The 288,358-nt window shown below is 39.7% G+C and overlaps 3 protein-coding genes across 3 annotated transcripts; all 3 read right to left on the reverse strand.

Annotated features, from left to right (window-relative positions):
• Positions 1-48,962: 48,962 nt before the first annotated feature.
• PLOD2 (procollagen-lysine,2-oxoglutarate 5-dioxygenase 2) lies at positions 48,963-111,223 on the reverse strand. The gene is made up of 22 exons (XM_086618615.1): positions 110,956-111,223; positions 108,810-108,939; positions 108,392-108,537; positions 89,383-89,504; positions 87,751-87,887; positions 78,842-79,005; positions 77,594-77,706; positions 75,508-75,571; positions 74,630-74,727; positions 71,987-72,088; positions 67,593-67,718; positions 66,057-66,178; positions 57,865-57,969; positions 57,194-57,319; positions 55,874-56,015; positions 54,603-54,665; positions 53,139-53,252; positions 52,680-52,745; positions 51,580-51,684; positions 50,544-50,690; positions 50,189-50,314; positions 48,963-49,118 (listed from the first exon to the last, which is right to left on the reverse strand). Exons 1-22 carry the CDS (start codon positions 111,221-111,223, stop codon positions 48,963-48,965), a joined length of 2,742 nt encoding a protein of 913 aa, XP_086474741.1.
• Positions 111,224-134,990: 23,767 nt separating this feature from the next.
• PLSCR1 (phospholipid scramblase 1) lies at positions 134,991-141,013 on the reverse strand. Its single transcript, XM_009986113.2, has 6 exons — positions 140,849-141,013; positions 139,749-139,791; positions 138,454-138,674; positions 137,471-137,632; positions 136,248-136,409; positions 134,991-135,050 (listed from the first exon to the last, which is right to left on the reverse strand). Exons 1-6 carry the CDS (start codon positions 140,975-140,977, stop codon positions 134,991-134,993), a joined length of 777 nt encoding a protein of 258 aa, XP_009984415.1. The 5' UTR covers positions 140,978-141,013.
• Positions 141,014-164,770: 23,757 nt separating this feature from the next.
• On the reverse strand, positions 164,771-176,461 carry LOC104379265 (phospholipid scramblase family member 5). The gene is made up of 7 exons (XM_086618265.1): positions 176,449-176,461; positions 173,720-173,871; positions 169,259-169,301; positions 168,155-168,375; positions 166,976-167,137; positions 165,771-165,932; positions 164,771-164,809 (listed from the first exon to the last, which is right to left on the reverse strand). The coding sequence occupies exons 1-7, from the start codon at positions 176,459-176,461 to the stop codon at positions 164,771-164,773; spliced, it is 792 nt and encodes a 263-aa protein (XP_086474391.1).
• Positions 176,462-288,358: the final 111,897 nt, after the last annotated feature.

The following is a 288,358-nucleotide window of genomic DNA, read 5'->3' on the forward strand; positions in this document are numbered from 1 at the left end:
AAAGAATGGGCAATCACTCTGAAGTCTTTGAGGCATCATGGCTGAATGCATTGCAACCTAAAATCTGTCATAAGGAATCCGCCACTCTCTGTGAGGGATTTTCTCTCCACTCTCTCTGCAATGCTGAACGGGCTTTAGTGAAGCATAACTGTTATGTAAAAAGTCCCCCTGTTATATATAATTAGTGTATCCATGAGCAGACAACAGGCTAGTTAATATTTCTGCTTAATACCTGTATTGTCGTATGTGCTTAACCTTTCATAACTTTCAGAGCAGCAACACTGTGATGGTGCCAAAACAGATAAAGAGCTAGGAGGGAATAAAGATATTTGTGTAAAAGCTGATGCACCAGCTCCTGAGTCCAGTGCAGTCAACAGCGCAGAAAAATTACATGCTGAAGTACAGGTCAGCAGACTGGAGGCAAACAGCTAAGCGAGGAGGAAAAGAACTTGGCAGACCAGACTTCAAATAACAAAAATTGAATATGAATCATTAAGTAAAATGTAGAAGACTCACACATAAGTGAAAAAGCTGACAGTGACATGAATGGTCTTTGTCGCTCTTTACCATATGGACCAGAAAAGTTACTAATGTGCTATTAAGCAAAAGAGCAGGAGAGTCCTTATGTCTTTAGTATAAACATGACAATATTTCTGTATCGAACTGTGCATGAAACTGAAAGTGCAAAAAGCTTTCTGTGATGCCAATAAAGATAATATCCATCAGTTCATAGTTTACTGAACTTAGATTCCGATACATTGAAATTGCTTCCTCATGCTCAAAGAAAGGGAATGTCAACACTGGGACCAAAGCCCAGCAGTTAAGACTAGAGTAATATTCAGAGGCCTCAGACAAGATGAGTGTCCCATTGCCTCAGGTATAGTGTAAGAAATAAAACAGTATTGGGATATGGGCTATGGAATCAGAAAGGAAAAGTCTTTCTAAGGACACAGAAACAAAAGCAAATTACAGCCTTCATTCTGTGCCTTAAAAAGAATTTCACAGCTTTCATGTATCACTCCTTCTGCACCTTATTTTGTTACGTACTTTTTTCAGATGCCCTTGAGTCAGATCTCAGTTGTTGACTTTTCTACTGGTCTGTTCTTGGAAACTTTGTTTCTAAAGATTTTTATTTTCTTTTTTAATATCTACCTCAGTAGATCATCAGTCTCATGAACAACAAATTTGTTAAAGAAAACACCAGGTGTGTTTGTGAATACTTCAAGAAAATGTATAAACATAGTATCATGTAAAATCATGTATTTGCTGCACATTTTAGTAAGAAGCAGGCGGTCATCTCAGGTGCAGCAAGAAGAGCACAAATCTTCACAACCCTGACATTTTGCTGAAGAGTTGCTTGTCTGATAAGTTATTCTAGTAACTCCTGGTACCAAAGGGAAAGTCTAGCTTTTGAATGCACATCTTTGTCCACTGGCTAAAGGACACTGGTGAGGTCCAGGATAATCCTTGAGAGGTCATGCAAGGATAAGACTTGTGTCCTTAGCCAACGTCCAGAGGCTGTAAGCAAATACTGAAGAAAGCAAACAGTATTTTGAGTAAAAAGAGACTAATTTTAGTGTCTAAGTTTACAACTGTCTCATTTCTCACTGAATTCATAAACCTCAAACCTCACCTCTGTTCAACTTCAGACTTTTGCGAGTATAAAAAATTAGCAATACCTTTGTGGCTGACAGGATTTTGACATAAGTCATTTGGCACCTAAATGCTGAGTCCATTCTCTCAGGCATAAAATATTTATTGTGATTATTTTTTTTTAATAATAATTAATTTTTATGTCCTATATTAGTCACCCGGGGAAAAAAATTATCATATCCTTTTAGTGTTTATATGCATAACTCTAGAGAGGCTATTTTTTTTAGCGAGAGGACTAAGTTTTTTAGAAAATTTTATCAACGAGTACATAAACAAAATCAAGATAACATCAGCTTATATGATGTAGCTTGTACCTCTCCATTTCTATTAAAAACATGATGCCAGCAAGTCTTTTCATCTTTTGCAAAAGGCACTTTCGCACACTTGCAAAAAAATTAATTAGAAATGTTACTCCTTTGTGGACTGAGAGGACAGATATTCCCTGTTTACAAGAGCATTACGTTTGTATTCTGAAAAGCCTCCTGTTTAAGATGCATTTTGTTTTATTCTGACGAGCAAATGTTTTAAATGCCCTCGTCCACCAACAATATTAAAAAGTTAAGGTTGCTCTTATTTTCCTCTGTTTACAGTTAATGTCAAGGAAATGGTATCCAGCAATTGCATATAAAGGCTTTTGGCTCCAATGTGCCTTTTCTAGAGCCACTTGCTCCTGCCAGTATCCTATTGATTTTTATTTTCAAAATGAGTATATTCAGCTGCTCCTGTATGATAAATGCAGATTTTGGACAAATATATGCAGAATGACAGCTCTGCTGCACTTCTGAGTCTTGTTTAAATTAGATCCCAGATAAATAGAGACAGGCTGGAAAAGAAAGTATTCAAGTTTCAATGGACAAAAATCTAATTAATAAAGTAAACTGGTTTGTTGAAATACAAATTCAAGTCTAATTTGCAAATTCAATTTAAAATAAGCATTCTAAAAGGGTCATTAGCCAAATAAATAGAAAAAATAAACAGGAAAAAATAAAGGACAAGTGTTATATAGTAAGGATGGCATAAAGTTTAAAGAATTTTAAGCCTAAAAATGAAATGTAACGTGCCTACATTTTTAATAAAGATGATAAAGTAGAATATGGGGACAAAACTATGGTTGGCTAATGAACTGCAACTATGGAAATTAAAATTACCATATCCAAGTTTCCTCCAAGACTGGAATTTATGTCTTCACACCAGGAGTCTCCATCTAGAATACTGAAAGAACTGGCACAGGATCAAACCTGAGATGCCTTGTGGCAGCGGAAAAGCAAAAGTAGAACTTCGATTTACACAAAAGGAAAAATAACAGTCCCAATCACTGCCTGATATGTTATCACCATCGAGACAAGTACGAGATTACCATAAAATAATGAAAAATATTTATAAAGAAAAATTATATTAAAATACAACATGTGATAGTAGCAATCAGTTGTATCAAATTCATTGAACTGATCCTTGAATGAATGTCAAAGATTCTTTTTTGCTGTGTTTTATTTTTTGAAGAAGTGAAGAAATGCAGTAGTAGTAATGTGGCTGGACTTCAATAAATACATGGGAAATATTAATTTGGAGGAAACTAGTAGCTGCACCATAAGAAAAGAATTGGTTAGAAGTTTTGTCAAAATGTGAAGTATTAGACTGGACAGACATTAAAACAGAGTGTACCTTTAGCAGTATTACTGGGCTCCATCTCATTCAGTATCCTGTTGGGGAAGAAGCCCTTGCTACTGAATTGTACTGGTGATGTGACACTGGGAGAGTAGTACATACCAAGGAGGACAGGAATATCATAGAGAAGAAACATGATGTGAAGAATTGGATAGATTAAAATAGAAAAAAAAGTATAATTGCAGAAAGTACTTTTATAGACTAAATCACTTTACTTACAAAAAGTCAGTGGAAATGTGAGAAAGATGCCCTGGCTAGGATGCCCCATTTGAGAAAGAAGGGCTTTTAGTAATGGTAAGAGAGACTAAGACCGAGGCTTGGTAAAGACTGAGAGTGTGTGACAGGAGCAGGAGAGACACAAGAATTAAAGATAGGTTCTATCTTTTCCATGACACAAGTTCTGAAGTGAAATAAATTAAAAAATAATTTTAATTGGATTTTTTATAAAATTTTGTTAATATTACCAATGGTATTGAATAGCATAGCTGTCTCTTTTAGGAAAAGCCTGGAGCTGTTATTCCTATATTAACAGCTAAATCGTCAATGTGTTAAATATTAGGCCAAGATGTCATGCAGAATACAGTGGCTGTAAAGTCACAATAACATAAAATCACAATACTCCAATGAATAGAGGATTAAAATTTTCATCTTTATAAACACTAAATCAAGGAACATTCACCTTTTTCAGGAAAGGCTCTGTAATTGCTGTGCCATGTCCCCTACTGCTTGCAGCTACGGTATTTACAGGAGAACGGGGCAGCCTTGGTTTCCAGTCGGTATTCTGTGGGAGTCTCTTGGAGCTGCTGAGAACACCTGTGGAATCCAGGTGCAACCTAGCCAGGCAGCTGAACGATCAGCTTGCATCCATCAGCTCTCATATCCTACCATCACTGCCTTCTGCTCTAGGCTGCACTTTCATTATAATTAGAAGAGAGAAGTAAAAACATAGGACCACTAAGCTATACAAACCTTAAGAGGACATGGATACCATTTAGCTATCAATTAATGTATCAGTTCCAGATATTTGTAGGTTGAATTGTGTTGCCAGTTTGTGCATATGTGAGCAATTTTGTCTTTCTTGACCTTTTATTTGCATGCAGTATGTGGGAGATACAGCAGCTTATTTTTAAAACCTGCAAAACATAAGCTTCCTTTCCTCCCACTTATAAAAAGATGTCAGTTCATACACTTCTATGGAAATACAGTGTTCAGCTTCCTGCTAAATTTTAGCATGTTTCTGTCAACTTCTCAAAATGTTTTCCTTCACCCTTCTTGATTGTGAAAAATCTCCAAATCAGATCTTGAGGCAAAACACACTGGCATAGACTAGAGGCTCTAAGTGGCTTGCTAGCCATTATTTCATGACATTGTGAGCTGATAATATACGCGGGTCTTTTTCCTAGAGGTATGAAAGCTGGGAAATCAGACTACGTGAAAGGAAAGTCTGGGCCTGTCCAGCAGAAGTCATTTCTTCCCCATCTTGTCTTCTACCATGAAATAAAGAATTTTCCATTGACCACCAGCCCATCATTCCTGAGAAGCTTCTCTTGACTCCCTTGTAAACTGTAACTGCATTTTCTAACTAAAGACTCAGCAAGAATCACCTCTTGCTCCCTTAGCACCAGGCTAAGAGCAAACTGTATGAATCAATATCTTTGTATGTTCATGTATGATGGACTCTACCACGGGCCTTGTGTCACAGCTTCTCTCCTAGTGTAGTTTACTGATGATGTAGCTGCCCTAAAGTCACATTTCTATGCAATATGATTATAGTTGCAGTATGATCATAGTTGCACTGAAATCACTCTATTTCCCTATTTTTTCAAAGTCTTGTTCTTGTTGGAGTCACCACCCCACACAAAGGATCTACTGTGATCTGGTCCAAGTGAAAACTTAATACTCATGGCCATGGGAGAGCCACAAGAACTCTGATTTATGCTATTTCTACTCCTGTCTCTATCACAACAATTTTTCACAACTGGAGAAACAGAAATGAAGGCAAGAAAACTTAAGTTCTGCTGCTCAGAAAGAGGAGGGAAAAAAAAAAACCAGAAAGGAGGGGGAGAAGAAATAATTCTAAAATCAACAAAAATCTTTGATGCTAAGTTTGGAATAATCTCCATTACCTTCACCCCTGAAACTTCACTTTTAGTTACTGGTTCTTCCCACTTTTTGTTTACCAGATGCAAACAGTGAGCTATAGCAAAATAAACAGAGCTGTCTTTCCACTTCCAGCCCTTATTTCTGCATGCTTCTTCATATGGTTTTATTTTTAAATATTTTCTCATAAAGATGTAACTTACTTTAGGGCTTACTTCAAGGAAGTTCCTGACAAGGTCCCACATGCAATTGCTTAACCCAGAACAGCTGATCTTTGTAAATCAGCAACAGACCCAGCAGCAATATCTGACTGTGCGACGTTGATGGGTTTTGCCTATTTGTAGTGTAGTCAGTTGGCTAATGAGGAGCTGGCGAGAGGCAGAATGCCCCCTGGACCTCATTAAATGGGCTTATTTCAGCCTGCTGAAACATTACCTCGGGGCGTGAGCGCAGAGGCTGGAACAGGAACGGCGGACTTGTCTCACCAGCGGAGGCGGCATCTCCCTGAAGAGTCCCGAGTCAGGTTTGCTCCCTGTCACTGTCTCTCTAGGTATGACATGAGGATACAATGGCATTTTAATGACAGTGGGTTTAACTCAGAGACTCGTGGGCGTTCACACGGAAGAGGCTCGATCCCGCCCCGGGGAGCGCTCTGCGGTCACTCCGCCGTGTGTAACGACGTCTTCCCGCACCGAGGCTCTCTGAGCAGGTGCTGGCCCTCCTGAGGCTGCTCTGCTCTTCTCTGCAGAGCTGAGCAGTTTTAAACTTACTTAACAGGTTGCACAGATATCTTCCTAACATGAAGGAAATGACATGAGCAGCAGAGCACCCACCAAGCCGCCCCACGCCGCTCTCCGCTCCAGGCGAGGCAGCCTCGGGGCTGTGGAAGAGGGAAAGCCTCAGACGCATTAACATTAGTCAAAACTCGTTACTTGTTTCTCTCAGGTATGGAGGAGTCTGAAAGTGAACTGCAGACATTAATGCTTCCTAACCTGCTCTCATTTTCCTCAGCTGTCATCTCCAGGTTTCCTATTTCTAGCTCAGACACGCTGGCAAAAAAAAATGCTTATGGACTGAAGCTCGAGTGCCAAGTCCAAAGGTCCCCTGAGGCTGCAGATTATTTTGCTTGGAGGCTCATCTCCAATCTGACTAAGCAGAAGAGTGAAAACACAACAAATCTGATCAGTCTTTTTCCCACCCACAAATATGCAACTTCTGCTACTGTAAAAACTAGAACCCAAGGCTCCGGTTGTGCAAAAACATCAGAATTGTTTTAGAAGGGAAATAGTTACCTGCCTGAGTGCTTGAGCTGTGACAGTAGGGCTTCCATCCCAACTGTGGACACCTCATCCCATGCCAGAACTTGATGCACAGTGCCTGCTGACTGCACCGCCAGTGCCAGGTGCAGGAGGCTTGTGCGAGGGTGGCGGGAGCATCAGGCTGACCAGGGAAGCCTCTGTTGAGTTTTGAACACCACCCACGTCAGGCAGCCTCTAGGTCTGGTACAGGGCGGTCAGCAGAAGTGGCCTTCTCCAGTCAGATTTTTGCTTTTAAATCAATGGCTATTGGATTGCACCCAAAGCTGCAAAGGTATTTGGAAAATGGAAAAAAGGCTTAGGCTCATAACTGCAGATTTTCATTAGCAAAGATTAAAAGCCGCCTTAAGTTAGCCTAACCAGAGGCTTTGCTTACTAATATAGCATTATGCACTTCCAAGTCCCTGTAAGTAGAGCTAGAGCTGCAGCGTCAGCTGCTTTGCCTGCATGACCGCAGTTGATGTCTGGAGGCCACCCATGTCTTTGAGTTGATGCGGTGGGAAGTCGTTAGGCAGGCTGCCACAGGCTCGGCACCAAAGTGTCCTGCTGCTTACCTATCACCTCAGAGGCAGGATTTATATAAAGAGATATATGAGACATGCTTTTCTAAATTAGTAATGACTTTATTAATCTGGACAGGAATATCCTGGCCATGGACATCTAACAAGAAATGAGAGCACTATATTTGTTCTTCTGTGTCTGTGCAGAAATATGTTTGCTAACGCTGGTAGCAGCCAGCTCGCCATCAGAGATGCTGAAGCCCAGAGTTACAGTGGAGCATTTGTTCATGACAGCACCTCCAGCCATTCCTGCCCTTCGGGAAGTTTGTGTCTGCCACCGGCTCTGTGGGGCACAGGACTGGCTCTGGCTTTGCTGGCACCTTCGTCTAAGCCTTTATTCACTTGACTGAAGCACGGAGTACTGAAAAGCAGTGCTGAAATCTCAAGCTTTGTGTGATGCCTTATTCGACAAAGTTCACAGCTCTGCCACAGCTCCAGTTTATCATAATAAAGTAACTGGTTCAGTGTACACAGAGGGTATTTCTTTTTCCTTTCAGTCTCCTGTGCTTCTGATTTATTGTGGTTGCATTACGTGTCCCCTAGGAACTGCTCTCACCATATTTTCAGCAGACACGTCTTGTGGCAGATTGCCATTTAGAAGGTAAGCAGTTATTCCTGTGTCAAGATTTGCCATTCAGCATCTCCATAGAGAAAACTCACATTAACAAAGGAGAAAGCTGAGCACACACAGCTCTTTGAATACAGCCCAGAAGTCAAAGTGCACAGGGAAGGACAGAGCCCTGCCTTCACAGGCTGTGCCGGCTGAGAGGCTTCATAGCGTTTCCCCTGGTTCTCCTGGTGGGTGGGACAGCAGCTCAGGCCCAGTGTGGCAGTCCTCGTCTGCTCGGAAAAGAAAAACTGGGTCTGGTCACACTGCTCAGCTTGTGATGGGATCCAGACATATTTTCCGTTCTCAACCTTTTTCCCTCTCTCACCATTTCTGGGCTTAAAGAAGTCAGAGGATTGCTGTGACTCCCGGGGCTCGGTGAGTCTGCACAGGTTACACAGCACATCTGGCAGGGATCACCCTGACCTTCCCGTCAGGCGTCTGAGAGACGCGGCTGCATTGCTTTTATCATTGCGTTCTCTGGGCAGTAAAGAAACTTTTCAACATCTACGTATGTAATTTAGGTATGTCTTATGAATTTACTGCTGTGAAACTAGTCTCATTGAGTTATATTTTAATTTATTTTACTCTTTCTTTAAAAAACATAGTTTTCAAATCTCTTAATTTTCAATATCATATCCATTTCTTTCCCTTAATATACTGAACTTAGTTCCTGCTAGGTACAGTTCACATCTTGAATACAGACCCAAGCTGTAACTGATACTACTTGAACTCACCCGCACTTAAGAATTCAGTGCTTATAAATTTTTTTATAAAATAACTTTAGTCCAAAGCCTTTTCACTGAGAAGCAGATAAAAAAAAAAATACAGGGATATCATATCTCTAGCTCCTAGTATCTCTTCTTAGCCTGAGATAACTTTTTTCCCAACTCATTCAATTCATTACTGGGCAGAAGCTGAGACTGACTCCCTTTTGTTGTTTTTGATGTTTATTTGATGAGAGACTACTTTGCTAACAAACAAAGCTTTACAAGGTAGCATTAGAAAACTGCCTTTTAATTTTTTTTAATTTGAATAAAACATGTTCATCCAAGTGAGCCACATTTCATGTCCATTATCTTTATAAAATAAAAGCAAAAGTAGGAAAGTTCCATAAACTGAACACTTAACATAGGGTAGCTCCCAAAGGATGGGTAAGGATCCATTGCTTCCTGATGCTTCCTAAAATTTACCCACCAAATTGGAATAAAACACACAGATAAGTTTTTGGTGTTGTGCCATTCAGCCTAGTTAATGACAAAATAAAAAATAACATACCTTAAAGAAATAAGTAGCAAGGACACTTGAAAAAGGGAATTAAATATATCTATAATTATGTTGATATCATCTATGTAAATTTCCTCTAACTTTAAAATCCAGTGGGGCATTTCCCATGTTTACTTACAGAACTTAACCCACTGTTTGTATTTCACCAAGACTATGTCTTAATTGCTCACAGTCACAACAGGATAACATCTTGATCATTACCTAAAGATTTTTATGCTTTTTCTGAATTATTTTTCATATTTTTTTCACCAAAAATCACCTATGTTGCTAATTTATACTATTGATTTAATCAAGTGTCATTAGAATCTTTCTTGCCTTAAGTTTAGTCTCAAATAACTTTTACACGTGTCTCTCTACAAGATTTCTTCTAAGATCAGCAAAATTAGTTTAAGACTCTTACCCACCTTGAGTAGCATGCATCTGAAGATCAGCTACACCCTGATAGCTGAAGGTGTATAAATATTGAGCTGTAAAAATAAACCTGTAGTATTAAACCACGCAGCAGTACTCACCACGCTGAATGCAGGGAATTGGGAGAGATTTTGCAGATTTCCTATCGTTGTGAGATCCTGAACCTCCAGGAAGCTTCCCAGCCTGCCCAGCTGCAAGTTGAGGGGAAAAAACTTCCGTGAGTTTTCCTAAAGTAAAATTACACTGTTTTACTTCTGACAGGCTCTGTAGAAAACAGGACAGCAACAGTGAGTTAAATAATTGCTTTAAAATAAGCGTGCATGAGAAATATCTTTTTAGATGAGTTGTCCCAATAGGACAGTGGCTTCAGACTGAGCTGTTAAATAGATCAGTTCTAGATGGGACTTAACACTACCAGTGCAAATTGTTTATACTTCAGTTACAGTCACTACCTCTCAGTGGAAATGTTTACTCCTAACTACACCTCTCAAACAGGGGAAAAAAAGGCAAAAAAAATGAGGTTTTACTATTCAATTGCTTAATTATTTGTCTTCCATTTTCTATTTCCAGTATGAATTAAGCTGTGCAGTAGATCCCAAGAATCACTGACCTTTTTAAATAAACAATATGACACACACCATCCCTCAAGAGACATCTGACACTGATTTCTTTCGTTTCCATTTGTGGACCAGGCAAATTATATACTGTCCAGTTTGAACAAACCTATCCATGTGATTTCATCAAAGATCTTCATTTGCAGTGGTAAATTCCACCACACCACTTGAAGGTCTGTTTTTCGTAAGCGGAGACATTCCTGGCTCTTGGAGGGTGAAGGAGATGACATTTCCGTAAGAGGAGTTGCTACATGTATGTTTGTGGTTCTCTCATTGGCATAAAGCTAGTAAATGTGAAACTCACAAGGTTCAGGACTGTATATATGTTAACCATTAATTTGTTTCTCCTCTGAAGGAATTGAAAAGGAGATTACTGTGAACATTTTTCCACCCATTTGTGACACGTTTCACAGGTTAGGAAGCCTAACTTTATAGGTACCATTTACTCTCATTCAGCAAGATTGTTTCCATAAGGAAAATGGCACTATTCCCTGGTCTAAATGCACATTAAGTAAGAAGACTTCTTGTAGCCACAGTTTAAAATTCCACAAGCACAGACTGAGCAACTGAGCCAATGTTCAACCTCCAAGACTGGAGCACGCCAAGTTCTGGAGGCACCGCAGGAGAATAGGCATAGCCACCATTTCAGGAGCATGTCTCTCCCTCACAGGGTCTAGGATGCCTCGTAGCGCAGGGCTCCTGTCTCTGTCTCAAAGAAGTGTCTCCTTAAGAAGCTCCCTACAGTCACCAAGGGGACACAGAGGTCACCCAGGTCCCATAGACTCAATGAAGTAGAGGCTGCACCAGCAACATTTCCTTCTTGGTCTTCAGGTTTAGGTACTTGAGTCTCTGGATTTGACTTGTGTTGTCAAGACCCTAGAAGCAACAAAGTCAAGTCTCTACAAGCAAAACCTCTCAGGAGCCCTGAGTGAGAGAGGGTTGGAGGAAAATTAGTTGCCCAGAAGAAAACATGTGAGGGAGCTCCAATGGCTCCCTAACACAGAGCACGAAGAAACCGGTTACACCAGCTTCAGCAGCTCACCCAGTCCTCTTGCTATGCAGCAGTGACACTAAATGTAGGGAGAAAGTATTTGAAGCAGCAAGGGTGTTTTTAATTTTTTTTAGCTAGTACTCTTTACATGCTAGATGACTTTTTATGTACAAGGCCTTACTGCCAGAAGTGTTGATATTCAACACAAGTATTTTGACATTTATTATTATGAAATAAAGGATAACATTTTTGCAACACATATAGTTTATTTTGTTCCCTGAGTATTACTTTAGACTATTGGTAGTCTAACTGCCTACTATTTATCAGAAAGATAATTTGATCCATCCCATAGCAGGCAGATCCACGGCACTCCTCCAGAGGATATTGAAAATGCTGGTTTAGCATCAAGGAGGTTATAAATCCACACTATGCAATCAAGCTGAAGGTTCAAGGAACAGCTATACTGAAAAATAAGTAGTTATGTTCTTGCTAGAGCCTTGAGATAATTTCTAAGCTAGCTGGTCCCTCCAGAGTTTGGCTTATGTGCCAAAACTCAAGTGATATTGTAAAGCAATCCCATAGATTTCTAAATCTTCTAAAGTGAAGTGATAGCCACACAGATTTACAGAGTAAATAAAAAAATGTTTGAGAGAAAATGAAATCTTCTGAGTACTGAAGATGTTAAAAAATTGAACTTTCCCATATTTAGACACCCCAGGAGAGTTTTCAACCCACGTGCTTCCTGCAGTTGGGAAGCCCTTGGTACTCTGTGAGGAGCAGTAAATGTGTCTTGTGTAAAAGATCAAATGTTCTGGCAATATAAGTTACTTTCCCACAGATGTCCTCAGGAATATTCCTTTGTCTCAGAAATTAATGCATGCATGTACTTCGCCTGGCCTGGCAGAACCTGTAGGAAGGAACTGCCCGTATTTGGACAGAGTTGTTGGTAACGTGCTTGACTGCATTGCGTCTCGAGCAGCGGGCTCTCTGCATGCCTATGATAGAGATGCCAATATCTACGTGGAAGTGTTAATTAATAACAATACCTAAGGTCACCTCTCTACAATTGAAATTCCTTCCATGTGGAGAAGAACAGAGAGCAGCAGTGATGCAAAAGAGCAGGCTAAAGCCACTGTAAATATAACGAATGGACATGTCTATTCCCTCAGCTTTTCTTCTTACAAAAAAAGAGGAACTACATGGGTGCTAGAACATAACTTCTCAAAGATTACAAACGCAGACGGATTCTCTGCTGCAGAACAGGCATTTCAATTTACCCAATAAAGATCTACTGATTTGTATGAAAAGCTTGTAAGTTGGTAAAAAAGTGGAAAAGGAACACAACAGACCCATGTCATCTCTTTCTGTGAAAAAATACACAAAACAACATACAACTGCAATTCCTTCCTACGCACCTTCTCTGAGAAAAGTGTTGCAGGACAGCAGAGCAAGGAAGATGGTGATTCTGTGGAATAAGAAGACCAAGATTTTCCCTAATGGCTTGCTAGGCTTTGGGGTCAGTTTTCACTTGTAAGAATTTGTCTTTGGATCTATGTCCCCAAATGGTTTACCTCAGTCAAAAATTAAACCCAGGGAGGATGCCAAGAGGTTAGTTCAGAGTGTAATAAAAACTACGCAAGAAAGATACCTTCCCTGGCCTCTTCTTCTGGGCGAGAGGGTGCTAAATCAGGTAAGAGAGCAAGCAGAGACCTGGCTTTATTGAAATATATGAGAGAGAAAGTGAAACCCTTTGTTTAAACTGTTCTCCTACATGGTGAGTCAGGGAATTTATGTCCTGCTAAGTGCTCAGCAACAAGTGTAAACATACAGTTCCTTCAAGCATGTGTGAATAGACACTCGGGATCAATCTCCATGACTAAGCGTTTGTTTCAGTATCAAATGGACTAGACTTGCACATAGACAATGAGCAAGCAATATCACCTATAAAAAATAAAATCAATAGGGGATGAATTAACATTTCATTATGACAGATCAACGAAAGCTGGATGTTCTCAGACATGGAAATAATATGATGAGATTATCCTGTTATCTGGGAATATACCTATCTGCCACTCATTTTGGTTGCACTATCGAGATGAATACAACCAGAAAAGAAGCGATGTTGCCAGTCAAGATGCAGGTGATAGGTAAGGAAGCGCTGTGGTCTGGAGTTAAGCTAGTTAGGTTACGCAGACATTCGGAGAGAGATATTAGTTATACTCTTTTGTGCAGTTGAGGTCCCTGCATCCAGAAAGATGCTTCTCTGAATTTTGTCTGGGAGGGAGGGACCAGACATCATTTCCCATGTGGGAGCAGCTGGAAGAGTGCTTGGATGAGCCCTGCAGCCCATATGGGACTGTGCCTGGTATGTCTCCAGGTTTACGAGAAACTCACAGTTTTTGCAGTTAGATTTGACTTACGCAACTCCTTCTGAGCAAATGGAGTTGCAGCTTCTTTATCCATCTGTCATGGTGTGTGTTAGTTGTGCTGCTGTAGATCCTTGTATTGAATTTAGCCCTAAAGCTATTAGAGTTTCACAGGTACTAAATTCTCCAACATAATTTTTAGAAATATAAAATAAGGCAGTAAAGTTGTTAACTCAGAACTCACTTGATATATTGTCAGCTTGAGGCCTTTCTAAGAAAACACATGGCAGAAAAGCAAAACAAAACTAAACAGCAACATAAATTCTGAGTTCATAAAATGTTTGGTGCAATTTGCAGCATGGATAGTTGTTACAGTGCTGTATTATACTGCCAGGAAATATTTAAACATACTTAAATATAGATGCATGATCCACCTGGCCAGACAAAACTATGTAATATATAAAGACAGATGAGAATGAGCTGTGTATTCTCTCACTTGACCGCTGGATTGTATCATACTAAGACTGGTCATAGTCATAAAGTTGGTTCATGCAACTATTCATATTTACTTATAAGTTCTCAGGGTAGTCATTGAAACAATAGTTCTTTTTTACACAAAAAAAAACAAATGCAGAGCCACTGAAAGTATCTGAGCTCTTACGGAAGATGCTATTGTAATCAAAGCTTGCTTAATGTTGCCTTATTTTCAATCGCACAGGGCAATGGGTGGAGCGTAGCCATCACCGGACAGAAGATAAAACAAAGCACTCAGAGCTGGCAGCCAGACTGATATAATGCAGCAAAAGTTGGAGACAAAGCCTGTGAATTGTTCCAGAAATAAAGTGGTAGGGATTTAAGCTTTGGACAAATATTACTCTGCAGTAAAAATACATGAATCTTCATCAAGAAATAAATCTAAACCAGGATTATTATTTTTTTAAAGGACCTCAAAATTAAATACCTCTGTCATCCAGTAACTCTGGAGTTCACAAGAGAAGTATAGACCATCTGTTCAAGAGACCAGTAATACAATCTGTGCAGCTAATCAGCATGACAGCAGTAGGAAATTATTTCATAGGGGCCTATCACATCTGTTTTTAAAACTAGTAGTCTTTAGACTTTTTTTATTTTTAACACATTCTCTGCATCTCTCACAAAACCTCTTTTCTGATAGGATTTGTACTTTAGTAGACTGCTTTTAAAATTTTTTATCACTTGCTGAACAGGAATGTGCATTAGTACGTGAATATATATACAGTATTAGGTGGTTTTCCTGCAACTTATTAGTACTCTGTGAATGGCAGTTAGGGTTATGTCAGCAATGGAGAACATCACTATCATCATAAAAGACTAATAGAAAACCTTATTACATGGACACTCTTGATTAATTATACCCCAAAAAAATAGTAATCAGCAGTTGATTAACTGAAGTAACTGGCTAATTTTAATTTTTACTAGCCTATATAATTATCCGGGTACAATTCTGGCTATTTTTAAACGCTTTGTTAAATTCTGAATATGAAAATCAGGAACACTTTTCTGACTGCATTTTTGATCAATTTATTTTTGCCAATTATTGAGAAAACGTATAATTATAAGTGCTACAGTGTTCAGAAATCTATTTACTGCTTCTCCTAATGGTAGGAATACCTGATACAAAACAAATAAACAAACATATCTTAAAGCACGTAGGGAAAAAGGTGTTATCAGATATTTCTGAGGATTGTGGGAGAAGCAGTGGGGTTTTTTGACAGCAACGTTACACGTTTGATACAAATATCCTGGGTATTGTACCAAAACATCTTTAATACTACAGTGAACCTCACTAACATTTCCTTTTACACTTATCTCTAAAAAATCTGCTTGTCTGCTTCTCTGGAAGGATGTCCGCCTGCGTCGGGCTTTCTTTTCAGGGCACAAATAGACCTAAGAACTTCAAGAACAAATGGAAATGAATGAAAAATCTGATCTTGTGACTCCGTTTTTGTTTGTCTTCTACCGGTACAGGAGGAATTACATAGAAAGAGTCACAATTTCTGTTGTCGCTGAACTCTGTAGAAGGAACAACAATATTACAACAACAGAAGGAAAAGCCTCAGCGGCGATTCCCCTGCACTATGAGCAAGTAGGAAGTGACAGCAAGTCTCAGGTGGCACTAAAGCCCCAGATAGGTCCAACCGCCTCTGGCCAAGTGAGCATGGACCAAGTGGATCCATACATTACCTTGCTAATGGTACAAAAGGGATTTGATAAACTGCATCAGGAAAGGTCACGGATAGCACTGTGCATTGGAAGTTCTGATTTCTTTGGTATGAACTACTGTGGTATGTCAACTACTTCGACATTTACCATATCTTCATTTTCAAGTGCCATGAACACTGAAATAAAAATTATCTCTTATTATTAACTGCTTCTGTGTGCTTCTAAGACCTCTAGATCATAAGCACAAATAAGTCCAAACTGCCTGATGTTATAATGAACCTAGGTCTAGACATTCTACACTTAAAGACTGAATATCATTTGCTTCCTGACAATAAAGCATTAAAAACAACTTTGGAGTATTCAGAATTGATTACGTCTTGGAGATATGAATTTGGAAGAAAAAAATAATCTGAGAAATCAATTGATACAAAATAAATCTTTTGATTTCACACAAAAAGCAGTAGGAATGCTGTTGTTCATACCACTGTACTTAAGCAACTTGGAAAGTAGTATGACCAGATGAAAATATAACAATGTGCTCTGCAGCTTTATTCCAGCAGAAATACTGGCTCTGAACACCATGTGCCTCTGGATGTGTAACTCGGGTGGTTTATGGGTTTTTCACCTAATTTCTCTAAGTCATTATGTCTCCAAATGATTAAATCAAGTAGGAAAGTTAAAGAATATCTAATCTTCCAGATGCATCAAGAATGGCAAAGCAGGAATTGTTACCTAGAATAAATAAATAACTGGAAATATTTGAATGACCTCATTATTGAAAATATTGTTTATATATCTTGGTTCTGCATTATTATACGTAGGATTTTCCCCTTTCACACTCTTGATGAACTACTTCTTGTATTTTTTCTGGCAGCGTGAAGGAGTTAATAGTACTCAAAGTGCTTGGAGCCATACTGTGGTTTAATAGAAAAAAGGAAATCTGTGCTAGGACGAAGCTCATGGCCTTCCCTCCCACACCCCTCTTGCTCATGCCAGCAATTCCCTAGCGGGCTGGAATTTCCTTTTCTTGTGGCAGCTAGCCCAGAGCTCAGTCCTCCAGCCTTAGGACCCCAGGACATTCCTGCGTCATCTGCTCAAGTCTGGCTCTTACACAAAGGGCTGGTTTTGCAACCCTCTTCCCAAGAAGTCCTGTTTCTCTGGCAGCCTTAGGAGCTTACACCCTCCCTCTTGCTTCCGCAGGAAGTCAGACCAGAGGAGACTGCTGGCTCATCACGTCCACTTCTTTACTGATGCATCTTAGCGAGCTCTACCATAAGAACAACCAGCCTCAATTCAGAGGTGATCAGTCTAAGCAGTCGCTGTTTCTAATGGGAGTACTCAGAGTAGATACTGAATTGGTTCAGGAAAGTTAAAGAACCACTCTTGTGGTATAGGCCTTATTCTAGGGTCTGACGCTCTTGCCCAGAGACGACTAAACACCATCATTGATGGGTTTGGAAGCAGGACTGCATTTACGTATTCGGCTTATCTCAGTGTTAAAATTCTGGTCAGTTCTACTGACAACAGGGAAAAAGCAGAACCTGTGAGAAAATGAACAAGTTAGGAGCACGGTGATGGTGATGTATCAACCAGGGAAGTTTGTATTTTTCCTGAAAACAAACTTGACTCGTTTGTTATCATCATCTGTTTACAATTGGCATGTGCTGTCAATGTACTGACTGCAGTTGTTCCAACATATGGATTTGCTTTAAGGGAAAGAAGGTTTTCTGCACATAAACTCCAGTCAAAAGCAAGGGTGGGTAGAAACGATCAATGTACATTTGCAATTTATGAGCAGTTTTCAATCAGCTTAATTTAGGTGGTCTCTGGACAATGTAGATTAATATTTAAAGCTATCCTATTAAGATTAGGCTATTTAAATTAATTTTGAGCCACAGATCCTGGGTTTTAATAATAGATTATCAATGTGCAAGAAAGTAAAAGACACCATTTGGATCTAATTTTGATTCCAGATCTGATCTTTGCAAGACAGTGCCTAGGCAGAGAACTCCCCAGATTCCCCCTCCCTACTCTTATCATAACAAAAAATTCCAGCTGTGAACAGTTTGAGGACTGAGTTGCTTATCACTACTGGTCTGTAACCAGGGCTTTAAAAAATGTTAATACAAACAACACAAAGTTTGCCCAGAAAAATACATCAGTTAAAAATATAAAGTGGAACAGCAGGAAAATGTAAGTGCAAGATCTCTAAGTTGTCTGCTAAGTCACAAGGAATTAAAAGTGTATTTGGCAAGCTATTGTTAGTCTCTTAAGGTCACTGGAGGTATGTGATTATGCTTGCAGGCCAATGGACACAAACAAAGGACTTAATTCTCCTCCCAGTTTCCCTCCACCCGATTTACTAAAGTGGTCTACCATTTTCTACAACACTAGCATGAGCTCCAACAATAGTGCTGTGGTTTAGTAAATATAATGACAAAATCTGTAAGACAGGCCCAAAACTCAGATTTTCTTGCAGATTACTAAAGGTCATCTTTTATTAAAAAAAAAAAAACCACCAAAATAAAATATTACTTCATGAAACATTGTTTTGAGTTGAATGGTTAAAGGATGACTCTCAGTCAGGCTCTTCCTGCTACATTTGCAACTAAGAATTGCATTACCATGTAGGTGCCATAGAGTGCCTACAAAACCCAAAACTACAGGAAAATAAAAGCAATGAGCTGGTGGAGTCATCAGCCATGACTGCCTTGCTCTGTGCTCCCAGTTCCTCCAGTGCCTCACCTCCCAGGAGGGCACAGATGAGAATGAGCTACAGTGATCATCCCTGAATTCAAACTGCCCCACTCACCTATTACATATGGAATGACTGGACCAAATAAGCATTAGATATACACACACAGAGGTAAATGTTTTAGATCTGCACCTAAATTCTTCAACGCAGAAAGAGAGTGAGGATGTTTTGGGACCCATAGCAGATTGCAACCCTCCTGCCTCCAGAGGAAGGAGCCCCCTCCGAAACAGGGAAATGCTGATCAACAAATTTTGCATTTGTTCATTCTTTTAGTCTCAGAGTCTTTTCCAATTTGTCTTTTTTCCATCATGAAAACCAGGTGGCTCCTCAGGAAGAACAGAGTAATATTTCTATTTGAGAAGAAAAGTGCTTCAGAGAACATTGTGGTTTGATAGACATTGCACACAAACCAGAGCGTCTTCTGTCTGAGGATTTTCAAAGTAAGCACCAGATTCCTCCTCACCACTGTGGATGTTGTACAGCGCCCAAGTGCCAGCACCTAAAAGAAAATGTGAGTTACTATAGAACATTTTCCCACCACTGTGCAAGTATCATGCTGCAGTGACAGAGCTTTCTGTAATCAGTGCAATAGTCTGTAATATCACCTAACGCAGAGTATAACCTGCCTGTGTAACACTCTGCTGCAGCAACAGAAACAGTTTGATTTCAATTAGTTAATTTAGAATATTGATCCTGAAATAAAAGGCTCATATTTTAAAACCTTCTTACTGTAACCCTTTCAAAACATTTAAGTGAACGCTTTATACCATTAAATTTGTTATATTTATTTGATATATATTTATAACATGTTTGTTATAACATATTTAGCATATTAATCAGGTACTGAAATTGCTAAATTAGGCAGTGTGAGGGCTCTGTATTTGGTACCTAAGTGATAATTTTTCACCACAATAAAGAATCTGTGCCTTTATTCTACTTTGTTTTGCATTATTAAGCAATCAATAATTCTGTCTGCTACAGAAGCCACCTAAACATTATGGGCTTTATGGCTGTAGATGCTGCTAAATGAAAACCAGCAGACATTCACAAACAGGCATTTTACTGATCCTTTTTACTGTCATAGAAACAGTGATGGATCAATTTACACAGCCACAGCATCACTGAACTTGTGTGTCAACACTATCAACAAAACGAATGGATTGGGCAGGGAGCAACGGAAATGAATGTATCTGTAATACTGCCACAAGTTTCCATCCAGTCCAAAGCTTCCTAGAAAGCTTCATGCAGGAGACAGGATTTCATTTGCACAACAGGTTATGTTACAGAAAAGCGTTTTCTGTTCAATGGCAATAGAGAGACTTTTTGAGTAGCAAGAATTGTTGTCCGTGTTTAGGAAGGCAGTTCTGATACTGCAGCAATAAGAAGGTGGGAGATTGAGAAAACTAGATTATCATGGGATGGTAGCAGGGGCTGCCGCCCACAGCAAAGTTGGTTACAAACACTTTGCACTAGCTAGTACCACCATTACAGCCACATAAGCAAAGCAATGTCTTGCAATAAATGGACTTACTGCTCTTAAGCTAGACTGAAAACAAAACAATCCTTAAAGATAAATGAAGCTACATGAGATACAAAATAGACCTCTTGACCCTCGAACCTTTGAAGGCCTAGACCTCCTTGTTCTGCCACCGAAGATCCCTCTGACGGGGTGCTAAGCAGCAAACCCTACATGGAAGTCAGATGCAAGTCTCAGCAAAGTAATAATGCATAATCGTCAAAGATCATGGAGCAATTTCTAAAGATGAAACTACCTGAAATCTGTGTTTTCTTGCAGCCTCACCAGCTTCACTGATAGTCAGCAGGTGAAACTCAACTTTACAGCTCTCAATAAATTTCTGTATATTAACAGTGAAAAAGTTTAACAGGCATCATCCCCTGCAGCTCACAAGTCTGCTTTGCTGTGTAGACCGTGAAGGTTAATAAGGTAAAGATTTTACTTACAAAGAATTTGTTTCCATCAAGAGATAAATTATAGACTTCTTTGTAACAAACAAAGAAAAAAAATATATGTAAGAGGGGTTTGAAATATTAGCAGGTTAATGATGTTTAAATACTTTCTTGAAAGTTATACTTGCAGAGAGTTACTTTAAAATAAACATGGATATTTCTATACATAGAAATAGATCTAGCTCACAATATTATAGTTATCATTAACAATGTTAGAAAAACCTGTGTTTCAAATGAGGAAACCTGGGAAAGCAGCACTCAGGATCTATTTTCATCTATAAAATAGATGTTGAAATTCTGTTTAGTTTTTTCTTTTTCCAAAGTCAAGGTTACCCTGACTTTTCTGGTTTTTCATGTCCTTAGACAACTTAGAGGATGGTGAAGGAAGCCAGCATACCTAATAGGTATTTTTTGGACAACAGCTATTTTTTCACAGCTGTATCAAGAATGGTAATCTTTTAAGACTGCTAAATGTCCTTTGCCTGTAATACTGAATACTTCATCCAGGAGAAAAATTTGTTGGTAAAACTACTACAAGTTGCCCATCAAATACATATATGAAAGTCAAGTAATACAAATAGTTTCTAAAAACTTTGTTCAAGAGAATGACTACTTACAGCCTAGCAAAACCAAAAACTTTAACAAACATGAGATACAAAGCAAGTCATCTAGGTAGCAAAGTAATGGATGGCAAAAAACATTGTAAAATGTTTTAAAACACATCTCAGTGATGGCTTGTCAAAGGAGGTACTTCACTTTTCATTCTGAAACAGAAATTAGGACCCTTTTCGTCATCTACACAGCTAGTACTGACTACATTCAGATTACATGTGACTAAGCAACATAATCAGAGGAATAGGAGCAAATTTGCTTATTCCCTTGGCTAAGCAGAAAGTCCTAAATATGTAAAAGCAAGGTAGCCACTTAAAAATTTTGCTTTATAACATTAATGACTGTAAAGGAGGACTGAAAAAAGATTGTGTGGGTTTTTGGAGGATTTTTTGCTCTTTGAAGAGTTATAAACAGAAATATCAGCAAAACCCATCTTTCAATTTTCAGCATCAAGGAATCAAGGATGACTACTACAACTTCAAATCCTGTGCTCTGAATGCACAGACACATAAGAAATTATTTCATTCTTGATTTCTGATAGGAAAAGATTTAAAAAAATAAGCCACCCTGAAATGTCTTTAATCATTTTATTAAAATTCTCGTTCGTTCTTAATGACTAAAAGTTTGTTTCCTGGTATCTCTGATGTCAGTAATGCATTAGTTCTCTAATTAAAGCAAGCAGCAGAAAAAAAGAAAAAAAAAAAAAGGGAAGCAGGGAAATGTCTCTAAGAAAAAGAACTGACAAAAACATCTCTTAAGTTTTAGAAGCCATTAACACAGGAAGATTTATAGCCCACTTTTAAACAAAGTAAATCTAGCTTTTACTGAGAATATAAACTGTATGTCTTCCTTCTCCAATGTAGACATATTCTTTCTATTTTGTACCAAAATCCTACTTAGGCTTCAATATACACTATACCAAGGTATCAAAAGCAAACAAGTCTGATAACCTAAAATTCTGTGCAGGTGTTTTTCCAGTAATTAATAATTAAGTATTTTGATTAATCTCTACTCTTGAAGGCAATAGGGATTTTATCATCAGTTTTAGTTGTAATAAGCACACATCTGAAATTTTTAAACACATTAAATAAAGATGTTTTAATGAAAAGACTGGATATTTAAGAGTATTTTATATCAATTTCTAAAATGGAATTTTTACACTCTGAATAAATGATGGAAAAAGGCTGGTTACTCTCCCAGCTTTGCATACCTACCAATTTGAATTGCTTTCTAAGTGTTTCAACATTTAAATATTGCAGAGTCTGAATATAATGGCTTACATCTGTTTCTTTTGGGCTTTTACATCTCCAGCTCAGAGTCAGAGCATGAGAATATAAAGCACAAGGGGAAGAGAAAGATGCTGCCCACCAGTCTCGCAGTGAGAACTGTGAGCAGTTCTTCTTACATACCACTCCTCTGTAGAGCATCAGACAACCCTCAAAGGGTGGGATAGGCTTATATGTGTCCATGAGCATCATAAGGACAAGCCTGGTTTCTGGTGGCTTGGGTCTTGCCCTTAGGAAGAGAAGATGGTGCCTGGTCACGGCAGCACGACCTGGGACTGGATGTGGGCTTCGTGCTGCGGAGCACAGCTTGGAGCCCCAGAAACATTCCTCTCCCTCTCACATCAGGCAATGCACAAATAATGAGAAAGAACACAGGGATCAGGTTACAGGAGTGCTAAAAGAAGCATAAACGTTGTGTGCTTAGGAAGCCAGGCTAAAAAGAAAAAAAATAAAAATCTGATGGATTAAATTCCCTATCTATCCTCATGCTATTGAGTTGAGATGTGTGAGCAAGAGATGTAAATGGTATCAGACTTTACCTTGGAGGACAACATTATCTGGCTATCGCTTTCAGAAACATCTTTCTAAAAGACGAACCTAGACTCAAAGGCATTTTTTAACCTAGAAATTAAAGAATTGAAAGGAATTATTCCTCAAAGGAAACCACCCATGTAGTTAATTAGCAATAAGCCCTACCATGACAGGGTGCTTTTTCATAATTTTACTTTCACCGAACTCAAATGAAATAGCTTTTAAAAACGCTTTGAAATGAAGATTTTTGGACTTCATATAAGCAGGCATAAGAAAATGTAAAGGGGGTTAAAAGTTCAGGAAGATACTTGAGACAAATAATTGCATAAAATGTGTCAGTATGTTCTTGAGGAGGAGAAAAAGCAATGGTCGTTTATGAATGTTTAATGATTTTACTCCAGGATCAGCGAAATCTTAATCAAAGTGGGATGCATACTTAGCCTGATCAAATAACGCATGAAGATTCAAACATTCTTTGTGAATACTAATGTGGCATTATACTTGGACTTTTAAGCAATCAAGATTTGAAAAATGTCAGAAAACCTCCAGAGCACATGGAAGAAATACATGATTCAGTTAAATGTTTTAAATTTCATGTCTTAAATATAGATATTATACTAATTACTGAAATTAAACTGTCTACTAAATTTTTTTCAAGCAGAATCAGGGATGCTGAATGTAATTTGGCAGGAAGGTATCTGAACGTTCTCTCTATTTATCTTCACCAAAGAATACAGCAGGCAACAGTAACACATGCATAGAAATGTTGGAAGTTAGGAAACTCCACCCTTCTGTGCTATGGCAAGATTGCTATACTTAACCTACATCCAGCTCTCATTCCCTCATATTGTTCCTTCAGTGGGAGAGGCTTCTTTTTTATTTTTATATGGAATCTGCAATACACATACAAATGTATAGATCTATAGAGCAAGTCACAAAATAGGCCCACAAAATCAGATATGTGCCTTTAGGTGTCTATATTATCACGAAAAATATTTTTTCTCTGTTGAAAAATCCTTCCATCTGAAATTTTGTGGGTTATATACAGAATAATTGAAATCAGAATTGACATTCCAGGTTTGTCTACAGACATTCTGTTCAATCAAAACAATATTTTCAGGTGGTTTGTTCTGGTTTTTGGGGTTTGTGCTTGTGCTAGCTCAAGGATCTTGTTTGCTCCAAAAAGTTGTGAAAATGGTTAAGTATTTCCGAGGTACAAAAGGAACTGCCAAAAGAACTACACTGCTCTTTTGGGTTTGTAAGTTGGTTTGGGTTTTTTTAGTACTTAATTTACTTTACTTTCTAATCAATGTTATTGCATCTAACTCCAAACATGACTTAACAGTTTATTAGGTTTTGTGGTGGATTAAGGCTTCAGCTACAAGAAACAAATTTTGATTTATCTCTGCTAAATTGGCCATTGTCCAAAGGTACCCTGGTATGAGTGCTTCTGAACTCCTGGGCTTTGCTTTTACTATTTCCACTGTTGTTACATACATATACACACATTGTCAAAACCTGTGGCAGAAATGATTATGAAATCACAGCTAGTAGTAACATCGCTCACCCATGATTTGCAAAGCTCCTTGCAATAGCTCTTCATTTTGGAAGGAGACTGCTTAATCAGTTGCATGGAAGTTCAGTGATGATCGACGATCACAATCAAACTCTCCTACTGTCAAGACACAAGGTCTATGCAGAGAAAGCCAAGGATATCTAGCAGCAGGCAGTACAGACTAGCCAACATACTAAGGAAGGGATTGATCTTGAGGTGCCCAGTGCAGAAATACTTTTACATAACATACATCTCCCACAAAAGTACATTTAATATTTTAATATTTTTTAAATTATATACACAGGAAAAAGCCTAGCATCCCACTGTAAAAGAAACAATGGATTGAGCTATGCAATTATTTTTGATGAGTCAGGTTTGTGCAGTTAGTTTTTAGGGGCTGAAAAGCTAGGTAGATAAATTACTTATGACAGAGAGCAGTGCTCATATGATTTTACTATAGCAAGACAATCCAAAACTTTTTCCTTGCTAAATATATGCCGTATAAATCCATGGAAAAGAGAGCAAGAAGAGACAAAACTCAGTGAATGTATGAAGACCAACAAAATACACAGAACAAAGAACTGTTAATTCTTAAACTTTGGGAAATGGATGTTTGTCCCTTGTTTACTTTAATAAAAAAACAGGATTAGTAGTTCCTTCTTGTATATACACTGAAATAACTTGTCTTTTTAGGAAGAACATTAATAGATTCCTGCCACTAATCAAAACTAATATGCAGTACTTTTTGTAGTACTACTGCAAATTTGATTTTTTGCCTACATCCAAATACATGTCATTAGAATTTTAAAATAAATTCTTCTAATGAGTATTTAGAACTGTTAGTAATCCACTCACTTTGCTTGTTCTTTTCTTGGGTGTTTTAACACGTTTGTTGGAAATAATTCCACTGTTATGATAGTCAGAATACCTTGCTTTCACCATTGTAGCTGTGATGTAAAAAACGCAAGCCAGCCATACCCAAGGAGAGCTGGATCCAAATACAATATTCTGACATTTACGTCAGTGATATTTCCTTCTATGTCTCGATGGAATAAGTCTTGAAAATATGAAAATCTTCAGCACTCACAGCAAACTCTGGAAAATATTATAAGAGCTGTGTGATTGAACTTGTCTTTTGCCCCTGGAGGTGGCCCTTTCAAAACACAGCTGAGTGTCTTTGCCAATGCTCAGTGCCAGTGTTCGTGTTGCTTGTTTTGTGAATACACTGAACTCATAGTTTCCACCACTGCGGACATTTGGCAGAATTTCTTGTTAGGAAGAAATGAAAGAGAAATCCTTATTTTTATTGACTTTCTGAAAGAGCAGCTTTTCAAACAGCAAAAAATCTAGCACAGCTTTCTAAAGTCAAGTGCTTCTGTTTACAGGGTTCCTAAGGGAAAAGGGTACAGTCAGTTCAAATCAACAGCAACTTGCCCTTATCAGGTTTCAAGGATGCTGGGTTTGTGGGTTAGTGGTATGAGCTGTGTCTAGCCAAAAAGGATACTACTATAGATTACAGTTTTATGGATCTCTTCTTCAATAAAGGAGTTTGGCACCAAATATTTGATCCTGCAGTCAAGAACTATTTCTGGTCACTGTTCCCAGTGGTTAGAGGAATGCCCAGGGAGACACAAACACCCGCTCTGAGGGTCTGCTCTTCAGGACAGCATTGGACTATTGCTGGATCTAACGGTTCCTGACTCCAGTCTGACAATTGAGAGCGCAGATTTATCTATACTTGCTGGGCAGAGAGTTGCTTCTGGCAATTAGATTAGCAAATCCTCAAAAAACTTAGATAACCTGAAACTATTAAAATAGTTGTTTTACTGCCTTTTCTTTATGTTATTATTGAAAAATCATTGTTTTCTCCCCTAGCAATGCAGATATTTTGAACTAATAAAGCAAATATACATGACTTTTATGCTGCTGCTTCCTCAAAATAGGAACATCACATGCTCCTTGTAGTTACTGTTTCCAGATAAATTGACTCCTTGACTGTTCACTCTCAAATGTTTTCATAAGTTTTTTCTCCAGAAGTGACATTTCTGCTCAAAATATCAGTAGAAACAGCATAAGAAAAGGTTGGTTTATTATCTATGGCTCTCTTTTGAGGTTTTATTTTCTGTCACTGCATAAATGCTAAGTGTTTAGATCTTAGAATAGGTATCAATTATTAACAAAGATGGTGAAGAAAGCAAGCACAGTTTTTCATGACAAATTACACCATAAGCAGAGTTTCATAATCCGACATGCTGCCTTTTCACTCTTCAGAGGACAGAGAAGAAAGACTAATACATCAATTTCAGTGCTGTTCCCTTGCTTTTTTTTTTGCAAAGCACCTTGCTAAGACCACCCTTAATTTACTATCTTTTAAAGACAGAAAATGTAATGAAAACATCCGTCTCTGGTTTCTGCTAGCCTGTAATATTAAATATCACAGTAATAGTTATCCTCAACCCACTCATTAATCATGTCCCTATTCCATGCATACTCCTTTGCTCTTCTGACACATTACATAAACTACCTAAACGGACACCTCTTCCTCTGCTTAAAGAAATTTCCCTTCCCATTATTGCAGAAGGGAATGGAAATTCTGAACTCTATGAAGATAAGATGTGCAGTACTGAAGACCCAGAGCTTTGGATTTTAATTCCTTAGTGCTGTTAAGGATTTCAGTATTCCTGGACTTCAACACATCGCAACATGCCAAGTGCCAAAATCCCACAGCAAGAGGAGCTACATAGCCAGTCACTGCAGGACAATTAGGGTATTTACACTCATCTGAGAGCTTCCATCCTTTTCTCAATTAGGTAAACAAATTTTCTTTTACCTGCGAATGATACTCAGAGCCAACTCAGTGTCACTCTGCCTGTGCCCTGGAGTGGCAGGACACAAGCCAGCCCTGATCGAAAAGCCATCTGACAGCATAAGTGTGGCGCAGAGCCCACACTAATATACTTGTTTCTCTGCAGGAATTACTAACTCAGGAGTAGTGCCACGCTAACACAGCGATGTAGTTCTCAGATGGGTCAGAGCACCACGAGGGTGGGCTTGTTTCTGCCAGGTAACATGTCACCATATCCATCCAAGCAGCAGGCTCACCAGCCTGTGAAGCACAGGTGGGTCATACAAAGATTTACGAGACATAGCTGAACAATGCCAGTGCCCATGTTGTCACAAACTGATAGCAATTTCCTTTCAGTTTCAGTAGCAGAGCCTGTGCTTTTTAGCTGCACAAACTCCACTGGTCAACCTCGCTGCTGCCACCAGCTTCTCTGTGGCCACGACATGCAGCCTCCAACCAACTAATCCATTGTCCCCAGACTCCCACAGCCCTGCTGCACAGAGCTCTCTTCTTTTTCCCAGCCCTTCAAAGGTATATCTGAGGGTTTTGCCTGCAGTCACCCAGTACTGGTCCCAGAATGTTTTGTAGAGCCCCTGACAGCTCCTCCACAGTAGGAAGTCACTGCTGGGCAATAAAGTTCAGATCATTTATGAATGTTCAAGGGTGAGGAAGCACAGTGTCTAAGGGATCACATATGGAGGGTGCACTGCATGCTGAGCCCTGCATTTTTATGGAGGACAATTTGTGTGTATTTGTGTGTGTGTGAGTACAGGTGCATCTTGAACAAATATTTCAGTGAAAGAATTTGGAAACATTAGTAAATTTTTCTCATCCTTTCATTTACTTCATTGACCTAGGCACAGACTCTGCATATCCTGAATAAGATGATCACTACAGCTGTATGGATTTCTGCCACATCCTTAGTTACTCCTGAAGATTTCAACAGCAGTGAATCATAGCTTAGTCCTGACAAACATACCAAGGGCCCAGACGCCAAGGAACTAAGAGAAGTTAGTGACTTTATACACAAACACAGATACATGCATAACAAAAACACATACTTCACTTTGAAATGCATTATTTTTTCATTTGAAAAAATTCAAACCAAGCAAGAAAGTACTCACAAGTACTTGCTAGCTGCAAACTACCAGACTGGATACCATCCTAACTGGTAAGTTTGATGTGTGCAGCTTTCTCCAAGTGGTTGTCATCCTTGTTCAGTGTTTTAAAAGATGTTATCTGAAGCTTTTGATTCATCAAGGTTATGGGGCAAGGAACTGAAGTCCTTCATGTTTGTGTTGAAAGAATACTAACCCCTGTAATAACACTCTAGCCAGCGTCCTCCCACAGTTTCAGATTTACCTCTAGGTTTCACCATTTGACATTTTTTCGTGTAGGAACTTGGGCTATAGCTGAATCTAGTCCAAATACTTCACGTTCTTTGCAGACAAAGGAGGAGAAAAGGGGTTTTGTTTTGATGGGCCGTGTTTATATGAGTATCGTATTTCCATACTACATCATCCTACTTGCTATAAATCAACTGCCAATGAGAATTTAACACTCCAGCTTCACAGATGTTCCTCATAGCAGCAGTGATGCCTTTAAGATGTTCCTCATCCCATCCCACACACAGTTGTGCAACTCCTCAGCAGCAAAGGCTCCGCCGGCATTGACCCAGCAACGCAGCAGTGCAGGGGGAGGAAGGAAGGGCTGGCACCAGAAACAGCTTGTGAAACTGCTCATTGTCAGAGGGATTTTGTAGAATGCTCCAGGAGGAGAAAAAGGGGGTTGGAGAGCAGGGAGTGGAGGTGGCACGAGAAGGGAATTTCTAGATGGAGAGAGAAACTTGTGGACCCTCAGTTTGAGGCAAGTCAGGGCAGATTGTACTCATCTGAAATAATGTCTTACCTACTCTTGCTATGCTAACCTAGGTTTTTTTGTGTAAACCAAGGAGTGAAAGGGAGGACTTCGGCAGGCCTGGGATTGCTTCATTCATTGTGTGAGCACTTCGCTGCAATGGCAGACACGGCTGGCTGAGCTGCTGCAGGGACTCCTATGGCCAGAGAAGTTGCTGCGTTGGGAACAAACCCTCCTCCCCATCCACAGCTTGACCACACCTGCATATTTCCATGTGTTGACCTATATGTCCTTCTTTGGCCTGCCCCCCCACATCTTTTTTTTTGAATTTGATATACCTGACTGCTCTTATTGTTACTGAGCAGTCTTTCCCCTGTAAAGATGCATGGAGCATCTTACTCCCATTGGATTTTGACAAAGCAGTAGTAGGATGTGAAATATGAGTGTGACAAACCCCCTGCTACATAAGCCACCAAAAATAAGTCAGATGCATATGTAGAAACCAGAGTTACTTTTAACAAACTTTCTCTGCTAACCAGCTAAGTTCTTTGTTGTTTTTTTTCTTTTAAGTGATTTTATCAGCATAACTGAACTTTACATGAAAGCACTAAGTGTTTTTATTACTCACCTTGAAACAGACAATTCTGAATAATCTCTTAGTATCTGTACTTACCCTTTATTGATAATGAGTTGAGTAAATGCATCTGAACACCTACACTTCTTACTGGCAGGGCCAGGACAGCACAGACAAACTAAATTGTCATAGAATGCAACAACACCAGGCCAACAGAGTCGGTTTGAAGGCCAGATCATTTCCAGACTGTATTTATTGGTTTTTTCCCTTTGTTAAATCATAATACTTTCAAATGGTTTTCAAATGCAAGTCTGGCTCCCAAGGACCCAAAAAGGGCATTTGCTGATAAAAAGTGAAACGGAGATAGGCCTGTTCTTTTACTTGAGTTTTTTTGAGTCTTTGCAAGATTGCTTGTTTCCCAAAATGTCAATCCACAGAGAGTTAATCTTACTGGCTATATGAAACTGTATACCTGCCTCTGGCTAAACCAGAAGTGATACACATCCAAACAATTACTTTTCTAATAAAATACTATAAGGCATCCTTTACACGCCAATCCATCATCTATAATGTCCTGTCAAAGCTGTTTTAGTATACGTCAACATACTCAGGAGCCCCTAGAAAAAAAAAAAAACAACACGGGGGGGGGGGGGAGAGGGAGATGGGGAGAGGCCTAGCTCATTCTTTCCTGCTTTGAACATTAAAAAGGGACCTCAAATATTCTCCAATTGCAGAACCATGGAACTTGGCACAGAATCCATGCCTTGTTACAGACTCCTGGTTTTCACTTTCAAAAATGCTTTTAGCTTATACAGCCGGGGGGAAAAAACTTCCGAACTGTAACTTTTGTTTGAATTGGCAATATGTTGTCTCTATGAGACCACAAAACACCTCAATGAAGATCTCTTAACCACACCATTAACATCCATGGAGTTAATGGTAAAACCTGAAAGTTTTACCTGGAGTTCTGGTAAAACCTGAAAGCTCCCTCAACCTGACTGTGAATCAGTTAGTCTAATAAAAGACACAGTTTGTATCGAATAACTTTGCCTTGTTTATCCCTCCAGATAATTTCAGTTGGTAACACCAATGTTACTTGTGCCTGGTGTACCATAACCTCCAGCTGGGCCTCCACCCTCCCTTGCAGAAAAGGGCCTGAAAAGTCAGGCACCCTGGTAATTCCCCTGGCAAAACCAGCTTTGCCATCCAAAGGGATACAGCAGAGGTGAGGTCTGAAGAAAGGTTTGTGATGTCCCTGCTGGAGTAACTGTCCCTCTCTCCCTTCCTTATCTCTCAATGCCAGCTCAACCACCAGCTGGGGCTCATCATCCTCCAGTGGGAACGGGTACCAGACTGTAGAGTAATCCCCTTCATATTGCACTACCTTAGGCATCTCCTTATTAAGTCTTTAGCCATTTATTCTTTACTACCTTTCCCCATTTCATCTGCACAAAGAATTTGTGGCACTAATGATAAAGAAGTCTCTATATGCCTGTAATAAAAAAGCAAAACATTTCAGTCCTGCCCACTTCACCCAGCCTGAGGCCACAGATCACAGGTTCTGTGCTTGGAGTAGCCTGTTCGTCTTGCCCTCCTGAAGGTCTCCATGCCCTTTCAAGTATCAGCATGATGCTTGGTGCTCTCATCCCACTTGGTTAGCCCAGAGCCTCGAGGTAGGTATGGTGCTGCATGTGCTTCTTGGGCTGCTCTGCCACGTTCCAGCTCTGAGCCTGCTCACCCCTGCACAGTAAAAAAAGGCAAAGGCACCAAACACTCACTCCCATTCCTGCCCTGGCATGCCTTTGCTCCTACTCGATATTTCTAGCATGTCACACTACCTGGACAGAGGAAGAAACGCTTTATTTTAGTAACTGACCACAACCTGAAAACATCATGTATCCAGAGCCTCAGGAAGTGTGAGTGCCAAGCTCCCTCTTCTCTGGCTTCTCAGTCTCTTAGGAGCTGGCATATCTACCAGATTCCTCAGCTCCTCTAGAGTCAGACTTCTTGGCCTCCTGAAGCATCTAGCTCCAGACTGTGATCAGGATTTATGGAGACTACAGGTTATTGCAAGCCAGGAACTCTTTGTGCACCTACGTTTGCTGTACTACCATGACTACTGAAAACCACCTGCATTAAATACTACAGCTGATATGTTGCCTAGATAACTGAACTTCAAATCATCAGCATCATGCAATTCTCAGCCCAAGATCTATGTAACATAGTCCTTCACATACATGTGCTCCTCAATATCTCCGCAATTCAAAATCATAATCTTAATAGTCCCTTTTTCTCAACACAACACTTAAATATGCAATACATATTTAGGAAGAGAAGCATGAAGAAAAAAAAACAGAGCTACCATCTAACAAACAACTTCACCTTATTCTTCACAACACATTCTTGTGGGCCACAGATGACAAAAGCAATTTAGGACAATTAGAGATTAACCACAAATACAATCAAACAAAAAGTCAGAGTGGATGCAGACTGATACATCACTAAATAGCCATAGTCTGTAATATCTCTAAATTAGCTGATTTGTTTCAAATCATTAATTCTTAAATTAGTAAACTCCACACCTCCTCTAGCAAAGACTCTTAGTTCCAGCTGCAGCTCGATGTTGCCCTCCTGTGGGTCAAAAAAAGGGAGAGTTGTTGCGTTTCTTCACATCTTTGCCATATCAAGAGCAATCTGGGCACAGCCCGCTCCTGTCCAGTGCAGACGGAGTGAGCACAGATGTGGCAAGACCCATGAATCAGGTAGTCGTAACATTGTTCTGCAGCTTTAATCACTTCTGGCACAAGTCTGCTCCAGATCAGCCATAGGAATAAACATCTGCATCTTGCCAAACTAGCGATAGCTTACAATATGGTATTTATGCTGACTTTCATCCAGCTGAGGGAAGAGAAGTAATATATGAAGTTTGCCGGAACAAAAAACTACTTTTCAATTTTTTCAACAGTTTTAATGGCAGAGTGAAGTATTTTTTTCATCCCTTGCCTCTTGACATTATGGGTGCACAACAAGGGGGTCTTCAGTCTTGAAAACCCCCAGGCATAAGCCATTTTTGTTTCCAATTTGATGAAGACCTCTCCCTCACCTAAGCTGGAATGATTTGTCTGCCACAGCCTCATTATAATACACTTAAGTGTTTGTCACTTGTGTCACACTTCCTATGTTTTTGTCACTTGGGGACTGTATGTCCCCATTTCTGCAACTGACTGAAATTTGGGACCCATCTGAATTCTGAATTCTGAATCACGGCTGAATGGATTTGAGGATGGCACATAGTTAGGCTGGTCTCCAGTCAGTCTTCCACCTCCTAAGGATAAAGATAAAGGAGCAAATTTCGCACCAGTAGGAGACAGGAAATACTCCAAAAACAGTGACTTGTGAAACACAGACAGCACTTAACGACTGAAAAGCTAAAAATTGGTCTCTTCATGTCTGAAGCAACAGCCAGAAGACAGGATGGGAGTACCTGGGCTATGTAAGAAAAGACCATACTCCTCTTCTTGTGCATGATGCATAACTGGTGAGAGACGTGAGGAACACAGGGTAGCAGGGCTTGTTTTGTTATTTAAATTGGTAACTAATAATTCTTCCTGCATTGAAGTCCCTAGGGAACTATTCACAGTGCTGTCATGGCTGTCACTCCAGCAAGGTTGACTCCCCCGAGACTCCTCCAGGACCTGCACAGTGCTAAGGGAAGGAAAACATGTTTGAGGTAGCCGCAGGCAGAAACTGAGCTTCAGTTCCTCTTACCAGAGCAGCACAGCTCAGGTCTGTGCCAGGGTCACTGCAAACCTCAGGGAGAGATAGTCTCACTTCCAGCTGTCGTGGGTTAGGCCACTCCGGCAACTGAACCCTACACAGCCCCTCGAGACCTGTGGGTTGAGATAAGAACAATTCACTACTAGCGCTACCAACATATATATAGATATGTACAAGGATAAACATATGCAAACGAGTGACGTACAGTGTAATTGCTCACCACCCCTTGACTGAGGCCCGTCTCATTCCAAAGCTGCAATCCTGAAACGGATAAAACTCGATACCGCGATCCCGGATGAACGGGAGGCCCCGAGACAGAGAGCAAGAGAGAGAGAAAGCACTCTGAGAGTCCGAAAGTGAGAGTCCCAGAAGGGCAGAAGCCCTTCTTTCCGGCTGACTCTCACTTTTATACTGGGCATGACGCTGCATGATATGGAATACTAATTGGCCAGTTTGGCCCTCAATCTTAAGTTCAAGAACAAATCGTAAGGAGAGTCGTGGACTCCTTGTGCCAGCGATGCTCCCCCCTTATCCTGTTGTGCTCCTGCACACTGGCAAGAACCTGGCAGCTGAAAAGTCCTTGAGACCTCAGTGCCAACTACAAACATCAGTGCGCTATCAACATTCATCTCAGAGCAAGCCTCTGAGTAAAACCAAAACACGGAGCTCTTCTAGCTGTTAAAAAGAAGAGCTAACTCTGTCCCAGCTAAAACCAGGACACCAGTCTACAAAGTAAGATTATCCTCCTTCCTGAGATGATATTTATGGCACTCTGAAGAAAAATCACATCAAGTTCAGATTTTCAGGTAATTTATTTCCACTGAAGATGCAAGTTGTCCATAGCATTGTTCCAAACAAAAAAGAGGGTTAAATCTTTAGCAATACAGTTTGACTCCATGTCATCAACATGAAGTAATGAGTTGTGTAGTCTTGGATCATCGGTAAAATACACCTCCAAATTCAGAAACTAACTTCATGGTTGAGTTTGACTGTTGCTATAGGCCAAACCAGCATCTCAAATCCAAACACAACCTCAAACTGAGGAAGTTGAGGTCAGACAATTGCAGCTTGGGTTCATGTTTAGTTGCTACCAAATCAAAGGCTTCCCTCTCGAAAAGCAAGTGCTAATGGCAATCCAAGTGCAAACAAGAAAGAAGCAGCACAAAAACATCTGGAATCAATACTGGTAGGAAGAGAACATGGAGACGTGGCCAAATGCTTCTCTGCCAAAGAGGGGAGTGGAATTAATGACAAGGGGCTTTTCCCTGCCTGCATTCAGCGATCATCAACAGAGCATCTGTGTAGAATAAAAGACTAGCAGAGAGAGTACATTTGTGGCTGGGGAATGAGGAAAGAAGAAACTGCTAGAAAAGTCACTTCAGAGTAGCTAAGGAAAAGGCAGCTGATTAGCATGCAGTCAGTTAAGATCTACACAATAAACAGCATAATCAACATTCATATATATGTCTCCAACAAAGCCTGTAAAAGCCACCATTTTTCATTAACAACCACCAAGTTTATATCAGAAATTGCCAGGCACTGGCCAAAGTAGTCAGATTTCTTAAATCTTTCTTGCCACAATCGATCTGTTGATTAAGCATCAGGATTATGCAAGGAGTCAAATTAATGAAAGTCTCTGGAAACTTTTACAGTAATGCTTAGGCTACGGTGGCTGCTGACACAATGAATTTAAATGAATTCCAGAAGACCAGCTGGCAAAGAAAATATGTTGAATCAGAGGAAAATTTTTAAAGAAAATCTGTGCATTTCCTGAAAAGGTGATTTTGATGGGGTTTAAAAAAAAAGAAGAAAGAAAGAAAGCGCACTGCTTTTCACTCTCTTGCAGCAGCTTTAACTTCAACAGAAACATTGTTCCTCATTCCCCACCCAGTTCTTACACACGCACCCCTTCAAGGTAGACTTCAAATATTAGGAGACGGACAGAGACGCAGCACAGATCTTTGTTCTGTGAGGTAGAAAGTGAGGGGTAGTACAACTCAGGTTTTTTATAAAGAGAGATGCACGTTGCCCAGAGCACCCAGAGCGTGGTTCCCATTTCCCAACTCCCAGCACCTCTCTGCAAGAGACTGAGGCTCCCATTGGGGCCGGGAGAGTCCAGTGCCCGGCTGCGGGCAGGGCTGGGGCTCTGTGTCCTGGAGGATGAGCTTTGGCACACACCTTCAACCCGAGTTTCTTCCTCTCAGGCTGCACATACAGGAACCAACACCCTCATGAAAAGTCAGGACACAGGAAAATCTATTGTCCATACAAACTGCTTTTAGAAGTGCTGGTTCTGCAGCTGAAAGCACTTTTAACCTACTGTCAAATTACCTAATGGAGCAAGGGACAAATCACTGCCTCTTTCCAGCCCCGCTCAAAGAGAGTTTCACAGTCTTTATTCTTCCTCTGAATCGCTTCAGCTCTAGCACAGTCTTCCAGTTAAAAAGCCATTTCTGAAAGTGCCCTCATCCAAACGACAATTCAAATAAAATATACTACACGCAGACATTTATTTGTCCTTAATAGCACCTTCCTCGATGGATATATACTTTCCACACATCTAGGAAATGAAACCTGACCAGAGATGTGAAGAATTTGTGAGGAGGCGAGATGTGATGAGTAAGCAGCTGCTTTATTAGCAGCCATATAGCTCTTGATTTAGAGGCTTCATTCACTCAGAGCCGAGGAACATCTCCTGTGCCTGACGCTATAAATGTCAGTTCAGAATAAAAATGGCAACAGGACATTTTAGTTGTTGCTTCCCAGTCGCGTCACTCGAGTCCAACGAAGCTGAACAGGCGATACAGGAAGCGGATCCTCTGGCAGCAGTGTAGCAGCCCTGTCCCTTGCATCCATGGCAGGGGGATTGGAACTAGATGTCTTTGAGGTCCCTTCCAACCCTAACCATTCTATGATTCCATGATCCATGTCTCTTCCTCTGCTCCCGCAGCGGGGACGGCTGTCGAGGGAATGCAGCCCCACACGTGCTCCAAGCCCGCTCTGCATCTCTCAACTTTCCAGCGATGTGGTGAAAGCCTGGTCTCTCCAGAACTGCTTCGTGCTTTTGAAACTATCTGGATTGTCGGACCTGTATTCAATCCTGGCCAAGAATGACCTCTTAAGATAAACACAGCACAGTTTACCCGGCTGGCAGCCCAGCTGTGATTGACAAGTGCCATAGGATAAGCAGGGCCTCCAGTGGGACACTGGAGAAGACCAGTGCCGTGTTGTTTGTGAAACAGTGCTGACACGTGGCACAAGAGCAACTCCACGCACCTTAATTTTTCCAGCAACCTGTTTTCTTTTTAAAGAAAGCTGTTCTTGCCCTCTCACCCCCGAAGTCTGCTTTAACCTACCCAGTACAAGCAACAATTAGTTGCTTGACCCAGTACAAGCAACTAATTACCCTGGGTAATTTAACAGATACTCGCTACATTTTTCATTCTTATAGGAAAAAGCATTCTTAACCCTTTATGGTCCTCTGTTTTTAGCACTTAGAAGGTGCAGAACCTTAAGTAACCACTAAACAAGATAAAGACTAATCCTGCAAAAAAATCCTTAAAGCTAGTTCTGGAATTTCTTTGTTTTCCAGTTAGTGTTTTAAAAATGCCATTCCCACTTACCACATCTATAAAGGAAACCCACTGCATGAAAAGGCTCCACGTAGTTCAAAGCTGTATCTTTTCAGCTCACATAGAAGAGGAAGTTAATAATCTCTAATAAGAAAACAATTCTGCGGTTGTATTTTCTGATCTGTCACACCCATAAATTCAAACGCCAATCCAAAAAACTCAAACTGGCTTTACGCACTGAGAAATTGCCTCTTTTCCTGACAATTACTTCCTTTGACAACATTACATTGAAACAACTGAACTTTGCCAACAGAGAATTTATGAGATAGATAGAAAGGGAAATCTTTGTGCTATCCAAGTCAGCAGCTCAAGAGCTAGTCCAGCACAGTTAAGGAAAATGGAATTATTAATAATAATGAATATTTATGAGCATAATAGCCCAATCATTTTACAGTTTCAAGGTGTAAAACATAAATAATTTTTCCATTTTGTCTCTTTCTCTGCAACCTACAAACCACATAAACAATTAATACACTCACTGAAGTATACAGTTTCCATTTAACTTTTTCCTACTTGACTAAAATGAGTAGGTAAACCCATTAAATTAGCGCTGATAAAAATGGCTTTATCCATCTACCTCTTGTTGTTAGAAGACTTCAAGAAATGGTTCTGTGCAAATATTTTTTTTTAATATGGTTTTAAGTTCCATATTGTTTTTTTGACCTGGCTTTGACAAGGTACAACCAAATATGTATGTCAGTGGTCACTTGAAATAGTTGTTGTTTTGGTAAGGACTGGAGATATCAAAATAAAACAAAAATAAAATCAATCTTTTAAATAGTAAGTGATTTCAAAGAAACAAGATGAAATTTTATGTTTAATTCCAGAAGGTAACGGTTATTTTCTCATGTCCAAATAATTAGCAGAAAGGCCTGAAAAGGGGGTCCCATCTCTCCAGGTACCTCATACTAACATGCACCATACTGAAAAGGGCACATCCAACCAGCATGGAAAACAATAAACAAGTTATTCGCTCCATCATACATTAACATAGCCCCTATATATTAATATCAAACAACAGCATAAGAGTCAGAAACAACATTTTATTAGAATGTCAAACGAGAGCCAGGTGCAGAGGAGAAGGGAAGAGATGCTCCCACGGCATTGCATTGGCTGGTGTCGCTCTTGGCTCCTACAGTTTGGGAGATTTCAGTTTCATACTAGAAGCCATTTTTAGAAAGGCACAGAATAGGACCAGGGAAGAGATCCCACACTAGACATCAGCTTGTTGGGAAAGTTTTGTCTTTCTTTTTGCACGGCACATCTTGCTGGCAGAGAGCTCTGTCTGGTATTTGAGGCATGTCCCTCCTCACAGCCCCCTCCTATCCCACCACCCCCAGACTCGAGCGGGGCTGCCAGGAAGGCAGTCGGATGAATCGTGGATGCTCGCCTGGCTACTGACTCACTCAGCTGGACGTCAAAGCCAGGACTGAAAACTGAGACTCTGAAGTCTCTTCCCATATCTGTTGCCAAACGGATGAACAAACCAGTTTTTCTGAGCCTCAATGTTCCCATTTACTTTTAAAATAAATTGACGCATTTAGATAAAAGGCTAGACAAGTACTGCTCTACTATCAGATGCTATTTCATCCTCTCTCAGGTTATAAATTGCAACTACTACCTAAAACCGAGGGCATGCAAGTATTTTTCACAGTTTTTTAGTTCTACATGTACAAATGCACACTGCTCAAATGTGAACACAGTAGTAGACTTGAATTCTAAAACTGTATCTTAAGTATTACATTTAAGCATTTCTGCAGGTATTATGTCCATCCTAATTTCTATTATTATCCCATCCTGTCTTTAATAAGCATCTGTAAAGTTCGATTTTGGCCACAGGATGGCAGACAGAGTATAAAGGCAGTATTTTATCTTCAACTTCTACTCACCAGGAAAAAAGTATATACACAGGGCAAAGCATTTTTTTCTTTCCACTGTCTCTGTTTGCTCACACTTTTATTAACTAGGTTAAATAGTTTGACCTCCCCAGAAAACTACAGGACAAAGTTTATAGAACAGACATATCATGAAATAAAATTGAGAACGGTCATTTCCAAGAAGAAGCTTAAGTCCTACGTGCAGAAATTCAGCAATTTGCAGGCATGGCTCCAAAACAGATCTCACTATTTTATTGTTCACACATAGTGCTTTTTTAATTGTGTTAAAATTACTCTCATTTCCTTTTTATTTAACAGAGTTTAAGATTATTCTTGCAAGTAGCCTTAAACAACCACCAAAGTAAATTATGTTGTGGTGTATTTACTCAATAACTACCCAAGATCGCAGAATAAATTACCAGCAGCGTAGCAGACAGAAGGTTATTGTGGGACTACCCAAAACTCACTCCTAAATTAGAAGCATTTTTTCTTGCTGCTATTATTCTTGGTTCAAGTTTATTGAATTTGAGATTTTTAACAGCCTTCTGCCCCAGCTTCTAAAGAAAATGAGCACAGAAAGCACCATTAAATATTGCAGAGAGCCTTCTTTGAGTTCCATGTGTTATGATTTAACCAGAGCATAATGCACTCCGACTTGCAGAGGGCAGCAGAGTTCGGTTCAAAGAGTTATAATGCTTCTTCAAATAACTTCCTGAGAGATAAATAAGTACAAGATTGACACTGTGCAAAGCCATTAGTTCAGTATCTATGCAAGTCTTTACACAGTCCTGAACTTATTGCTAGTCTAAAAAGGAAAGGAAAGCATTTCTTCAGCATTTAGTTTGAATACATTTCTTTCTGAACTGAAGGAGGGATGGAGACAAAGGAACTGGAGCCTGGAGAAGCATACCATGAAGAAACCATGCTTCACATTTAAGTAGCATTTATATTGCCAACGGTATTGGCCATGTTGTTGGAGTGTTTTCTCCTTTCCCACAACACTACTACAAAGAAAAACATTCATAATTCAAAACTCAGGAGGTTGGAAAGCTAGCTGAAAAGGATGAATATCCTTTTTATCAAGGTTCATTTTATACAGAGGGCTACCAACATGCTGAACTAAAGCCAGGTGGAAATGCAGAAAGAAGCTCTGTATCTAAAACCAATTTCCAGGAATCTGAGAGAAGTGAAATGTTTCCTAAAGTGGCAAGGAAGGACAGCAGGCATCTCTGTAATCACTTTACCAGTGGACCACAGGCATTCAGGAAAAAACTGGATTCAAGAAAGAAGTTGGCACAAAGCATGGAGAAATCCCATGTCTTAGTACTCTGCTTGTATCATGAGACATTCCATCAAGCAACACACACAAAAGGCAGCATATTAAAAAAAAAAATAATAAAATTAATCAAAGTTATTTAAAAAGCAGATAACAAGAAAACATAAAGCATAAACTTCAGTTGGGGGTGGGGAGAACCTAGGAGTTCCTGTCAGTTGCCTTATGAATAGCCCTCAGTGTTTCAGCTGACCAAGTATGACAAATAACTTTATTGAGGATTCAGTCCCTTGAAAGGAAAATAAAAGACAGCAAAGACAGCAGAGGATCTGCTAACTTCTAACATGACCAATATATTTCACTGTCCATTATAGCCTGGCAATTGGATTGAAAAAAGACACTAAACTTAATGCTATTTTTCTTATGAATGGTAGAACATGATATGCAGTGCTGTTGCCAACTTACTCAATTCCACTGCTTTGCACTTTTTCTAAACTCATTTCCTTTGCATGAAGATTTATAACTTTATTTTGTATACAATCACTTGGCTCCATTATTAAAAAAAAAAGCAAAACTGAATCTCAAACCAGTTTTCTTCAGTAGTTTTGTTTTTTTGGATTTGCAAGCTTTGTTAGTGAAAGGAAAACATTCTTATAATTAGCAATAAACACTCCTCTTAGACTCTTAAAAGAGAAAAGATGAAAAAAACCCAATAAAATCTGCTATAAGTTTTTATCACACGCAAATATTCTGTGGAAGCCATTCAGTTCAAAAGAGCTTCCTTGGCTTGTTTATGAAATAAATAAGTAGTCCTACAACACAGCACGCTGCACATAAAATCTTCAGCTTGAAGATAATCACATCAAAAATGAAAGAGCATAAGGAGTATTTTTACATATGGGAAATATAAAAACTAACCCACATTTATAAAATAAAAGTAACTATACAGTAACAGTATTTATGTATGAGTTACCTATAATAAATGCAAGGGTACCCTTCTCTAAAGTTTCTTTGTGAAGTAAGGAAATATTTTTCAGCCCTGTAAGACCAATTCCTTTTCATTAGCAAAGAGCTGCAGTTTTACTTTGTGCATATTTAACTCCATTATCTAAAGAAATCAAACAATTCTGTGAGGGCATTTCCAGCAAAAAGAATAAGGTTTGCTTACTGCAGACCTACTATATATTTTGTCACCAGGAATTTCTTTTTATTTGAACATGCAGATTATGTATTTCATCTATTTCCCTGAAAGAGTGTTCAATTCTCAAGTGTTAACACAGTTCATAGAATCATAGAGTCTGTAACTAGGATCTCTTCCCATTCATTTTTTTTAGTATTATTTTTTCCAAAAGTTAAATTTGTATAAAAATAAAAACAAGTCTCCAGCACGCAGTATTTTGTCAATATTCCTCAAGTACCTCCTCAGGGTTCTGGTCATAAAATACTCCATGTAGGGAGTAGTTTTGTTGTCTTAATGGCTGCAAAGCTCTCCTCTCCTCTGCAATACATTCTCGATTTCTTTTTATTTTTTAATGAGCTTCTGATTCCCAGCATTTGAATGTTGCTATAGCTTTATAATGTGCTTTTGTTCCCTTTAGACTAAAAGTAAATAAGAATGGGAGCACCTTGCCAAGAACAGATCCATTTATTTGCTCAAACAACATTTTGAGAACACCTGCACAGCTATTTGGAAACATTCCTGTACCTCCATTCAGCCTTTCACATCTGTGATATACATCTTCAGGTAGATTATGTTTACCTAATAATGAAAAACACATAGCATTTCCCATATTACTGTGTTCAGCCAAAGAACATCTCATGTTACTACTTTTGCCATTTGAACAACTACCACTGATCAATTAATTCACAAAAAGTTCATATTCCCTTTGTGTCAGTGATATTTAGAGAAAAATCAAGTCTTGCCTGTGTACTCTTCTGTGTGCCATAGTTTTCAGAATAAAGGAAACACTTTTTCAAGCCTGAGCAGCACAATGAAAAAAATCCTCTTTGTAGAACAAGGCCAAGATACCGCCAGGCTATGGAAAAGACGGAGCATAGGTTTGCGTTCATACACACACACACGCATACACTGATGGATAATGAGATGAAGACTAAAAAACCTTCACACCAAATACCCATCACAACAGAGAAACATCACAGTGGTCACCTGCTCCAACAGCCACCAGTGATGCCGCAGGTCGTGATGAAAGGCTTGCCTGTGGGATCTGAGAAACTGCACCCGTCAGTGCCCCTCGCATCCATCTCGCCTCACGGGCTGCATAAACTACAGCTGAAAAAGTACAATTGGGAAATATCTTCTACGCTTTTCTACAGAGTGTTATCTCAGTTATACCCTTGATATATAATAGCTCACCAGTTCTGATCCTAAGGCATCTTTCATTACCATAGAAGCAGCAGTTTAAAATTTACACTTCAAGAACACTTTAACATAAAGATCCCTTGTCTCTGCCTTCCTTGCTCCTGCCTGCACTTATGCAAAAGCCTCTGGCCACCCGTGCTTTTTTTTTTTGTCCTCGCTGGATAGCTGACATCTGGCAAACACACGAGACACAAAGGGGCACAGTTTGGATGGAAAGTGATGCGTAAACGTATGCCTGAGCAATGGGGGCATGGGCAAGAAGTGGGCAAAAGGCTCTCATGCAGATTAATGCATGTGATTGAAGTACAAGAACCGAGAATTTATTTTTATCTTTTTGCAAGTAAAGCTATCGAGATCTCCACTCTACAATTCATGATGGTACAGTGAAGACAAGTTCGAGACAGTCAGATCTGGAAATTTTAAGGCAAAACACTATTCTATGTATCACGACTTGTACTTTACAAGGTACATGTTTTAAAGAATGACCAAATGCTTGAAATAGTTCACTGTTGAATCACAGTTTGCAAAAGTGATTCAGAGCCTCTAAATCTGGCTATGCCAGAAGTTCATTGTTGCATTATGCACCCACCCACCTCTTACATTCACCCAGTACTTCCAAAGATAAAAACTAGCTTTTAGCAGCTTATACTTAATACTTTCTGCCTCAATTTCTCATGAATTGTGTTTATTTCACGCTGAAGAACCTTCCTTTAAAAAGCTGCAATGGCCTTGTGCTTTCAAGACTTGAACTCGTTAAGGGACACCACTTCTTACAGAAATGCCTTCAGTCACCATCATGCCCAAGTTAGAAGACTGGGGAAAAAAAACAACAGGAGAATGGAGAAAGTCCTATCATTCAAATACTAACAAGAGCGGTTGAACACTCCTTACTTTTACAGAATTGTTATCAGTCAACAAGTTATTTTAAGGAACAAAAAGCTGAGCAATTATTCTGCTAGTTCTGTTGCTATATAACATGGAGAAGATAATTTACTTTATGTGCTTGGAAGAATACACTTTAATTAAAACCAAAAAAATTATTACTCTAAAAACAAAGTGAAAAAACAGTAAGGTTGCAAATCTCCTTTTACACACTGCCAGTGGATGAGCATGCATTGCAAGACATTAGCAACCCAAATCTGAGAAACCTTGAAGCCTGAAGTGTCAGTCCAGCCCACTTTGAAGGGTCCTGATGTCTTAGGCTATTAAGTATTGCAAACCATCTCATGGGCTTAAAATATCGCTCACAGTAACTAGCATGCCAAGTGAAGCTGTGAAAGTGCAATGTTTTCGTGCCCCATCTGTACTACAGATGTTGCAGTTAAGGAAGTAGCTTATACTCAACCTGCTCTGCTACCTTCCTTCTCCCTCTGCTCCCCACTCCCATAAAAGTACAGAAACAAAATGGTGCAAAGCCATTAGTAGTTGAGCAACTCTTTTCACAACTAAGCAAAATTATTGGAAATACAAAAATTCTAGTTTCAAGCCAAAAGACTTGAATAAATTTGTTACTATGTTACTACACATCTCCCTTGCCAACTTCAAGCATTCTGAGACATTCAACAACTATAAACCAGTAGTAAGTGGAGCAGGCGAGTACAGAGGGAACAATAATCAGGACCCAAAACACAAGTGAGCTTTTTCAAGAAAACTCAACTACCCGGGTGGCACAGCATCGCCCTGAAGCGCTGCCTGCCATGTGGCCGGTATCCTTCACGCTGGCCAGGCTCTCAGCTCTGCTACTTCTGAAGTTGTGCTGACACCAATAAAGGCTGTAACCATGTTGAGTGAAATCCTACTTTTGAACTGTTGTCTTACTCTGTTAAATACTTTAAAACGAATATGCTTTTATCAGATAGCTGATCTCACATTTGATTCTTGTGCAAAATAATCCCGAGGGGCATTGCAGCCAAAACAGCTTTTCTGAAGTGAAGCTCAATCCATAAAATAAACTTTCTAAAAGCAATAAATTACCAAGAGAAAAAGGACGATCATCTCTACATTTAGCAACCTTAGCATCACATCAGGATATCAACTGCTTCCCAGACCTCCTCCTGTTTGTTTAGGATCGAGGTGCTAGAGGAACACACTGCACAGCTCTGTCCCAACAGCTGCAGAAGCAATTCTGTGTTGTGAATTTTGAGCTTTCCTGAGCTTTGACCCACCCATCCTCATTTCTATCCTCCCCACCCCAAAAAGTACTAAAAGACAGCCATCATCCTGCAAGTGGGATGTATTTATACAGATCTTAGAAGCTATATCAAATGGGAAGATAATTACAGTGGGAAAAAGAAAAAAAAAGAAAAAATAATACAACTAGCAAATGAAATGTTTCACTGAAGATGATAAAAGCATCTCTTTCGAATTCCTTTTAGCATTTGATTTATATACAAGAACAAGGTTCTTCAGTACTGCTGAGCAAGACTATCTGCTTCATTAGACCCAGAGTAACTTGCTATATTAAGATACAGGAAACCATATTGGAAAGTCATCTGAAGTGACACTTCCACCTTTTGGGTACAACAAAATCCTGCACCATCAATTCTCATTTCAGTTTTAGTATTGGCTGGAAACTAACTTTCTGTCAGAAACCACCTTTCTTGGCAGCAGCTAGAGGAAAAAAAACAGAACAACTGAGACTTCCTGACAGTCATAAATAAATTACTTATTCCTGCAACTCTACAGTTAACTCTACTAGTGCAAATCTCAGCTCTAAGGACTGCCAATATCAATTCTACAAACGCATTTTGTAAAGACTCTGCCCTCTAATTCATGCTCTGCTATGAAAGAAAAAAAAAAATCTCATAATTAAAAAAAAAAATCAAGTAATATATCTGACACCTCAGTCACAGGGGGCTGCTGAGACAGGTATTGTGTTCCCTTTCACTGACAAAAATAGCAGGGCAGTCTACTCTGCCATGCAAGAAAGTGAGGATTCAGGGAAGTGAAGATTGAAAAAATACTTACCACTTTCAGAACGGAACCCACTAAAGGTACCATATCAGAAATAAATCAAAAGAAACCGAAACGCATATATTTTTTAAAAAACTCATCGTGGTAGCTGAAAAGAAAAATCTGAAAAAATTCTTTCAAGCAGAAAAACAAAAGTAAAACAAGTATGTGCATGTGGGAGGAAGGGTCTTTTCTAGACTTCTCCATCTCTTTAAATGTCATTGTCTCCTTATTTCTTATATGCTGCAAAAGAGAAACTGTTGTGGAAGCCCTGTATTAAATTAACATTTATTCCATGAATATAGGAGATGTTGGGGAAAAGCCATTACAAAAGAAAAAGGTACAATCAAATAGATTTCATTATTATTTCCTCATTGAAAATCTATATTCTTTTTGGACTTTACTTTGAGTCTTACTCTGATCAGCTCACAACAAGACTGGAACAGTAATCCTTTGGGAAAAAAAAAATGAAGTGACAAATACATGTTGGAATTACTTGTTGCACAGTGTTTTACACATTTAATCTTTAACGTCATTACTGAATGCCCTGAACATTTTTCAGAAGTATCAGAGTTAGAATAGTTCATGAATATGAAATAAAACCAAGCTATGCTCAGTCTCCTTTTGGTTAAAAATATTAAGAAATTCTCTTGCCTATACTGCTCTCCCACCCTTTACCCACACCACAGTCTCTTCAAGTACTTAATAGCGAAAAATAAAGCTAGATAAAGGCAGAAGAAAGCAAATACTTTTAAAATGTCTCATCTATAGCAGAGCACCTTTATGTCCCTGTACTCCCGAGGTTTCTCATACACTGCTGGAATTAAAGGTTGCTGCTTCTGTGCCCAAAACCCAAACTTTGTTAGGAGATGCAAGAGTCTTTAAGTGTTTTGAAAGTAATGAAAATGAAAAATAATTTCATAGTAGTGACAATTCTTTTTAGCCTGTGTGAGCTTATGTACTCACATGCTACCAGTACAGCATGGTTTTCAGAATTAATTCCTGTGAACCGGTAAGAAAAAAATGTACAAAACTTTTTTCCGGTATCTGTCAGTTCCTGAGAAATTAATCAGGACACTTCCATACATGTTGCCATCCACCTGAAAGGCGGTAGTTAGCCTTTGAAAATACTCCATCAAAAGAAAAAACAAGATAATTTTAGTAATGTGAGCATGGTAAACACATTTTTCCCTTCCAACAAACATGCAGCACAGTAAATGTAGCATTACGTATCACTACATGACAGAATAAATAGTTTTAAACAGACAAATTTAACAGTAAGTATTACACAAAAAATTTTGCAAAAGAACTTCCCCTATGTGTTACAGGATTGTATTTTTGTGGGGTTTTTTCCAAGAAAGGTCCTCATAACAGTAAACTATCTGTAGCTGATCCAGTGGTAAAAATATTATTCTGTTCTGAGCTAGCCTAAGAGACCACAGGCAAATGCTCAGAAAAAAAGTGATTAACAAAGGCTGCTTTCATTCTGAAGGCCTGAAGATTTTCTGGTCTGTAAAGTTTGCTTAAGCACAGGCTACATATATAGAGACGCTCACTAAGGCAGAGGTGTTCCACGTCTAGAAACAAAGTCAGGGGATATCAACCTCCAAATATTCGCCTGAAATGGAGAAAAGTTGACAGTGTAAAGAAAAATGGAAAGAAAGCAAAGAACTTGCTGTGAAAAGCCATTCGTTTTCAAGCCTGTCCACTTTACTATATTATTCAAGTTACCACATCTTGATGTATTTGCTTTAGCATAACTTTGAGTACGGTTACAACCACTCCTTAAAACAGCCAAACAGGGAAATATGCAGGCATGCTTATTTTGGGGAACAGAATAATCTTTAAACTCATCTCCCGATCCTTTCAGCTCCAAATAAAGCTTCTGTTTAGGAAACGTGATATAAAAGTTTCTTCAAATATTAGCAGGTGAAAAGTGAAATACTGTTTAGATCATCGAAAAGCCTCTACATAAAAAAGGAAGGTTGGTACAGAAAACAAGAAACATCCATCCTGCTGGAATCATTCTGAAAGTGTAATGCACTTTCTGTAACGTACACAGGCACCAAATCACATAAGAAACATTTTCAACAGTAACAGACTAAATAAGCTAAAACTCAACACTTAGAAATCTCCAATCTAAATATACCTACAATTCCTTTAAAAATATCCATCAATAAATATAATTTCTGTAAGATCAACAGCAACATGCAAAGAAATTACCTAATACAGTCAAGTAAAAGCTGTTACATTAATTTAAAATTACCCTTTATTTTTCACAAGTTTTTCCAACATGTTGTGCATTTTGGCACGGTAGACTTTGAGATAGTTTGTTTCAAGTTTCTTTAAATTACAAACAGTAGATACAGTAGGAATATTTTAAACCTATTTCTTTAAACGGCAAGTTAAGATCCTTAGCTTTAAAAGACAGACTGCCACAAATTCATTCTCCTGATACAAAATTCAAGTAATTTTAAGTAAGAGTAGAAAATTGTCTTTATAAAACATCCTATTATTAAAATTTACCACCGTTCTGAAAATAAACATCAAATTTCCAGTATCAATTGGGTGCAATTAAAATCTCTACATATTTAGAAAAATAACTAATTTTAAATGAAGGTCACTTGGTGCAGAAAAGTAAATTTTCAACAGGATTAATTTTTAAAACAAATTATAAACTATTTTTACTTAGCTACATTATTTAATCCTTGCTCCATCTCCACAATTCATTTTTTCTTCAGAAGATGTACATTTCAGTATTGAAAATGAATTAAGAAAACAGGCTACTGAGATGCTTTCCCTTCAGAATATATCAGCATATGGAATTATCACTTTTCCCCAACAACTGTATACAAGATTGAATGGATTTTGCTTTTATGCTGTGATTTTTAATTGGTTGGTACCAAATATACACATCACAAAAACTTTAGCTGTGACACTTTACTGAAAGAAAACCACAATAAATTTTTCAGGTAATTTTGTATCTATGGTTGTTTGGGGTTTTTTTTCAACAAAGAAAAGGATTCATTATAAAATGCTTTTCCATTTTCCCTCTTTACCTACTCTCTAAGACAGCAGAATGGAAAAATAAGCAGGACATGTTTACTTTGTGACCCAAGGCTCAGAGCAGATACTGAGAAATCTTCAACAATTTCAGAACATTTTCTTTTTTTCATTCTTTTAGCCCAAAGTAACTTTGCTGTCTAGGAACAGTGAACTTAAAGTTTCTTTTATCACCATCTTTCAGAGAAATCTATAAATAAATGTTTATGTAAAGAATCAAACACAGCTGAAGAAGGCAAAAAAAAAAATAAAATTAAGGATCAATAAATGATACTGCAATGTATCTTGTGCCATTCAAGATAGGAAGTCCTTCATGTAAATGAGTAAGTCTTCCCGGGTGCATGAAACTCCATCCCTTCCTGGGAGACTCAATGGAGCAGTTATACCTAAGAAATTTACATCCACCTCCCTGCAGAAAAACAAAACAAAACAAACACCCCGACGTTTACCTTCTGTTTTAATTGAGTTCCTTTTTATTTATCCACAACTTAAAATATTTTGCTATTATTAATAGGCTGTTTACAATATTTTTTTTTACTGTTCCCACTAACAAGGTTATTTTAATGACACCATCTTCAGAGCAATACATAACAGACATGCATTTGGAATCAAAGATTTCCCCTTGCTTTGCCTTAGCATTCCCTGTATAACAACTCATTCAAGCAACAACTCTGACAAACAGATCTTCAGTAGCTTTACTGTAGATGATACCAGTGAGAAGCAAATCATGTTCACAAGCCCCGTTCCAGGACTGCAACCCTATCGAAGATTGCATTTAAACAAATCTTAAATAAATTAATCTGGCTGTTGCTTTCAAACTGAAGATGTGTTTTCTAAAATAGTAAGTTTGAGAAACACACTTACAGGTGTTAAGTAGGACTAATTAATACAGGTTTATAAACAAACCAGGTTAAGTGCCCTGCTAGTCAAAGCTGGATAGTACTGCCACTGCCCTGCCTGTCTCCGTACTCTGAGGTCTATTTTATTTGAATCAATATCGAAACAGAAAATATCTCATTGCAGAAAACAAACAGGAATAACAATGGAAAATATTCATTCTGTGGCTAATCTAAAAAAGAATCATTAAAAAAGTTGTAAAGAAAAAAAAAGTTGTGCCATTTGAGTCAACTTGAGACTAAGTATTTTGAAAAATTGGCTTTCACTGTACAGAAATGAAGCATTTCAGAAATGTTAAAAACTAAATGACTAATGTCTCCTAAGTTTTTCTTTAAACCCCTTCTCCTCCACCATCTGAAACCATTTTGACTGATTCAGCCTGACTGCATCAACAGTTCTGGATCCTGCAATGGAGCAAATTTAGTACTTGTCAAAAAATATAAGAAATAATATATCCCAATTTGTGATACACATCTTTTCCTTTTCAACATGGTCTTTAAGTATATTCATATAGGCTCTAGTTTAGAAACACTATTAGACACTCAAAATTCATTTTTTTAAGTCAGTAAGCTGTCAACTTACTTGAAAGTCCTCTCCTACTTTGTTGAGAGCGATGTTGATTGTGAATGTAGAGGAGTCATGATGAGGTCTGAGTGACCGTTGTCTATCAGGGCTATATTTTACAACAAAATTCAGTAAAGCATACCCCTGAAACAAAATATACAATCAGACTTCAACATGTGAACTTCCAAGTCACACACAGGGTTTTTGTTTTTTTTTTTTTTGTTTAAAGTTGAGTTAACAAAAACATTCATCTATAACTACTGCTACAGCATGTATAAAACTCCCCAACCAAACCAAACAGGGTATATTCAATAAAATGCTTAGAATTACTCATGCCATGCACTAACTATCTGCAAAAAATTTATAGACATACCTTGGTATAATAGCCAGCAAACACTTTTAGTGTTACCGGTGCAATGAACTCTCTTATGAAATGTAGCCATTCATTATCCAGTCCAATTTGCTTCATATGAATGTCATCAGTTGGGACATTTTCATAACCTCCAGAAATACGGCTGTCCTAATGAAAACACCGTAAACAGCCTTGAAACATGGACATGGAATGCTTCTGGCACTTCTACAAACATTTATTTGAAATCTGCAGAATCACAAAACTGCAACAAAGCAATGCTTTAGTGGGCATATATTGAGCTTGCTGTACAGTAATTTCACAGCTAACTGCTCTGGAAAAAACAACTGCTGAGCTATCAATGAGCAAAAATTGGAAATTTTTTAAAAGGTGAGTCAGTATTTGGATGTGTTGCCTGCCAATAAGGGCTTCCTGAGGTAGTGGTTTTATTTATTGATATGCAGATGCAACTGAAGTTATACCAGATCAAGAAAATACAGACCGCAACTTGACATGGTAACAAATGTTCAAATATGAAGATAAAACTATGTTAAAATCCTTTCTGGGGGCTCCCCCCTGCAGTAAAATAATAACTAATTTAGCTCGTATCCAAGGTACCACTTTTGTGAATACACAAACACTCCTCTGATTTTAGCAGTAGTTAATGAATACCTTGAACTTTCTGCAAACACAACAGCTCATAAGATTTGTGGGTAACTGCCTAGGGGGACAAGTCTGACAAATCAGTACTGAAGAGGTAAACAAAACTTCTCTGAACACTTATCAACAGATATCCAAGATCAGCCTGGGATAACTGTCACGTAACTACTGCAGCAACTGCACCACTGTTAGCATCCAAATTTGCTACTTCAAGGTTAACTGAGGAAAGTCTCTAAATCTGCTGAATAAGCAGCTATATGGTAGACTAAACTAAGTATTTTACACCACCAAGCAGATGTCTCTGGTCATTGGAAATTGTTACAATATTTGTTTGTTGCAATTCGCTGAGTTACTGTCATAAAGGTACCCTGAGGTGAAGTTTATATAGGCTGACACTTACTTGGTGTTTTCCACCAGACCATTGTCCAAAATGTTCCATTTCTTCTACCAATTCATCACAGGCAGTGTCAGAAAATATGGGAAACCAAAACACATCTGGGCATGGCTACAAAAGCATTAAGAGATAAAAGAAAAAAAAAAAAAAACAACCAAAAATCAAATAACTACATTCATCTCTTTTAGTGGAGTTAAGCTTTAACAGCTATCTTATATTTTCAAATGCTAAAAAAGGACATCTTAATTTTGCTTGGTCATTCAAGAATATCAGCTGTTCTCATCTCAGCCATGATTCAGATACTATAAATATTTAAGTTTTGTCTTGATCCACAAGCACATTCTCACAGAACGAAGCAAAAGCTACAAGCTACCTTATAAGCCATGAGCCAGCACTAACAGCTGTGTCAGGGTACCCACATATTTAGAGCAAACAAGGGATGGAACAACAACCTTAACCTTCTACATTACAAGCTATTAAGAAAAAGTTTACACTTAACATTGTTTTAAACACAAAAACAATTTATCCCAGCTTCTTGAGGAAGCAAAGTTCTTACAATCGCTGTCCCTAATTGTCACAGAACTGATCATCTAACACTGGTACAATTATCATCTTAGAAGTGCTCTGTCCAGATCAGTTACATGAAAGTGAGCAGCCAGGCAGACAAAAAAAAACCCAAACTTCTTCTTATCCAGCAAAAGGCTTCACCTTGGATTCACGGTCGTCAGACCTTAGAGAATCTATAGGGAAAGGCGCACCCTGAGGAAAGAGTCTAGTAAAAGGCAAGCTCTAGATATCAGAAAACACAGCGCTCTTTTATTTGGCCTTCTGCTAGCGATACTAGCTAGTTCAAATAAATAAGCTAATACATCTTGTATTTTGGAGAAGGCAATTACTTGGACAACAACATTACTCTGAGCAATCTTGCAATTATTTTTTGGACTCCATTCATCTAGTTTTCAAAAGAGCAACAACTCAGTTCTGATCCAAAACATCAAAAAGCTGTTCAGCTGTAGACCAAAACAGCATTTGCATGGAAATAGTTACTGTATACCAACTTACTATCAGTCAGTCCCACAAATTCTAAGAAAACTACTTATACCCACCTGTTCTACTATATTATCAGTGAAGATCTTTGAGTAGTTGGGGCTTATATAAGTTTCCTTCCAGTCCTAAAAAAAAATATTTTAAAGCATTAAACCAGAACAAATTAATTTATATGTGACAAAATAATTTGTATTCTATTCGTTTGCTCTACTGAAAGCATTTGAAACAATTTCTTATACCCATAAACGAACTGCTTCTTATCATGTCAAAAATCATGAAACTTATTAGACCCAGGTGGCATCTCCAACTCCTTACTCTGATCATCAGTTGGCTTGTTACGATATATTGTCATTTGCTTAGACAGGTGGTCAAGAACATCTTTTAGTACACAACCAGTATTTGGTGCACAATAAACAACAAGTGTTCTCCATGTAGAGTTTTTAAATACCAAGTCCTTTAGAAAAAATTGTAAAAATTATGTATTATAATAACTGTTTCATCAGTAATTAGATGCGTACCACAGGATTTTCAAATATCTGCCAGAGGTCGTTGTTGTAGTGGGATGTATTGTAATTCGCTGTAGAAATAAGTCTTCCAAATTCATGTCTGTTGGTAATGTACATGAAAACACCCTATACCAAGCAGAGAAAATGCCATTAGCAAATCCATCCATCTTGGCACGATGATGTTTTTAAAAAGTCTGTTTGTTTATGCCTGCACTGTCATAAAATGTATGACACTTGTACATACATATACACACATGATGTTCATTTAGTATTTTTAATTTTCAAATGGTTGATTCTAATCACAAACTAGTGTCCATAATTTCTTATTTACAAGCATTTCATTGAATTTATTTTCTAAACACATTAAACCAAAACATATATTGTTCATAATGTAAACCCACATGCAGTTATAGAAAGGAAAAAAACAGAGAAGTGGTTGGTTGGTTGATTTGTTTTCCAGAAAACTTAAGCAGACACTCTGGAAGCACCTGTTCTCAAACTGAAAATACTCATATGAGAAAACCAACACCTAGGGATTAGTTTCTGATTAAAACCTAGAAGAATAAGCTAACAATAAAAGGGCTAATGGAAGTCAGAACAAGAAATTTATTTCAGAGAATTCACTACATGATCCCCTGGTGAATTGGCCTGAAATAAAAAGATATTGGCAAATACAGCATAAAAGAATATTCAGATCAGGGTACAAAACAGTTGAGCACTATGACACATGTTCACCTAAGAAAACATTGCAAAATATGTGCAAGATACCAAGTGTGGTAAGACACAGTTTTGTTATCAAGCTATTAACAGAAGATATTAACAAAACCCTCTTGATTAGAATGGTAGCAGAAAATAGATCTTTTTAAAGAAATTTAGGTTTTGTGTTTTGTTTTTTTTTTTTCTTAGTTTACTGTTTTTCAGACTAAAACTTCATTTCAAAAGTGTTTGTGACTTTTAGATTTGTAGCAGGTTATGACATTCTTATTTAGCTATTTTGTTGTTTCTGTCTGAAAAACAGTTGAACTGTTAGAAAGATAATTATGTTAAACACGTGCCCAGTTTTGGGAACTTACTGACTCATAATATAGTTGCAGCAGGGAGAATAAGGAGGGTCTGGGGCAAGAAAAACAGCTTTCACAACTGCCATGTGTCATCACGGAGGGGGCCTGGCTAGTGATTCCAGATTTAGTCCTTCCTAGGACTGCTGAAACAATTTTAGCTATGAAAGCACAGCTTCAGTATGCCTTGACCTCAGAGGCACTGAGAAACCTCCCTGAGGGAACAACGAGCCTCTCTAAGACCTTTTGAGCTGGCCATGAAGAACCTGTCCCTGGCGAAAACTTGAACCTTAGAAGATTGAAGAGAAAGCTAGAGCAGTATTTCATCAGAGTAAGTGAACAGAGGAGAAGTATCTTCCTGTGGTAGAATAATACTTCATGTAATAACAACTAATTAATAAAAAAAATAAAGCAACACCTTTGGGGGTCTGAGCATATGGAATGTTTCCGAAGAAGGGGAGTCTTTTTCCCTTTGTAAAGTCTAAAATGAAGGAGAATCATCACATCAGTTTTCTGATACATAATCTCTTTCTCTTTTTCCAACTACTATTAGGTTTCCACAATTACATAAGGGAAATAGCAGCCTTTGATCAAAAGCTGATATGCCTTTACAGACAACATGCATCTCCAAGCAAAGCTCATAAATACACGTCAAAGCTGTTTCCACCAGCCCCTTCTTATCTGCTGCAATACAAAATCAAGCATGTACCAGACCGTCTTACAGCACAGACTGAGAAAGAGGAAAAGAGAAAGCAATTTTCTGATGAGCCAGTCAGATTAGTTTAACGAGCGCACAGGAAGCACAGGTTTGCAATAACTGATGCTGAGAAGGTTTGAATACAACAGAATTGGACGGGGATGTTCTGAAGAATCAGTACAAACAAAGGAGATCATGCCTTGTTATGAGGGAATAAAAAAAATTAATACTTGCCAACTTTTCTTGTTCAATTCAGCAAAATTATTTTTCAATGCTATAGTGTCTGGAAATAGGTCTGGTTTAGGCCTTATTTGTTTCTGTGCTGAAACTAGTGTAAATATCAGTAGAAATGTGGATTTACATATTCATATTTTTACAGTACAAATAAGTTTTCTCTCCTTACTTATGGCTTAATGCAAGTAACAAATTTCTGATACAATTTTAATTAATCTGGAAAAATTAATGAGTAATTCATGCTCCCCAAGATTCATACAATTTCATAAATCACAGCCTTTTTATATCAACACTGTCCATCACTAGTTCAAATATATATCTATTTAAATATAAAATTGCAAAATATTCCAACTCAGTCTGCTAGAAGTTTCACACTGTACAAAAACGTGCAAAATAGATATGCTGTAAACGCATTGATAAGTTTGAAGTCATACACAGCAGAGAAGTTGAGCCCCCTTTCATCCTGTTGAGGTTCCGCCAACAAGAAAGGTGTTTTCACCTCAATAGGAATTTTCTGCGCATTTAAATAAAAACCATCATGCAGTCAGTGCACCAGTGCACTGGCCTTGCAAAAACCTCCATTCTCAATAATTTAAAGAAATACATCTGAAGTGTTCTATGTCACAAAAATTGGCCAGTACTTAGAATTAGAAGTAAAAATATAATATCCAAGATCAATAAAGTGAAGGAGTCAAGTGTAGCAGGACGCAAAGAAGTCTGTGTGTGTTTAAAAGCAAGCCGTTATGGATACACCTTACCATTTCCCTGGCATTCCTGCAGAGAGCCATATCGGGATCCAACTTATCACGCATAAAATAGTTCTTCTCTTTCATTTCCGACCTGAGAGCTTGTCCCCTAATTAAGTATATATTAGCCATGTAAGGAATATTCCATACTCCACTGTAATAAAACACAAATGCAAATAGTTTAAAGCTATGAAAAATAATTTATTGCCTATTCTGTCAAATCAGCATCTCTGTATTTGCTAACAATACTATGCAAGTTTCAAGGAAATGAAGCTGAAAGGTTCCCAAGACATTTGAAAAGCTACAGCTGGACACCGTGGACATCTCAAACGTAGGCGTAGGCAGTAACTCAACTTTTAAGAAATATTGTTATAAAAAATAGAAAGGTCAAATTCTCCAAAGAGTTTTAATTACAAATGTACTTCATGTTTCCATGGTTAAGTCAATCAATCAAACTCATTCTACACTACCAGATGAAGAAAGTAATTCTGAAACAGAGTTTTAAGTGAGTTTAAAAACTTCACTGAGGCTTCACACAGCTGGTCTGACCTTCTCACACACACCCACGGACCATAGCAGGCCATGTATTTATGTCAGCTGGGCCAATATCAACAAAAAAGTATTGCTGCCAAAATGCTTGTTCTGCAGATTTCCTCCCTCCCAGAGCCACAAGCACATCTTTCAGTGCAACCGGCAATGAGCCAGTCTTATTCAAGCAAACAACCTGTTTCAGACCTTTTTGTTCTTCCAGGGCAATGAAAAGGCATCACCACATGGGAAAGTCAAGTCTAGAACAACTTAAATAGCATTCATTTAGGGGAAGGACAAACCCGAAAGGCTATATGAAAAAAAGTATTTCTCAAGAGCTCCTTGGGATCAGGAAGGAACACATAAAGAAATTGTAATTGTTCAGTTGATTAAACATTTACCCCAAAGAGACAAAGAAGTTATTTGATGAATGCAACAATCGTTTCTTTTGAATGAGGTCCCTGGGATACAGCGTTTGGGGTTTGCTATTTGTTTGTCTTGCCATTTTCTGTACTATGCCTTGCTAGAGTAACCAGACACAATCAGACAGGTACTAGTAAGGGCTATGTCCATTACTAATACCAGCTCATGGTGTTAAACACTTTGCTTTTTTATACAAGCTGTGAACGTGAAAAGAAAAAAAAAAAAGAAGAAAACAAATGCATTCCTATGAAATAGAAAAAGTTAAACAATAAAATTAACTTAAGCTCTTCAGGAACACCAGATTGCACAAAACCATAAGAATATGTTGCTTATAGCCATACTGGGTGTCTTGACTTTAGAAATTAGCTTACAATTACTTACACTCTGTTCCCTTGGACAATATCAACATAATCTTCTGATCGAGCATAATAGCCATCCGGGCTCAAAGCACCCCAGAAATTGGACCAAAGCTTCCCATGACGAGTTACAAGCGGAGCAATTATCTTTCTGTGAAGCGACACATTGAATAAGAAAATATGAACTGTTATACGTAGACTATACATCAAAATACACCAGCTTTCCTCAGTATGAAGTATAGTGTGGTTAAAATGCCAAAGACTCAAATTTCAGAGCAGCTATTCTGAACTTTAGCTGGAAGAAACAGCAATCCAAGCATTCAGTTTCCAGAAACAACATCAGTGTAACAGAAGCGAAGATTTCTATAAATCAGAGGTGGCTTGATTTTCAGTTACGCAAAAAAATACCAACCATAGTGTAGTGACAAAACGCATCACAAAGTCAAAGAGGAGAGAGAAAAAAAAAAAAAAAAAGGCATTTGAAAGTCACACTAGGAATTGTTGCTTGACAGGAATAAAACGTTTTGTGAATTATTGGCCTCAGAGCCCGTTATGAACCATGGCAATCAAATACCACAAGTAAATAAAGAGGATCTAACTCTGCAAGAACAGATGGGATCTTAATTCCTCCGGATGGATGCCAGAAAATCCCTTCAAGTCGGAGGAAATTCTGTAAAATCAAGAGATATACTACACCTGTTCTGTTCTATCAGTATTCTTAAAGTTTTTGGGTTTGTCAGCACGACATCTGCATCTATGCTGAAGTAATAGTCACACGCTTTATCCTGGCGACAAAGGTCCCTAAAAAGATGAAAAGGAATGGTTAACTCACAGATGTCCAGAAAAGAGTCACAAACAACAAAACAAAAAGAACACAAAAAAACCAAACCACAACCAAGTGCTCTACTCCTACATTGCATTAAAAGCCCTCTGCAGTGTAGAATAGTAAAAGAAAGGTGTCTTTAGATTACAATAGTGTGATTAAAAGAAGATTTAAAAACATGGGTCAGATATCTTATATCTTTCTTTTAATAAACTAAGTGATCTCCAACCTTTACCAAGTTCAGTAACAGCTACTATGCACTGTCCTAATGAAAAATGAAGGCAGGGACGAGGGAAAATCAAGCCACTAATTTACATAGCTGGATATCAGTACAGTCATTTAATAGCGAAGTACGAGCTTATTAAGTAAGCCTCTCTACTGAGTAACTGCATGCAGACGTAACACTGTCTTTGGGCAAAGATGCTACAGATGTGATCTGTTGATCTGAATAGTAATTGAAACCTTACAGAAAGTGTAAGACAAAAACTATGAAGAATAACACATTAACTTTATTTAAAGACCTTTTGTTAGTCTTCCTGTGACCTAGAAAAATAACACAGTTAGGAAAGAGGAATATAAAACAATTGCACAGATGGCGAACGGAAATTAGAAAAAGGAATTGAACTTGTCCCATACACTATTTCCAGCAGAATAAGTCATTTGCATAGATTCCACACCTTCAAGAGACAGCTTCAACCAAGCAGAAGCCACATTTTACTGTAAATATGAAAGTAAGATACACAGACTACATTTGTATGTTTCTGGCAGGGTACACTTGCTAGGCTAAGATCTGGTATAATCAATTCAGCTTTCCTATGCCAAAAGAATAGTAAGATATTATAGTAAATTAAATACACTTTCAGAGGAGCTGGAACAAGCAGTAGCTTTCTATCACACATAGTATTATTGATCTTGCCTATTTTCTCCACTGTTATTGACAGAACATGCATTAATTCCATTGTAACTGCTTGAAACATTAAAATTATTTTACTTTCTTGCTTTAAAATGTCTAAACCAACTGTTTTCGATTAAGTTACACATTATTTGACTATTTGTGATTGGTTTCTGCAAAGGAAAAGATCGCTGTCACTTCAGGAGACCTGATAAACGGCAGATGTGACAGGCTACGTACAAGTCAAGGCTTCCTGCCACCTCCTCCTCCGTTCCCCTCCACTACCTAATGCAGCACTTCACTCAGCACTTCGACTGTCTCCTGTAGGGATTACTAATTATCAACACCTTTTGGGTCCTTCTTGTTCAAACTTCATTCTGTTCAAAGGATTTTAGAAGTATGACTTCGTTGGAAACACAGGAGAAGGTGGAGCGTGTCTATTCCATAAATTTAAGCAATCCTTCCTCTTGAAACTTAACCACTAAAGATGTAGTAATGATTTGAGCCAAATTTTTTAAATATCAAAATGATAGAAATGGTCTTCCTGCTACTGCCGAAGTCATCATGTTTAGACACACACCCATAGTTTAAATCTTTGGTCAGTTTCCGGTTTTGCTTGACTTAACATCTCCTTCACTGACAGTTTTCTATCTTATGTATACATGGTTTTACGACAGTAATTCCTTAATCAGCACTTTCTCGCATAATTGCCCCAGTTGAAATCTGGAGGTTCTATTTTGGCCATAACACAGTCCAGCAATTAAGCCTTTATGGCCTATTCTGTTCAAAACTTTACAACTACTAAACACAATTCACATGTAGCTTTATTATTAGCATTAATTGCAATTATTAATAGCAACCTGATTTTTTATATTGCACTTGACATTAGATGTTAAATTTCTTTCAAAAATACTCAGCATCTTTGTCCTCATTCTACTAATGAGGAAACTAACCCTGAGAGACTGACAGACTCGATGCCAGCCCAGGATTTCAGTCAAAACACTGGCCAGCACCTCTTCAAAAGCAGCTAAACCTTTTGCTGCTAACAAAAATATGAATGGAATTAATGTTTTTAATTATGAAAATATGAAAAAACAAACAGAACAGATTTCGTTGTAGGCAAACATGACTGGAAAATTGATTACATAATTTAAAATGTCTGGTCCTTCAACTTTTGCCTTCCTCCCCCCCTTCTTTAAATCTAGAGCCAAAGAATTCTTTTAGAACTAGTCCAATGTGTTTAGTGTTGACAATCCTTCTGTTCTTCATTCACATAGTAATCCAAAACACAAAATAATAAATTAAAAGTTTTGGTCTAAGTCACACTCATTCAATAATCTATTGAGAACACTTTGAAAGCATCACTGCCTTAAATAGTCTGGAAACTCAGCTGTAGCACAAATCACCTACAATATGAAACCTCTAACTTCAACCACTGTAACCAAGAATATTGAAAATACATCATAATATATATTTTTTTATATATATTATATATATATATATTTATATTTATGTATGCATATAAACATAAAAAGGCCAAAAGTCAGGGCTACTATTCTGACTGTACTTTGCCTCATTTTTTCCCCTCTATTTCTTTCTATGCAGCACTGAAAACTGCATCACCAAATGGCAAAACTTTATTTTTAAAGCATGAAGAAGAACTTTTGCCTGAGCACTTTAAGGTCACTAATAAAAATCTCCATAAACCACTTCCAGTTTCAGATATACAGAAAAAGAGTTGTAGAAGTTTCTGTCAAAATTGATGAAGCAAGCCTACTCTTAAGAAATTCATGCATCTTCTCTTTAGGCTTTCAATGTTGCCCAAGTAGCTTTCCCAAGGAAATAAAAGTAATCCTGGATATTCTCATGCTTTAAAGTATTGCCTTCCTACAGTGTATGCTAACCTCTCCAGATGTAGAAATACCAGATTATATGGCTTTAAACTGAAAAAGGGTAGATTTCGATTAGATATAAGGAAGAAATTCTTCACTCTGAGGGTGGTGAGGCACTGGAACATGTTGCCCAGAGAAGCTGTAGATGCCCCATTCATGCAAGTGTTCAAGGCCAGGTTGGATGAGGCTTTGGGCAACCTGGTGTAGTGGAGGGTGTCCCTCTCCATGGCAAGGGGGTTGGAACTAGATGATCTTTGAGGTCCCTTCCAACCCTAACCATTCTATGATTCTATGATATGTGAAACTATTTATTATGTTTACCCAGATTGTAGCAAGGAACAAGTGGAAAGTGCTTTCTAGCAATACTCATATATATAGTAATACACATCCTAATCTAAATTCAATGGCTAAAACCTTGAATCTACTTAGTTTATAAGCATGTGGAGTGTAAAGCAAGAACAACTAATGAAAAGAAAACTCTATTTTTGTACATAACTTAAAGCCGTTTCGATGTAACGATTAACAAAAGTTTAGTAGAAGACCAAGATTTTTGTTGGAAGTGTGAAGTGAAGCTCAGCAGATCAGTTTAAAGTATTTTGCAATCAGAGCAATGTTTAACTCTGCTTACAAATCACAAGGCCATCTGGAACAATGACCTCATCTGAAAAGGGAAAGTGTCACTGCTCTTCTCTTTATCAGTCTTTCCACTGAGATATTCCAAGGAGCTAGACGTATAGTCTACTCCATTTCTTTACCATTGAGTCACTTACTTTTTTTTTACGAACAGTTTGAATTTGCAGTTAATCAATATATCATATTTATATCACTCAAACTGTTGGAAATATAATTCCAAATATGGACTGTGAGCCCAAAAGGAGAGCACTTACACCATTTGACAGACTTCTGAAAAATAAGGTGCCCAGATACAAGTCTTCAACACTCACCGAAAGACTGGGGGACATTGCCTGACACTTTGGATTACATTTTGCATCTCTCCAGATAGTCACAACAGTATAAAGAAACTCTTATCACCTATCTTTAAAACCAAACAAATGTAGCCCCAAAACAGATAAAGCACTGAAGTTTAGTTTTGCATCTCAGGCTGAAGTATTGTTACCACAGTTACCACACCTGGAAGCTACTGAAATCAGATTATGGGTGGGAAGTTAGTTTTCTTCTGCAACACTCAAAGTTCAAAATGTTCCTCCTCCATCGAAGGATGAAATCCAAAACTGCTGAAGTGTTCAGGAGAAGCAGTTCCAGAAAATCTAAGTCACCAACAGAAATCACTTGACAACTGGGAGACACAGATTTAATCCCGGCTCTTCCTTTAAAACCATGGCCAAGATATTTGCCCTACTCGCGAAGCTGAAAAGGAGTCCTTCTGCTTCTGTGTCACCATTTATCACTACCAGGGCGAGCTCAGAGACAACCTTACTATCTTCTGACTTTCAAAAAGCACATAGAAGACCTCAAATTCATTGACCTCACTGTTGAATTTTGAGCTGAACTCTCTGATACTCTCTACTATTCTTCCTGAAACTTTCGAAAGCTTTCAATGTAAACTTTGATTAAAAAGTACACATTCCCACTAAAGATGAGGTAAATCACATTTTTTAAAAAAGTTCAGGAAAAATCCTAGCTAGTTCTATTATTAATATTTTTGAGAGGGGTAGAAAACAACCCCCGCAAAAAAAAAAGAAATCCTTAAGTCCATAAGTACTAGGGGAAAAAAAGATTATGGAAAATAAGCTTTTTATAAAGAAAACCTCAGAGTAGTGAATGAGATAAATTCCCATATTTCCCCACTTTCTGTTACTGCTTGAACATATTTCATATTATCTTACATTTTCTGTCATAACAAATTCTGTAACAGCTGGGTGAAATCTCATCTCCAAACAAGGCAAAACCACAAATGAGTTTTTCTTAAAGAAAAAAAGAACCAACTGTAAGAACTCTAATAGAGCCCTCACAGACAAAGGCTTAAAAAAAAAAAAAAAAGGACACGGAAATGCTATTTTAGGGTTTCAATGGATGTACGTGCAGATAAAATACTCAGATAACATACAGCTAAAATTTCCTTCTCTATATTCTAATTTATTTTCCTCCCATTTAATTCTGTTTCAGCCCACAATAAGGAAAGCTGTGCTCTCCTATTTGCCAATATTGTTGAACTGTAATAAGTCTTACTGACTGCACAATTTTAGGTCTTTTCCAACACCTATCTGACTTACACAAAGGCAGGAGAGGGCTTTCAAGTCAAGAAGTAGCAAGAAGGTAAATGCTTCAATTATTCTTTATGTGAATGAGAAAAGTAGGCAGATATTTGCTGCATGGCTATGGGTGAAATTAAAGAGTGTTATTTTCTCACATTTATATTGACATAAGAGCCTCATTTACTGAGAACACCACTGTGAGTTATCATCACTTTTTACTAAGCCAAAAAGAGAAAAAGAGGTAAGGAGAAAACTAACCCAACTGCATTATATACTCAAAAGTATTCTGCTGAAAACACATCAGACCTTCGATGCTTAACTTCTGCCTTTTGTTTGTTTGTTTAATTCTGTCACTAGGCACTGAACTGTATTAATCAAAGCCTGTTTTGCTGCTGCGGCTGAATAGACTTTTTTGTGTGAAATATGCAAGCGAGGAGACCAAATGAATTCTACATCTACCAGAAATTAACAGAGAGATACTAAAATCAGCTAATCTGGAAAAAGAGAGAAAGCAAGTGTTTGAGACAGATGGAACAAAACTATCAGTCAATAATGCAAATAGAGGCAGGAGATAATTAATCAGAAGACTGAATATATCAGTCTCTAAATCAAGCCCTTAAACAGGTTTGAAGAATCACTCTTTTCAAGTTATTCCCATTGCAGTGTTAATGAGAAACAAATAAGGTTATGATGTTCAAAGCCAGCTGAAGGGTTGAAAGCAAATAAGTGTTTATAGGACCTGCCTTTACCATGAACATCCCATACTTCCGAGCTAGATTTTTTGAGGAAAAGAAAAATGCAGTTGCTTCAGAGAAGCTGGTGACGTTCACAAGGGCAACCAAGTAGACCAGGAGTGCACAGGAAGCAGTGGATGAATTGAACCTGCTTCAGACAAACTGAAAGGAGCCACCAAATTATTACTACATTGCTCTCATGAAAGATCCTACTACTAACAGTCATACTTTCTGGATGAGTCAGTACTTTGGCATGGTCTTATTTCACATGCATTATGCTTCACTTTTTCTCTATATGCCACATATCTCTTTAGGAGAGAAACTTTAATAAAGAGGCCTTTCAAAGAAGGAGCAACATGGGTCAAATTATACGCAGACAATGGATAACACATCACAGTGTAGTGTATCCAGCGGCACACGTCATAAGTGTGATTATCTCCCTGCCTTACATAATAGAATTTTAAATGATTTTGTGCAAATAAACATTTAAATTACTATTTTTTTATCCACAGATCAAGCAAAGACCATATATCATATTAAAACCTTCATCACATTATAAGTCAGTAGGTTCCATCAAAAAAGGACACGTTTAAAGATCTTTGCATGAGATTTAGTAACAGTATAGGAATTGTTTACACTAAAGATTCTGCCTTACCGTGCCTATATAACACCAAAGAGGAAAAGACAACTCCAGAAATTCCACCTCAGTTACACATAACACAGACTACTTCAACTTACTTTACTTTTGCAACTAAAAAGTTTGCAAACATAGTACATTTGCTTTAGAGACTACTGGAAATACAGAAAGAATGATTTATAAACACGGGAATGGCTGCTTACACTACCACTGGATATCTGTAGTGTTTCCTAGAAAGGCTATGGAGAGGCTTGGACTTCAGCCAAATATCAGTTTCCCAGTGGCTTCAGCACAACAAAACCCCATTCAAACAAATTTCCAAGAACACCGTGGAGACTCAGGACTAGTCAGTTCTTCATTCTTTCAGTGGATGCCATGAACAGCCTATGCTGCGCTCTTAACCTCTGAACATAAAAGAACAGGGCCTTATGAAAATAATTTCTCTGCTCTGATACTCATGGAAGATTTCGAAGAAAAGGGAGTGGAAGAGTTATGCAAGAACAAAGCCTGCTCAAGGGCCACAGCACGGTCTTGGTGGGATCCTAGTCTGTAGAACTCCATAATTTGACTGAGGGACATACTGGGAGAGCCATGAGCAACTTTGTGGTAGCAGTCAGCGCTGCAGCCACCAAAAAGACCCATTGACAGGCAGGTCTGACACAGAATACAAGGTTCAGATTTGGGCCTGGCAAGTGTCAGGTTTAAAAGCCAAAGAGTTGAATTCCCTAGTATAAATGAAGAAAAAAAAAAAAAAAGGAAAAAAAAAAAAAGCAAGGCCAAGGATAAGATAAAGTCAGTTGCCTTTGTAAGACCTTTCCCCCCTGCCCCCCGAAAGCAGAAACTTCTGCTAGAGCACTTCTAAAGGATATTCCTGTCTCTTTGAACCATAGGAAGAAATGTAATTCCGTCACCTGTAAGCCCATGTCAAGCTTTAAATATATTTTTACTGAAATGTAATCTCATTTAAAAAAAAAAAAAAAACAAAAAAAAAAAGAAAAGGAGGAGAGACTAGGACAACAAAAGTGCAATTGTTTAATGCCTAATACAAGAGGTAATTCTATTTTGTGAAAACACTCTGTAATAAGTTAGCTTGAAAAGGTATTGGATAAAAGAATAAAACCTAATACATTTTTAGAAGATACACTGCAATAAGAATTTCTGCAATTAGAATTTCTATTTATATTTGCATCTGCTTCCGCTTTAATTTTTTTTAAAAATTACTGCTACATATAATTTCCTGCACAAACTTTTTATTAAAGTTTTTTGTATTGTACCATCTATTTTATTTCAATAGTATTCTTTTTAATAAAAATATTTCAACTTTACACTTTATGCTTATCACGTTTCAATATAGATTCATGTTTGAGAAAACTAACACAAAAATAATCTTACCCCTCTTATATCTTTATAGCCTACTATTGTCTATGCCTTCATTAGAAGACAAGATGACAGACTATCAAAGCAGTCCAAACCAGAGAGATGTTTCCACAATGACCAACAGCTTTTTATATTAGACAGAAATCATAAAATACTCAACAGTTCATATATCTAGATCCTGCTCTACTACAAAAGCTCCCACTTTTGTATCTTAAGATGTAAAGTTGTTAGTGTTTAAGATGCAAAATAATCTACATAAGAGATGAAAAAACGTTAGTGTATGCATCATTATAACAGATTTATAAATTAGAATTTACATTCCCATGTTCCGGGCTTCTGCTTGACTCAGATTTTCTTCAGGTCCAACAATTTTTATATTTCTGATAATGTTCTTGGCTTTTTCCCAGAATTTCTTGATGTGCTTTTCATGGTAAACCTCCTGTAATCATGTTAACATTGTTTATAGTGAATTAAAAGTACAAGTTGCTGTGAAATCATAAACATAGTGTCCAAGAACATATTGTATTCTATCCTAACCAAACAGATGGCAAACAGTATTTGAAGATATTCCAGTATATCTATCATTAAAATGAAGCTCTTCTGTCCAAAATTTTAGCAAAAGAATCCAACACATCAGCAATACAAACCAAAGCTGTAACTCCAGACCAATGATGCAAGATTCACAGACTGTTTATGCAATACTTTTTCAGGATATTTATTTAACACTCTTCAAAACCCATCCTACAACCTCCATGGCACACAGGAGTTTTTTTATAACAATCCAGAATGGCTTCAGAGAGGGAACTGTCACCTGTGCCCAGGTGGACATTCATAGTCATTGTTCCTTTAAAATGTAGTCCCAGTGATTGTTTCTGTAATTTCTAATTACCCTACCTCTAATTTAAGAAACCTCAGCCACACGCAATGCTTCCAGCCCAGTACCCTCATTTGTAGATTTTGTGTATTATGGCTGACATTAGAATAATTAAAATATTGGGTAGGGTTTTCCCCCCTCTATGATAAAAAAACAAACAAACAAAAAAAAAAAAAGCACACTGAAGACTTTAAAGAAAAGCTCTGCTTCTGTTACTCAGGCCTTTTGTGCTACAATATCAACAGTAGTGCACACCAAGTGAAAACGGACAGAATTATATTTCCCTCCCATTTCTCTTCCAGTCCATTGTTTTTCCAACAGACTTACACACACTTGTCACCTTATTCATGAAAACAGCAATACTGAAGTTACTGGTGAAGTATCAGCAACACCAGATCATTAGGTAATTAGAAAAAAGCATTAAAAAATATTCAAAAAAGCAACTCATCTGCACTGCCAATCAAAATATACCTAGCCACACCAGTCTTTCCCACGGCAACCAGAAGGAGAACCAAGAGAAACATAAATGCACTGGGGTATCAACAAGATGAAAAACAAATCCAATGTCAGCTATTGGAAAACAGTTGAAAACATGCTTTAACTTTTGGTCAGTCCTGAAGTGGTCAGGCAGCTGGCCTATATGACCACTGTAGGTTCCTTCCAACTGTAACTGTTCTCATTCTACTCTATTGTTTTATGTCAATCAGTACTTCCTCCAGAAGCATAAAGTTTAAAATACAATTTTTTCATTACTAAAAGAATCTCAGTAGATTCTTTAAATAGACTTCAGTCAGCACGGCCACAATTTCATTTAGTTTGTGTATTTTTTTCACTTCAGCATACCAAATTCTGAAAGATTATCTCTTCCTATGCAGTTTAACTATATACAAACATAGAATCTATATACTCCCTCACACACTTTCATTCATATCATAATTTCCAAAATTGAAGCTTTGCACAAAAATAACATCATACTTACATTATTATGAACGAAGATACTGAGTGCCTCCTTTGGGTAGTCCAGAGTCAATAATCTGTCTAAAAATTTAGGTAGGAAAGGAGTGGGTTGTTCAATGAAAACACCAATTTTTACTCTTGGATATTCCTAAAAAAAATGATATTTTGACACAACCAATAAGACTCACCTCCTTTCTAAGATTAGTCATATTTAAAAGCAACTAATGTCATGTTGCAGTAACTTAGGCCACACAGCTTTCAAACAATCAAAACCAACTAGCTCAAGAGTGCTGTCCCCTCTGTTTATTTTCACTGACTTCACTAAATAAGTAAAGATAATGGATTTAATATTGCTAAAATCTCTCTGAATTCCAATAACAGGAACAGGAAGTAGAAAATAATGTATTATGTTTTTTAAAGTTCTTACTTTAAAAAAATATTAAAACGGGAAAAAACTATTTAAGGAAATATAGCTAGAGCTGCATGGCAAATTCATTTTTTGAAAGTAACATACATATATATGTTAAATTTACAAGAAAATATAGGGAAGACCAGTTTTTTTAAAAGTAGTTAAAGAATAAACACTACAAAATATTTTACTGATCTGTAATTTACGCCAAAGACTGTAATACCCTTCCATACACTTATACGCACTATTTTCCCTCGATCATTACAAGTGAGTCTGCATTACTTCCTTACTTACTGATTTTATCAAGACCTTTGATGAACTAACTGGAGATTCTCCTCTTGCATCCACGGATACTGAAGAGCTATCCACCTTATTTTAATGTGAATTCACATCTTTCGAACAGTGGTATTAATTACTGGTTTGTATGTGCTTGATATAGAGATCACGACCACTAAAACAAACCTAGACAGCACTTTGTGTATTCCTAAAATGTATTATTACATTATTCAAGACAAAGAAATTTAACCTTCAGAGGTCTTGACTCCCACACAAAGAAATGCACTGATTAAACAAAAATTTTTTTCACCTCTAAAACAGACAGTTAGTATAAACGTCTAACCCACTACGAGGCTCAGAGAGAAACCTTATATGAGTATAAAAGGCTGCAAAAGTTAGCTTTCCTTAAGCAAGCCAACACCCACTTGAAAAGCAGCTGGATAAACCATCAGGGCATGTTGAGATTTCACAGTGTCACTGTCTGCATCGGAAATCCAGAAACATACTGGCAAGTGCACTAGGTCGGAAACATTAGGCACCAATGTTTACCCTGACTACCTCCTATTCATAACTTCATCTGCAAACCTAATACGTACTCATGCAGACATCCTAATAATTTCAAAACAGCTGACAAAGACAAGTACACTGACGTGTCTTGAAAAAAGCAACCGTGATATTCGCTGGCAACCACTCCACTGAGGCTGGTGTCATGGTAACTGGTACTGCTGATTGCGAGCAGTGAGGAAAGCCGTGTGTGGCATCAGGCTTGCTAAGCTGAACATGCACATGTGCTACCAATAATAGAACTGCTGCAATAAATTATTTTGCATATTTCTCTAATTCTAAGCCATTTTCCTCAACCTCCAGGACAAAGAGAAGCAGGTTCAGGCAAGATCTGCAAAGGTTATAGGGACAATGAGGAATTACTAATGATCCTTCAGTAGTATTGAAGTATGAACCGCTTGGCTCTACACTAAAATCTCAGGAGCGTGACCGAAGCAAAAAGGTGTTTAAAAATCAAGAGTTCAAATTACTGCAAACTGCATCTCCTTAAAGAAGAGCGTTCATCAATCTAGACTCTGGTTCACCACACCATAAAGAGTTGTCACTGAATAACATGAATGTAGGTCAAAATGAACAATGTTAATAACCAGCATTTTTAGTATATCAAGTCAGAAGCTTTGGTTTTTCCCAGTTATGCCTCAGCAAAAACACTTTGGAAATACCCAGTGTGCACCAGGAGGTTGTATTTTCCCTGACAGATTTTCTCGTTTTCACTAAGGTCATACATTTGCCTTTTAAAGTTTACTTTTTCACAAGCAGTAGATGAGCATATGACAATTTTTGGACGAAATACAGGACAAGGCCTCAGTACGACTACACAGAGCGCAGTCCAGGAACTCCTGACACAAGAGCCACCAGTGAAGTGAGAGAGTGGGCAAAGTCAACCTTTCCACCCACACCAGGCAGTCTCCACGCCAGTAACAAGCTTCAGGATTCAAGAAGTAGCTCTAGGAAGATTAAGTCTGTTCAATTTAATTTAGGTTCTAGCAAAAAAATCCTTAAGAAAAGTGGAAATAATTCACAATTATTGAGTCAAGGTGCATCTTCAACTTATTTTCTGTGACCCTGCTTTGTTCCGAGCAGTATGGGAGCTAATTTTGGAGTCCCACAGGCTGCTGACATTAGCAGAAGAAAGCAGCTACTGAGTGTTTCTGCACCTCAGCTGATCAGCACAGGAGGTCCTGCTTCTGTGAAAAGGACAAGGACTAAGCCAAAGACTCTGCATATGTGGCACTCAGTTCCTTCACAGGTAATCCAAAGCTCAGCTTTTCACAGGCCATGCTCCCAGCACCTGCTCACACTGACCCTGGTAAAAGCCTTGGGCTCTTCTGCTCATCCATTGCAGACCAACCTACACAACCCACGCCAATGCTTCCACCCATCTCTACCTTGCATGCACCTACCCTTGACCTTCACAGAACGAATGCTATCCCTATGCTCATGACGGAAATCAGTATTATTTCACTCCTTGAACAGTGGAGCTTATCTGTTTTGCACTGCTAAAGTCAAGATCTGTAGGTAAGCCCAGTCCAAAACATTGAATTCGCAGCACCTAAGCTCATCAAGTCAAGGACCCATTCATGCCAGAATTCATCTAAAGGAACTTAAAGTCCAAAACGTAGTTGGGATCAACAAATCTGATTCTCTACTTGCTTACGAGAAGAACAAGAAAAATTCTTAGAAGATCTGAGTGTATCAATACAGAAAGTTAAAACAATACGGAAAGAATGATTAGAGGCACAGAGCTGGTATGGCTCTTTTCACTGGAAATTTCTTTTTAAGTAGCAACCAGCCAGGCCTGAACAGAAATCGTGTACAGAAAATGAAATATTGCTTGTACTCAGAAATGCCTGAAGTAAACACTTCCACTGAGGCCAAGGAAAAGTCTCGTTATTTCTGCTGGCAGAGTGAGCAACGTATGAAGTCCAAAGGATGCATTACTGTAAGAAAGACACATTCCAAGCAGATGTACATAAACTATAGGAAGCTATCCAGTAAGTCATTGCAAGTTACTCCCCATTACTAGCTTTTAAGATTTAACTGCTTCCCAACCATGTTTTAATTACCAACACCATTAGGAAAAACATAGACAACTTCTTTTCCTCAGGTAAATGTTATGTTGGGAGTGCAAACACTACTTCAGTAGAACACCATTCAAATGTTGTATCTTCAAAGTAAAAGTAAAAAAAGATACAAAAAGAATCTGAAAGTTATTACAGCAATAATTTTTATTTTATTTTATTCAATTTTTATTTTAGTCCATAAGCTGCTTATTGTCCACAAACTCTTTCACTTTGTCCTTTCATTACAAAGATAACAAGCCACTACTTCTTTCATGCTGTCTGCAACATGACTTAAGACCTGTTCTCATTCAAACCTTCAATACAGAACAGAAAAGAAACAGCTGCTGGAAACAGCCTGTTAAGTATAATCAGAATGTTCTTTTAAGTACAAGCCTTACATTTCCACACGGTAGATCTGAGTATTTACTCTGCCTAAAATTTACTAATTACAAGCTGAAATATTCATAAAGACACTAAAGACGACATGCTTGGAGTCAAAGAGCCAAAATACATTCCCAAATATTGGATATACACACACATATGCCACGTGTATGTGTATGTTTGTCCTATAGGAATTCTGAAGACTGAACTGATATTCCATGTCAATTACATCAGATTTGTTCTATTATTATTTTGTAACTGTAAGCATGGTACAGTTAACTATTAACCTCTATTCGTAACAAAAATTGTTAAATTGATGCATATCAAGTTTTTTGTAGGTCTGCAGTTAAAAATTGGAAATATCTAAAGAGTTTTTCTACCTCCCCAGAAATTCTAATTATTCACTTCAATCTTGCATGATTCAAAAATGATTCATTCAGTCTCAGTGAACAGAGGTAAGGATCTGGAGGGCTTTGAGGGGTGAGATCATCTTCAGTAATATTGGGGAAATCTATATTAAAATGCACGCACAAATCATTTCTAAAAGTATTTATATTTCCAGTAAAGTCAAATTCCATCTTTACAGTTTCATACACCAGAAAAAATGTCCTGAGGTGTCTACAAAACATAATATTGCATACTGAAGACATTTGGCCTCAGAAATCACTATACGCCTATCAACTGCATTCAAAAGGGTATTGTTCTAGCGAAGATTATTCTTACCGTTACTGTTGACAGGTCTAGTAAGTCTAAGTCACAAATACTGCAACCAGTTTCCCGTGTCCAAGCATTAGGAATATAGTTTCCCAAATAATTCAAGTGAATCTGGTAAATAAGTGAACAGTTCAGATTAATGAAAGGTGCATGCAAATGGTGATTTGTACCTTTTAAAGAATTCAGGCTTAGTTATTGAATCTCTTATGCCTAAAGACAATTGACTGTCTTTTTTTTTGAGAAAAAAAAAAAACCAAAACAAACAAAACCAAACACTCCACAACAAACAAACATACAAAAATAGCTAGTAAAGTATTTTTCTTCTTTTTATTTACAAAGCAGAGATTATATTCTCCTAGCATCTACATTTATTGCTTTAGTTAAACCAAAAATTTGTTGCAAGTGTAACAACTACCAACTACATGCTTCTACGACTTCCAAGACACAACACAGACTATAGATCATTCAGTTTTCAAAAGCTGCTAGGTATGATTTCAAGCCAAAAAAAAAAATAATTATAGTTTAATTCTGTTCCCAAATCTGAGAATAATCAACACTTTATACAAAACAAAGAGTTACTGTATGAAAAACACACAGAAAATGTAGAAGATAGATGCCCAGCCAGTGTATTTTTGACAAATCATGCCAAGATTCAGAAGTCAGTCAGGGGAATACATTTTAAAGCAGCATCTAGCTTCTTAACACATTTTGAATAGGCACTGAACAAATTATGTTCTACTTCTGTCAATGGGTTGTCTGGGCTGCCCTGTCCTCCTGGATTCCATGGAAAGTTTGTGCAGAACTTCACTCTTCTCTACGTCCATTTGCAATGGTTAATCAATTTCTTATGCCGGGGAAAGTCTGCCTGAGGGAAGGCTACTACTCAATCCTACTCTACTGTCGTTAGAAAAAACCTATTATTTTGCATAGAAAACACACTCCAGTCCAATATTTAATCTGCATTTTATCATATTTTGGATGTTTGTTTATGCTTATTGAAAATCATTCTAGAAAGATCATAAATAGAATTGCTTGACCTTAATTTCAGTAATGTACAATAGAGTCTACAAAAATTAGTATTTCACAAAAAGCATTTGAGGAAAAAAAAAAAAAGAAAAACATTGCATGTCAGGATGACAGGGTAATTTGGTATCCAATTTAAAGAAGTGTCTCTGACCAGTGATATTTACTGATTTACAAATTGAAGATATTAAATACAAAACAGAAGGTTCTTGAAGTTGTTATCTTGGAGTTTATTCTGGGAATTACTTTCATGATATTTGATTTACTAAGTAGTGAAAACTTTTTCCAATCCTACTATACTATTGTCCTCTTAATTCATGTTTAAAACATAAAAAGCTAATTACATTGACAAAGTGATATACAGCACGAGTTTCCTCCGTTTTTAAAACAACATCACCACATGCAGAGATTGAGTTTTGTTTAATGTATTGTAACTCATGGATTAGTGTAAGGAGTTCCAACCTAAACTGCTTGCCCAACTGTAAAATACAGTACCTTTCTTTTCATTGGCAAAGTGTCAGCAAAGCCAGTGATGATAGATAAACTGAAGATTTAATTGATGCAAAAATAACTGTAGCAACATGGAAAAAATTGGTCATATATTTCACCACTACTGAGTGGTTAATAAGCCAAACAGATAATGGCATCATTATATTCACTAATTCCAAAGATGAAATACAGTGCAAAAACTAAGCAGCAGCAGTCATTGGGATATTAATGAGTTTCAAACTTTATTTCATTCTCTGGGGACGCATTTTTCTGAAAATAAGGAGCTACAGTAGTAAGGAACATGTATTCTGAAGAAGCTGGAAAGTAGCCATGCCCAAACTTGCAGCCAACAGAGGCTATTAGAAATGACACACCTTTACACTTCTTTGTCATATAACAAAAAAAAAATGCAACTGCCATATCACCAAAACTGAGCCATTTCTCCCAGAGAAACTGTCCCAGGTCCTCAGGACCGCTGTATCCTTACACATGGACAGAATCTGCCAAAACAGCTATTTCATAGGGCAGACAGAGGTCTACCACGAACCCAAAGCTCATGAGCTATGGGTACATTGTAGGTAACGATCCATGACACTGAAGGTGTCACCAAAAGACAGCTGTGCGTGTGTATCTATACACGCACACACACATATATATATTTTTGCCTATATACAATATCTTTTTATATATGTGTGTGTGTATGCAAAGCAAGGTCTGTGGTAGGATCAGATGTGTTACTGTTTTGTACCCACCCTATGACTCTTGGTTAGATTTTTCTCCCCCTGAAAACCTATTCTTCTGATCACCATTTAATAACCAGACAGACATTCTTCACAAGCTTTAAGAACTGTTTTGTGATAGTGAATAAATTAACATAAGCTCAATCGCTTCTAATATCCCATGCTACAATGAATTTGGGAGCAGAATGAGTTGTTTCAGCAGTGATATCAAGTTACAGTGACAGCAGAATAACACAATGGAGAGAGCTATTAGAATGGGGGTTTTATCCTTGCAATTCTTATTAACATTAATTGGAAACAAGCAGCGGTGGTGTGCTATGACTGTTCCAGACTCTTTCATCATTGTTTTTGCCTCTATTAAAATTGCTGTCTTTGCACAAAAATAAGAACAGTCACTCACTTTAGTTGGACCGTTTCCATGAACAGTGACTGGTAATGTGTCGTACACTGAATTCCTTGCTCTTACTCTTCCTTCTTCAAATTTCAAAAGGACTTCATCTGCAAACCAACAAATATCATACAGCAATAACAGTTTATAAATAAAAGCTAAAGTTTCAGAGTTCTGTAAGTTCTTGCTGATACAAAATACCTTGCTGTTGCTATCCTTGTCAATGTTACTTATTTGGAAGATTTTGTTCATTTTTTTCACTAGATCTTGAATTTTAAGCTCTTCATGCTAAATAAGACTACATCAAACCTCAGAGTTTGCCACAGCAGACTTCAGTATTTTAATAAAATCTATTTTAAAATAATTTTGTGCAAATGCTATTTATAGAGAAATCACAGTTATTTCAGATGCGATCTGAGTATAAAAAGCTGTTCCATAATTGGAGGTTAAAAGCACGAAAGGAAGTTTGCACAGAGGCCATTTTTCAATTTAAATTCATGACAGTTGAATAAAGGAAATTCTACGTTATTTTTCATTTCATTATGCATAGCCATTTGCTTAAGAACATCTAAAATGCAATTTTAATTATCAATCTTACTCCTGCAATTAAGTTTGCGAAAGGCAGATGGAAAAACGGTTTTTAACTTTGTGTTTATTGCTATCTTCACTTATTGAAAACTATTTTTTCTATTTTAAATCAAATATTTTATCAATGGGAGAAATCAATTAATATTAAACCCAAAAGATCTGCAACTAATCTGGTAATCAGGTTTACCCATGCAAATATTTCTTTAAAACAAGCATATATTTTGGGAATGATATTCATAGTTAAGCAATAGAAGTGTTAATAACAGTTAATAAAACACACAATGTGCAAATCATACGCTTACCAACGGCTCCATTTAGGGTCTGGAAAATTGTACATTTGTGGTCCAAAGTAATTTTAATGCTTTCCTGAAATAAAGGCATTAAAGATGTTGAGACGTTCTAAAAGCCAATGTTTTTACGGTAATGTTATACTGCAGTGGCAGCAAGTAATCAGGCAAAATTTCTCTATATATTCAGCTCTTAGATATAATTCTTAGTTTTATATTTTTAAACTTTTCTATATCCCTGAGTTGTGCAGCTGTATAGCAATCAGTTTTATATATGCAAAAACTTTATCTAAACTTGAAGGATAAAGGTCATCATAACTCTCCAAAGAAACTACAATCTGGTTTGTAAAGAAAGTTTGTTTTATCTTAAAAAAAAAATAAAAATTAACAAGTCTTGGCCAAGCAACAAAACATACTGTGTTTCATAGTCTCAAAAACACAAAAGCCAAATTTAAGTATCATGTCAGAATAGAGAACACCAGTGGTTTTAAAACATGTTCTTAATATTGTATTATTAATCCTACCTAGATTATCTGAAGGACTGTGTTTTGAAGTTTTAACATGTTGATCAAAGTATATAACCTTTAAAACACACTTAAGAACCTTTATACAGATAACATACTCTGTTTTGGTCTTCCAAGATTTTGTTACATATTCTACAGCATTGAACCTTACCGTACAGAGAATTAGTGCTGAAGTGTAGTACAGTATCCCAAGCTAAGTGCCATGGAGGCATTTTGAATCACAGTAGAGTAGTGCACTGTGCAGAAGGACACTTCTTTGTCTAGAAGACAATCCGTTTGGACAGCTAATTATATTACTTCTGACTTTGGTGCAGAGTCACCTTTAACTTCTCTACATCCTGTCCTTTCAATTGCCTATCCAGCATCTGATTTAACTTGCAGAAAACCAATTCAAACATTAAGAGCTAGAAGGTATGTCCTATGAGGAGCACCTAAGGACTTCGGGTTTGTCTGGTTTGAAAAAAAGAAGGTTGAGGGGTGACTTCATTGCTCTCTACAGCTTCCTGAAGAAAGGAAGTGGAAAGGGAGGTGTTGATCTCCCTGGTATCCAGTGATAGGACACGTAGGAATGGTTCAAAGCTGCGCCAGAGGAGATTTAGACTGGACATTAGGAGGCATTTCTTTACCAATGGGGTGGTCAAACACTGGAACAGGTTTCCTAGAGAGGTGGTTGATGACCCAAGCATGTCGATTGTTTAAGAGGCACTTGGACAATTCCCTTAACATGCTTTAACTTTTGGTCAGCCCCATATTGGTCAGGCAGTTGGACGAAATGATCATTGTAGGTCCGTTCCAACTGGAACTATTCTATTCTTATTCTGGTTTTGTACTTGTATCTAAAAATGCCTGATGTTTCAGAGGTAACTCAATGAAAAAATGTACGTGTATTTGAAAAACTTCACATCTGCCTTAAGCATATAAATGCTCAAAATCAATCTCAAAATTGCAATATCAGTTTCTAAAAGTCTTTTTACATCTATACATTGTTAACTTTTCTCAGCCCTATTTTTCCAGCATCAAGGCCATGCCTCTGACATCTATAATGTTTTAATGCCACTACTCAGTAGAGAACTTTGTTAAGCTAAGGCATGGAGAAGACCTCACCAAAAATTTATGATGCAGCTTTATTGAACGTATCTGCACAAAAAGCTGAAGAGCGAGAGGCAGTTGCAGGCAGGATCTGAAATGGCAGCAAGCCAAAATATAAAACAGTGGATCAGCAAGTAGTTCAGTGACACCCTGGAAAAATGTCGTGTTCTCCAGCTGTCAAACTGCCAAAAACATGGGACCCTCATTGAGATGAATGTGTCCAATCATACACCTCAGAGCTATTATTTCTAACAACAAAGCACAACCTGCCTGGATCTGCAGACAGCCTGAAATAATACATCAAGCCATGACCCTTTGGAAGCCTGTTCATCACTCCGACAGTAGGAACCTCCGGAGAACAAACACAATCGTCAACATAGCACTCGAGTAAAGAGACAGTTTTCCTTTCATTTTCATCTCCTGATGTTTTATGAGGAGCAGCATGTTATTTCAAGCAGAACGAAATGAGAAAGCCAGTCACTACCTACCCTTGCCAATGGGTCAACATAGATTTTGGTGTAAAACAGCTGGTCATCATCATTATCCTGCAGATTCCATTGCTGCACAATACGATTTATATATGGAGCATAACCAATAAATCCTGCAATATCACACACACATAAGTTATTTCCATAAAAAAGCACTACTCTGACAAGACTGTCCACCAGTCAATGACTTCATTCTGACTGTTTGGTGCCAGCAAAAGAAGAGTAGAAAATTCATACAATTTGGCTTAAAATCCGTTCCTGTGGTATGTACCAGTTCTGTTTTGAACAGTTCATAATTAAGGGTTACTTTTACACTAATGCTATTTTAAGAGAAAAAAAATAGGAAACAGATCTGTTTAGGATGGACCTGAGAAGTCGAAAGCAGGAGATTAGATTACTACTGTTCCCAAGAAACTCATCTGTGGAAAAAGTTTCATTTGCTGGCAGAGAAGCCTGAATCCAATATTGCCAGAACTACAAAGAGAATTCAACTGAAAACCAACATACGTTAAGTCAAAACAAAAAAGATAGGGCAGATAGGTGTGTAAAGAAGGGAGGGAAAGGAATGTGGATAACTCTCAGATCTACATGCTGCCCATCACCAGGTACCTAGGAGAAGTGACATACTGTGCTCTCTAGCAGTTAAACAGTGTCAGTGTATGCATTAATTAACTGCAAAATTATTATCAAAGCTGGCATTTAAAGGAGAACTCCAGAATTACCACGTCATTGAGATTAAGAAGAGTCACTCACACTTCTCTTGGAATGAACTGCCTAAACTATGCTGATGGGCCAGGCAGACCTACCAGCACATCCACACTGTATGCAGAGCTCCTCGAGAACAAGGTAGCCAAGTCAGGAAATTCTGTGGCCCAGGTGAACTGGGCGTATAAATAGCAGGTACTGCTTTGACTGGGCTTGTACACAAGATTGACTCTACTTCAGAAACAACTGGTGGCAATTGGGTCATCCCTGCACAGCATTTCATTACAATGCACAGCTGCTTGCTAGGCTGTTACTTTATTTACCTGCTTTTTACAAGTAATTGCCAGAAAATACTATGTAAGTTTGAATGAAAACTATTCTTGAGCACAGAAAAGGAACAATTCAAGTTGGGAGAAAGAGTAGAAGAGAAGGACAGTAAATCCAGTCCTTGATTTTATACTGGGGGAATTCAGAAACAGTTCCACATACAAATACAGAGAGCAGGTAACAGAAGTGAGTCATGTGTGCAAGAATCACACTTGCCTCCTGAGTTCAGGAATCGTTTTCCACTCCGAACAACAGGATACTTGTCAGCTAGCCTTTTATCTGGCCAAATTAATCCATCCGCTGCAAACACCACTTTATGATTAGATTCTTGAAATTTCTTTAGCAGTTCTTCAGGGCCCCCCGCAAAAATAACATCATAGCTGAAAATAAAGAAAATATATCCATTAGATAAGTTTAAGTTTAATGCTTCTATGTTCAAAACAACAAGTGGTTGCACTATTCAATTTTCAAAAATCATACAGACAGCCCTTTTATTCTGAAAAATGACTCATTAAATCATGTTTTACCACCATGTAAAAATCCTATACGTTTCTAGAAGAAAACCTTCAATCAATACTATTTATCCAATACAGTTTCCCCTTCTATTTATGTTTTTTTTTAAAAAAACCTTCCACATTTTGGACATTCTTTTTCCTTCAGATTTTGTCTACCTGAAAGTGATTTTCACATTTCATGTATTTTTGAGTAAAAAATATATTTTCCCCTTTAGAAAACTGTTTATGTGTTTAAGAATAACCAAAAAAATCCAAAATCAAAATTTAGCAGATTAAATAACTTAATTTAGCAGATTTACGGCCTACAAATACTTGTAGGCCGTAACATTAGGAAGGGCTCTTTACATTAGTGATGGGTGATAGGACAAGAGGAAATGGGTATAAGTTTAGTCAGGGGAGATTCAGGTTGGATGTTAGGAAGTATTTCTTCTCTGAAAGGGTTGTCAGCCACTGGAATAGGCTGCCCAGGGAGGTGGTTGAGTCCCCATCCCTGGATGTGTTTAAGAAAAGGGTGGATGAACTGCTTAGGGATATGGTTTAATGGAGGATTAGGGACGGTTGGACTGGATAATCTCTAAGGTCTTTTCCAACCTAGAATTTCTATGAAATTTCTATGAAATTTCTATGAAATTTCTATGAAATTTCTATGAAATTTCTATGAAATAAGAGTAGGGACTGAAAGATGATTTAGGTGACTCATTGGGGAACTCTCAACAATCTCGTTCCAGAACACAACGGCACTGACTTTCTTCTGAAAATTCTTATCAAGAATGTACTTAAATATTTCTCAATAAAGTCTTACTGCCCATAAACTTAAACTGTGTTGCATCCTGATAATATATAGATTTCTCCTTCAATCTCTTTAATCTGCTGAAGACTTCAGAAGGCTCTAAACTTCACATTTATGAAAAACTTCATCTGCCTTCACATGTTCATCAGATTTGACTGACAAAGACCTAAAGGTGGAGCGCTCATCTCTAAAAACAGCAATTACCCACAGCCAAAGGTCAGCACTACCCCAAAACAGAAAGAAACACACACGGGTTTAGCAAAGGTCATGTAAGAATGCAGTATCACAAGCCTAGTGGTTTCTCGTTGTTGATCCATAGCTAATTCAATGCCTCTGAAAAAAAACACACACCACCACCAAACCTAAATCCCAAAATATGTATAAATAATTAAATTATTCAGAGTATAAGGTTCCTTTGTTTGTACTTGAGACCTACATACAAAAGCATTAATACGCAAACGACTTCAAGGTTCATTTTACACAGTATGAAACCACACACCTGACATGACACAGCTGAAAACTCCCCCACCAGCACACAGAAGTGAGAGGGGCCAATAACGCAGAAGACCGGACGCTTGCAACAGCAAGGACCAGCGGGAGGAAGAGACTTCTCCCAAAGCCTGAGAAGCCGAACTGTTCCCCAAAGCAGAACCACTTCACCACTCTGCAAACTGAAGAGGAAAGACCCATCACATCAGGAGAGACACTGGAGCTGGAAGACAGACCGGTCTGCTACCAGCATAACAACCTGCACAACTAAGAGGCGGCAGGTGATAGTAGTAGGCGACTCTCTTCTGAGAGGTACAGAGGCACTTATTTGCTGACCTGACACAGTCTCTAGAGAGATGCGCGGCTTACCAGGGGCTCATATCAAGGACATCACGACCCTGGACTTCAAGAGAACAGACTTTGGCCTCTTCAGGGACCTGTTTGGTAGAGTACCATGGGATAAAGCCCTGGAGGGAAGAGGGGCCCAAGAAGGCTGGTTAATATTCAAGGATCACCTCCTCCAAGCTCAAGTGATGCATCCTGACAAAGAGGAAGGCAGCCAAAAACGTCCGGAGGCCTGCATGGATGAAGAAGGATCTCCTGGACAAACTCAAACACAAAAACGAAGCCTACAGAGGGTAGAAGCAAGAACAAGCAGCCTGGGAGGAACATAGACCCATCATCCAAGCAACTAAGGATCAGGCTAGGAAAGCTAAAGCCCTGATGGAATTAAATCTGGCCAGTGACATCAAGGGCAACAAGAAAGACTTCTATAGATACACTGCTGATAGAAGGAAGTCTAGGGAAAACGTGGGCCCTCTCTCAAAAGAAAGGGGAGTCCTGGTTACTCAGGATATGGAGAAGGCTGAGGTACCCAATGAATTCTTTGTCTCAGTCTACACTGGCAAGTGCTCTAGCTACACTGCCCAAGTCACAGAAGGCAAAGGCAGGGATTGGGAGAATGAAGAACCACTCACTGTAGGAGAAGATCAGGTTTGAGACCTTCTACAGAACCTGAAGGTGCACAAGTCCATGGGACCTGATGAGATGCATCCACAGATCCTGAGGGAACTAGCAGATGAAGTTGCTAAGCCACTATTAATCATATTTGAGAAGTCATGGCAGTCCAGTGAAGTTCCCAGTGAATGGAAAAGGGGAAACATAGCCTCCATTTTTAAAAAGTGAAAAAAGGAAGACCCAGGGAACTACAGGCCAGTCAGTCTTACCTCTGTGCCTGGCAAGATCATGGAGCAGATCCTCCTGGCAACTACACTAATGCACATAGAAAATAAGGAGGTGACTGGTGACAGCCAGCATGGCTTCACTAAGGGCAAATCCTGCCTGACTAATTTGATGGCCTTCTACGATGGGGTTACAGCATTGGTAGATAAGGGAAGAGCAACTAACATCATCTATCTGGACTTGTGCAAAGCATTTTACACTGGCCCACACAATATCCTTGTCTCTAAATTGGAGAGACATGGATTTGACAGATGGACCACTCAATGAATAAGGAATTGGCTGGATGGTCACGCTCAAAGAGTTGTGGTCAACAGCTCGATGTCCAAGTGGAGACCAGTGACGAGTGGTGTTCCTCAGGGGTTCATATTGGGAGTGGCGTTGTTTAAAACCTTTGTCAGCAACATGGACAGTGGGATTGAGAGCATCCTCAGCAAGTCTGCTGACAACACCAAGCTGTGTAGTGTGGTCACCACAGAAGAGGGAAGGGACCTTGACAGGCTTGAGACCTAGGCTTGTGCAAACCTCATGAAGTTCAACAAGGCCAAGTGCAAGGTCCTGCACATTAGTCAGGGCAGAGAATGGATTGAGAGCAGCCCTAAGGGGAAGAACTTGCTGTTGGCTGAAGAGAATCTCAACACAAGCTTGCAATATACGCTTGCAGCCCAGAAAGCCAACCATATCCTGGGCTGCATCAAAAGAAGCATGGCCAGCAGGTCAAGGGAGGTGATTCTGCCCCTCTACTCTGCTCTTGTGAGACCCCACCTGAAGTACTGCTTTCAGCTCTCGAGTACCCAACATAAGAAGGACATGGAGCTGTTGGAGTGGGTCCAGAGGAGGGCCACAAAGATGGTCAGAGGGATGGAGAACCTCTCCTATGAAGACAGGCTAAGAGAGTTGGGGTTGTTCAGCCTGGAGAAGAGAAGGCTCTGAGGAGACCTTCTAGCAGACTTCCAGTACTAAAAGGAGGCCTACAGGAAAGCTGGAGAGGGACTTTTTACAAGGGCATGTAGTGACAGGGCAAGGGGTAATGGCTTTAAACTAAAGAGGGGAGATCTAGATTAGATGTAAAGAAGAAATTCTTCACTATGAGGGTGATGAGGCACTGGAACACATTCTCCAGAGAAGCTGTGGATGCCCCATCCCTGGAAGTGTTCAGGGCCAGGCTGGATGGGGCTTTGAGCAACCTAGCCTAGTGGAAGGTGTCCCTGCCCTTGGCAGGGGGGTTAGAACTAGATGATCTTTAAGGTCCTTTCCAATCCAAATCATACTATGATGATTCTATGAATATTAGAATAATGTCATAGATTAGTATCTGGCTGAAGAAGCAGAATATTTGGGTTTAACAGCAGCATTTCAGTCTTACAGCTTCTTCATGTGAATACAGGTATGTTCTTATTCCACACATCTACCTTAGTAACTGAAAATCATCAGCCTTGACATACGGTAAAGGAATGGTACAGCTATCAAAAATCAAAAGGTTTAACCTTGACCAAGATTTTGTTCTTGCAAAGTCTTTTACCTGGGCTAAGACAAAGGACAGCAGTACCCCCATCTGCAGTACACGGAACTTTTTGTATTATAATGTATTATTCAGCAATAGTGCCAACAGATCAACTGTTACTGTCTTCTGGTACTTCTTTATTACAGTTCTGAAATTATTTTAAACATCCTTTCTTCAAAGGGGATTTCATGCTATTGCCCTAAGACAACTGAACAGCAGCTGGCTTGCAAATGCAAAAGAGAAGATTTTCACCACAGAGCAAAGTATGAACCCTGGAGAGGAAGTGTGTTATGGAGTCTATATAAAGTAAGCGGGTTTCCAAAAACTCTGTTTTGTTTTTCTGTAACTTTGGCAGAAGAATGTATGAAAAAAAAAATACTGTACATTTTGGAGCTTCCCCAGTTTTGTAAAAACTGCCTGTTTCTGCCCAAATATACAGGAATACACTTCCCTCCCTTTTCCATTCAATTGGTGTAGCCCGATTTGAAGCCAGAATGAGTATGAAGAACAAGCAAGAAACAGGAGACAAGCTGAAGACAGACAAAAACAGAGATTTGTCTGAGGCTTTAACTTAATAGCTTATGGCAGGCTGTGCTTCTCCTCTTTGATCAGGTTAGTGCTGCTGCTGCAATGACTTACAGCTGCGGGAAGGAACCAAACACCCCTGGAACATTGCTTCCAAGGACTGTCATTCTGGAAAAGAAAGCCAAAGTTGAGCAACATGCTGGGCTAGCCACAGGCTCTGCTTGTGAAAGGGATATGCTACTTAATACAGCACAGTTTACAATACAAAGCACGGTACAGAGCTGCTAAACTGCATTACCAATTATTATTATTATTTACGTCTATCCAGCACTGAACTCCTACTGTAAGAGAGGATTCACCGCAGGTTTACACCACTAAGATCATCACAAAATGAGTCCCAGGACTATCCTTGACAATTCATACTGTTGTTACGGGTAATGCACATGACATACTTTAAACAGGGCCTCAAAATTTGATAGAGGATAAAATGGATGTATCCAGGAAAAAGCAGGCTGCCTTGGAAAGCTGGAAAAGCTCAGCTACACTTTTATTTATTCTTCATAAATCCTTCTGATTAAGTAGAAAGCAAAGCAGGGCTGGGGGGTGGGGCGGGGGGTGGGGAGGGAACCAAAAAAAAAAGCAAGTTTCCACAACTCCAGTCCCATTTCCTGAAACTCCCAGATGGCAGATGCTTCAGGCTGAAATCCACTCGTTCCTCCTTTTCTTTTAGAGCAGCAAAGCACCCCAGCTACACATCCAGCCCTCATAGCAGCACAGTGAGACAGAGAGACAGTGGCTCAGGTCCTCCAAAATTGAACATACAACTCTTGTATCCACAACTTTTATAATAACAAGGACTGTTACTATTGAGGCTGCAGGTTAAGAGCTCAAAATACAAATGAGAGAGGGCTTACTAGCAACCAGCAATTCTGGTCCCATATCTCATCTTATTTAACTGGACTGTTCAGCCACACAGCCATTTTGTCATTTACATTGTATCCCCACTGGGATCACACCTTAACCACTTTGAGATATGTAGAAAATGTAACCATCCCTTACTTTCTGGCAAATGTTTAATAAATAGATAATAATAATGATTAAAAAAAATAAAAACAACAACAACAAAAAAATCTGAAAGGCTTCAAAAGTCTTCCATGCTACAAATTGATGGCTGTGGGAGTTCTGGATCAACAGTCACAGCATCAGCCATTTTATCCAGTCTACACTGGCCGTTAGCCAGCTCAATCTGAAATGGTCCAAAGTAAACCAGTAGTTAGCTCTTGCAAAAACAAGTCTAATTTAAATAGCGTTCCATTTGCAGGCAAAGTGTTTTGCTATCGGTACCTAGACACAAGCCATCCACAGAAGTTCAAACCATTTTTAGAATTGAGAGCTATATAAGAAACTACTCAAAAAAAAAAAGCTAGAAGCTAAGTTTGTTAAGTAAACAGTTCACTAGAAACGATTTGTCTAGTTACGGTAAGTAAACCAGACATTTCCTTTCCCTATTCCAAAGATTAATATTCCAAATGCTTCACAATGAATATAATGAAAAACACTTGAAAACTAAAGGAAGTTCACTGTATTTGTCTTTTCCAAACTCACTGCTACATTGATCAACAATTAAACTGCAAACCAGGATTCCTGGAAATTAAAAGCTCATTAGAATTAAAATATAATGCTAGAATCGGCAAACTATTTATTCCTCCTATCTGGAATCAGTTCCACCAGCTTTAAATCAATATGTACTTGGGATTATGGACTTCAGGAACCTGGGAGAAGTTAAATCCTGTGATTTTTCACGGCAAGAAAGATTATGGCATCTGCACTTTGACACACGTGGTCCTCCGTACTCTCATCCATGTGAGCAGAAAGCCTGCCCCTCAAGAGAATAAACTATGTTGGAAAAGAACTTGAGCTATACCCAAATTTGCTAACAAATTTGCATATTTTACCATATAGGGAGAAAATAATAATGAATCAGGATAATAAATTTGAAAACAAAGGAATTCATTGTAAGCAGCAACCATGTGGGAAACATTTGATTCATTTGAGCGTTTAGTAAAGAACATAAAATCTCCTGAACCAATCTTAAAAAGTTTCAGTTATTGCATGATCAGTAGGACAACACCATGAACAAACATGTAATATATCTACTTTTAGAAAAATAGTTTTTCCGCTTACCAAATGCAAAACTGATCAAGTCAATAAGAAAAAAATTCAAAAACTGAATGTGTACCTCCAAACACTCTTAATTTACTGTCAGTTAAGTGTACAAAGAAAATATTCAGCGTAATAAACTTCCCCTATAAAGCTTGTTTATAATTTGGATCAGATTATTTAGACATTGCCTTTCTAGCTCTATCTTCTACTTATCACAAGTGGTAAAATTAAAAAAGAAAACTGAGTAGCATCTTTAAATTTGCTGCCAGTTTAACAGGCTACTCTAACTTTCCTAAACTCTTAACTTACACAAAATAACAAATGAACTTTCCAGTAAATCACAGAATCATAGAATGGCATAAGCTGGAAGGGACCTCAGAGATCATCTAATCCAACCTCCATGTCATGGGCAGAGACGCCTCTCAACTAGACCAGGCTACTCAAGGCTCCATCCCATCCGGCCTTGAACACCTCCAGGGAGGGGGCATCCACAACTTCTGTGGACAATTTATTCCAAAGTCTTACCACCCTCGTACTGAAGAATTTCTTCCTAAAATCTAATCTAAATCTGTTCTCCTTCAACTTAAACCCATTTCCCCTTGTCCTATCAGTGGACACTCTTGCAAAAAGTCCCTCCCCAGCCTTCCTGTAGGTTCCCTTCAGGAATTGGAAGGCAGCTATTAGGTCCTCCCGAAGTCTTCTCTTTTCAAGGCTGAACAATCCCAGCTCCTGCAACCTGCCTCGTAGCAGAGGTGCTCCAGCCATCACACCACTATCTCTTGTGACGATGCCTGCTGTACAAATCCTGCCGAACCTCCACCTTGCAAAAGGGTCCCTAAAATTCTTCAGCCATCAAATTTTTAAAATAAATAAGCAGGTTAAAAGCTGAAAGAAAATTCTGGAGCAGATATTCCAACGTGATTTAGTAACAACAGTGTGAATCCATGCGCGAATCTCTCCAAGCTCACACTCGGCTACCTCCCCAAGGTTGCCTGTCTGCAATCGGGGCTTTTTATCCCTGACTTAAGACTTGGTCCCATGCCTTCTTTCCAGCAATTGTTTTAGAGCTGTGACCCTGCTCTGCTTAACGCTAGCGTGGAAGAGCTTGGTGGCTGCTGTGAGCTAGATTCTCAGCTGCTCTGATCATGCTCTTGTCACAGGAGCAAAAGAAGAGGAGGAGGGGGAAAGAAACAGAGTGAAGCAATGGAAAAAGTGGGATTTGAACATGTTTGAGCTTCCTGTTCTCTGTAACAGGGAGAAATCTATCTGGCCTCCAGTGAGAATGTTCAAGCATTGCTGTGCTACGAGCTATCATCTGGCATCTGCAGCAGCACTGTCTCTCTATCCTTCCATCGCACAGACAGCGCTGACACCAGGGATATATCTGGCACCAAGCCTCTTGTTTCAGTTCTCCAGCATGTACAAGAAGGTCTCCTGTTAAGTACTTCCCTCAGGGGCCCCTTTTCCAGCTTCCTCCATATCACTTACTTCATGGAACAAGATCACGTTCTGGTCCTTACTGGCCACTTTATTTCTGGAGCTGCTTTTGCTCCCCCTCTGTCGCACACTCCCAGCCTGCAGCCATGTCCTGCCCTCACCGCAGCTGAGCAGGGAGAGGACAAATGCTTGCCTAAAAGCCTGTCAGCTCCCAATAGCATTTTTTTATCCCCTCGAGGCAGCAGAGCTATGAACAACTCTTACATCTGCAAATCCATTAAAAAAAGTAACGCTTGCTCCAAGAGCAATCTACTATTTTTATGAATGAAGAAAAATGGAAACAAACTCTCTCAAATAAACAGGGATGGGGAAAAGCAACATGCAACTTCCAGCATGTCACAGCAGCTACTTTTGCATGCCTACTCAGACTAAAATGTAAAGGCAACAAGCCAGGTTTGCTCACCATTCAACAAACATTACAACCAAGTCCTTTTGATCAGCATAGCTTTCCATGCCTTCTTTCAGCAGTCGAACTTTCTGCCCTCCACCAATAGAGTTAGGCAGCTCACCACCTTTCCATTCTTCACCTTTTCCAAGCACCTGGAATAAGAAAAAAAACCACTTTTTGCTAGTATTCAAAAACAAGAGGCTTTTTAAAGGAGACCCTTATTGAAAACAGATGTTAACAGAGAAGTAACACATTGAAGCATAGCAAGCCAGCAATTCCAGCATCATAATTTTTCCATGTCTGAAGCAGCATTCAGCACAATGACATCACTGCAAAAACATGAGAAAGACATTTCTTAACCAAATAAGAATCAAGCAATTGCCTGCTACCACCATTTATTCAAATGTGTCTCCTTCAGAAAAAAGCAAAAAGCTAATAATTGTTTCAAAATTTGTATTAGAAAAACATTCTGAATGAGACCTTTAAAAGTTAACATAATCACTTTAGGAACAGGAAGGGTAAGAGACCTTGGTGGATCAGGGTATTGCTAATATAAACTGCAAACTCCAGTTTTTCTGAAATCCCTCTGGAACACTTCTGAATAAGGAAAGGATAGGTTCCCCAATATACAGCTGGCTGCTAAAATCAGTTAAACAAAACTCCTCCCTAGCCAAGCGCTATAGTGAATTACATGTTAAAAAAAAAAAAAACAAACCAACCCACACCCACTTTTTGTGGGTTTTGAACACCATGTTTTTGGAACTTATAAAATCTGGAAGACTACATGGCATGATGTTTTGGACAAATCTGCAAAGCCAATAGGCTTTGTACCTAGAGCTCAGGCTTCTGGGGTGCTTTAGTACAGCATAGTCATACTAGGAAAGGTTCTCAGTCTTCCAAGTTCAGTGGTCAAGCTTCAAGTCAAACTTCAGAGACAAATAATTTTCAATCTATAGTGTAGACAGTGTAGTAAGTAAGCAGAAAAAAATCATAACACCATCTGAAGTCCTCAATTTTCTCTTGTAAAACATATTTGTGGGGAAAGTTTAGAGGAAGGTTAGTGACCTCCCTTTTTCCCAAGGCCACCAGGAGGTCAACCTCAGTACGTGACATATGGAGACGTGGAACAAGACAGAAAAGGCTGGCAAGAATGGTAGAAACATTTTGTCCTCTCGGAGAATTACAGGTTCCTGGGAAACACAGTGAAACTTTGAGTTGCAACTCCTTCCCCGCAGCAGGGATCCAGTCTTGTTTAAGGTGGAAAGACTCATCCAAAGCCTTCTCAGTGCAGTGCAGCATCTAGAAGCATTCATGCCAACAAAATCAGCCACACTGAAAAACAAGGCTACCTGATAAATCATGACAGAACCTGTAAGAGACTGAGGACACTGATCACAATAGCTACTAACCTGTAAAACAGTCCCAAAGGCAGTGGCATCCTCCCATGGTCATTCAGAGGGGGACCAGCAGGTACGCAACAGGGACATCAGCAGGGCCACATGCAAGTGCCCTACCCATCCCCCAGCTCTGTAATCGTTTTACCGTGCCCCAGCACGCAAAGAAGCAAATGCAACTTCAGTTACTACCTCTCTGTTTCTGTCTTAAAGGCTGTATAGCATGAATATTTGGTATGAAAACATACAATACCTTTACTGTGTAGTTGAAGTGCTTTGCGGTTCGCATGAAACGATGAAAGCCATCGGTTTCTTTAGTTGCTACAGTAAAAACTAGTAGCTTATCTGAGGGAGAAAACAAAAGAACATGTATTACTATGTTTTCAGGCCACAGTTTGTAACAAAAACAATGCACTGAACAGCAGCGAATCAGGGGAGCTTTATGGCTTGCCTACACCTCACTCAAGAAGAGGCAAATACACTGTAATGTTATAGGCATGAGACATTACCAAGCAAGAACTGCTACGGACAAGGGTGTTGTATTTAAAATGATCCTCAGGAAGAGGAAGCAAAGAAATCTATCTACTCTGTAAACAGCTAGCTCAAGGCATGAAAGCAAAGTTAGTGTGGCTACTGGACAGGAAGGAATCTTCAAAACGAAAATAACTCAGTACCTTTCAGTTTGAACTAATCCTGTGACCTGTTATCATAGGACTGAATGGTACCAGAGAACTTCACCCAACCTCACTAACTCCCCTGAAAGCAAGGTGGTTTGTACTTTTCATGAAAACAGGGAAAAAAAAACAACTATGGACACCAGTCCCTCAAGAGTCAGCGTTTAGTGCTTTTAAGTCCTTGGGCAGAGACAAAAAAGCAAGAGGTTTTGTCTTTTTATTCAGAGCCTCTGTAAATTATAGCAGTGCTATTTTTGCCCTCTTACTGCATGCAAGCAAATGACCATGCAACCAATTTCCTTTTCATATCCCAGGGCTTTTGACATAGTTCAAAATGAGGCCATGAATTCCCACTAAACAGCTTCCTGACTAAACAACTGAACAGCATTCAGCACCCTACGCAATACACTGCATAACCGAGGTACGTAATTCAACGCTATGAGAAACACAGTACCCCTATCCAACATAAAGTATTTAATCAGACCAGCCTGGATCCCAGGGCACATAGCAGTTCCTCAATTTGGTCTGAGTTCAAGCAACAGCTGCCCTCTAAGCAGAGTCCATGAGATCAATCTTCACAAGAAAGTAAAATTAGTTGCCTCTAATTAGCATTCCAGACACAGTGCCTGTTGTTGTTTCACTTTCCCACAAAACATCCTCTGAGTTTATCTTCACCAGCACAGCAACATGTGCTGGAAGTGGCTGCTGTGAAAAACACTCCTACTAACCCTTCAGCCTTGCCCACCACCACAGACTTAGCAGCCCTCAGAGACTTGAGATGTCATCCTGAGCGTAATCAAATCAATCACCGCTTGCCATTTCATTTTATTTGACACCAGTAAAATTAACACACAAGATGATGATCTGCTTCCCACTTTGTAGAAGAAGTGCACCTTGCAAGTTACTCATGAGATGCTCTGCAGCCAAGTACCAGGGCACTTCAAGCATGCCTCTGCTCAGTGAAGCAAAAAGACCTGTAGGAGCACAGACATAGTTTGCAGAGCAACAATAAAAAATTACTTGTTCTAATGAAATTCAAGTTGTCTAAAATAGCCACAGCACGCAAACAAGGCTCCAATTCAGCCCTACTCAACAGGTCACTTCCAAAAAACACTCCTACCAGGTCAGACAACGGTCTGGACAATCCATCCTCAATAGCACCTACAATGGCATACATGAGGAAGAGCAAGGATAAGACAAGCATATATGACGCCTTCTCTGCTTTTTCCACCAGTCTCAGTTTATGGGTTTTCCTGACCTGGATGGGGTTTCTGTATATTCTGAAACACCTGGTCCACTTTATGACCTTTTATTACCTACTCACTCCTTGAACTGATGTAACCTTTAAGAAGTGACTGCACCATGTGCCCAGTATCTACTCCATGTGCCTTCAGCAGGGCTCCTACAGTCTTTATCTTACACTGCCCAAGTTCTTCAACAACAGACAATGTTTCTACCTGCCCTTCCCACCATGCATCATTTTGTGGATTTCTTTCACATCCTGTCACGGTTTGGTTTTGGGTTTTTTTGGCTCCTTTTGTTCAACAGTCCTAGTGAAGATTTAACTGCTGGCTCTACTGAACCAGACTGACACTCCTGCAATACAATACACAGCAAAGAAGAAACCGAAAATACTTGAAATGTTTCGGTCAACTCAACTTGAACACCCACAAATTTGGGGAAAACAGTTTTAGAAGATGAATTGCTCCATCTTTTTCTCAGTTAAGTGCTAGCAGTCTTTTGTAGGCAAGAATCAGGAGAATAATCCCATGAGTACATCTCAGACGGGCAGCAGGACCTCCACAGAGGATTCCAGTGCAATGAGTTCACAGACACACTGACTCACAGATAGACATAAATACAGCAGTAATAGCTCAGTACCTTCAAAATCGTTTATTCTAAAGGTCATTCAATCTAAAGTAATTCTCCAGGAGTCACCACAGAATTTATAAAGAACATGATATCTTAGAATATAACTAAGACAGAACTGAAGACAGAGGACAGGATTTTTCTCTATGGAACAGATTAAGGTATGAGTTTTTGTTTAAGCACTGTATTTTCAAACCAGAGGGAACTGGAAAGATCTGATCATACCAGACTGCATCACCAAGCCAAGTGAATCCATTATTGAAAGTTTCCTAGGTGACTGGTCAAGCACTGACTACAACCAGGGAATTTGGTTTGGGGTAAACATATTTCACACCTACCTCTACCTGGAAAATGCTAACAGAAAGGATTTCAAAAATCTGTACTTTACAAATGATGTAAATGACAAAATGTGGGCTGCAACAGATTCCTCCCATAGTCACTAAGTCAAAGTAAGTATTAAATCAATGTACAAGTACAGTTTGGCAAGTGAAAAATAATCTACCATTCTTTATGAGATATTATAGCTCTCTTATAATGGAACTCACAGTAATTCAACCTATACATTGTCCATGTATTTCAAGATTCACTATGGAGCCTGGTATGTTACTTGAGTTTTGTGGAATAGCAGAAACAGAATGATGTACCAAATCATAAAGGATTTCAATCTGAGCTATATAAAATGGAGAAAGCTGAGCAGACAAATAATGCAGTTTACATTGACATGAAACTGCAAAAGAACCTGTATTACACTTACAGCCAATGAAGCAATCTAAGTAGGCTACCTGAGCCAGGTTTGCAAACAGTTATAGAATAAACAGGAAGCCATTTTTTATAAAGGTATTATTCACATTAGAAATGTTTTCTTTTCAGCGTACTTGCCAATGGTCAATTTTTTAAAATTGCAGATGAAGAAGTTTAAAAGACTTTATTTCCATGTCTCTGCTGCACCACAGAATTTCAGGCGTATGTAGTACCTAAACAATTTTTAAGCGCAGAAGATATGTAATATAGCATTTACAGTCCATTTAGAATTTGTGTTTCTTTATAGACTACTTAGTCTTTGTACCAGTGTTTTTTGGGTGGCAGTGGTTTTTCTGTTGTTTGTTTGGGTTGGTTTGTTTTATTTTTTTTTTTTTTTTTTAAAAAAAAAAAAATCTGTATCTGACCAAAGGGCAGAGAAACATGCTTCTATTCTGTCTACAATGCGTATGAAGAGACAATGCAAAGCGTATTAAATGATAGTTACCTTGGCATATTATAGAGGGCATTATTAACCAAATGAGGAAAGCAGCACCATTCTATTCTAGCTAGTAAGACATTACAGAAATATTAATCTAATTCCTGTAGGCTCCTGTGACTTTATTTAGATATTAATGACAACTTACACCAGTTTTACTGGCAGAGTTCCACTAAGCGTAGCATGGGAAATATTTGTTTCTTCCTGTGGAAGTGAGTGAAGAGAACGCTTCTGACCACCAAATACTTCTCCTTATTTCTTTCTAACCTTTTAACTTCATTCACTTTGAAAAAATCTATTCCTTGTTTGCTACATTTAGGTACAACAACTCCTTAGAACACCTGTCCCATTTGTGTCTAGTAACACAAATACAAAGTGACTTTCATGACCTCACAAGAGTGTAAATGTGCAAGTACAACACGGATCTCACCGGAGTAAGTGTATCCAAGTGCTGTTTCTATTTCAGAATTTGCTCAGCAACACCTATTTTAGCTGCAGCCACCCACAGCATCCGTGCTGTGTGGAGCAGGTTTGGTCCCACGAAGAGCCCTGCCAGGACAGAGGTTCAGTGCAGCACAGGAGCCCTTACCACAGGATGAGTCGCACGCAAACGTCTCACTGAGAGGGTTCAGTGACTGGCACAGAGTCCCCAGCAGCATCCCTGAGCCAGTTCCAGGGCTCCAGCTGTGCAATGAAGACCTAGGCACAGCAGCGGAAAGCTGTCTGCAATTACTCAGACCCCAAGTTACCACAGTGGCCCAGCACTCCCCAGCGAGCAAGCCACAAAATTCCCAGTCTTCACAAAAACCCCTCCATGAATTCTAGCTGCAGCTAGACACCATTCCTGCTTCTCAATACATTTTGGCACAAAGTCCTGCCCTACCCTCCACCCAGCTGTCTACTCTAAGGAGTTCTGCTGGATGGTCTTACATACAGTCTTGAGCTATCCAGTTTCTTAAGCCTGACTATGCTCCTCACACAAGGGGACAAATACACACTCTCAGTAACATTTTCCAACAAACAGTAATAGCATCCTCAAAACACAAGCAAATATGAAACCACGAACACAGCAGGCGGTCACAGCCCTGCACACCTGCAGGGCACTGGGATGCCGCAGAGGGTACGGGCTGCCCAGTGGGGCTGGGCTTCCCAGGCACGCAGCCCGCCAGAGGCATCTTGGCAGTCACTGGAGGGGATTACCAAGCTTGGCATTTATTTCCACAAGTAAAGTCAGTTTGCGTCAAAAGGAAATGCAAACCCTACACTGAAGTTCAACAGGAAGGCATGGCAAAAAAAAAAAATAATCTCTGAAGAGCTTTGTGCCAGGTATGAGGGTGCTGAAGTTACTAGAGTGCAATTATCCCCGTCAGCCTTCCAATAGTCACATTTACAAAACAGCTGTTCTGTTTTGAAAACAAGCCTGAGAGAGCACACATTTGGCCAAGTATATCCAGTGACAAACAAAATTCATTTTTACATGCAAATTAGGAAACCCTTTAGCACTCAAATTGTGAAAGACAACGCTGCGTACAGAGCACACACAACGTATTAGGAACTCCAATGAAGGCTTATCAAAATATTTCACTCTTTTACTCAATCTTTTGTGCTGCTACCATCAGGGATCTGATTGCATCATAAATATTTATTTCCAGAAATAAGAACTATAAACCAGAGGCTTTGCCTTCAGTGAACTGCCTGGCAAGGTCTCAGTCAGAAATATGCCATGGCAGGACTGCTTTAAGTAGCAGTGACCTCTCTCCTTGTACCTTGGCAAAGGAATATGCAAAGAACTGCAGTCATTCCTCGCACGCCCACGTGCTTCTTATTTATCTTGAATGAACACTGACAGAGATTACTACATAATTTCTACCAGGGGTTGTGGGCACTAGTACAGTACCTTCAGAGCAGCCAAAACCGACACTATTGCTCACAGCCACACAGGAGCTCACATTTAGTCCTTGGATTCAAGTACCATGGACTTCTCTTGAGTAGGAGGGAGCTGCAAGATCAAAGGATATCTGTGCATGGTACCACATTACACCCTTAAAATCTATATCTTTAAAACTAGTTGCTTATAATGGTAAACAAATGATGTCTGGTTCCTGGAATACAGTTTTATCCATGTTCCACTGTTTACATAAAACAGTTAACTGTCCTGTTTGCAGATTATGTCCCACTCAAAACTCCTCAACAGAGCAATAACTGTGCATCAACCTCTCCGTTAAATGAGTAAAGGGATGTACAATTGCAAAATAATTCACCAAAGGTTTCCAGCAAGCAAATAAACAAGTTGCTAGAGATCATGCAAAAAGCTTAGAAACTGGAAGCATATACTAAGAATACCTCTGTGGATTTAAAAAAATAAAAATAAATAAATATATGTACACACTGTCAAAGAAAGGTCAGATAGTACCTTGGCAGTGATCTGCATGACCTTATCTAAGGCATAGGCTGGGCAGATACCTGGAAGAAAAGATGGATGAGATAGATAGCTGGAAGAAGCACATGGATGCAGCTAAGCCCATCAATCAATTTAAGCAATTGTGCCTATTATTATGTCTCTCACATCTCTGGAGACATGGGAGACCAACAGGGTACAGTTTCCAACAAAAAACAACAACAAAAAACCCAATCCAAACCAACTCACAGACTAGATTTTGCTTGTCTTTACACCACATAGGAGCATGCTTCTACATCATTGGAGAGATGCGCTGAAGTGCAACATAAGAAGTGCTTTCAGCCTAGATTCCTCCCATCACACTTCAAGAACACAGTAATGATGAATGTTCAAAAATAAGCTGAACTGAAAAGCAGCTGTCAGAGTGTCAGTAAACAGCCTCAACTAACTGCAGACTTCTGACTGCATTTCCACTATAATTTATTGTTTCTGCAGATTAACTGTTAAAAAAAAAAAAATGGGAATGAAAATAAAAGGGGGAAAAAACACATTTGCTTTTTTATTAAAGTTTTCATTATGTCTGTATATTTCCAAGGCAGGTAACTTACCCCATATACAATCCTCTCAAATCTATGAGTCCTGACTTGGCCATGACACTTGACCTTCCAACTTCTGTACTCAGGCAGTAATGAGAAGGTGAACTAGAGGAATTGTCCTCAACAAGTTCTATTTTCCTTCCTTATGCACCTCTCCTAAAGCACATATTCCATCAACAAAATCCATGTTCTGAGACTTTTACAGTAGTCTGAGTTAGAAACAAAATGTAATTATCAGTTTCCTTACCTTTCCATTGGCTCAGCTCCCCTAAAAGGGGAATATTTCTGTGTCTGGAGAAGAAATCAACAGTCCTCACCTCTGCTCTCAGTGCAGCTGCTTGCACACCAGAAGCTTCTGGTGGGTGCTTTCCAGCATGTCACCAGCCATGTTTGGAGACCATGCCATTTTAATATCATTGCCCTGATAAGCACAGCAAGTACAACACGTTTGAGTCAGCAAAGAAAAGGATAATATTCATAGAATCATAGAATCATAGAATGGTTAGGGCTGGAAGGGACCTTCAAAGGTCATCTAGTCCAACCCCCCTGCAAGGAACAGGGATATCTCCAACTAGATCAGGTTGCTCAGGGCCTTGTCCAACCTGGCCTTGAACGTCTCCAGGGATGGAGCAGGACAGCTCACAGTATGTGAAGGCATGATCCATAACTCAGATTCAAGATACAGAGTTTCTCATAATTTCAGGATAAAACTGGTAAATTTTGGAAGAACAAAGCTTTAAACACTATTCAAGAATACAGTATCACTATACAACTAGCCCCTGTAATTTCACTAACACAATTTATGTTTCTGGAAGGTAGCCTGGAAACATAAAATACTCTACAATATCTTCTGAACAAGATGAAACTTCCTGAGATCCAAAAAAAAGGCTGATCTAAAGCCTGTTGGAAAATATCTTACTTGTAGGCTCAATCACTGTTTCCTCCATAAAAATGAATAACATAACAGTCTGAGTTTCCAATCAATTGCAAAACTGTGGAAGAGCTTTTAAAGAGAATGAAGCACGAGGTTTAAGTCCACAATTGTAAGGAAAGCATTCAAAAAACTAAAATGGATCACTGGGCTACACAATACTGTATGGACTCAATATAGTCACAATAACCAATCCTCTTCCCATGTACTTCTAAAGGACTTTACTAAAAGCAATTCTTCCATGTACTTCTGAGCCATGTTGAAGCTCTGCAGACAGCTAGAGGGTCACCAATGGTGCCAACAGCAACTTCCCTTCCCTATTTCATAGAATCATAGAATCATAGAATCGTTAGGGCTGGAAGGGACCTTCAAAGGTCATCTAGTCCAACCCCCCTGCAAGGAACAGGGATATCTCCAACTAGATCAGGTTGCTCAGGGCCTCATCCAACCGGGCCTTGAACGTCTCCAGGGATGGAGCATCCACCACCTCTCTGGGCAACCTGTTCCAGTGTTCTACAACTCTCATGGTAAAAAATTTTTTCCTAATATCCAACCTGAATCTACCTCCCTCTATTTTAAAACCATTACCCCTTGTCCTATCACAACTGGCCCTCCTGAACAGCCTCTCCCCATCTTTCTTGTAGGCCCCCTTGAGGTACTGGAAGACCGCTATAAGGTCACCCCGGAGCCTCCTCTTCTCCAGGCTGAACAGCCCCAACTCTTTCAGCCTGTCCTCATAGGAAAGGTGCTCCAGCCCTCTTATCATCTTTGTGGCCCTCCTCTGGACCCTCTCCAACTGGTCCATGTCCTTCTTATGTTGGGGACTCCAGAACTGGACGCAATACTCCAAGTGAGGTCTCACGAGGGCAGAGTAGAGGGGGAGAATCACCTCCCTTGACCTGCTGGCCACGCTCCTCTTGATGCAGCCCAGGATGCGGTTGGCCTTCTGGGCCACAAGAGCACATTGCCGGCTCATATTGAGCTTCTCGTCCACCAGTACTCCCAAGTCCTTCTCCTCAGGGCTGCTCACGATCCATTCTCCGCCCAGTCTGTATTTGTGCCTGGGATTGCCATGACCCAGATGTAGGACCTTGCACTTGGCCTGGTTAAACTTCATGAGGTTGGTACGGGCCCACCTCTCCAGCCTGTCGAGGTCCCTCTGGATGGCATCCCTCCCTTCCAGCGTGTCGACGGCACCACACAGCTTGGTGTCATCGGCAAACTTGCTGAGGGTGCACCCCATGCCACTGTCCACGTCACCAACAAAGATGTTGAAGAGGGCCGGGCCCAACACGGACCCCTGAGGGACGCCACTCGTGACCGGTCTCCACATGGACATCGAGCCGTTGACCACTACTCTCTGAGTACGGCCATTGAGCCAATTCCTTATCCACCGAGTGGTCCATCCATCAAACCCATGCCTCTCTAGTTTAGAGAGAAGAATGTCGTGCGGGACAGCGTCAAAAGCTTTGCACAAGTCCAGGTAGATGACATCCGTTGGTCGACCCTTGTCCACCGATGTTGTCACCCCATCATAAAAGGCCACCAAGTTGGTCAGGCACGATCTGCCTTTGGTGAAGCCATGTTGGCTGTCACCCACCACCTCCTTGCTCTCCATGTGCCTTAGCATGGTTCCCAGGAGAATCTGCTCCATGACCTTGCCAGGCACAGAGGTGAGGCTGACCGGCCTGTAGTTGCCCGGGTCCTCCTTATTCCCCTTTTTAAAAATGGGGGTTATGTTCCCTCTCTTCCAGTCATCGGGGACCTTGCCAGACCGCCACGACTTCTCAAATACAATGGCCAGTGGCTTGGCAACTTCATCCGCCAGTTCCTTCAGGACCCGCGGATGGATCTCATCAGGTCCCATGGACTTGTGCACCTTCAAGTTCCTCAGATGTTCCCGAACCTGCTCTTCAAGTACAGTGGGCAGTGGTTCATCCTCACAGTCCCTGCTAGTTCTTTCCACAGCTTGGGTGGTAAGACAAGAGGCTTTATCAGTGAAGACTGAGGCAAAAAATTCATTGAGTACCTCAGCCTTCTCTATGTCCCGGGTGACCAGAGCACCAGTATCCTTCCGGAGGGGGCCTACATTCTCCTTGGACTTCCTTTTGTCCCCTACATACCTATAGAAGCATTTCTTATTGCATTTTATATCCCTTGCCAAATTCAATTCCTTCAGGGCTTTAGCCTTCCTCACCTGATCCCTGGTCACTCGTACAGCTTCTCTGTATTCCTCCCAGGCTATCTGTCTCCGCTTCCACCCTCTGTAGGCTAACCTCTTCATTTTCAGTTGGTCCAGGAGCTCCTTGCTCATCCACGCAGGCCTCCTGGTCTTTTTGCCCGACTTGTTCTTCATCGAGATGCACCTCTGCTGAGCTTGGAGGAGGTGCTCCTTGAATGTGGACCAACTTTCCTGGGCCCCTCGTCCCTCCAGGGCCACCTCCCACGGCACTTTGCCCATCAAGTCCTTGAAGAGGCCGAAGTCCGCCTTCTTAAAGTCTAGGGTACAGAGTTTGCTGAATGGTTTCCTTGCTGCCCCATGGATCTTGAACTCCACCGTGTCGTGGTCACTGCAGCCAAGGCTGTCCTTAAGTTTCACCTCACCCACCAGTCCCTCCCTGTTGGTGAGCACAAGGTCGAGCATGGCACCCCTCCTTGTCGGCTCCTCTATCACCTGCAGGAGGAAGTTGTCATCCACGCATTCCAGGAACCTCCTGGACTGCCTGTGCCCTGCTGTATTGTCTCTCCAACAGATGTCAGGGTGGTTGAAGTCCCCCATGAGGACCAGGGCTTGTGACCGCGAGGCTGCTCCTATCTGGCTATAAAGCGCCTCATCTGCTCTGTCCTCCTGGCCAGGTGGCCTGTAACAGACCCCTACCGTAACATCCCCTATCCGTCTCCGTCCTCTAATCTTGACCCATAAGCTCTCTGTCAGCTCCTCCTCCGACCCCAGGCGAAGCTCCACGCATTCCAGCCGGTTGCTGACATAGAGAGCGACACCCCCTCCTCGTCTCCCCTTCCTGTCCTTTCTAAAAAGCTTATACCCCTCCATGTTGACACTCCAGTCATAGGAGTCGTCCCACCACGTCTCCGTGATGCCAATAAGGTCGTAGCCCTGCTCATGTGCACGCATCTCCAGCTCATCCTGTTTATTTCCCATGCTGCGTGCGTTGGTGTACATACACTTCAGCTGGGCCTCCGACAAAGCCGACTCGCTGGCTGGAGCGACAGGGGTTCTCTTGGACGGCAGTGTAAGTTCGTTTGAACATACCTGCTATCCTTCCCCAGCCTCTGGACCCTCAGTGCTGGCACTGGTGCCATGCTGACGGCGGTATGAATCTGACTTCTTGGCTGGAGCGGCTGGAATTCCCTTCTTCTGTTCTTCTGTTCTACGGGTACTTATTTCTATGAACTCAGACCATATGTTCAAAACCCAAAGAACAGTTAAGTCAACTAAAAAGTTAAGATATCAAACAGTACTTTCAAAATCTAGATTTTTAGCACAACATGATTTTCCATTTATCACTCAAAAAGGCAAAATTAGACTCCTCAAAAGGAAAATTGTTGGGGTTTTTTTCCCCCTATAAAGGAGCTATAGACTAAATGTAAGAATCTAAATCAAATAAAACTTTTGAAAATCTGCACACTCTGAAAAGATGTCAAAGAGCTAGAGGCAAGAGAAACCCATCATATACAATGTAACCATGATTATAAGTTATACCTACATACATATACTTGGTTAATGTAATCCAGCAGCAAAGAAAGATGATCTTAAGTACACAACGTGCAAAACACAAACTTTAAACATATAAATCTACCACCAGGATTTATTTTCCACCAGGATTCTTTAGAAATATGATAAATACGCTGAAATAGCAAACACGGTCGTCATCTTTTCTTAGGAAAGAAACATGCATGACACTCCAGGAGGGAGAAAGATGACTGGTGCACAAACAATACCACTTCATACTTGGAAGTTCTGGGTTTTTTTAATCTAATCTTTACATTATACACTTAACTTCTGTCCACACAGAACACTTTGCCGCATTGCCTCCACTCATCACACAGCTTACTGCTTCCCAGAGAGGCAGACTGGTTTTGAAGTCCCATTAACTGTAGCCATGGTCATCTTGTAAGACTGGATCCTCTGCAGTTTAATAGCATGGCTGGATTTCTGTTAAAAAATATCCTTGGAGAGGAGACAAAATATGCTTGAAAAACTCAAGCACAAAGAGAAGTCTACAGAGGGTGGAAGAAAGGACAGGTAGCCTGGGAGGAATACAGATAATTCATCTGAAAGTGTTATAGTTGCACTGCCTGTGTCACAGAAGGCAAGGGCAGGGATTGGGAGAATGAAGAATCACTCACTGTAGAAGATCAGGTTTGAGACCTACAGAACCTGAAGGTGCACAAGTCCATGGGACCTGACGAGGTGCATCCGCGGGTACTGACGCAACTGGCAGATGAAGTTACTAAACCGCTATCCATCATATTTGAGAAGTTGTGGCAGTCTGGTGAAGCTCTCACCAACTGGAAAAGCAGAAACATAGCCCCATTTTTAAAAAGGGAAAAAAGGAAGACTAGAGGAACTACAGGCCAGTCAGCCTCAGCTCTGTGCCCAGCAAGATCATGGAGCAGATCCTCCTGGAAACTATGCTAAGGCACTGTCCTGGTTTCAGCTGGGACAGAGTTAGCTCTTCTTTTTAACAGCTAGAAGAGCTCCGTGTTTTGGTTTTAGTCTGAGACTTGCTCTGAGAAGAACGCTGACAGCGCACTGATGTTCATAGTTGGCACTGAGGTCTCAAGGACTTTTCAGCTGCCGGGTTCTTGCCAGTGTGCAGGAGCACAACAGGATAAAGGGGGAGCATAGCCGGGACAGAGGGTCCACAATTCTCCTTATGATTTGTACTTAGACTTAGGATTGAGGGCCAAACTGGCCAATTAGTATTCCATATCATGCAGTGTCATGCCCAGTATAAAAATGAGGGTCAGCTGGAAGGAAGGGTCTTTGTTCTTCTGGGACTCTCACTTTCGGACTCTCAGAGTGCTTTCTCTGTCTCACTCTCTATTTTCGGGCCTCTCACTCATCCAGGATTGTGGTGTCAGGACTTATCTGTTTTGTGATTGTTAGTTCGGGACGAGACAGGCCTCAGCCAAGGGGTGGTGAGCAATTACACCATACATCACTCATTTGTATACATTTATCATTGTACAGATATGTACATATTCATATATTAGTAGTAGTAGTATTAAATTGTTCTTATCTCAACCCACAGGTCTCTCTCCCTTTTTTCCTTAAATTCTCTTCCTCATTCCCAGGGGTGGAGGAGGGTGAGCGAGCAGCTGCATGGAGTTTAGTTGCCAGAGTGGCCCAAACCACAATAGGCACACAGAAAATAAAGAGGTGACTGGTGACAGCCAACATGGCTTCACTAGTGGCAAATTGTGCCTGACAAATTATTTATGCCATTTCCAAAAAGTAAGAGATTCTTCTTGGCTCACTGTTAGCAGACTTGTACCTTTCTCTACTTTAAACCAGACATATTAAATTAAAGCAAAGTAAAAGAAGTCTGTCTTTTGATGGGATAAGCACAGTTATTGCAGAACTAACATAGGTACATAGGTATCACCTCTGCTACCACCTGAACCTCAAAATGGTTGAACCCGCAGATAAAAAATAAAAATTGCTGCCTTTAAACTGTTCCAAACAGTTTCAGAACTGGCATTTATGGCTATCAGAGACCATTCAATGCATGGTCTGTCCATTAATAATCCTCCCTATGCTCCTCCAGGTTATCTGTAGACCTTCCTGAAGTTACAGAGCAATAGCTATTGGTATCAAAACTCCCAATACTGTCCCAAGCCAGGAATGGAACTAGTAAAGGCAGGAAGTTTTTGGAAGCTGTCTAGGGAAAGAAATTTAGAATGTATGATTTCCCAGTTTCAGTTACGTTTGAATAGCTGGTACTGTTGCAACTTCCTCAGCCACAGTAAGTGTTGCCTGTTACAGGGCTCTCCTTAATGTTAATTTTTTTTTCTTTTCTACTAAAGAAATGCAAACTGAAGTTTTCCAAGACTTAGAGACTTATCACTCAAGATACCCATTATTGTTAGATGCCATCTGCAATCTAAATTTATTTCTGAAGAGGTGAATAGTGCTGCAGCAACTGTGCATTTAAGAATGCAAAAATTTTGTTATGAAAACAGTGAAGATTTCTCATGCAAAGAAATTGTCTCATGCTTTAATTCACAGCCCACAAGGATATGAACAGGCATTTCCCCCTTCCATGTGTACTGATTCAAATGGCAAGCCTGCTGAGCTACTGTTTACTGCCTGTCTTTTATCACATCATTTCTGATGTCAGATAGATACAGCATCTAAAACGTTTACATGGAAATTATCAACTGTTGAATAGAGTCAGTTCTAAAAAAAATACCGGTAAAAAACCACCCCCCACAGACCATATCTGTGTAACTATTTTTCTGTATGCATATATACATACACACACTTTCAGACAAAGATTAGCAGTTACTCCCAATATTAATGCACAGCTGATTTCAGAAAACCTTTGAAAGCTGATTCTGTCTCAGCTCTTAATTTACTTTCTTTTAATTTAGTAGTATTGAATATACAGTCAACAAGAGCTCATTAAGACCTGTATGTGCACTCATCAATCACCGGCCTCAGTCCCAGTTGCAGTGCTGGCCAGTGCTCACACCCACACTCACTCTAATACAAGATTTCCTCATTTTGAGAGCTGAAAAAAAAACAGATAGAAGCAGCTGTAGTCCACAGTTTTTCCATCAGCTTCAGTGGACTTGGATGAGACTCTGTTTCTTGAATTAGTTATTCTGTAGTAAAGCAAAAATAAGACATGTTTCTTAGTTCCCAGATAAGACAAAATTAAAATCAACTGTTTGTAAATGACATCATTGCCATGCATGAAGCAACTCCTCCAACAAGAGCTGCCTAACCTCCTGGCAAGCGGGGAACAGATCAGGTTACAGCTGTTTATTAGTGCCCAGATAGCAATCAAACCACAAAAATCTTCTTGAGAATGGGAGTGGATGGAGTCATGGCACAGGCTGGGTCTTGCTTGAAGGCACAGATTGGACAGCCCTGCTATAAACTGTCATCGGGGCTGAGCTGCTGAGAGCAGGACACAATTAACATCAGCTGTCTAAGTGAGAAAGTTTACTCAGCTTCCGCCTTTTAGTAGCCTTGCCCTCTCTGCCTCTCATAAATATGTATCTAGAGTAGAGCATGCTGTTGCTTAAGCTGTTGTTTAGCAAATCCAGCTGCTTAAACAGAAGCAGTCACACACAGCACCAGGCACCATTAAAGTCCATTTTCCAACAGCTAATCAATCCATCAATGAAACTCAGCAGTTAAAATTTGCAATAACAGCTTCTCCTCAGACTAGTCTTTCCTTAAAAAAAAAAAAAAAAAAAATAAATTGGAGCTGGAAACAGAGCTGTCCTGAAGATACATAACTGTCCTTCATGCCTGCACTGTGGTTCATGTTGTCAGCAGATGCTACCACCTCGATTAGACAGTTTGTTTGAAAAGCTGCCCTGCAGCTTCACATCCGGCCCCGTGTCCAGATACTGGACATGTAAAATTCTCCAAACAGAAACACAGGCCACACAACCCTGGAAAGAGAAAAAATCTGTACTTTTGAAAAACCACTCTTCTGTGTGAACAAGCAACTTAAACTCCACACCTGTGAGATAAAGGTAGTGCCCTGCCTCGAATAACTTAGTCCTTCAAATCATGAAATAGCATCAAAAATTTCTGTTCCACTTCTGACACAAGACACCATGACATGTCAGATAGATATATATTTAAAGATGATTTTAACATCAAACACTTGACCCAGCAACTTCAGTTATTAAGTTTATGGGCCTGGTTCTGATCTAACACATGTACAATTGCTTTACAGTGACATAAAATATAATTAGTACACTGCTTACAAGGATAGTCTAAGGAAACACTTTGCTATATTAAAGTTTCATGTGAACTACAAAACTAAAGGTAAACAATCCATTTTTTCTTTTTTGCAGAAAAAAAAAGTAAAAACATTTACAAAAGTAATTCTATCAGACACTGATTACTTTCTGCACAGCCGATTTTAGCAAGAACCCCTAATGGGCCCATTCAGTACATTAACACTTAGACCCACAGGTACAATATTAATTCTCAGAGGAATGGCACTTAAATGCCAAATCTACTTTTGTTTAACACTTCTATGTCTTTTTTCCTTACAGTGTGTTTGCATTAATTACAGATACTGCATACGTCAGTGTCTTAGTTTCAGCTGGGACAGAGTTAATTTTCCTCCGAGCAGCTGGTATAGTGCTGTGGTTTGGATTTAGTATGAGAATAATGCTGATAATACACTGATGTTCTGGTTGTTGCTAAGCTGTGCTTATACTAAGTTGAGGACTTTTCAGCTTCCCATGCTCTGCCAGCAAAGAGGTACACAAGAAGCTGGAGGGAAGCACAGCCAGGACAACCCACCCAAACTGGCCAAAGGGATATTCCATACCATATAACGGAGTGCTCAGTATATAAACTGGGGGCAGTTGGTCAGGGAGGGGTGAGACCACTGCTTAGGGACAGGCTGGGTATCAGTCAGCAGGTGGTGAGCAATTGCACTGCGCATCACTCATTTTGTATATTTCATTATTGTTATTTTCTCTTATTTGCTGTCCTATTAAACTCTTTACCTCAACTCACCAGAGTTACTTTTATTCAATTCTCCTCCCCATCCCACTGCAGCAGGAGTGAGCGAACAGCTGCGCGGGGCTCAGTTGCCAGCTGAGGTTAAAAAAACATGCTTGCCGTTACATTGTAAGAATCAGTACTAGCATTCAAAAGGACTCCACACACCCCCCTGCCTTTTTTTCCCCTATGTCTATTTTCTAAGAAAATCTACAGTGGATCAATAAATTTGCAACTTGTCCAAGAAGGAACCCTGAAATACTTTCAAAGGCCAGATCATAAGAGCCAGTGAGCCAACCACTAAAATAAAGTGTGTTTCTTCAGAATTGTCCTATAAATTTGAATGTAATGTTTTAAGCCAGGGCAGGGTTCTAATGTTTAGCCTTGAACTATTAAGGAAATTGGTCTGTAGTTACTTTGTACTCCATTACAAAAACAGTCAAGTGTTTTAAAAGAAATTATACAGTAATCCACAGTATCTTTAATTTTGGTTCAAGTAGAAAGAGAATGAAACGATCAAATACATCAACTGTATAATTTGTCAATAATCCAAATATTTCAACAATTAGTAGGTACTTCAGTTTCTGCAGTCTCAGTGCTCAGCTGGAACAAATACCATTTAAAAAAGGCACTCAGGCATCTACACACACTGAGAACATGAAGAAGCCAGATTACTCTGATCATCAAATAAGATTTATTCTGGGTTTTTTAGTAAACTTGTCATTTGTTTTTCCTTCTACTACAAATTGTAAAAGGAAATCTAGCTCCTGGAAAAGAGACACCTAGGATGAAACAGTGACTTTACATAATTAATCTTCTCATTACCAGTATAATCCATATTTTGAATACTGAATTCACCCTAAGGAAACACTCCAGAAGGAAGAGTTCTATTAAATGACCCAAAGCCACTTGTGGTGTGAGGCTGTGCTTGCAAGCACGTATTCCGTGATGATTAAGTGTCATTTATCCTCTAGAGCTACAACATTCCCACACATACAGGCACATTCCTTCTACTGATCTGTTTGGTCAAGTTGTGTTTTGTGCTGGAGGGAACCACGCTCTATGTTCCAATTAAGAGATAACAAATCTTCACTTTCAAACTTGTTCGCTTTGCAACTGGTCCCTCAAAAACTATAAAACTCTGACATCATAAATGAAAACAAAAATGTCCTTATTGTAACCATACTTACTTTTCATGACAAAGGAATTCATTTGAGCAGCATGTCAAGTAACTTATATTTCAAACTAACAGCTCTACACAAATGGAAACACCGCTTTTGATTAGACAACACAATAGTGCTAATTCGACAAACTAAACACTTCCCCATAAAGAGACTGAGTCACTTTTGCTTAAGTAAGCAGCAGTGAGGGGAAAAAGCCAAGAACTCAGACATAAATCACGACTCTCCAGAACATGCCATCAAAATAACGAAAACTTTGAGAAATAATCTGTTAGTTTAGGTCCTTAACAGGAACACATTTCACATAAAACATCTCTGGCTCAGATAACCACGGTGGTCATTCTACTGTACCTTTACACTGCAATTTACAGCATCAAATGCTGATAATAAAGGTCACAACAGTTTTACTTTTTCTTGTTTTAATTAGAAATGCATTTTACAGCCAAATTTGCAGTGATCTTATCCAACCCCACTGTACATCGCAGAGAAGCAATGTCACATCCTCCACTGTGGTCTACTTCCACAGCCTAATTATTCCCTCCACCTAAGGAAAGAAAGAAAAGCTTCACCAAAAAACCTCTGAAATATTTTTTGTTTTGCGACAGAGACTGGCATTGTGCAGCCTCTAAACCAGGTGTTACAAAGAACTCGGAGTGCCAACTTTGGGTGTCTTTAAGGACAAGTATTTTTGAGGGAAAAATATGTGATGGAAGAAGGACTTTGCTGCTTGGCACCTCCATAGCCGTGCTCGCTTACTTTTAACTAATTTCCAAACACACACTCCCCCCACTACACACTGCTTCGTTTTATATTCACCACTTATTTCAAAGCTGGAACCTAAAGGTATCTACATGAGTGATCGTTACCCATCTGAAGTGGTGCACGCTGATCCGACACATGTTCCTAACTACTCCTTGGGGAGTCAGGATGATGGTTCTCCCAGGACATGGGAAACCCAAACACTCTCTCCTGCTGGGTCGGGTCCTGAGTACATCACTCTCTGCCTTTCGTCATTCACCAGTAAGAGGCAGGTGGCAGCTTTTCCATACAGTCCTCAAAAAAGAGCACAAAAGTCCCAAGAGGAGGTTTTCCCCCAACACAGGTTCATGTACCAGTTTTAGATACTACGGTGACACGATGGGACAAAAGCAGCATCAGTAGAGAAGCAAGAAACAGAAAATGGGGCAGAGAGAGGGAGGCAGGCATAGAGTGTTGTACTTACGGCCTCTCCCCCACCGAGCAGGCTGAGTCTTTCAGTACTTCTAATAAGTATGTCAAGATGGTTGAATGACCAAGTTCCCTGTTTGCGCACCACAGGTGCCTCAGAGGGAAAGGCCTATCGATCGATCGCTGTTGCTCACAAAGACCGTTTTGGCTGAGCCCGAAAGAGTCAACAGAAACGGCAACAGTGCACACTGTATGGCCAAGCGAGCCCTTGCACAGCTACACCGGTCAGCAGTTACTGCCCGAGGCATTTGTGACCAGCATCTGATGGACACCAGGGTGGAGGAAAGGCTCCCACAGCCTGCCGGGATGCCTGTGTCTGCTGGCCAGGCTGCCTCGGGAAACCCACACACACTGCCAGGGCCCTCTCCATGACAAACACCCTCTTGACCCACCCTGCCACCCCTGGCAGTTCAGGAGCACATACAGACAGCAATAAACCTCAGAACCTGCCCGCTTGCTGCCGTTACCAGTCCCAGCGCCTCCACGCAGCCACGCTCCAGCTGGCCGGGTCCCCGCAGCCGCTCCGGGGAACAGACTCCAAGGCAGCAAAGCCACTTCCCACGCAAACAGCTGATTAATAAAACATTTTAGGTGGGAACATCATTTAAGTCTGTTGCCAAGAGAAGAGTCTGCTTCTAGTGCAATGACAAACGTCTTCTCCGCTTGCTCTCCACGTGTCCCGCCCTGTGTTACGTGACAAGCAACGCACATGCAGCGAGTACGGTGAAGTGGAAATATTTTAATGCTGCTGTTTTAATACAGAAACTTTTGTATCTTCACCATACAGCAGTCAGTGTTTCAGAGCTCAGCAGCGCTCTTCTCCATGATCAATCGAAACAAACCTGCGGCAAAGGAGCACAGGAGGGATTTCTGCAAACACAGTTTGTTGCAGGGCTGCGTTGGCCACTCGCTGCTCAAGAAACCACCGCTGTGCAACAGGCAGGTCGCTTGATGTAACTTTTCCAAGCCTTTCTGAGTAAAGCAGTAAAGTCTTATTAAGAAATAAAGATGCAACCTGGCAGCCAGTTTCAGATGCTCCAGTTACAGCTTATTTCTGAAGCAAGCAACGCCAACAGACCACTTTAAAATCTGACAGGCAAACTGTGTCTTCGCCTGCTGCTTTACACCAAGTTGTACAAAGTGTCAACAAACTAGAAATTAAAAACCAGATTTCTAGAACTGAAGGTACAGTAAGGTCTGCCCCTCTTCAAGCAATACAGCACACAGAAAACATTTAAGGTTTAAACTGGAATAGAAACAAGTAACATTGCAGGCAGTGTCTGGGGTCACGAAGCTACTCAAGAAGCAGTTTCAACTCAGCAGAGCCTTCTACAATATGGGCTGCTCACATTTAAATTAAAAAGAATTAAGATCTTCCAGTGTGAAGACCTATATATAAATGTATCAGTGCTTTCTAGCACTGTAATTTGCATAGCATCAATTTTATTATTTATATAAACATAGCAGTCTATTTCGGTTTGCTGAATCATACAGCTGTGTCTGGACTACGCACTCTTTGCTTTCCACACCTTTGAACATCAGCCGGATTTAAAGAAAAACCCTTACCATGCCAGCTGTGAGCTTATATCAGCTTGAGATCCCACATCTCAAGTACACAGTTAAAAAAAAAAAAAAGGCGTTATTTGAATAGATATGTTTGAGAAAACGTAACTGTGATTGCAATAACTTATTTCCAAAGGAGCTTGACTTGTAATCCTGCTGCCCTGACTACAGACACAGGAGCTCAACTTTCTCCTCAAAGCAGGTCTTCGTAGGCTGCATCTCCGAGGGACAGCAAAGGCTGAACGGTGCTGCTCACACCCCTCTGACAGACTGTAAACTACGGCGCACACACACCACAACCTTCAGAGAAATCCTCTAAATGACTGAAAGCATTTAGAGGAAACAGAAATCCTCTAAATGCAGCAAAGCATTAAGAAAACTGGAAAGGAGAAGCTCATTGAGTAGAATCTGGTATTCATCAACAACATTTTATTTATTTATTTATTTTACACTAGTTATCAACAAAGTCAGCAGCTTCATATAAACATTAGAACTTGCTGACAAAACTCACTTCTCAAAACAAGTAGCCTCCTTTGGTACACCAGAAAAAAGTTAAGCTAGATATTAAAAATAACTTGCTTACACTCTTGAATAAACAAGCCAAGAAATGAAGCTATTTTGGATTTCATGTGGTAATAATCCAGCGGAATGAAATACCTTTGTATGTCTAGAACAGAAATCAGAAGTACAGATTCTAAAACAGTATTGGAGCAAGAAATATGTTTTGGCATATAGTTGAACATACATGTGCTTGGACACCTCTCTCGGGAATTTCCTGTATACATTCCTTTATTTTACATGCTGAAGATAAAATTGCTTTCTATCTTCTGGCTTCTGGAAACTAAAGTGACTACAAAGCACAATGAGCAAAAAGCAAGCAAGCCTCGGCGGGATGGGAAGGGACACTGAAATCTCCAGCTGACTTTTGCATAAAGTAGGAAACTTCACCAGCGGTTACCACAGTTTAAGGGAAGAAGTGACTGACGCTATGCTTTTCCCAGCCTTGGAAAAAACATGTTCATCAGCACCTTGTCTCAGGGAAAGGGAAGAAAAGCGGGCGAAGTGGGAGTGGAGGGAAGGGAGGGGAGGGGTGGTGTAAGGAGAAAGTCAGGCAGACTCACTTCCCATTAAGGAACCTCTTTTTTCTTTCCGAGGGGCATTACGCGCCTGCGACCCACCTCGGAGGGTTAAAGCACTTTCAGGCAAGCGGTTCCTCTCGAGCGCACCCCGGGGAGCCCTGCCCCGGCCGGCGCCGCCGCCCCCTTCCCGCACCGCCGAACCCGCTCCCGCGCCAGAGCGGCATTTTAAAGTGCGGGACAGAGAAGGGGGATGGGATAAAAAAAATAAATAAATAAATCGGGAAAGCGCCGGTTCCCAGCCTCCGCACCCGAGACGGGAGGGTTTTCCCTTCCCAGCGGATGTTACCGAGCCAGAAGGCACAAAGCCGCCAGTACCGCCCGGCCGGCAGCGCATCCCCGCCGCCGCCACCCTCACCGCGCCCCAACACACCTCCCGCAGGCGGCGGGACCGCGGCGGACCGCTCCGCCATCGCACCCCCAACCCCCGCACGGCCCCGCGCCTCACCTGCGGAGCCGGGGCCGGGCCCGGGGCGCCGCTCCGCCGCCGCCGGCAGCGTCAGGGCGAGCAGCAGCGGCAGGAGGAGGCGCGGCGGCCGGGCGCCGCTCCACGCCATCTTCCCCCTCCGCACTCGCCGGCCTGCCGCCGCTCCCCGCGCCGCCAGCCCCCGGGAGCTGGGAGGAGAGGGGGCGGGAGTGGAAAACGAGGTGAAAAACGAGTGCCTTGGGAGCCGCCGCGCCCGGGGAGCCGCTCCTCCGCCTCCTCCGCAGCGGGCAGGAGCAAAGGGCGCTGCTGCCAGCCCCAGGCTTTATACGGCGGTGGGAGGACCCAGGCAGCCGGGGCACCCGGCGGCGCAACAGGAGCCGCTCGTGGCCGCCGCGCCTGGGTGCACGCCGCCGCCGCCGCCGCTGCTGCTGCCGCCACCGCCGCCGGGGGAGGGGCGGGCGGCCAAGCGCCGCCCCGGCCGCCGCTGCCGTAGGTGCGCGGCGCTGCGGGCGGCCGTGCGCCGCCGCGGGGATGAAGCGGGACGGGACGGGCGCTCGGGAGCGTGAACCCGGCAGCTGCCGCGGGGCCGGTCTGGCTCGGCCCAGCGCGGCGCCTCCGCTTTCGGTACCTGCGGGCTGCGGGGCCGAGCTGGCGTTGGCGGCCCGCTCCTGGAAACGCTCCCGGCGGGGCTGGCCCTGTGGGGAATCGTGCTCACCTCCTCCTCCAAGCGTTTTGTCAGTGGTTTCGTTGACCGCCGTTGTGTCCCGATAAAAGTATTCCTGAAAATTTAACATTGTTCGGGAAACTGTAAGCGACTGAAGCTGTTACTCCGTGAGACAGCAGAAATAGTTGGCGTCGAAATCGCACTGCACATCTGCTCTGCCTGTGAACGACATACCTGTCAAACGCTCCATCACCTTAGCATTCAGATTTCCATAAAGAAAGAGTTTGTTTGTCGAATCTTTGCACACAAACCTATTATGCTTTTATCATTAAAGAAACACCCAACAAATCACCAAATTACTGAAGGCAAGCATGGCCATAAGGAGGTGTACTGGCCCACCCACGCTCTTTTTCTTCTTGTGATACAAGGTATATTCTATAACATTCTGTAAACAATAGCTTAAATCTTTAAAAGTCAGGAAAAAATATAAAAGCAGACGGCAGCCTGTTGGAATCAGTGTGGATTTACATCTTGGAAATACTGTTTGAGGACCAAGAGCATAATCCAAATCAAAAATTAGCACTGAAAGCAAGATTCGTGTATTTGAGGTCCACATATTTAATCGTCAAACAGACACCTCATTTTTTATTCTAACTGTCTCTGTAAGCCTAACAGATGTGCTTTTTTGGAGCCACAGAGGAAAGAAAAAGGGGGAAAGAAAGGAAAAGTTGACCTTGGCTACTGCACCTGTAAGAATTGCATGCTTTTGTTTGAAACTCAGAGCAAAAATCAGCCTGCATTATGTGCCTAGATGCTTTTATGGTTAATTGGGAGAGCTCATTCTTTCTGGACCAGGCAGCACACACAGCAGAGGGGGAGGTAGAGCAAACCAAAGAAAAAGCCTGGGTCCTCCATCGGAAGGAGCTCCTACAACAGAGAAGGTCCATGAAAGCAGCAGCTGGGAAATATTGAAGACATAATCATGCAGTGATGAAGCTGCAGTTGCTAACTGTAGGAGTAACAGAAAAGACCCTCCAGTTCTTGGGCAATTATTCATGACCTACTTTCTCCTGCCACCTCTGTCAGGAAGGCAGATATTCACCAGAGAACAAATATCTTTTGAATGCTGACACTATGACCACATTTATGCACACATCCATGAACAGCCTCTGCTAACTCTTCCAAGAGACAGCACTACTGCTGCTTATCAGCTTACATAGGTACATACACTGCATTAGCTGAAAGCAAACAATGCTATGACAGGGATGATACTGCAAGTACTTCTTTCATTTTTTTTCAGCAAGTTCAAGAAATTGGGCCTATCAAAAATGAAGATGGAAAAAACAGTTACTGTATCAAAGCTAGAGTTTTAAGGTAGAAAACAGGTAAACAAGCATTTCAAAAGAGGTCCTCAACAGATCAAACCTCACCTCAGATCCAGAACAGCTTAACAGTAGAATCATAGAATCTTTAGGGTTGGAAGGGACCTTAAAGATCATCTAGTTCCAACCCCCCTGCCATGGGCAGGGAAACCCTCCACTACACCAGGTTGCCCAAAGCCTCATCCAACCTGGCCTTGAACACTTCCAGGGATGGGGCATCTACAACTTCTCTGGCCAACCTGTTCCAGTGCCTCACCACCCTCAGAGTGAAAAATTTATTTCTTATATCTAATCTAAATCTGCCCTCTTTCAGTTTAAATCCATTGCCCCTTGTCCTATCACTACACGCCCTTGTAAAAAGTCCCTCTCCAGCTTTCCTGTAGGCCCCCTTTAGGTACTGGAAAGCTGCGATAAGATCACCCCGGAGCATTCTCTTCTCCAGGCTGAACAGCCCCAACTCTCTCAGCCTGTCTTCATAGCAGAGTAAGCAGTAAGCAGTAACACTTGTACCTTAGAGATATAAAGTGTAATTCCAAAGCTGAAAAAATACGAGCTCATCGAGAAGGAATTAAATCACAAGAGACATGTAGAACACACTTAGGACCATCAACCATGAAAGAAATAACAGATTTCTTCAATCAAGTCCGAGGGGAAAAAGCTAGGACCTTTGGGCATCATTTCAGAATACCATGGATATGATGTCATAGCTCCCACGGACAGGACGAGAAGCAGACAAAGTTTCAGCCCTGAGAATTGAGAGTAAAATCAGCAGCTGAGTGTCGCGTACATAGCTAGTGCTCTGAGAAATCACAGCCCAGCACCTCACCGCTGTCATAAGCAGCTAGTTTCACTGGAGACTAATACACAGGTCCTAAAATAGCACTGTTAGTTGGAAACTAACAGGCACTAAGAGGAGGGGATGTCTGAGAGAAATCCTAGGAGATGTTTTGTTGTCAAAAAGTACAAGTAAACAGTAGCAGGGAAGAATGAAAAGCATTAGTGAAATAGGGCTGTAAATACGCAATAATGAACAAAATAGCTCACAAAGGCAGATTTCTAATGCATGAGGAAAATGAGTTGAGGGAACTGTGATATAAACACAGCTCATACCTGTAAGTGCAAGCCCAGATGTTGACTAGAAAGTTTTAAATTTTCCTGTTTTTTTCCTTGGTCTCTTGAAGGCTAATTTTATTTGCAACTGTTCTTCAAAAATGCAAGCGTTGCCCCCAGAGAAAAAACAGAGCTGAAAACTACCCAAAACACTGCTTTCAAAGTGACAGATGTGGCCGAAAAGTCTCCTGTCCCCAGAGGCTTCTCTCAGACATTGGCCTATGGGAAGGAAAATGCTTGTGAAACTTCAGAACTGAGCTCCACCAGCTGTGCAGTGCCCAAGGGCTTTGTCTCGCCCTGCCTCCACACACTCTTGGGCAACAAATGCTACTTCTGTCCAGAAATACCAACTTCAAGGCCTGAACACGCAGCTCATGGTTAGCAGGGTCTTCAGCTCTCCTGATGCTGTTGAAAGCTGCTTCAGTACTGTATCGCTGTTATAGTGTATTCAACGCTTACATCTTTGAACTGCAAAGTAGGAACTTACCCTCAAGTCAAAATCATTTTAAAGAATAACATAGACAGTGTGAAATGTAATGTGCAAGTAAGCCTGTTATGCTACGGAGATTAACGCCAGAAACAATTTCTACAAATGTCCTAAGAAACAGTCTCACATTCTTGCTGTTGTCACTATTTGTTCCTTTGACTTTTGACCTTATCAAGCCTTTTTCCTTTCCTCTGCAACAAGACGATTTTTTCATACGAAATTAATCAGTTTGGTTAAGTAGGCATCTGTTGCTCACCAGCCTGGGCTGCGGCACCAAGGACACTGTTGCATCCTCCACAGCCAGGAGGAAATGGCCTGCCTCTTGTAGGCAGGATAGGTACCTTGAGTTGATTAGAGTAATTAGTAGTTCATTATCTTCAACTCAATCCAGCTGGATAAGAATGATTGGTGCCATAATTCCCCCTTTTTGTTTTACCATTTTTTGTTTTCACAAAGGCTTTATGGGTGAGCAGAGACCCAGCCCATTCATCCAACTCCAGCACGCTTCCCTCCCGCGAATACCACGTCGGGGCTTGCGGCTTTACCTTCTTCTCCGAAGGACTCTCGCTCGAGCTCCCGGCTCCGGCTCTTTTGGCTCGGGCTCCTTTGCAGCCAGGGCTCTCGGCTCGGCAAAGGAGTCGGGGCTTCCCAGGGTCTCACGGATGTATCACGTCGGGGTCACCAGTTGTTGCTCACCAGCCTGGGCTGCGGCACCAAGGACACTGTTGCATCCTCCACAGCCAGGAGGAAATGGCCTGCCTCTTGTAGGCAGGATAGGTACCTTGAGTTGATTAGAGTAATTAGTAGTTCATTATCTTCAACTCAATCCAGCTGGATAAGAATGATTGGTGCCATAGGCATGGACGAGGGGAGAGAGTTCATTACAGTTAGCTGTGGGGCTCTGAACATGGGAGCCCAAGGGGTTTTCTAGTCCTAAAACTCCAGCAATAGGGAGCAACACCAGAAAGGGAGCGACTGCAAGCAGTCTTCACTTCAGAAAGTCACTGTGAAAAGTGGTTTTCTAACCTCACAATCAGTTGCCAGACTAACTTACTTTTTTTCACACCCAGTGCATTTTCAACAGATCAGCAATAATATCTAGGATTCAGCTGGCAGATATTTTGGCAGAAATTCTCCAGGACCTCTGCGGGAGACAACAGCTTCCTGAATTGTTAGCAATCTCCATTTCTTCCCTGTCTTTTCCTCACATGTCTAGACACTTCTTTTACAGTCTCAGTAGCTCCCTGTCTGTATCTGCCTATCCCTACGTCCTTTTCCCCATCTCTTTCCTAATTGTCTGTAAGAAATCCTCATGGGTTTGGCAGCTTCCATCTTCCTCAAACCACCAATAATTTTATATTTCAAAATGCATATAGCTGCTGCCTTGTGGAATGGAAACATACTTCATTGCATTGACAGCCCGTCAACTGCAGCCAGAGGGAAGTAGGCAGCTTCCTGCGACAGGACCTCCTACACGACAGAAGCTTCCTGTAAGAGACCTTTTTCACATCCTCTAACTACTCTTCATTTGCCTGTCTTTGAAAAAAACACAATCTGTGCTCCTGCTGTGCTTTACCTGTCCTTGAACACATCTCACCTTGCATCTAGACCTCAAAATCTCTTCTTTTATTCTGGGGCCCCACTAGAGTATCTTTTCCACAGATGCTAAAATGGAGCAGCGTTGGTCACATGAACTTCCTTCCCTAGTGTTACAACACTGAAATTGTTTGTTATACAGTAATAAAAACAAAAGAAAAGAAAAATAACAAGATTGGTCTGTGGAAAACCATGAGACAGAAGAAAGCGTCAACAATTTGCCAGCAGCAGTATTCCAAGAATAAATAAAAAAAAAATCATCATGCAGAGATCCTAAGTCCCTTATGTCCATAAAGATCATAAAGAGTTTTCTAACAGATAATAAATTTGACATATAGCAGCCAGAAGTCTATTTTGTCTGGGCAAAAGTCAGTTGTTCCCCATGTATTTTCAATAGCAGCAGTCATTAGTCATTTGTTATGAAGAACAAATTCATTCCTCTCCCATTCTATTCTGTCTTTTCCTCTCAAATATCATTCTAATGTTATAAAGTTTTTCCTCTCCTTGTGTTACAGAGGTAATTCCATAACCTTGTGATTTCACTGCCTGGGTCAAGTGCATACAAACTATGGCATTAAACAGAAGGTTTTGGCTTTTATTTTTTATATCATTGATCTAATTTGTTATATCAAAGTAGTTAGCTGAGTTCATCTTTGAGATTAGATTAGTAAAATACCTTTCTGAGTTAGTAAGACATACCTATTTTTTCAATTAAATCATTTACCTGATGTAATTTCTAAAAAGAAAATACTAGTTTTGAATTGTAAATTCAACACATATCAGTATTATAAGTCAGGCATAGCTGAAAATGGACTTTTTTATTATAAAATAATACTAATAGAAATTAGTGTTCCAAAGTAATAGAAAGTTTAAAAATCCCTTTACAGTCATAAGAAAAAATTTTCTTCGGATATACTTTGTTCAGATGCTCATGGCTCTTTTAATTTGACCACAAGCCAATGAAACACTAGAATTAAAAAAAAAAAATATGCATATTTTTTTCCAAAAATACATCAGTATGAATGTAAAGGCCCATCTGGCAATAATATGGCATTAAAACGTGCATCACATTGCCTGACTTAGTTTGTGCATGTAAGCCTTTAATAACAGCCTCTCAAGTACTTCAACCCGAATAAGAAATCTTCCGTAGACGATTTATTTCCAAGGAATCAGGCTATACGTTACTGAAATTCTACTCTCGCTGTCTGAAAATAGTTTCTCTTTGATTGTCGCCCTTTAATTTATCCTTAGCTTCAATAAGAAAGTTTCTTTGAGTTGCTGCCCTAGTCTTGTTATTACGGGTGCAATCCAGCCCATTGCAGACATGTGCTGAGCACTCCTCAGGGGTGCTGAGATGCCACAGATTTCAGTGGATGCTCAGGACCTTTCGCTATTGAGCACTGACTGAATCCTCTGGGCTATAGTCACAGTTTCTTTCCCAAGCCACCCAATCAGAAATTACTTTGTTTCCCTCATTCATTTAGAATTGTAGCTATAAACAGCTCATAAGAGCAAAAGATTAATAGTGTTAGCAAGCATTTCCAGGGTATAATCAGCTGTCATCCCATAATTACTCAAAAGATTGAATGAGTGGCTTTGAAATTACAAGGAGAGTTACATTCCTTTACTGAGACAGAGCAGCAAGACACAAATGCCCAAGAAAATCTGTGCTAAGTTGTTGTCGTCTTTGATCCATCCTTTGGCATTTATGACATGATTGCTCCAGCCTCAAGGTCCTATCCTGCACTACAGAAATCAGAGAGCATCAGAAGAGGATAAATCCTGCTGACCTGGCCTTAAACCAGATGCTTTAGACCTCCATCACTGCTTCTGGTGGACACAAAGGTCTGATCCTCATTGCTTGCTTTCATCACATTCATTTTTACGTGGTTTTTATAGGCACAAGGAACTGAGAATTAAATCCTGCAGAGTGTATCTTGTAAACCCTGCTGATCAGAGTTGATCTTGTAAAGATTTCAGTCCCCATCACCCAATAAACTATAAAATGCTTCCCAGAGCCTCAAACGAGAGGTGTTGAAACGGACAATTAATCATAATGACTAATTTAGTCTTGCTTTTGTTATAGTTTAAGGATGCAGAATAGAATATAACGGAAAAGAAACTGCCATTCAAGACAACTGGCTGAAAGAAAAATAATTTTAAACATTTACTGTGGGATTAATAGAAACTACTGGGAAAATGTGTTTGTGAAATTTTCTGAAGCTGGGAGTCTATGTGAGTGTTTGTGTCTATGTCAACAAACCATGGTAATGTAAAAATGTTCCTCTGAAGTAAGCCTGTGGTATTTAACAGACCAAAGCATGTCACGTGTATGACCAATAGAGGACGGGAGGTCAGTATGCGTTTTACAATCGTTACCCTAAAACCTACTTTATTTGTGATTTCAGCAGCCTAGTGAGGCCTCCTAGAGTGGCAATTTGGGAAAACCACTGGAGCAGAGAAGCATGTCCCACAGGCATTCCCCTACGGGAAGACATTGGAGTTCATATTCTCTGTTACTGGAATGGTTTTGGTTGAAGTTTCTTTTCCTGCCCCTGCTCTGGGAGTTTTATGACTGTTCTGCCTGTCCATGATGATCTCATTCTCTCCAGCTGACTTGTATAGGGTAAATAGAAACTGCTGTCTGACAAAACCTAATTTTGACAGGTAGGTCTTTTTGGTAATTTAGTTAGATTTATAGCAAAATTGCCATTAAATTAGTCTTATTCCCTACTTCCTGTATGATCTAAACGAGGAGTCCCAGATGGCCCCAGAACAACTCCTGGCAGCGTTTCTGGAGTGCTGGATTAGAGAGAGAAAGAAAGGAGATGGGCTGGCCATGGTTTTGCTGCTGCTACAGTCCCCTTGCACAGAGCCTTCCAAGCCCCACTTTTCAGCAGGCATTGTGTGAAAGGGCGACCACAGGAGAGGTGAGGAAAAGCAAAGAGCCACAGATCTTACTTAATTTAGTGCCTCTCCAGTTGGTCAAAATGTCATATGGCTTTGCAATACCTAACTATTTTGCCTCTTGAAAAGAAAACCTTTCACAGAGAAAAAGAGGTGGCAGCCAGTAAAAACAAGGCGTGGAAAGTAAAAATGCTATCTTTAAATGAACAGTTAAATGCAGTTACTAGGAAAGATGAGGTTGTGAGCACTATCTCTGACACGAGCAAGAAAGCAAGAAAACCTGACTGAATCATTAGGAGAACGTGCTTTCAAGCTTAGAAACATTTAGGAGCTAAACACTGCCTTGAAGTTGGTTTTTTTTTTCTCACCTCTTCAGCTGTCATTGCATGTGCACGTAGTTGCGTCTGGTAAAAAGGGATATGAAGGGAAGTTGCGCTCAGATCGCTACTAGGAGACTTCCTCTGCAGAGCAGGGGTCACAACAGTTATCCCACACTACTGCACTTAATCGCTTAACTCGGTGACCGGCAGGGTAAGTGTGAGAGCAGAACAGATTCAGACTTTTAACACTAAACCAGCCAGGGGTTGCTGAAGCGATGAAAAAGTTTTAGGTTTCAGACTATGCACTGTGAAAGCAAAATGCATTCAATCTGGATGCTGCTTCTCAATTGTACTTCTTAGCCCAGTGAGCAAAAGCATGCATGCCTTTTTTTTTAAGGCTGGGAGCTCCACTGTTCTCAGCTTACATGGGAAGGGGCACAGAGGAGGCGAGCTTTGAATAGCACCATAGTTTAGATAAACGCGATCCACTCTCCATTCAAGACAACTCGCCTAACTGCTGTTCAAGGAATGACTGGAATAAATTGAGAACTTCCAATAGATCCTCAAGAGGGCTCTTTCAAAAAGATTTGGAAATGTAATTATTTTTTAGCACATCACTCAACAAAAGCCAGAAGGATGGTTACTTTGAATCTTTGAAATAATTTCTCAGAGACTGCAATTTGTGCTTCTTTAGTTTGGATGCTCAGGAAGAAGTCTGTAGCTAAGATAATTCTGATGACTTGTCAAGGTTGGCAAAACCTGACATTGGCAGTACATCTAGCTCCTGTTTCAGAGGTGATCTGGCTATTTCACTTCCAGATAATCCGAAGCCTGTACTGTTCAAGGCAACATACAGATTGATTCTACATTAGGGAATGTGCAAAACGAAATTTCTTCTTATTTGAAGAAAACTAGCCAAATTTACATTATGTATAGGAAGAAGGCAGCAACCTCCTCCAGAATGGGGAGGAACATTATGACAAATAAGTAGCAGGAGTCACAGGTAGCACAGCAGGGCTCCAGCACTGTGAATGGCTGTTCATAAAATCCCAAGCAGAATTAAGAAGGTGGCTAAAATTGCACATAGCCTGAGCATCACATCCTGATGAGCCTAAGTCACTGTCATCTTCTGCTCTTCCCTCTTCCACAATCTTTCTTCACTCCATCAGGAAGATATGCGTAGTATATAATGCTGTAGCCGAAATTACTTTCCTATGGTTTAGAAAAGTAGAAATCACAATACTCAACCTAATAGTGTCCTCAGGTAAACTGTGCAGTCAGCTTCTATTGCAGGGTACCTAAAGGAGGAGGGAAACTTGGTAGGCACAGAGCACATATCCCCAGGACACTCCTAGTGTATGGCCAGGTAAAAGTCATCCTGTTGTCATAGCAAAGAAAAGCAGTAGACATGAGTCTCCTTTCCTTATATCGTTGTATCAATGTAAGGATATTCTTGCCTTTTTGATATTTACACATTAACAATGTTCTTTGATGTAGCAAGAAAGAAATAAGGAAAACTTTATAGGCTCTATATCTGACTTTAGCAGGCAGCTACCTAGCAAATTATCACCTCTGCAAAACCTTTACTTACAGGAAAGTCTTATTAGTGTGGCTGCTTCATTGTGCTTACATTCTGCCCGCTAGAATTCAGAATTCTGCTGAAATAAGGCCTGCAGAAGTCACTGTGGTTCAGCTGTAATGCTTCCCACATGTAGTGGGGAATATTGATATTACTTATTCTTAAATTCAGGTTCTAAGAGTGGGCTTTGTACACCTGAGTCAGGAAAAAAATAATCAGTAATAATACTGTTGGTACTTTGCTTGAAAAGGCTATATAAACATTTGTGTTAAGCTGCTAAATTGTTTCTGACCAGATAGATTTGATGCAAATTATAAACAAAAAATATCCTTTACACCAGTCATTGTCATATTATTTCCCTTCCATGTATCCTCATTTTCAAGATGCTGCTTCTTCACTTTGTCTACCAAAATATGCTCATGCAAAGTAGCCAAAACTCTATTAGTACTGTATTAGGAGCAGGTCCACACATATTTCATTCTCTGTCTTTCATGACAGGCATATGTTTCTATCTTTAGCTCAGTCCCCTTTTTTGTGTATAATCTTTTGTTTTGCCAGCTCTGCGTGGAGATGACTCAACTGTCTCTCAGTCCATCGGTCTGCTCCAACCTGGAGTGGTGCTCAGAAACATCAGCTCTCCTTTCCAGCCCTTTGGTAAACACATTCAGCCATGAGTACAACATTTCCACTCATGCGGCCTTTGTCTTTTTTTCAAGATCTTTTGAAGTTGTTAGTTCGTGAGATGCAAGAATCAGATCCCAAGACTGTGGATCACTTAATCCTCTCACTTTGCACGTATTTTTATGCTTGCCAGTTGGAGCGTTTGTACCTAAACTGAGCGCAGAGCGAGGGAGTTGTTGGATCAGGCCCCTGGGGGTTAGTGCCATCTGAAAGGTTTAAAGCTGCCAGATAACATAAAAGCCATGGTTTCCAGTTCTCAAAATAGTGTCCAAGAAAGTAATTTTGAAATTGTACTGTGTGCAAGAAACTAGGAACTACTACATACATTATTAGTTTCTCATCCTAAGGCAAGGTGATTTTTTTTTCAATCTTGCCTTTCTAAATAGCACATTCATATTATAAACACCTTTGGAAGTTTTTCAGGTGTTTAGTGAACATCTTTCCTCAGGCAGGTTCATTAAGTAATCCCAGTAGACTACTATTACTTGGATTTTATTATTGCTGTCAGTTTGGTAAATGTGGTATTGGTTGACTCCAGAGGAGCATCAGACACATGGTGCACAGCATTGCAGCGACAGTCTGCAAAAGCCTCCCGAGCACCATCCAGGCTAGCAGAGGACTAGCAATCTGAACAATGATGTTGAGACTATTATTAAATATTTACTGAGCTGTCAGGACTCCTCAAATCACTATACGAAGCTGTTGTGAGGTATTAGTATTGCCACAGGCTATCCATGTTACCTAGTTTTAAGGTTCACCCCCCTAGAGATAATAGTGATAACCTCCCCAGCTTTACAATCCAAAGAGTAGAACTCACTTGCTCCCAGAACAAAATAGAATCTTTAAATTGGACTGTGCTTGAAGTAGCTGCCGAAGTCAGAGAGAGCACTGTGATGCAATTTTCAAAGGAAAACGAAGACAAGATAAAGGCAGAAAAAATTCCCCTCTAAATTACAGAAATTCAAGAAAACTCATACACTGCTAAAGCCAGGCTTCTACAAAGTCCCGGTTGCAGCCTCTTTCTCTTCTTGGTACTTTGTTTGTCTTTTTCCAAATCAGTGTCGGAGAGGATGAAGATTCTTGTTGTTTTAGTAAGAGTAGGCCATTTAATCCTGCTCTTCATAGATTCATAGATTTCTAGGTTGGAAAAGACCTTAGAGATCATCTAGTCCAACCGTCCCTAATCTCCCATTAACCATACCCTTAAGTAGTTCATCCACCCTTTTCTTAAACACAGCCAGGGATGGGGACTCAACCACCTCCCTGGGCAGCCTATTCCAGTGGCTGACAACCCTTTCAGAGAAGAAATACTTCCTAACATCCAACCTGAATCTCCCCTGACTAAGCTTATACCCATTTCCTCTTGTCCTATCACCCATCACTAATGTAAAGAGCCCTTCCCCCACCTCCCCACCATCCCTTCTCAAGTATTTGTAGGCTGTAATCAGGTCTCCCCTCAGCCTCCTCTTCTCCAGGCTAAACAGCCCCAACTCCCTTAGCCGCTCCCCGTAAGTTTTATTTTCCAGCCCCTTGACCAGTTTAGTCGCCCTTCTCTGGACCCGCTCCAGGAGCTCAATATCTCTCTTAAAGCGAGGGGCCCAAAACTGGACACAATATTCCAGGTGCGGCCTCACCAGTGCCGAGTACAGGAGCAGGATCACTTCCCTGTTCCTGCTGGTCACACTATTCCTGATACACGCCAGTACCCCATTGGCCTTTTTGGCCACCTGGGCACACTGCTGGCTCATATCAAGCCGGTAGTCAACCAACACCCCCAGGTCCTTCTCCTCCAGGCAGCTCTCCAGCCACTCTTCCCCAAGCCTGTAGCGATGCTTGGGGTTTTTACACCCCAAGTGAAGGACTCTGCACTTGGCCTTATTAAAGCTCATGCCATTGGCCTCAGCCCAACGATCCAGTCTGTTCAAATCCCTCTGAAGGGCCTCCCTACCCTTGAGCAGATTGACGCAGCCTCCCAGCTTGGTGTCGTCCGCAAATTTACTGAGGGTACATTCAATCCCCTCATCCAGGTCATTGATAAAGATGTTAAACAGAACTGGACCCAGCACTGAGCCCTGGGGAACCCCACTGGGGACCGGCCTCCAGCCGGATTTAGCCCCATTTACCACCACTCTTTGGGCCCGGCCATCCAGCCAGTTTTTAACCCAAAGGAGGGTGTGCCTATCCAGGCCAGCAGTTACCAGTTTCTCAACCAGAACACTATGAGAAACTGTATCAAAGGCTTTACTGAGGTCAAGGAAAACTACATCCACAGCCCTTCCCTTCATATCTTCCTTCTGCTATTTGTGAGCAGCCTGGTTTGCTGTATATCAGTATGCATTTGCTCTGTTGAACTATTACAGATAATAGTTCTCAAATGTAATTCTAGCATTTTATTCCCCTCATGCTCTAGGACTATAATTGAGACGGCTGATGGTGCGGCTGAGTATAAGCTTCCATAAACAAACCCTGTGCATTTGAACTCCACTGCACGTAGGCCATCCACACGCTTTTTCCACTCCGGCTGTTTCTCCCTGCAGCCAATTGGGGAAGATGTTTAGGCCATGACTCCGCTGTAGATTACTCCACATCAGACCAACAGCTGATTGGAATAAAGAAAAAGCTACTGGTTAAACAGCCATGATTTTCAGCCGACATGCCAAGAGCCTCCCCTCTCTTTTGAAAAAGGCCAGCACTCCCAGGCTGACCTTCAAAGCCGAGCTCTGTTTGCAGGAGGGTGTACTCTTCACCTCTCTAAGACAGGGAACTTGTTGCAGCAATCAAAATTTTACCAGCTGTTTGCTTTTCATATAGTGCAGACAGGGGATATCAGGCAGGGATTTGCTTTACAATCGCCATTTATATCATTTACATTTTACTTTTCATCCCGGAGAAAGCCTAACCTTTCTCCCATAGAATTTCTCTTAAGTGAGTCACAAAAGTCGACTGTTGCCCAGGCGCTTACAGGAAAAATGGATTTACGTTTTATGTGTGTTTTTAGGAACACTCTTGTCACACCATACATCTCTATGACTAAATTAGGTCATTCCTTTGCTTTTTTCCTCTTTGCATTGTGGAGGAAAACAGACGTGATTTATCAATCTGTCATTATGGAGGAGGCTTGATTCTGAGTTTGTCCATCCACTTCTAACTCCACACAAACTTCAATCTGTGATTCCCATCATTTTGGGGCTATGTAACCAGAGAGTGTGACTGGGCAGAAAAAGGCTTTGATACTTTGGTGACTAAACATTTAAAAAACACCTGATTTAGATGATGGATGGATGACAGCAAAGAAGCAGCATCTCTGTGACATGGTCTCCCCCTATAACCCATGGAAAAATATTTGACAGTCAGCAAAGATTCAGAAAACAGGTACGAGCAAATATGCTTTGTTTCTCCACTCATGCTGTGCCCGAGATGGCTGTTCATGACAGGTCACTGGGGACAGCTTATGTCACTGGCAACAGGATCTACAGCCACTCTGCACGACACCTTGGATCTCCCCAGCTGCTGCAAGATTGTCCCCTATAGCAGTGCTATAGGGAGCCCTGTGCCTTTTCAGTGGTGATAGAGGAAGCAAATACTGCTTTTAAGGAGATGATTTGCGTTTCCAGCCTTCTATAGATTTAAAAATTCTTAATCTTGCACTAAAACTCATTCAGGAGTTGCATATTTGAACTTTTAAACCAAAGTAACTTTTTGCACTAGTCATCTGCACCTTTATTAGCAAGGAACTGACGGGAACTTAGAAGAAACTTAGTTGCTGCTCTACAGGCACAGAAATCTCCAAAAGACAGGGCAGCGTCTAACTAAATCTAATACCATCATTAATTCAAGTAACATTATTTAGAGAATTCCATCATACCTGAAAATATAAGAACATTAAGCACAAAATTGCTAGATTAACAACACGGAGCATCTTCATAATTCTACCTAGCTGCTTTTTTTTTGTTTTGGGAGAAAAAAATATAGTTCTTAAATTTTAACGTGAGAAGAGATATTTGGAATGTCACACTCGTTGCATTCCTCTTATGTACCCTCATATTACAGCCAAGAACATGAGTTAGATTAAAACATTTTGGTCCTCAGCAGAGTCAACTGTTGACGCCATGCTGACAGCCTGTTAACAGAAACCAACTATTAGTGGAATTGCTGTGGGAGTTTGTAGGAAGGCATTTGCAAAGACTTTATCAATACAGATTTACCTCAGTAGCTAAAAGGAAAGACAGCATCAGTTGTTGTGGCCTGGGTGGATACGTCATTCTTTGTCGCTGAAGAAAAAGCAGTTGAGTCAATATGAATTGCAGGTAGATAGCTCAGGTGGGGCGGAAGGTGACGGTCGTAGGGGAGGGATGAAGTTTCAGGGATTGCAACAGTTTTCCAGGTACCTGTGATCAGGCAGCACCAAAGCACGTCTCCAAGGCAAGCCCTCATCACACACGCTTATCTAGTCACGCCAGCCTGCAGCTTGATTATGCTCAGATTTCAAGCCCAGATACTGTTTTTAGCACCCTTCTCCTGCTTTTTTTCCATTGTCAGCAGGTATATTTGTATTTTTAAAAGGTCAAATTCTAATTTTAAATGTAGATTAACCAAAAATTTCCTAATCTGTACCTGGATATAAATACTGGTGTGGCTGGATCTGAGACGAGATGCAGAGATTTATCAGCGGTGCCCGGTGCCCTCTGGCTAAGTGCCTTTGACTTCACTGAGATTTGGCTCCATAGGATTTTGAAGTCAAATGTATTTCATAGATGTTTACACCTCATTCCATCTTTCTGAAAAGATAAAAACTTGACTAGTGCATATTTCTGTTTGCAAATTTGGCTTGAGTTTATCTGATAGTGAAAGCTTTTGCTAGATTTCACCGCATAATTACTGAAGTGCAAATCCCCAGGAAAAACAATTTGCTGTAAAGATTTCATATTTGCAGCTTAAAAGGCGTTGATTAGTTGATGTTTTACTCTGGCACGGCATTGTAGTAGCTCCCTTAAAGCATACATAATTACTGATATTTTTATAATTTATTTTTCATTACTTTAATGTGCACTTTTGCACAAATATCTCCCTCAACTAAACGTATTGCTTAGCAAGTTGAACACCATAAATGGAACACAAACAACATACCTAAATTTCGTTGATTTATTCAACAGAGATTTTTTACCTTCCTCTCTCTTCTCTACCACTGAAACATTAACTATTTGCTCTTTTGCCTTTTTTTTATTTATTTTTTTTTCCATGGAAAAAAGTGTGCTGCAACACACAGGTAAGTTCTTGTTCATTTCAATGGCTGGCTTTGATTCTTGGTGCATTTTAATATTAGCTCACTACCTCTCATGGCCTTTCCAAAGTTTGTTCAGTGGAAAAAGAGGACAGGGCACAGTGAGACCTTGTCTATGTTGAACAACTTTCCTTGTATTTCTTTTCTATCCTAATCTGGCAACAAGCAGAACACGGACATAAACAGAGTGCCGGCAACCTCAGCCTCAGTCCACTGAAAGACCCATATTTTCCAGGAGACGCAAATTCTGCTCCCTGAAAAATGAGGAATTTGCTGACACAATAAAGCAGCGTACCTTGGTTCCATTGTACAGCCATACATGATGGGATAAAAAAATAGATTTATACCAATTAAATACCTTTATACTGGTTAAAAAGTAGGACTGGCTGCAAGAGTAAAAGACAGGATTTAGCCACAGGTCCAAAGAAGGGCAACGAAGCTGGTGAAGGGTCTGGAGCACAAGTCTTATGAAGAGCAGGTGAGGGACCTGGGGTTGTTTAGCCTAGAGAAAAGAAGGCTGAGAGGAGTCCTTATCGCTCCCTACAACTACCTGTAGTGAGGTGGGTGTTGGTCTTTTCTCCCAAGTAACGAGCGATAGGACAAGAGGAAATGACCTCAAGTTGTGCCAAAGAAGGTTTAAGTCGGGTATTAGGAAAAATTTCTTCTCTGAAAGGCATGTCAAGTATTGGACCAGGGAAATGGTTGAGTCACCATCCCTGGAGATATTTAACAGACATGAAGATGTGGTGCTTAAGCACATGGTTTAGTGGTGGACTTGGCATTGCTAGGTTAACAGTTGGACTTGATGATCTTGAAGGTCTTTTCCAATCTAAATGATTCTATGATTCTATGCAGTGTAGGTCTGGCAAATGTACACAACCCTTGCAGTATTAGGATTCATTTTGTTCAAATTCCCCAGGATGAGTGTTGCTCTATGTCATACTGCATGGCTGGAGAGAGCCACAGTAAAACCAGGAGAGCCTGAGCTGAAGTATCAGCTGGGGGGATTGTGCAAGATCATAAAGAACAGAAGGAACAGCTTACAGAATGTAGAGGCTGTTGGAGTGAGCTCATCGGTGATGTACATGACAGCCCAGTCGTACAGAGGGTATAACTAAATAGAAAGCAGACCAGCACAAAGCACTGCTTGTGCAAGTTCAGATACTTCGGAAGGTTGCGCTGTTCAAATTGTGCCAGAAAAAAATCCCAATACTCAGGAGGAACTGTACACTTACACCAGAGGGACTATACTTCAGAGTAGGAACATGCAACCAGGATCTCAAGTACAGATCACTGTTGCACTGACGTGCTGGTTATACATAATACCAGCAGAACATTGCTGTGAGCCACAAAGACAAGGCAGCCCCAAGGTCTTTAGGGTCTTCAGAGTCAAAACCTATGACCACGTCATTTAAATTAGCAGGTTACCTTTGTTTATAATTTTCTTCTTATTAATATATTTAATTATAGCCTTCACCATAAACCCCAGCTTTTCCGGTTTGTCTAGGAGTTGCCACGCAGCATCTGCCACCTACCACTCGCTGTTGGGGCTCCATGCCAGCTCACAGCATTGCCATGGTGCCAGCACCACCTCCCAGCTTCGTATGCACTGCTGTGGCAGCGTTTCAGCATTTGTCCACTTACCTTTGAAACATGCCTTTGCCTGTGCTCCTTGCAGTCATGACGTAGGGTTGCACGGGAATTTTCCTGCTGCTAATTGTTGCCGTGTCACTCCCTCTCTGTAGCGCAGGCAAGAAGGATCAGGATGGTCCTGGCTGGAAGGCGGTGCAAGCGGTCCCTGCATTGCACTAACCTACTCCCCAGTTTTTTTTTGGCATGCGTTTGTAATCGGGGACTGAAGCCGGTCGCGCAGCAGGGCTGGGGACACCAGGAGCTGCTGGGGTCCTAGTACATGCTGCATCAACGCAGGCTCCCCTCAGTGCATCTCACCCAGCCTTGCACCAGCTTCTGTTTGCTCCTCAGTAAATGGCAATCAGCAGAAGAGAAATATTCACCTCCTCCGTGCCTATCAACTGCCCTGGTTTAATAACTAGGTCAGGTAAATGTTAAACCAGCCAAGGCATGAGCAGCAAGTTTAAATTTAATAAATAAAAAGGGGAGAGGGAGAGGGAGAGGGAGAGGGAGAGGGAGAGGGAGAGGGAAAGGGAGAGGGAAAGGGAAAGGGAAAGGGAAAGGGAAAGGGAAAGGGAAAGGGAAAGGGAAAGGGAAAGGGAAAGGGAAAGGGAAAGGGAAAGGGACAGGGACAGGGACAGGGACAGGGACAGGGAAAGGGAAAGGGAAAGGGAAAGGGAAAGGGAAAGGGAAAGGGAAAGGGAAAGGGAAAGGGAAAGGGAAAGGGAAAGGGAAAGGGAAAGGGAAAGGGAAAGGGAAAGGGAAAGAAAAACACAACCAAAGCCTGCAGGGAAGCCTGGAGCAGATTCCTAGGCCCACCCAGACGTAGTGCTCCCGTCCCTTGTCCCTTGCCCTCTCCTCTGTCCCCGCAGCCCCTGCAGTCCATGTCACCGCCATGCACACTGAAGCCATTCCCTGTCTAGGGGGCTAGATGCACCTCAGATGTACATCAGTGATATTAAACTAGCAATGAAATTAGCCTGTTTGCTTTGATGTACTCTGCTGTTATATATTAATAACTTTCTGCATTACGTAGTAAATTGTGTCAGAAATCATAGTCCAATTCCAAATTCTACCATTTACCATGCCTAATGCAACTGTAAGGACATTACACAGTATTTGTCTGGGATTTTTTAAATTGATCATGGTTTAACATACTTTCACAGACATTTTTTAATTTTCCTAGTGGCAAGTAATTGCATTTGAAGATTAAGATTTTGCAGCTTTGGTGGGAAAGACACATCTAGCTTTCCACACTCATGTAGGGAATACATACTTTGGAGATAGTGCAATCTGAAATTCCTCCACTGAGAAAATCAGAGTGACAACTAATGAGACGGCCTGTGAATCTCAGAGCGAGGTTTCAAGCAGTGAAAAAATAATTCCTGTGCTGACACTGCCATCTATTGCCACCCACTGAAAACAGAAGAGACAGACATCGTAAATCCTTGTTCTCATCTCTTCTCCATCTTTGGTAGTTGTTGCAATGCTTTCACACATATTTTCTCCTCGCTGCTGTCTTTAGTAACACAATGTTATCAGGGAAAAAAATGTAAATAAACCAAAACCAAGTGATATGTCAAATATATCTGTAGAACAGAGGATAAAGTCTCTCCAGAACAAAATCAGCGATGCATGGAAGTCTCCCTGTGAGCGCTGACAGGGAGCTACTAGCATCCTAGAGCAATCTGATCCAGTACCTAAGCATAACATGTATAAGTGTATATATCACGAAAACACATACAGAGCCTTGATCCAACACAACAGAATTCTCTGCTAACTGGGCTCTTCCCTCCACCTTGGGATAGCTGCACCTTTTCTTTGTTCTTCTCTCCCTCCAACCTCTTGCTATTTTCTGTGGGAGTTTTATACCTTTTTCCTCCTGTCTGACTAATTTTACTATCAAATCTTACCACATGATTGTTTTTTGCTTGACATGGCCTCTTCATCTTGTGGTGTAGTGGTGGTTTCCCCTCAGCGCAACCCATGTTTGTTTCCTTGCCTTGGTTATAAGAGGTTCCCTTATCTGCAAGTCCCTCTGATGTCATGACTTCTTCCCTGCATCGTCCTTTACCTTTACTATTTATCAATTTCATAAGTATTCCCAGCACAAATTATTAGCATTCAGATCATACAATGCCCATTAGTAGACAAACACTTAAGCTGTGCAACTTTACAACAAATTCCCTTGAACAAAGGTTCAGTCTTCTTTATTACCCCTAGCATTTCCAATGAGTTACCCCTGCACCTACAGTTAACAAGCAAAAGTCAGTTCAGGAAAACCAGTTGCCTTCTCCTTCCCTAAGTCACCTTTTATTGGGCAGTCCCTGCTCCCGCTATCAGCTTTCGGTCAAAGCTATTCTCATTAGTAAAGTCAAGATGAGGGATGTGAGGGATGTAAGGGCTGTCCTTGGGTCTGCCAAAAGACCCAAGGAGACCTTTTCATGAACTTTGCTAATATGAATTAAAATGTTGTTAGTAGACCAACTGTAATACAATATGTAATACAATATACTTTAAAACAATGCTCCTCCTCTTCTCTGATTAGCAAAATTATTCTCTCTCCTCAATTAGCAAAAACCCAGTCTTGCTTAAGACTAAGGAGGAGTAAATTACTTTTTTTTTTTTTTTTTTACACTTCAAATTTTGGTTTCTGGAAACTGGATTACCTATGCTTTTCTACTGAGAACCATCACATAAATTATGCCTTTCTGTACCATATAGACCCTAGGGTTTCCTTAAGGGACAGCATCTCCTCTACAGCTGGAAATGAAAGACTTACAGGGCTGATACAGATGAAAAGGTCATTAACAGAACTAGAGAAATCCATTTGCAAATCTCACTCTGTAAAGGTTTTATGTAATGGCTCTCTCTAACAGAGATAGTATTGAGTAACAGGCAGCACACTGAAAGTCTTCTGATGGTTTCCAAAGCCTGGATTTATGGATAGGGGGATAAATTGTTGTATTGCTTATAGTCTGACGGATGAAGAGTGCAGAGTTCTAGAGTCTTGTCATTTATTAAATATGGATGCTGTTACGGGTTCTTTCAAAGTGAAGACAGACAGCTCAAAGAATGATTTATTCTGCATTTAGCACAATTAGTCTCAGAAATGAGCAAGTGACAACTTCAGCTGTCATCCGAAGTTCTTGAAAAATTTAAGGAATAAGCCTTTTTCAATTAAATATCATTAGGAAAAAGTGAAAGAGATTACCAAGGTCATAAGATATTGTTTGCTTAACTATAGTGTTACCCCTTGATAACTTTAGCTAGGACATCTCATGCAATATTCTTACCTTCACGAGAGACTGTGAACCATTTCACAAGACAAAAGTTTATGAGCTGTGCAACCAGTATCAGAGCTGTCCAGTTACTGAACTGATGGAAAGTTCCCCTCGTTCAATACTCTCTCCATCCTTTTATGATCTGAGGTTGTGGAACTTATTTCCTGTTTTTACCACAATTCTGGCAAATCTAAGATGCTGTCGTGGATGGAATGTAGCTTGAACTTCTTACACTTTACTATGTAGCTGGATTCACATACTGATTTTTCCCTTGGGCTACCTAATTCTTTCCCTTCTTTACTAATTTAGTTAAATACGTGGTAAAGGAATAAGCTGTAGCAATTTGACCACTAGACTCAAGCAGCACAAAAGCAAAAAATCTAAATGACAACAGCACAACTTGCACAACATAGACAACTTCATTATTGGGTTTCACTGTATTTGAGAAACCTGTTTGTAAGCAAAGATATCTTCACTTTGATTACACTTTACAGAATTGTTACTGCTTGCAACTACAATTCTGCTTAGGATACAAGAATTACAACATTTTTTTCGTACACATCTTGATGTGAAGCTGATCATTCTTGACTGTTTGCATTCTCACATTCTTCCCTTACTGCTCTGAAGAGTTGTATGTGAATTTTCTACATGATTTTGTATGCAAGGTTGTTGGGACGATGGTGCTTCCAGGACTTACGGTGAATACCTAAGTATAATATTTGAACATAAAATTTTCAATTAATTGCAGGAATGAAAATAAAGTCTCCTTGTTATGTCCCATTAGTCCAAAGTCCTTATATCTTACTTAAATTTGCATACACTTCCCAGTTTATTGTCAAGGGATGAATTTATGATGCAAGATGCTTTTCAGCATAGGCAAAGGTATCACTGTTTTGCCTATTTGCAAAATATTACTCCATCCATTCTTCAAACAGCCACAAAGAGACCTCACTCTAAAGCAGAAAGTACATTGAAATTCTATGCAGGATCTGCCATGGAACTGAACAAGTATTTTCAAATATGTCAAAAAAAAATGTTTATGGAATATTTGAGTAACTCTGCTCTCAGTTGAAAGTGCAGCTATTGAACGTGCTCGAGCCTGGGACTTCAGAGCTACAGGCAGAACGGAATCTGTGTGTCACCCCTTGCAGGACAAATAAAACTGGTGGGATTAGCCATAGGAATCCCTACAGGACAGGCCTGGTCCTGGGCATGTTTCTTTGGTTTCTATACATACAGCTTCTATTCCTAACTGAAGCAATCAAAACTTTTAGTCAATTTTAGTGAGATTAAATTTCTGTTATCTCATTAATATCTGGTCAATAAAGCACAAAATATTTTCAAAATAACGATAGTTTAGTTCCCTAAGAATAGTGCTGATGAATCAAAAATGCATCTCCAGCAATCGCTGTTATTAAAGACACCATAAGCAATGAATTTTGTCTGTAGCAGCAGAAGCTAACTTTAACAAGGCATAATACATAACTTTACAGACTTTCAGAACAGTATAGGTGTTGTCATAAGTTTGTACAATTCTTGTAACATCAAAGATTGGGCTTAAAAACATTGGGCTCTTTACAAGGCATAAAACATTGGGCTCTTTACATTAGTGATGGGTGATAGGACAAGAGGAAATGGGCATAAGCTTAGTCAGGGGAGATTCAGGTTGGATGTTAGGAAGTATTTCTTATCTGAAAGGGTTATCAGCCACTGGAATAGGCTGCCCAGGGAGGTGGTTGAGTCCCCATCCCTGGATGTGTTTAAGAATAGGGTGGATGATCTACTTGAGGATATGGTTTAATGGGGATTAGGGATGGTTGGACTTGATGATCTACAAGGTCTTTTCCAACCTAGAAATCTATGAATCTATGAAAGGGAGTCCAGGTAGATAGCACCAACGGCACTCCTCTTTTCCTATGCTTTTTGACTGGCCAGGAGCAATCAATAAATTGAAGATATTGAACAGAAGGAATCTTTAGCAGAATTAGAATATCACTGAAAATATCGGCAAGGACCTCTTCCCATAGCTGAATCCCAAGAACCACTATATGAACATGCTATGTGAAGCTGAGGTAAGAAATTGGAACTTTATCCACTGCTTGCACATTTAAATAAAGCTATAAATGCTAACAAATAGACCTGCCATGTCATGCGTCTGCTTTTGAAGTGGAATTCTTCTGTTTATTATTCCTGTGCCCTCACACCTACAGACAGATATACAATCTGTGAAAACCGGGGACTAAATGAAGAGGAAAGAAGACTGGAGAAACTGAAAAGTAACTGACTAGTTTTTCCTTGCCTCAGGAAAAAAACATTCATGCACAAAGCAATTACTAAAGGATTATTAAGCAGAAGCAATCACAGGCATTTATATTTGCTGTCTCCTCTAAACTTGTCTGTGAAAATCAAAGCTTTAAGTTTCAAAACAAAAATTATGAAACTAAGTTACACTAAAGGAGTCATACTTGACAGCAGATTTATCACTAGATTAATACAATTTTTTCAGTGATTTCTGATAGTTCCATTCACTTAGACTACTTTGTTTTGAATGTATATATTTGATAAGAAATTGGAAACAACAGAATGTGAACAGAAAGGCAAAACCGCCAAAGAAAGATACATAGAAAAGGATCAGGACTCTTTATTAGGCTCACTGCTTATATTAATATTGAATATAGAAGTAGTCCTCTTTTTTAGAAATTAAAGTAACTATAAGTAGTTATATTAAAATTCCAAATTTCTTTGAAAAAAGTTGCTATATATTTCTATAAATTACAGTATTGATCTGTACAGACAAGAGGTTCTTATTTGAATACTATAAATTATTTCCTCTGATTAGAACATAAAGCTCTTAGTTTATAGAAATATAACTACAAGCATAAGATGTACATTTCTCACATTCTTACTGGAGATCTGCAATTCACTGGAAAGTTGGGAGATTTATGTTCTTCCTTCTGTATAAAAGTTCTACATTTCACTGCCAAACTCCTGTTCGCTGTTTCTTGTCACCAGTACGCTCAAAAAACATATAGTCCTAATAAGAAAAAAAAAATCAAACAGAATAAATAAGTCTTAAATGCAGTTCTTAGTTCAGAGATCTCCTGGTTACTTTGCAAGGTATTCAAAGCACCTTCCTCTCGGAAACCTCAAATGATGAGAAGAAAGTGGGGGCATCTGTCTTCATCAGCTCTCCATCCATCTCTCCCATCCATCACTTGGGTCTCTCAGAATATGACACTCAGAGAGAGAAAGAGGTGTTGAAAGACCTACATGGAAAATTTATCACTAGCCAAAACTATACGTCCTTTACTCAGGATTCCCGCCCTGGCTTTGTTCGACCTGACTTAGTCCCTTCAATTTTCCCTCCAACTGGAGTCCATCATAGTTTACATGTTTAGTTTACACCTGGGGGGCCCCATCTTCTTTCCTGTTTGGAGTCCTGGGTTGTTCACACTCACTGATGCTGTGCTTCATGCACATGGTAGCACATGAACACCCACAGCTAAGGAAAACCTGGTTCATGCACAGGGCTGGTACAGGCTGGTGAGAACTTTCCAAACTCCAGGTGCTTCACATGCCCCTTTCCTCCTGCCTGCAGCCCTGCCAGCACAGCAGCAGGGCACTTTTTGAAATGGTACCTGATGTCAAATTGTACAGGGAAGCAGAAACACGAGCATGTCACACTGTTTCCAAAGGGCAAAGTGAGCTGCGCTGTGGTATTTGACATGACGGAGTCAGAGTGCAGCTGAAAAGCCTTGTATCAAGTTAGATGAGCTTTGCCTCCATGGAAGTCCCTTCCATCGGAAATTACTCCTCTGAGAGCTTGTAATCCAGCTCAGCTCAGTGCATCACATACTTCCGAAAAGGAGAGGCCGCTCTGGCTTTGGATGGGTCTCTTGGCTGTTGCGGATCTGCACTTTCCTAGTCTCATCATCCACATAAACATGCTTTCCTCTGCTAATGGGTCTGTAAGGAGTCTTCCCTTTACAGGGTTTCTCAGTCCCATCACATATGAAGCTCTGCTTAAATATAGTTAGCACCTCATGTAGTCTAGAATAAGCTTCTTATCTGAATTCTTTGTTGCCCTCCATGGTTAGTTTTACACACAGGATTTCACAACAAGCTGTCACCCATTTCAAGGAGCTGAGAGTCAAATCCTTTACCAGAACAATTTGGACATGGAGATGAGAAAGTCCGTTCATATTCGGGTACTAGTGAATGACAGACTTACGATAAGGAAGCAAGCACCGATCATGACAGCTTTCATTTTTACATCGAGGTCCATTGGGAATGTAATTCCAAAGTTATCTGCATCTGTCAAGGCTTCTTTCAAAATCCCACTCCACTGCTTAGAAATCCTCCCAACGGTAGAAGTCTCATCCATAGACTTCACCTAGTTTAATGTAAAATTAAAAAAACAACACATCAAATCTGTCATTCATAATATTCCCAAATCTTTTTCATTATAGATCAGTTTGAAAGTTTCAGATTGTGTTTTTTGAATTAATGCAGACATTGAATGCAACCATTTATACCTAAAAGGCAACCCTGACTATCAGAAAGTCAGTCTTGAGTAGCACAGACATGAACTTAATTGTAAATCTGACTGCGGAGTTCAATTCTTTAATGGCGTCGGAAGGCAGCTGCTGCACGCACACACACACGCTCTGCTGGAAGTGTTGTCTGTTAGCCAAGAGAGTGAATTAGTTTCTCCTGCCATGTGTCAGGAGCTGCTCAAGTGAAAATTAAACAAATTATGCTCTTCTGTTCTGAAACAGAGATTAACCCTTTGTCAACATTCATAAAGTTAGATCCAGTCTTCAGGGTCATATGAAAGACTAGCCCCCCAAATAAAATGATAGTAAATTTGCTTTAGCAACTATTTGCAACGTCATTTTAAATATTAAATGGTAGACTAGTGTATCGGCTACTTCATGGGTATGAAAATAATAATGCATTATTTACTAATTTTTTTTTAAGTGAAAGTTGTAACACTTCAGTATTCAAATCTATATTTTAGGTCTAAATTATCTTGATTTACTTGGTCATTGAATGATTATTAAATGACTAAATGAGTGGTTGTAGGAAGTCAGTTTAATAAATACCTGATACAGCTGAGAATAACATATTTTTGTTAGGACCTAACATAATAGATTCAAAAAGATTTTGCTGCTAAATATTTCAATTAAGACATTTGTGTGCAATCACAGGGAATCAGTCTCACTGATAATTTATGAGTGGTTTTAAGATGTCCTTTCTGGAAGTTTATCTGGCTTATCTAGAGTAATGTAGATATCTAGAGAAGTTAATTGATTATACTAACATTAAAAGACTATGTATGAATTACTTAGTATATACTACAGTTCGGTTGACAGTTAATAAGTGGAGCAACAAACTACTATCAAACTATTATCTGAAAGAAGATACATACAAACAATTTTCAGCATTGCATACCTCAAAATTAACGTCCTGACAACAGCTGCAGACAATACATGGGCCAGTAATTTTCAGTATATCCATTCTTTTCTCATTTTGAATAACAAACTTTGGCAGGCAGGGATGCCAGGTCTGGACAACATAACCAACTGGATTTCCTGGAGGTGCCTGAACTTCCAGCTTCACAGGAAAAAGAAAACCCCTGCATGAACGTTCATGCTTTTATGTGCTTGCTAGACAAAATCCACACTACCGCACAAACCAAACACGACCATTTTTCCACAACAATCTGGCTTTTCAATGCATGAAGCTGCGTGGGGGTTTCTGCGAATGTTTTCAGAAAACTCCACAAAAATTGCAGACATATGCAACTTTTATCTTCACTGAAAACAATAAGATGCTTCTAAGGCTATATGTACACAAGCTACATATCTACAGTAGGAAGATCAAAGCATAGTGAAAGAAAGGCTGTGAGCATCCTGAAAACATTCAGTGAAGACACGGCAGGATACAGCTATCACAAATGCCTCAGTAAGAGCTCTGAGTAGGCTCAGATTTGAGGCTTCAGAAGTTGCATCGCCCCATAATTATTTTAATATTAAAAAAGCTCATTGTTTCATGTGCTGAATTTCACTACAGCTTGCACAGCAGTATAGTGACAACTCTAGCTGTTATTTTATGAAAGCTGCTGCCCAACTCTTACACCACAAGTCTGTTTCCAGCGCAGATTTCGGCACTAGTCACGACTTCCCTGACACGCTGTCGAATCATTTTTTTCATTACCGTAGTCAGAAATGGCCAGAGCAAACTGAAGTGTTGCAGCGCACTAGCTTCTTCCCAGACCAAAGAGACTCCATGCACAAATCCCATGGATCTCTCTCCCCACAACTTACAGACAAAACTTGACTCGCTTCACCTCGCTTCCCGGTTCAAGACATCTTAAAACTGCGCAGGTGGACCATGTCCCATGTGAGGGAAGATAGTGAGAGGGAGCAACTTACCTCCTGTAAGCAGCAGGGAAAGAAGCAGGAAGAACACCGGAGGGGTCTCTCCAGCCTTATCACCTCGTGGCCCAGGTTGTCTATAATCCGGAGGGAGAAGGGTCGGGATGGCCCACAGCAATTCCTGGTACAGCAGTCCGTGTCCTCTGCTGCAAAGTACACCCTTTGCCCCAGCGAATTCTTGATTTCATATTTGTTGTTTGTTTCAAAGTCAATCAAAACTGAAAAACAGGAACAGAACTGTTAAATTTCTGAGAGCTGTCTGGTGAGAAAAGTCACCATGCTAACTCTAAAGCTACCCTTTGGGAAGGCAGCCCTCACTCAAAGTCTGTCAGAGGCAGCCACTGTGAAGGGAAGCAGTGGGGAAGGACCCTCGAGCAGAGCAGCCTGATGGAAAAGTTCAGAAAGGATAAGACAATGTGGAAAAAGCATGGAGATGTCCATCAGTCCCCTCCCACCAGACACAGACATCTACTGCCAGAGCAAGCACCACAATTACAAATAACACAACATGGAAGATTTCCAGGGAAAAGATGAAGGAATGACAATTAAAGAAACTTATGAATTTGAAGGTGAAGCAAGAAAAGGGCTCCAGAGGCCACAAATATATTCAGAATGACATAGCCACAAAAAAAGCCTTGCAGTCAAGATTCACAGCAGCACAACTAGAAAACAACAAGAACCAGGACAGAAATTTTGATTAATTTCTCTAATAAATGAAAGTATTCTTTGAAGCATTATAGAAGGAAAATGCAGCAGCATTAGGTGTTGGCTGAGATGGATGGTCCATTTTATTTCTTCTATTTGAAAGACACTGATAACATGACTTCGATATTCTTAAAGTGAACAGAACAAGGGAGGCAGAAGGAAAGCAGTTCAATTTACTAAAACAGCAGGATTGCCTGGAAATGAGATCAGAACCATATGCCAGTCTGTGGAATTAGATGGAATAAGAGAGGATAGAAAAAATCTTCAAGGAGGGAAGACGCAAGTAGAAATCATGTGAATGAATAACATGGGAAACGTGTGACTTCAGCTATAACTAGCTACAAATATTATTCAGTCACATTGCTATGTATCTTTTAAAATATAGAACCTGCTTAACATCCTCTGCCCTTCTATTTTCTCCTTCCTCTCCTCCACAACTTTCGCAGGAACCCAGACAGATAACAGAGGCAGGAAAGAGAAAAGTGGCCATCTACCTTAAATACATATTGTCAAAGAAAGTCTTAAATTTTACCGTTCTTGGGATTATTAGATTACATATTTCTCTGTTATAAATACTTTTCACTTACTCTCAAGAAGTTCAATTTGCTGATGAATTAATATCTGGTCAATCTGTTCATGGTTGAAAAATTAAACAGAATAAATAGTTAATGAGTTGTAACTATGAGAAATGTAGTTTTAAGAAGCATCGCTGTTTTAGTTCACAATCAGATTTATGGATCAACACATTGCCCAGAGGCAGATCATCTACCAGCAAATCTCTAGAAGTAGTGCACATCCCCCCTGTCCTGTCCTCTGTCAATTTGGCAGACGTGTTTCAGAGCACCGGGGCAGATGGCAGAAGCTGTACCCGAGCAGGTCTGGTTACGAGCGCACAGGGCTGGCGTGGCCATGCTGCTTTCAGGGGAGCTCAGCTGCAGAGCCTCTGACACCACATAACCCCGCTGCCTGCGCCAGGAATCCAGACGGACAAAGGCCGGAAACTGAGACCTTTTAGAGCAGAAGCTAGCTACTGCTCAGCTCTGAGTGAAACTCAGTCTTATCAGCCTCTCCTCACTGGTGCTTTTTTGTTTGGTTGGTTGGTTTTTTTGAGCAATTTGCAAAACTGGCAACAATACATCAATGTTAAGCCTTGATATTTGCTCCCAGCCATGAGATAAACTGTACTGTTACAGTACAGGGACATATTCTGTAACGTGGAAACAATTCTTATTTTGCTGTTAGCATTCTCTACGTTGTGAAGACTGACTAGCACCTCTCCTAACAACGTTATGAAGAGGTGTGAAGAAATCATGTAGAAAATTAAGCACCTCTGATGTGCTACAGTTGCTCTTATTACATGTATTCATCATATATACCTTGCCAAATCACATGACATCTCCCAAACAGTAGCTTCAGAGATGGGAAGGATGTATGATAGCCCTGTGCCCCCAGTCCTTTAGCATCTCACTTGGCAGCAAGAGCACCCCGTGAAGTGCTGCAGCCGTAACAGGCACCTCCACACTCAAACATGCATCAGTCACGTCACAAAAGGCTTCGCTTAGCAGCCCAAAACAGCAACCTACACAGCTGCAACAAAGCCAGACGCTTTTTTTCAGCTTTTTCACAGATGCAGGCTGCTTCTCGGGTGAATACCTGTTCTTTGGGAAAGGAGGAATTGTACAGGTACCTGTGTGAGGTATTCTAGTCCAGGAGGGCAGTTGGGAGGAGGAAGAGGAACGGGCATCCAGATTGTCCCATTGTTTGCAGTGGGCTGGTTCTGAATGGGTGGAACAGCAAGTCCAGCTGGGATTCCCATGGTCTGTACCTGGAAGCCATAGCCTCCTGCACCTGCGACACCTGGTGTGGTAGGAGAGATGCAGTTATGAAATTTAGAGGTTGAAAAAGAATTGCCCCATGGGTCTTCAAAAGATTAGTTGGTTCACTATTTTGAACTATGAAGATCCTCATACCTACAATATTTCAGTTATGAATATGACAACTTTCATAAGGGAAGTTACACTGGATTGGGATGTTCTAATCCCTCCAGACAAAACCAAACAAAGTAAATAAATGCATAATTCTGGAATATACCAGAAATTTTATTCACATAAAGATAGCCAATTCAAAAATTAGAAATAAATGAATGAAGGTTATTTCTAAGTAGAGAAGACAGAATAGCTTAAAATGAACGAAAAGTATCTGCGTTTACAAGTTGTGAGTTGAGCAAATGAGGAATTTTAAGACAAAGTTTTCCTGGAATTATACCTTCTGCTTATGTAATAGGAAATGTCCTTTTAGCAAAGTTTGCCTGCAGTTTTCAAACCAGATTAACTGTGATCTAAAAACTACACTTTCCCACTTGTTTAATGGATTCTCTTTCAAAACTCAGAAAAACCACAACTCCTTCATGAAGGAGTTGTGTAGCAAAGAAGGAAATAGTTCCCTGTTTTGTGAACGTCAAATAAGTCTTCTCCAGTTAGCACTCAATAGGAAACGCAAGCTCTTATGAAGCACTTCAGGGTCTGAATGCTCAGCACCCCACCAGGTGGCACAGGCAGCACTGCCTTAGTGCCCACGAGCCATCCCACCTCCCGTAGCTGTGCGCAGAGCTCTACTTTGCCTGATTTAAAAACATTTACCAATTTCAGTCTACAAGCAGAAATAACTTTAATTTCAAGACTACTTATTTTATTTAAGAAATCAAGATCTAAAAATGTAGGCTATATGATTTGTAAATGATTAAATTTAAAAATCTAGATAATTTCAATTTAAAACATTCATACATCTTTCCTAAAATTAGAAGGTAAACATAGCTAAGCTAATATTGCTTGAACACCTCTGAAAGACTCATGTTATCTTCAATATTAACAAAAGATGATATTTTGTTTATATTTTACTCACCTTGCATTGCCATGGATCTGCTTATAATTGTTCTGCAAAACAACATTTTTATTTCATGGGTTTTTTTAATATATAATTTCACGCAAGAGTTATTCAGAGTTCTCGACTATTGATAAAAGATACTTTCCTGTCTAAACTATATGGGAAAGCTGAATTACAAATACAAGCTAAAATAACTTAAAAATATCTCGGTTCATTCTAGGCTATGTCTCCACCACAACGTAAATCTGAATTATCTATGCCTGTACTTATAGTTTGAGTATCCTGAAATCATCCTCAGCTCAGAGGAAAGCATCAGAATATGCAGTTATTTCATTGCAGTGCAGGACTCCATTGTGCAGCCATTCAGAAAAATCACACCAATTCATATGAACAAATTACTGCAGTAATTTTAGAGCTACTGGTTTAGTGTATTGATGTTAACTACAAAACCCATGTGGGTAAATCCTGAAGCAGTCATGACACCACGCTACCACCTATTCAGTTCTTTATGCTATTCCGCTTCTGAGGTGATACCACTAAATATCACGTAAGCAGTTTTTGTCTCCATACGATAATAAAGGGTGGGCTTGCACAGGCGAGTGGGTTCTACAGCACAGTATCAAGGTATGAAAGGGCCAATGGCTTGTCTTTTTCATTCTACTCTTCCAAACACCAAAAGGAGTTAAAAAAAAGCAGCAGCTTACTGATGTCAGCATTAACCTTGAGAGATTCTCCTTTCAGTTTCTAGGGTAATGAGAGAAGCAAGACAATGAATGGCAGCAACTTCTATTAAAGACAGAGGTCCAAAATAGCCAGGAGATCCATAAGTGGAAGCAAAAAAAAAAAGAACAGTATAGGAGATTCTTTTTACAGGATCAAAAGCTTTAAAATAAAAAATAAATCTAGCTATTCTTTAAAAAAGAAAGCAGTTCAAGTTAAACTAGCAATATATTTTGTCTGTTATGGTTCTTTGAACTAGTTCAGTTCAATGAAGATGGTAATTCAAAGCTGGGAATGAAATTGAAACTGAAAGCAGTTCCTTCCTGCTTTTCACTCCCAGAGTAAAAGCAGATGTCACAGGAGGATATTTAATGGTTCTGGGATGATATGGCATCTAGATCGCGGCCCAACTTTTACACAACATCCTCTTTGTTTAATAAACTGGTCATAAAATGTTCTTTTTTTAGTATTTTTTTTTCTCTGCTTCACTAATTTACTGACAAAACCATCATCCTGTTTTACATACTTCAATTGAACTCTGATCCCCACATGAATACAGGTTAAAAAAATATATTAGGAAATAATTTAAAATTATACGTCTATTTTAAAAATCTGAAAGAACACATTCGAACTACATAACTTAAACCTTGTTCTCACAGTTGATAAAACAGAGTTACAAGTTTATATATGACCGTATTAAAATATGTTGACAAAACTGCCAGCTTGCAGGAATAGCACAAATCAAAGATGAATTAAAAAAAAAGTTATTTAAAATAGCAAAAGATCAGTTTATCAGTTTGACTGTGAGATGTTCCAGCTACCTGAACTTCAGTGAAATACTGAGAATTACTACTGAACCCTTTGGTAAAGGGAGAGTAGAGACAGAATTATATGATTTATTTAAAAGAAAGGTTTTACAGTAGCCCAGAATCTTTTTTTCTCCCTACAACCACATATACATGCCACTGTGCAATCTAGGATTTAGAAAAAGTTGATATGCTCTATAGCTAGAAAAGCAACAAAGATTTTACAAAGTTCAACTCCCATGTCATCAAACATGATGCTAAACAGAAGAGTTAAGATTATTTCTTGTATTAAAATTGGCTCTTTTCTTCTATTGCTTTTTATCTAGACGACTCCTACCACCTCCAATTGAGTCACGAAGATCAACACAAAGTCATGCCCTGCTTTTCATCTGAATAATTTATAAAGATTGTGAAATAACATAAAACTCTGAAATACCAAAGGAGTGAGGAACAAAAACTTTCTTTTGTCAGCCTTTATATTGCAATATGTTGTTCAGCCACATTGTTACACGTGGGGAAATTCCAACCTTGTGAAACCTCAGTCAAGAAACAGTAGTAATGGGATGACCAGTCACTCAGAAACATGTTGGTTACAGCTGCCTGGATTACACAAAGCAATGATTTGAAGCCTACATTTTCATTTCAGTTTAATAAAATGAGGCTTTACATGTTGCTATATGTTACTACTTCTAGTAACCATTTTAAAATAAATATAGGGAATAATCATAGAAATGTTACATAGCAGGGGAAAGTAAAGGTATTTGCACTTTCTCACTAACATCGAAGAGGAAGAACGCTATTTCTTTATAATGGAGTTAAAAATTTCACAGAATTAAAGAAAAAAAGAAAGAAAGTGCTTCAGCAAGTAAAAGTCCATTGCTGAATTAATTTTGGTTCAACAAAAACAGTAGCTGCATGAATCCCTTGTGCTGTGCTGGCCACATGCTGCAATGTAATTCACAACATAAATCCAGAGTAAGTTGTATTGGAGTAAGTGGGCTGTGGTGTTTCAGAATATGCAGCTTTGTATCTTTGTGTACGTCTTATAAAAAGCTTTACAAGGCCCTGAGCAATCTGATCTAAATTTGAATTTAGTCTGGCTTTAGGCAGAGAAATGAACCAAATGACCTCCAAAGGTTGTCCTTTCTGTTAAAGAATCAGACAGTTTGGTCTGAAATATAATCAATCCAATCTTTTAGAGTTAGTTGTCTAGCACTAGGCCGTAAGAATGAACTATAGACGAAGCCTCTCTAAACTGCAAGGAAACATGACACCACAGAACTTTCTACACTCACCAAAGCCATAGGGCACAAGCTGTGGACTTTCACCTAGAACACTGAATTTCTGTTGAACTGCACTGAGTAAAACAAAGCAAGGCCCTGAAAAAGGTACGAATGAGTAGATAAGGAAGCTGCAACCAGCAGAAGCTGGGATCGTTGAGATAAAAAAAGGTATGGTCAACCTATAGACAAAGAAGGGATCCAACGAGGAACGAGAAGACCCCAGACTCAAATATTACTGTTGGTCCAAACTGTAGCGCCAGGGGTGGGAACTCAGGCTGTCAGGGTATTGTTGCCCTGGGAATCCTTTGTTCTGGGTCCCCATCCGGAGGCACCCAGCTCGAGCTGTAACTTGCTGCTATAGCACCATAAATTAGCCTGAAGTACTTCGTATGGGAGGCTCTGCCTCCAGGTCCTGGGGTTGGACTTATGTGGGAAATGAGTCTGTGTGCAAATGTGAAGGGAGTCAGAAAGGGGCACCCACCCGTTTCACTGAGTCACTCACTACAGAGAGACCCCTGTCCTGGTAGTCAAAGTCTCAGGTGGTGTGAGTGTGACTCCTAAGTGCAAGTTGAGTGCTCGGACTATGACATTTCCTTAACACTTTCCAACCTAAATGATGCTAGGATTATAAGGATCCTTTGTTTTTTATTACATTAGCTGAGGTATTTGCTGATCAAACATTCCCCAAAATTGCCCAGCTGGGATGCAGAAGGATGAGAGGAGAGTGGGGACAAGGTTCCAGCTCCCAGCACCTCAACCCTCGCTGGGGTATTTTGGGTTATAGGGCTGCACAAGGGAGACTGTGCCAGAAAAAGCCAACAGTTTTTGCCCTTTCTTGATAGATTCCCATAGCAACTCACAGCTCTGGGTCCACTCTCCCAAGGGGAGTACATATGAGATATAAATTCCTCTCTTCTCCGGAGGAGAGGACATACCCAGGTTCAGCTTTACGCATAAGAAAGCAGAAGTGATTTTGCTGGCAGGAAACAAGCACCGGGGGAACTGAGAACTCTTCATGCAAAGCAGCTGTTGGGTAACGAAAGACCCTTATGAAATACAGTCTCTGGATGGTCTGAGGTCCCCTCACTGTGCCTGTGTTCCAAGAGTGAGAAAGGCAAGGGCTGCCCACCTGCCCACCGCACGGCCAGCTGCCTCCCCTAAAAACACAGCTTGAACCCCACAGTGTGGCTTCCTGCACCAACCACTGCAGCACAGAGAGGAAGCGAAAGACAAAAAAAACGACACACATACGCAAAAAAATGATCCTTCAGCTGCCCAGAACAGCCGTTCAGCTGCGGGTTAGCAGCGGACAGCAGACCCCCACACCTTGTTTGCTGTGCTGCTCACGAGAGAAAGGGACTCATATCAAGAAGTCTCATTCTTTGCACCTTTTCCCTACATGTTGTACTATTTAGAACCCGTATTGCCAGCCTTCCTCCTCATCCATAGGAGTTCCCAGACTTTTTCCCTTTGCTCTCAGAAGTAGCAGGCAATTGCTGCGATGGCCTACGCCCTTTCACCCAGCACCAGCACACCCAGCCAGTTCCTCGCTTTCTCCTTATGTTCTTGAATTGTTTTTCAAATGGGTAAGATGGAACCAACCCTCAGAGGCATCCAGGTGCCCAGGCACAGTGTTTGTCCTCTTCCAGAAGTTTTGAGCCCAGGCCCTTAAGGACAGTCAAAAACTTTTGGAAAGGAAATGGAGGAAACGAGTTCCAAAGGAAGCCAGAACAAAACTGTTCTAGTTCAGAGAAGAGTAAGGAAATAACATCCCAAGATTGTTCCTTTTTAAGGAATGGTGGAATGTCCATGTTTCTTTCAGACACTTTCTCATTTTCAGAACTACATTACACAGCTAGATTTCCTTTACCCCGATGCATGTCAGTAGACACGCTGCAACTGATTTAGAGAGGTCTTAATTCAGGCAACTACAAAGCTACTGTTTTTTATCAGAAGAAAAAAAAAAGTATGCTAGTATGACAATCAGTTTCATTTCTTATTCGGCTCACTGCAATACTGCCGACAGCATATTAATGTAAGCCCCCAAGCATAAACATCATGTGTGGTGCCATTTAAATACCAAGCCAGGCCCCTTCCAAGGTTTACGATTCAAAAAACAGAAAGCCAAATAGCTGTGAGCCATGCATTAGCTCACCCTAGCTAGCTTTGTGGCACTTCTTTTCACCATCACATTATATTAGACTATTCAGCCACTGGATTTTAACCTTGACTGCTGAAGAAACAGTATATTTAAAAACAATCTAGTTGATCTAATTAAACAGGCTATTTTCTGCTAAAGTTAACAAAATAACCTTCAGAGAAGGAACGAAATCAGCTATAAGTTGACATAAAATTATTTTGTTCTGCTGCTGTTCTGGAGAGGCACCCTCTCCCCTTACATAGACAACTCTCCTGAAACCTGGGAGTCCCAACACCTGAGAGCCAAAAAAACAGGCTACACTCTGGGTAACCAGCCTTGCTGAGATGAGGGCACATCTCTAATGCTGCCCACTTCCCTGCTGGGTGACTGGACACCCACTGCCTGACCCGTGCCTGCTGCCGCGGATACCTGAAAAGCCCACCTAGAAGAAATCATATACGGCAAAGACACTTACATTCAAGGCAAAAAAATACCTGTTCCCAAAGCGGAGGAGCCGCTCCTCGGCGTCCCTCACCGGGCCCTGCTTCCAGCCGCGCCGGAACCCCCTGACACAGAGCACCGCTCCGCAGCGCCCGACCCCGTCGCCTCCCGGCGCCTCCTGAAAGCGCAGCGCCGCGGGGCGGGGGCTGCCCCGGGCCGCCCCGGGGGAGGCCGCGCTGGGCGGACGGGCTGGGCCGGGCCACCGCGTCCCGGGGCAGCAGGGGGCAACGGAGCGACGGTTTATTGTTTCCGCTAAGCAGCCACGTTTATGAGCGGTACCGAGCGGCGCCGTCCGGAGCCTTCCCGCTGCAAAGGGCTCTGCCGCTGCGGGAGCACCGGGGACACCGCATGCATGAGCGCTGTTGGCTCATTTAACCGCTCTCTTGCAATGGCAGTGGAACAGAAGGTCAAATATTTGCTTAAAACTCAGCGATGCAGTATTTCTAGAAGGTAGTACTGTATCTCTCAGTGTAACTTCTACAACCGAAGTAACACTGGTGTTCTTTCAGTAAGGAGGTACAGCAGCTCAAACCTGCCGTGTAACTACTGTCTTCTATACGTACATCAAATGATTATTCACAGTAAAGTATAATCCTAAAAAAATATCTTAGGTTTCCTATAACCTTTACACCATCACCTTATACTGTCTGAAAAAGTTTCCACTGTAAGAAGTTTACGCCGTAACCTAAATGTTTAGCGAGGACAGCTGGTTTTTGTGAAATACCTGTCAATGGAAGAAAAAAAAAAAAAAAACCTAAACCCTAAAACCCTTTGCTGGGTGCTTACCCTGCTGCACTATTTCTGAAAGATTTCCTGAAAGCACAGGTGATTTGAGGAATGATTGCCATATCTTTGGTTCATTCTAACCTCTGACACTACATTAACAGTTAACGAGGTGATACTATCTGGAGAAATACAGACAGTGCAGTGCATTCATATTGCCCGAGGAAACACTTTTTCAGTCTGCAAAAGTCCAAAGTTTCTAAAAGTTCCCTGTAATTTGTAAAGTTTTTTTATTTCAAAAACATTTGCCTCTAGAAAGCTACCCCAAAAATGAGTCTTACAAGAAGGGACGGTTTCATGACGCAGAATCTAGACATACGTGATGGTGAAAACTAGGGTAAGGAATGGGGGCACCTATCAATTTGTTTACTCTTTTGATAACAAATTTAATCACACAAGGTGAAGTCCAAGAAGGACAGACAAGACTTTAATTTCAAATCTGAGTGCGTACAAATACATTTTGTGTGTGGTCTCACATTTACTGTACTTTCCTGGTTCCGTGTAGGCTCTGTGGAGTCACTCACTGTCCTTAATGCATTAGCAGGTTTTTAATGAAGAAGAATGGGAAGGCTCAGAAAGAGAGTATAAGAACTGCTGAAGGTCTTTTGGGCCCAGAGGATCACTCTAAAACAAAGGCTCATCAAGGTTTCTGTTAAATAAGGTTTACCATAAATTTATTTAAAAAAAAAAAAAAAAGACGTACTGCTGTATCTCAAAGTGCCCCATTTGTTGTTGGATTTGTTGTTGGATCATGTAAAATTAACAGGGAAGTGTTAAATCCCTTACTTTCAGCTCGGCTTTTTAAGAAAGAAGCTACTTTATGATAAAATATGTTGTATATTCTGAATGTTTTCAGGTCAAGGATGATCAAAACATGCAGTTAACATCAATGTTACATAGATAAGCCATGAATATATTAAATGGAAACGCCTGATTTTGTAAGGGTCATTGTAGATTTACTCAATGCTTGTTAACGATCATCATGAAACACTCCAGGGTTACAGACAAACTGATATAACATAGTGCAGAGGATTGGCTTGCAGAGACATTTCTTAAACGTCACTGTTAAGAATCACATGGAAATCCGGTTGTCTACAAACATGTAGTCTATTATTTACTGTAATGGATTGACATTTACATATTAATAATTTTTTAATCTTTAGATTCTATAAAACCAATTACATTCTAAATTTTTCTTCTAACACATTACAATGAATAACAAAATATTTTCCTAAATTTTAAATCTAATACTTCTGCTAGTTTCTCAATGTTTTGGTTCCCAGACCATTCAATAAACATGACAAACTGAGCTTAAATAAATGTCTTCTAAACTTCTGTTCAAATGACTGAAGATCATCTCTCGCATTCTTCAGAAGCCTTTGGATATTACTACATGTACAAGTGTACAGGTGCAGATAAAACCTGATGAGATGCAATATGCAAGCCTTATTTTCAGGACAGCACAATTATAAAACAAAGCAAAGAACAATTCTGTTCTGTCAAAGGGTAATAATAGATCTATGGTAGCGAAATGCACTTTTGATATTTCCATCTCTAGGCTGCCACTCTCCTTTTCTTTCCTTATATATCTCTACTCCTCAAGACTTAGAACTACTTCCAGACAAGTACTAGTTACCTATGAAGAAGGTAATCCTGTTTGATAGATGAATAAAAACAAAAATATGTGATGTTTTCATAAGAAGGGAAAAAGATGGTTTGCCCTTCTGAGTTAGGGATTAGCTAGCTAATTCTTAAAATCTGTTGATCAGAATGTCAAGGGGGCTGTAAGTAGCATAATTCTGAGATACAAGATATTTCAGATAGCATCAAATACAAACCCATTGCTTCGACATTACAACAAATAGAATTACCTCTCTGCCAGATCACACAGCTTTGAATTCCTTTGCAGCAAGGTATTAGCTGCAGTTCATCTTGGATCGCACGTTATAACCTGGAAGTAACAGATGAAGAATTTAATGCTCAGAGGTTATAGAGCCTGAATTAGAGACTTACAGTAAGAAAGCCAGCACCAGTCCTGACAGCTCCTCCAGGAGCAGCAGGGGCACAGAGCACTCCTGATTGATAGCTCTGGAAGACAGAATTACCTTGTCCTCAGGAAAAAAAAAAGAAAAATTCTGAAAATTAAATCTAAATCTCACCCCATTCCAAGATAGGATGCTAGAAAACAGTATGAAATCCTGTCCCAACTATCATCTCTTACAACCTACCAAATCAATAGCCCAGTTTTCATGGCCTTTAGTCTTACCCTTACCAGGATTGCACTCAGCTACACTGAAGGCTGCAAGTTTGACAAATTGCTTCCTGAGAATGGGGGTTTGAACTTCCATAGACATAGTGAGAGTGGCTTTAGCAGGAAATAAAGTCAAATTCCTGAGGGGTTTGATAAGCTGCACAGCAGAGGCCCACTGCAATCCCAAATTAGTCCTGAATCACATGAAATCATCCAAGCTGCATTCCTGATGGAGCCGCTCGGTGTGCTGCGTGCCTTGCAAAGCCTCCCTGCTATCATCGGGGAGCTGGCCCATGGTGCCGATACCAGCCGTTTGAAAACTTAGATATATCTGGAAAAGTTGTAACAACTTTTCTGGATTGCCCTAAATTCAACCTTGTAATAAAATTCAGCAGAAAAGGGTTGTAGGGATGCAGTCTGCAGCCTGCCCTTTCTGGCAGCCAGCTCTGGAGCCACAGGTTTGGGTAGGTGCCAGGGCAGGAGCAGTGCTCGGCTGGGCTTCAGCTTGTTACCATAGCGAAATCAAGCCCTGGTTATGATGATGTTGACACTGGAGTCCGTGCTGTTTATAGATCCGTGTGTTTAATATCCACTCAAAGAAAAAAAAAAAAAGCAGCCTCGCAAAAGTCTATCAAAATGTATTACTCTGTTTCGATGGAAAAAACCCCAACCCAAAACTAACTAGCTCTTTCTCTTCCAGGGCCTTTTTTTCCCCTATGCACAGAGTGGAAGGGCAGAAAGGACATCATGTATCTAGCGTAAAATGCAAGAAAATTCTAAAGATTACTTAGCTTTCCTCCTTACGAAATTTACTTTTTCCATCTCCAGACTTAAAATATAATATAGTGTATAGAATATTATAGAATAGGATACTGACTATAATAGAATGTATTTCTCCCTATCCATAAAAAGATTTTGGCTATATAAAATTCAAGTAGTATGATAAATAAATTATGACATGAAGATATTGGGCTTTTTCAGTAATTATACTTCTAGGAAGACATTAATTTTTAATTTTTATCCATGGAATATCTGGTTACATACCTGCACCCAGGTGATAACTCCATGTTGTGTGTTCACCTTGAAAGGAAAATAAATGATATTTGAAACAATTTTACCTTGCTTATAAGGCACCACCTCGGGAAATATATACATGTGGACTCCGTAGTTAGAGGAACGAGGACAAACAAATACTGAATTGTTTGGCAAAGAAAGCACCTGCAGCAACTTGGCTCATGTCCTGATCACAGTGTTGGTGAACTGACCTGCATCCTTCTCTACGTGTTCACGTAGTCCATGCTAGAGCTGCTGGTGTCCGTGTATGTCTCTACCAAGTAAACCATACTCAATCTAAAACAGGCAAATCTGGTCACAGTAATTTGTGCATGCATGAATCCCAAGATTGGGAATTAAATTTGAATCCTTAATAAAGAAAATAGAAATGAGTAAGTACAATTCACTTTGTAGCTTTACATACTCTGTAGCCTTTCTTTTCTAACTCCCAAAATAAGGCCTCCATTTCAATATTCAACTATCTATAAACAAAAAAATCTCTTATTCTAGCCATGCACTGAATTTCACCTAGACACCGGATATGACAAGGATTTGAGGATTTTATGTTGCTAGTTTCATCAGGTACATAAAAATCTAATCTAAAACTGACTAGGATTTTTCCACATATCTGTATTGAGTCCAGATTAGAGGATTAGTACCAGACATCAAGAAATAGGTTTTAAACATTTAAGAAATAGGTAAGAATTATATCCCTTACATCCCCCAGACCCATCTCGAGAACTTTCACCAGGAACAGCTGCGCATGCACAACAGTACTCCTTCCCTGAGGAGGGACAACAGGCACCCAAAGACAAGAGGAGACTGGGTAAGCCTCTCGGTGCGCGCCCACCACCGGAGGACCTTGACTACCAGCAGAGACCACTGCTGGATCCGAGGGTGGTGGTATCTTTTCTCTTTTCTCTCCTGTTTTCATATACCTCCTTCTCTGTCTTTGACTTGATCTGTAGGCACATAAGGGTAGCACTGTTGTAACTTTTGTCATCTGCTGTATTTTGTAGCTTTGATATTGTCACAAGTTTTGCCAAGTCAATATCTGTTGTAACCTCACTGTGTTAAAAATAACGTTGTTTGGAGTTACCATCTTTGGCAATTTTACTGCATCCCAAGTAAAGTTTATTTTCAGTTGAATCTCTTGGGTCATTGTCATGACTCCTGGATAGCATGCAAAGAATTATAAAAGCTCAGCTCCCTGACCCCACTGAGTGGGACGGGACAGGATGATGGGGCAAAAGTAGAACTGAAGCATATTTTGATGAATACAGAAAGAATGGTAGATCCTGACTGTACTAGAGACCACAATGTTGGCTGCTCTCACTGTACAGGTTTTGCTGGCAGAGACAACATGACCAACAGTCACAGAAAAGGCACTTTTCAGTGACAGGATTTTCGTAATACTTAGAACCTGCTGAGAGAGTTTGGGTTTTAAAAGGCTAAGCCTAGTCCCACCACTCCCAATTATTCACGTTTTAGGAATCTTCTCCATAATCAATAAATTATCTTCCTTTTTGCATTTATGCTACTTGTTGTATTCAAACCAGCAGCAATTTTGAAAGCAGATTGGCAAATAATGAAATGTTCCAATAGGCAAAATCTACATTTTGATAAAATGTGACAAATCTACTATCAGACCACCACCAGTTTGTCAGCCATGACATATGTGTAGTAAAAGGCAGTTTAAATCCAAACATTTTTAAAACTAGATAAATTACTGTTATAATTTCTTTGATGTGAAACTGAGGCAAATGGATTCCATCATACTAACAGCTGACACGCATCCAACATCTCTCAAGTCCCAGTGTATCTCTCTTTTTGGTTCAGTAATTAGGCCTTCACTAAGATAATAAAAAACGTATTCTTGAAACCAGAAGAGGCAGCTAACACGTTATCTCTATATTAAAGATTTGTAACCGTGGTAACAGGACTGTTAGCTTATTTGATTTCATTTAACCATGTCAAGTCAGTCATCAAGCCTGCAGTCTAACAAATGAGTTTTAGGTTCTCCTTTGAGAGGGAAACTGGGTAAAAATTGTTTTAGTCTTGTAATATCTTTGTTATTTCAGCATCCAGATAGCAGGATCGTACAGTTAAGAGTTCTAAACCCCATAAAGCAGCAGTCCCTATATTTTTACAAATACTGACCAACATCATCTCCTCAGGCTGTTGCTGAAAATCATGATAATAATTTAAACAGGAAAAGCAATTCCCACGGTGAACTGTCAGCCATCATCATCAGTCTTTCTTCAGTAGAAACATTTGATTTTGCTACTAAATGTTTTTGTGCCAAATCAATTTCTTTCTTAGACTGAGAAGGAGGTTAAATAAAGTTCTGCTGCTGCCAGTCATACACGTTTTCAAATGTCAGCACTTCAGATGAACCAGCATAAGCCGCTTTAGAGTAGGAAACCAGGATATGGGGAGGAAAAGAACAACTCAACAAAAAGAAATAGGCCGTTACAGTTTACAGCATTTAGGATTAACTGTGATACCAAGAGTATCAGCTTGTGCAAATCCTGTTTTCTGCTAAAGGGATACTGATGCTGCAAATAGGTATTTATAGGCAATCCTAGGCATGTTGTTTTTTTTTTTTTTTCTAAAAAGCATAATTAATACCTGCTTAATTAATACAATACACCAGGAAAGCCAACTCAGGCCAATTCCACACACCCCATCCTGCAAACGTGCAGCTCCATGTGTCGAAGTTGGCTCTCTGGATTTCCAGGCTGGTTCGAGTTATCCGGGTTTGGAGAGATTTGTTCATTTGGGGTTTTTGGTTGTTTGAGGTTTTGTTAAGTCTTCTGCAAAGTCAAGTTCCTTCATTTAAGCACTATTACAGGCAACGTTAGATCACACAGCAGTGATGAAGTGTTGGTAGTCCTTGAACACTCCTCTCCCTCCTGTACATTTCCTGGACAAACGAGGAATGTGCGTGGGTGGAATTCACTGGCCAAATTCCTCCAAGGATGATGTGGCTGCACTGCTACAAAACTGGAATCACATAAAGCTGTTACATTAGGACACCTGGGGCCTTGAATTGACCTCTCCCCTTTTAAAAGGTGAATAAAATAAAAAAGCCACAGCCCATTGCCGTGGTGAACAGGGTATCTTTGGCTAGAGGGGAGAAGTCCTCTCTGCTCCCTCAGCCCATCCTCTGGAGCCCCCGCTCTCCAGCCCCACCTCTGTCCTAGCACAGCAAAAAATATTCGGCAGCACCCAGGCCCACGTCTGCTTTCATTTACAATATTATAGTATTTTGGATACCAGCATTGGTTTGAGATTTACTATTATGAGAAAATAATTCCTTTTAACTTTACTATCTTTGTTTAGGAATCCCAGGCTTGTCAGGGAGCTGCCGATAAAGGAAAAGCTGTAAATGAGGTTGTTTCTGATTTTGCTGTGATATGCACTGGCACTCGCTTGCCTCTTTTATTGACCTGAGGATGAATAGCGCGATGTCTAAACGCATAACTAGGCTGAGAACAGCGTGTTATTAAAACCAATGAAGTTTGAGTTAACGCATTTCGTAACAGACTCATCTGATAAAAACATACTGGGGGCATTAAGGATTTCATTAATTAAGAAGATAATTAAGAAGATGTAAAGGTAGAAGGGCCACTATATCTGCAAGAGTTTATGAGGTGAATTTACAGGTCAATTAAGAATGAGAATTGAGGAAACCAGGAAACTCAGCATCAGGCACTGCTTCTCACAGAGTTGTGGGATTTGGAGAGGCTTGGAAGCTGGGGAGGAGAAAACATAGGAAAAGGAAAATGGAGAAGATTTACATCAGACATAAACCCTATTCACTGTTAAGACCCAGTCACCAATGTCAGGTACAGTAAACGCATCTCATAAAAATTACCTGGGATGTGGAGTGAAGAAATTGCTCATCAAAGCAGTGACCTCACACTCAGGCCAGGACCATTCCTAAGAAATCCTGAGCACAGCTTTCAGGAGATTCACATCTCATCCTATTATTTCTTAAATCAGGTTTTTCAGATTTGTTACGCACAGCCCAGAAGATATTTCTCCCTGGTTGCTGTATTATGTGATATTACAAATTGTATTTGTCATCCAATCCTTGATTCAGTTGTTCAATGTAATCGAGCTGCTGGTGGTTACTGATCGAGGAGACGTCCTCCCCTCTCCCCTTAACCACGTCTCACCTCTGGCAAGGTGAAAGCAGGATACATCCACCCTGCCTGCACAAGGACAGGTCCTGATGGGAGCTCCTGGCCAAAGGCTGCAGTTTCTCTTCCAGCTGTGGCAGGTTTGCAGCATGCTGCTGGAGGACCTCGCACCGGCAGAGACGCACACCGGGACCCAGCCCTGCTGAGACGTGTCTGCTCCTCCTGTATTGCTGTGGGAGAAGGCTCTCTTCTGCTGAACATGAGAGATCCAACCCTCTGGGCTTGCAGCTTCTACAAGTTAGATGGGATAAGCTAGCCTACAAGTCTATGCAGGTAGGCTTTGCAGGGTTCTGGAGACAATATGCTCCTTAGGCAGGTCTTCAAAGTTGAGATAAAAGCCTTTTCACACTAGTATTTACAATTATTCCATATGATTATCTTCTGGTGATCTTGCCCAGAATTTCAGAGCATGTGATTTCTGCCATCCAGCCCGTTGTGCTGCTGCACACTGGCAAGAACACGGGGAGATGAAAAGTCCTTGAGGTCTCAGTGCCAACTATAAACATCAGTGCACTATCAACATTCTTCTCATAGCAAATCCCAGACTAAATCCAAAACACAGAGCTCTTCTAGCTGCTAAAAAGAACTCTGTCACAGCCAAAACCAGGACAGGCATCGAGCACATGTTTCATGATGCATTTTGCATCTCTGCAGGATTTCCTTAAAAGATCCTTCTTAATCATCTTCTCTCAGTGACGTTCCTTAAGTACAAAGGTAACAGAGCATTACAGCTTGAACAGATCAGCAGTGATTAGATAACTATGACTTCACCAAGCAGCTGTTTATTTTGTAATGAAGATCCATCATACTTTTTCTGCTGAGCACACATTTGTGAAGAGCTGGTTCACAGCTGATTGAAAGCATTCATTTACTTTTAATAGAAATATTTAGTTCTTGTGTCCTCCTCCACCCTTTGCTCGTTTTATTCCCATGACACCCTCACTCGTTCCTTCAGCTCAAGTTACCCTGGGGTTTTGCAGGGATTCATCTCCGCCAGGATCTTCCTCTTCCCAGACTCCAGAAGCATTCACCCTTTCCCTGACATCAGGGCCAACGGCCTTACCCAGGGTGATGACTGCTCACCTTGAAACATGGTGTCAAATCCAGTACTGAACAAAAGACAGAAAGAATTGAGACAAGTAATTTTATGAGACTGCTGTTACAAACAGCTTACTCTGAAGTCACGTCGCACATACGCTTTTTTTTCCCCACCTGGTCATATAACCACACCTCTCTGTGATAACAGTCTCCCAGCTGGCACACACACAGAAGTCACTTGCATCAACCCACTGGAGGAGATGAGATTTTCTGTTGAAAAAAAAAAAAACAAAATCAAGACAAAACACCTAGTCCCACTGGCTCCAACCACTGCAGTGGAAAGCAAGCAGGTTTAGCTTACAGAAGTTTCTATGGATCACACACACACTGTTTTGGTGTTATGATGCTTAGCGATAAGTTTAACGTCGGCATATCAGTTCATGTTTCTCTGCTCTTGCTGAACGAAGCCTTTCCCAAAGACACTCCCTGTCTGTTTACAGGCACTTCTCTCTACAGTCCTCCCAAGCCCTGGCTTTCGTGTCTCTCTTCCTTATCATAATGTCCTGAAACATTCACATTTTTCCCTCATACGCTGCTTGCAGTTATTCAGCAAAGCAAGAAGAAAATGCACCCATTCAAGCTTTCCTCAGCAGCAAGCACAAGACCACTTCACCTTACACGTGTTTTAACAATGTGAGTACTGGTCTGGTACCACAACGATGAATACCTTTTGAGTATCCAGGTGCATGAAGGACATCAGTAATGACATACCTTGCAGATCATCAAAAGGAAAAAGTCTCTTTAATTTTCTCTTAGGCTCTATTAGGAAAGGAAAGGAATCAAACTGTGGGACTGTATTGGTTTTGCTGGGACAATAGCCACAGTACTGTGTCAAGAAGGATAAAATACATTGTACATCACTAATTCTTGTTGGGGTTTCACTTTTCTGGGAATTTGTATTAGATGCCACCATTTTATATCAGGCACTTGATAGTCTGCGACAATAAAGGCAGAAATAAAACTGTTTCTGATAGGGAATAGTTTAATTCATTTATTTACTAAATTGTTAGTTTAACTAATAACTTGCTTATCCTAACTTCCACTAAACTTATCTGAGCTGTTGCATTTTCAGAGCATTGGTGTGACGCTGCTCTCATATGGTGGACTTAGTTGAGTGAAAATGTTTCAGAACCAAATATTTATCAAATCAAAACTGTTCCAGACTCTAAGGAGTTCAAAATGCACATCTAGTTCTTTATTTAAATACTGACATTTAAAAAATTCCCTTGAATCACAAACAGTAAGGACTTGCCTAACTCTAGCCTTATTTTCAAGGGAAACTTACAGTTTCAGGTGGTGTTGTTGCTCTGGTGCTGGGCAATGGTGAAGGATAGAGAAAGCATCACTTGTGGCTCACTTTTAGTTCCCAGGTGCCCTGAGTCTTAATTTACAACCATACGAAACTAGAGATAGGAGAGAAGCTTAAATAAATACCATCTTTTTCACTCCTATCCTATATACAGTCAGCAAACTATCCTATATAATAGTCAAAATGTCTCCCCTGAGTTTGCTAAGCAAATAGGATTTTTCTTTTTTAAATAAAACAGTATTTCCACACTTTAGTTATTCATGAAACCTGGAAGTAGTTTAAAAAAAAATATGCCCCAAACTTTTATTTGAATTTTAGAGAAGTGTGAAGCACACAAGGTGTTTCTAGTAGTGAGCCTTATTTTGATCCTGGGCTGCGTTTCTTGTTTTGATGCTAGCCAGTATGTGGGGGCATTATTATTAAAGACAGCTGCCCAAATTTGCTCCTGATGGCAAAATATAATTCTTCATGGGTCTAGAAATAAAATATGGATAGAATAATAACAGTCATTAGCTTTGTCCAAAAAGTCCCCAAGTTTCTGCAAGCAATTCATAAACGACCAAGAAAAGACTTACAAAGCAATATTGAAAAATTGACACATGCACTGTGACATTTTCTTTCTGTAAACGTGCTCATCTGAAAAAAAAAAAAAATGTCCAGGGCCATTTCTAGATAGAAACAAGTGTTTCTACAGACAGCAGTGGCTGCCAACAGTAGCTTGTAGGATTTTATTGTATGTTGGGTTTTTTTAAATACAAAAAAATCAGTAATGTAAACAGAGACCTTACCTGATGTTGTTGACAGAGAGCAAAAAAGCCCTTCAAATTAATATCTTAAAATGGAAAAGCACATCAAGCTAACGAGTCCTGTAGTAATGACTTACATGAAGAATTTTCCCAACACTCATCCAGTTGCCAGAATAAAAACATTATAGTATGACTGGCCATAGACATAGTATGACTGGCCTATAGAAACCTAAAGCTGGAAAATGCGTGGTACACACTTCCCTGTTTTCCAGTCTTACATACCTGAAGCATAACTTTCCCTGTAAGCGATGGAGGAGAGGACGCCCTAGCCCTGGGATGGCCGTGAGGCAGCACAGCTCACACCCTCCCACCCTCTGACTCTTGGGTTTCTCCTATGTTCTTCCATAATGCTATTTTTATTGCACGCTAAGCCTAACCTATCAACCCTTACTGGAAAGTACTCCTACATTAGCTAAGCAACAAGCAGAGTTAATGAGGTCCCTCGAGTAAGTGTGGACTTTTCTCCCAATTAGGATTTTACATGAGAACTTAGGAGCTCTTGACAACACTTTTTATTACATAGTTATTTGAGGATTAAACATGGGAGGAGCTGGGTTCTTTAGAAATAAGAGCACGCAAAGTGCTCGCTTATCTTTAAGCAGTAGACTAGTCTCCATGCTTATCTGCTCGCCAATATCCAGATTTCAGGAGCTATTCGTTACCAGAGCCCGTGTAATAAAAAGTACACAGAACTGAACCCACAGCCTGTGAGAGCACTGAATTTCGATCTATACAAGATTACCTTATTTATTCCTCATGATTGAGGATATTAAATGGAGGTGATTACTTTACTTTAAAGGGATTAAATCTATTTCAAAACCAAGACTGACAAAGCAGCTGTGAAAGTACCAGTGCTGCACAGCTTCACAGCTGATGCCAGGACTCCATACTGGAATCACAGTCCCTCAATATGAGCTTCACTCTGTGCCCTTTCAATAATCAGTGAGATCCGAGGTTCACTGGATTGAATAGTCCTGTGTACATTAATACAGAAGGTTTGATGTGAAATCTGTAGCTTTCAAGTAGGTCTGCTGGGTATCAAGGCAGACAAGGTCAGGACTCTGATTCTTGCAGCAATGCTGTAATAATGATGTTTATGTTCCTTTGCCAGAACAAAATGAAAGTGAGAATAGGGGTGAGAAATCTCTGTATTGTTTTTGCAAAGAGAAATTGGAGAATAAGACCTAATTGTGAATCTGGATGAATTTTCAACTGCAACCTAGGAGATACACAACCATGTGAGGTCGCCCGCAGGTCTCCTTTTCACAGTGGTAGGAATTCACTGTCATTTGCAATAAAGGAGTGAATGCACTTTTGGGGCAAGTTGCTGGGCACACATCAGTCTCTGTCCTTCTGACCCTTCTTTTGTAAAAGCTTAGTGCGCTTTTGTAAGCATAATACTAACAAGGGCAGAAAAAAAGCAGAAAGTTGTATCTGGCCTCGGCTATCTCACTCCAAAAAGCAGGTATTAGTCTCTTAAAAATTGTTTTGTTGACTTCATTTCAGAGGAGTGAAGTAATAAAATACTGACAAATCATGAACAAACTGTTTTCTCATGGCAGGTGCTAACAGAGTACTTCAATAATGATTTGGCATTAAGCAAGCTATTCCTAAGAGAGACTGAGTTTAGGAAAATATCTAGGATTTCAGAAAAAAAGAATAACAAATCTCCTTTCTCAGGAGATGGAGTAATTTTCCCTAAGGAACTAAAGTATTTTTTGCCCCTTAAGGGAGCCATTTGTATGGAAGAAAAAAAAAAAAAATCACATTTAAAAACCTAAAGTTGATCTTTGAATTCATCACATGTATCATTCTAACATAGAACACACCATTCTAATTGAAAAGAAATCAATACAAGAGAAAAGTCAGGAGGAGGAAATTGCATATAATTTTTTTCTAAACAGGTGCCACTTAGACAACATTAGAAAATTTGTATTTTGGATCATTTCTAGGTTTGTCTAATCTTAAAACAAATAACCCAACTGAAACAAAAAGATTTTTTCAATATGCACATCAAAGTCTACAAAGAGAAGTACTTTTGCATCCACCAAATTATTGGATGACCAAAAGATCTCAGGACTTACAGAGATGCTGTGTTGCCACGCTCTTACAAAAAGTGTTTGACATTCCTATGGACAAATCAGCTTCTGCCCTAGGACAGCACATAGTGATGAACCATGATAACATGACACAGGGCAAAGTTATTTTACCCATAGAAACCTTCCACATTCTAGGGATCCCACTGCAAAGCAATCTTCTTTAGACACAGCGCTTTCTGTTTCTGCAGAAGGTGGGGAATGTCCTGGGGCTGGGGCTTCTCCTCTAACCACCTGTGGAAGCTGGAGAGATGCTCCAGGTGCAAAACACGTGTTGTGGGTTGACCGGAAGATCTCACTTTGTGGTAGGCTGGATTCTGCCCGTGCACTTACAGATCTCATAAAACATCAGTCACCAATAATTCAGCTGTTAGTTGCAGGCAATAAAGATAATGCAGCATCATGTCACAAAGGTTTTTATATCAGACAAAGGAAATAAAATCCTCCAGTTCAGAGTAGAAATCGATTAGAGGTTAAAGGTGTGTTGATCTTTAATCAGCGCCCTGAGTACAGCTTGTAACCTGCGGAAAGCTAAATATTGTAATAATGAACTGTTGCTGCCATCTACTGAACACAATTGTGTACTACAGAGCTTTACAATTTGGCAAGTGATCAAGCGGGAAACTATTTGCTTGGCTGGATTAAGTAAAATTTCTGTTTCATTAAAACAATTAAATTTCTTTCTAGAAGATGGAAAGGACATGATTCTGCTTTAGAGAATATCTGTCCCTCCTTTGAGGAGTACTGAATTCTCCTTTGGAGAGGCACTCCTAGCCCATGGGGGAATTGTGAAAGGTGAGATTTGTAAAGAGCATACGTAGCTCCCATAATGTGAAAAACATTGCTATTAATAAGAAAAACTTACTAGTTAGAGCTGTAGGTTTTTAAAATCTTAGTACACATTAACTTTTCTTTAGTAATATCACGCAAAACTCCATCGTCTTTGCTGAGGATAAACACCTGCCCTCATATTGGCAGCTGTGGTTTAGATGAAGGAGTTTCCAATTGAAAATTGGCAATGAAAGTGCTGGCAATGGCACTGAATTTCTATCAGGATGTCAAAGAGTGAGACCGAGGTCAAACAGGCTGCTGAGGCAGTCGTAGTCGTTAAGAGCGGTCCCAGCCTCAGTGCTCTGTTTTATCCAGGGACTGAAGCTGTTCATGTGTGTCCCAGAAGCTGCTGCTGGGTATAAACACAGGCATTCAAACATACTCATACACGTATGCAAGCATTACACTTAACAAAAAAAAAGTTGTATTAATACACTAAGCAGCGACAAAGTCACTAAGTGCAAGACACACAGCACTATCATCTGGTTGTGATGTATTAAAATTATATGTATATATTGCTTACCTACCAGGTATATGTGAACACTCACAGCCAAATTCAGCCCTGCAGGTAAATAAGATCCTATTTTGTACTGACTTCAATGGTGGTTGGATACATTTGCTTCAAAGACGTCTTTGGCTTGTTAAGGGTCATAAGAGGGCCGGGAAATGCAGAGGCAGAGCGGCAGCTGGCAGGGGAGCCTGCGGATCCCACCGGGCACTGCGTTCAGCTGGGCGTTCAGACACCCACGACTCAACGGCGCAAGAACGTGGTTTCGCCATGAGACCCAAGACTGTTGGCTACAATAATAGTCATTTCTGTCTAAGATAGCAAAGGGATTTAAAGAGTTAAAGTAATATAAATGTCTATCTTTTTCTTAATCTGCATTACAGTAAGTCAGGAATGAAAGGACTGAATTTAATAGAATGACATCGACGTTAAACTAGTGAGAACAGCAAATCGGCCTCCGTCACCTGTAATTCTTCTGCAAAACTATAAATTTCCACACGAGGGAGCTTCTTGCCCACGAAGCTCACAGTTGCTGTACAGGGTGTTTCCTCCTCGGAAAGGTGGCAGCAGCGGTTCCCTGGGAGTTCATCACTTCTGCGGATTGAAGCCTGATTGCGCTGCTGAGAGTCACAGCGAGAGCCGGTAATGAAATGGTTAACAGATAATGATGATTGTCAGAGCTTGTTAACCACAATTATTTTCAAGACATATGTAAATCTGTATAAATACTTAAGTGTGGTATATAATCTAAAACATACTGTTTAAATCTATAAGCATTCCTGAGTTAATTTCACTATGGGAACATTAGTCGCAACTTCCTGACTTCGCTGTGTTTGAATTCATATCCATGAACATTAATTTAAAATTAGTCTAAATATTTGTTGAGGATTAATCACCTGATAAATTTAGCTCTTTTTCATTTTTATGAATTATTCATTATCTCTTCTCCTTTCCGTTGATGTGTTGGTTATTTGCAAGAATTGAATTACGAGTTCATGCTAAAAAAATCCAGCATTCATGGTGATTTGTAAAATATTCGCCTTAGAAACTTGCCCAGTGGCTATGATAGCATTTGTTTTTACCATCAACATTGTATGGCACCGGTTTGCTTCTTCAGAACTCATTGGAGTTTTTTAGAGACACATAAGCAATTTCATACAACAAATATTTTGCAACAACAAAAAAAATATCTCTTTATGTCTTGCATATGTATCATGGATGTTCCTACAAAAGAAGCTTGTACTAGTAAAAGCCTGTTAGTGGGAATGTTTGGGAACAGTAGGATGAGGTGTGACTGCAGGAATGAACAGCTATGTAAAACTGCAATCTGAAACAGAAAAAGTCCTATTGTATATCATACCTGAGCTTGCCAAAGGAAAAGAATAATTCTGTTCTAGGGTGGTCCCAGGCAATGCTGAATGAAAAGCTATCAACCACCAGATATTATTAAAAGCAACAAACCTTTTAAGGAAAATCTTGAGTGGATGGGAGTAAGAATCCTTAACACTAGACAGTTCAAATGTGAAGTGATTCATGTGCCTTTAGCAGATAGAGGACCATCTCTCAAACCTTACAGCCTGCATTCAATAAAAGCAGTGGAAGACCAGATTTTCTGAATAGAGCTTACACTCCCGAGTCTAGTACTGGAAGCCTAATTTCTGGCTACCACTCATTAAACAACTCTTTGCCATCAAATTTATTTACTAGCAAACATTACTTCCCTGCTTTCAAGTCACTGAAACAGTTAACATCTCAAACTTCCTATCTGGTGATGTCTTTATATTTGTTACTTTCAGTCTCAGTTTGTAACTATTAATTAAATAACAAATCAGAAAATTACTTCTAAAATTATGAAAAAGCAAAACCCCCAGAACCCACCCTCATGTGGATAGTAACTGGTACCAGCACTTGCAAAACATCAAAGGCTTCTCTAAACATAGACTTTCATCAGTGACGCTGCAAGCCTTCATCTAATCTTTCATGATTTCCCATGCAGGAACATCAAAAGGGAAAGAAGAGAATAGCACTGTTCCAAAGCAACAGTGCTCTGTGTGAAAACTATGTGTTTAGCTACAACACACAAAATGTAAGTGAGAAATTATTATTTACATGAGACATATTTTAATAAACATCATCGTTATCCCCCTTTTCCTATAAGGAACAAGGACTTGTGCAGTTCAAAATCATGTCCAAAGCTCAAGGGATTTCTGGAAGAAAATGAAAAAGAATTAGAAAGTATATGACGTATAAGTCTTCAAAGCAAGAAGATCAATTTATTTTCATTCTTACTTACTGAAACACATTCTGCATATTTTATTGTTTCTGTCATCTTGTTATAATCCATCCAAAGAGTTTTCAAAGAACATTAAGTCCTACAAATAAACAAACTGTGAACTGTAAGAAATGTACAAAAATGCAAAAATTACTATCAAAAGCCTTACTTGTAGGCTTTTTTTACATAAAGTACTTAGATTAGTCAATCATTTTCTATTACTCTGCCACTGAGCAACAGGAGTTTTGGAGGACACAATCTGAAAATCCTAAGTGTCATGAGAGTTACATTTCTAACCTAATAAAAGCAAAATATCTGAATTGTTGTTGCTATTTTAAAGCAAACACTTTCCAGTGAATAATTTAAATAATTTTGTTCTTTTGTTTTATGTTCTCAAACATAAGAATCACAGATGATTTTGAAACCGTCGCATGTTAATATTAACATATTAGTGTTGGCAAAAGAGGTACACAGCAAATACCAATTTGTAATTCTAGAAAACATACATCTTGGCTTCATCCTTACCCCTAGGCAAGGAATATTCCCCCTTTCATATAATTCTTCTCCTATGATTATCTTCACAAAGGAATTTTTGTAGGAAATTTCTTATGACCTGAAAGTCTTACATGCAACGCTCAACAGAACTATTGAAGTGGCACTCATAATTTGAAATTACCCTTATAAATAACATAACTTTTGTTCTGGTTCATACACCCGTTCAAACACAACAGAAAGGGTTTGGGGGAGTCTGGTAGGTTTGACATTTATGGTGACATTTGATCCTTCCATGCAAGATATTGAATTACATGTGGAATACTAGTTAAACAAGCTAGTTTAATAAACAAAAATGTTAGGAACCTAAAGATGCTCAGCAAATAAATAAAAAAAACCCACACAAACAAAAGCAGCCATAAAAATTGAAAGGTTTTCTTCTAATTTGTAGGTATGGGTTTGACTTTTACTGCACTTATGCCTTTGTAGGATCACTGCTGGTAGCAAAGGCCCCTTTGGCCCCAGTCTGCCCACATCTGTAGGTTTACCTCTTGGTTTTTCATACTTACAATGAGGAAACAAGCACCAATCATTACTGCCTTGATTCTCACATCAAGATCTATGGGAACCTGGATCCCAAAGTTGGCAGTGTTGGTAAAGACATTGTTTACAAATCCGGACCAATACTTGGAAATTTTGCCAATCGTTGACATCTCATTGAGAGCTTTCACCTGCACAAATAAAGAACAGGAATACACCTAAACATAAATAAATCAAATACGCAATGATTATATCTCCACAGAATTAATGACTGTGCCCTGACACACAGAATATGCTATAGTTGTCAGGTGGTTCTTTTATTCTTATCATTGAGATGCTCTATTAGTGTCAGATTTGCCTTTAGGAGTGGCACACAAGAAAGGGTCTCAAGTTTGGAAACATCAACATCTTTAGAGCTGACAGAAAAGTGGGAGAAAGCAGTTGTGAAAGTTTATGCTGCCTTTGCTCTTCTTTCACAATGATTTTTTTTCCTGTCTTGTGTTTCTGATTGCTCCAAGTCACAGCAGTACCATTGCTGTGGATCACTGTCCCCTGTGACTGACAGATATTCTCAATTATGTAGCCATCTGCATGGTTCTCACAGTATACTGAAATTTCATACAGTACCCATGGAAGTCTTCTGATTTAGCTAATGAGTTGGTCAACACAGAAGCTCTTTTATAATTGTTTAACTAAAGCAAAGGGCTTTGTTTGCATCAGAAAACTCTGCCCAGGGTTTCTTTGAGCATCTCCCAGTCTCCCTCTCATCCCTTAAATATCTCAATGGCTCCTCAGCATTTTTTTTCTCCAGATTAATGTTGTCAAATGGATGTAGACACATCAGACAGTAATCCTGTCTGTGGTTCTCAGTCTGAGAGTAATGAAGACAGTGGATTCAGCGTCTTCAAGGGACTATGAGTCAGGTGCCAGTGGATGCATGTGGGATGAAACCCTGAGCTGAAATCAATGGCTGAGCAGTCATGGACAGTATAGGATGAGGACTCCACTCAGCAACATGTCAATTTCCTTGAAGGAATTGTTGCTTCTGTCCAGAAAACATCTGTAGGAATCTGAGTGTAAAAGTCAGGAACTCTGATGCATGTTGTTGTACTTCTGTTGCATAATTATAGCAACGTACATAATATTTTTAAGGGTAGAATAGCAGGATTTTTGAGTGAGAAATTTATTCAAAATGGTAAAATTTTGAAATTCTTAACACTCATCAGAAACATACCTCAAAGTCAACATCTTCAAAACAGCCACAAGTTGCATAAGGGCCAATTATTTTTAGTACATCTTCTTTGCTTTCATTCTGAATAGTAAACTTAGGCAGAAAAGGGTCCCAGTTCTGTACAACGTACCCAACTATTGTACCTGGTGGGGACTGAACTTCTAGCTAGCAAACAAAACAAAACGATCTTATAAACTAATTTAAAGTATATTTGTTCATAACATTGTATTATTTACATAACGACAAAATATTTATTTACCAAATATATTCATATATAATTTTACCAAACTGTGAACTGGCAATTTCAAGGCTCTCTAATGCTGTTTTTAAATATAGCAGACAACATGAAGCTCAAAAGCTGCATCAGAAGCTAACATATTACATGTAATATAAGATTTGATAAAAGCCATATACTCTGAAAAGTTTTTTCTATTGTAATCAGTAAGTATACTGTAAGCTTTTTTTATACAGTAGCTATGCTACCAAAGGATCTTTTTTAAAAAAAAAAATCCTGTTGCAGAACTGAGAAAGTAGGTAGATAAGTTAACTTATAAAATATTTTCATAAACCAAGAAAGATGTCTGAATAAAGGAGAGTCAAAAATAAGGATAAAAGATCCGATCCTCTATAGGATCTGCATTTTTAATTTAAAGCAGCTTATTTCTAAGTTCTGCAATTTCCCAGAGATACACAGCCTTGAAGAGGCAGAGCCACGGAGCAAAGCATCGGCCTCCTCAGAGAGCTGTTTTCCACATGTACCCACACACGCTAATGATCTCGAGGGATTTTCCATCCTTCATGCCCTGGGAGTACGGCAGGTGATGTCCATCTGTAGCACTTAAATACATTGATCTGTGTCAGGACAAGCAGTGCTTTAGGGCAAGCAGTGCTTTAGGGTGTTACCTAACCAGGGGGACATATGTATCATTAGATACAGAGGCTTTGTTTGGGATGTCAGTAGAGTACGATCCCATGAAAGACAGGAGACAAACTGGGAGTATCTCATAAAAGGGCTTTGTTTATCAATAGTTACATCTAAACAAAGGCCTCCACGCAGTCCCCTGGGCTGAGAGGTGGGTGTGAATTCCTTTCTGCCATCCTCGCAGAGGTTGCACAAGGTTTCATTAATGCTGCATCCATACAGCAACACACTTGGGCAAAAGGCAGTTGGGACCCACTCACCTCTTGCAGGAAGCATGGAAACCAGCAGCTGTTGCATCTCAAGGGTCTGTTCACCGTGATCACTTCTCGGCCTGTGTTATCAGCAATCCTTATGGTGAAAGACCTTATAGGCGAACACAAGTTACGATCAAAGCAACCATTTTCTTCCACTGCAAAGTAAACTCTTTGTCCCAAATGGTTTTTTATCTCATATTTGCTGGAAGTCTCTGTGCCAAGTATAGCTAATAAAGCAAAACATGTAGTATGTTACCTTAGTATAACGTTAGAATTACAGTTAGCCTTTACCAAGACATACAAATTTATAGTTCCAGTCTTGTCTGTAGTATAAAACTATCCATGGAACAGATGCTGTTTAAAAAATTGTTTTGAAATGATGACATAAAGAAAATGAACAATTAGAAAGAAATAATAATGTCAGATCTGTATTTTGAAGGACCATTGAGTTCCGAGACTTTGATTTGCTATACATTGAAGTACCTATCACAAAACAGAATTCAGATCGTGAGTTTTGGATTGGACTTTTTCTTACTCTATACTGTGAAAAGCAACAATATGAGACTGCCTCACTCCAACGATAAAGCTTTCACTCACTAAGATGTCTAAGAATCAGGCCGAAAACATTTTGAATGTGTGAAACACATGAAAATATTTTTACTTACAGAATTTAATACTTGTTTAGTTCTCTGATATTCTAAGAAACTATGTAAATAGAAATTCTTATGCTTCATTTTATGTCTTCTGACCTTCCTTTTTTATTTACTTTGTTTCTCATAGCATGTTAATTATTATTAAAGACCATAAATTTTTCCATGGATCAAAAAGATGGTTAAACTTTAATAACTTTGAGAGACAAGCATCTGAGGGAGAGACTTTGGGACTGGTATAGAGATTACTCACTGTAATCTTTCTCTCCTCATTGGTTTGCTACAGAACAGGCACATAAAGAAAGTGAGCTTTCACCACACTAACACCGCATTATAGGCCTGATGCAAGGTCAGCAGGAGGCTTCAGGATGACTTCAGCAAGGTGGGGGCAAGACTTGGAAGCCTTTTGGAGATATCTGTGTACCAGCACTGTTAAAGAGTGACAAGGATTGCACCATACCTTCAAGAAGTTCCACCTGCTGATGAATTATTATCCGGTCCAGCTGTTTAAAAAAAAAAAAACAAGATGGTAGATGTTGGAAAGGTCTGGGGCTGACAGTGATCACCTGTCTATTTTTATTGTTCATCTGCCTTTTATTAGGATTTCTTTCCTTCCAGAGATGCACAAGCTGGGTGCTCTAGGAGCATCTCAAGTCACATTTTAGACCTCTCTCTGAAGCAATGACTGAAGATCGTGACATTGGGTGCTGTGGTCACGTAATTCACCCGCATATTTAAAGAGAAATAATGTAGTAGGGGAATGAGGAAGCCAACAGCAACAGAAAAGTGTATGTGAGAAGCAGGACCCACTTCTCAGTCCTGTTCCTTCCTCCTGGTCTTGGCAGAGAGGAAGCCCCTTACCTAAAGCTAAGGTCAGTTCTGGGCACTATGGCAGCTGCAGGAGTGAATGAGTTTGGGCTCAAGCTCCAAACATGCTGTAGTCCCACACCACGGGGCCCTGCCGGCACAGCCCAGCTGCTCACTCCAGCGAGCACGAGCTTCAACGCTCTCCTTTGCGGCACTGGGAGCTCTGCACTCTCAAACTGGCACACGGTCGCTCCGGGTTGCCAGAATGCGCAAAACGACAGCTCCCTGGAGAAACCATCCCCTGGCTGGAAATGTCTTCCTCTGTGAGCTGCTTACAAATGCAGGTGGAAAACTGTTTGTCATGATACCCAGCTTTTCTGTGCTTATCATCCCTCCAACATCACTCTTTTTTAGAGAACAGTCATTAGTATTATAAAATCAGCAAGACTAAATTTCAGCCTACCTTTCAGTTTGATATGACTTTTTATGCCTGTTTTATGTGATAGTTTAGGCTTTGCTAATTTCTTTTCCTGAAATTCCTGATGGGCAAACACTTGGCACAGGATTTTGCCATTACTCACAGCTGCAGACAGAAAGCACACAGCAACCTTCCGAGACCGGCGTGTCACAGCTCTCCAGCGTCTGTATATTTTACAATTGATAAATCTTGCCTGGTTCGTATTCAAACTGTTGCAGCCATTTGTCAATTCTAGTCATCTCCTGCAGCTAGTTCAGGCTGCAAAGAAAAGCTAGTGAAAGAGAAACTTTTTTATCCCTTTCATTAATCTCTGAAGTGTGCATGCCAGTAACTGAAATAATAAAAAAAAATTGGACTTCAAAACTTTCTCCCCAAAATCTTTGCTGTTTGTAGTTTAGATTTCATGAGATGTGAACTCTTGGAGCTCATGGGAAGTGCTCTGCTGATGAAAAGGGAATAAACAAGTTAAAGATGGCAGGGCTATTTTAATATTTCAGCATTGATTTTAATATGGATTTCTTTTCCTCACATAGACTTTCAGAAGGAATAGAAAATTAATGAGCCTGAGCAGTTAAAAGCTTTGAGTGATTTTGGTCTGTGCATTGATTTATTGTGTACAAACAATGTTGAGACAAAGTGGCAATATCACTTGTTAGGCTTGCTTGTTTTGCCTTTCACTGGTTTCTGCAAGGCAGCTATTCTGATGCATCTTTTATAGGGACACTTGCATTTGAAAGCATCTAAAGCCCTTTGGTTTACAAGGGTCTGAGTCCTCTTGAGCTCAGATGTGTTAAAATTCCTCCCACACAGCTAACTCATGGTATTCAATTTTGTGGGCATTAAGTTTACAGTCTAACCAAGTATAAACTAAGAAGCTTCTTACGAAGCTTGGTTAAGCCTGAATGGTGGCACAACATGCTGTTGAGTTACATGGAAAATTCTTCTCTGAAGTCTCATCTGTCGTTCCTGCTATGGGCAAATGTTCCCTCGATTTTCGTGATGGGCATTGGCCAATTCCTTGAACTACGGCTGTGATCTGGAAGATAATAATGAGGTTTGGGTAACTTATTTTGTAGGAAACTGTTTAAAGAGTGTTACTTTTGTGATAATGATAGAAAGCATGGTGTTACTTTGCCAAGGCAGAGCAGTTTATCGTCCTTCTCTGGCACACCTTGAACAGCCGAGCGAACCACTCCTCAGCCTGACTGACTCCAGGTGCGCACTTGCAGAGTGAAATATTACTATCTGGCCTTAATGTACATGATAGACATTTTCTTTTCCTCTCATCCAACACTATATGCTGTGTCCATGAGTTGCTGTTTAAAATAAGACTGTAAGCATCTCTCTGAGATTCACTACATTTGGATCCTTGTTTCAGAATCAAACACGTCATGGTATTATTAAGAAACATATTCAGCTTTCTCAAATCTATCCAGCTACCTTCCCCACTCCTGCTGGAGATAATCCCAGAATCTCATTTCTATTTTTTAACCTGTATTTGTGCACAACTACTTTTTTCTCTACAATCTTTCTTCTGGTAATAGCATTCTATCAATTAAATGTCTCTTTCACACAGGTGGTTTACTCGTCTGGGGCTGAGAGCTGTCAGCCTCTGGCAGCATTTTGTTAGTCTAAGATGAAATACTCAGAGTCTTGTTTTAAAACAGGCTCTCTATTCTCCGCACGTCCTTCCAGTAGCACTTGTCTGTGCCTATTTAAATTTGGACCCTCCTCTCCCCAACACACACAGAGGATACTCACTATTCCAGTTTTCCCAATGGCATCAAAAATTCCCGATTCAACTAGAAACACCTTAATTCATTTGAGAATTTCATTACATTAAAATCTCTTAGTCCATCAGGATAAATCCCGAGGGATGGCCCTGACAGCTGTGAGTCCCACATTCATTCTGCAGGCAGCCCTCTCCCTGCTAGGGGGATCTCCTCTCTGCTGCAACCTCTCCTGTATGAGCTGGTTTCATTAGTCACACAGCCAGTGTGACTTCAGCATCACACACCAAAACGTTCTGTGAGGCACAGAAACTCTGGCTGTGGGTATACGCCAATAATCAGCATTGCACGTATGCTTCCCACTTCTCAGACTGCAGAGAAAATTGAGAATAATTAGGGAGGGCTGCAGTGCAGACACATGGTTATTGGGCTGAGAACAAGCATGAGTGAGGCCTGGGGTTCTACTTCTGACAGTGACTTGCTCTTTTGTCTCGATGTCAGATGTACAGCTTCTGTAAAATGGAGTAACAGAATTTGCTTGCCCACATTGTATGGGTAAACCTGAGGAGACTGAATATGTAACCTGCCAAGTATTTACTATCACAATCACTTTTAGACTAAAAAATGTAGCTCCCACAGCCTCTGAGCAAATGCTTATGTAATTGACAACGCATATCCTTTTGTGTATGGGCACCATGAAATGAAAAACATAACTCCGCATGATAGATTGTTTCTGAAGGGTCTCCCAGTTTTGCTAGCTATCTAGGTAACTTAACTTCAAAATGAAATATATTCTATTTCTGCTTCTGTTCAAAACTACCAGAAATGTATATCTAAAATACAGAGCTCAAATGAAATAAACATTTCCCAGCACCACCAAAATACAAACACAGCAGAAGCATGTGAATCAGAATCACAACCTGACTACACTGGGACCTGATTCTGTCCCTGCCCATAGCAGGCAGGGTGCACAAAGTGTTACTCGGTATACATGAGTGGCAGAATCCAGCCACATGTGAAATGCAGACTGGACTCAGGGTCAAAGCAGTAGCAGGGAGTGACCCTCCCAGTAAAAAAATGTAAGAAGAGATGAAACTTCTGGAGCAGAGCTGCAGACCACCACTGCTCTGAGCTCCAGTAGCTGAGAGGTTCCACGGAGCGAGATGAACAGCCGTACGTTTAGCAGTAGGGCTGAGAAGATTTAGCATTCCCTTACCCTCCCCTGCCTGTGACCTACCTGTCCACTTCCATTTCCAGGTGTTTCCCTCCCTCAGGTGCTGGCACTTTCCTGCCTCATGAACCAGCACTGAGTGGGTGCGGGCCTGCAGCCGCGCAGGCGTACGCTTACTGAGTCATCTCCTTGGGAGTCATCTCCTTGGGAGTCATCTCCTTGGGAGTCTCCTGCCCCAGGACCTCTCCTCTAACCTGGAGAGCACTGTCCTTGGTAGAAGGAGTTTGCTCACAAGACCTTTGCGTCCCTCCAAGGGTGAGTTATAAGGGGGTGACAATCCCTTCACACGCTGCCTGTTTTAGTCTTTTGGAGGCCAGCTGGAGTTTGATAGTCAATTCCCTGAGGGTCAGGCTCTTAAGGAGCTGGACTGGGGGGACAGTGAGAGGGGTAATACTGTGACCTAGAAAAAGCGCTAGAGAGAAGAAAACCATGGTTTTGGTGCAAGGAGAGCTGCATGCACAACAAATGGATTTCTGTAAAAAATGAATGGCAGCAATGAAGGAAGAGCTTGTCATTCCTACACTCCTTATTTCAGCCTAATATCAAACAACAAAAAGCCTCTCCATTTCCACCTACCCTTCCCCTAAGAAAAAAATGCAAACAACCCCATCCCCGAAAACATAAAAAAAGTCTAGGAGGAAAACAAAATGATTCTAACATCGAAAAATTCAGGACCTGGTTCAGGTACTCCAGACCAGGTGGCAAGTTATGAATGTGTGATGTTTGCTTCCAGGGACTTGTTGGTTCAACAGGCTTATTCTGTTCAGGAAGGTCAGAAGAACCAGGGAGGTAATCCTTAAAGATTGGGTTGGTTTGTCCCTGAGATTCTGCAGGAAAAGAAGAAAAAAAAAATCAGAAATTAACAGAAGCAAACAGCAGCTAGCTTCTTGGATCAAAACTGGAACAATAAAGTCACATTCTGCCTGTGACTACATGAGCGTTTCAGTTCAGATCAGGAGTGAGGATCTGAAACAACTCTCCTGATGGCCCCACACTTTGAGCACCCTGATGAGCTTTGTAAAGCAGTCTTAGAGTACGCAAAGTGGCAAGCTGAACCGTGAGATGTGGTCTTGAAAGGCACCTAGTCTGCTCTGACGTCTTGTGAGCACTCAGCCTGTGTGACGAGGCTGGGTTTGGTCTGGGCTCACACATAGGGTGGCCCACAAGCCCCTCGGCACCGGCTGCTCAGCCCTGCTCCCCATCAGCTGCCCTGCACCCTGGGGCACCTCGAACTGCTGAGGGCTTGCTGCTAGCACCACGCTTTTTAGCACCTTGAGAGCATGCATGTTTTCTCTTCAGCAAAGATAACCCTTCCATGGATCTCGGATTCCCCAAGCTGGATGTTACAACCCTGGTACCAAAGTCTGCACAGCCTCTTACAGTGTATTATTCGTTATTATCTTAATGAAAAGATCAGACATCGTTGAGCCATGTTTTCTAGTTTGCTGTTGCAAACACGTCCTTCAGGACACAGCGGTGGCTACCTTGGCTAGTGCTGTGAAGGTAACGAGAGCATGTACTGTTATGGACACCACTACGCCCACACCCCTGCAGACACACAGCCACTGTCTCCTGCAGTGCCACGGTCACCTTAGACATTTGAATCTCGACAAACTCCTCCTGCCTTTGCTATGGGCATCTTTCCTCAGCCTTCAGTAGCACTGGCTCTGCCCGAACAAGAAAGAGCTGAAGCTCTCCACATGTCAATGGCAAATCCAGGCACTAAGCTGGGCCCCTGCACTTCGGTGGTAAAGCAGTTCCCAAACCCATCATTTTTCTCTCGTGTGTGACAGTGCTTAGGCTCGATGGCGTCTGTGGTCCAGAAAGAATTCTGGCTCTGACTCTGAGGCTCTTTTTTGCTGTTGTGGGTTTAAATGAGATCCTTTAGATTTATTTGAACTCACTGTGGCTGATTCATCGTTTAATCATATTTTGAGCTTAATTTGTCTTTGCAGCCAATGCTTTCTTTCAAAGTCTGAGACCACAGGAAGAAGAAGTAACCCCTTTGAATTTGTAGCTGGCTTTTAAAAATGTATAACTGGGTAATAAATATTTTATATGCTCTTCTGCATCATTTTACCTTGCAGGGTTCTGTTACTTGCTGTAACTCTTGTTGTTACATGAAATGCCACGAAGTGGCCGAGTGTTAGTGTTACTCTCAAATAATAAAGAGAAAAAAAAGACAACAAATTGCAGTTCTACCTGTCAAATTTTAAGCTATATTAAAAAAAAAAAAAAATCAAACAGTAGATACATTAAATATTGATGACAATCCAAGCTACTCTGACACTTTTGTCTATTTTTGTGGATGTTTCCCATTTCATTTATGGTATGGGAAAACATAAAAGTTACCATATGATACAGCAAGCATTCTGTACAAACATAATTTGTAGAGTTACTTGCTCTTAAAAAAGATGCATTATCAAGATATATTCCTTCATTAAGAAAACCATACTACACAACATGAATGTTTTTCTGCTTCTGTTAACTACTATGCATTAAAAATACACAAAAATACATCTCTTTTATATAGCTAAAGATAAGCAAAATAAAAAAAAGTATATAGCAAGAGTATAACGATGCAGTAAAACCTGCTTGCTGCTTTATACCTTCTAATGCTCTAAATACAAAATTTCTTGAGTATTTTGCAGGCAAAGAGGGGTAAACATCTGGGGAACAAACAGACATTGCTGAAACTCCCTGGCCCAACATCTGCCTCTGTACGTCACAACAGGGTGACCTCTGTGGAGTTGCACTCATGTTAAGAAAAAACAGGTTTGTGTCCTTCTGCTTAGTTTCAGTATTTCATAGCATGCAGAAAATGCATTTGGAAGGCTGGTTAAATCAGCATGCGGCAATGTTTACCTATAGCCCTGAGTACCCAACTGGCTGCTGCTAAAAGATGATACGTGACAAAGATGAACCCAGATAGGAGTAATCTGATTAAATTCAGTTATTCTTCAGGTATTTATTTTCCCTACATGGTTATCAGGACAGTGGCCAGTTTTGAAAGTGAAAAGCATTTGCTGATTTGGTATTTTCAAAGTGGAACAGGACAGATGTGTGCAAAACCAGCGGTGCCCTTGGCTCAGTGCCTGCCCTTCCCACACCTTCTGTACCAACAGGTTTAAGCACAAAGATATAAACACTGAATTTTCTGATTGAATGCAGATACTAATGCTTTGTAACATATTTTATTCAAATAACATTCTCGTATAGATTTTAGTCCCGTTAGGAGCCTCTTGAATGCGGAAAATTAAAGGAAGCCAAAACAACTGTGCTTTGGCTGAGGTGGTTTTAGCCTGAGACTCTCATTTCATCAGACTGCTGATTGCTGAAAATGTACGAGACACTGTAGTTTTCTGTAAACATGATCTAAAAATACAGTCTATAGATGCACTTACCTTGAGAGGCCATGAAGCTTCCTGAGTTACTTCTTCAAAGGAAGCCAGGTTAAAAGAAAAGGTTTTTCTTGTTGCAGCAAAGAAAAAAAAGAGCACAGCATGCACAAAACTTCAGAAGGTGTCTGTCTACTTCATATCAGCTTACAAAGAACTGGAGGAAATGTATTGCCTTTCTCATGTTCCAGAACACTGCATTTTACGTCGGTGGACAACAGGGGGAGATGATGCTAACAAACAAGAAAAACATTATTCATTTCAAGTCTTTTGCACCAATAGAAAGAGGGAAAAGTGTTTTGTGAATACAAAGAGGCAAAACTTCAATGTACCCACTGGCTAACTGAACACCTCAGACCTAAAATTCTGCTTTATAATGTATGTCTATATTCTCAGACTACACAAATTCTTTCTTTATAATTTAATATTTATGTTTCTGTTTCTTCAGGGTATCCAGTAAAGACAGAGTAGCTGATTACCTGCATTTCCATATGGCTGTCCCCCAGTCAACATTTCCCATGCCTGAAGCAGAAAAACCTACCTCGGATTTCTCAGTGTGTTCCATCCACCTACCATCAGCCTCCCGTACAAGGGATGTCATGCCTCTTCCCAGATCCAGAAAACGATCCTGTACCCCCATGCCCACCCCACACACCCCTGTGCAGGGCTCTGTTGATCCACATGAGGTGTTTAAACTGGATTTGGAGAATTAAAACAGATTGGCTGCGCTTTGCTCCAGGCAAACACCGTCCATACCAAAACGTAACACGTAATCACCTGCACTGCACGGAGAGGAAAGGAGGAGGGAGAGGAACATCCACTTACCAGATCATATTTCTGCCTCAAGTGCCCAAGTCGCCATGGAGATCATCACGCACAGGTGACCTGCAGACAGACACGATGCATGGCTGCAAAAATGGTAGAGCCTATGCACAGAGGCCAGCGGAGCACAGCGAGGTGCTGGGAACTGCTTTCTGTTCATTCTGCTACTGCAAGTCCTACTGACTTGAAACAGTTTCTAGGAGCATGTCTGAGCAGATGTAATTCCAGAGCTGACAGTTCAGGAAGATGCTCATGAGGATCTCTGAAGGGAGAATATAGAAAAACCTGCTAAATAAAAAAAGTAATTAGATGAAGTTGACTTTTATTAACTATATTAGTTCATGCAAAGGCCCCAGATCTACCTATGGAACCTGTTAAAATTTGGTTATGTGAAACCTCCCAGGAGTCTATCATCACCTGCTTGAGAAGTCCCTGCTGTGTTCACCCCTGGAAACACCATGTGAAGGGAGAAGGCAAGCCACAGACAAAACTTTGGTTGCTGAAAAATAGGCACTAAAGAAATCCTTCTGGACTGGAAAGAAGTTTGATATCACTGGAAATAAAGATTAAGAATTACTTTCTTTCTCCCTGTCCAAGACGTGCTTCTTTGGAGCAGGGAATCTAACCTGGAGAGCAGACATGAAGTCTAAACAAAGAAGAAAAAAGGAAAGAGAAAGCTCTGGATAAATACAGTAAACCTAACTTTGAAAATGACAGATGAAAACTCAGATGAGATGGCACCCACCTACTTTTAAAAACTAATACTCACTTTAGCTGCCAGAAAACCAAACCAAAAAGAAATGCCAATAATTCTGTCAATGCATAAAACAAGTGTAGTACAGTAAGAAAAACATGCCTAAAATAGACAACTCACACATATGCTGAAAGATGATGCTTCAAACATGTATAAAAAGCATTTTTGAGAAGTCCAAAGAGCTCACTTGCTGACCCAGAGGAGCAGACGCACACTGAGGCAGCCTGTCTGTGCCGTACGCCATACCTGTTGCACAGGACCAGTCCCAGTCATTCCCAGCGCATTTGCAGGCCCTGGGACAGTCGGCCCAGCAGTGCTGGGAGCTGCTGGTGCCACGGCGCGTGGGCTCCTGAGTAAGAGCCGCCATGGGAGCACAGACAGGTCCGCCTGTCTGCAGCAGTCGGGTTTCCTTATCCTGCTGCTCAGGAAATAAACATTTTCCTGAAGCAGTTCTGCCCCAAAGAACTAATTTTCTGGCATTATTTACAAAATTGCACTGAATGGGTAATAGAAAGATCTAAAACTTGGCTTGAAGTACATTTTATGTTTTTTGATTTCTTCCACAATTTTCTGTGTCTTTTAAAATGTTCCCCCTTACCCTACTCTGAAGCAGTAATTTTAGTAGATTCCATCAAGAGATTTCTGTAGGATTCGTAAACAATTGTCTTGCCTTGGCATGGGTCTTTTCAAATAAAACTACATATTTAATAGTTTCTTTAATATGAATATTTGGCTTTTTTATTCTTTTTTTAAAAATAAGTACTCACATATTCGTCAAAATATACTCCAGCCATGATTAAAAGCAGCCTCATTGAGGACTTCAGGAGCAGAACAGTCAATCACGCTTGTCCAGGCACAAACACAGTCATCCTTTGATGTTGTTTAGAAATGCACAGGAAAAACTACTCAAGAAATCAGGACAAGTATTTAAAGAATTGCGTATAGTTATTTCTGGCCAGCTCTTTAAGGACTTCAGGAAGCAGAGCAGCAGTACCCAAAGCAGGATTCAGCCAAGACACCGAGCTCACTGCCTTTGTCCCTTGCAGAAGGCTCCCAGAAATCACTGTCTACATTTGCTCAATCGTTAGGAGTCTGCGCATGCTCCCTTCTGCTGTACGAATGTGCTGAACATCTGTAATTCACTCACAGGTATAAATAAAATTTAAAAAAAAAGAAAGAAAAAGATGAAACTGAGTATGGGTACATGTATTCCCTCTTCCTATAAAATATACTTATTCCATCCCATGCTGTAAAGCTTATAAGAAGCAATGGGGAAATCCTCAGAAGACACAAGTTAGCATGGATCCGTTAAAATCAATGAGACTATTCAAATCAGGGCAAGCAGTGCTTGGCTGGAGGAGTTTATAAATCTACACATTGCATCTTTTCTATAACTATCACTTCTGCAAAAGCACAGAGATTTGTCCCTGCTAAGCCAACATATAAACATCATTGTAGTTAATAGTTGTTACACAAACTACTGCAGCCTGTAGGAAAGCCATCCATGCACTTAGACATCATCATCCCAGATGGCAAAGAGCCGAAATACAGTTTCCTCCAGAAAGCATATAGTATTAGTCAACCAGGTGGATCAACAGAGCAAAGATACCCTATGGCTCAACATAGGTGCTGCCTTTCTGGATCATAATTGCTCTTCTTTTTTTTTTTTACAGGCACTACAGCCTGAGCATGGCAACGGTTTCACAAAAAAACCCACCTTGCCTATCAGTCAGAGGCACCAAGAGCAAAAAAAAAAAAAAAAAAAAAAAAAAAAAAAAAAGGAGACAGCAACAGAATTCAAAGTATTAGGAAAAGCTGTTTGATTTCTTACCCTGCTCCCTGCTGCTCAGGAAACTGCCCTATAAATCTGGTGCCAGATATCTGCCCCACTGTATCGCTACCAGCACCCCCAGGTAAACAGGAACCGGCTCTCCCCTTGTCCCCACAGCCCAGAGAAGTTCATGCGAGAGAGCGCAACTCCTCCCCACCTGCCCTTACTGAGGTCCGAGCAGGCAGGGACACGCTCTGCCCTCCAGCAGGGAGGTTCAGGGGAGCGTGCAGGCACCAAGAAACACACCCGAAACCTCAACTCAGCAATGCCTCAGCTTCCCTGCTGCTAAGAAGGGTAATCGCTAATGCCCATTTCCATTTTATATTTCCTTTCCTCAAAAATATCATCGCCAGCATTAAAAAGCATTGCTATTGTCATTTTTTTAACAGGAAATTATCCAGCCTTCCTCCCTTTCCTAGACTTGCCTTTGGCACAGGCAGAAATGCTGAGCATGAGCGTGAGTATCAGGCTGTGACCCTGAGCAATAAGAAGCTTCAAGCCACAGATTTTACCCAGTTTTGTTTTCTGCACTGGGGGGGAAATCAATTTCTTAAATCAGCTACCATCTAATATGAATCTCACCTTGAACTTTGGGTTGCGAGGCGTCTTGCTGCAGCTCGTGTCTACAGTAACTCCTCCCCTTCAAAGACATCTGCAATCCTGTTGAAACACTGCAGGCAGCACCCCGGCACCGGCAGCGCTGGTCGGCTGGCTCGCCGCTCCATTCCCGTGCTGACAGCGCACGTGGCGCTGTGGAACAGGCTTCTCTCGTTTGTCTGTCAATAGCAGGTTCACCATAGCAATTCCACAAGGTGACTGTTGAGCATGAATTAATAGAAAAATACAGCCTTTAAAATAACAGCTGTTCGGCGGTCTGCTCTTTATTTTGCATTTAACTGAACTGGGAGAAATGGGATCAAAATAGCAATCGTAAAGTGATTGTGTAAGAAAAGATCAAGAATGAAACCTTGCAAGTACTTGTGTTTAGAAATGGTACATGGGTACTGAATATGTATCAGAAATTTTAGTACCAGTAAGTATTGGTACTGGTCAGAGCCTAAATATAGATGTCAGTAAAATGCAGCAATCAACTGGAAATTCATAAACCATCTTCCATAGCCGATTTTGACACAGTAGATGGAGAAGGTTTGGGGTAGTTTTGGTTTAATTGGTTGTTTTTTTTAGGGAGGAGGCATTTGGTTTTTGGTTTTGTCAGGGTTTTTTGGGGGGTGGGGTTTTGTTGGGTTGTGTTTTTGTGTTTTGTTTTTTTTTTTTTTCTTTTTTAGAATCACCAGTAAATTCTTGTTCTTACGATAAGAAGAACAACACAGCACACCAAGGAGCTCTGGGCACTGCAGGTCAGCACTGCCTCACCCACGTTATGGTTTCCTGGCAGTTCTGAAACAGCTGCCTGAAACAGTTAGTCCAAAACACTGAATTCAACTCCAGACTCAAATATTTCCATTTGAATCATATTAAACAGGTTTTAGGATAAAAGCAGAGGAAGTGTAACCATTAAGAGGTTGATTTATGTAAGCAGACCAATATGATTTAAGCAAAAATAAGGCCAGAAAGGAGCAGTGTGCAAGACCTGAATGTATCTTGCACCAAACTCTGTACCAAACCTTCTCTTTGATCATGAAGAAGTTTTGAAACTGGTCTTTCCCCTCTCAGTGAATTTGCCCTAATTAACGAGCACTCTGAGGGAATTTTTTTTTTATCTATCCTGAAGCTATTCTGCTCCAAGTAAATATCCTTTATTTAATTATTTAATTATCCATTAGGTTTGAGTGTCAGAGAGAATAACCTTATAGATCTGTGGCAAGAGTACTCTGGAGGTACCTATAAAGTTCACTGCCTTAACCGTGTACTGGAAACAGAGACATTTTATGCCTCTTTTCTGCTTACTTTAGTAAACAGTACTGTGATTAATCTGTTTTGAGGAGCTGAAATGAATTTTACCTGATTTTATTTTTATTTTGGCTTGAAACCATTTGCCAATTTCAACTGAAGTTCATAAATCAACATCTTTTTGCTTGCTGAACACAGACTCAACAGGAAGAATTGTATCTCGCACTTCCTTACACATAGCCAAATCCGTCTGAAGACTTTTCAGGCTGAAAGCAAACAGTAGACATCCCTCATGGGAAGTTATAAGCTTCCACAAGACTAACCAACCTGCAACTGCTCTGCAATCTCTAACAATTAGATCTAGTGCGTGTCTCTTCAATTTTACCCATTTAACCCTGTGAAAAGCTGAGACCAAGTACTCAAACAACATACTCTGGTACGTTAATAAGATTATTTCTGTCTTCTAGTACATGGAATGGCAGAAGTTTTGGATACAAATGCAATTAACACTCTTGGTGATGATGCAGAACTTTGCTGACCTCGAAAATTCATTAAGTAATAGAACAATTGTGCTTTGCTGTAGAAGAAAAGCTGGTATTTCTCTCATCCTTACCTCTCCTTTTCCCTTTCTCTACACTGTGAAACATCCAAATTTGAAACATCCAAATTGGAAGAAAGCATAGTGGAAACTCGGTGTATCAGAAAACACTGAGTATGTTTTAGGTGCTTTTCCTTCAGTAAAAATGACTTAAATTGAAACACCTTTTGCATCAACTGTCACATCAAGAGTCTGATGTCTTGTTGAGGCACTAGGTAAGATCTGGGCAGCCCAAGCTACGTCCACATTAGCCAACAGGGCAGTGCAACAGCAGGAGACCTGTAGAAAGAAAAGACAGGTTCTGAGTACTCATCCGTGCTCTCTGGCTCTGGGTTTTCCTTTGGCTCTTGTACGGCTCCTCAGTTGAGCACCGTTCGTGTGCTCCTGAAGCACATCTTCCAATTTGGTCCCACACAACAGGAATCAGTCTGCACGCTCCAGGACTGCTTCAAAACTGCACTCAAGCACAGCAAGTGGGAATGATCAGGAGATTCCCTTAAAAAACTCCATACAAACTAAAGCACTATCATGGACATATCCAGCTGACCACAGTATTTTCTCCTTGGTGACACCTTCCATCAGTGAAAGCCATTTCATTAAGGTGCAATAAATTTTTGGCAGTCATTACAATGTCTGCCTGATGGTTGAGTTTTGCTAGTTCCAGCTCCGGAAAATATAAACCAAAGTTACTAAGTTACTCTAGTAGGCTACTGGAGTGACTGTTTACGAGTTAATCCGTAGTAACACAGATCCAGTGACCAGAGATGAACAGTTCTGTGCTCATTTAGAGCATGAGGTGAACAATCCTGACACTCCCACGAGGGCTACAGCTATTCCAAGATTATCAGCTGATCTCCACATCTTCAGGAAGTCATCATTCAATTTTCTGATTCTAAAGCCGAACTAAATGAAACATTTTTCACTTTTTAAGGGAAGAAAAAGAGGAGAAATTGATAAGACATTCACATTAATGACATAATGGTAACTCTATTAGGACATCAAAATTAATTTCAGTTTCCCTGAGGTATCTTATTTTAATTAATAAATCCATGATCCTGCTTTATTAATTAGCATACTGAAAGAATAATAAGTTTCAGATGAGCTTAATTCTAATAAAGCTTTTCATCCCCTAAAAAAATAATAAAGGAATTAAGGATCGCAATTCAATTTGTTTTCTACATTTAGCAGCAACATTTAGAAATTCTACCCAATAGTACAGCACAACTATTAGTCATTTCTTTTAATTTGAAAACGGTTTGGTTTTGCAGTTATTGCATTTCAGACGTTCTACCTTTCGAAGGGATGACAGTGGCCCACTAACAAAAGTAATTCTTGCAGGATACCAGGTAGTTTTATCTTTTCTATTATTTCCAAGTATTAAAACTGATAACCAATAGGGATAACACGTGGATTTTTTAAAATTGTTATCCACTGATGATTTTTCATCAAACCCGGACAACAGCAGTTACCCAGTAGCATCCCAACTGGGTCAAGTTAAATTCTAGGAGTGTATCCGGGCCACCAAGCTGCACAGCAGGTGTTTTGTGCCTCAGTTTATCTGAATCATTCAGAGCTCACTGAGAGGCCGTTATACCACTGGTCAAATCACACATCTTTGTAGACATGTTAATTCATTAGTCTGCTCAAAGCAGATTTGGAAAACTGATTCTTTTTTCCCAAGTTTGTTTTATGTTTCTCTCTCCTTGTATCACAGTTCACTTACTGGTGAAAAATCACAGAAGTTTTTCCATTTGTTTCTGATTCCCAAAAGGAACAAATTTGTACTTTAGATTTCCTGCAAGGAGCTTTGCAGATTCCCTATTATACAAAGTAAAAGGAGAGAAGAGAGTTTTAGCAAACCAAAGGCTCAGGTTGGCAAAAAAACAAAGGAGAAAACCTCTGCATAGATGAAAATGTATCAATGCTCATAAGTTCAGAATTACTTGTCCTGTAAAGCCTGCTGCTTTGACCTAGCACCATCTGGAAAACAAACAAGAGCAAAAGGGGACACTAGGAAGCTATGCATGCATAACTTTCCTGATGAGTATATCTTGACAGCATTTTGCTTACATTTTTCTAGCTACCAGGTTGAATATTTTCAATGTTTTACTGAAGAACAAAAGTTAAAAGAGTTATTACATAACAGGAAAAAAAACCACAACCCACAGCATTAATAGAATATGTAGAAAGAGTTGAGCAGTTTAAAAATATGGGTTATAATGGAAAATGCACATGAACTTCACTAATACTTCTGCCAGCTTTGTCACTGCACAGCCCTTCTCCCTTCCAGCAACTGCAGAGTGGAGGAATGGCAGGAACTGCTCTGTGCCCATAACAATATGCTCTGACAGTTAAAGTTGGTCCTGCTGTCTTCCCATCTCAGCTCCCTTAGGTTTGATCTGGACTGTTGTATAACCCATGAAATCCTCAAGTGACAACCTGGTCCTACGTTGCCTCTGATGCAAGCAGGAAAAAGATGGATATTCTTTCTAAAGATACCGAGAGCACGGAGACTTTGTTATCACAGACAACAACTTTTTGCAAGAATACCTAAAGATCTTAACTATGTTTGCTTTATTTTTATTTTCAACTCCTTTCCATCTCCATGTGGTCCACTGAGGAAGCCTAATGAGCAGGTCCTTCTCATATCTGTGTTTTTTCCTCAGACACCTAATAGCAATCATTCTTTGTGTTTATTTTCCACTTTTTGTGTCCGTTAAAGACATGTTAAAAGATGAGAGTGTTTCTCAGCAAAATTATTAACACACTATCACTTTGTCATTTGTCCTTTTCTAAAGGTTCTGTAATATGTTTGGTAGTTTACTCAGAAGTTATACACAACAGTTAAACAGAAATGAAATTTTTCTCAAGAAAACAGGGCAGTCCTTTTAAAGAGTCATTGCTCTAATAGTTTATCTTCTCAGAACAACCTTAATCATGGAAGACTGAGACTACGGAGGAAGTGAACATCCTTATTTCTTGCTTTGTGTTTTTGAATAAGAGTTCTAATATCTCAGGATTGAGATTTTTGCTGTAGTGGGGATTTGCACAGATGAAATAATTTGTTTTCTTCAAAAATATAATACCATATTTCCTTAAGGGGAGTCATAAATTAATGTTTAATAATAGAATAAATAGCATCTTAATTATCCTTGCCAGCTCTCATACTTACTGCGTAGCAGGTAAAAGTACAGAACTCCTGGTTTCAGATTTGTTCAAAAGAATGGAAAGTTAAAATAAGGTCCCTCCCTGTTAAACACATACACCATTTTCATGTGGTAGTTACATAATACTTACAGTTTAAATACAGTAGACAGAGTGTCCTGGTTTTAGCTGGGACAGAGTTAGCTCTTCTTTTTAGCAGCTAGAAGAGCTCCGTGTTTTGGTTTTACTCAGAGGCTCGCTCTGAGAAGAATGCTGATAGCAAGCTGATGTTTGTGGTTGGACGTGAAACTCCAAGGACTTTTCAGTGTGCCGGAGTGCAGAAGCACAGCGGGATAAGGGGGGAGCATAGTTGGGACAAGGGGGACACGATTCCCCTTGTGATTTGTGGTGGAACTTAAGATTGAGGGCCAAACTGGCCAGTTAGTATTCCATATCATGCAGCGTCATGCCCAGTATAAAAGTGAGGGTCAGCCAGAAAGAAGGGCTTTTGCGCTTTGGCTCTTTCGCTGCTTCTGCTCTTTTGCGCTTGCTGCGCTGTTGCTCTATTGCCTTTTTTTTTTTCCCCTCTCTCCCCCAGTACTCCCACTCTCGGAGTACTGTCTCTCTCTCCCCCCCTCTATTTCAGGGCCTCGCGTCCATCTGGGATTGCAGCTTCGGGATGAGACAGGCTTCGAATACAAGGGGGTGGTGAGCACCTACACTGTGTATTAAATCATCTGTATTAAATTGTTCTTATCTCAACCCACGGGTATCCCATTTATCCTTTAATTCTCTCCCTCAGTCCTGGGACTGGGGAAGGGTAAGTCAACGACTTGGGGGGGGCGGGGGGGGTGCGGTTTGGTTGCCGGAGCGGCCTAACCCACAACACATAGGAAGAGTTATACCAAAAAAACCAGAAAACGTAATGAATGATAACAGCAAGAAATAAAAATAATCAAATATTGAATTAAATTCTGCACTCATTTACTCCTGCATAATAGCTCATTCTGGTGACTGGTATGTGAACATGGCCTCTTCTATGTTTTTTTTTTTTATAAGAAGAATTATACATTTTATAGACTCCAACATTTGGTTAATGGTTACTAAATCTGGCACTTACAGAGACATTAGGAAAGAGGGTATTTATTTGCAATTTTATTTGCCTCATAGTGAAATGTGGAATCCATACAGCTGTACAATGAAGATGATTAGAATTGTTAGAAATGAAGGCCTCCTGGGAAAAAAAAATATCAATACCATAGTTTAACTACATGAACCATAATTGCATTATTAGCTCTGCTGTGCACTACCACAGGAAAGCTAATGACATGATTCTGAAGAAGCTTTATAGATTATGGAAAACTATATAACCTCTTGTGCTCCCATTGACAACACAACTCATTTGAGATCCCTGCCATTATGGGAAGGAAAACTGCCTCATTTTTCACAAACCTTGTGAATATGTCTTTCCATGGATTTTAAATATTAACCGCATATATGCCCACAGACCAGTAGCTGGAATAACAAATAACCATTTGTTTAACCTTAGCTATGGCAAATTTAGCAATGAATTCTGTTTTCAGTCCCAGTCCAACAAATAAAAGGACAGCTGCAGAAGGAGGGAGGAAGAAAAGACGCTTGCCACTCTGGGCAGGCTCTGGCTGTGTCTGAGAGTTAGCATGAGGATTACTATCAGTGAACTACTATCAACTGTCAGTGAAATGAAATGCCTAATTTTTTTCAGAGTTATAAGTGTACTTACTGCTAAATCAATCTGCCTACAGCTTACTAGTGGAATTCCAGCATAAAAACAGAAGACAAAAATAATTTTCATTACATTTTGACAACATGCAATAGTGGTTCTCAGTGAGTCACTCTCGCTTTGTCTCTATTTTCCCCTCCCACTCAATCCCCAGGTTGCAAAGACATAAATACATGAAAAACACAACTTCTTCAGTAGTTACTGAAATAGAAGAAATGTATAATCAAGATTATTGAGTCACGAAAAACACAAAACTACCCAGGACACAATCCTAGCAGGCATCTCATCTCCTTCACGTTACACACGCCCAAATTGCTTCAACAGTCAGCTTGCACGCATTTGATCTTTAGCTCCTTGATGACCTGCAACAGCCTATATATGTTTTTTCTTCTTCATGTGTGCACTCAAAGGCACCTGTCGGTCTGCCCTGACTGCTGCCAGTTCACCACCATACAAGGAGCAGCGACTTCTTTTTTTAACGAGGTTCAAAAGTGAATTTGAGGGCTCTGTGGGAACTGAAAGAGAACTGACCCCGGGGTGTTTCCCTGTCCACAGCTCTAAGGTGGGCATAACTCATTTCATCCGGTTTAGGTCTTGGACCACTTCGCCGCTCTGCACCGAACAACCAAGAGTGTCACCTTTGCGGTCCCTTCACAGGCTCGGAGCAGGGCAGCCTGGCTTGTCACTGCCTGCAGATGCAGCGCTAGGTACGCTCCCTCTCCCGGCTGCAGTCATGGTTCTGCCCTCATTGGCACCATGAGACCATAAAGGAGCTGAGAGTACAAGGAAGAAGACTTATGTTTAAACTAGATGTGGGGAAGAAGGATAAAAAAGCTCTGAACAGAAAAAGAGTGCTAATTTACCAGCAAAACTTTCTATCGTTATTTAAGTGTTATCTTCTGTATAACTTACTGCTGAGGTGACTTACTACTCTGCAAACCTATTAGTATATTATGTCCACTTCTGCTTGAAAGGGTTAGCTTACTGAAGGAAGAGCTAACTTGCTAAATGAAATCCTGTAACAAGGGAATTGGTTAACAAACTTAAATTGTGATATACACAAGGTACAGTAGATAGAAGTCTTATTTGCAGGATTATTGGAAAACAGTGGTTTATGAATGTTTGGAGCTTTTTTAACTGGGTACTGAGGAAACGTACATGTTCCCAGGTTTATACTTTCTACTGTCAAATTCTGCTGGGTTTACTTATGTGCAGTAAAACGTTGCCATCAAGTGGTCATTTATTCAATTACAGAGCACCCTCCCCTCCGGGGCGGCTGCAGCCTTTCCTTGGGTGATGACTTCCTACATTAAACTGTCTGGTACGTATGTGTATTAACTCTGCTGCTGCTAGTTATGCAGTTACATCACTCAAAACCACTTTTGATCCCAACTGCTTTGAATCTCCATGAAGAAGGAGGAGATTCAGAGCACATAAATTAGCAGCTTCTGACCTCTTTATTAAGAAAAGCCAGCCAGATACTTCCTCTGCAGCTGAGGAGCAACATGTAACTCTAATTCCACTAAGAGAAAGTACAGAGGAAAAAAGCATTCTTCTCAATACTATAGTACATACTCCCTTACAAACCGTAGGGGGCATTATGTTACCATGGTTTGTTCTTCTAATTTATTGATTTAGAATGATGCTCTGTTATTGTCACCTTCATCAAGCTCTCAAAAGCCCTATGTTTACAACCACCCAAGAATTAAATGCAGAGAACTATGGTCTATATTTTATGCTGTTTCATATGTCCTTTTCAGGACATCCAAAGTGCAGGATATGCATCCTTTCTTATTATCTGCAACTTCATTTAGATCCATTTTCATACTCCGAAACATGCAGGTTAATCTGTAAAGTGCCAAAAATCTGTTGAGTGAATGTGCAAAGAAAGCAAGGGACTAACCTTTGTGAAGAGATGAGAAAGGCAATGTAACTGGGTTAGAGAGTCCTGGGCTCTGCATAACAGCAAGGGAGTACTTTCATGCTGACTTGAACAAAAATGCAACCACAGGGGTTGTAGGAGAGGGCAGGATGTCTCTGGTCCAGCTCTGGTCCACCTGTGCCTTTGCATGGCATATCAGGCACAAACAGGAGAACCCGCACCCTGCAGTATCCAGTCAAATTACTCTGACTTTGTCACCAAGTCTCAGCCACTCTCCTGGCTCCCTGTGATGTCGTGTATACATACCCACCACCCAGCCAGCAAAACCCCCAGGGATCGACAGCAGGGCTGTGCCCTGGGTGCCACCACATGGGACCCTTTGGGCAGAGCCACACGTTTGTTTCCACAACTGCAGTGATTTAAAGCATCACTGTCTCTGTTCTCTCATAAGGCTGCATAACTGTCAACATGAGGACAGGTCTGTAAAACAGTGGTTCCTCTAAATTTTTTTTTGAGTCTGCACTCCAGTCTACCAGCACAGCTCACGCAGCTGGATACTGGGTGGCTGCAGAGGGAGGGTTAATGCGCTAGAAGTTACAGCTGCTTCTGAAGAACAATTTAATAATCTTTGCCTGCTTTCTGCAGAAAGAAGGTTTGAGGATCTTGTAAACAGCAGAATTAAAGGCAATTTCAAAATTGGCTCACTATTTTTGTTTACAGGAATTATCTTTAAGGCAGCAAAAAGGAAGTCTTTCAAATGTAAAATTCACTGTAACTTAGCCCAAATTTAGGTAAAAAAGCAGGTATTGATTAGCAACCTTGGTGTTGGATCTAAATTTATTTTAAAATTAAGTCTAACAGGAAGAGATGTTAATTGAAGAACAGATCCTCATCTTTTGTAACTGACTTTCCTTAGGTTAAGAAGTATAGAAAAAACTAAAACAGGCAGATTTTGTAGATTGCTTAAACAATAAATATTTAGACGACTTCAGAATGAATGCCATCTCTTGAGGATGAGATTTGATACTGTGTATGGCAGCAAGAGACCTCCACAGTTTCTTGTTCAAGTAAAGACTTGCAGAAACAAAATACAGGAGAAATGGACAAAATCAAAAGTACTAGGATTGTTTCTACCTTTCCCAAGCATTCATTGCCATTTTACATTTTGTAGTAAAATACACTTTTCTGAACAACTTCAAGAATAAACTAACCATTTGCTACTAAGATGGTTCCCCGAGTTGAGAACTGCATTCTATTTTTTTACTTTTTAAAAAGTTAGCTTTGCTTCATGTCACCCAGTTTCTCACCCATTCATTTTAGTACAAAGACCCCTCAAATGTGTAAAGGATGCACTGATGCTTTTTGGTCTATCTCCCACATGATACTTCAGCCACCAAATGCTTGCTAGAAGCTTCTGCTGAAGGAATAATAAAGCCAGCTGCATCTTTCTCACAGCCAACACTGCCTGGTGTATCTAATAAAGGTAAGGTGTGACTGCTTACTGGCCGTTATCCCCAGTGTTTTCGCTATTTCACAACACAAAAATCTAATACAGTACTGAAAATGCAGCAGAAGTCATTCTATTTCCTCTGGTATAGGAAGAGAGCCAGCTTCAGGAGTATCAGGAAGGTGCTGGTTGTATTACACGGAGACGTAAGTGAGCGAACAAGGAAAGAGTTCACTGCTCTTGACACCTACGAAAACATTATCAAGAGAAAGAAAGGGAGATGGGGCCATCTAATTGTATAATATTAGAAGAATACTTGCATAATTACAGAGCTACGGTGACAGCTGCTTACAACGTCGGCTATCATGCGCTGCAGGTGGTAATTTATCCATAGGTTTCCCGTTCATCTGAATGGAAAACGGCAGGGGGTGGCCTCTTGGCATCCCACATAATGGCAGACACTTTGAGCAACTACCATGCGCTCGGTCCTCGGTTTGATTTTGGGGAAAGGATATGGACTTGCCTATTGCTAAGAGCCAATTTTAGGGCTGTATTCTTTGTTGTCAGAGATGTCACAGGACAAATAGGAGAGGATCAGGGAACTCAAGTAAAGTTTCTAAGACTGTTTATGACAGACCTGGTTTCTGGAAAATTCCCTGAAGATATATTTTCTATTGAGTACATGTAACAGGAGATAGTAAAGGAGAGTTCTGCCATTTAAAATTTAGGACTCTAAAATATCAGCAAGTGTGAAGACAACTGTTGGTAGTTTGAAATAATAATATATATCTATAAAGCCATCTTTGTTATTTTATTTATACCTCAATTATGTGACTTCTAAAAACACAGTTTGGAAAGAAGGGCATATCTCAGTGCATATCCTTTCACCTCCTTCATGCATATGAGTATACAAAATTCACCTCAGGGTCAGAAATCAAACGGTTATTACAGGTTCAGAAGGAACATCACACACACAGTGCTCTGTGGTGTCTCACAATACAGTCTCTTCATCGCTTCAGTTACCATCCACTTTTTACTAATAAGCAGTGAGCTCAAAACAGAGGAAAGCTTTAAATCCTGATACTTCTTTTGAGCAGGATGATGTGCTATCCTCGCTTGCTTATAGCCTTCTCTTAGTGGTATCCACATACCATATACCCATAGCGGTATTTGCTTTATTTTTATTTCCGTTTAAGAGTATATGTTTTCATGTTTTCCATAGTGTATTTTAATGACTTGTTGAGCCATGCTATCACAGACTTACTGCCTTGGTCCTACCACGCTTGGTGAGCTGCCAGAGTTTCCAGCAACAACAAATCCAGTTGCAGCCATGCCTGTTATTCTCGATGCCGTGAGAAAAAGCTGGCAGACTCACTTTGTCACTTTTGCAGCTGGGTGGCATTTATGAGGTGTGTTTCATGTTCTCATAGCACTAACTTGCATCACAGAAAAGCACAAAACTATCATTTTAATTGGAGTAATCGTAAGTATCATTCTTGCCACTGTATATTACATTAAGTTAATGAACTTTGGGAGATGCACTTGAACACATCATCGCGATCAGCCCAATTCATTATAAACTGTATGCCTCATTTACATGGGTTCCTAGTTTATTTTGCAAGGGATGGGGAATATGCATCCTCTGCAATCAGCTCAACATTTTTTTCTTCCAGGCACAAATTATTACTTTCGAGAGACAAGCTGAAGTGACAGAGGAAACAAAACAATCATGAAAAGAACAGATACGTACTCTAAACTGGTGCTGTATTCAAGATTGGACTGCCAAATATGAAGGAAGCATAAAATAAGGTTTTGGAAAGCTGTACTTTTTTTTTATCTTTTTACTTAAATATTTGCCATGGGGAGAGTGAGGCAGCTTTTCCTACCATTTGCCAGTACTCTTTCCTGGAACTGTACTCTCCACCTTGCAGATTTTGGTTCTTCTTTCTCTGCCTCCTTCCCCTTAAAGCTCAACTTGATTTTAAAAGATAATAATCACAGCTGGTTTAGAGTTAAAATTAGCTTCAAGGGAAAGGGAGCATCTCAAACTAAAAACAACTACAGAAAAGTCACTCTTCCCTACAGCTTTGACTGAACAATCCGTTCCCAACAGTTGACTGAGGAGCTCTCCCATCTCTACTCCCTTCTCATTTTACTTGCTGTGCCATATATACAACATGTTCTTTCTGAACCAGAATACCCTTGTGCATTTTCTTGTAACCTGAGACAGTCACTGCTAGAGACCTCTTTAGAGCTCTGTAAGGCCATTTCAGAGACAGAGGCAATGCTCTCTTTCTGCTCCTTGTCCTTGGAGTTGTCAATCAGGCCTTCTGCTCTGTCATATCTCATGTTTCTTTACTTCACACATTTGTCATTTTTTATGAAGTCAGAAAACAGAAAAGATTTTGCAGCTTTCATAATTTCTATAAATGCTTATTAAATGTAGGCATTTAGATAACACAACTGCGTGGCAGCACACAGCTCCAAGGGGAAAAGTTTTTAGCAGAGCAATTTCAGGGAAGTGTACATGTATAGTTATCAAAACTTCAGATAATTTCAAAGGCTCTTCATCAGAAAACCTGACTAAAGTCCATTGTGTCACAGAATTAGCAAGCAGCTGCAGCCATCATGCCCATCCACTACTCCTTGATAAGTTTGTCTGTGAAGATGATGAGTAGAGCATACAGGACGTGACGACGACACGCATCCTCTAACTAGCTTGCATGTTAACTAAAGCTGACAATTGTCAATCAGCCAATGAATTATTTTGTTCCCAAAACCAAAGATATTTTTTCTAGCTTTGTCAACTCTTTCACAAACGTTAAAGAACGTACTCACCCTTTTTTAAATCATTTTTCCTAAAAATGCTAACAAGGAAAGTAAAGGGTATTGTCTTCTGATTTGCACATGCCTATATTACGTCTCTTTCTCCTCAGTAGTCATTAATACATGAAAGAATGGACAATTATAGTTGAAAGCACCAAAATTCCCATTATGGTAGAGACAGAATCATAGAATGGTTAGGGTTGGAAGGGACCTTAAAGATCATCTAGTTCCAATCCACCTGCCACGGCAGAGAAATCCTCCACTACACCAGGTTGCCCAAAGCCTCATCCAACCTGGCCTTGAACACTTCCAGGAAAGGGGCATCCACAACTTCTCTGGGCAACCTGTTCCAGTGCCTCACCACCCTCAATGTAAAAAATTTCTTCCTCATATCTAATCGAAATCTGCCCTCTTTCAGTTTGAATCCATTGCCCCTTGTCCTATCACTACATACCCTTGTAAAAAGTCCCTCTCCAGCTTTCCTGTAGGCCCCCTTTAGGTACTGGAAAGCTGCTATAAGATCACCCCGGAGACTTCTCTTCTCCAGGCTGAACAGCCCCGACTCTCTCAGCCTGTCTTCATAGCAGAGGTGCTCCAGCCCTCGAATCATCTTCGTGGCCCTCCTCTGGACTTGCTCCAGTAGCTCCATGTCCTTCTTATGTTGGGGACTCCAGAGCTGAACACAGTATTCTAGGTGGGGTCTCACGAGAGCTGAGTAGAGGGGCACAATCACTTCCCTCAACCTGCTGGCCACACTTCTTTTGATACAGCCCAGGATATGATTTGCTTTCTGGGCTGCCAGTGCACATTGCCGGCTCATGTTGAGCTTCTCATCCGCCAGCACTCCCAAGTCCTTTTCCTCCGGGCTGCTCTCAATCCATCCTTCACCTAGCCTGTACATGTGCTTGGGATTGCCCCGACCCACGTGCAGGACCTTGCACTTGGCCTTGTTGAACTTCATGATGTTCTCACAGGCCCACCTCTCCAGCCTGTCAAGGTCCCTCTGCATGGCATCCCTTCCCTCCAGTGTGTCCACAACACCACGCAACTTGGTGTCATCTGTAAACTTGCTGAGGGTGCACTCGATCGCACTGTCCATGTCTCCAACAAAGATGTTAAATAGCACTGGTCCCAGTACTGACCCCTGAGGAACACCACTCGTCACTGGCCTCCACGTGGACATTGAACCGTTGACCACAACTCTTTGAGTGCAACCATCCAGCCAATTCCTTATCCACCGAGTGGTCCATCCATCAAAACCATGTCTTTCCAGTTTAGAGACAAGGATGTCATGTGGGACAGTATCAAATGCTTTGGATAAGTCCAGGTAGATGATGTCAGTTGCTCTCCCCCTATCCATCAATGCTGTAACCTCATCATAGAAGGTAAGAAGGATCACATAGAAGGCATAGAAGGATCACACCATTGCTTACACAGGGGCTGTAGGCTTTTGTACTCATCTAGCAGAGGGAGGGAACAGGGATCGCGACAGCACCAAGTATGTGTTTTCACATGTAGAAGCTGTGATACTCTAAAAATACAGGTCACAAATAAATACAAGCAAAATACTAGTGTTACTGCTGCGATACCTAAATCTCAGTTGCTGTCAAGTGCTCTGTCATCCTGAAGGTGACGCAGACAGCCTTGTAGGGTGGAGATTTCAGCACATCTTGACTTCTGCTAATCTTACCAGTGAGGCAGCATCATCTTTCGTATTCTCGAAGATTTGTTATTTATCTGCCTACTCTTGCCCCCTTTGCACGTTTTGTATGATAATCAGAAGATGAGAATATTATTTGGTTATAAGACAGTGGGTGGATAAGAATTTAAAAAACATTAAAATGGATGATGTGAATAATTAAAACCACTTTTCTATCTATTGAAGGAACAGAAACCACAAAGATGAAAGTGAGGTCGCTTGTTTTATGAGTTGTCTGGCCAATCAATACCATCCGTCAGCAGCAACTGTATAAACACATCCTCTCAGCAAAGCCTTTGTAGAGCCACCTGCACCCTGATCCAGACTGAACCTCGGTGACATTTTAAACATTCTCACGAGAAGTTTCCTTCATTCAGTGAATACGAGGTACTGTATGGCTGAGCAAATTACTGCAACATATGCACTGGTAGTTTAGGATTTTCAAGCAGCGGTTTAAGTTATTGGGGTTTTTTTAAGCAATGCTTTGTTTTAACATTTGAAACCCCCATATTCATTTCCGTCCATGTTCCAACCGGATTTGTCTAAACTCTTGCAAACTTTGCAGTTTGAGTCACAACAGGCTAATTCCTGTAAATCAGTTTAGCTGCACTGGACTCAGTGGAGAGAGGTGGATTCAATCTAGCTGAGGATTTAGGCTATTGCATTTTAAAGTTAAAAAAAAAATGTCTTAAGCAGTTATTTATTATTGAGCTACCACGTTTATTTATTTTTTGCAATGTTTGACAGAGTCATAGGAGTGAATTGTCATTGCGGTAAGCAGGGGGTTATACACACAATTCTCATTAACAGTAGTATTTTTCTTGGGATTTTGCAATGCCAGTGCCATCTAATCAGTCCTAACTTTCATGCTTCTGCATGCACAAACCAGAAGGGATCAGACTTAAGGAAGGTGAAGTGAAATTACTATGTAAAAAAAACCCAACCTGATTTCATCACTGAACTTCTCAATCCCCAAGCAACGTGAACCACAATACTTAACAACATTCCACACAGAATTCAAGGCAGTCGTTACCTTATCCAGTCTGCTCTCAGTCTCCAGGCTTGCCCTATAGAGTCTTCCCTTTAATAGAAAGATAAACTTTAGTGTAAAAAGCCTATCTTGAAAATCTGTTTAAAAGCCTCTCTTTATATTAAAGATAAAATTCTTACAAAAGATAATTTTATTTATTAAAGATACTATTTACTTCTCTGTTTAGGCCTGAAATCAGCAGGTGTTTTTCTATTTCTTTAATGACAGAAGAACAATAACCCACAACTGCTTAATGCATGTGCATAAAAAGGAAAAATCACATTGCATCACAGTTTCCTCCTCCTATTTTTCCAGAGCACTGTTTAATTTTGCAGCTCCATTCTCACATTGTGGAGCAGTTATCTAGAATAAGGGTAATTCAGTGCACAAAGGAAGAATAGAAATTAGAAAAGTTGCAGGAGTGATATAAGAAGTATTTTCTCTCGGTCTTTTTATTTTCCTTCTCTCTTCAATCATGGATGTGAGAACATCAGTGCCATGGATTTAGCATATTTAACTTTTTCTTCCTATGCAACACTGGCAGATTCCTCACCAAAACGTTTACAACTGACGTATATGCTTTATTCTCAGATACTAAACGGTATTGTCATCCACGGGCGATTTGCCATAATTGGTCTTTAAAGTAGGTGATGTTACAATACCAAGAGCGACACTGGGACATAGAAGGGGCGGAAACTCAAGAAGAGAACACAGGCAGATCTACCAAGCTTTTGTGTGAAACTTCCAGTATTTATTTCTTCTAGCTCAGTCAAGAGATAGCATTCATTAATAATTCTTCTTTTTACCATCAAGACAAGGAGAACGTAAAAACCAAGCAGAACCAAACTGTGAAAGCATTAATTCAGAATCAATTTTGGCAAAGGAGAAGTTAAAATTCCTTTACTGGAAAGTGAAATAAGCAACGAAGTATGAATTCGAAGGTCTGTACATGACAGCCATTGATATGATCACAGTATTTGACAAAACATCTTTTGCTTCCTTAAAAGTGTAGTTTTGATGAAATTGAAATATTTGAAACAAACACTTGAACAAAGAGATATACAGTGCATCCCATAAATCGCCATGGGAAATATTAAAGGAGAAAAGGGGGTTGAAGCATAAGAAGCACGTCAGAAAACTTGTTTTTCTAGTAAATATCAAAGGAATTCACTGCCAATATAGAGAGATTGTCAGGCTCCACACTGGCTGGTTAAGCAACCCTATGTGCCTTGCCTACACAAAACTTCCAGTGCAGCACCCACCTTATAATTCATTGGTAGATATGTTAAAAAAAAACAAAACAAAACACCACAACCAACCAACAGAAAAAAAAAAAACAAAACAACAAAAAAAACAACCCCCCTATAGGCAGAACTTGCAAAATCTCCTCAAAAATCAATAATTGTCTTTTTCAATGCACTTCCCAGAACAGAAAAGCATTACCAGAAGCAGTGGCTAAACAAATACCCCAAATTCTAAGCTTCTTTCTGACCTTACCAAAAGTATAAGACAACATAACACACTTTTTTTTTCTTTTTTTTTTTTTTGCTTGTAAAAATGTTGTGGAAACAGCTTATTGAAGTTTAGAAAAGCTTTTTGGATCTTGGGAATCTTTGTTCCTATGGGCATCTTTTGGAACCAGACTCCACGCTGATCCATGCAGAGCGCTCACCGGCACGCATGTAGAGCCTGGGTGGTTTTGGTGTTAGGTTAGATGGCGTAATCGTCGCTGGCTTGAGGGGAGTGTTTTCCTGCAAAAGCTATCATTAACTTTCAACTGTATAGCTGAGAATAGCATTCAAAATCTTATGTTCTTCTAATAAAATAAAATAAACATCAGGAAAAAGCACTAAAAGGTGTTTTTAAATTGGAACGAATTCAAAGACACTGCTGCCAAGATCATACACCACACACACAAAAAAAACACATCTTAAACGATCGCATCCCACTGCACTATAAAATCATTTTGAAAAAGCACCTTTTTCTGTCACCTTGTCTGACAAGCTTTATGTATTTTATTTGTATGCAAGTGAGCGGCAGTTTATTGCCTCCCAGGAGATGAAGTATTAATGATCATTTGCTCCCCACTGTGTGGCCTGTCATAATTTTGCAGAAAGACTGACAGAAGTAACAGCCAATCAGTCTGCTAATACTCGCCTGACAGTGGCCACTCGCTCCATTTTAACCAAGGGCCTTTGCCAAATCCTTAGGTAATTTTCATTTTAAAAATGCTATTTTTGGTAGCATCTGCAAATTGCTAGACAGAAGCAAACTAAACAAACTGCTTATTTCTGTTGTGAAGCAGTCAGACTTCTATCTCAGCAGGTGTCTTCTGGAATAAAGGACTTCCAGTCTGAAAGACCATTTTGGTCAGCAAGAATCAATCTCTAAAACATTCAGCAATTTGTTATATCAATATCTTAAAATGGTGAATCTCTTGCAGCATATGAGAATTAAATCCAGTTCTGACAAGTAAATAGAAGGCAGAATTCTTAAAAATGGTAGTTGAAAGTCGAATGTCAAAAAATCCCACAGATTTGAACAATCTCATGTCATTCATTTCTCTCTTCTCTGCAATGCTGCCTGCTTCATTTTACTTCGAGGCTTGTAGAAAAACCCAGATAAAGACAGTTGTTACCGACTCTGGCAAACAAATAACCTTACATTTTATTAGTCATTTTATATCATACAGCCCCACGGTAGATGCACTCCTAGCTATTAAAAAAAAAGTTACAAAAAAATGATTTCTGAGTGTTTGCCAAGCACAAGGTACAGCTGACTACGGAGGAGATTAGCAGGTGTTGGTACCAACAGTCAGTTGCCATGCCCAAAACCCCCTCAAGAAGAGCTATTTTTCTTTCCAAGCAACTGCATTTTATTCTTCATCACACAGAAACTATAATATAGACTCCCAATATCCCTGGAATTAATCTGAAAGCAAAATCCTGACGTGAATGATCCTGGTGAAAAAAAATCATACTGGGGGGAGGGAAACTAAAAAAAAAAAAAAAAAAAAAAAAAAAAAAAAAAAAATCTGTGACAGGTGCACATCAGCTTGAGACAAACCCTGCTTCCTGGGTGACAGATAGACTGTGACAAGGTGTGACACGCCTGGCAGACCCTACCTGGAGGAAGCAGCATTAGCAGGTACCTTCGCATGGTGTGCTTCTGAGCCCTAACGACAGTTAATATCACTCAGGTGTTGCAGCTATAACATTTTGAAGTAAATTAAATAGATACATTGCATCAAAGGCATTTGTATAAATGGAATAAGAAAGGGAAAGATACTTGTTTGCTACCTGCTGTTCTTTATATGCAAATCTTAGTATATTACCTGGCAACATACTTGCCTTCCATAGCCACATAAATGTTTTACTGTTTTATGAGATGTTTGCAATAAATGTGATTGATGATGATTTTTTGAAATTTTTTTTTATATAATTGCCTATTAGAAATACACTATTTTGGTGACAAATCCTTAAGGGATATCTGTTACAAAACTGAAGAGAATGAGGGGTACCTGTAGCAGGAAGTGGGTAGTGCTGTTAACAAATGTCAAAATGCACATCCAATCTGCTGGTTAATTTTACCCCTACATTTCTTTAAGCTTGTTAGCATCCTTTCCAGGTTTACAGAGTTTTGCATTTCAATCAGATACAAAGACATATAAAAATACTGCTACTGTACCTTAGGGCAGGCAAATAGCTTTAAGCTACACACACAAATAGTCACAAGGGTGAATAGCTATAATTATATTGGAGTGCATCCAAGAAATCAGCTATTCTGTTTATACTTCTTGCCTCTCTGAATTTATGTGCACTTCAAGCAAACATACTGTAAACTGATTTTAATACTAAAAATGTTGACCTTAGTATTGCTGCTTATTGCCTATTTTTCATACAGTTGCTGTTGTGCTGGAAAAGATATAAATGTGTAGGCAAAAATTTATAGCAAGAAACCTCCTGGACCATTTGTAAATAATATTGGATATCACTAATAGTCACTTTAAAATGCAAGAACATTAAAGATCTTCGGCCTACAGTTTTAAATCCAAATTCTGTTCTGAGTAATTCTGTAATTGGTAGACATGTAGGACCAAAACCAAACCAACTCTATTATTTTCATATCCATAGTCATTTTGAAATGCTAGGTATCGGTAGGATTCTTCAAGCACAAGCCACATCAGAGGGTGGAGACAGCTGCACGAATGCTCTAAAGGTCATACACGGATTTGCACTTATTAGTAGCCCTTGTAATGTATTTGTCAGAGGTTTGGCTCTGTTGTTTACATTAGACCTCTCCACATATATTAAGGAAGTGACAGGAAAGCAGGACTATAGCTGTTGGCATGAAGAATATGAATTACATTCCAGGAGGATACATAACTATATCCCTCTTATCTATATCCTGTTCGCATAAAATCAAAGTAGCATGCATAGGCAACCTCATGGGTTTGTGTTGCTACTGAACTACCTCCAGGTCCTGCTCCCAGCCGTGGGTTTGCTTTGGCTTTTGTTGGGGCTTAGTGCTTCGTTTTTTCCAACATTGATATGTAAACAACAAGAATTCTTTTTTGCACCACTTTGAGATGTAGCTAGAAAAATAGTCAAAATTGCTAGAAATGTATTATTGTTGACAAAAACGCATCATCTACTTGTTAGTGGTGTCCACAAAAATATCAGTAACATATCAAGAAAATCAACTGGCAAATATTATATTCAATAAGTATGTAAATAATCACACAGGACAGAAAAATATTCTGCAACATTAAATGACAAGAAAGTAACTCAGTATAATTTATCAAACTTTTCAAATACATATGTAGTGCAATTAACTCTTTCTGGTTAAATTACAGCAAATAAAAATAGCAATCATAAGATAGTAAACAGATGGAACTAAAATCAGGACTTTCACATCTGTGAATTATTAGTCACAGATTTCCATAACAATACATATTTTTCTTCTAGGTTAATTCAATTAAGAGGAAATTCATCCAATTTTTTGCCAAATAAATTAGATTTAACATATTAACTTGGGAAGACATCAGAGGAAATTTACTGGGTTCATTAGGCTTAGGAAATTAAGTTACAGAAAATTGTGCTTCCTTGTAATAGATTTAAGCAGTAATATTTAGCAGTCTGCCAAAGATACACATTTTTCATACAAATAGATATCTTATGACCTGAAAGAGCTACTACTTCTTCACAGCACCTGCAGTCATAATTTTGTAAAGGAAAGACTGCTCCTACTTGTGAGAGCTTCTAAAACATCTAGAGAAATCAACGGAATGGCAGAAAATACTAACTGCATCCACAGAAACAAACTGCTTGCCAGTTATCTGAGGTAATGATTGGGATTACTCTGAGTAACCAAAAAACTTGAGGAATACATGCTGAAGAGCATAGCAGCAAGACACTCAAGGCTGGTCGGATGGGTATGTCAGCCCTCACCCAGCTGTGCTAGCCCTCAGCACCAGCTCCTGAACACCCCAAGCATCTGGCTCCCACCCTCCATGCACTCTGGTGGCCAGGGCAGCGGGTGACAGACAGCACCCAGCCCGGGCTCAGCGCGGCTGGTCCGAACCAACAGCAAGATTAATCCACAAGCCAGACAAACCTGCCATGATAACTAACAGTATGCATCAAGGTACAGAGGAGCAAATCCACAGCCTGGGATGCTTGGGAAGTATTCTGGTAGGCTGCAGCTGTGACACAGATATTCAGGGTAACTTACATACACGGCACTTTACATAAGTTCTCCTGCAGTGCTACCTATCTTCTAGTAACAAGTTAAGCGAGGTGTCCACTACACAACTCCCTTCCCTTCTTTCCCCATTTGTGAATATGCTATGTCCTATTGAGAAAGAACAATATCAAAGAAATGAGGACAGGTAGGAAGTAATTTTCTTGCCTTCTAAGGAGGTTCAAGACCAAAATCTTTTCCAAAAAGACAGAGGAGAAACTCCTACCTTCCCATGGGCGTATCCAAGGCTGTGACAGCCTAGAGCTATTCCTACTATGAATTAGGCCAAGGACTCAGTATCCTTGGGGAGAGCAAGTGGTTACAGCCATTTCTGACAGCTCAGAAGGTGCAATAGAAGCGACATTAAGAACTCTAAATCTAATCTCCAACCTAAATAGGAAGAGAAGAACTTGAGCTGCCGACTCCTTTCTCCTGAGTAGGATGACAAAAACATTGGAGTCGTGACCTTTTGGGAGAGCATTGTCAAGTCTCATTAAATTTCATTCTAGAGGTAAAAAGGTTTGCAAAAAAACATATAGTATAACTATACCATATTCCTATGAATAACTGATGTTTGAAAATTTACCTCTGGCATGAAATTTAATAGATTGAAAATTCTAAAATAGAACTGCCTTACAAATGAAGCAGAAACTGGAAAGGTTTTTCTACAATTATCCTTAATTCTAGTGGGGAGGATATTGCCCAATATGAGTTCCTTCCTTCCAAAGTGATTTATTCTGGCCATATAAGACAGTTCTGAGTAAGAGAATCAAGTGGCAGCCTCATCCTGATGTCACATGCGTAGTTAAAGCTCAAATGAAATGTCTGGTTTCTGTAGTTAAACTTGGCCAAAATATGACAAACTAAGAATTTCTATTAGCACAAAAGCACCAAGGGGTACAAAACTAGTTTCCTAATCTAAACACTTAGATAAATTTGAATCACATGGTCACTCAAAGTCAATCCAGATACAGCAGCGCAGCCTCCACAGAACATCCTCGGTCTTTACCGTCTAAATTCACACTGACTTCAGTACCTAGTGCTGGCACTGGACTAGGAAGAGATATGCCTATCGTCAGAGGAGAAAAAAAAAAAAAAAAGAAAAAAGAAAGAAAATTGAACTCCCAGTAATTGAGGGGCTGGGTAGCAGGTCTTATCTCTGGCCCTTGAATAACCTCTTATAACAAGGCTGCTCTGGAGCACTATTGCAGATATAGACTTTTAGCAAAGAGAAACAGAGCAAGACAGACCTGTACCAATTGATCTCCAGTGCTCTTAGACCAGTGTTTGCAGACAGAAGCAAGATTTCCATTCCTCTCTTCCAGGGATATGCTGTAACTGCAGTTGTTACTACTTCCCTTCTCTATGCCTTCCTTTCTTCAGACAAATTGTCTTTTGCCTCTTATTGCTCTCCCAGTTAGCTAGTAGATAATTTGATTTGCAGAAGAACACACAGAGGACTCCTAAAACGGTTTATTTCAAACTGCTAGTGGTACCAAAATAACACTCCAATGGGCAACCTCAGCTCCCAGAAGAGTTTGTTTAAATGTGATCCTGCAAGTATCAAACAAATAGCACTTCATCAGATGTGCATAAGATGGCATTTAAAGAAGTGGTGCAAACCATGGGTTTAAAATTCTTTATTTGGTAATAACAGATAACAATAATTTGATGATTGAAACATTCTGATATGTCATACCGGCATAACTGCTAAACAGAAAGAACAGCAAAAATGTGGTATATGAGGGCTCTTTTCCCCTCCTCTCCCTCAGCAGTATTTCTAAGTATTATGTTTGTGTTTTCAGTCTTGTTTTCAGCACTGCCTTCAAGCATAGGCTGCCAGATGTACCCACTGAAATATTTGATGACATCTAGGAGTGGCAGCTCAAGGAGATGGACAGAAATGGGTGGGGTTTTCTGGCTTGCTTTCAAATTCTGGAATTGAGAGCTAATGTTTGAGAAGAACACAGTAAGATGCTATGAAGACTGTGTGAAAGCATGTGATAGTTCGATGTGGGGGAGGGGGTTCTGGTGGTAGGAGAGGGGATTTTCTCCCTGTGCCACCAGATCGGATTCCCATCCCCCTCAGGGTTGAGCCAATCATCAGCAGTGCCTCTGCAAATTGCCCCATTGAAGTTGGAACAAAGGAACAGAAAAGGTGCTTTTGCCCAGGAGCGAGGAGAGGGGAGAAGGGCGCTGCCCTCGCTCCCTGGCCCCCAGCCAGGCAGCTGCCCGCACCGGACTGGCGCCACATGCTCAAGATGGTGGCGACGGAGCCACTTGGGGAACTTGGGGAGCACCCCACTCCCAGGGTGCCCTCTGGGCCAAGTTCACCCAGAGAGGACTAAGACCTGAGAGAAACAGCCACACAAGACACCAGGTCAGTGAAGAAGGAGCGGGAGGAGGTGTGCTGGAGCTGAGTTTCCCTTGCAACCGGTGGCGAGACGGCAGGTGGCCCCCCTGCAGCCAAGATGGGCTCAGCGGAGCAGAGACCCACTTGCGGCCTGTCAAGAAACCCACGTCGGGGAAGAGATGCCTGAGCCTTAGAGAGGTCGTGGAGCTTGGGATGCACAACAAGGTCGTGAGGCATCTAGAGTCCATGGGACAACCCACGCCAAAGCGAGTGGCCACAACTCCCTAAGAATCTAAGACTGTGGTAAAGCCCGCACTAGAGCAATCCAATGGGGAAGGATTGCATCCTGCGGATAGGACTCATGCTGGAGAAGTTTGTGGAGTTTTCCTCGTGAGTAGGGGATCCACTGGAGCAAGGGAAAATGGCATAAGGACTTCTCCTCCTTTAAGAAAGGAGCGGCAGTAACAACATGGATGAACTGACCTGCACTCCCCATTCCCTGTCCCCCTGTGCTGCTGAGGGGAAGGTAGAGCCGGGAACAAAAGGAAAGGGGGGTGGGGAGGTGTTTTTAAGATCTGGCCTTGTTTTCTCTTTATCAAGTAACCGGTTTTGTTTCCTTTTGTCCTTTTTAAGCAACTGTTAATAAATTGTTTTGTTTTGAGGAAACTGAGTCTGTTTTGCCCAGGACCATGGTTGGTGGGTGCTCCCTCTGTCTTGTCTCGACCCTCAGTCCTTTTATTATAAAACCACGACAAAGCAGATTATCCCTGGCAATTTTAGGCTTAACTCAGTCATATTTCAAAGATGTGCTTTTTTGTTTTTGTTATAGATTGACTGTATGGATGTGATGCACAGGGCTGGAATACTCTTATGGTTAGAAGTACTTCACCCATCTAGTAAAAAAGTGTTTTACATCAATAAGGTTGCAAAAGCAAGTGCAACATGAGAATGGGTTCTTCTAGAAAGACAGTCAGCTAAGACAGTAGAAACGAAGACCAAACTCTGGCATGAAGTTCTGCAATCCTTTCCTTCTGCTATATTGGTTTAAAAAGATTCAGAAGAGTCAAGGTAACACAGGTAGCTTAGCAACAAGGACTATCCTACTAGGATGTCCTAGGATATTTGACCATCCTAGGGCAAGGATAGCCAAAATGGATCTTCCTTTTCTGATTCTGCTGCTAACTTCCTACATTTCTTGTCCTGTGTCTTGTGATCAGTTTCCCCAATTGAAAAGAAGACAGGTCTAAAACAAGTACCTGACTATGTAAAGATTTGTATAATTCCCCAGTGTCTTGTGCTTGGGTAACAAATAACAGACAAAAAGCAGCACAAAAAGGAAGAGAAAGGAAACCAGCACAGGGTGGCATTTTTACATCTGGGCCATATTTTGGAGCTGGGCAAATAGAAACTGTTAAACTGGAAGACTGGCCTATAGTGATGGGTGACAGAACAAGAGGAAATGGGTACAAGCTTAGTCAGGGGAGATTCAGGTTGGATGTTAGGAAGTATTTCTTCTCTGAAAGGGTTGTCAGCCACTGGAATAGGCTGCCCAGGGAGGTGGTTGAGTCCCCATCCCTGGATGTGTTTAAGAATAGGGTAGATGATCTACTTAGGGATATGGTTTAATGGGGATTAGGGATGGTTGGACTCGATGACCTCTAAGGTCTTTTCCAACCTAGAAATCTATGAATCTATAAGTTGTGCTGGACATTGAATTGACTATTTGACAGGTGATTCCTTGTTTATCTACTGCAAATGGAACAAGCCACCTTCCACTTCTTTGATCCCAGCAGAGAGACAACTTTTCTGTACCTTGAGTAAGATACCTGGTAAAGAGGTGTGTTATTTTTCAGCTAAAAATTCACAGGAGGGAGCAATGCTAACAAGTGCTGGTTGAAACCCTTAATTTTGTGAACATCTTGCTTGAAACTACTTAAAACACAGACTTCAGCCCATATAAAGTTATCAGCTCTTCAGCACTTACTCCAAAGCTTGTACAGCTGGGGCTGTGACCCCAGTCGAGCAGGTGACATAGATGGCTTAGCATATATTTTCAGAATACATAAAAATAAAAAGCACACTGTTATATGAACTTCTTTATTATTACTCCTCGCAGCATCAGTGGTTGATTAGGGAGAAAAACAACACCTAAAGATTCAAAATTTCTAGACATATTAGGGGTGTCCTAGAATATATATTGCAGTCTAAAAAATCATTCTTCATGTTTGATGAGTACACTTACAAGTGACCATCTGGAAATTATTAAAATTCACAGGAACTAGAAAATATATACACAGTGTGGTTTCATTATTCCCCACACTCCCCCATCACCTCCCATATTTAGAAAGACAGAACCGCACATTTATTTATTTTTAAAATACTTGAGCAGAAGATTAGACTCTTAGAGAGGACGACTAGAATAAGAATATAATGCACCAAACCAGACAATAGTGCTTTTCTTTTCTTGGCCACCCCTTCCCCCTTACCAGTACCATGTCCCTATTACACGAACAAATGCCACTATCCCCACACACTAAGATACAGGCTGCCTCACAAGATGCTGTCTCACAAGATACTGTCATCCCTGGTGTACTCAGTTTGACAGTTTGCCCATGCAACTCTAATAATCTGGCCTAATGAAGGCTGTGCTTTTTCTGTCTCTAATTATCAACTTTTTATTGACACACATTGAGAGGCCTGATTCAACCTACTCACTTCAGTGCTGTGTTGAACATTTTCTTTTGAGGTTTACAAAATTCCTGCTATTATTGCAAAACATTGGCTAAAACAGTGAAAAGTATTATTTCAGTTTGGGGCTGTCTTTTACTGAAATAAAAAAAAAAAAAGCCCAACAGATTTCACACAATTACTTTAGGCCTGTGGGGATTGATTCATTAAAAAAAACAACTTTGTGGCTTCCATGGTTTGATGCCAGTAGAATCATTAAAATAATATGTCTTATATTTCTTAATTTGAGAATTCTCATTAGCATGATACATCCACTATTACCATATTCATCTCAAATTTGGTGCCAACAATTTCCAGAGTGACTTCCCATATAAAAAGGGTGATTGGAGAATCAATAATTGAAACAGACATTAACAAAGACAGTTCGATTATTAATAATCAACTCCAGTGCCTTCCTACGGTAGCTTAAGCATAAATTGCTTTTTTCTACCTGTAACATTTATTTTTCTATGAAACTTTGAAAATAAATCATGAAAAGCCAAAACAGTTACCATAGGTCAAATCGTATGGAAAAAAGTTTTTCTTAACTGCTTTTACTTTGCTCTTTAAAGGAAGACTGTGTATTTCAGGTAGTGTACACAGAGTAACTTTGCTTAAGAAACAATCTCAGGGTTCTGTAAATTTTTAACAGTGCCCTTTATAAATGTTTCAGTGGCTATAGAAATCAGACAGGCCTATAAGAAGTTTAATGGGTCCCTGTTTAGCCATTTGTAATGGGGATTTAACTGCTTTGTTTGTGAGCTTCAGCCAAGAAAACAGATTACCTTCATCAAGTGCTAATACTCCAGAGTCAATCTAAACTCTGCTCAGCTATGGAAAGGTATCATGGGATGTCAATAAGTATTATAAACACTAATCCAGCAAACCTGTCAGTTGCTTTATAAAAAAAAATATATCTAAATCCAAGATCCAACACTGTTCTTCTATGTCCAAAGCTTAAAAAAAAATGCAATGGATCAGAGGCACATTTCAAAATTCAAAACATTCTGGTCGTAAGTGAAACCCTTGCAGTGAAAGTGATGTTCTCTGAACACCAGAAAGCTAAAGGCATGTGCTAAAGATTAAAAAAACAATAATTCCAGGGCCTCTAAAATGACATCTTATACAGCATTTCCATCACAAAAATTTCCTCCCCATATGTGTTGTGTCCAGCTCACAGGAATGAAGCTGTTCCCAGCAGAGGGTAGAACCATTGCTCAACTCACCCAGGACATCCAGACCCTTTAGGGCAAGCCAAACCAAAAGATTTATTTCCATGACTCCCTGTGAGGGACCCTGATACTGTCAAGTCTTAAACACAGTACATAGGAATGAAGAACGAAGGCATGCCCCAACCTCTTCTCCAGCTTTACTTGCACAAAGAGGACACAGAGGCTTTTGCTCCTCTGTGCCCTGGCAGAGCCAAAGCTAGCTGCAATGAAGGGGTGCATGCTGCACCCGTTTCCTTTGCTCCACAGAGCAGCATAGAAAGAGCAGAAGCAGGAAAAGTTGAGTTAATACTCTTCACAGCACTACTCTTCAAGAAGAAATCATGTCACCCCTGGTTTTGTCTTCTGGACCAAATGGAATTCCTATTTCTCCTTCAAAAGCTGTTTTTCCTTAAACCAAGCAGAGGAATAATATGTAGGCAGAAATCTTATCTTTTCCTAGAGCAGCTAATCCGTTTGAGATGAGAGAGGAGCTCTGGGCCAGCCAGTCAATTCTCCTGGGCAGCAAGCTGCTGCAAAACCTGCGCCAGCCAGGACTGCCCGCAGCAGAAGGCAACCAAGCAGCCTTGTAGCTGAGGAACTTCTTGGGCACAGGCTCGTTCTGTCAAGCAACGTGATCCAGCAAAACACTTAAGGGTCTGCTTAACTACCTTTGGTTTCTCGTTGACTTTAGATAGATGGTGAGTGTTCTTAGCAGCCTATTAGACAAGGGACAACACCACTGTACTCTGGAAGATGGAGCCCAGCCCAAGAAGTTTAGCAGTACTGCTGCCTGATGCATAAACAGAAACTTCCTTTCTCCAGCGCTTTCAATCTGGTACCTTTTATGACCACTAAAACAAGAAAAATGAGAGAAGGAATATCTCACGTGCTTTATCCTCCATTTCCATCTCTTTGCCTGGAGCAATTATCTACTAAATATTTGTAATAGTGTTACCATTTTTGTAAAGCTGAAACTCTGTTCTCAAAAAGTTTGGCAAGCTATAGCAGGTTGCTGTCATGTAGCTTTCATACTTACTACATGTTGTGTGCTCGATAGTAAATATTCCTATGAAGAAGTGTGTTTAGTGCAGGAAAAATTCTAAGAGTTATGTATGATTGGCATATGGAAAAATATAAACAGAACACTATTTGCATAAGAGTACATTAGGAGAATTTCTTTTATGTTTATTCAACAAATGTTTCCTAAAAGGTTTTCCTCCAAACCAAGCAATTTAATTTTCTTTTTAATGTTATTCTCAGTGGTTATAAACTTAATTAGCTTCTTAAGCTTCACATTTATTTGCATTTGAGATAAATGTAATCTGTTCTTGGTATAACTTTTTGAAATCAAAATATAGACTAAAAAGGTGCAAGTTTGATTAGTGGAACAGATACTGTAGCAAGTAATCATAGCAATGAGATGTTAATTGGTGTCTGGGTGGTTCTATTCATAGCAACAATAGGCCATAATAACACTCAGTGTCCTCTACTGTTCAACAGTATTTTGCCTTCTCATTTATCATATTGACAATTATATTGTTCTCAAATTTCCTGTCTGTCTTAACAAGAGAAAGGTATATAAAATGAGTCAGGCACCTGTGATTTTTTGAGGCAAGTGAAATCAGAAGGAGCGTGCTGTAGTTTACCTTAAACCCTGTTTGTTTCTGGAAGTTCGCAAGCTGGAACTAGTCTAATATATTTTTTCCACAAAAAAAAAATAAATTGGTGTTTGGGTTTTTTTTTCCTGAAAATCCTGCTCCATGTACTTCCCCTAACAGATGTAGGGATTGCAGTGGTACTTCACCCAAGAGGAAAGTGGTCGGGATGATGTTTGTACTGTTTAGCCCACAATTGCAGATTTCGTTATTTGAGTAATTTCATTTCATTGACACTTCTGGTTTTCGCTTCCCTGTAGAAATCTGGGATCCACATTAACCACGTTCCTTGCCATTTTCTGCTAATAGCATTCCCCTCAGTGAGCCACCCATACTTCTGAGTCTGAGCCTTTTCCGTTTCCCCTCGGAATTCTGTTGTTTAAATATCTGCCAATTTTGAAAGTTACTGCATAGGTAGCAAGAGTCATGGGAAAAAAGAACCACAAGTTCCTGAAATCCAGAAAAATACACAATCAGGAGAGGAAAAGAACAGTCTTGCTGCTTATTCGAAGTTTATAAAACCAGCATCAGCTTCACATTTAAGAAAAATAAAACCAACCCACTTTATGCACTGAGGTGCATAGTCCCTGCTTAAGACATGCAGACTACAAAACTATACTATGCTTTAAGAAATCAGTAATGAAATCAGGAAATTCTTCCTTTTTTCTCAGGACAAGTCGCTTTGGTGGATTTATATGTTTACCTGCCAAAGATTTCTAAAAGCCATGTTACGTTCCAATTATGTCTTACTTTCATTTCATAACAACACACATTCAATGCATTAACTAGCTCATTCTCAGAGAGTGCCCCTTATTTGAGCTGTAGATGGGGAAAATGATCTTGCAATGGAAAAGAAGTAGGACAGATTTCTCCTCTATCCCAAAAATTCTGAGTAGATGAAGTCTGCTTATCGAGAAGTCCAAAAGTTGCCCTTAGAGTTTATTCTATGGCTGTACTTCCCAAACTCTTACTGCAGACACTTTGATGTACCGTCTTAAGCAAATACACAGCTCTCTGTAGATTTTTTGCACAGAAATCCTTCAGGTTTCACCCAGCCTCTAAGGAAGTCTTGGCACTCTTGTACATGTTCCTCAGCATTTTGAAAGCATCAAGCTTTTTTTTCAAGAAACAGGATTGATCATTCAAAGCTGGCAAGACACTGATGTCCATATCAGTGAAGCAGCCTTAAACGCTGTTAGAAATATCAAGTCCAGAGAGGGTTCCTCTCTTTTGCTCTTCTATTTCTCTTCAATAAGAAAAAAAAAAAAAAGGATAAACAGGTTTTAGAAAAGCTGAACCCAGAAGAGCTCCATCCATATGCTCCATATCTTTGATTTCTCATTATCAGAGGAAACTTTAACTCTTCTGAAATATTAAACCATTTCAGCAATCATTATCAGAGGGATTTTTCTCCAACTTCTGTACAAGGTGACCATAATCACTCTCCTCATAGCTTTGCTCATACATATTCCAAAAACAGTGGCACCCAGTATATGCAAAACACTTAATCTCTGGCAATAAAGAAAAAATTGACCTAAGATAGCTTTCATTACTTCTGTGAACTGCCTGGAAGCAAACAACTCCTGCATGTAAAATAGGTTTCTGATCCCTTGAAATTGATTAACTAAAACAATTACAATCAATTAACACTCTTCAAAGGATTGCTGCAATCCAAAGAAAGAAGAAAATCAGCCAGGTGACCTTTAGCATTAATAGACACCAGAACATTTACGTATTAAGTTCACATTTGGGGAAAAAAAAAAAAAAATTACTCCAGGCCCTGATCCTAAGCTGATGTGAATAAATAAACCTGAATATAACAGAACAACAGGGAGCTCAGCAGCTTTGACCAGCTGAGCATGTGGCACTCCAACACGCTCCAAGAGAAAAGTGCATCAAAGGAATAACTAAGTATTTAATGTCAAAAAATGTGAAAAATGAGATGCTGAACTACAATTGCACTATGCAAAAATATGGAAAAAATAGACAGATTGTGAGGCCATGAAAGGACAAAACAGGTTCAGCTTCTATACACTTGACATCCCTCCTCAGAAACCCTTGTGAGCATGTACATTTCCTTCATTTTAAGAAATATGAATTAAATCTTAACTTTCCATATAAGTAATTTCTGTATAGTTTTACACACACACACATTCAGACTATAGTGTACAGATTGATTACAGTTGCTCCCAAGAATTCTTACTGTTCTTCCCTGATGATTTATGTTGATAAACGTGCTGACTAAATTTAATTAGTCTGAGTTTTTTCTTCTTGTTTATTAAAATAAAATTGTTTAATAGTTTAACAGATTGGTTTTGAGTATCAGAAAGTTCATTTTTGAAACTTTATTTCAAAAATACTTTCTTTCAGAATGCTGTAGCCATCTTCTTTAGAAAATAAAAATGTGCTGTGTTTTCTTAAACGATATCCAACAAATAATATTTTCACTTGCTTCTACATTTTACGAACGCCGCGCAAGAGATTAATAAGGAGCCAGTGACTGGCTTTATAGTTGCCAAGGCTTGCATGTCTTTCCCATCCCTGTAGAGTACAAATTCCCATAGAGTTCATATTTATGTGACTGATTATAAAAAGCATCAGAATCTAAAACTTATTCAGTTATTAACAATTGAAAACCCTGGATCAGCTCAGTGGTGGGAGGCACAAGCAAAGGAACCTGCCAGTACAGAAAGTGTTTTACATGCAAATTGCTTTGGCTTGTTGAAGGTGACAAATCATAAAATGTGGAGTAGTTGTTGTACATGTACTGTTTGACTATCTAAATCTTGCAGAGCCACATATCAACGAGTTTTACCCAAAATTCATTGCTTGCCATTTACAGCAGTGAATGTTGCAGATTCATTAGAAAGAGTATTAGAATAGAATTGTGAACCCGCTTCCTACTAGTTGTATCACAAAAACCAATTTTACTGTCTCTTGCATGTCTGGAAACCTCCAAGATACCAGTGTCAGCAACCATTAGCTATTGATGAAACATTTCTCCAGGATAATAACAATACATAAACCAACATTTCATCACTTTCTTAGAGAAACTGGCATTCTTAGTTTTAGGATTAGTCAGTTTGGAAAGCAGAACAGTAGGAAAGGCTTGCCTGGCTCCATCTCATTTTCTTTAAAACCCTATTGGAACTGGTAGGTACAGTGTAACAGTGGGAAGAATGATTCTGATTACATGCTGTCTCCATAAATTAAGCATACAAAATCTCTTCCAAGACTCATAAAAGTGTCTCTGATTGTGAAGAGGCAAGTCTGAATCAATACTGACTCACTGGATGCTTCTGTATCTGTAGATTAAACAACTCTTGTTCGCAATATAGTAGCAAAAAATACCATTATTTCTCAGAGGATTAGTATGTCTGTGCATGCTACAAAGATACTCATTTCTGTTCTCTTCCTACATTTAAAGCTGAAAGAGTCTCAAAAAATAATATCTGCTGCTCTCCATTTATTTTCTGTCTCCCCTCAGATATATATTAAGGATGTATCCAAGGTATGTGTCATATTCCTTACCTACATAAGCATATTACCTGCCTACAGACCAGTAATAAGTTACACCAGTAGCATTTATCCGCAAGCTTTTAACAGCAGCGGCAATCAGTGCATCATACCAAATACTGTAACTGTTGTAGAGAGATAATTAGCAGTGCCTGCTTTTACCCAGTGGCTGGTAGAGGTTTGGTAGATAACTGTCTGCTATGAGAGTGAGACATAGGCTGCCAAGCTGAGCTAAACAGGGAGAGAGGTAGAGTTGCCACTGCCCCAAAATACATGGCATACTTGGTAAACACAAAGTTTAGAGACCTGAGCTACAAAACACCAGGTCTCTTTCCCTGCTTGAGGGATAAGGCATAATCTGCTAAAAGACCAATTGATCTAGTATTTAGCTGTGACCAATGTAGTTATACTGCAAAAGCAGACAGGGCTACATGCGCATGAAATTCCTAGAGGGAAAAGCTTATGAATTGATCTTTATTGTTACAAAAGGCTTTTGCCACATGAAGATGACTGAATACCTCCAATATAGTTTTTCTTTATATCTCAGCAGAGAATTTGACTCTATTAGCAGCAGAAGAGAGAGCTATACTTGTGGCAGGACGTACAGCTAGCCTGTATCAGCTATATGAAACAGAGGGGTGACCAAGCACTGACTCTGATCTCCTGGACCGCAAACAGTGCTGTGCCCAGTGGGACATCTCACCTCTCCACGGCCACGGCAAGGCTGCACTTTGTGATAATGGAGAAGCAGACTGCTGGTACGTACAGCCAGGACGTCCTTGTGCAGGGTGCTATCCTATCAGCCTTTTTCACACCTCCCCACCACATCCACAAGATTTTACTGGAAGCCCAGGAGAACTTCAATCAGATTGCTAGCTGGAGCAACAACTGTGCTCACATTTTCTTCCTGTCCTCTTACTCCCAAGATTCAGCTTTCCACTGATCTTAAAGCTTTGAGTCTAACCAAACTAAACTCATCTAAGGAACTTGACCTAGTATTTAAAAAGTATGTGCTAACTGAAACATTTTTGTCTGTCGTTAGGCCTTCTCTGAGAAGGTAAAAGCACTGCAGTGCAATTTCTGATCAAAATCAGGGATCTGGGATCATTATTCACCTCCTCATCAGGGAACCCCTCTGTAGCAGCAACAAAACGAGGCTAATCTCATTTAAAAAAACGAGGCACCAGAGTGTTTGACCCATCAGACCAATGGTACATCTGAGTTGTGGAACATCTTCAAATCTGGTAAAGATCAGGGCCCTGTTTGAAAACATCAAATTCTTACGGTCTCAGTAGTCATATGTTTCTATTAAAAAGTTAAATGACCTTAAAGAACAACTGAACCAAAAATATTTCCTTTGGGAAGCTTGCACGCTGTGTAAAACACTAGCATACAAGATAAAATACTCTGAGGTTTTTCTTCCCTGTTTCTTTCACTTTTGTTGTATAGTAACTTTTTCTTCTTTCTTTTTCCAGTCAGTCTAAAAAGCTGATACTAAAGGGAATCCCAAAAAAGGCAGGAGCAATTATCTCTGGCCACTTAATACAGTTGTTTGCCTTTATGGTCATCTTTAGAATAGTTTTTCAAAAATCAAAAAATCCAGGTCCTGAGAACAGTAACAAGTTCTCGTTGAGTGAGAAATTAGACCGCTTGGTGGCAAGTGGCAAGTTCCCACCTTCTTCTAAGCGTGAAGAAAAAGAGGAAACATGAAACCAGAGAGTGTCGTGGTTTGTCTCAGCACCACTCCCCGGCAAAACGTGTATGCACGGAACTGATCCTTAAGAAAAGAAACAAGGATAATACAGAGATCTGGAGAAACCATGAAGCCAGTGGAGAAAATACTGTAACTGAAAGAACAATTTTACCATTTTTGCCAAGCAAAAGAAGTGGTGAGTATAAGTTTCACCTGGAACATTTCACACTTGCAAAATAAGCTCTTAAAAATATTTCTTGTAGGATTTAAAACATGTACAAACACCACTTAAACCAAAGAAAAACAGATTGATGTCACGGCCTGCATATCTGTTCTTGTTCCAAACACTGTTACACAATTTTACTGATTTTAGTGACGTATGATTTAGAGTGATCTTTAAGGAGATAAAACCCAAATTAATAGTGATCTAGAAAATTGTCTTTGAAGATAGATATATATATATACATATCAGAGAATAGAGCTTTTAAAATTAGTGATCGGAATTCTGCTGAGGGCTATATTTCTCCAGTAAAATGCACAGAAAACATACCCCTTTCTGTTACAGGAGGACCTCTAATAAAGAAAATACAATCCCTTATGCTTCCAATATTAGCTTAAATTTGTGATCAAACATTAAAAATATTCTTGAGCTTTCCTCAGAGTTAAAATGAGTTAAGTTTCAAAACTCGCTGAATTAGAAGAAACATTTCAATTAGCGGATAAAGAAACGTAAGTACTAAAGATTTGCTACCAGCTTATCATCGCTCACACCGACCGTGTGTCTCCACACCTCATATTACTGACTGTCCGACTTGGATTTTAAACTGTCCCTGCCTTTATCAATGAGTGAAAAGGAACACAGGTGGCAAATATTTTTCTGTCCCTATTAAGAAATGTCTTCTTTAGTAGTGAGTGAAACTATCCTTGCTCTATATGCACACATACATTTTGCACTCATGTTGACAGGAAAAAGAAAGGGTGAAAGACCCTGTTTGTGCCTGAATTGTCTTTGGAATAGCACCGCTTAAAGCAGAAAAATTACTTCCAAAGGGAAAATTCTAATACACATGGCACAACATCTGTTGTAAGCTAATTCTTCCACGTAGACTACAACTATGACAATGAGGTTCCTTGAGTTGGAATAAAAATTTCTTTGCATGAGTGTGATGAGTTTCATGCGATACTAATATATGCAGAATAGTCTTCTTTTGTTCTAGACACATACATGTTTCAGTTGTGCTGAAGGTAGAGGAAAGTTGTGGTGAACTTTACAGCCTGGCTATGGTAATAGATAGATTAATTCTGCCACTTCATGCTGAGCTGGAAATTACCCACAGGAATCCTGCACCAGCCTGAGGTCTCTCAGGCTGCATTATATTCCCATATGCCTTCCAGCACTTGCCCTTACTGCCACCTTATTTCAAAATAAACGATACCATCCAGAAAAACAGTAGACCCAAACTGGCTTCTCACACTGGTCATACTTAACAGCAGTTCCCAGGGAAGGGAAACCTTCAGCTGAGAGAAGTGAAAGCTGTTTGAGGAGCTCGCAGAGAAGCTTCAGACCAGTTCTCCCTCCCTCTTTCTGGGTAGATCATGTTCCAGGAAGACTCCTCTACCTCCTCCGAAGTCACCACAACAGCTCCGAAGAGCTAGCAGATTAAAATATTTATTTATACTTTTTAACTGATTTATAGTCTGCAGTTGTATATGTCATATTACATTTTATGCAATAAGGCACTTTGGATGAAAAATTAACATTTCTGCAGGGACAGAGCTGCAGAAGCGATAGAGAAGCAGCAGAGTTTCCAGAGCAAATCTGATTCAAACCTCCAGAAATTTTAGACAAGGATTTCTGAAACTGCTAGTACATTCCAGCACACAAAACTGTAGAGTGCTTCAAGAAAAATTAATCATTGTAAGAGACATTTAAATCACAAAAAAAAAGATTAATTTTTCTGATAACAGAGTAAAATCAACTGCTCCACCTCCAAACATTCAGCTATCAAAGACATCTTGCAGCATTTGAAGCTCTTAGACAATTCACTCTGTCAACACCAATTGTCCCAGTTTTCACCAGCTGGAGAGAAGATCAGGTCATTGAATCAACTTCTGAAGAGGATCTCAGGAGAGAGAAAGCTGATCCTCATACCGTATTGAGAGGAAAATGTGAGGATCTGGAGTTTAGAGACTTCAGGGAAGCTCCGTCCCAAAGGAGGTAGTAGCACAGTCCAGGGGCTCCTGCACCCACTGCCCCGCTCAGAGCCTCCACCCTGGCAGCAGGAACAGAGCCCACAGAAAAGATTACCGCTGTCCTGGTCTCCTCTGAAGTTATTCAACTAGAAAAGCTGTTGCACATGAGTTTTATATCTATAATGGATGAGAATACAGCAGAGTGCAGTGTAGGTTATCAGATGTCTATGTTGGCCTGTATAATTCAGCCATTTGGCATTCTATTGAATTTGCCCAAAGCAGTCATGCTCATGAAAACTGGATGAAATTTGTAGCATGGTACTTCTACATGTGCGTAGGCATCTGCTATCAGTCCTACTGAACAAACTAGAAAACCAAAATCTTTTTTATTTGCTAACAAACTAAGCACTTCTAGAATAAAGAAAAGATAAAAGTACAACACAGTCTACTCCTAGTTAAATTCAATATAAAAAACAGTGATGGAAAAAAGGCTATTGCTTTTTTAATAAGTCAAGAGCAGTTGTAATAAGCACAAGCATTTCTGATAGTCTGAAAGAATGACTAAGATGCAATATAGATTTTAAAGAACGTGTTTTCTTATAAAAAGCTGTTATTTGCCATCAAACACACAATTAATTCAGATGAGTCAAAGAAGTTTGCACTATATGAATAAATTGACATTTTTTTCAGCACCTCTATAATAATTCCATGTAAATTACAGGCACTAAATAGAAAACGCTACAAGGAGCAGTCATGGTATCAAATACCATAATTCCAATAGATCCTAAGTTGAGGACCAAGGGATAATCTACATTTTCTGGATTCCAACATACTAAGATCATAACGTTATAAAGGTTTTGCAACTATTGCCTAAGACAATTATAAATTCTAAACTGCTTGCATTTTTACTTTAGAATTCACCTCATTCATTGAAACGTTACCTCAGCATCTATTAAGGTTTTGCCTTGAGCAAGGAATTATTGGGCTTTTTGTTTTATTTTGTTTCTCATTTTTACGTTTAAAAGCTGTTTGCTTCTAAAATGAAGCTATTTAATCCCTTGTCATCATATGGCCATAAAAATTGCAGGCAGACAGAAGTTAGCAATGGCTGCTTCACAGACCCCACAGCAATGCATGGTAACAGATTTTCAAAGCAGTTCAAAGAGTCCAGTTTCCATCTGTGTTTGGTGAAGGGTGCAAAAACCTTGGGGCCATCTGAAAACTCTGCTTCATCTCTAACACTTGGAATAACAAAGGTGTTATTTTTCAAAGCCACATTCTCCCCTCCTGGGGTGGCTCTGCAGATATAGTTCAGGGAAGGTGGGAAACTTCAGAGTAGATATTCTCCTTCTAGACTTTGCCTCCTTCAGGGAGTTCTTTTGAGGATGTCACAATGGTGGCCTATATAACATGGGTTACTGCCAGCAGAGGCCAACAGTTAATGAACCCTATAGACAAATTCTTTCTTCTGATTTCAGTACAAAAATCTGCAGGAAAACAGCATCGATGTTCCCCCTACACACCCTTCTCTCTTTAAGCCTAGGAGTGTTATTTGATCAAAAGAAAGCAGAGGGTGCTCTACACCCATTGTACAACCCACAATCGTGCAATACAAGGCAGGTATCCATTACATCCAGCTAAACCAGCTTCACTAAACAAAACAATATGAAAGCAATAACAAAGAGGATTATTAGTTTACTTTCTTCTTGATAAGTAGCCAGTTGCTAATCTACACCTCATTATCACACACAGGCCAAATGCTTCTCTGACGTTTATGTCCACTTGGCAGTTGTATAACATTAACATAAAAAAACATTAAAAACACCACAACTTGCTAATTATTTGTCAGGAGTTTTGCATAATATTCGTCTGTTAGCCATCTATTATTGCGTTTCTTGTGACCTGGTATCACAAAAACATGTACCAGAACAGAGATACAGAGAACAAGTTGACCAGAAAACACCAATATACATATGTAAAAGCAAAGGGCAATAACTGAAGAATCTCCTTGAATTTTCCTTAAAGAAGGTTCTGGGCAATAAAGGCTTTTGAAGTAATAAATTCTAATGCTTTTAAGCACCATAGAATAGGAAAGAGATTCTTCCAAAAACATTTTTGCTTTGCTCAAATGATGCAGTATATGTACAATATATATGTTTAAATTCTAGTCTAGATGTTCACTTACAGTCAAATCTAACTTTCAGTATATTCATATTGACTTCAATGGGCTTTGATTCAGTTGAATTCTAGCCTAGCCAACATGGTTGTAGTGAGGATAATTTCATGAGACAAAGGAACACACATCTATTTAACATAACAGTCTGTTAAAATCTGAGACACACTTTTACATGGAGAGGTTGGTGAATAGATTTGACTTCTTTGGTTTTCTAGCATGCATGTCTTAAAACAGCATTCTCAGGAGAAATGTCTTGATTTTTTGAGATGTATTTTCCCCTAGGTAGTTTATTTGGTGATATCTACTACAGCAAGAGTTTATGATGGTTTTGAACTTAACCTTCTTGACTAGCTCAGCTTCTAGAATTGGATGCATCTTCAGTATGTCCTCCCGTGCTTCCCTCAAGACTCTTTCTTCCCTTTCCTAAAGACAACATGATTATTTTCTAGCCCTTTCCCATTAGTGTTATGCGAATCATTTCAGTGGAAATAAACCAACACAAAATCAGCATGAAGGAGCTCTGTTCCAAGGTCCCTGCCTCTTGCACAGTGCTGGGACTGGTGGGTGGGAGCGTAGATGATGGTTCCTTTTGGGGAGGAGGTGTAACACACCATCTGTTCCCGCTGCTGGTAGGAATCAAAGTGGAAGAGAGCACAACTACTGTATGCTCACAACACCATTCCAAGAGCTCACTCCTTATTTTCTACATTTGAATGAAATTCCATGCCTACCACTGCCTACAGGGACCCACATTTGTCCGCAGGCATTTCTTTCTTTGTTGCAAGGCTCCAAGCCCCCTCTTTTTGATCAAAGCTTCTCTCTTGAGGCAATCTCTACCCTGACTGACATCATGTTGCTTCCTCTTTGACGTCATTGTAGGTGAGAGTTCCAAGATAGAAGTCCATCTTAAATCTTAGGATAAAATATATCTTATTGAGACCAAGAATTATTTCTTCATAGTTTTATCCTTACCTCTATGCTTTGACTAACGTTTAAATCAGAGTTGGAGGGATAAGATCCCAAAACAAAACCTAGATTGCTTCCTTTTGGTATGTATTTTGTTGTCTTTATATTAATTATTCTATTGTTCTGAGCAATTTAAGATTGAAACGCGATGAGCATTGGGTTACAATAATTCTGATTTCTGAATAAATATAGTTATTTTTGACAGAAGACTTTCCAAGATACTGGAAGGTTTAGAAGACACATGGAGGATGGCAAAACTAGGCTTGATAGAAGATAGGGTTATTCTTTCTGCTTGTGGAAAAGCTTTTTTAGGACTCCTCTGGTGTCCTGGCATATACTATTTGATGCATAGGAAGTGCTGAGGAATGGGGAGCAGTGACATTTTTGGTGGGAAGGGGAGCACTTTGAAGTCATGCATTGTTCTGTCTCTTCTAGCTCCTGCACATTTTCCATCACCATGGTAACTGCCTGCTCCAGTGAAAGAGGAAACCTGCTTGGAATTTGTTTTTGAGAGTCATGCATGTACTGTTACAACAGTGGTTTCTGCCTAAATTATTAATTTCATGTCATCATTGAGCTTAGATAAGTTATGCAAACTTGCAGCAGCTGAGGAGCGAACCCTTGACAAGAATTTTTGCAGTACGCACGGGCTGAAAGCAAACCACTTTCAAACTGAAAGGATTAAATATCACAATAAAATAACAGGCTATTAATCTAAAGTAACTTTCCATGGATTTTTGTATCTTATGCCCTGTCTACCAACAATAGCTAGACTATTTCTGAAATTTGTAATTTAAAGTCTAAATCTACAGCTTGTTGAAAAATGTTTTTCATGGCATAGCAGTCATTGCTTTCTTTGCTTCAATATATTCTTAGATTCTAGATATGCTATGTAGTTAGAATTAGTTAACTCAGATGTAGATGCTAAGCAAAACCAAAACATACAGCACTTCCTAGCGGGTACAGAAAGTCTAAAGTGACCAAGAGCTGTTATTTTCAACAGCAAAAGATGATAAAAATCAAATTATCAGGGCTACATTGGCAGAAGAATTCTTAACACTCATCATCGAAATATTAATCCCTGCTCACTGGCACTGCAGGGGCTTGTACTGGTGCTTTAAACTCATCTTTCACCAGGTGCTAAAATTCAACTCAGTCTAGAACTGTTTCTGTCCCTGTCACTATCACAGTGCTTCAGGTAACATAGAAAACTATGTCCAGCATTCACCAAATCCAGACTAGCACATGTATAAAATCCAACTCATACTGTGAATTTTAGAAAATCCTTGAGCAGCAGATGCTCCTTGTGTGTTTTAATGATTCAGCTACTCTAACACATCGAATTAGCAGAAAAAAGTAGTGGTTTATGCTTTCTTTCACATTGTGTTGTTAGGTATCATCATAAAAGTATGAGAATTATTCTTTTCATGTAAGGCGTGCCATTTACTAGGCAAAGAATTTTATGTTGCAATAGCCATTCATATGTCAGTAAATCATCTCCACACATTAAGCCTCTAGACATTTCTGTTAAAATAAACAAAACCACCACACTCCACATTCCTCTTGATGCTTCTTACACCAAGAAATGTGAAAGTTATGAAGTTATCTTTTATGCATAGGCTTTATTTAGTGTGATCCATCCTTATGCTCAGGCAACAAAATATATACCCAAGAAAAAAGTAGCATCCATATGTTGTATTGAGACATTATCACATAGGCACACAAACAAAACAGACATTAAAAAGCAGACTGTAAATGCAGAAATTGAATGGGAAAACAGGCCTGTGCCTTTTACACAAAATCACTGAGTCTTTCTTAAGGAAAGTTATATACATTAAGGAAAGTTATATACATTCAGATGTCTGCCCAGCAACTGGCATGGAGCTGGAGCATTCACAAGCAAAATTTTATCCATGTTTTCACAATAATCAGCTAGTGTTTTCCAGGTCCATTGATACTACTGTGGCTGCAGCTCACACAGGGCTGAGCTAGTTTGTAGTTATCCAGTTCTGACACTACCTGGATGGTAATTGCCAACATGAAATTCAGTCTGCCACACCAAATACTGAAATTGTTGCTCTGTATTGAGCTTGATATCAGAGATACTCAGCTAGTATTACTGCAGAATTGATCTAATAGTACTTCAGTGCTGTGTGTACAATTACTTCAGTATAGGTACAATTTTAACTAAATTACCAGTGTCAGATAAAGGCAAGAAGGTCAAGATAGCCCTACTAAAACTCTCTTTTTTAAAAAAAAAAAAAGATCATTTCCTATATATAAAACTTTCCCAACTTTTTTCTGTAAACCAAACCCTCAATTACCAGGGAGAAAATTAAATGTTTTTAATTAGTAAGAAAGACAACTACACATTAATAAGTACTTAAATACTCTCTAGAAGATGATAAAAAGTGCTAACACGAAGTAGAAAAAACAATACAAATAATATTATGCTAGTATTTACATTTCCTCCTTAGTCCATTTCCTCGCAACTTGCAATGTACAAGAAAACCAAGCAGAGTAATTTGACTTTAATTACTAAGCATAGGGAAAAATTCAAAACATTTTAAAGAGACACTACTGGTTACAACAGGAACGCAGGTCCCTTTATTCATTATAAAATATGACAATATCAGTGGATCATTTATAATCAGGTGAATTATAAGAAAACATCTTTTTCTCAGCTTTTGACCTGAATAGTATCCTTGCATAGCTGTGCATGGTATAATTTATGCAGAAAGGATTAAAATGCATAGTGCTTATTCCTATTGTTAAATTTCTTTTCTGTGTGAATCGAGACTATACCACTCAATAAAGTGCAATCGCTTCTAAAGAGACTACGTATAAGTCATAAGCACATTTCCATTTTACATGTAAATTAGGATCCTGGTAAAGCTCAGTGTGATAAGGCACAAGCACTCAGATCTAGAGGTTGAGATGGACAGATTATACTTATATTTCAGTCTCAAAACATCCTTTAACATGTGTTTTGGGGCACTTTCTCTGTGCTTTTTGCATGGATAGTACAGGGCAGGCACAGAGAGAGGAGGCAAGGGGGACTTCCCCAGCCACAGGAGAGCAGTGGTTTCCTTACGTGGTACCCTGCCAGTTGCCAAACCAAGGAGTTCCCTGGAGCCCAGCTGTGCCTTCTAGAGCAACTCAGCCATGTCACACCTCATCCAAACCCACCAGCCCAGTTCAGCATCACACAGGACTGTGTACAGGCAGGGGCGTGGGCAGCACAGAAGCTGTTGGTGACGGCAGAGAACAAACAAGCCTTCACCTTTCCTCAACCAGAACCACCAGCAGATTTAAGTCCCTCCTTTTTCACAGCAGCAGCTGGCCCATTAGATTTTCCCTTATCTAGGCACAGGTAGCTCATGTTTCTCCATCCCTTTGTACTTGAAATTCATTGCAATTGAGCTGTTGGGGGCTGCTCTTCACAAGCCTTTCTTTCTCTCCCCTGAACTCTTGCTCAGCTGTGGTTAAGCACCACCTTATAGCTTTTGGACGTAATTGTGACTCTTTCATCATTCTGACAAGAACTATTCTCCTCTTGCTTTCATTAGGCCACCACAGGTTGACTGGTACAGGGCAAAGGGAACTACCCTATCACGTATGATTTTAGTGTCCTCTGCAAGGATGGTTATTGCAGTCTTTCAGCAAAGACTGGTCAAATTTCCTGAAAAGCCATCACTAATAGATATTAACATACAAAGATGAGGGCTGTTTACACCTGACCACAATAAATTTTTAACTGGTTATTACTAACTAGGCAGACATGAATGAAAACAATCCTCACAAAAAGATACATACATTGATATTAAATGCATATGCTTGCCTTGATTTGGGAAATTAATTTTTGTATCCTTCCTGTTTCAGCAGTGCAATCTAAGGGAAAGTCTGTATTTGGCTGCTAAATATTCCCATTCCACTCATATTAACTCAAAAATCTGGTTTCCATCCATGCTATGAAAAGATCAGCTAAAGCAGATTTAACCTATTAGCAAAGCACCCCATCTGGTAGGAGGGCTCCATGCACGTCCTTCATGCACCAACATCTGACACTCCCAGCCAGGGGCCTTATGGTCCAAATTCGGCAGTACTGCCGGTGGGTTGAAGAGGAGCTGGGCTCCTGACCAATGGCAGCGGCTACAATAAGCTTGTCTCAACTTGAACTTTTTTTGTGCTTGCATTAGTCAGCTGTAAGCAGATTGCTGAAGCAATCCCTCTGTCTGTCCCAGCAAGAGAGACTACACAGATTTGACCATTTTACCTTTATCGAGGGGTGCAAGGGAACACCACAGACCTTCCTTGAACGTGTCAGTACATGCCTCTTCCAGTCAAAGGATACTCAGCTGGATGGACCTGTGGTCTGTTCCAGTATGTCTAATTCCACTAATAATAATAATCCCCTGTAATAGGCTCATGGCTTGAGCTAGAGACATTAATCTGACTCCTCTCACTCTACCCTAATTCTGACTAGCAGTCAGGGAATCTCCATCATTCCCCATGACTGAGCTACAGATTGTGTCAACAAGAATTAAGCAGGCACCTGTGATACCACCTGCTGCAATCTGTTTTATTCTTTGTCACAGAACCATTTTGGTGTTTTTACAGAGCATTCAGTGCAAGAGGAGGAGGGGAGGAACACCACTGATGGCAACTTTCTACCCCCATGAGCAATGAAGTTACCCTCACAGCGCACGGGATTACCAGTGCGATGTTTCTATTTGGTCTGTGTACTTTCCTACTCACTTCTGTGTTAAGCTTGTTGTAAACTATAAATACTGTATCAAGTCCTGATATACTCAAGAACAAAAGCAATGTACTTCAGTCCTCTGAATATATACATCAACAGTTTTGTTTTGAAACTCTGCAGCAAGTAAAGAAATTGGAAACCACATGTTCCTAATATGAAAATGAAAATTTCTAGGTCATTACACGGAATGAAAGAGCTCTACCTGATTAGATGTTATGGGACTCAGCCTTCTCCTCTAACAGGAGAGCAGTTCACTTATAATCTTTATTCCAACCCCTTCCCCTCCAAAAAAAAAAGCCCTTACATTTTTATAAATATTTTTATGCTTTTCTTGTGCTATTTCTCAAGACCTAGAGACAATAGGGAATTTTATGTAGAAAGGCACTCTTCTTGCACGCTTTCTCCTTCAAGTTGCCCCAAAGCAATATATAACTAAAAAGCTTTGTTCACAATACAAAGTTGCATGGAACACTGACTCACCAAATGCATCTGATGAATTGTAGGGGCACACCATGTGACCTGGGTTATCCATAGGCACCAATGTTGAAATGTTTATGACTTAAGCTGTCACCAGTAACTTCCCAAGAGAGGAATAAGAAGAGAGTGTGATGGCTCAACATCTCTTTGTAGAACATGTGCAACAAAATAATATCTTTTCATGCATCCACTGGTAATTCTTGAGGATACAGAGACAAAATATTGGGTATACCTCTGGAGGGAAACTTCATATATCAAGAGACAAAAAAAAAAGTCCTGGTTAAATATTGACACTGCCACATCCTAATTATTTAAATGAGGATTCACATCACTTCACAGCCAGAGTGGGAGATTTTGAGACATTTTAGGGCAAAAGAAAAGGCTATCCACTGTGAGGAAACGTAATTCCGGAAAGCTATGGAAAATCCATGCTTTACAAGAAGTTCATTCTACAGTAACATTTGAAATAACTCTTGCTCAAGAATATAATGTTTCCCTCAGCAAACTTGAGCCAGATATAAAGATATTTGAAGTCTTAATAAGGAGTTAAACAAATGGCAGTGTTTTAAGGCAAACTGTGAAAAAGCAGCAATATAGTGCAGCCTTCATTGAAGTGTAACTGAATTCCACCATTCCCTAGCAATGATACATTATAGCACCAAACTGATGGGCAGGTAGGCTTACTGGGTTGCAGAGATACTTTTACCACACTGACATTTACCATAAATGTAGTAGATTGCCATTTCCTATAATGTAATAGGTGAAATTACTAAGACCTATTTACAGTGGACGATTTTTGTGCTAGGATTTTTAAAGGCATATCGTACAACTGTGCAAATAGATAAGCATCAGAATATACAAGGGTAGACTGGAAGCCAAAAACCAGGAGAACAGAAAAGTATTATCTGTAGTAGCCAGTCTAAATTGTAAGCAAAGGAATGGTATGTTTCTATTATGGAGAACACATGGGCTGCAAAGTGACTTGATTTGAAATATCACATTCTTTTGTGAAGTTAAACATTCTCACAGCCATATGAAAAAGAATGGGGGGGGGAGGTGGGAAGAAAATGGAGGTTGGCAAAAGCTCTCACTGAAACGGAGATACAAGTAGATCATAAGGAGTCACTCCCAGAAGATGCTCAGCTCCAAGATCTGATGGAGTTCTGTGTTTGTTTCATGAATATGGAAGAGAGTTCAGAATGGATTTTATTTAGGGCAAGTCTGTGCATGCTTTAATTTATTCAACTCGAGTCTAAGTTTTATATCAAAGTGAGTCCTTCAAGTGTGTATGAACTTCTCATTTTTGTTAAATATCTATTTTTAAAGGCACCTTCCATCTCCAAAAGAAAAGTTACATTGGCTGCCAAAATTGCTTTGCTTAAAAAAAAAAAATAAATAAAGCTATGTTTTCAGTTTTCAAATGTAATACACATCTAGAGATAATCTGGATCAATACAAGATGTCAGTGGACAAAAGGTGCTTTATTCACATTATAGTGCTTCACATGCTTAATTTCTATGGTTTGTATCCCCAATCAGAACATTTTTAGTAAGCATTTTAAGTCTAGTTCATCACTAATATGCTTATGAACAGTCCTACTGAAATCAGCATGAAATCAGTAGGTAAAATTAAGAATAAGTGAGTTTTTGCAGAGTCAAGATTCTCTTTCATGTTACTAATATATTCCAATTCTGAGTAATTTTGTACCAAAAAAAAATCGATTACTCAATTACCCGTCAAAGACTATAGAAGTTATTAATCTTTTTATCATAGTTAGAGATGACATGTTATGTTTTCTTATGTCCATGTCTTGTGCTAAGCCCATCTCCACAAAGCTTGCACCCTTTCACGCTAGCCACCTACTCATCTCTTAAAGCTCTCCTTTGTCTTACTTTTACTGTCTTCTGAGAACTAAAAGAAAGCGAGATAAAGCTCTGCTTTAAGGTTACCTTCATAGCTGATGTCCTTGCATTAATTCCATGAACTCAGATTTTGCCATTATTACAGAATTATGCTTAGATGGTCCCTACTTGGGTCCCTTCTAAGAACACAGAGCTTTGGGTGTTTTCACTCTGGGACTTCAGACTCAATTTACATCTGGTTATACTCTGAGCAAGTTTTCAGTCGTCTCGACCTTCATCTCTTCAGTGAAGGCTTGCATTGCTTTCCATGTTTTTAGTTAAAATATGTAGAATACACTGGAAGGCATACAGCAAGTGTGCACAGATGATTCTATGTATATTACTGCACTGCTAAATTGCATGCCAAATTCTATTCAGCTCAATACCTTTCAAATTAATAGAATTGTTCTGATGAAGTAAAAGGTATTACTCAAGAATACCTTCCCGTTAAACATTGCTGTTATAAGCATGCCTTGTTACCTGTCTCAAGATTACAAGGCCTGTTTACATGGTCGGTCTGAGATGGATAAATTGTAAATTCTGAGTAGAAATGTTATTTTTCTTTTTGGGTGCCTGGGAACATTGATGTTCAAGTTTTTCCACCCTAGTTTGCCCCATCTTTGTCTTCAGCAAGTTCTATTGCTAGGGGGAACACTAAGGCAGTGAAACCTCATTTTTGCTATATTCAATGTGCTTTTCAATGATTTTATTCCATTTTGCTTATCAAACTCAGAAGCCAACTATTGATCCTACCGAGACCTTGTGAGTGAAGATTAAAGCATTCCAACATGCTTGTCTACAGGTGTGCCATGGTGAATTATGATCTTCACCTAATTCATAGAATGAAAAACTTGCACCAAGAAACCAACTGTTAATCAGTGTATAGGCACAGGAAATCAATCTTTGATTCATATATTCACAAATCCTGTTTACTTGGCCACATTAGAGAACAGACGGGTGTTCTGGAATGGATTCTTAGAAATGATGGATGTAATTGTCAAAACTGCCAAGGTCAATGTATAATGTTCAAAAAAGAACCAACTCATTTCAAGCACCTTCCATTTATCATTCATGCAATTTGACCCCCAGTTCTCTTTGTAATAACATACTATAAGGGAACAACTGCTGTGTTCATTCCTATACTCCTGTGGACTTTTAAATATCACGCAGGTCACAGCCTTTCCAAAAGACTGAGGACATTTGTATATAACTTTTTTCCACCCTGAAGTATGTGGAAGCTATTAGATGAAGCCTGACTTTACTAAGAGTATGTTTGTTTCCTATAGAATTGTTCTGCTGCAGTACTACACACATTTGAAAAAAACTTGTTCCAGAATTTCATGGTTTTTCCATTTAAGAAATGTACATTGATTTATAATAAGTTTTGAAAAACATGCCTAAATAATTTGCTTTTCAGAACTGAGATGTTCCCACCATTGATGATGTATATTAGTTGCTTAACATCATGCTGTGGAATATAAGCCAACTCTAAATAATGAGGGCTAGAGAAAAACTGTCCCTGTGGACATTTTATTCCATAACTCAGCCATTTCTTTTAAATACCAGCCTCAATCAGAGTCAGGATACTGAGTCAAGGGGAACGGCCTGGTGGTTTATATTGGTTTATAAGTCTAAGTATCTGGAAGTTATTCAAAGTGCTTTATTTTTCAGATTTAAATAAGAACAGAAATGTATATTTTAGCTTTTGTTTGTTTGTTTTTGTTTGGTTTTTTTTGTGTTAGTAAATGTGACATTTTAGAACACCAGAATCTCAAAATCTCTATATTCTGGTAGTATTTTTTATAAAGCAAGGGGAAGATGTAGGCTTCTGTCAATTTTTGGTTACTACTGGGCACACTTTTTAACTTTTGGAGTTTGCAACTTTTACCACTATATTTTCACAAACAGTGGCATAAACTAGTAGAGTGAAACTGAAAATAGATACCCAGCACACCATTTTCTCTCAGTTTATAGAGAGTAGGACTTCGTTTCACCATTTCAGACCGTTCACAATTACTTTTTAAATTGAATAGAAAAGAGTACAGTCCTAACATACATGAAAACATAACATTTATTTCCCTCTGCCCCCAGAGTGTGGTGGTAACCAGATTGATTTTGCTTTTCAAAAAATCAACACACTTTGGTTCATATTCTGTTTAACAGTTTAGAAACCAAGAAAAATCTGAGGATGTGTTTCAAAAGCAGTACAACCCACTAGGTGCAATGGAATAGCAAATGAAGAGTTGGCACCAAACAGCTTTATGAAGTGGAGAGGCCTGGGACCATCAGGCACATGAACAGCTTCTATCACATGCTTTAATCCTACCAATTTCCATAGTTTCAATAAGGAAGTCTCTGGACATGATGAATTGCCAGTCAGTATCCCTAAAACAGAAGTTTAAAGAAAGAGTATTTACTAAATTTTCCTTTTTCTTCTTACACCAATATTTTTTAATGAAAAAGTAACAGCCAGTCACACACATCTGTTGGGAGGTCATATTCGTCCCAAATAAATGAGTTGATTTCTCCCCACGCTCATGAGATTTTAACAGAATGAGGAGATGGTTTGCATAATTTCTTTATTTCTCGTGTAACGTTGAAATAAGGCAGTTACTTGTAGGTGTCGAAATTGTGGCATCAGCTTAAAGGACAACAGAAAGGTGCACAGAGTAGCACTCATGTCTGAAATCAGAGATTGTGTTGTTTAACTTTAGCACCTTATGGCTGAGCTGTAATCTTAGTAACAGAGCTTTCTACTTAAAAAGAGGCTCTTTCTCCAAAAATACTCTTTAAAATAGGAAAAAAAAAAAAACAAAACACCACTGAGACCTGGAATAGAGAATCTCCACAAAAATTAAGTGATGACTTCAGTTTACATGATCAAAAAGTCTTTGTGGGGAGTAAAAGGAGTAAAAGATTCTGTTTACAAGGAGCTTCAGCAATATGACAGGGAGGAGCGGAAAACATAGAAAAGCTCCACGTTCCCTCACAAAATCAACATATTTGCTGAAGGCTTTAAATCTACAGACTTTTGAAAGGCAGGCTGCCATGGTAGGTCAAAGTGGTCTCTCTGACAGACATCAGACATTTATCAGACTTAAACGAACATGAACTATTTCAGCACTTTGCTGCAGAACCACCACAGAGACATCCATAGCTCAGGAGGGTGATGTGTGAGCCAGTGCTTGTCCAGAAGCCATAGTGGTGTACTGGCACACTGGGACATCTGTCAGGCAGTTATAGCTCGTAGTTTGGAGCTGGCTTACGTCCACCCATTGGGAACAAACATGGTGCTAGTGTGCAGTGGTCTGTGCTCTACCAAGTTCATAGATCCACGCAATTTTTACTATTTTTTTGTAGTGAATTAACATCCATCAGGGCAAAACCTTTTGATCACTTCAGAATAAAAACTTGCCACTATGAGAATATACTTCATTTGTGATCAGCACAAAAGGAAATGAATTAATCTGATTAGTTTTATAATCCTTTGCACCCCATTGCTTTTTCAGCCAACTTGATATTCAGGTGTAAAACCACTGTAGAGACAAAAGCAGGCTTTGTAAGCAGCAGCAGCTTTGAAGTATAACCCATGCTGCAGGTGGAGTGTGGGCAATGCTGCTTTTATACATAAATCTCAGACAACAAATCAGACACATAACTTTTAAAAGTAGCCATGGAAAACATACAAATTAGTGCTCCTGATGATGCTACTGGTTACACAGTTCGAACGCATCACAACATCAGGCTACTGCAGGCCTTTGCCTCCACTGTGGAATTTATCAGGAAAAGCCAGTGGCAGCAACTGATCAGTAACCACAAATATCAGGGACACCCAGAGGCAAGATTGCACCCCTGCAGATATGCTACACAACACTGGATAACAGGCGCACTAATGATGAGGGCTCATGCTTAGGTACTAGATATGACCCACTTACTTGCCTTCAAATTACATCACGTAAGCTTGGAGTGCAAACCCATGGAGCTATTTCATTAGAAGGGTTATACATGTTTCAGGTGCCAGCATTACAGTATGAGGACAGTAACTGTATATTACTCTGGCCATCAGTACTCTTCACACACAGACACTGGTGTCAAAAGTTATCACTTGCAGATGAGAACTGTGAAAGATGTGAATACAAGTGTCAAGTTAGCTCTCTCTAGAGCTCAGTGCTTTTCCACTGGACATGCATATATTGCTTTACCTCAGAGACTCAGTATATGAGAACAGAAGCTGCTTTTCCATCTCACCTTCTTTATGTCTGCTGAGATTTCCACTGAGCAACTACTATTCAGCTTTTACAGAAGCAGGAAGTTTTATTGCTTGTTGGACCCTACCTCCACCAACACAGCACCCAGTCCTTAGTAAAGCAGATGAATTTGTGATCGGATTCTCAGCTGGGACATGAAAGCCCTGCCCTGAGATATCTATTTTACTATACAGCTGTGAAACATTGGGCAGGACTCTGCCCCAAGTCCCTGTGTGCAAGACTGGATAGCAGAATTTCTGTATCTCACAGGGCTGTTGTGCAATCAGGCTTAACAACTCTAAAGAGCTTGGACACTTCCTTCAAGATGTGCTGTATGTTATATTAGGAAGTTAAACCGGTCAAAACTGTTATTACAGAGCATTCCTGCATGCTTTGAATGGGTGGAATTTTACAAGACAATGATTATAGCCCAAAGTGAACGGTTTAATGTAATCCATACAATGCTATAAAAAGGTATTGGAGAAGAGTCACTGCAAGAAATAATCAGGTGACTGTCATTAACAAACTGAGCTCTATGTGCAGAGCGCCCATCCTCACAACTGTATAACTACTGAAACAGAGCTGTCTACATCTCTATACTCATTTAATTGAAGCAATGCAGAAAGGCAAGACCATTCTGTTTATCAGAAGGCTCGCTTCTGTCAGATGTCAAATTTATCCTTTTCTCAATTTAAGTCATTCAACCCTTAAAACATAAACGGGAGGTACAAATCCTTTCGAGTGTCCTACCATTCCCAGCACTCCTCCTGATTTGCAATAGTAACAGTTTTTAAAAGGTAGAAATTACCACCTCGTAACAATCTGGCTATGTCACAATAGTACATGCTTTTACATTTTCCTTATATAAACACAGTTGATAATGCTCCTGCCTTGTACATGCAAGGCGTGATTTTATCTTCACTGTTTATCAACTGAGATATGAAAAGAGAAGAGAGCAATTATATTTCTGCTTCCATTTTTTGCTAACATTGTCAGATAATGAAGTATGTATTACTGTAGGCTTCTGCAAAACAAACCAAAGGGACAGTAGTGTCAGAACGGAAAACGGAAGAAGAAAGTCAGCTTTGAAGTCTACCTGTACATCTTCGCTGCACTGCCAGCTCTGAACTCATTTTGAAATCAGAGAACGATCACACAAAATTCGAAGCAATCAGACACGTATTGCTACAAGGAGACTTCACATCAAGTTTGTTCTTTTTAGCACGGAAAAGTAAAAACCCTGGTGTTTTGAGATGAAGACTACAAGCAAATTAGTCACATCTAACGTATAATTAATGTTTTCAGCACTCCAGTGAAGAAAAACACTTTGAAAACTTATAAAAATGTAGGGTTGTTTTCTTGAACATACAGTATGAAAATCTGTCATTTTTATGCAGCAATGGCAATCCACTTTGAAATCTTCACAGATGTGCTGTTAAAGTTATTAATTTCATCAGGATGATCATGAATGCTTTACTCAGCTGTTCTACAAACATTAGAAAAATATGAATCAAATCCAGTCCTGAATTACGTTACCTCTTGTCTTTAGCGCTGGGATTTTTGTTTTGCATTGCATGCTTTGAATCTTATGATTTTAAAAGAGGCAGTAGCTACAAGAGTTAAAAGGTTTATAAATGCTGAGCAAACGAGCAGAACATCAGCAGACACTGCAGTTTTATTTAGTAAGCCATGACATCTCAGGAAGAGGAAAGCTTTAGCTGCTTGTAATCTTCCTGTGAAAATGTCTGGACATTAGCACCTGGCAGTGCAGACTTCAATGGCAAGGAAAATGTCCTGAATGGGTTACATCTGACAACATGTCATACAAAGGGAGACAGTGAAACAGAAGACTGTACAAGTGTCAGACATGTTCGGTTCAATAACCGTTTACTGGAACACTGTGGATGTTAAAATTTGGCAATCTGTTATTTAAGAAAAAAACTCGCTAATGTTATGTAACCCAATAAAATACTTGGTTAACAGCATCCCATTCGGCACAAGACAAACAAAGCTGCTGTCAATATTCCTTTTAATTAACCCAATAGCATTAGCTGCTTATGACTTCTTTCCCCTCAGTCCCAGTGGGCAACCTGAAAGGCAATTCTCACTATTACTTAGCTCCCGTGGCGTAATCCACAAGAGGCTGTCAGCTTGCCACAGTTTGTGACCTCTGACCCAATCACTTTCTTCCTTTTAACATTACTACCTTTGCACATTTAATGAACTTTGTACATGGTTAAAAAGATGTCAGCACAGAGAAACGATAGTGCCTGCTGTGAAAGGCTCCATTGTTTCTATAAGTCTAATTGACCTTTCACATCACAGAAAACGAGGAAAAAATCAATATAGTTACTTAGTCACCAGTCCAATGCTATCTTTTATAATTAATATGCTAACCACATTGCTTTTGGAACACTGACACCCAAACACCCCTCGATGTACAAAAATGAATTCTCATTAATAACCATTATATTAATCACTGTTGCCCAGAACTGGAACCTGACTGCGAAATCCCCTGGTGGAAATTGCTATAATCGTTCAAACTACAGGAACGAATATTTTTTCAGCATAATTACTGCTGTCTTCTTATTGAAAAATATCCATTAGATGGCAGCTTTTAGTTACGTAAATCAAGTTGATTAATTTTTAATTTTTACCATTTATATGACTTTGTACAAGTAAAGATCTTTGATAATTTAAATGATTAGCTGAACAATTATTAAAGCAAATTGCAGCAGTTCAAATATTCATTTAGTTACTAGAAGAGCCATACATCATTAACTTCCAATTAAGAAGTTAGGAAATTGTGAATGCTGATACAATAAAAAATACGCTCATGTTCTTGTCAATAAAGCAGCATACTGCTGTAAAAACATTGCTCTAATTTCAGCTGAAAGTAGGCAATTCATCCAGTATCAGTTTTCTGCAACTATTCCATGAGTGAAGATGAATAAATTCCCTTATGTGTCTGAAAGTCATCGGGAAGAGTCATCCAATGGCAGCAGAGCACTTCTGTGCTTCTCATTCCAGTCCTCCTCCTCCGAGATGGAAACACAAGCCAGCTGCCACGTCCTCACACTGGTTCAGCTCAAGAGAGTAATTCTGTCACTAGGCTGCTCTGCAGCAGTGCTCAGCACAACACAACCCCTGCCACTGTTTTTTCAGACACCCACACAACTTTTCTGCCTGGGCTTGCCCATACTTGCATGTTAAAGCATCTGGAGCTTGCCCTTAAGCACCTCCACTCACATTTGGAGCCAAAGCAAAAGGTGCTCCTGCCTCTCATCCCGTGTCCTGGACCATGTCAGCACAGGCTGCTGAGCCCAGCACGTCTCACAGCAATTATTTTTCCAATACAAGTATCCTGCAAAAAGCCATCTACTTTTTTATGCAATACCCAGTGGTTAGACTAACTTATTCCTAAATACAAGGGGATTTCATTTCATATCTTACTCTCTGCCTCCCTTGAATGGCTACAGCTGAGCTGTACACCTGCTGAGTTTTGCCTAAAAACCTTCATCTAAATAACATCATCGTTAGTCAGGACCTGCTTCACTGAAATCAGAGTTAGCAAACAGTGGAAGGAAAAGAAGGATTGTGATGCTGACGCTAAGCAATGAGACTCATCTCCAACATGAAGTCCATAACTGTATAGTATATGGACTTAAACATATTTTTCTGAAACTTAGTTATACTAATCTTCTGCCAGCTTGGCAATCAAAATCTTCAAATACATACACAGTGTTAGCATTCTTGCAGTTCCATATGTAATTTTGTACATTTCTGATCTCAAAAGTTTCAAATATTATAATGAGGCTCGTTCAATTATATTTTTTTCTTTTTCTAAGGGAATAAGAGGGCAGTTGTTTGAGGTGCAGTGTTGGATGATCTGTCTCAGGATCTGGAGACAGTATTGCTGCACAGGATATGCATTTATCAGGTTATCCTGCATGTTTGCTCGAAGTTGGTTCATGTACGCCATCACTGAGCTGCACTACATCACATGGGCCTCCTCTGAGACACCACATCATAGAAAGAAGTGCGTGGAGTTCTGGGGTTTTTCTTTGGGTTTCTTTTTATTTTTAATGGAAGAGTATTGGGTTTCTTTTGGAAATAAGAATGATTTTAAAATGAAACAGTCAATTAACATCACTGGTCTTCATTTGCCAAAACACAAAATTAAAAGTAAAAAAAAAATACAGTCTTTTGGTTTTTTAGGGTTTTATGATTGGGGTTTTTTGATCAATAGGTTGAGGGGTTTTTTTACATAAACTATTCCATTGACACTGTCACAAAGAAGATCACCATCAATACAACTCCTATGAGTTCTATACAGAAGAACTGAATGCTGTGCATAAAATAGTTGTATCCTCACGGCTGTGAACTTTCTGATTTTTTGCCTTCTACCTCCGATTGTTAAAAGCCAACTTAGCTTCTGCACTAACCACGTAAATTATCTTACCACTGAGGTACTAGCAACTCTCTATCACACTTCCTCTCCTGTCCTCATGTGCCTTCCCTCCCACCTCCAACAGAAATTGGAAGATATAAGCTTCAGTCTAGACTGGAACTCAAACCTCGATTGCCCCGAAATATACGCTTTTCAGGAAAATGTATAAACACAAGAAGGGAGAGATGGAAATATTCAAAGCAGTGCTTAAGGACATAAATCACTTGCAGTGGACTCAAGTCCCAGTGATGATTAAGAGTCCAGGGAAAGTCTCTCTAGGTCATTACTAGACCTTATAATTTCCTTAAAAAAAACTCCTCCATACCATACATACATGGTATGTACCATGGAGTCTTCACATTTAAGAGAACTTCTAAAATAATACCACAATACTTCCAATGTGCTGCAAAAGAGTTCTGATCCAATCTAATGTTTTCTTATACATATTATACTGAAATTTATTAACAATTCTACTGTAAAAAGCAGTTTTCACTTAGGTGAATGAGAATCAGAAGTTGTCATTGATATTAACCTTACGTGACTGCTTGCAGTGGAAAACTTTAAATTTTCCCTAATTTTGTTGGTACCAATATTTATTTATTTGAACTGGCCATAAGACCTCACTGTATCAACATTTCTATCCACTGAAGAGAAAACTGTAATACTGAAATTTAGAACTGGTGATTTACAGCCTATTATCTTATCTTCCTACATACATAGCAGGCTGCATCTATATTGAACTACATTTTCCTTTCCTACATCCTTAAAATAACGTGATTTATAACATGCATATATTTGTGTTCTTACATGGGTACCTTGACACCTGTTCACAAACAGAAGCTGAAGCCGGGGGTGAGTAATCAGGCACAGGTGAATTACAAGAAAACAGTCTTTCAGGGAAGTCTAACAGGAAAATCAGGAGATAGAATGAAACATAAGTTTTCAGTGTCCTATTTTCCTGTTTTAAACCACTTATCTCTCTTTCCTCTAGACTGCTGGTGCCTCTACAACAACAATCATTTTTAAGGCTATTTTTACCAGTTAGCTGTCTCTCCTCGAGATCAAACTTACTCTAAACATTCTGCTGAGGTGTTTTAATATTAAAGGATATTTGGCTTTTGGAGAAAAGAATATTTTTTTAAAGGAGATACTTTATTGTTTTAATAATTGGGGGGGTTATGAGTCAGTTTGGCATAGTCATATATCGTGTGCATATTATCAACGTGCGAAGGGTAACATCTCCACTAAGAGAACAGACAGTATGAGCCACTACTGTGTCAATTAAATCTTCGCATTCGTTATGTCTATGTCCTTTTCCTGCCCCTTTCTTCCCTGGTGGTCTTCTGGTATTTTTCTGAATACCAGCAGCCAAGAAGAAAAAAAGAAAAGATACTAGAGGCAATTTCTTTACTACAGTCACAGACAGACTTTTTTGTAGTTTAATATTTGAAACTGCAACCCTTGTAACTTAGAGGGGCCACCACTCCACTATTTACACAGATGTTAGCGAAGGCAGCCTGTAACCATCTACCTCCGCCCCTGCGGTCACCTTTGCCTCTGAGCAGTCTTTGGGAGGTACATTAATAACGTTTGTATTAGATACCCATTTCTCAGTTGCAATATTTTTATTTCACATTGTCTGTGTGCAATGTAACTTAATACATATCCTTGATGCAGGGAGATATTTACATAGTATTTTATGATTAGTTCTGTTGGAGACCACTGGGTTTCACAGGCTGGTATCAATAGTCCATATAGAGAGAAAGCAGGCAAGATATAATTATGGTGCTCCAAAAGATCTACATGCGCAAAGTTGGGAATAAATTTAAAAGGGGGTAATAAACAGCAAAGCTACAAAGAAGGAATAAAATCCATCCAATCTTTAAATCTTCCTTCTTGAAATTGAAATAAAACATCTTCAGGAAACATTAAGTAAAAGACCAAAAGAGCCAAAGCCTGTATAAATTTTATTTTTAAAAATAAGTCAGTCATAATTGCTTGGTAATGCAATTGAACAAGAAATTTTGTCTTTCCCTGGCCATCTTGCTCTGGCTACTCTTTGAAGTTCTCCAAAGAAGCAATAACATGGTTAATAAGTATTAGAGGGACTTACGTAACACTTCTTTTGATTCTACCTTTTAGTTCTCTCCTCTCCTACTACAGAATACAGAATTAAATCGTAGAAGGCTTATTCCGTAGGACTTTCCCACTTCTTTAATCTTCAGCTTTGCTTTCTGAGTGCCTGCAGGTGCCTGTGCCCCACTGGCAGGGCAAGCACAGGTCTCCCACTGGGAATTTTACTCAGCCAGGTGTCGTGGTGCCCCGCTGAGCCGCAAACACTGAGCAGAACCTGCCGGGGGAATATTTGCATTGTGGCTTTTCCTTTCGAATCAAAAGGTGTTAAAGATGTCATTGAAGAGCTTAGAATAGTGACTAAGCATTTTCTATACTTCAGTCTCTCATGGCCTAACTTAGTCATATGGCCTCCTGCAGGTATGCCTAATAACTCCAGCTCCAGTGCCTATATCTTTTCACACCTTTTTACCAAGAAGGAAGCATTGTCTTTGATTGTCCATCAGCCCTAATCCTTTCTCAGCATGAAGCTTGTTAGCATAATTGGAGAGAAGAAACCAAAAAGGTACATTATGTGCATCTATGTGTTTCTTTTTCAGTGAGGGAGCCTGTTTGGATGAAAGACCACTGTATTTATTGCACTAATCCAGCACCTACAGGTTTCCTCGACAGAAGAAAGTCTCTACCTTTTCGGGTTTTGATTTAATACAAGTGATGAAAACCACATCCGTAGCTTTGTCAATGATAGTCACCACGCTCATGAAAGACTTGCAGAAGTGCTTGCCTTAAATATTAGGCTCTCTGTCCAGAAATAACCGTGGAAAGTAAGTGGCATCTCTGAACTCAATTTCAGATTCCTTGGTCAGTTAAACTGTAGAACTGATTGCAAAGAAAGTAGTGAAGATTATGTTTTTAGCATCTTTTCCAAAAGGAACAGAGATTTTTAATATCTTGCCCAGGACACTGAAGGCTAAGAGTAAAACTAGGAAGGTGATGAGCCCTAAAGACTTACAAGGCAGTTTCCCCTCTTCTACCATCTTAGTCTTTAAAGACAAGCAGTTAAAGGACTACAAGCAACAATAAGAGAAAGCCAACCATCCATCACAGGCACTCTGTATTAGGATTTACTTCATATTTCAGTCTTCAACTCTCAAATAACAAGACACAAATAGCAAAATAAGTACAATTTATCACTGTATTACACAATTGGTCAAGCTAGTAGAAGAATATTTAGCACTTCTCTTCACAAATCCCAGGATTTCAGCATAGCCAGATTAGGAAGACCAAGCAAAAGCAAAGTACTTGGCTCCTCTAATACGTCAAGTATAATGGGATTACACCAGCTCAGTCATCATCTGATTCATTCCTAGTACAGTCAGTGGAAACAGGGAACCATAGGTCTGAAGCACAAATGTGCTACAGCTTCTCTTGGACATGTGCAACTTGCAGACTACCCTGACCAGGCCGAGATTTGCTTTGAATTTGGCCTAAAAATCCAAAATAGTCAAGCAATCTTGTTATTTAGGAGGCTGTTGTGTTTAAGATGCTTTTGTGAACATGTACACATAACCACACGTAGAGGAATTTTCGCAGATGAGATTGCCTTCTCTCTCTGGCTCTGATATATAGGTGTATTCAAAGAAGCACCCAGCCACTTTTCCCGTGTCCTTCACACCCCAACAACACCTGTAGTGACAGATATCCCACTGGTAATCATAGCTTAGCAAGATTAGGGAGCTTGCATTTCCCAAACTACATTTTCTCCATCCACGCACAGGTATGCCCTATGCACCGTTTTTCATCACAAGAAGCAGAATAAATCAATACAGAAGAAGAAAATTTGATGAGTCAAATATAAATTTCCACAAGCTTCTATGTGTGTGTTTTGGGGTTTTTTTTAAGTGACTAAATCTCTGCAAATGCTAAAGGAGTTGAATCTTGAGAACAAGTCTCAAGCTTTACAATTTGAAGGTAAAGAACGAGCATATCATTGCATTATTTTTAAACTTGTGGTTTTTGTGGTATCTGGCTCAGGGTTATTTCATTTCATTTTAAATCTCTGGATAAGGCAAAACAAGAAAAAAAACTGGTTTTCTTCCTTATGTACATACAAACAGGTACAAAATTGAGCAGTGCCTAGCCGCTTGTAAGGTGTAGGAGTGTGTGATCGCAAGAACACTTTTTTGCATTTCTTTCTACTGACCAGGATGGACTCAGATTTTTATTCATACTTGCAACCTTTTTACTATTCTGAAGTGCTTGCAATCCAGGTAACATTGTCCAGATTTCCTTAGCTTCACACTGAAAAAAATGACACTTTTTTTCTAGTTTAGGGGTACAGCTTAATCAGTTGTATACAACATTTTCAATAACCTTTTGAAAATTCATCTATTCCATGGTTTGTTATACAGCTTTAAGAACAATGTGCTGCTAAGCATAGCTTGCGAATATCCCCAATTCCATATTTGTATATATTCAAGCACCTAAATCACCAGGTATGTATAAGCAACATACAGGTCAACTAGTAATTTTAAGTATTTCTGCAGTTGGTGAAATTACAATGTAATAGAAATCATTAAATTACATGGACTTTGGTCTTTCCAGGGTCTTCTCCTAGCTTAACACACTTTGATCTTAGTCTCCTTTAGCCATTGGTTGTGTGCTGAGGTCCTTCAGGAAGGACTGTGAGAGCATAAGGGAAGGTTTTTGCACTGCAGTATGAATACAATCTAACAGACAATCGTGTTTATCATTGCTGCTAAGCTCAGTAAAATGCTTTGCCATCAATCGTATCATCTTGGACTTTCACTAACACATAGCTGCCCTGTGATATGGTTTCAATTAACTGGATTTTTACTCATTTCTGACCTCCTCAAACCATAGTTTTTCCTCCATTCTGCACAGCAACACTTGCAGCATACTGATAAGAGACCACTTTCTTACTGAAGATGCAAGGTATGCCACAACCCATCCAGATTTCAGTTTTTCCTTCTATCAGAAGACATTGGTAGCCCTAGCATTTAAGAGCCAGGGGAGGAGAAACTGAAAGAACTTGGGGGGGGGGGGGGGGGGGGGGGGGGGGGGGAGCGGAACATGACACACCAAAACAAGCACCATATAATAAATAATAAAAATCCCACATCACAAAACTATGCAAAATTAACATCTTATCAACTCTGAATTTAAAAAGCAAGAAGATCATGCAATGAGAAATAAAAAACCTCCCAGAGGTTTAGTAAACTTTTTGGTATTTTTGCTATCAAAACCTTCTAACCAAAGGATTTTGGAGTATGCATACACATTGCTCAGTTTTCAGCCACAACATTAGTCAGCCAGCTTCCCACAGCTGTACATACATACATATACAGAAAATGGAAACCCTGGTCTTACTGGCAAATTAGCCTAGCACAACTATCCAGGTAACTTGGCCACCTAAAGTAGCAGTGTTCCTCTGCTAGATCATTCATACACCACTGCAGAAGTCCTAGGGATTAAACATTTACTGAAATAACTGATGTGAGTGTAAGTCATTACAACCAACGTCCTCAAGTGAACGTGCTTTTCCACAAATGACTACCTTAGACTCCAGCAGAAGAGCATACTACATACTTTTGCAGAGCCAGAAGATACATTTCCTTAATGGTTTTCCAGGACACTATCAGTATTAAATATATATCAGTCATTATATGTAAATACATGTAACAGTTTTAACATAACAGTTTCTTCCCTCTGCAGGAAAGAAAAGGAAAATCCATCAAAGAACGGTGCACAGGGAAATCAAATATCAAATGCTTCCTGCTTCCAAGAAGAGATGTAATATTCTGTGAATAACTGACCTGGCTCTGACCTTGATCATGGTAAGAGATTTGTTTTGGTAGTCTGCTGTAGCCAGCAACCTGCAGAGCAGTTTGGGAATCCTACCATAGGGAGTTCTCAATGCTGTAGTTAAAAAGCACATTTGTTTATGTGCAGATACTATTGCAGACATGGTATTGCAATAATATATTTAAGATTGATTGACAAATACATTAAAAGAAAGCTAGATAATTAAATACATAAGCATGAAAGGCTTCTTGAAGACAACGTAAGGTGAGATGTAGCGCTCACCGCTGTGATTCCTGTAACAAAGGCAGCATTAGAACAACATTAGTGGTTTTAATTATAGCCAGACAACAAATTCAAATAGAATTTTCTCACTCTATCTACGCACTGTTGTCCCCAGATATTGCAAGGTTGGAAAAAAGTTCAGCTTTCTGTACAAAACACTAAGTGTACATATTACCTTCATACAAAGCATGAGAAAGTACAGAGAAACTAAACAAAGCATCAACATTTTCACGCATAACACGGGCACAAGCCAATTTTAATTATTTTTTTTACATTTAACTTGGTTTTGCTTTCCATCAAAAAAAGACAGAATTAAAGAATGTTCAAAGTACAACTTCAAGAGCTTCTAATTTCATGCCTGAAGTTTTGAGTCCTTTCTTTCTCCCCTCAAAACTTGGGTTTTGTTTGACATGGAAGTTGAAAATACAAGTCAAAAAAAGACAGAATTGCAGTCCCACATTTGTTATCCATAAAAATTTCATTACTTTGGAAGTAGTATAAGAAGGCAACATCAGAACTCAAGATAGCAGGGTGGCACATGGTGGCTTGAACAGACTAGAGAACCAAGAATGAAAAAGAAATTATGCCGCTCAGAAAACTTACAGAAAAGATTCATAGATTTCTAGGTTGGAAAAGACTTCAGAGATCATCGAGTCCAACCATCCCTAATCCCCATTAAACCATATTCCTAAGTAGATCATCCACCCTATTCTTAAACACATCCAAGGATGGGGACTCAACCACCTCCCTGGGCAGCCTATTCCAGTGGCTGACAACCCTTTCAGAGAAGAAACACTTCCTAACATCCAACCTGAATCTTCCCTGATTAAGCTTGTACCCATTTCCTCTTGTTCTGTCACCCATCACTAATGTAAAGAGCCCTTCCCCTACCTCCCCACCATCCCTTCTCAAGTATTTGTAGGCCGTAATCAGGTCTCCCCTCAGTCTCCTCTTCTCCAGGCTAAACAGCCCCAACTCCCTCAGCCGCTCCTCATAAGTTTTATTTTCCAGCCCCTTGACCAGTTTAGTCGCCCTTCTTTGGACTGGCTCCAGGAGCTCAATATCTCTCTTAAAGCGAGGGGCCCAAAACTGGACACAATATTCCAGGTGCGGCCTCACCAGTGCCGAGTACAGGGGCAGGATCACTTCCCTGTTCCTGCTGGTTACACTATTCTTGATACACGCCAATATCCCATTGGCCTTTTTGGCCACCTGGGCACACTGCTGGCTCATATCAAGCCGGTAGTCAACCAACATCCCCAGGTCCTTCTCCGCCAGGCAGCTCTCCAGCCACTCTTCCCCGAGCCTGTAGCGATGCTTGGGGTTTTTATACCCCAAGTGAAGGACTCTGCACTTGGCCTTATTAAAGCTCATGCCATTGGCCTCAGCCCAACGATCCAGTCTGTTCAAATCCCTCTGAAGGGCCTCCCTACCCTCGAGCAGATCGACACAGCCTCCCAGCTTGGTGTCGTCTGCAAATTTACTGAGGGTACATTCAATTCCCTCATTCAGGTCATTGATAAAGATGTTAAACAGAACCGGACCCAGCACTGAGCCCTGGGGAACCCCACTGGTGACCGGCCTCCAGATGGATTTAGCCCCATTTACCACCACTCTTTGGGCCCGGCCATCCAGCCAGTTTTTAACCCAAAGGAGGGTGTGCCTATCCAGGCCAGCGATTATCAGTTTCTTAACCAGAACGTTATGAGAAACTGTATCAAAGGCTTTACTGAGGTCAAGGAAAACTACATCCACAGCCCTTCCCTCATCAACCAGGCGGGTCACCCCATCATAGAAGGTGATCAGGTTTGATTGGCAAGACCTGCCTTTCATAAACCCATGTTGACTGGGCCTGATCACCCGGTTAACCTGTATGTGCTCATTAATAGCACTCAAGATAACCTGTTCCATGACTTTGCCCATCACCGAGGTCAGACTGACAGGCCTGTAGTTCCCCGGATCCTCCTTCTGCCCTTTTTTGTAAATGGGAGTAACAAAAGACAGATAACCAACAAAAAAAATCTGTGGAAATCTGTGAGTGAATAGGTAGGAGGTCCACGCACTTCCAGGTAAGATCCAGTAATAAACAGAAAATCCAACCTACAAGACCAACTTTATTTCCATGGAGCTGCTGATAACGGGGATGTTCAGGGCTCTGGCAGAACCCCTGTGCCGTGGAAATAGGCATGCTGCTGGTCCACCACGGCACACTGTCCCATTGCACAAGAATGCTGTTATAATCTCTGTCCAAACAATACCAGAATTGTCTGTAGAAATACTCTGCCAGGTCTACAGTAGCATCTTTGTCCACTACTGAAATCACAAAATTGTCTGGGGAGCAAACGAAGACAAGTAAGACGAGCGCAGGGCATGGAGTGCTGTCCCAAGCAAAGGAGGACGTTGTCCAGGCTCATTCCTGAAGATGTTAGGGGACACAAAGGACACACCCAGAGTGATTTTTGGCAAAGGCAGCACATCTCTAATTGGCTAACACTGCTTTCACATGTGGCAGAAAACAGCTAACTGGAAGGCCGAGCATGAAATGTAAAAAATTTCCCTGCGTAGAGAGGAAAGGACCCGAGAGGAAAAGCATGGTAAAAGGTTGTGTTTGTTATACAAGTACGAAAAGGCACTGATAACCAGAAAAGCCCTGGCAGTATTACAAACAAAAAGTGGGAACCTTACCTCAGCATGATAGTAATTATGGATAAGGCATAATGTGTTCTCAACTCCAGTGTGATGGTGTTTATATTTCAGGTGTAGTGTGACTTTAACTTTAGTGGGTTGGTGATTAAATTTAAGGTATACATGAATAATACATGGGGAATGAAACGGGGCATTATTATAGACAAAAGAAGTGAAATAACCAGTTGGAGATGTTGTTACAGAACTCTGAAAGTGCAAGCTTCCAGATGTTTACGTTCCCCAGCTTAAAAGATTAATGAGAAGACTAAAGATTTATACCCAGCCCCTGGAGCAGAATACGAGTGGGGTTTTCTAGACATGAATCTGGCCACTTCCTGAAAGAGACAATTTTCCAGGTTCAGTGTGGTTGAAGCTAACTGGCCTGGAATTAGCTGGACTCAAAGTCATTTAAATTCAATCCTGACAGAATCTCGAGGGAAACTTACTGTGCTGGCACATAGGACATTTTAATCTTTGGAGCAATTTCATGGCATAAATAACAATTTTCTGTGTATTGAATTCTTGGATTAGCAATGATTATGTAGAATGCACTGCCTTTCAAGCTCCAAAGCTGCTTCCAGAGCAAAGAGGAAAAAAAAGAAGATAATATCTGAATACTTGACTTACTACTACTTGCACTTCACAAAATTTGTCTTCTTACTGTTACTCTGACACTCTTCACAACTAAATCTTAAATTAAAGAAAAAAAAAACAAAACAACAACGACCCAGCTCCACTATCCAACACCAGAAAATTAGCCTCCCATTGTAGCAACTCAATCAGTTCATTTGATTTGAAACACTATGCAACATTTATCCAAAGTGGTCAAAAAGCAGGAATTGATTTAATACTCCCCAGTCCTATCCCAGCCAAATTGTAAGCTCTTCCCAAAAACCAAGTCTAAGTTTCCATATCACAACTACATTTACAGTATCCACATCACAGCAACTAGTTTTTCTTGACTGGCTGACTGTCTTCCAAGAACATAAGCGCATTTGATTCTGGATAATTGTTTTTCAGGGAATCAGACAGCAAACTTTTGTAAGTTCACACTCGCCTGTTAATATTCATGATGACTATGAATGAATACCCTTCCCTCATTTCACCAAACAACCCCTCTCACTAAACCCACAAACAGCTCCTCAGAGCCCCTAATACGAAAGAATTTGAGAGCCACAGGAATCACCACTTCAACAGACTGCTTCAACAGACTAACCTGATACTAGGAGCTCTCTTCTTCACAAATCTCTCTTGCTTATTGCCATCATCCTTTAAAACAGCACCATTTTCCCATTACACAGCACAGGTTCATGATCATAACATCCACACAAATCACTTACCACTTCCAGTCAAGCCTCCAGTTTCCAAGCCAAAGCAGAGCAAGGAAAGACTCCAAATCATCAATTTCCTGGCCAACATACAGAGTTGCCTCTCTCCTTCCCTCCAGCAATCAGTCAGGCAAGTCCAGGCTGCAGCCTTTGATAGCCCCATCCATGGGTGGGGCTGGGCCCCCCAGGTGCACAGCTCCCAGGGTGGATGCTGCTGTTAACCCTTCATGGGTGGCATGGGGAAGGTGAGAGCCCAGAACTCTCTCCACCTTGGTTCAGAAGTGAGTATGTTCCATTCTGAGCAGGAAATGTGCTATAGGTTATCTCAGAATTTTCCAGGCACTGTCATATCTGGCTGTTGTTGTTCTGTTAACGTAAAGCTTTGTACATACCTGAAAAGAACTCTTTTGCAAATTCAATTCTTTGCATTTACTTTTGCCAATTTAAGGCTGCCTAGCTAAGAGATAGCAGTGAGTTTTGATATCCCCATGGCTTGTTATCACATCAGAGCATTAATGGTCAAAACCTTGCATAGATGGCTTTTTTATGTTACCTTTATGTACAGAGATGCTGAGCAGAAGTGATTGCTCAAAAGACTCTTATGACATCGCCTCAACTATCAAAACTTGCGTAAGTGCAGGTGAATTGTCATTTATGGATCAAAATCTGGGCTGAGCACACAGAATGTTTTTAAGAGCTGTCTTTGCCTCACATATAGGTTTTAAACGCTCCTGTGCTCCAAGGAGAAAAAGGCTTGGATAGTGTTTTTGGGAAGAAGCAGTGAATCAGTATTTTCAAGTGGAGCACGGTGCTTTCAAAAGCTACTCCAAATGCTCCACATTTACTCATAGTAGAGGCACTGCTACAGCAGGTTGTGTAGGTTAGGGTAGTTCAGCAGTAGCTCCTCGCAGGTTGCATTTAACGTGTGTGTTCCACCAACTCTACAAACACAGCCAACTCCTCATTCTCTGCGAATGACGGACTCAGTTGCAGTTGATGAAAATGTCCAGAGAAGAAAAACGTTATAAAATTCAAACCCAGCACAGTACACATGTATCTCATGGCATCTCTGTGAGAAAGCAGGTTTGGTTCAGTTAGACTAACCAATTAGCTCCAAAACAGTATGAGTGTTGTGGCATCAAAGCTGTCTCCTGCAGAGCTATTCGGTTGTCATGGTTTAACCTCAGCCAGCAACCAAGCCCCACACGGCCACTCACTCAGCTCCCCCCTGGTGGGATGGGGGAGAGAATCAGAAGAGCAAAAGTGAGAAAACTCATGGGTTGAGATAAAGACAGTTTAATAGATAAAGCAAAAGCCTCACACACAAGTAAAGCAAACCAAGGAATTCATTCCCTGCTTCCCATGGGCAGACAGGTGTTCAGCCATCTCCAGGAAAGCAGGGCTCCATCACGTGTAACGGTTACTTGGGAAGACCAACGCCATCACTCTGAACATCCCCTCCTCCTTCCCCCAACTTTATATGCTGAGCATGACATCATATGGTACAGAATATCCCCTTGGTCAGTTGGGGTCAGCTGTCCCAGCTGTGAACCCTCTCATCTTCTTGTGCTCCCCTAGCCTGCTCGCTGTCAGGGTGGGGTGAGGAGCAGAAAATGCCTTGACACTGTGTAAGCTCTGCTCAGTGATGAAAACATCCTTGTATTATCAACACTGTTTCCAGCACAAATCCAAAATGTATCCCCATACTAGCTACTATGAAGAAAATTAGCTCTATCCCAGCTGAAATCAGCACTTCTGTATACCTGCGTTTTGCTCTAAGCACCTGGTTTTCCAGAGTTTATTATATTAAGGTCAACATTAGACATGAATGAGTTCACACATTAATACAGCCATATACCTATCCAAAACAGCCCTTCTGAAATCTGGTGGCTACCAAAGGCGGATTTCCACACATTCAGTTCAATGGGCACAACGTGAGTGGACTTAGTAGGTCCCAGGTGGATCTAACTGGCTTTGAAATAGCTTACCTCTCCTCTATCTCCTTCCATGGAAATGCAGCCAAACAACATCAGAGCCAAGCACATACGCAGCCGTCGTAGATGTAGCAGGTATATTTGCGCAGGCCCTGTGCGGCAGGACACCAGCTGTACTTGCCAGCTCCTGAGAGCAGCTTCTGTGTTGCTGCACTGGAGTTAATACAAGAGGTGGTCCTGAGCTGTCCCTGCAGACACGGCACAAATAATTCACAATTCAGCTCACTGAAAACTGACCACATCGGCCTCCAAAACCCAATTTCTACTTAGGTCAACAGAAAAGAGTCAGCAGCCAAAAGATAAAGGAATAGTTTCCTGCAGATCTCATTGCTAGAGTTATTAACAGGCATTTACTGGTTGGTAATGCAAATAGAATAACAATATAGCTTATTTTTCTGTTAACACTGTTTAACTTAATAACTTCTGCTGAAAGTGTTTGCTCCCAAGTACCAGGATATTAGATCAAGCCCATCATATAAAATGAGTTTGACATGACTGCTTTTAAAAAGGCAGGCTTTCTAAAGACATACTTCTGCTCAACGTGAGGTTATGGATGTAGGAATCAACTGATTAACTTATGGAAGTACATATTGTGCATAAAGACAAACTAGATTATCATCAAAGTGGTTAATCTGGTCTTACAAAGAACATATGGATTCACTAGTTCATTTTTCTTTGTTTTTCTTCTCCTCATGTAAGAAGGTCATATTTATAGACCTATCTCACAATACCACACCCCTAGTTTAGAGGCTTCTTTTACAAACTATTTCACAAATCCTGAGTTAATCATTGACCCGACAGAAGATAACAGACACGGCGACACCACAGTGCCACAAAGCACGGCACGCGCTGGCGCAGGTCTGGGCGCCAGCTGCCATGAAGGCTCTGGTTCAGACGCCAGGCATGTCTGCACACTGCTGTGCTTCAGCAAACGTGTCCGCTGAGAGTCTGCCATGTGCGGCAGCGAGTACTGCTTGGGTGACGAGGTTAAACCCTGCATGGACAAGCGACACAGCACAGTTCTGACTTGCAAGCTAAGATCTTCACCAGCTCACGCATCCTACCCCTTCGTTCACTTTCACAGCACAGGCCTTTTCTACGGGTCAAAACCCGGCCTGACAGATATTGGTTGTTTGCTTCACATCAATTAAACTCAGGGACTAATCTAGGAAATAGAAGCTTGAGAAAACTTTTGACAAGGTTTTAGGTATATTAAACCATTAGTCCACTACTCTAGTTTAAAAAGTGATAAGGTAATTTTAGAAACCACTCGAGAACCCAACACAGGTTGAGTCTGTTTCTTCATATTTCTCATTCAGAACAGATAATAACTCCGTGGTTTAAAAGTGGTATTTGTGGGGCTACTTTGATATAAATGTTAAAAACATTCCACTGTAAACTTGATATCTACCTCTTATATGCTGCATTTAGGTTCTCACTCTCATATTATTAGTAGGAATATTACCCCGTAGGCTGGACTATATTTCAAAAAATCACCCTGGCAATTGAGTTGCTCTTACTTATGTATTCAGAGTCAAAACATGCTTATGATTATCATGGTGATTTTTTTTTTATGTGCTGCTAGTTTTTGACAGGACAGTACTGAAATTTGCTAAAGTTGATTAAAAGTAATAATGTGAAAAATTTTGAATATTTTTGCCTGGCAAAATGAGAAAGATATAAGGCTTTTTTTCAATTTTTTTTTTAATTTGTTTACAGTGGTGTTAATGTTTGGAATTTTTAATTATGTGTAGTTTGGGTCTATTCGGTAAAGCGCATTTGTGATTGCTGTGGGACTTTTAGATTATAAACAGGATATCTATGATTAAAATATATTCTTTAAAAGTTTTTTTTTTTCCTTTAAGTTATCTTTCACTTTCATCTGAAGGAGAGTAAAAGATAAAACAAGCTTTTGTTGTTTACTGTACATCTGGAGTATAAAAAAAGCACAGTATGAGGAACGGATACTCCATGAAACACTATGTCAGAAACATTCGCAGTCAAAATTCCAAAAATAGAAATATGTTAGATAATTAAAATGTCTTCCAGGTCTAAACCATAGGGAGCTGGAGTTTTAATCATGTACAGTATATTCATGAGAACTTTCTTCTTTTATCTCCATGATCGGATTTTGATGCTTTCTTTTAGGAAGAAATAAGATCTCTGTCTGGAGCACAAACATTGTTATATTTGGTCGGTATTGGCAGTGCTGACAGAACCAAATGCTTTTGTAGAAATCCCTTTTTTTGTTTACCTTTGCTTTAAAGAATGATCTGCAAAAAAGTTCAAGCGCTGGCTTTCCTCAAAGTCCATCCATCCCTTCGGGTTCAACCTGCCTGGAAAGCGGCTGAGCAGAGACACCCTTCTGCAAACGCCTCCGTGCCTGCACTGTACCATCATCGGAGACAACCCACAAAGAGTCAGAGCCTTGTTTTACTGAGAACTGAAGATTCATCCTTAAAAGGCTTAATAAAATGCCTTCTATAATAACAAGGTAAACGTAAAGGGGACATTTCTGCTGTGAGGTCTTCACTGGGCTGTGGAAAAACTAGAATGAGCTTAGTGGGGGAAAAATAAGATTAGCCATTTTTTCATAGCTAGAAGATGGTTACACGGCTAAAGCAATTCACTAATCTTATTTTCTAATTCCATCATGTCTTTTATTAACTTATTTTTCATCTTGTAGCCCATACGCAACCATAACATTTAAATAATATTACAGTCATATCTGTACCATCTTAGTCTACGCCTAGTCAGATCTAGTTATTGAGCAGTGTTTTAAAAGCTACTGTAATTTTAAGGGACAATTTAGATCTGGGCTATGCTAAGAGAAAGAAAAACACATCAGTGCCAAATTAGGCTCTGATGAGGCTCTTGATCACTTTCCCTTCTCCTGACAAACAGAAGGTGTTAGTAATGCTGAGAAGGTCTGTGTCCCCGACGAACAGATGTTAATAACAAAGAGCATCTTCCTCGTGTTAAATAGCCAAAAGAAGAGATATTGCAGCCATTGATAATGATGCCCATATATCATGCATGTTAAATCATGACTAAATAATTAAAATCTGTGCTGGATACTTGTTTCAGGCAAGTACAGAGGAGCACAGTTTTAGTGGTCAAAGGAAATGAAATGCAGCTTTGCAGAAGTGATTGTCACTGAGCGCACAGAGTGTTATACTACGCACAAAGAAAATTAAACTAGGAAGAAGGCAATTGACTGTGAGCAGCTTATTCAGGAGCGAGGGCTGGCGATTTGGTGGTGGTTTGCCTTCCGGTTATTTTGATGCATGGTTTGAATATGCATTAATGTGTTGGGAGAGTGATGGGAGGGAGGTGACGAGCAGAAAGTTCTCCCGGGGTGAGGCTGGTGTCTGGGTGCTCCCCCTCACAAGTGGCAGGGCCACATGTACCACCTCATGTCACCAAGCGGGCTCTCCTCCCCTCTTGGTCAAAAGAAGTCATGGGTGGACAGACTGGTATTTCCTGCAGTGGGGGAAATAGCTGCAGGGAGGGAACTGCAGCCCGTTACAAATGCTACACACTGTATTCTCCATGGTCTCCACTTTACCAGTTCTGCTTGTGTTGGCAGGAATGCTGGAATGATGATATAGCCCCAAATCCACCCAAGCACACCTCACTCGACTCCCAGACTCCCTCTTTGTGCTATTCCTTGGATCTGCCGTGCCCCCTCCTAGCAGAGAGCTCCCCTCGCACACATGTGTGTGCAGAAGTGGGGAAGAAGTCTCTGTTTCCTGAAGCCTGCCCATGTGTCATGGCCAGCTGAACTCATGGAGACCCATGCGGAGAGCATGTTATCTCACGTCTCATAAAAAGAGGGCTACAAAGCCCGGGCAGCCTTGTTGGCTGTCACACAGACCTTTCCTTCAAAGCACAGAGGAAAAAAAAAAAAACAACCTATTATTCAAAACATGAAACAAGAGTTAGTTGAAATTACATTTTTCCCTCCCATCCATTTATACAAACTGATTAAGTGAATTTTGAGGAATATGAGTAAGTATCTGCTCTGTGAAAGGTATATTGACTTGGAATACTAAAATTGAAGTTAAAGCGTAGCTTTTTGCACAAATTAAAACTGGTTTCACTCAATAAATTTGCATAAGAATATACTGCAAAAACATTGAGAACTGTAGCAATGAGAACATTTTACAAAATGAATTAGCAACTTAGCTAACAATCAACAGATATTCCTTAGGAAGAATGCAAGTGCTGTACTCACCTACGCTGCTTTTCTGAGACTGATAAACTTTGACAATCTAAATTCTGGGGGATGAAACACAAACACATCTGTATGTCATGATATCATGGAAATCTGCCTGTTTTCTACCAGTTATAAAGTTTATGAACATCACATTGTATGAAACTTTAATTTTCAAATTTAAAAGTGTGGAGAAATTTTTCACTCATTTTCCAATCAATTCCTAATATAGGAATACTAAGAAGTGTGAGCTGTGGTTTTCAAGTGCAGTTGTGGTGTCCTGATATTAATTACAGAATAAATGCAATAATACTAATAACTTATTTCCCATGATCCTCATTTTCTCTTTGTACTTTTCTTTTACATCCATCCTTTTAGTATTAAAACACTAAAGTCGCAAATCGCATATACATGCTTATTTTAATATTGATATTTTTAGGCCTGGTACTCTTTCCTTTGCACACATACCCCAAAGACGTTGTGCTGATTAACATCAATATATTTCAATTACAGAAGGAAAGTTTTAATTTTGTAATTTTTTTTCATAAGTATAGAATTTGTCTAAGGCACAGAGGCGTAAGGCATACGTCCAAGTCTTCTGGGACTTTGTTCTTTGTTCTGTTTCTTGCTTCATCTCCAATAGTCTTATATGATGTAAAGTGCTCCAGCTTAATGACTTTATTTAATCAAAGATTGTTCTGGCTATACAGGTGTGGTAACAGTCAAAGACTGTGGCCAATGAGTTGTTAAAAAGAGTTGAAATAAGAGCAAGAGATCAATAGAACATCTAATAAAGAGTTTCTAAATGTTGTGATGCTTAAAGCCAATATCCACTGGTTGCATCTTTGTGAGAAGCCAAAAAGGTTTTTGTAAATGTTTGAGTTGAAATATGCATGTGGGACAATAGGTTGCCACCCACACCAGGAGATGGGAATGTGTTACTGGGACACAGTTTAGGTCTCTTTTATGTCCCTGGCAATGTGTCCATTGGTTTTAACAGGCAACAGAGAGCAATCCTAATGAAGTGACATTACATGAGGAGTCTTCCAGCTAGAATGAAACAATAGAAATAATGGAGTCTATTGTTTTTCTGTGTGACTTAACTTTTCTCTTTTATCCTAAACTTACATTTCCTCCCATCCTGATAGGGCTTTTTTTTTTCTCCATAAACAGTCACTAATTATTGCAATTATTTGTTACAAGTACAAGATGGAGGCTAGGGTTTATATTCTTGTCCATGACCTGAAGTTATTTCCTTTAGATGTATCTGTATTGTTTCCTCTAAAATAAGTACTTGAAGAAAAATGAAGTTTGTTAATACTAGATTGCTTCTTAGAACCCTAAAAAATGACTGTTAGGTTGGACTGCTTGTTGAAGCTGAATTTGGAAAGTATAGAGCAGAAAAGTATACCAAAATCCACATATTTCAGATAGTTTAAGCGGTTCTCTTTCTGTCTTAGAGGTTTGTGTGTGTATGAGTAGAAAGCAAAAATCCAAAAAAAACCCTACACAACCGACCCCAAATAACACATTTGAGAGTCATAAAGTGATTCTTCAGTGTATAACAACAACTGCAAAGTCTCCAGACATGTTAAGCAAAATGGAGACGAGTACTTTAACAAAAGGATATTTTGCCAACTAGGAAAACACTCTTAACCGTAGAGAAAGGAATTTTTTAAACTAACTTGACAAGGTACATGCAAAAATTAATATTATACACTAATGTTCTTTTTAGTGAGTAGCTTAGCTTGATTTATTCATTTAGGTAATTATGTACCACAATATTAGTAATTCAGAGTTAAATTGAATTAGGAAGCACAGAATAAATTGAAACTGTAGTCATATTTCTTTCTCACTGTGTAACGAACAGAGATGTATTGATGTAAGTTCTAAGTGTACTACATAAGTTAAATTCCCTAGACTGCAATTTGATCAAAAAGCATTAGACATTTACTTAGGCTATAATAGGTCCTTGCCATTGGATGGCAGTAAAATTCTACATCAATCACTAGAAGCAAAGTGAAGCTAGGTAAACAATAGGATTTTTTCTTTTTTATTTAAGAGTAGAAAGCTTGAGGGGGGATGGTGACGCCTTAAATGCTGCGATAAGCACTAATATTAAAATATGTTTCCTTTTTCTATGTTAAGAGCTTTTTAGACATAATAAACTCAATTTTCTGTTACATGGAAAATAATTTATTTCTTCTTGAAAAGATAAAGCAAATCTGAGCATATTGCAAAGACAATGCAAATATATTCTATTTATCACTACTTAATATTGGAGGATTATATATATATATTGTTTACTTTTTTACTCTATGTTATTTGTTAAATTTTACACAATAGGCAAATTATTTTTTCAAAACTCAACCTTCTGTAGTACCATTGTAGAAGATTGTTTATTTTCTTTTACGTCTATATTATTATTGCCATTATGATGACCTCCCCAGAAGAATCTTGTTTTCAATGAGAAAAAAAATCCATCCTTTCTGGATATGCACATGAACACAGCACATCTACATGAAAACATTCACTATATACATAGAGGCTTTTTATACAGCAATTTTATACCGTAGGCCATGTTTTATCACCTTTGATCAGACCCATTCCAGGATCAGCACTCATTCAAGCTTCTGGAAATCTAGCCTATGAAGGAATTAATGTTCTGTAAGGTGATCAACACTGAACATTCCCAAGTTATTGAAATAGAAGTTTCCAATTTACCTCTATGCTCTGACTTTGACTACTAATGTCAAGATTTAGACCAAAAATAAGTACAACACCTTTCTTTTAATTGATATTACAACTAAGAAAGAATAAAATGCAACTACTATGTTCTTAAAATGCTTTTTTTATAAACTACACATTAAATAAAGAGAAAAAAAAATTATCTGGCAAATTATCTTGCAAAATTATTTTACATTTTCCACTTCCTATCAAAAATGTTATTGCAAAGGTTCCTAAAACACATGTGCAAATTCATTTCACTTTAAATGTGCAACTCCTGATCAATGAAAATCGATAAGAATATTATGAATACAATTACTTTCACATTAATGACACTCTGTTTGGATTAGGCCTTTTTTATACTAAAAATAGATTTTGTGTGGTAAGCAAATATACAAAATTATACACTTACAAGACTGAACTAAATAGTGAAAGAAATGTGTTCAGCATATGGTCTTATACGAAGAAATATAAATTCTTACGTCTTCATTTAGTGTTTCTAAAAAATTTGTTATAAATTTAGTAGATTGAGTTACAATCTAAATGGCCATAAAATGAGTCAACTGTTTTTCACAATGTATTCAGGGTGGTCTAAAAAACCTAAAGGCTATTAATCAGGATTTCCTGGGATCAAACCACAGACTCCCTGGCAATTCATTCACTCACTTTATGTTTAAAGTCTGTTAAAAGTTTATAGCTTTTCAAAGATCCTATTAGGCATTAAAATTTGGAAGTCATGTAACCAAAACTGTTATGGAAAATAGAGAGAAAACGGCTTATCACAAACTCCTTCTTAGGAAAGAACGTGTTAAATATACACAATGGAACAATATTAATCTGGATTTTATGACAGTGACTGTAAAATGAAGCAATGCCATAAACCTGGTGATATAGTCTTAGTTTCACACACAAGGACTTATAATTACAATGGTCCTGAACTGAAATAAGAAATCCCCCCAGAAATATTTCTCCCTCATGTTAAGGCCATGATCCTAACAGTATACAATCAACTTTAGGGGCTTGAGCCGTCCCAGATAAGTCAGTTGAATTACTCATGTATTTAAGACAGTCATACACTAATAGAATCAAAAGCCTAAGATTTTGTTGTTGAAATCCCCCAAGGCTTAGTATATGGGACTAAATCTTCCGAGGTCCAGATCACTATAAATTCACTAATATTTAGTGAGACTGAAAACCCATAAATTGGCTGTTCATATTCTTCCCATATTTGTATTTAGTCCAAGAAATGTCGTTAAGACTCACAAGCAGAATTTCTTGAGGTGTTTAGAATTCTTAATGCACCCGAAATTGAGATTTTTGGCATTTCACAGAAAGGGTTTGGTGCAATACAAGATCAGACTGCAGTTGAAATAAAATTTATAGTGCTGTGATATGCAAAATAAATCTGCCAAGAGATCATATTCTTCTAGAGGTGTGTATTAAGCCTACATTTCCTTATCAGCAAGAAACTAAACAAACTACTGCACTATAACTACTCACTCTCAGTGATATAAATGAAGCCCATGTAATATCTAATAGCCTTTCAACTACCATGCAGACACCTCTAGCCAGAATCTGACCTTACTTAAATCATACACCAACCTAATTCTACTTTTCTTTTTAGCTCCTAACTTGCTCTCATGTAAAAAACCTGGGGTAACAGTGAGAAGTTTTAGTCAATTTAATCTAATCTTTTAAAGTGTGCTTTATGTTTTGCAAGAGGAAAATACTGAATTTGCATTTTCAAAAACTTCAAAAAATACAATGGGATCACTAGATATGCACAAGTGTATCAAAAAAAAAAAAAGGCGCAAATTTAGGAAAAACAACTTCTCAGGTCTTTTTTGTACACGGTGGCCAACTGCACACAAAGTAGCTGAACTTGAGAACTGGACTCATTATCTGAATTTTGAAAAACTATCATATATACTTAAAGTTTAAATTAAAACCATCTTTAATAGAAATAAAAGCTTGAGTAATTCAAGAAAGAGTAAGATTAGACTCATACTCAAATAGCAACAGGCTTATACTGACTGTTGTTAATGATCAAGTGTGATTGTTCGTTTAGTTACTATTCTGCTTTACGAGTCTAATTTCTGGGGGTAACAATCAGATATTCAAACTGCTCTAAGTGTGTTCTGTGGGCAGGAGTTGGAGAGGAAGAAAAGAGGTGTGGAGAGAGAGGCAGAAAAGCGTTAGTAATATATCCTACAAGGCAAATGAAAATTTCAGAGTCAGATGAGCTGTGGACATCTGACTAATAAAAGATGGGTAGAATAGGACAGGGGAATGTGCGCAGAGATCCAGAGAATAAAGTGGTAAGGCAGGAAGTTGGAGAGTCAATAAGGTGGACAAAGTAGAGTGTTGAAATGTCAATGAGTCATCGCAGTGGGGAGGCAGCTGGATTGCAGGTGCTGAGCTCGGGGATCTATGGCAACACCATAACAACAGAGAAGTTTCTCTGAATGTCAGAGTTTAGTACCATCATCAGTGGGCAGGACTGGTGTTAGGTAGGTGCTGAGTGCTTCTGTTAGCACTCCGGCTTCTCCCTAGTGCTGGCAGACCTTCCTTCCAGAGAACCAAAGGACTTTAGTCTTCCCTTCTAATAAAGAAAGTAATCGGAATTTCCATAAACTCTCAAAAATTGCATTCCTACTCTGTCCAACAATATTTTTTTTTAATTATTGAAATAAAAAGAACCTATTTATTACTCAAAACTCCTCTTACTCTAAATAATATCAAATAAAATTATGCCCTAACACGACTGTACTAACTGCAAGGCTCAGGACATAAGAACTAAAAAGTGGGACTTCAGTTATGCTTCTTAAGACTTACTTCTTTAAAAAGGTAGTTAATTTACTATACAATATCTAATTTCCTATGAAAATCTCAGCCCAAGACCCATAGCTGGATCTGGTAGACACTCATTCACTTTTAATGGAGATCAAGTTCTAGAGAACTAAAACCTACACTCACTTCCAATGATTTACTAAGATGCTGTATCGATTAGTAACATAACGTTTCTATTCCCTGAAGAACAACCCATAATGTCACCAGCTCAAACTTTGGGCATGACACTCTAGCTCAATCAAAATAGAAAGATCTTGTACGCAACAAACACCTGAAAAGAGAATTGAGTAAGCAATGACTAGCTGAAAAAGGCAGCTGCTTACTGCTAATTTTTCTTTATGTGAGAGTCTGTAATTAATATATTTCTAATGTCCAGAACCAGTCTCAGTCTTACAGATCTCTGTTGTCCATGTAAGATCCCAACTGGCAATGCACAGAAATGTACAGAAGAAGAAAGGCTGAAATGCTGACTGAACTCTCTAACATTGTAATCAGCTACTCTTCTCACACAGTGAGATATCAGGTCAGACTAAAGGAATTCGTTTGCAAATTTTTGCACAGATTGAAATTATTTCCTAGTCTCTTTTATATATGTTAATGCCCCAAACACTCCCCTGAGGGAATCACTCCCCTGAGGGAATCAAGAGGCTGAAACTTTCATCTTATGTTATTAAGTTGGGCAGTATGGGTGATCTGACTCGATAAACATTGACTATTAGTATCTCATTTCATCAGTTGCAGCATTTGCGTGCACAGAAAACTTCCAAAACACAGACAATTTTTGTTTACTTTTGGAGAGGAAGTATGAAGGATCTGTACTTCCAAGAGGATCGCTCAGTACTCGTACAGGATGCACATTCCTTCAGTCAAGTTACAGACACAAAATTATGCCAAGAATTCATTAGCTATAAAATAAGTAGCAGGAACCAGGTGCTAAAAATAGATTTTTAAGACAATCAAGTAATTTAGAAACTGTGATAACTTACTTAAAATACAAACAATTACAAACAGCAAAACAACTTGTCAAGAATCCAGTAGTTCAAGAATTAACAACTCTGCTCAGAAACAGCAAAATGTGAGTCATCTACAAGAGCACTCACTAGAAGCAGTTCTCTCAACTTTTAACTAGACTCAGCTACAAACTGTCTCCAAAGAACGTCTCCAGTGGATAACGTCTGGTGGTGAGGATGCACAACGTATCAGCTCAGCTCTTCTCTGCCTTGCCAGGTTGCCCTTTTGCTCTTGATATGCTCCAAAGCACCAGATGTGACTGCAGATGCCTACAACCACCACACAGCCCTCTTAGTGGGGATTAAGCACATCTATTAGACTGTTGGTTGCCAATGAACACTCTAGTTTCCTGAGCACAGACTTTCATACGTAGGCAAGCCCCAAGTTAATTTCAAGTCATGATTAGTTTTTGACAACATTTAAGATCTCTGAATTGGTATTTATTTTGAGGCTCTTGATATGCAAATCACTTATGCTAAATTCTGCAGCTTTGACTCAGTTTAGATTATCAACGTTTACCTGCAAATATTTGAATAAACACAAGTGAGACCATCCTTTTACAACCCTTTTAAGATCAAAGAGTCAGTATTCTGCCTTTGAGGCTTGTCAGTTTAAAACCTGCACTAACAATTAAAGAATTCCCCCTCCTCCCTTTCTGCTGTGCTTCCCCACCCCCCCCCCCCAAAACCAAGAATGAAAAGATTCCACTCTGCAAGAAACATACAGTTTTATATCAGAACTTCTCATTAATGAGTAAATGTGTGCTGTTCTGCAATATTGTTTCACTTTTCTTCTGTTTAATGGGCTCCATCCTGCATGGCTAAAACCTCAGAACAAAAAATGGGCTCTGGAGAGATCTAAGCTTCCATTAAAAATTAGATTTATTTTGTGCCATTTCACTAGGAATATCCTAGGATTTTTCCCAGGGTAGTTAATGTTGGAGTGCCATAGGAAAAACACTGTATATGTAAGTATTAATATGCTTAGTGCTGACATCCCCCAGTCAATAAGATGGAGTTTTGTGCTTCTTGGATAGGTAAATAGGTCGCTGTATTTTTCATAGGCGTATTAAACATTTGAAAGTGTGCAGTATAATAACTAAAGAAAAACATTCCTCATGGTGGAACACATGTTTATTACTCTACACCAGTATTTCTGAGTCAACATCACCCTCCTTACTGCGATGTAGAGACTGTAAAGACAACAAAAGCAGCCCACTTCTATTGTGTAGGAGAGAGAAGGTGTCTTTTGTTTGTTTTCAAGGGCAAAATGTTGCTCGACATCAACTTTGGAGAATTTGTTTTCTATTTAAAAAAATAGTTTTTCAACTTGAAAATATTCCAGAGCAGAATAGGACTATTGGCTGTTCCATGGTCTGACAGTTTCTTGACTGGCATGCACCTCTAGCCACATTTAGCAATCGGAATAACTGTGGAACGCTTCAGAGTATTCATTCTGTCTTACAAAAATGATGACACTATTTTTTTCTTTGAAAAACATCCATCCACACCTATGGGATGGATGGAGCTATAAATGCTCATGGTCTTGAGGCCGTGTTTCACCAGCAGTCTATGGCCACCTGCACCACCCACAGTGGACCACTCAACCTCCTTTCATTCTGAAAGCTCAACTCTGAAAGATCAGGACTCTACAACAATAAAGAGTAGAATCATAGAATCATAGAATCGTTAGGGCTGGAAGGGACCTTCAAAGGTCATCTAGTCCAACCCCCCTGCAACAAACAAGGATATCTCCAACTAGATCAGGTTGCTCAGGGCCTCATCCAACCGGGCCTTGAACGTCTCCAGGGATGGAGCATCCACCACCTCTCTGGGCAATCTGTTCCAGTGTTCTACAACTCTCATGGTAAAAAATTTTTTCCTAATATCCAACCTGAATCTACCTCCCTCTATTTTAAAACCATTACCCCTTGTCCTATCACAACTGGCCCTCCTGAACAGCCTCTCCCCATCTTTCTTGTAGGCCCCCTTGAGGTACTGGAAGACCGCTATAAGGTCACCCCGGAGCCTCCTCTTCTCCAGGCTGAACAGCCCCAACTCTTTCAGCCTGTCCTCATAGGAAAGGTGCTCCAGCCCTCTTATCATCTTCGTGGCCCTCCTCTGGACCCTCTCCAACTGGTCCATGTCCTTCTTATGTTGGGGACTCCAGAACTGGACGCAATACTCCAAGTGAGGTCTCACGAGGGCAGAGTAGAGGGGGAGCATCACCTCCCTTGACCTGCTGGCCACGCTCCTCTTGATGCAGCCCAGGATGCGGTTGGCCTTCTGGGCCGCAAGAGCACATTGCCGGCTCATATTGAGCTTCTCGTCCACCAGTACTCCCAAGTCCTTCTCCTCAGGGCTGCTCACGATCCATTCTCTGCCCAGTCTGTATTTGTGCCTGGGATTGCCATGACACAGATGTAGGACCTTGCACTTGGCCTGGTTAAACTTCATGAGGTTGGTACGGGCCCACCTCTCCAGCCTGTCGAGGTCCCTCTGGATGGCATCCTTCCCTTCCAGCGTGTCGACGGCACCACACAGCTTGGTGTCATCGGCGAACTTGCTGAGGGTGCACTCCATGCCACTGTCCACGTCACCGACAAAGATGTTGAAGAGAGCCGGGCCCAACACGGACCCCTGAGGGACGCCACTCGTGACCGGTCTCCACATGGACATCGAGCCGTTGACCACTACTCTCTGAGTACGGCCATTGAGCCAATTCCTTATCCACCGAGTGGTCCATCCATCAAACCCATGCCTCTCTAGTTTAGAGAGAAGAATGTCGTGCGGGACAGTGTCAAAAGCTTTGCACAAGTCCAGGTAGATGACATCCGTTGGTCGACCCTTGTCCACCGATGTTGTCACCCCATCATAAAAGGCCACCAAGTTGGTCAGGCACGATCTGCCTTTGGTGAAGCCATGTTGGCTGTCACCCACCACCTCCTTGCTCTCCATATGCCTTAGCATGGTTCCCAGGAGAATCTGCTCCATGACCTTGCCAGGCACAGAGGTGAGGCTGACCGGCCTGTAGTTGCCCGGGTTCTCCTTGTTCCCCTTTTTAAAAATGGGGGTTATGTTCCCTCTCTTCCAGTCATCGGGGACCTCGCCAGACCGCCACGACTTCTCAAATACAATGGCCAGTGGCTTGGCAACTTCATCCGCCAGTTCCTTCAGAACCCGCGGATGGATCTCATCAGGTCCCATGGACTTGTGCACCTTCAAGTTCCTCAGATGTTCCCGAACCTGCTCTTCAAGTACAGTGGAGTACCTAAAGAACTACCTTAAAGACAGAAAATAGTGTTTTCTGTGTCATTTCCATCGCTCCGGATGGGTGGGAACAAGCATAAAAAACAGGCCGTTCTCTAGATGACCTAAAGCAAAAAGTATAAGTCTGCATGTAGAAAAGGATATTAGAAGCATAAAAATAATAAATAAAATGTATGAATGAATATAGCTTGAACTCACATTGGATTCCGGTTCATTTTAGGTTTGAGTTATGGTTCGCTGCTTTGCATACAGTCTTATCAGAGAACTTTTTGTAATTTTTCCAGTGTCGTGAGAAAAGACAAAGCTGAAAATCTGTTTGGAAAGCATAAATACACTTTTATACATATGTTTTCTGACAATTTTTTTGAGAATTTTCATATTTTGACTACTCACCATTTCCTGACTGTACTGTTGCAAAATAATTTTTATCACAGCATATTTTCTATAGTGATTAGCCAGAAGTCAGCCAACAGTTAAGATCTATATTGTAATGGACAGCTAAGATACAAGTGTGATAATTCATTCGGCAAAACGATTACACAATTAATTGCAATCTAAATCAAAATAAAAGAGAAGGATGTAGAAAGTATATAGTGACTGAATAAACGTAGTTTGATGTTGTTTGCTTCTCTTCCTCCATTATAGTGAGGTCTTTACACGGAGCCTTCAGTGTACTCAGAAGTACTCTGCTACTTCTATGACTGTGTTGGACTTATTAAACATTGTGTGCTCAGCTTGTGGCTTATACTAGTGGCTGAAGTGTCATGAAGTAAATTAAAGAGCATGTTTAATGAATACCACCTTGGTTGCCAAAAAATAATTTGATATTTTCAGATCTATAGGACATCTTTGAATGATAAGTCACGTAGTCTGTTTATTTCATCAGCTTGCATTCGTGGAACTAAAAGCTACAGAGCCAGTTTTCCTCCTGCAAAGTAAACATTAATTGATGTTTGAGAATCACTTGCAATTGCATAAATAGGATGTTATCAAAATATCACAAAATATGTGAAATAGAGACATATCAGATATTATCACAACATATTGAAATGTTCAACCTGCGATCAAGAGTTCAAAGCAACCTCCATTAAAAAGATAACTATTTATTCTAGATATCATTCTGCAGACTGAAAAAGATAAAACTGTGTGAAATGGATTGGCACTCATTTCAAAAATAAAACAAAACAAAACAAAAAACCACAACAACAGCAGAAGGAGAGACAAAAATTCATATCTTAGAAATAAAGCAGAAAACAACTATATAACGCTTAAGCAATCTTTGCAATCCTTGCCCATAATGGCAGTGGTGCACCGCTCCAATGGGAATAATAGACAGAGTTGTGTCTAGGAGAGGCTTTGTGACTCCTGTATTTCACAGTTACATAATGTTCATTAGGACTTAACATGTTACTGGATGAACTTTAAGGTCCTTTCCAACACAAACCATTCTATGATTCTATGTTCTCAAGAGAAGACTCAACAATATCTCTTAATTTTGGCTAAGGAAATAAGCAATATCTCAGGTGAATATGAGAACTACAGTTGCATGAGATTATTCTGGTTTTATTTGAATAGAGTTACCAAATAAATCATGTGTTTCATGCCCTCAGATTGTAAAGAGGACAAGATATCAGTATGAAATAATATAAGCTAAAACATAAGCAAAAAGTGACAAAAAAAAAGCTGATAGGGTTAGAAAAAAGAGGTCACAATCAAGTCTTGCAGTTACCATGATGCCTATTTATTCATAGATGCCTTTACATGTATTTATTTATACATGTATTTATACATACATGAGATACAGTAAGTTATCTCAAGGAGAAAGGTGAAGAAATGTGAAATTAGATCTGAAGCAGATTGGTATGAAAGAAAAGAAAGATGAAGACAAGACACACGCACAAGGGAAAAGACAGTGTGGGGAGGAGAAAATGAAAGATCAGAGAGTTGAAGATAAAGAGCCTAGTGACAAGGGACAGAGGAAATTAGGTGTTTGCTGTCGCTGTGAGAGTTTAGTCACAGTCTGGAAAAGTTCTCTAAGCAAGCAGGGTGTAGGCTCAGGAAGTCAAAAACCCCTGAAAGTCTGATCAAACACTGATGGATACTGAAGCTTTTGTGGAAATCTGAGGTTTGAAGAGTTCAAGAAAGATATGGGGCCGGGGGTTTTTCTTGGAAAACTTTCTGGGGAGATGGAAGAGAAAAGGGAAATGGAATTTTCTCAGGTTGAAACTGTGAAGTTCTCAGGCCTCATACTGACCAGGAGGAATCATATTTCAATCATTCCTTGTACCTACCCACATCTGCAGCCCCATACCTTCTATCTACAGAGTCCTTGGAGAAAGTAGAGACTAACTCTGTTTTGTAACTCACAGCCTCTTCTTTATTGAGTAGACCTAGAAATGCTACTGGTTTTGAAAGACATAAATGGGCCAGAAGGGCATCAAAAACAGTTATGGCTCATGCATTCTGGTGTTGATTTCTTTACAGCAAAATACAGGCTACTTTAATGAAAATTAAAAAGAATTCATAAAGTTATGTGAAAAATAATTTCACAGAATAATCCACATAGTTCAAAATCCAACATTTTTTCATAAAATTGATATCTGACAACATCACTGGCTTTAACTGCAAATATTTTAAGAAACAAATCCCAGCATTTCTTAATGTGGAGAAGAGATTTAATGTTCATCATATTTAGACATTTAAACCTAATCACAGAAGTCTTTGATATAGAACCACAGAAATTGAGATTGCTTCTCCAGCTCTGTAGGAGCTTATTGACTACACAGGTAGCCCAGCTAAATGGGTTAGAACTTTGTTGGTTAAATCAGGTGCATAAAATCATGTGGGTAAGTACTCTGGCAAGCCTTTGACTCAGTCAACTGCATCTAACTTGTAAGTCAACTTTCATGTCTCCTTTGCTAGCTCTGATGACAGTCATTCGTATCAGCTGTCATTCCTGCAGCTCCCCATGTGACATCTGACCTTCCTCAGGGATACTCAGATAAGCCAAGCAAGATGGGCTCAGGGCACCCCCTACCTCTGAGGCCATGGCCTAGCAGGAACTCCAAAGACATTCTCACCTCGATGTGCCAGGTTTGGCAGGGATGTGAGGAGTTCTGCAGACAACACCACCAACCACCCCCACCCCTCGAGGCTCTGCCAAACTGAAAAAAAGCAGAAGGGAATTCAGAGCAAACAGGGCCACGCTTGTCAAACACTGGCTAAAATCTATGGTAAATCCCTACTCTGATAAAATTATTGTCACCAGTTCTACTGATAAATATCTACCATGATTAAGGAAAATGTAATGACTATATTGTTTCAATTAGAATTTTTTTGGAACAGAAGCTGTTCCACTTTAACAGTACATATATAATTAATAACAGTTGCTAATATTAGTATTACGTTAGTATCCAACATGTGCTAGTGTTTCTCAGAAATTTCTTTTAGAACATCCACTGGAGAAAATTCAAATGGACATGAATATGGATTGTCTAGGGTATGCTTTTGAAAATAAAAGACAATTAATAGAGATGTGATATAGAAAAATACAGAACTTTTTCTTGTTTAAATGCTCCTACTTGGAAAGCTGCTGCAAAGATTTGGCCATTAACCTGGAGGGAATGCAAACGCGTCTGTTTTAATGTACATAACTATGCCTGCTTTATGAAACAAAGATGCCTATATAGCATCAGACTGAGTTCCAATTAGAAAAGACGAACTTCTACTGAGAATTGACATTAAAAAATAATGAATAGAAATATTTCCATGAAGCTTGGCAGGAATATGTACACTGTAGATGAACAACTGTTTTAACAAATGTTCAATAGAAGTATCCAGAATCCGTAGAGGAAATAGCATAACTGCTGATGTCTGATTCCGTTAGGATCAGTACCAATGCACTGCTAAATTATTACAGGATATTTTATGAACTGTTATTGATGATTTAGTGGCAGGCTAGGTTATGTAGCTCACAAGCTGTCACCTCTAAGGTGAGGCCAAAAGTGAGCCCAAGGATATATTCTAAAAGAAAATGTAACAATTATTATAGCATGTGTGTCAGCAAAGTTCATATGATTCATTGTCCTTCTGGTAATAGGAAAGCTGTCAGTGGGCGCTCTTGGGCATGGTTCAGCTAACTATATAAAGAATGTTCTCTTAAACATTCACCTACGGCTTGGGATTCAGAGGTTGCTTGTCTGATTAAATGGAAAGGAGGTAATTTAAAAGCATCTTCCTTTCCAAATATGTTACTGTCAATTGGCTTTGGTTCAGAGGTTTCCAATCTGAAGTACATGAGGCGGCTGCAGAAGAACTCCATTAATATTCCTGCATAAAATACTTTCTTAGCCCAGGTCAGCTCCCCTATGCACTTTTGATGTATTAGAACTTTAACATTTAACTGAATTGACAAGTGATGGGTTTTATAATCAATGTGCACAAAGGACATGCCATTCCCAAGGAAACTCAACATTTATTAAAAATAATGATAAAGAGGGGCACATAAGGTGGAGGCTACTGTGCAGTGTTTTGTTCCTCTATAGTTCATATATCGTGCAAGATACATCTGTGATATCATCTGGTTTAAAACTGGGCTGAAGCTCACCTCTATTTCAGTATTAAGTAAATGAAAGTTACGAATCTAGTTAAAATGGAGAGTGCCAATCTAAATGTTCAAAAGAGGGCAAAAATAAATCTGTGGCATGTTTTCCTTAATGTTTTGCCACAGGGTGATTTCTGAACTCACAGCACAGATGTTTTAAATATGATACAACCTATCCGCTACAATGTTTGATGCTAATTCCTTTGGAAATATGTACTAATTTAGGGGAGGTTATGTTTTCTTTTGATGAAGAAGCTCAGCTCCCACCAGCGCTTCCAGGAACTTTTTCACTGGTTTGTGTGTGGTTTTTTTCTTTAATGGGTGATGTTGGAATGAAGTGGCAGGGTCTTTCACAGAAAGGCTAACTTACAGTAGTTTTTGTATAATGCTCTACAGATGTAGATGCTTCCCAGATGTGAACAGACTAGAAACTTAGTTTTGTCTCTGGGTATTCATTGGCCATATAAATCTCCCAACACATTCTTATCTGCTATGTAAATAAGATGTGGAATTCCAATAGTGTCTCAGCCTTCTACAGCAGATGGTATAGTGAGATTTACCACACCATTACATTTAATGGGATTGAATTCATTTGGATTTCTTGATGTTCACTCTGTCCTTCTCTAAGCAGCAGTGTTGCCAATGTTCCTGATTATATATGATTTGAGAGAGTGCTTAAAGAAGAAAAAAAACCTTTATCTTAGAAATATGAGTATTTTCTGTCAAATTTTAAAGTGTATGTGTATTGCATTTCAGAGGATTTATAAGCCCTATGAGAAAAGGATATTTAATGAATATTCAACAAAGAACTTGAAGTCGTTACATTCAAAGATTTTTGTAAATCTCAGCTATCCAGTTAACTGTTTTAGTACTAGCATCATTATATATTCATTTGGAAAGAAATGAGCTTTTTACCTCACCACATCAGTGTAGACAGAATGAAAACAAGAAAAAAGTATCCACCCTGAGAAAAAAAATAATCTTTTAAAAACATAATCCAAGTAGAAATTTTTGATTTTCATTTCAAAATAAAGCTGGCTCACCGTATGTAATAATTATGCTAAATTAATAAATAACATTTTCAAAATTCAAGTGCAAACTGACATAGCTAAAACATAATTTAAAATGACAGTGTAAAACACTGTTAAATTCTTCTAGCGAATTGTCTTTTCAAAAAAAAATGCCGCTGCAAATGCCTTGATCTGCTTGTTCCACAAATTGCTGTGTACCCAAGATGACATCTAAAACATATACAGATGTTGTATACGGTCATACATTAGCTGGTGCTTTAAATTATTTTGTCTGCTTAGCATTCTATCATTTCTGCAATACCATGTGTGGCCTAAAAATTTACTCAAACCTATCTTGTGAATTTTATCATGCTATTGCCATCGTTCCTCACAATAGTCGTATAGACCACCAAAATACTCTTACAGGACAGCTGAATGAGAAAAAGCATGCCTTTTTACAGTTAAACTTAATAAGGATTTCGGAATTTTTCCACCTCAAACGTATCAGGCTTTTCTAATTAAATAGCAGTTATTTCTAAAATGAGGCTTCAGGCTCAAGAGATCTTAACTGTTTTATAAATTATTTTATGAATTGTAAATCAGTCATCTGATCGGCAATAACACACTCTTTACTACAATGCCAAGCAAGAATAGCAATAATGCTGAATCTACCATGCACGAATGAAAAAGCTTTAATTAGCAAAGCGGATGGCAAGTATCTCACTTTTCTCAATCGCGTACATAGGCAATAATATCACTTCTGTAGCTGATCTGGTTTACACCCAAAATTCCTGTTCCAGTGGGCACTACAACTTTTGCTTTTTATTTGAAGATAGATGAAAAATGCAATGCCAAAATTCTGAAACTAATGGAATACTGTGAAAAACTGAAATACTGATGTTTTGATCTAAATAATATTGGATCATGGGATAAACAGCTGATTCTACCAAATCACCAAACTGAAAGTTAAGGGAGCTATAATCACACTAGGAACCCTGGGCTGGGCTTCCCGGAAAGAGGCAGGAGGGAGCTACAAGTTCCTTTGCCCAGCTCTTGCAAGATCGCACACTCGCAGCAAAAGTCAAAGAGCAAGATCAAAACTGTCCTGTACTTAGATAGCAATTAGATCAAACTACCAGTATATCTCATTTTTCTATTGCTTACCCATGGCTCTTGTTATCTTCTGCCATGGATATTAGTGATGTACAACATATTAATAATATACCTATATTGGCATTAAGGAAATTAGTTACAGGAGGTTGCTGCAGGCCCAGAAGAGTTTTCTTATTTTCTTTGATTTATTGATGACAGATAGTGGCTAGAAGCCCTGAAAAAGCTCAAGCAACTGTTACTTTCCGAATATTTGTATTGTCACAGTGAAAAAGCTGGGGAGGAAGCACTTGCCATGCAAAACCAAACCCTCAAACTCTTCCATACACTAATCCTGATGTTTGTATGTATATCTTTCATATGAACTCCAAAGCCTTCTGAAGCATTTTTTAGGACTTTTTAGACAGAAAAGTCTCCAAGAAGAAAAACGAGCTGTCTCAAGTTAATTGTATTTTAATATTGAACTTAAAATTACTCATGCTGGTAGAGACTCCTCATGAGATGAACCAAGGAAGCATTGTTTCCTTCTGAATAAATGCTCAGAGTTTGAATGTGTGTCTGGATCAGGTTATTTTCTTTGAAAACACATGAGAATAGATTTTCTGTGAGATACCGTTGGCACTTGCTTCTGGAATATCAGAGGAGCTCTGTTATTTAATGTGTCTTTTGCAGTCCTAGTAACATGAAAAGCACAGGAGAAAAAGTTCATAGTGTGTTCACACATCAAAGTCTTTGGGTTTTGACTTTTACTAAAAGAGTGGCAAATTCACCTGAGTCAAACAAAGGTCTGTTTTGCTCTTTTTTTCTCCTTTTTTTTCTGTGTGGTTTGGAATCTCCCAAACAGGGGTATGGAGCCAACAACTGCAGCAGGGAATTTAAGGGTAAACTTAGGTAAAGGAGTGATAAACCAGAATTCCACTTTTATCTAGTCAACGCATCATTTACCCACTTAGATACATCAAATAAAGGAATTTATCCACTTTTTTTACAAAAGCACTACAGGATATATTCATGAGCCAGTGAAGGACATGAACATTACATGAAAAATGCTGATACTTGGCTGAATTAGGAAACAGCAACTGAAGTAGCTTTCATTTAATTGCTTGGAGGCTGTTCCATGAGGAACAAAGGAAAAAAAGGTCTGTCTACACAGGCAGCAAAACCAGCCCAAAGAGTGAAAGGGAATTCTCCATTGAGATATATTACAAGCTACTCTCCCTTCTCTGTGTAATCCCATGGTAAAACAAACTTGTCCACACTTCTTAAAGTTGCTTGCTGGTATTTATACTAGTCAAGTTACCTGTGTAATTTGAAGCTGCCTAAACAATTTTTTCATTTTAAAAAATCCTAGATGAAAATTTAATCTCCTCTTCCTATGTTGTCCTCATTTCATTTAAGGATTGGTATGTATTTTCACTTACATTGTTCTGAAAATCAAAGAACATAGTATTTAACTTCAGCATTTCATTAAAAGTGAGGACTGGCTCTGTCTACTTTTGAGGTTCTTATTTAGCTTATTCTAGAAATTCATGATTTCTGGATATAGTAAGAGGATGCTATTGCCTTAAATCAGCCTTTTATGCACTATGTGTGGCTTCAATCACCATTATGGAACTGCTACTCTAGTCCATCTTCACTGTGACAGAAGACTTGAAGATTCCCCGGTTCAGATAGGAAAAACAGGCAGTCTTCCACTAAAGCATCTACGATAGTGACCCCAGATGGGAAAACATTTTGAAATTATGGAAAGCCAGTTTCTACATCTTTGATCACACTGAGTAACTTCTTGCTCTACAGATGGTGCCACTGACATCAGCAGTTCCTGCTGTAGAGTCAGGTGTTAGACAGTATGAATTTGCTATCTAAAGCTGTCCTTAAGGACAGTTCCAGTACCTGAAGAGGACTATTCTTTTTGTAACACAAAAAAAGAAACATGTTTATCATTCCTTTTGTTATTGGATAATCACCATTTTGATATTTATTTTGTTTTAATCCTATCACTAAATTGAAAATTTCAGCTACTTTTTCTATTACACTTTTGTGATAACTACTCTAAATTTCACATTGTTCATGCAGTTATGAACAAGATAAATTTGAGTCATGGACTGAATCTAGAAGCTTGTAAATCAAAAGGCACCACAGGTACTCTGTGTTCTTGTTAGTCAGTCCCTAGGATTTAGATAGGAAAAAATTTTAAAAACAGGAAAATAATATACTGCTAAAGTTGATTAGCTGGCTGTAGTCTCCTAGACACAGAAGATTTTCTCTTTTTGCACAGCAGGTGCATGCATGACTTATGCAGGCAAAGCTCAATTTTGTAAAGGTTAAATTTGATCAAATTGATTAAATACAGATTTTTCTTCTATTCTATCAGTACCAGGTTTATGCTTACTGGTTAGAAACCTGTTTCCCAAAAGCCATAGTCATTTCCTTACTTTATTGTGTCTGATTGTTAAGTATCTACAATTTCAAATAAAGAAACAATCCTTTTACTCGTAACTCGAAAGTGCACTAAGTAGCCCCCTGAAAAATGTTCCTGCTCACCTGTGACAGAGAAAATAAGTAAAAATTAGTTTCTCCTAGCCTAATGTGTTTGGCACTTCAATGCTCAGACCAGATGAAACACTTACTTTAAGTAAAAGTACTTTTGCTTTTAGCAAGTCACAAGAACAAAGTTTTCAAAAGCATCACACACTGAGAGCAATAGATTATTTTTCTCACTTGGCTGAAACTGGAAACATGGGTCCGAGACCTAGGAATGTTTAAAAATCAAGCTAAGCTCTACGTATATGATTAGCAATGTTGACTTTAACAGGGATTCTTGTGTAGATAAAGACTTGCATGAGGTTTACACAGGACCAGGGAAAAGCTAGCCCTGTCTCTGGGAGATCGAACACATTAAATTCCCATTTGAAGTGTCTGGAAGCAGATAATGTTCAACACCTTGTGGAAGATACTCGGCCTAGGGGCTAGACTGCTAGTTTATACCTGGCTGATGGCTGGTTGTGGGCAGAGTTTCAGCTCCTCACCAAGAAAAACCTTTGCATCATCCAGGAATTATAATGGAATTTATTCAGGGTCATTAACTACGCAGAGACAGCTGTGAGCACTAGTAAGATTTACTTAGCACGAGGATATAAGAATTAACCAATCTCCTAGATTATAGATACAAATCTGTGCTCGGAAACTGTACAGATCAATGCTGAATGAATCATTAATAGTCTGTATGAAGCAGAAAATGAAGCCAATGAAAGCTGATCCCCCTACCTTGTCATTACATTCTCTATTACCACAAGTTCATCCAAAATTGCAAATCATTACAGCTTCTCCAGCATCTGCCACACTCCACTACTGTCCCTGGAGCACTCAGAGAGTCAAATATGTTTACTAAAGCATAAAACTACTAGCACCGCTCATCCATGGTTACACAGACACATCTGAACATTACTTTAAAAGTGTCATAGACCTTATATTTATTGTTCTGAATAAACATTAGTCTCATGAGCAGAGAAGCACCAAAGATGGGAGACTGGTAATTACTCACAGGGTAGGTACACTGCCATTAGCTGCAACGAAAGCATCTCTGTCTTTCCATGTCAGCGAATTTCAGCACTAAGAAATAGTATCTTGCCTCAGACAGGAGAATTTAACTCCCTGCTTCTTTAGTCTTATGTGCTTAGGCAATCAGACCATAACGTTGCTGGATGTTCAACTGGCTTTTGACACAAATTGCACTAGACACAGTACATGGATAATTAGCAGTGCATACAGTCTCTGTTTTTAATCCAAGCATTTCAATACAGGTCTCAAAAACTAATATTTGAGCCACCAAAAGCATTTCATGACATTTTCTTTATTGCAAAAAACTGTAACCCCTCCAACAATGCTGATAATAATCTGAATTTTTTCAATGACATATTTTTTTAACCTGATTTAATCTTGTTTTTTAATTTTAGAAGCTAAATATTTTTAATAGTTTAAAAACAAACATTTATATATAAACCATTTTTATGAAAATTCAGCACATTTTCAGAGTCAACAAGCAGAAAAATCAATTACTAATCTCTAGCAGTGTAATTTTCTGTGAATAAAGATTCAATTGTCTATCTGATATCAACACACTATAAACATCAAGGCAATACAAAATTCTTATTTATACTATGATATTTCCAATCAGAAGGGACAAGAATCTTTTCAAAGTGACTTTCTTATAGTCTAATCTAAGTCTATTATCTTGCAGCAGCAAGATATCAGGGAAATACAAGAACAACACAAGAAGGACATGGAGCTGCTGGAGAGGGTCCAGAGGAGGGCCACAAAGATGATCCAAGGGCTGGAGCACTTCTGCTATGAAGACAGGCTGAGAAAGTTGGGGCTGTTCAGCCTGGAAAAGAGAAGGCTCTGGGGTGATCTTATTGCAGCCTTCCAGTACTTAAAGGGGGCCTACAAGAAAGCTGGAGAGGGACTTATTACAAGGGCATGTAGTGATAGGACAAAGGGCAATGGATTTAAACTGAAAGAGGGGAGATTTAGATTAGCTATAAGGAAGAAATTCTTCACTCTGAGGGTGGTGAGGCACTGGAACAGGTTGCTCAGAGAAGTTGTAGATGCCCCATCCCTGGAAGTGTTCAAGGCCAGGTTGGATGAGGTGTTGAGCAACCTGGTGTAGTGGAGGGTTTCCCTGCCCATGGCAGGGGGGTTGGAACTAGATGATCTTTGAGGTCCCTTCCAACCCAACCCATTCTATGATTCTATAAATCAGAATCAAGTCTGATGCCCAGGTGTTTCTGTAAAATGCTGTTTGAAGGACGGTGGCCGAAGAAGTATGCACGTTCACTCAAGTCACTAAAATGTGCTGATGTTCACTGTACTCACTAGATAGCAGAAACGTTTGTTTTACAGCACAACAACTCCCAATAACTTTTTAAACCACATTATTTAAGACTACGGAAAAATGGGAGCTACCTCTGTACTGCCATTCAAAGATCAAGTGTTGGACTCATAGTCTTTCATTGGTGCCGCTACATGAAATCAAGGAAGAGAAGAATAGCAAAGTTAGTCGAATAGCAAAATTTTCCACTATTCCTCCGGCAGCACCAACAACAGAAACCAATGTGTCTTTTGGCAGAGTACTTCTTCAAGGCTGGTGGGAGCTGGGATTCTTCTGGTTTACATCAGCTACTGGCCTGACCCAGGGCCTTTGGCACTGTCCTCTAAACGATGAGGTTGGCAGACTAAGATGCTGGAGGATACCCCTCACTGCACTGCGCCACGCTGCAAAGTGCCCCCGGGTGGAACTGGGGCTGGGGGCTCTGCACGCCAACTGGAACCGAGGAAACGCGCCATAAGGCTTTTTATAACTCATCTCTCAGCCTCACAGAAGGCAATAGGCAGCCTTTTTTCCTTCAGTAAAAGTCTGCCTTTCTGCACTGCTCATATTCAGCTCACGATCAGATGCTATGCAGATCAGTGCCCAAAATATCAATCCAGCCAAATGTTTGCCAGAGCTTTAGGGAAACCTTACGGTCTCAGAACTATTTGCATTCTGAGTTGAATGTGCTTTAATTTCAATCCTGTTGGCATCTGCTATGTTTTCACAATCTTTTAGACGGGTTACTCAGATTATTAGCAAGTGACTACTGTGATTTGACTTCTGGTTTTGCTTTTCTCTCCCCCTAACATGGAAAGGCAGCAAACTATGTCTGAAACTCTCCAAAAATTGGTCCATTTTGTTCATTTGATATGACTTTTTTGGGGTGTTTGTTTTAGTTTTAGGTTGACTTTCTAGCGTTCACCCATGCCTTAGAACAATGTAATTTAAGTGCCGTGCAGACACCTCTCAATATATATTCCAGTTGTATTTGATTCTTGGCCTTTATTAACACCTTTCCTTCCCACTATCTGTTCATCTCCTTAGTCAATTTTTGCTTTTTCTTTCAAATTCACAAACAAATTACTCTGTAAAAGACCTTTCACTGATATATCCTCCTTGCTTTACACCTTTTATTACCAGAGCCTTTCATTAGCAGCTGCCAATCTGTTCTATTTATGAACTGGCACCAGCGAGACTGCTGGATTTTCTCTTTTTATTTCCAGACCTATGCTTCAGATCCACCTGGGCAGTCCAAGTTGGGAAAAGAGGTGGTGATGGTGAAGACAGTTGTGGGGAACTGCAGTCAACGATGGAAGCAGCAGGCAGCAGCTGTGGCCCTTGAACAACAAAAAGATTAGAAAATTCACCTTTTTAATTTGTCTAATAAAAACAGATGATACTGGTGTGGGATGGATTCTAGCTGCTTTAGACCGGTGTTTGGATCAGCAACAACTCAAGGATCCTCAGGAGTCCTCACTTAAGAGAGTGCTGATTCTCCCTCTGGTTTGCTTTCCAATACTTGGAAAGCACTAATGAGTGTTTTAAATCAAAGCACATCTCAAATATTAATGATGTTTCCATGTGCCTCCCATTTAACGTAAAGCAGCGCATAGTGCTTTTCAGCTGATTTTATTTTTTTTTATAGATTTCGCACTCTAACTGGCATTAGCAGGAGACCTCCGAGCGGCATTAACATATTAAGGGTGCTTAGTTCCCTGCCTGTCTTTATCCCAGCCACCCAACAAGTAACAGTTAGGATCGAGCTTGTGGAAAATCCTTCCAGAAACTGTATCAAATGCAAACACCTTTTATGCCCTTTGGTTTAGTGCATCATTTTATTTTATATTTTTTAGGGATCGACTGTCAGGAGAAACATATCACATCACGTTGTTTATATATAATGCCGTTATAAAGACTTCACGTTTAGCTGCAGCTCACTAGGGTTGTTTTCCTTTTGGGGAGTAGTTTGTGCCAAAATGAGAGGAAATAGCATTTCCTCTGAGAGTAATGAGCAGCTGGTGCTTTTGCCCTGGTGTTTATGGGATGCAATAGGCACAGTGGCACATTTGGAACTGGTTGGGGAAAAAACTAAATGCTGCTTTCTTTTATCTTTATCACCTCTTTTCCCAAGAAGGTTTTTCAGTTTCTATGGTTTATACTAATTTTAGAAAACACAATAAAAATAAAACTGCAGCACTTTGCCACAACATAGTCAGATATTACAATGTATGCTTGGTAAAGATGGACTGTTTTTATCAGCTGGAATCATAAAAACTAAGACAATAAAATATTTTTAAAACTTCTCCAAATAGTTCTTGGAAAAATTAAAGCAAAGGGGGTACATCTGGAAATCATATTTGGAGAGGAACCAGTGAAATTGCCAAAAACTGTACATCTGCTCTTCTGGCCAGTGTCTGACCTTAACTTGCGCCTTCATGGCTGCCATTCTCATACCATGAAACTTTAATCCAGTGACAGGACAACAGTAGAGGAACTTTAAAAGTACTGACTTCTCCCAAAAAACATTTACCAATTCCTCAACCAGTGTAAATTAGTGCAGCTCCATTCAATGTGATAGAGCTAGGCAATTCTCTTTGAAAACAATATAAACCCATTGAAACAGAACCAGGATCTGCTCCTTTATTCACAACACTTCACACTGACAGATTAGACCATTATGGATTGTGAACAGGGGTGGCAAACACTGTACCACAGATAATGTCCTCTTCATCAGCCATACTAATCGGTATTTGTGGTGATCTTATAAACATTGCATAAACTAACGATATGCACTTGGTAGCAGTTCAGCAGCCAAAGAGTATTTATTTGTGTTGATATAATGCAATTAAAAACATAATTATCTACCCTTCTGGTAACAGTGCTCTTTACATGGATCACCATTAATACAAAAAGTTATGTCATTCTCAAGTAGTGATGTCATAGTGGTGATTTTAGAAATAAGGTCATGTAGTAGTCTTCCTAGGTGGTTATATAAAAAGAATGTAGAAGAGTGCCACTTGGGTATTATTTGGCTTACAAGAAAGTCTAAACACAGGTTCATGGAACTATTTTTGTATATAGTTCATGATTATGTAAAGCTTCAAGACACATTGCCTAAAATTTGCCACCTAAATCCAGATTTGGGCACCTTGTTTAGATAGATTTTGTTTTTCTCAAGTGATGGCTTTCCACAAAAGCAAGCATGTATGTAGGGCTCTCAAATGTGAATTTAAAAGCCTGCTGTAAGAACCTAATTTGAAAAACACAGGTTTTAACATTTCTCAGGGGAAATATATCATGGTCAGAACCATGCCTATGGGAACCTCCAAATGGGTTACAGTTCCCCTGAAGGTTAGCAGTATGCATGAGACAACAAACCTCTACATAAGGCTGAAAGTTACTTACTCAGGTCAATATTAAATTCTCATAGTGATTCAACTTGGCTTCAAATTGTGTGGCAAAATGGAGGTTCAGAGCTGGTATACTGAATTCAACACATATGAATCATTTTAGGCATGGTTGAACACAGCATTTCTGACTTGCTTCTGAAATGAAAGAAGATGATCTGAGGAAGTACCTTGGACACACCAGGGAAGTGTTGTTCCACGAAGCCTCCTGCTTCATCAGTGTCCTGTGAGAGATGAGCTCCTCGCTGTAACTCGGACCATCATCAGCATCACCCAGAGGCCGTCCCAATTAGCTCACAAGGCTGTACTGGCATTTTCCTCACATTTCCTTACATCTACCACACATCTCTCCTTTTCTCATAGCCCTCAGGATGTTATGAAAGACAAGAGGTGCAAATGAAGCAATGGAGATCAATCCAATCAACAAAACATGCCTCTTCTTCCACTGACCACAGCTCCCTTTGCCATCACTTGCTGAGGGTGCCTGACATCCCTGCAACTCCCTGACCATGTGCTAGTGTTGCACTTTTTCGTCCTGCCCTGGCATCTAAACTTCTTGTCTTATCCAGGAGTTACTATGACTTGCCCTGCCATCACCAACCAGCCTTCTTGGACATCTGGTTAACCTCATACTCCATTTACCTTAGCTCTTTCACTGCAGTGTGTGACAGCCTACCTCCAAAATGTTCTGCAGCTGGAAGGCTATAGGGAAGAATAGACAGGACCATACTTACAGCCACATATCTCAACTGTTGGCTGGATTGTGCAGGAATACATTGTGCCCAGTTTTCTGAGAAGGGAATTTATCTTGCTTATCAGTGTGTGGCTGAGCACATTGCAACCCCCACTATTATTGATTCTTCTTTTCCTTTTTTCTTTCCTCTGCATTTGGATTTTTTTACATGTTTTAAATAAATTACAATAAAATCTCAGTTAAGCCTGAATCACCAGATCCTGTCCTGCAAAACTTTGCATACTGCAAAACTGTGTTCCTTTTGAAATCATTGAATATTTTAGCATTCGCTTTCGCAGCAAGCCGGATCCTACTTAAGCTGATGTTTCTTTAAAAAGTACCTTGCACAACTCCTTCAGAGAAAAAGGGGCAAAGCTACCATTTGCAATTTTCTATCTGAGTTATGATCATCACACAAATTTCCAGAAGAGACCAGGTGTACTTCAGCAAGACCTCTGCTACTTCATACTGCCCAGGGAGCAAAGCAACTCCAGAGTGTGCACCTGAACTCCAGAGCTCCTCTTGCTTACAGCAATTCCTTGTGATGCAAAAGAAATGTATCTTTGGAAAAGCATTCCAGAGAAAAATACAACACATCAGGCTTCTAGTCCCCAGACTGCATGGTTAAATAGCATTTAGGAATCAAAGCAGACAAGCAACTAGTACGAACATTTGTACAACCCCTCCGGGAACGGAGAGAGGTTTTCTAACATTAGCAACCTCTTTAGGAGAATTTCTGCTTCATAAATGCTTTTCGTACTGTTCCACCCCTTCCCTTAAGCTCTATCCTTCTAGTTCGCGGGCTCCTTGCTCCCTTTTTCAGAAGTTCTAAGATGGTACTTGTCAGGGTCGCGAGGTTTTGCATTACCTGACGCAGGCAGACCAAGAGGCTCTGACAGAGTTAAATTACTGTTGGTAATTAATACACAATATTATTCAGCTTAGCTGATGGAAACTCAGTCAAAATCCCACTCCTTATCAATGAAATCTACATCTCATAGTACCATTAGGTTTTGGGGTTAGCGGTTGAACACGAGCTCTGTTAATTTACTGCTGAGTAAATCTTGCTTCCAGTAATCTGTGCAAACTTTCAGTGCTCAACAAGAGATCACTGTCATTTTATGGTAGAGACATAGGAAATCATTTTCTTGCTGGAGTAAGAATATGACATATCTCACAACCTCTGCCACTTTGCTCTATTTAAGGTAGAATTTTTTTTATAGTAAGCTCTAATTTTTTTATATTTGGCTTTTTGAAGCTTTAATTTACATTTAATCAATTATCTTGACCTGCTGCACCAACCACCACGCAGGTGATAGACCTAGCAGTACTCCTGGTAGTACTTAACACAACACCAATATTTGCATGAATATAGCACAGTCAATTTGATCTCTGGGCCTAGGATTAAAATGTGCTGCAAACTCCATTTTTGCAGCCCAAGCTTTGGGCTGCTCTGTCCTGTGGGCCTGCTGCAATCCCCTGTCCCTAGGGGTCCAGCTGTCTGGGATCCATATCGTGGTTCAAACAAGGCACAACTGCCAAGTATCTCTCTGCCTACCTGGCAGGAAGTATCTTATGTCTTACAGCAAGCAGGGAACGAACTCAATTTTAGCATAATAGAGTGTTGATCCTGACTATCTTTTCTGTATCTTCTCCAATAAGTAACTGGTTCACACTTCTGAGTTGTGCTTATCCTCCTTGTAGAGTATCTGTGCTCGTGACAAAAAGTGTCTGAAGCGATCACCAGAGGAGTGTTACACAGACATCTGACTGCTGTGAGGTGCACATCTGATCCAAAATCCCCAAGGGCTGTTTCAGCTACCTGGGGTGGGGAAAGCACAGGAGTATCTCAACAGCCTGGCCACAGCCTCACCAAAGCAGCTGAAGGAGAAGATGCTTAAGCTGAAGCCATTCAAAACATGATCTTTTGCTTGGTGTGTGGGAAGACCTGTGAAGCGTCTGCTACTGTGATGTATATGGTTAGGATATCCTGAGAGAGACTGTGTTTATCATATCCAAAATTTTTCAAGTAGTTGGCAGTCAGCTGGCAGCAGCCTCACAGCAGGGTCAGCACAGGTCTATGTCCTCAGCAACACTTTGGTAACAATCCGTGTTGAACATATGTATGGTTTTGTGCACAACTACAAGACAAGCCCCAATAACTCCTAGGAAGACTCCCAATAGGCACACACTTATGAGCTCATTTCGGTTCCATTTCAGCTCTTTTTGAAACCAAAAATATCCTTTCCCCTGATTCACCAGCCATAAGCCCACCAGAATATTCTACAGTGAGTCGATCGGTTTGTCATGCCAGGATTGCACAGATCAGTAAGAGAACAAGTGATATAATATAATTGCACATAAAAGGACTGGAATGATCTTTTGCATCTCTATTTACTTCCATTAGAAAATGTCTTGGCAGGCTTAGCCATTAACATTTTCTGCTTTCTCAAGGAAAAGATAATTTATCCTCTTAAGGATATTAGACTCCTGTGTATTGTTTTTCCCCATTTGGTATCCTTGATTCCCCCTTCTGAACACTTGAGTGCTTGCAATCAGCACACAATGACACTTACTAATAACAACTGAACTACAACATCCCACCATAATGTTCTCCTAATACCATATATAACACCATATAACACCAGAAATGTTGAGCAGCTTCACTGTGCAGAGACTTGAGTCTCTCCATACCTACATCTGTTTTCTTTTCCCTCTGGTACATCTGCTGTGGAGCATGACCCCTGCTGAGCACAATGAGACCCAAACTCGTGTCTTTCACTGTAATTCTGAGCCCCAATTCAAATCCTGGTGCTTGGCTTTAATTTCTCAGAAACTGACAGATGCTGGATCAACACAACGGCATGCAGAAAGCTATGTGACATGTTCTCTCTCTTTGTTATGCTTATTATATTCTGCTGTAGAGGTGGCCAACAAACAAATTCTGTAGCACACCTCCTTGTTACATTATATGCCACATTGTCAGCAACAAAAGAATTATATGAGACACATGGTAAAAGGGAGAAGAAATATTAGATGGCTAATCTATGTAACAGATCACTAAATTTCAGTGCTCTTTATTTGCTTCAAACAGTAACATATAGAAAAACATTCACTGATGAAATTATCCAATCTTTTTTCTGCTAAATTATGTCATTATTAGTAACAGACGTACACGTAAATATAGTAATAGACTGGAGCAGCTACTCCATCAGTGTTAGAAGATTGCAAGACTTGGGCATTTCTGAGGTTCCTGAGCTCTGTGATTCCTCCTTCTCTGCACCTCACCAGAGCGCAAGTCCAAGCAAATTTCACTTGTATCCCTCTCTCTCCCCAGGAAGAGGAAGAGAAAAATATAAATCATTAACCAACAGAGAGAGGGCATCTTGCATTTGTGTCAAAAATTATTTTCCTCTATTTAATTCTATAGGTCTAATGAATAACCTTTGAAGTACTCTATTGGCATCTTCCTTTCAAAGTTCTTTAGGCTGATCCTTAAGAGAGAGCTAATGCAATCCTTAGTGTGTGCTTTCTCCTCACCTAGTTTATGAGTAGTATATACAACAGCTGACTGACATCTCCTTCACCAAGACTGAAAGAAAACTGTTCGTATCGCTGTGAAAAATAAGTTTGATAGGCATATACATTTATGTTCCTTCAGACAGGCACAGTTCACCAGTGTTGGAGGCACATTTTTGATCTAAACATATTTTTAACACCCAGAATGGCTCTTTCATATATCTCTAGATATAGATCTCCAGAGAGATTCAACAGGTATTTCACAAATATTGTATCTTCTCAGCCATGTACCTGAAGAGCAAATCCCAGGTGCTCTGGCTTACTGGTCCTTCCCTACCTGTGGAACTGGCTAAGCACTTCACCAAGGTAAGCACTTCAAGGCACCTCAGACTTTCACTCTTTCGTTAGCAGACTTCAAATTCCGGAGGCTGAGGAGCAGAGCAATTGCTTGCCATGAAGGAAGCCCTCTCCCAGGTCCTCCTTCTATGCTCCATCCACTGGATTTCAATCCTTCTCTGTTTAATATGAAACACTGCTTTTTTGGCAGGCTGTTTTCCTAGAGGGCAGGCTGATTAGACAACCTGGGGAAAGCCTGGAAGGTCTTTGATATATTTAGCTGTATGCTCTTAGTAAGAACAGTTTAATTTTGTTAAAAGTATAATTAACAGAAATCACCGGAGGACTCCTCATGACTCGGAGAAAAACTATACAGAGGTAATGTAAAAAGTTTGTTGAGTTTATTTAGAAAAGTGGAAAAATTCTGTGAATAATAACAATAAAACTTCTGCTATCCTCTTTAGAAAATGAAGATTTTGATTGGCTGACATTTTCACAAGCTTTTTAAATTAAAATTTTTACTTTTCTTGCATGGTAATTTTCCCCATTTTTTCTCTACTCCACCCTCTCCCTCTATCATTCTTTGCTTCTGAATAAGGATAGAAAGGAAAAAAATGAACGTTAATTCTTTTTCTTTGTTTGAGAAAAGACAAATTTGAGAGAAATTTGTATTAAGGTGATTTTTTAATTCTAAAAATACATGGTCAAAATATTTTGACAGCTCTATTTTTATTTGTGTAGCATGGGATACATTTATGATCTTTCCAATGCTATTTTATAGTATAAGCACTTGGGAGAAAACACCCATATTGCGTCGTGCGGTGCAAGTCTGCACAACGGCATGCCTGTGCATGGAGGGCTGCAGTTGCTTGAACCATTGCTATATCCACAGGGGACAGAGCAGACCGACCAAGGCTCTGCAGCGGTAAACAAATGAAAGCCTAACGGTTTTTCCCTGTAATATTTCATACATCAGAAAATCACATATGAAAATACAATGATTAGGAAACTAGCATGCTCCCAGATTACTGAGCTAACAGTAGCTTATCTTAGCAGCATGTTTTGCATCGCTTTCATATCTACAAGGCACTGGCAAGCTATCAAAATAACACCAGCAAAACAGTGAAGCACTATGCAAAGCAGACTTTGAGGACTACACTTCTGTCAGCTGTATTACGAAGACATTGTGTTATACCCAAGGCTTTCTTTTCTCACTGTTTTAGATTTGACCATAATATTTTTATGACATGCGGTTTGACAACACTGGTTAAGCAGCACTAACTGCTTCCAGTCCACACGGTCTTGCTGATAGTTGTCCTAATACACACTAACACTTGCAAGAAACTCTGTGCACACACCATATAGCAGTAAAAATAAGACTGAGGGTTTGCTAATGCTAAACATACCGGGGTGTTTCAGAGTACTTTAGGGTAATGAATCTCCACATGCATAATTACAAACATGGATATGGTAATTCAGCTCTATTTCTATGTCCTGGACATTACATCATTTATTCTAGACAGTCTTTCTATTTTTTATATTTGTTACCTTCCCTATCTAAATTAAGATTACTGGGGAAAAATCTTATTTGAGCAACTAAAGGATTCACACTGACAAAGCTCACAAACTATAATGTTATGATTGACACAGCATTGTAAAGTATTATTTTTTGGACAAATGATAGTTAAGGAATTTCGTGGCACTCAAGCAAACGAGCAGGCAGTCATTGTCAACCACTGTAGCAGGGAGTCTGGTTTACTGAGACATCACAGCTTTGGGAGCTACTTAGACTCATTTATATTGTGTGTAAAATAAAAATCATCTGTGTGAATGGTGAGTGTGAAACGTTAGAGATTTACACCTACTTCATATTTATGCTGCACTCCTTTAAGTAATTATAGAGATGAACAAAACTGGTTAGACAATATTCTTATGCTTAGCATTTGTAGACAGGAAGCCTTGAAGGCTTGATTTCCTTTCTCTTCATAACCACTGGAAAGGAATTCAAAGCAGAAATAAAATATTGCCAGTCTCATCTGAAACTGATGTAAGAGACAACTTTGCTCTGACATAAATGAGATTAAGCACAAAGGAGAAGTAGACTCACAGAGAATTTAAGGATCTCACCTGTTTTCTTCTTTTTATTTCTGAAAAAGAAAATGAGGTTGTAGTAGTAACTAAGCCTACAGCAGTCTCAGAGCTTTCTCTTTAGCCACTCGTATGTACATAACTGTTAACAGCTCTGTGTCAGTTCCTCTCCAGAAGGGTTACAAAGGAAATCGCAGAGTTCCACCCTTGGATCCGCTCTTGCGCAGATTTTAGACAGTAAGGGCTCAAGTGTGCTTCGTTATCTCCCTTCTGCAGCCACAGATCTCGTGACTGATCACAGCTCCTGCATGGGTACTTCTTAACTATACTTCAGAGTCTAAATGAAAAAAAAAGTTTGGGCTTGCAATTCCAATTTATGTGCCTAACATATTCCAGTTCAGTTCAAGTTTATGAACATAAATAAATTCTTTAATCTTGACCTGATTGTCATCCTCCACCTAGAGCCATCCACCCACTAGTCACCTAAAACAGAGATCAACCCATTTTACTTGCAAGCTGAGTTTTTCGAGTATCCAGCATTGGTCACAATTAACAGCAAGGATAATGAATAAATCAATATTCTTACTCCATGCTTTATCTGGTCTTCCCTGCCAATGTCTACTTTCTTTAATGCATTATTGGTGCAAACGTACTTCAACTTTGTGTAGATGTCAGAAGACGGCCCACATGTGCTGTAGCTAGTGTGTATGTAGCATGTTGTCACCAAAGCAACATCTGTCTGATGACTCAGAGTAGAAGCGGTTCTGTTTGTTCTGTGTCAAAAAGAGAGAAATGTTACTTTGATGTTCTAGCGTGCATCAGAATACCAGACATATGCACAACAGAGACAACGGCAAGCAGCACAATCTGGTTTCTCTCCATATATTTTAGGTGTTTTCCAAGGTCAAAAAATCAGTTTAATTCTCTAAGTAGTGAACTGCTTTGTGACACCTCTAAATGAAATAGTACTCCCCCTCTCTTTAAAACACTGACCACCCATATACTCCACAATCTAGTCCTGCCAAAAACAATGAGGGCAGATTCTGCTTATTTACGCACATAAAGCAAACTGTTGAAATTTGTCCTTTCTAAACACGAGTTTCAAATTATCGCAAGTGAGTTTTTTGAAATAGAAAGCAAAATAATTAACAGAACGCTAAGGGCTACAAGAGGATTCTGGTTTTGCTGTATAAAGGTTCTTCAGATAGTATTCACAGCAGTTTCCAGCTTCACACACCTTTAAGAAACGTAATTTTCTGTGGCTGGTTGCACATAGCATTCTCCAAAAATCAGGAGCCTTTCAGGTGTTTCAAGATGAGCCTCCAGACATTAAGGCACCAAATTATATTTGTCACTCTACAAAGTATAAGCCTAAGAGACCAGCTCAAGACATCCATGATCCAGATGAGCTACCAAGCTCCTGTCAATCATTCTAGCCAGCAGCAGTGCTAGGGTACCAGAGAGCACAGGGACTTGGGGACAACTGACAGAGTAAATGCTTTTGGGTCCATGCCTAAGTAGATTAAGGGGAAGAAGAGCCTTCTTCTAGTTAAGGATGGAAATATATCTTCCAGGGAGCAGACAGAATCAGCCAGGAGCAAAGCTTGCCGAAGATGGTTTCTAACAGCCTGTGCAGAAATCATCTGCAATTTTAACAACCAGTTGCAGAGTGCTGCAGCTAGTTATGCTATAACAGAAAGAGCTTGTAGCTGGTTGTAATACAACTGCCTAAGAAGAGCAGAAATTAGAGAGGATGCAACCACTACACGCAGTGTGCTGGCTCGGACTCGCTGTTCAGGAATGCTTTCAGCTCAGAGCTGCTCTCCTCAGAGAAAGTGGGAGATGAAGTCTCCTGCTACAGCATGAGGTGCAGTCATCAGCAACAAGCTGAATCTAACCCTCAGGATTGCAGAGTCAGCTAAATTAAAATGTCATCTTCCTGCAATAGAATGTTACTGCAGTCATAGTCTGCTCATCATCTCTATGAAGAGTTTTTACTGCTCTTTGTGCAATAACATCCCATCTTGAAATGGTGTTTGTTAAACTTGCACCATATTTCATTAGCTCTTGCCATTTCCCATCACGATCTCTTTGAATTGCAGAATGTTATTCAATTTAGTTACTATTTGGATTTCTTCCAGAGCTGTATGGCTCCAAGAACAGCACACAAAATAACAACATTGGCTCGTATTATTTTCGACAGCTCCTTTTGTTGTTTTCTGATGATGATAAATGTGTAGTGAAATAGCTGAGAATGTAATCAACAGTGCTGATTTTGTATTCACCTATATTACACTATATTATATCTTTTGCAATTTTAGTAGTCCATGCCCTTTTATATTCTTGACATTGCAGTTGTTGCTATTATACGGGCAATTTTTTTCCTCACCAAAACCAAATTGAAACTAGAAAACTTCTGTGTAAGTCTGTAGTGGAGCAGAGAACAAAATCTAGCCCAATTTTTCTCAGGAATTTTCAACAGTTCCTGAAAAACAACAAGAAATAAGTGAAAAGCAAGATAAAAAGATAATGTACTCTAGTACTATCCCTTGTGATCGATTGATTTCTTAGCAGACTAATGTAAACTTTATAAATTGAAGTTTTCTTTATATACCTATAATATTGTAGCTTAGGATGAGCAACTAAGGCAGCTCTAAGTTATTGTTTCAAGTTTAAAACTTTATTTTGGAGATTTTCATGTGATTCACCAGTACAAGGACATAATTTGATAGCTTTATAAGATCATGGTACATAGAACTGGCCAAAAAATTAAGGTGGAGCATGGGGTTGAATCAAGGGGTTCCACACGGTAATAAAATTTTTCTCTGGCTTTACATACAGTTGATCAGGGTGCATATATTTGTTTGGCTCATGTAAGCAATTGTCTGACAATACCTTTATCCCAATTCCACAATAGACTTAAGACTGAAATCCTGCCCTTAATTAATCGGTGAAGTACATAACTTGATTTTAATTTTGGTCTCAGCTTGTTTTCCTTTTTTCTGCCTGTAACTTAGAAACTTGAATTTGTTACTGTGAAATTAAAAAAAAAAAATAGAGACTGAAGTGATACTACATTAGGAAATAAAAAAATTGTACAGAGATGGACACTTAAAAAACCTGTCCCATAGGAGTTTTGACAGGACTCTGCTGTTCAGTTTGTTGTCTCGGGCTGGGTTCTGCACAATGTTGCGCTGCACTAGTGTGGGCTGCGAGGGCTGTATTTTATAGTAACGTCTCTAGACCAGCTGCAGAGAAAATTCTACAATAAAATTCAAATGATGTTTGTCATAAGCTTCTGCTCTTTCATCGCTACATTTGTGTACATGAAATGTAATATACTAGTGAGAATGTCCCCTGACATGGAGCTGATTTTTATATCCTTTAAATTTACCACTTGCTTTACAGATGCCGCAATCTCTTTTATTCCAGTTCTGGCAATTATAACGTAATCTGTGCTAACACTGCAGATTACTAGGGCAATTTTGAAGATAAATGATCACATCTCCATTTCCATCTGCTGGTCCAATCAGGAAAATGGTGAGAATAAAACCTACCCTTCATATCAGTGCATTTTGGTGCTTGTCTGGCAGTCTACTCAGTCAACTGTATTGGACCACGCAAAGAAAATTCCCATGAAGATAGCTCCCAATTCCTCGTCGCCTTATGTCTTCATTTTACAACATTTTAAAGGTCCAAGCTTTTATCTTTCTCCATCACTGGGCATACTCCCAGACATGAGTGACATACAGGGTTTTTTTCTGCTTAATAGAAGGCTTTTCTAGATGTGAATTTGGCACGTTTCTGTCTCTACAGCTGCCGTAATTACAAGCTCTGGTCGGAGCCCTTAGCCAAGCCACAGCCACAGGCAGTCTGTCTTGTCCGAGCACTGCCATACAGCCAGGACACTCCTGTTTCATGTGTTTTTCTTAGTCTAGACTATACTTAGGCATCAGTTTGCAACAGAGCAGGATCGATTAAAGAAACACTTTCAGAACGTGCTTAGATGTCAGTTGATTTTAGAGCACAAGCTAAGCAGCTGAAACAAAACAAACACTTCTCCCTGCCAAACCAGACAGACTTCTCCCTGCTTCCCTCCTCACCCGCTCTCTCTAAAAAGCCTGTCTGATGAAGATTTTTCAAGAAAATCAGGTTTGCAAATCTCCTGAATACAATATCAGGTCACGCATAACTGCGCAGACATTTCTTATGTCATCAGGTGTAATGTTTCATAACATCAAAACGTGTTTCAATTCAATGAT

The sequence above is a fragment of the Tauraco erythrolophus genome, chromosome 11, assembly GCF_009769465.1.
Source record: "Tauraco erythrolophus isolate bTauEry1 chromosome 11, bTauEry1.pri, whole genome shotgun sequence".
NCBI lineage: Eukaryota > Metazoa > Chordata > Aves > Musophagiformes > Musophagidae > Tauraco > Tauraco erythrolophus.

Coding starts and splice junctions, on each gene's coding strand:
- LOC104379265 (XM_086618265.1), bottom strand. Junction 167,138..168,154: donor TTCCATGCTTCCTGCAAGAG/GTGAGTGGGTCC, acceptor TTTGTTTGCTAG/CTAGAAGTTCAGTCCCCACC. Junction 164,810..165,770: donor TTGGTGCTTGTTTCCTCATT/GTAAGTATGAAA, acceptor GTTTATTTGTAG/GACTTAATGTTCTTTGAAAA.
- PLSCR1 (XM_009986113.2), bottom strand. CDS start 140,977: ATGGGAATCCCAGCTGGACTTGCTGTTCCACCCATTCAGAACCAGCCC. Junction 139,792..140,848: donor GACTAGAATACCTCACACAG/GTACCTGTACAA, acceptor AACCATGAACAG/ATTGACCAGATATTAATTCA. Junction 135,051..136,247: donor TCGGTGCTTGCTTCCTTATC/GTAAGTCTGTCA, acceptor TTTTCTTATTAG/GACTATATGTTTTTTGAGCG.
- PLOD2 (XM_086618615.1), bottom strand. CDS start 111,223: ATGGCGTGGAGCGGCGCCCGGCCGCCGCGCCTCCTCCTGCCGCTGCTG. Junction 67,719..71,986: donor TAGACCTGTCAACAGTAACG/GTAAGAATAATC, acceptor CATTTTTTTTAG/GAATATCCAAGAGTAAAAAT. Junction 50,315..50,543: donor TTGCTGGCTATTATACCAAG/GTATGTCTATAA, acceptor ATTTTGTTTCAG/GGGTATGCTTTACTGAATTT.